Source organism: Pomacea canaliculata, linkage group LG10 (assembly GCF_003073045.1).
Source record: "Pomacea canaliculata isolate SZHN2017 linkage group LG10, ASM307304v1, whole genome shotgun sequence".
NCBI lineage: Eukaryota > Metazoa > Mollusca > Gastropoda > Architaenioglossa > Ampullariidae > Pomacea > Pomacea canaliculata.
In genome coordinates, this window is record NC_037599.1 from 4,630,474 (window position 1) to 4,874,266 (window position 243,793).

The window sequence follows — 243,793 nt, forward strand, 5'->3', positions numbered from 1 at the left end:
CAAAGCGAACACAAGAGAAATTTCAAGTTGAGTTCCTGTCACCACGCAGCAGATGGTCGTCTGGAACTGTCAGCAGGCCCACCCTGCTTGATAGACTCTGTCTACATGGGGGTGGGGCAAATCAGTCTACAGTCTAGCCACTACAAATTAACCCCCTGGTGCCCACAAGGCCTGTTGTTGATGGGTCCCCACTGGGGTAACCGAGCCTCGTTCTGAGACCAGGCTGAACTGCTCAAATTAACTTATTTCTCTATCTCAGACGTTGCTGCCATTTTAAAACTTGCATGAAGAGAAGCTCTTGACATAACTTTTCAATCATTCATACCTTTCAGACATTTTGATTGCCTTTTTCTTTAAATCTTCTAACACTTCAGTTCCCAGTTGCTTTTTTTCTATCCCCTCCCCCGTCTGTGTGTGTGAGAGAGAATACACCCAAGGACCGACACCTACACACAAAATTCACCTGCAGGCAGTGAAAGAAGGATGCACTCAAGCAGACGTCCACGTCTATTTTTAGAGAACAAACAACGAGGAGAAGAAGAGAGATGGAGAGCAGTTCCAAGATGAAGAAGGCATTGGAATAAAAGTGCGCGGAAGAATAAAATCGCACGAACGAGTGATTTCAACGAACATGAGAAGTGTATGTACTTTACACCTTGTTTATGTTTGTCGGGGGAAGGGGTCTGTGGGTGGGTATGTGCACGTGATGTCACATACTTATGCATTATGTATGTTCGATTAGCTTTGTCTGCGTGTGTGTTTGTTTGTTTGCTTTGTGTGTAGTTTTTTCACAAGCCTGGCGAGTGCAGACAGTGCAGTTGGTGGCAATGATTGAACTGGTCTGAAGTGGACTGGCAGACGGTCAACAAACATGACAATCACGTGAGACAGATGCAGCACAACAAGGTCACGGAAGATAAAGAGTCACGTGGAGCATTGGCAGACCTACATTTCTTTGACCAGGAGATTTATCTCTCTTCAACCTGCATCTCTACCTCCATCTCACCAGCATGCATCCATTTATCAGTCTCATCTACCAGACCTTTTTATCATCTTACCAATCTCCTTCTTACCTTTCCATGTCAATGGTTTGTTTTGTTTGTTTTTTTTAGTCTCAAGTCGCGAGGTCCATCCACTGATTGCAGTTCATATTTTTAAAAACGATGTGTACCCGTATAAATTTTATTTATTCTCAAGTACAACATCTTCTTCTTACAGTCCTAATATATTCAGGTTGAGTATTTTTAATTACCTACAATTATTAGCTTCCTTCTGTAAATAAACAAGTGATTCAACTGATGTTCACTGGGGAAGGTCTTCATTTTGCCCCAGGAGCCAGAAGCGCTCGATGTCCAGGGCACAGGCCACGTGTCCCCCAGCAGTGCCGCCACCTGGCGTCAACATCACATCGCCACGTATTAGTCTCCCCTCAACCTGAACACGCAGCTACAGCTTTCTGTGCTTTTTGCCTGTTTGAACATGACATAACACATTAAGATTTTTTTCACGAGGTAATTGTGGGCCTCGAACATAAAGCAGCAAAGCCTGTGTACACCTGGCGGCCGCAGTTGTCGGGCCTGGCGTGTGATGGCCGCCTTTCATCTTTATTTATTTATTGATCAGAAACCCAGTTTGATTCCAAAAAAAAAAATAAAAAATAAAAAATACAGAAGCTGAATGAGTAACATTTTCATCGCTGCCAGATATTACATACTTCGCTTTATATTATTTTTACTTGTTAATCAGGTGATATAAAACTATTAAGTTTAGAGATCATTAAAGCTTTTGTTTGGATTCGATATTTTTTAATTGGATATGAAGTGGCTATTTCTCTTGGAAAATTTTGCACAAAAAAAAAGCACACAAACTACTAATGTTTGATGACTTTTTTTGTTCTTTGTTCTGCGCTGTCTGTAAAGTTGGTTATTTGTTTCCATCAACTCAAAGACGTATGGACAGAGGTCTTTGCCCTCGACTTGTCAACCTACATCACTCAGCCTTTGACCTTCTTTAAATCATAACTTGACCTTTAAAATCTGATTTTATCCAACAGTTTCTGGAATGTATGTTTGTAAAGTGTGTTTATTTACACTTTGTGTGGGTAGCTGAGCGTGTAAACGAGATAGAGGAGAATAAACATTTTTATAAAATTAGGTTCTGATGCTTTTTTTTTCACATGTGAATCGTTTTGAGTCTACCATGGAAAAGTGCTACGTAAATATTTATTATTTATATATATACATCTTAGTGTACCTAGCGGTCAGAACTTGTATTTATCTTATTTTTCTAAATAGATTTTTTTAAACAAAGCTCAGTTGTACAGCACATTAGACCAAGGGTATGAGGGACTACACCCGGGGCTCTCGTTATCCTGTCTCACTCGTCAAGCTACAGGCCTGACACCTAGGAAAGAGTTGCCGACCCTGTGTCCGCGGCCAGGATGTTCGTTGTCCAAGTGTAAATGGAGACCTGAGCGTCTTGCCGCCTGCATCACGTGATCATCATCCTGTGCAGTACACGTGTCGTCTCCTCAACTTCCTGTTTGTGAGGAGTCACAAAGATTCTGTGTAGCACAGTGTTTGCGTCACATCCGTCTGAATGTGAATTACCTCCCTTACCCGTAGATCGGGGTCTGGATACCCGGCCTTACCAACCCAATTAAATGTCATTGGTTGCCTCCTTCAGGCAGGCCAAGACTTAACAAGGTTAAGATACGAATATTGTTAATTTTATTTGCTTGGTTTGTCGGACAGTCCGTATCTGATAAGTTGATCACAAGTTGATCACAAGTTGATCACAAGTTACTATTGACGTGATTGGGTCGGACATCGCCAACCTTGCTACTCTGGTGGGACTCCCCGGATGTTGATGTATGATGTCATGCGTGTTGGTATGAAACACGGAGCCCCCACTTGGAGTCTTTAAATGTGATACTGGTAGTGTCCCTTGGGGAGTTAATTGTGTATTCTTGTGTATGTTGTCTGCTACTCTTTGTTTGAAACACAAATCCTTGATTCTGGAGGCTGGTGAAACGATTGTATCGTGTCTGATGCACCATCTTCAAAGGACACTGCTCTCATCGGTTCATGTTCAAACTGTATTTGAAAGAAAATAACACCAAAATAAAAAATCACAATAATAAAGATAATGGGGAGCTCACTGCCACATTTGTATTTTTCTGTGTCAATAAACACTTGCTGTGACAGTCTGTCTGTCTGCGTGCAGACTGTGTGTCATTGCCATACCTGGTCCCGTACTTATGAAAGAGGTTAAGTCGTTGCTGTGGCAACATGAGAAAATCAAGGGCAAGTACCTTGATTCCGTGGGTATAAAGTGGTTTCTGAGCCCCATGAATGTAGCTTTACCGCTGGCTGGCAGTTATAAAACGGTGGCAAAGATGCTTCTGGAGGTAAAAAGCTTTTTTTTGTAACAAAGAGCATTGTGGACTCCAGACATCATTCAACAACAACGGTTATAAGGCGCTTAACCTTCATTCGCTCATTTTCGCCCCAAGGTGCGTTGTGTCGTCGTCTTGCACTGCTGTTGTTGTAGTTGTAGTAGTACATCACAGGTGAGTCATCTGCCAGAATCTCCAGTAAAAGAGAGGAAGAGGTTCTACATTGCTCCAGCCCACCTCAGACACACTGTCGGATGAGTAAAATCATTTTGTGAGCAGCCTCAAGAGCAGAGACAACAACAGCAGCTACCCACAACTTCACATCAGTCTTTTCGTCGATAAACTTTGTCATTGTTGCCAGCTTGTATCGATTTTCAGGAAGTTTTAATCAGTGGGGTGGCTTATTCTCATTTTTTTAAAAAAGATTCTTTCATCGAAATTTCATTAATATTTTTTTGTTCTTTTCTTTAGAGTCGGGAGAGCAGGCAGCTAAATGTAACTTGTGTGATTGCTTGCACAAGTGTTCGTGACTCCTTAGCACACAAAAAGTTCATGGATTGGTTTACTTGTTACATTTAAAGGCCGACACTAATTCTAAACAAATTCTTGTAAGCATTCGGGGGTCTGCACCAGTACCCGTTCCCTCTGAAGTTCCCTCAGGCTGTGTACTTGGTAACTATTGTGTTTATCATGTACATCAAGCAGTTGTCCATTCTGATTCAAGTTTATTCTGATCTGTTAATAAATCATTTGCAAATGATAATCCGTTATCCACCATCTACTCTCTCTCTCTCTCACTCTCTCTCTCTCACAGACACATAACCATCCAGAGCCTCTAGGATTGCATTTCAAGTATTTATTATGGATGAGCCAAAATAAACGAAGATAAAACAGACGTTCTCCTTCTGTAAGAGAATTGAATTAAATTAAATTTATTTAATGAAAAGTCTTTGAACCAAATTAAGGGTTCAAAACAGTCCACAACACACAATACAATAGAAAACAATACAATGCTAAAGAATATACTTGATAAACTACACAAGCTGTATATAAAAAATCAAATAAATAACTATTCATGAAATTTCACACTTCGAATGTTTCAACGATGTATTTTAATATAATTTTTATTATTAACTATATACTTGTTCGCTTTTGCTACAGAAGAGATAAACGGGAAAGCACATGAGTATGAAAACACTTTTATATATTTTTCAATTCACTGTGATATTAAGAAATAACATGCATTTCCGACTCCATAACACTTAGACAAAAGAGAGATGACAGGACATTAATTAACATTGTCGCCTGAGCTGATAACAAAACAAACAATGTTGCTTGAGGCATGAAACACGGAGTGGAAGTGTATCAGAGCATCATGGATCTCTGTCTGTTGAACATCGGTCAGAATTGTACATCAAGTGAAAGACAATTTAAATATTCCATAAACTGAAAAACTATCTACTATTGAAAGCTTTCCTAGCAATTCCTATGCCAGTCTTGATGACAAATATCAATTAGCCTTTATTCAAACACTCTGAAAAATAGTTTCACATCTTCCACGCCCTGATTTCCACACATAGTAAAACCATATTTATACCATAAAAACAAAACATCAGACATGAAGCTACATGATTTCTAGTCAACATCTTAGGAAAACTCACCTGCATTACAAAGATACAGGTGTTTAATAACAGCAAATCTCACAAGAGTTTGTGTAAAGGACCTGACTTGCCGCCAAGTGACAAAGCTGGCAATGCTTCATTGACATGAAGTCTGGTTAGAACCTTTAGTGAAGACAGAAATGAGAAGTTATGAGCAATCGTTGCTGTGTGTTTTATGAAACAAATTATTTTTTAAATGAGCGGATTCTGTGACACCTTAATGACATCCCTAGTTTTTATGCACTCTTCCAACAATTTAAAATTCATGTTTGACTGCTGAACCTGTAAGAAAACATTTACATCAGGTAAAGACATATCAGCTCTCTTCTCTAAGGGCAGTAGGCAGACGAACAGACTGTCAGTATAAGATAAATGTTTTAAATAATCTTGTTTTCTTGGTAACCAGGTCTTGTAAGAAGACATCTTGTCAACTGCATAAGAAAATTTATTTCTGGCAAGTTCAAATTAGTAAAAAAAATAAGAATACCCTTTAAAAAAAGTCTAAAATAATTTCAAGTTGAACGCGTTTCATGCTTAAACTCCAGCGAAAGAAAACAAAAATTTCGATTGCACCACACAACAGAATCGTCTACACAACCTTGTCACTCTGGAGCCAAGAGGTCTGGCAAGACGTGGCAAGGTCTGGCAAGGTCTGGCAAGGTCTGGCAAGGTCTGGCAAGGGTTGGCAAGGGCTGGAGAGTCTGTGTGGCAAGGTCTGGCACTTTTCACAGGTTGTTTCTTAGGTCCTCGAGGAGCATATGGCCGCAATAATTGTTCACAAGAAGCTCGTCCATCTGTTTGCTTCATCGATTCGCGAAAACTCGTGTCCACTTTGACCTCCACGCGGGTCAGGCACGGGTCGCGCCCTCTCGTCGAATAACCAGCACTGGCAAGAGCCACATCTCTGGGCTCTAATTATTTACAAACTTATGTGCCCAGCGTTTCCTTCATTCTTAGCTGCTGGTCAGGCAACTGGACGGTACCATGTTCATGGACCTCAGACTATTGGGCATCATACCGGGGTGTTCTGAACGGAAACCGGAACTTGTATTAATTAGCGAATACATCACACACAAAAAAAAAACGCACAATTTTCTCTGAACATATTTTTACTACACTTTCAACAGGAAAAATATGAAGGAATTTTTGACTAAGTTTAGGAAACATTTTACAACTTTTCCAACCCTGGTAAAGGTTGAGAAGAGATTTTTCACCAAAGGCAATCACACGTGTACACACAAACATACGTGCGTGCGTCTGAGTGTGTGAACTTTTCTAATGAACATGTTGAAACAAAACATTCATCCAACTAGCCACTCACTTTCTTCATGCACTCACAAACCTCTCATTTCCTTTCTTGGTCTACATGCCACAGCAAACCAAGCGCGTGCGTCCCACGAGGACGCAAAGACACCGCGTGGCTTGTTCACCTTTTTTTCTCCTCTCTGCTTATTCATTATCCTGTCAGTACATTCCGTCCCAGAGCTTAACTTTTTAAGTATTGTAATTGCTAAACTTTTATATCACTTAACCGCTGGGGTTTAATCTTCTTAAATTTCCATCTCTTCTTGAGATGACAGAGAGAAAGTCTGTGAGTCCCCCAACAACTCCCGTCCTCCCTCTCTCTCCCACCGAAGTGTTTCTCAGTAATGACGAGCGTTTTGCGCCCCCATGAGTGGTGATTTTTGTGCTTTAAATGTTCCCTGAATCTGCCAACGGTCATGACAAATTCATGTCTGTGACGTCAGAATAGTGAACAGGACGGCCGCCAGGGGAGCCACTAACAACCCAAGAGGGCGTGGCTAAGTGTGGCCAGATGATGAGCTCTTGTTCAGACTCCGACTTCTAATCGTCAGGTGTCACTCGCTTTTTCTTCTCGACTCCTTGGAGGCAAAAATCAAAAGTTTGTGCATTTTTATTTCCCTCCAAACACACCGGAAGCGCGTTCAGTTCAGTCAGTTTAGATGAAAACAGATGATGTGCATCAAGTGAGCACGTGTTGGATAAGACAACATCACAATATTTGCATACATCAACACCTGGTTGAAAACGTTGTAAATATTATTTGTAAGACAATGTCGACATGTTAACTCGTGTGTTTTTAATGTAAGTTAAGTTTTTGGTAAGTATTTGGTTCATTAAACAATTAAAAAGTCTGGAAAAATAGACATCATCATGAATGTTTAGATATTTTTGGTGGACATCATGAACCACCAACGGAAATCTTCAAGATGACAGAAGAAGTCAAGGTTCATGGACATATGTCTCACAGAGAACTACTTCCACTACTTGTTGAAACAGATGCAGGAAATCATCTCCAGCATCCTTGCTGGCTACAACAGGTCTCTGGTGTGCTTACGATTGACAACAGAGGTTGCCAGATGATGCCTAGTGTACTTACTATTTACAATAGATGTCAGACATGGTCCCCAGGGTCCTTGTAAACCCGACATCGAGGTGCTGTACAGGTCTGCAAACTGTTCCTTTTGTAAGCCGGTCCTTAGGGAACAGGGTAATGGCTTCCTTGACGTCAGTGACCTCTGCCCTACAACACGTGTTTATGCCGAGAGGAGAACCACGATTTGTGTGTGTAAATGACACAAACAGGAGACTAAGTATTTACAAGTTGTGTTTTCATTACCACAAACAACTTGTATTTCCTGTTTGGCAGACGCGTGTCCGTGCAGGACTTACTGTCAAGACCAAACTATTGCAGTCCCTACTGTGATGCTCTGACCAGGAGGTGGCCAGATAATAACGAGTAGATACTGATATGTCAAGGAGATATAAATATGTTTACGTGAATGTACGAGTGGGTATGTCAATGTAGGGATATGAGAATGAGAGAGAAAGTGTGTGTGTGTGTGCTTGTCAACACCTTCTCTAACTACATTGCTCTGGGAAGACAAGAAAGAAACGAATCAACCACCTCAACCAGGCAAATGTCCTCCAGCATCTGTTTCAACAAGTTTGGCAAAGCTGTGTGTGAAAATCACAAGAAGCCAAAGGTTTTGAAAAAAAGTTTGAGATGTGAGAGCTTTGGTCAACATACTGATGTGTGACCAACCTGGTTGGACAAGGCATTGCCAGAACAACGGAACTTCAAGGAATTTCATAGCTTTGACGATTCGACACTTTGTCTTGTTAGATACAACTTTTAGAAAAGACTTTGTCCAACACTTACTAAACCCTCGACGACAATGAAAAGGAAAATGATATTGATGACAATTTTTGACTGATAATTGCTTGTTAACTCATTGACCTTATTTCTACCTTTTTATTCCAGATACACCATCACTTTGGTGATATTTTTTTCTCGTATTTTATTTCCTTTTTTATTTCTCCACTTAGTGTATTGAGGTGTAGTAGATGGTTGGTCTGTCTGTCTGAGAAAGAGAGTTCGCGCGTGCACACACGCAATTGTGTTTGTGGTTGACAAAGACAATACTTCCACTAGTTTGTTTGACGGAGATAAAAATAGAAAATCGAGAGAGAGAGAGAGGAAGAGGGTGGGAAGATAGAATTCCTCCACTGCCCTCACACACACCCCGCGTGTACAAGTCAAGTGAAAAGTACCCGTAAATCTCGCTGTGGCGGGTACAACGCAATTACAAGGAGGCCGCCAGTGGCGTCAGTCCGCGCACAGCAACGTGGGAGCCCGCGCTGAAAACAATGGTGTCGCTATTGAAAATTAATGAGAGGATTATGTCCTTCCTGCTGCTCCACAACGCGATGCATCTTGGGAAGGAATTCAATAATGGCGAAGCTGGCTGCACAGCAAATGATCCCATGAATAATTGACTCGCTCCGCCGAGCACTTGCACGGAGGACTGCGGAGCCGCCAACTGGCAACAGTAACTGCTCTGCCTCGCGGGTACCCTCCTCCCTCATCCTCATCCTCCTCCTTCTCCTCCTCCTCTTCCTTCTCTCTCTCTCCCCCTGCCTCCGGCGGCAGTTCCTGGTCGATTTATTCGATGCGACTGTATGGTCTGTGGAGTGCTTGTCGATGGCGTTGTCTTTTTTTCGCGACGGTCCCTTTACTCTTTCATTACCAGGAAAAATTAAGGACTTTCAAAAACGCTTAAACTTAGTTGCTTTGTGATTAAGGAGTGTTTATTTTAGCAATTACGAAATGGCAGTTAAGGTAAAAGGGTTCGAGATGAAATCGTACAATTTGAGATCTCTTTTATTATTCCTGGGATTTTTTTTTTCGTCACTCCCACCATTGGATGCGGATATTTCTTTTCTTCTCATTCCTTCCTCCTTCTCTTTTTTTCCCACTTCTTGTGCCCCTAGTTTCCACCTCCACCACCTGCATCGTATCCTGAAAAACCCAGACCCATCAGTCACCAGACTGTCTGCAACATACCTCTAAATGTGCCTCCCCTCTGCAGTCGCAGTATTTAAAGAGTAATTGTTCGGGTTCCGTCAAAGCGGGGTCACGACAGCGAGAGACACGCTGGTGCCTTGTTCTGGCTCACAGAAAAACATCTGTCTTAATTACCCACGTGACAGGGGCCCATGGCGGCGCGAGGCCCCCTGCTTCTCTCTTCCCGTCTTCCTGCCTCACCCACGCCAACGCCTCGCCATCAGTCCTCGCCCGGTGCCTCGTGTCGAGTTAGGGTTCGGGTGATGATCGGGTGTGGCGGGGGCTACTTCATTTCAGTCTAAGCCAGTCTCACTTCCCAGCATTAGGGTCGCTAACGGACCTGCCAGATGGTGGATCCTCTTGTCTGCGCATGGGGGTCATTTCGCTTTATTTATCTACCTTCAAATCGATGCGCTGAATGAGGGTTTAAAACTTCATAACTCTTCCTGCTTGCTTCCACCATCGTTTCTTTCTCTCTTTCTTCTCGTCCTCTTTCTCTATTTCTTCTCGTCTCTCTTTTTCTCCTCTCTTTTCTCTCTTTCTCTCGTCCTCTTCTTTAGTTCTCTTTTTTTCTTCTTTCTTATTTTTCGTTTGTTCTCTGTCTCTCTCCTCTCTCTAAAAGAGAAATTGTTAACGTTTTTAACTGTGCTTACCTCAAGTCAGTGTTCATTTAAAACCTAGTAATTAAATGTAGCTTACAATTGTACTAAATGCAGTGACATAACATTCTGAGTCAGGCTTAACAACGACAACTCCAACGCAATGATAACAATTCAAAAAATGTCTGAAATTTGTTAAACGTTAAAAAAAAGGTAATAGGTACTACATGTATGGCAGCAATAAAATAGTTTATATTTATTTATATACCGGATATTACACAAAACACAGAGTGTGGTGGTGCGCGCGCTTGTGTGTGTGTTCCAATATTCCAATGTCTAAGGGAAGCTTACAGACTGCACTCGGTTCCAGCTCTCTCTCTCCTTATTTTCATGTTTATATATTCCGTTATGTCACCGCTGGCTCCAAAGTAAAAAATCTGCTGGCAGAACAATTTGCTTTCAAAAAAATGTGACGTAACTGACATGGACGCCTCTCCAGAGGCTGCCAATGAACGGAGAGAGAGAGAGCGAGAAAGAAAGATGTCTGGAACCAGCAGCAAGTCGGATCACGTGATCACGTGTCCCTGTGACCCTCTTGGACAACGCTGAGTACTTAGATAGATACATAAATAGATGGACAGAATGTACGTGAATTATTTTGTTGTTGTAAAACTCAGTGGTTTGTATGCCAGATATAACTTGTCCCTCAGAAAATCTTTCAAAATGAATTGTTGATCTTGCCAGATTCACAAACTGACAATGCCCCTCGTTAATAGAGATTTTTTCTCGACACTGTGCATGCAGAAATATTATCTGTTTGATAAAATGATCAGAAACCAGACCTGCACGTCTCTGGCACTCACTTCAGAAGAGAATGGCAGAGATATGGCGAAGACTTCTGACTAAAATGTCAGGACGAGCTGCTTGCATGGTCAACAAAGTCACGTGATGGTAACTGGCAGAACCCATTAGTTGCAGTCGTTATACTTCGTTATTATATAAGAATCTTTAAAGGATCTCGGCATTAGAATTGCATTGTGTTCCAAAAATGTGGTCCTCGAGGAAAAGTTTTGAGAGAATTTTGTGTCGGTGCTCGACCACTCGCTCGGTTCTTGAACATCTTGCTAAATCCTGCTCGAGAGGGTATGACGTCATTGTGAATGAGTACAGAGTTACTAATGTATACTACTATAATAAAATATTATTCTATACAGTATTCAGATTACTCTTCTCTAGAGAACGATTGGATAAAGTACAGAATATTTCTAATGAGGGATAATTCTATAAATAACAGCTAGCTATACAGTCTGTTCTTGAATAAAGTGTAATTCTATAAAATATAATTCTATAAAACTGTGGTTCTGTAAAGTATACAATTTTTATGGAATCATCTCTAAAAATTACACCATTACCTGGTAACCAAGTATTTCTAAATGACACGCGCTCAAATGTTTTCACAATAATCGTTAGTATCAAAATTGTCTTTCTCATCACCACACAAAAACTAACATATTCTTTCAAGCGATAAGTGTTGCTAGACATTTTCCCATGAAAACTTTGTAGTTCTCATAATTCTATTTTATTATATAAGCACAGGTAAGAAAAAAAGTCAGTTAACAAATTTCTAGATACCGCTATTTGTGGTGGATGCTAGACAATAGTGTTCAACATCCACCCCACAGGAAATCACTTGAAGTACTCTGACTACGTCATCACAGCCTCTACTTATACGGCGAGAGAGGACGGGGGAATATTTTTGCCCCTCCTCCTTTATTTTGCGCCGCTAATGGCCTACCTTTTTGAGAGTTGTTCCAGATTTAAACCCATCTGAAGTTTTTCTTCAAACCCCAAGGCCTCCCAAAGTGCGGTCTAATTTAAAATATCCGAGAGGCAAATCTTCATTTTTGCTGCTTTTCGCCATGCAGTGGGTCAATACAGCCCTCAGACACTTCTCTCCTTTCGCCTCGACTCGGCGCACAGGAAGTGAGTTGATCTGTTAATGTTGTTAGCGGCAACAAGGACACTAACTCCGGCCTGACGCGCTCTCTGCGCATGTCCGCTCGGCATCAATCAAAGCTTCACATCATGTAGTATGAACATGAAGGGTTTTTATTTTTTTCTCTCACTCAGTTTGGTATGAACTTTATTATGAACTGTTGTCAACAACTTTACTTCCTTGCTGTCTTTCTCCCACCTCTTTCTCTCTCTTTGTCTCTCACACTCTCTCTCTCTCTCCCAAAATGAAAGGAAAAGCTCGTGAATCTGACACACGTGTGTTTGTTTGTGTGTGTGTGTTCGTTTTACCATGGATATGTATAGGTGGACTGCTGTCTGTCTGCCGAGACCAACACTTAGTCTCTTGCGACGTTCTCCGCTGTTAGTCTCGGTGAGCCTTAACGAAGACTGTGACTAAACCGGAAGCTTTGTACACACCTGCCTCGTTTTAGTAGTTAACTGGAAAAAAAATGGTCTGCAAGCAGTCGAGTAATACAAGTTCCTGGTTTTCCTATCTGTGTGATTCTCTTTCTCTTTCATCGTTTGTTTCTCTTTTTGTGCGTGCCTCTGCGAGATAAAGAATTTGTTGTTGTCTTCTTATGAAAATAATTGTCTATAAACTCCATTTATTAATCGTCTTCAAAGTAAAATGATCGTTTTACATCAAATAACCAGTTTCCAACATCTGGATATCTTTACAATAATTTGTGCTTTTTGTTGAAGACATACATCGTAACAGAATTCTTTTGAACAGATCTTTCAACAATTTGTGTTTCTGTCCTCTTTATTCTTCCTGTCTTCCCCGTTCTTACTCTCCTGCCATCGCCTCCCTTTATAGCGATATTTTGAGAAAACTTTCTTTACAAATAAAAAAAGACTGGAGTGTCAGAAGAAACACGACAGTCTCGTATTACTCGGCGATGACAAAGGATTATATTCGATCTCTGTGTAAGAAGGGGGAAGAGGCTTTCAGCTCTGTAAGCTGAGCCAATGGTTCTCCGCCTATACATCAGCCTTAACACCGGAATCACAAGTTCGGCAACACTGATATGGTGTGGAGTGATTCGTCTGATGCTCAGCAAGCGACGCATCACACGACGAAAAAAAAAAAAGAAGAAAAAATATTCCCACTTTCCTCCCTCTCTCTCTCCCTACTCCCTCCTAAGCTACCGGTATCTTCCTCGCGATTCCATTTTGTTGATCACCGTAATGACAGCGGCTCGCAAGCGGTACAGCAAAACAATAACTGAGCAGATTTGTCAGAACAGGAGAAGATTTGCAGCTTCCAAACGACAGTGGAGGAGATAGGATTCCGGCGAGACGATCGCTGTGTGTTTTCTGGCCAAACAACAGCGCCCCCTGTCGGCCAAGTCTTGCGGCGCCAGTCAGGTGAGGAGTGGGAGGTGAGAAAACCGTTTACATCAAGACTACAGATGGAGCTGCTGTTGTCGCAGACTAACTTCATGCCTGCCCATCGGCGTCTTGGTTAAGTAGAAACTGTGGCGGAATCATTAATGATCAAGGATGTGAGGGTTTGGAAATTTTTAATATATTGATAAAAAGGTGAGACAGGTGTAGAGGACGTGGAGGTGTTGTGTGGGTGAGGTGTCGCGGATGAATATAAACTATTGTCATATAACCATGGATGTGTACAGGTGGACTTGCTGTCTGTCTGCCGAAGACCAACGTTTAGCCTCTTGCGAAGCGATCCGCTGTTAGTCTCGGCGAGCCTAAACAATAAACGTGAATAAACCGGAAGTTTTGTCGTCTCATGCCTCATTTTAGTTAGTTAATGGGGGAAAAATCGTCTGCCAGCAGTCCAATAATACAAGTTCGTGAAATAACGTGGGTGTACCTACACCTCAGTGTTTGGGTGTTTGCTGTGAGCACGTGCTGGTACCCCAGGGTAAAACTAACCCCACTTCTCGCTAGACACTTTGTAACCATGACTAGCAGACTGACTGCAAAAGCTGCCATGACATAGGCTTAAAGTAGGACACCATCACACGAGCAAACAGCACTACGAGAGTAGGACAGACGCAGTATGTGAAGAGCTCTGCACGTGCACAGCGGGGGCGGTCAGTGGCGCAGACACCTCATCAAAAACATAAAAAAAAATGAAGAGAGTGAGAGAAAGAGAGAGAATGGAGAAAAAAAGTGCGGCTGCGGGTAGGCTGGGTGGCATATCGACCCCTTGACAAGCACGTGTCGCCGTTCTAATATGACGACACGAGTAACGGTAAGGAGGACATAACTCCGTAATAACGTGAGTTTTCGTGTGTGTGTGTGTGCGCGCGTGCGTGCCTGCGTTGCGTGTATAGTGGGAGGGGAGGGGATTTCCTCCTGCTATCACGGTTTTTGGTTTGTTTGTTTGATTTTTTTTTTTAGTAGTAGTGTGCCTTCTTACGGGCAGGGGGTTAGGAGAGTGAGGGAGCGAGGGAGTGAGGGAGGAATGTGCAAAGTTCGCCGCACAACTCCAATCACCCACGTCACACCAGTCATGTGACCCGAACATGCCGTGTGGGTGGGGTGTCGAGCGTGCCCCTCTCCACCATCTTCCCGCCGACAGCTGGCTGCAGACATCAAAGAGCGAGTGCCGACATCTCCAAGTGCTCGCATCGCTTGCAGCAGGGTCGATGAAGCAGCACAATGGGCGCGCGCCCGTGAAGGTCACCGGGGGTTGTTGCCGATTGTCATGCGTCTCTGCTGTTGTCGCTGCTGCTGCTGCTGCTGTTCAGCCTGCTTGTCGCTGTCTACTGCTGTTTTCAACCTATAAGTCAATTTTTTTTTCCAAAACTGTGGCGGGAAGACATGAATAAAGCGGAGAACTCAAAAGGGTTAAAAAAATAATAACAAAAACACAAACAACTTCGCATGCATGCTACTTCTCATCCATAATGTGTATATATATATATATCTCTGTGTTGTGTGTTATTAAGTATGTTTGTATGCGCGTGCAATGGCCGTTTTGTGAGTGCGTCCCGTGCTTTCTCTTACATCATCCCACTCGCTGCCACTCTCACCACGCGTCATCAAAGCAGACGAACAGTACAAACACACGTATGAACTTTTGCCCCCTTTCCACCCGGCTCGTAGATTTTGAACCTTGACCCTTACCCAGCATGCCTCTAGCGTTTGCATCACACGGTCTCGCAAGTTCCGGCACGAAGCGGAAATGCCTCTAACTGCTGTCCCCGCCCTTTTACTCCACCACGTGACAGCTTGCCAGCGACCTTGTTGCACTGCTGTCGACTCTCACTTACCTACTCTATCGACAGACAGAAAATCATCTTCTTTCACCTCCAACCTTCTCACCTTTTCATCATTTGCATGGCTGATGCTCTGAAACTCTCATTTTCGCTGCCTCCTAAACCGAAACCAAACAAGATGATCAAAGGCGTTTTCTAACTCAGAGGTTGTAAGAAATTTCCTATTTTATTTTCTATTACCCGTGTACCGAGGATATCTGTTTGTCTGTCTGTTTTTCTCGATCTCTCTCACACACACTTTCCTCTCGCAGGATTTATGAAGTCTTTTAAATATTTCATAGCCTGCGGTAGGAGAGACAAGTAAAAGCGAACAATGAATAAGCCCTCGACAAGATCAGTTGTTTTCTGGGCTTCAAAGACCACAGCTACAGGCTGGTCGGCGAGGGCGCAGCATAATTTTCAAACAATCGTGCGTGGAGGCTTCTGTCGTGACTCAGAGGAACATTGATCCGCTAAGTGCTGAAGGTAATTAAATTTCAGAGAGTTCTGGCACATTCTAGCTGAGACTCAATCGTTCTTTTCATAAAACATCTTCATTTCAAGTCATTTTCCTATTATACCCTTAATTCTTTTTCTTCTCCCAAAACGCATCCTAAAAAGAGTGAGATGGAAAGAGAAATGCTGGGCGAGAAAGAATAATTGTCGGATAGAAATGATGCCAATAAAATTCTGTTCCAACGAAACATTTCTGAATTGTTTCAAGACTTTCCAGCTTTACTCAAACCGATGAAAGGAAGCAAAACGGCTTAAAGGATGATATCATTGTTGTTGTCATTACATAATAAGTATAGATAACATTTTTGTTTTAATAGTGACACTCAAGAATTCCGATTTGAGTTTACAGAGTTTTGTAACAAGATGGTGCTCAAAGCTGATCATTATTCTTAGAGAAACAACCTCGGTGGCAACCGCTGGTCATCCCTACCTACAGTCTATGTCAGGACTCGTTAGTTTACTCAGTAATGAGCTGTTTAGTTCCTAAGAGCCTAAGAGCACTGACCAATGAGATGAGTCAAACAATGATTCGAAAATGTCGATGGAGTCAACAGGATATTTTTGACCTGGGGTCAGATGCATGAGTCAGAACAATCGCTAAGCCCGGGATTAAGCAGGATAAGGTCACATGTAAGATAAAGAGCCTGGTGGCTCCATTGTCCAGGTGTTGATGACCGAGAAAAGAGCAAACGCCTATGGGATACTGTAGGGTGAGGATGTATCATCGGTGATGTGTGTGTGGTGGAGGAGGACGACGAGAAGACAGTGGTGTGCGCGCGCATTTCCAGGAGAGGTTGGTCTGGAAAAGGGATTCATCATTGCTCGATACAGACGAGTGGAGCATCCCTGCTTTCCTCTCTCAAAGAGTCCACGAGGTTGAGAAACAAAAGCTCCTGTCGGCAGTGCTGTCGAGAGGAATTTTCTTTATGCAAGTAAAACACTGAATCAGATTTTGTTTAAGATGACAATATTACTCAGTCGGGATGAAAAGCCTTGGTGGGCCGCCTTGCTTTATGACTGTGGTGCTTTTTCTTGGCTCGCAGTTTACACTGCGATCACAGGCTAATCTGGCCAAACCACCGATGGCACGTTTCAAAGCGCCAGGGAATTTCTGGGCTTCAATAAAAAAACATGTTACGCGCTTCAGAAAAATAAAAAAGCGAACTTAAAATCAATTTTTGATTCCATTTTACTCACAGAGGTATTAAAAAGTTGTCCATGTTTGACGACAGTGCTCTGCCCATGCGTGTATGATGTGCAGGTAAATAAAGATGTGTGTTTGAACTGCTGGCTTATGAAAGAATGTTTTTCTGTTGTTGTCAAGCACTTCAAATTTTCGCGCGTTCATTGGCTTAAATTTCGGGTACTCGGGAAGTAAGGTGTTGTTTTCTGTATAACTGATAATATCTTTAAAATTTTCATCGAAATGTTCGGACATTTTTATTCCAGCAACTTAAATTTTAGTAACTCATAATGTGCCTTCGTCCGCAATTTTGTTATGATGTGTGTAGAGGGATTGGTGTGACAGCTCCATCGTCTTCATGGCTTTTTGATGGTCGGACCCTAGGACACTACCTTCGTGTCCTGTGGCCCCTCCAAGTCCCTTCAAGTCCTCCCAGTCCTATCAAATGCTACATCGGTTTTTTGCTGACCGCTGGTCTAAAGTTTCCGTTAATGGCAGGCTGATACATGAGATGATGGTAAACACTTAGAATGTACTTTCCCTTTTATTTTAAGGTGTGTTTATGATAATAAAATCATGTTCCTGTGTGTGTGTGTGTGTCGACGCGTGCATTATTGTCAGACCTCTTGATTACAAGTTCCACACAGTTTTTAACACAAAATACAAAGAACAAATAATGAATATTTGAATCAATAATGCACTGAGCAACAAACCTGGACGGCCAATTGTTTTTCGACGACCTCTTGACCTCGATGCTGCCGAACACTTGAGGCCGCGCCAAACTCTCGGGGCTGACCGAAACTATCGACCACCAGCAAAATTCCTCGGAATCGCTCGTGAATGTTGACCGAACGCGATCCCTAAGAAGCTTTGATTACTATTCAGGGGTTGCATTACATGGCCAAGTCCAACGCGAAAAGACAGAAAACGAATTCTCTCCTTTTTGTTGCCACATTCCGACTGGCATGGCAAGAAAAGATGAGGATGACCTTTCACAAGGGTCAACCGCAGTTTAGTTTCGAGTAGCCAATTGTATTAAACCTTGGCTATTCTGTTGTTGTTTTAAGGTTGTGTTTTGTTGTTTTGTTTTTGTTTTGTTGTTTTGTTTTTTTGTTTGTTTGTTTTTGTTTGATTTTTTTTTTTTTTTTCTTTTTTTGTTTTGTTTGTGTTTGTTTGGTTGAATTTTTTGTTGTTGTTGAGGGTTAGTCTCAGTTTAGCTGAGGGTTGTGCAGAGGATTTTCTAAAAGAAAGGTGTTCATTGTCTAAAATAACTTAGTTTAGCTGTCAGTTAAATTTTATTTCGCTTAATTTAGTTTAATTTAGTTCTTTGACTTACTTGGTCGTATCAGAGGAGGTGAGATACAAAGCAGTTGACAGGGCCCGTGCATTGATATTTGTCCTCTGCTAGATGTAAGTATATTCAAGATAATTAGAATTTAACTTTTTTTAGTCTACAATTTGTGTTGCCTGTCTCTCTGAATTCTTCCATCCTGCCTTGTTGGACAGTTTCTGGCATCTAAAGAAATTTCCCACGTTTACTGGTCGGTCATTATGGCAGTTTGTTTCTGTGTCAAAGTGGAACCTGAGAAAATTATCAACAGCTTAGCACTTTCAGAAGATTAAATACAGCCTGCCTCGGGTTTTGAACACGTCCAGAGTCCATGACCTTAAGACCATCCACAACACTGTCATGTCACTGACTGCTATTGGTGGTCCACATGTCATAACTCGCAACCTTTGTCCGAGAAGATGTTGGGCATCGAAGGACTTTTTGCGTGGAAAACAAAACTGGATTTGAAAGTTAATTGAAAAGAAAAGTTAATTGAAAAAGACATTCAAAGCTGCTTAGGCCATTTTTTTAAATCTCGTTGAACCCTATTATTTTCTTCGGAATTTTAAACTCTTAAAGAAGAGGAAATTTCAAGTGTCAGTAATGTTAATCCCATTAGACCCACGCTCATCTACGCCATGGAGGTCTCTCCAACATATTGATTTGCGCTTGAAAACAGAAAACAGAGAAGGTCTGCTTTTGACAAAGGATGAACAGGCTGGAAGAACCATTAGAGCAGTGTCGGTGAAATGGTGGCAACGAGGGTAAACCGTCCTTGTTTTTCCTTTCACTTCTTCTCTTGTCTTCTCGTCGGCGTGATGGTGATCCTTCAGACATCAGTTCTTTTTTGTATACAAGATACCCGCTTAAGAAAGGCCAGTTGCTGAAAGCTAGCATCAGAGATATCCTTAGTGTCCTTCTTGAAATCCAAGCATCCTAAAATTTTGAAAACATTTTCTAAAAATTTTTTAAAGTACTTTTAAGGTTTGTCCATGGTTACCAGCCAAGTAGGACAGAAGATCCGCTTCTCTCGGGTTTTAGTATGCAGCTCAGCTCGAGAAAGCCAGAATCTTTTCCATTATTGTAAAGACACCTGAGAGTCATGGCGACCATGTTATTCCACGCATGCACGCACACACAAACACACACAAAACAAATTTAATAACTGTAGAAAGCGTCCCAGAAAACATGCAAGATGTGTGAATGTCAACACATTAAAGGCTGTCGTGAAAACCTGTTAATAAGTTAATTGCTCGGCGGACCAGAGAGCTGCCAGACGATCGTGCCTCGTCACGCCGATGTCAAGATTTCTGAAAACAGCCTCTGTAATTACTACAGGCAACAAAAGACAGCGCGTTTCCTTGGCAACACGCACTCAGCCCACTGTCACCTGCTTTAACATCAGTCGACGACAGTCTTTACACGCGCCTCCCTCAGCTCGTCTTATCTTTCTTCATTCTTTCCAAGACACACACAGAGTGGGGAATCCAAAAATCTTTTCACAAAAAACTCTTTTTAATCATACAAATATGGACGAATGTGTGAACAAGTTTTTATTTAAATATACAATGTGTCTATGAATTTTATTTTTGTTTTATTGTTTATTTATTTATTTCTTGTAAAAGCAAGGTAAGATCCAAAGTCAATATTACGATCTCTAAAAAGTAATTACTTTTGTGTTTTTAGAAGGAAAGGTAATATAATTAAAATTAAATTTATTTTAAGAGAATAAAAAGATGATAATGAAAGTGATTATGGGGAGGAGGACGAGGAAAATTGTTGATCGTTCTCACAGATCTTTATTCTCTACTTTATTTCTTTCTCATTCTACTCGAGTATTTTTTCTACCTTCTCAAATATAAGAGTAACCCATCATCGAATGGGTTAACCTGCACTTGTCTGATCCAGATAGAAAAGTGTTTTAAAATATTGGATACGTGCATTCTCATAAATAGGAGGATTTTTAAACATTTTATATAATGTTTTCTTCAGTTCTTTTTTTTTTCATCAGACATGCACACGAAGGCCATATGTAATTCAATGATTTCACTCAAAAGCTGAACAAACGCTTTGAGTCTGTGATCAGGTCATCAATGAAATACCGAGAGCATTACTCCTCCTTAAGGAATATTTTATTGTGACAGAGTTTTTACAAAGACAATAATAATAAGCCACAGTCAGATGTTAGAAACCTTTATCCTCCGCTCGACCCTGACCCCTGACCCCTAACCCCGCCATTCCAGAAAGCAGCGAATGTAAGTAACGATTTCAAACACAAAAGTGCGAGCAGACTTCTGTGAGTTGAGGCTGTCGCTGCTGGCGTGTTGTTGCTGCTGCAGCAGCTGCTGGAATCACTTTACGGCTGCAACGATTTCATTCACTCGCCTGTCGATGGCGAGGCACCGCCCTCCTGCCACGTGGTTGAAACGCCCAGCGGTTACCTGGCAACAGGTATGCCAGGCCTAAGATGCATCGTGAAACGACAGTATGTCTGTGATGTAAGAAGCCGCCTGTAACCTAGCAACGGCAGTATGACACTGTAGTGAGTGTCAACGTGGTGGTGGTGGTGGTGGCTGTGGTGGTGCTGTGGTGGTGGTGAATAAAGGAAGGGAGGAGGATGCTGACAAAGGTGGCGATAGACACCTAATTCTGCTTTTTTTTAGATATAATGTAATTCTGTATTTGAAAAAAATATTTTAAGCAGGCAATCTGCTGTGTGATGGTAGCGACAGCTGCTGTCAATGATTATTGAGACATTAATTCAAGCAGTTCCAAGTTTTTCATTTCCGGTCTTGGAATTGTCATGGGGAGCTAAAAGATTCAGTTTGTATTGACTGCCTTACGTGACATGTAACACCATACTGCCACACCTCCACATGTCTACATCTGGCTTGGCGCTTCTTTTGAGCAAACGTGGTTTGAAAATATTGAAAAAAAATTCAAAGAATCATTTTCTAGCATTTTCTCCCCTTTTTTTACTTAAAAAATGATAAGTTTGTAGTTTTTGTCGTCCACAAACAGAAGGACGCAGACAGACAAACAGACATGTCACTTTTCTTCTTCTTCTTCTTCTCCTCCTCCTCCTCCTCTGCTGCTGATGGTGTTGCTGCTGTCGGGGTGTTGAACTCATGTAACATCCTCGCCTGCTTGCATGTGTAGTCCCACAGTTTGTGCCAGTTCGTATAAATTCATGTTTCGCCAACGACTGTCGCCATGTCGACAAGCCCTGCTGTGTTTCACTTTGAATTTGCTTTTGATTTGCAAGCATGCATCAGGTCCCGCGGTGAAACGGATTCAGCCCTTACGAGAAGCTTCCAGAAAAATGTCTCCCCAGACAGAATCATGCAGCGAGCAGCAACTGCAGTTTTTGACAAAGCAAAAATAAAAGACAGCAGAGCACGACGACTGGGTGTAAAACACTTACCAGTGGAATGGTAAATGGAAAACTGTCGTCCTGCTGTACTCTCGCCTTCTTTGCGCATGTCAGAGTGCTGCATCTTGAGTGACTTCCCCTCGGGTGACAATGGGGCAGCCTTTACTTCCGGTAGGGTAAATGCGAACAATAACTGTCTGACAAACGGAAAGGGGGGAACAGGTGAAAAAAACTTCAGGTGAGAATTGGAACTCTAGTTTTCACGATTAAAAAAGGAATGTCCTTCGTGAATTAAAAATAAGCTTGGAAGATGTGCACTCGAAATAGCCAGGCTCTTTCATCTCTCTTTTTTTCTCAGTTTTTTTTTTCTTTCTTTCTCTTTGTCAGTCAGGTCGCGTGATAATTGCTGACCAAGAGTCGAGGTCTGAAAATGTTTTACTGTAGTCGATTTTCGGGACGGTAGAGGCGCTGGCACCATCGGTGACTGGCTCGACGAACTCAGCTTGAGACGAGTGTTGGATGAGGGAGGCTGCCCAGAAGGCATCGACTTTTGTTTCGTGAATTCAGCCTTCCTCCATGTTGGTTCTCACCTGTGAAATAATTCTGGAGGAGTCATATAGGTCATCGAGGACATATCAATTAAGAATCAGTGAACTCTGCTAAAGCTTCTATGCAAACGAGTTCTCGAAATGTCTATGCATGACACTTAACTCGAAGACATGAGTTTGATTAGTGATAAAACCTACTTATCCAAGAACCAGAATGTCCATATGTGACAAGCAGCGGTTACAATACTTACTCAAGACTGCTTTCACGGTTGTTCTAAAGTTTTACAGTGCTTTTGTCTCCCAATGGCCACATAAAGCTCGGGGCAAGATGATATTTCCCCTCACCCTATACACTCTTCGACACTTACACTCACAAAAATCTCACAGAAAATGTCAACAACACAGACATCAAGATTTGTGTCGATGAGTTTACTTTGTCTAGTATTCAGCCAATGGGCGAGCTGGGACCACATTTTAAATTAGATGTATCTGTTAACAAAGGAGTCGTCACAGTTTCACCTCAGTCTTTTCATGGCGATGTTTGTAGTAAGTGTTTCTTAATTGATTCTACTTTGAACTTCTGTGGTCGGGTGAGTTTGAATTATCTCTCTGTGCAATGCTGGCAGTATTGTATCACAAAAACACAAAGACATTACTCATTAAGATTTTGGAAAATTGAATGTTGTGCTGATCGGAATCCAGTCCCTTGAAAAATTATACTTTGATAGAAGTGTAACAAGTATGATTGAAATCCAAAATGCAAGTCTTGATAGACAGGCAACCTTATCGTAGCCTTGTCCTGCCTCCATTGCACCGTCATGTCACGATATCTTCAAACACTTGCCTTAGAAACTTTCTTCCCGAGGTGCCTAAACGAACTAGCTTTTTAGAATATTCAGCGAATTTGTATTTCATTTATATCTCTTGGGGGATGAAAAAGATAGGGTAATGTCCTGGAAATTTCTGGATGTATCAGTGCTGCTGTAATGTCTTTACGATGCAGTGAACCCAAGGTACGAGTACAAGGTTGCATGGATTTTCGTTCCTCTCGATCATAGTTACCTTTTGAACTCCATGTTTCCAGAATCTCACAGAGTTTATTATCCACTTCAGCTGTCTGTCTAGTTTCCCGCTGTCGCACTTTGAACCATGTCCTCGACCTCTGTCTCGGAGACTGGCAAACCCTTGGAGCCTCTTTTGGGACTCAGAACGAGGCTTCGTGAAGGAGGCTGCGATGTCTGCCCACATCTCGGAGTTGTAAAAGCCTCCATGCCACGGGCTGGTGACGTCACGAGCTGTTCCCAGGCTGCACTTTCCATGGAGAGTTTGTCGTCTGCTGCCGCCTGTCGACTTTTGAGGCGGTTGCAGTGTGGTAGGAGTCGTCTGCATTTGTCTGTCTTCCTGGCGCCTCGTCCTCGCCACTTCAGCCACAGAGCGCAGCTCCTCCAAACCAGACTTTCTCAGCCTTCCCCACGTACTTACCCATTCACTTTGACGGCCCCTCCCATTACCCCTCAACCCACTTATCCTATCTCACCCACCCGCCCCCCACCCGACCATCCTTGTCTGCCCATCGTGGCGCGTGTCGTAGTCTTCTGGTCTCGTAGGTTTCCTTGGTTACCCATGTCCTCTCATTGCTGCTCTGTTATCGAGACATTTTCTCGACAGTCTAGCAATGTTGTTTGTTTGTTTGTTGGTTGTTTGGTTGGTTGGTTGGTTGGTTGGTTTTGTTGGTTTGGTTGGTTTGGTTTGGTTTGGTTTGGTTTGGTTGGTTGGTTGGTTGGTTGGTTGGTTGGTTGGTTGGTTGGGTTGGGTTGGGTTGTTTGGTTGTGTTTTGGGGTTCTTTGTTTGCTTGTTTTGTTTTTGTTTTTGTTTTGTGTTTTGTTTTATTTGTCGATGTAATGCCAGATCACTTACTTTGTTTTGTTGGTTGGTTTGTTGGTTTATTGGTTGGCTGGTTTATTAGTTTGTTTGTGTTGGTTTGGTTTGCTGGTTTGGTTTAGTTTGGTTTGGTTGGTTTGTTGATTTGGTTGGGTTTTTTGTTTGTTTTTGTTTGTTTGGTTGTTTGTTTGTCGATGTAATGCCAGATCACCCACTTTGTTTTGAATATAATGTCTTCATACACATCTCTGTCAATGTAATGTCGGTCACACATTTTCGTTTCAGTGTGATGCCTGGTACGGCAGTTCATTGTCAATTTTACCCTAGGTTACGAATTAAGAAGTAGAATTCTCGTTATTTTTCAAATGTTGCTGTCAAATTTATGAAGACTACCTCCTTTCCTACTTTCAAAATAAAAAACCCTAAAGTGCTTCGAAATTTTTGTTGTTGCGGTCAGTTGGTTTAGCTTGCAGTGGCCTGGATTGCTGTTTGTCCTGCTGTACCTGTATGAAGGCTGTGGACGCAGTGAGCGTGCACACGATATTATTTAAGAGTGTTCAAAGAGAATTTACAATGCACAAACAGCATGGAGTGCATGCAGAGGCCGATCTATAGACCGTAAGGAATTGTACATGAAAAGGAGAACTGGTTTAAGGTCGATGAATGTCATGGTTGAACAAACGCAGATTGTCAGGATAATTGTATGGCAGGCGGTGGGTATTGTAACCGTTATAGCTCTGATAGGATCGGTCTGATTTGAAATTGGCCAGAGCAATGTCTTTATCCACTGATGTCTTTCACTTGTCCTATTTCCGACACATGCCAACCTTTGTCCTTTGATAAAAGACTGAAATGGCTGTCACCTTCCACAATACCATATCAAATTCCAATTTTCGTTAAAATTATTTCTTTCAGCAGCTTTACAGACAGTTACATATGCAAGCAAAAAAACACAAATCCGAAGACAACAAGCGCAGGCACGCACACACATTCACACACGCACACACATGCACACACATCACACACGCACACACACATGCAGTGGATAAAAGCAGACGACACACTCATACTGACTACAGACTCTTTCTAGCAGACGATGCTTTTTTTCATATCAGACAAAACTTTTTCTTTTTTTTTCATCAACAGACGCTTGGCTCCATCAGAGTCCTCGGACAGAGACCTGATGCTACTCTGAGGCTGGTGGTTCCATGACCCCACCCAACCCTTCCATGATTCATACACAGGTACTGGCACTGGGGAACCAGGTCAGCCACACGGTCCGCATCACCATCGAGCTTGGATGCTAGAAGATTCCTGACTGCCATCGAACTGGAGCAAAGCTTGAGCAGCTTTGTGTCCAACACCTCCAGAGTCTCAGAGTAGTGCGAGTCCCGTGTACTACGAGACCTCCTTTCAACAGGGTCAAAGTTCACTGCGGAATTTGCTTCAAAAGTGACCTAACATTGCATGTATGTCTCGCGCATGCTTTTCCTTCTCAATGTGAGGGTCTTGGTGGATGTCATGTTTGTCCTCGGAGATACGAGCTGACTTTCCAAAGGGGACTTACGATTGTACGATCCACAACAACGGACCTTGGACTAGTTTGGAGGAAGCCATCTTTGTCATGCGCACTAAACAGGTCTCAGTGCGCGTGCACTCAATATTTCACAAACGTACTTCTTTTGTTTTACACAAGAAAAGCGAAATACGCCAATAAAACGCGCTGATGCTTTTCTCAACAATTTAAACTTGAAGTTTGCGGAGTGCTAATAATACAGAAAAAAATAAAAAACCAAACTGTTCTCTATCTCTCTCTTTAACACACACCCACACTCTCTCTTCCTTTCTTGTCACTTTTCTTTCTTTCTCTCCCGCTTTTTCTGTCACTTCAGGGTTTTTGTCATCGACACCTCGCCCCTGCAAGTGTGTGTGTGAGCTGGTTGCCGGAGCCACTACTCGGTTGAGTATCTAGCATGTGACAAGAGGGACAACTACGATTTTTACATCCGCTCTAGCTTACTGCTACACTCTTAAAGGGCAACACCAGTGCAACATTTTGTTATGATCGGGTGAAGTTCATTTTAAAATAATAATTCACAAAATATGAGTACACAATTATGCTTAAATTTCAAAAGTCTTCAAAAATCGGCATTCTCACCTGCCACTAGGAAAGCAGAAGAAAATTACTTTCACATGCTTGGGATTCCATAGTATTTGTAACAGTGAGTGTGGCTCAGTTCAGCAAACTTATTTGATAGTTAGTTACTTTTCAACATTAAATGTTTACTTTATAGTTACAACTGGCTTTTGATAATGACTTTTTATTGCTAAAACCATAATAATATATCATTATAAAAATTTGATACAGATTTATCGATGTATAAAGTTATTTCTTCGTCTTTTAGCTTCCTCCTTTACTATTTACTTACTCGCACGAGCTCCTCATAAGTTTTTCCCCTCGACTGTATTTTAGCTGTATGAAGCACACACACATCAATGGTGCTCTCCCTGTCAGCTGTTTTGTAGCATTGGACTGGATGAGTATGCGACTGATTATGTGTTTGTGACTGTGTCCTCATGCAGAGGAGGCTATTTTTAGAAATCCTACCCTTTTGTCACTTCCTGTTTTCTTGACAAATCCTTGTGGGATTCAGACAAAAACATTAATATAATGTTTCTCGTTCTTCTTCATCATAAAATTCCACCGGAGAATGTTTTGTGATACTTTATGCTCTGTTTCCAGTTATTTTCGCTGAGCGCTCGTGTCGTCCTTTAAGTCACCCCGGGGTCACACCGCCCACCCTTCCCAGCGCACATCACTCCACCGTATCGTGCACGCTCCAGCATGCACGTGAGCGCAAACAAACCGTCTGTGCATGCGGCTCGTCCGTTAACTCGAGCGTGGGGTGAAGAAACTGTTTTCAAAAGCTGTGGAGTAATTTGACACCTCGCCGAGCTCCGCCATTTACCTTGTCCTCGTCACTCGCCCAGCCATTCGCCTGAAGACTGAAAGCTACTCAGCCAAGCGGAATGGCGGTCTGCAGCCACGTGCTTTGCTTTTAGCAGCTTCACGGACACTCAGTCCTCATCTCGGGTGAGATGCCACACTCAGTCCTCATCTCCAGTGAGATGCCACACCAGGAGGAGGAGGAACATCCACGACGGCTTCGTCAGGGTTCACGGCCGCCTCACCGCCACTGCTGTTGTGACCTGATGAAAGTTGACCTTATTGCCAACGATGACAAGCCGGACAGACAAACTGCCACGTGTCCTCTGCCTTCTCCTCCTCCTCCTTTCATCACTGATACTAGCCAGTCTCGACTTTTCAAGCTTGTCAAGTCGTTCAGCCAATTCACGATCGGACTATTTTAACAGTTGAAATTATCAATCACATCGCGAAATTAATTATCCAGAAACACTGAATAGCCACGAAAAGATGTTCAGGTAGTGGTCAAGTCGAAATTATTTCCTTTTGTTCGAATTGAGAAAATTTTTTTTTCAACACAAATCTCCCAATGTTGAGTTGATTTTTTGTTTTTTGAAAAATAAAGTTGATTACAGGAGATATTCATGTCTGATAAAGCTAGTCGCATTCCTTGCACACCGAAATCCACTCAAACCATCATCGCCTGCTCTCAGCCGTCGTCAGCTTTGCCGGCTATTATCATCTCGCCAGATATTTCATTCACCTCAAGAGGTCCTCCGCCATGTTGAGGTTACCATCAGCCGACACGACTTTTTCGATGTCGCTCACTACTCGCCTCTTGCATTCTCGCCTTCTCTCGTTCTGACCCCCCGACATTGATGGAGGGGGCGGTTGTGGGTGAGGAGAGAAGTGGTGTAAGGACGAGGTGTTGTGGGAGTGAGAGAAGGGGGGGTTAGTAAAAAGCCCGCTTGCCAATCCGCCAGAGACAGTTGTTAAAAGAGAGACAGTCCAGGCAAGGCTGGAAACTCCCGCATCTATTTGACGGGCGAGCCGCCGCCCTGCCTGCTGCGCATGACACTCCTGGGACCAATCACGTGTCGAGCGAGCGCACACACGCCATTAATGCAAGGGAGGTAATTCGGACAGCACTTCTGCGAATTATGCGCCCTGACCATGATTTCTGAGCGCCATTCCTCGCGCTGTGTGATTATCGAAGGGCCGTTCTTGAAGCGGGAAGGGTCTTGAGGAAAACAAAGTCATCGACAGAGCGGAGTTGTCAGATGTGGCGAGTTTTAATCTCGGGCCGCCGTTGGCGCTTGCGTGTCCCCTGGCCTTTGCGATGGCACGATTGTGTGCCAAGACGAATCCGGCCGAACGGAGCAAAGCACTGGGCAGCCGGAACATTCGGGCCTTCCATAATCGGTGTCTGTAATCCAGGATACGATAAAGTAACATCAAAGAGGCTTGTCCTCCAGCACGCAGTCACTTTGTAGCTGGCTCTGGCAAGCGACGGAGACGCCAGACGACGGATTCATTTACCTACCCCTATCCCCAACCGTTGCTTGCTTTTGAAAGATGTTTTTTTTTTTTTACTTTGCCCCTTCCAAGGACTGACTCTAATTGCATTGACTGTTCTATCCTTCTTGAAAGCGAAATGAGCGGGCTTACTGAAGAAGACTTGAGAAGATGTATTGCAACGCGGAAATAAATATTTACAAGTCACAAATACCGGTTTCTTCTTCAAATGACTTTGTTTAGCTGAATGCATGATAGGGTTTTTCCTCCAAAAAAATGTGAATAAATAAAATTCTTAAGAGAGATCTTAAAATAGTTTCGTGCACAAAGGAGACATCAGGGCTACAGCCAATGAGAAAATTTATTATGAATATCCGTTACCATTCTCATTCTGTAAACAGCAATTTTCGTATTGTCGGAAACATTATTCATTGCGTTTTAAGGCAAGAGTAGCTTGCAATCAGCTGTACTAATTAACGGATTGAAAAAAAAAACAGTTTTGCACTGTTCAGAGCTTTCACAATACCTAGAGAATAAACAGACATGTTTACTGGGGTCCTCCAATGGCATCAATATCAGTCTATGTAAAAGTCACACACGCACACACATGTCGATATACACCCTCCATGATTGTCTACACCAAAACACATCGGGGTATTGTTCTCAAGACGACACGAAGGCTTTGAGAAGACTCATAATCCCCAATGAGATGGTTTTTTTAATCATTTAGTTTTTCCTGTGCCCCTTAAGGTCGTTCGTAACAGAACAAATAATAACAAACGTTTGACCAAGTTTGCCTATAACCTTTTTGAGAAAACTTTGTCAAACTTGGTCAAGTGTTCGCCTGCGTTTCCTCTGGCCACACACCCTCCAAGGTACCTGTAAGGACAGACCACCATGGTATGCCTGGTCACATGGCCAGACCAGACCACCTTGCGCCGCCACGATACTAAGTAAGGGTTTCTGGTGTCCTGCAATGTGATTAAGAAAAATCTTTATGTAAAGACCACACACACACACACGTTAACTACTGTATGTCATTGCATGGTTGTAGACCATAGTGTCGGCTTGTGTGCTCGAGTTGTTGAACTCATCACGTGATGTCCACGAGTACCCGTGTGACACAGCCCTCAGTCCTACCTACGAGTACCCGTGTGACATAGCCCTCAGTCCTACCTACAAGTACCCGTGTGACATAGCCCTCAGTCCTACCTACAAGTACCCGTGTGACATAGCCCTCAGTCCTACCTACGAGTACCCGTGTGACATAGCCCTCAGTCCTACCTACGAGTACCCGTGTGACATAGCCCCCAGTCCTACCTACGAGTACCCGTGTGACATAGCCCTCAGTCCTACCTACGAGTACCCGTGTGACACAGCCCTCAGTCTTACCTACGAGTACCCGTGTGACACAGCCCTCAGTCTACCTACGAGTACCCGTGTGACATAGCCCTCAGTCCTACCTACGAGTACCCGTGTGACATAGCCCTCAGTCCTACCTACGAGTACCCGTGTGACATAGCCCTCAGTCCTACCTACGAGTACCCGTGTGACACAGCCCTCAGTCCTACCTACGCACCCAACTGACCTCTGTGGAACGACCTCATAGCCAAAGGTTCATCCCGCCTTCAGAAATGATGCGACTGATGAAAGAATATCAAGGAGCAATTAGGAATCTCTTCTGTCAGTCCCAGTGTGCAATTTTCTATCAATCAAGTTTTATTATAGATTTATATTCCAAGTAACTTGCCTGCTCCCTTCGTTTGCTATCAAAGGTCTATTGGAATGGGTTCATTTTTCCAAGGAGTGGATAAAGTATCGTTAGAAACTGCACCACTCTACACCTTCAACTTTTGATTTATGATAACTTCTATTACACGCTCTTTTTTTTTTTAATCTCACCATCCCTTCCTCAACTTAATAATAGTGTTAGAGAAGAGGGGAACGGGTGTTGTACTCCGATCCAGCAAGGTTACATCAGGGCAAAGTAGCCGGTCTTGAATAACAGATGCCACATGCAGAGAAAGAATAGCGTGCCCGAGACGAGATCTGAACCCAGGACAGCCAATTCTTACTGCATTGAAGACGCGCTAAGCAAGATTCAAGATTCAAAATTTAATCATAACGAATGGGTGCCTGGTGTGAGGGGAGAGTTTCTCAACAATCATCATTATTCCTACTCCCTCCAAAGGCGACTGGGACTCTCAAGTGCACATGTTCACATACACTCCAGTCCATCCCCATATAAAATATCTCTCACTCGCACCTACACACACGCACCCGCACTGTCGATGTCCTGTTGGCGAGAGGAGGCGAATGTTTGCTTCAGTCCTCCAATATTTTGGCTTCCTGCATCGTCTTGTACAAGAATGCCATTGCAAGACTGGATGAATCTCCTAAGAAGCCACTTGCATTGATATATTTTGGCTTCTCACGCATCGTTGTACTTGTCATCATTTTCAGGCATTTCGTTGGCCGTCTGAGTACTGGGGGCCATGTTTCTAGGAGAGAGAGCCGTGCCTGGCGTCTCACAACTCATATCCACAGACAACTACAATGCTGCAATATTCTTCAGGACCTCTCACAGTCTTCCATCGTCCAGCTCTGTAGTCCCCGACAGCTCACGAGCTCTGTGGCCAGTGTGGGGCATGCCGGGAGCGGGGGGAGCACTAAAGAGACCACAAAAGCACTCAAAGTACTGAACAGTCACATGCTGGCACGGGAAAGACAAATCTAACGCCAGTTGATGACCTTTGGCCTTCCTAGATGTCCACCGATGGGATTTCTGTGCAATGCAAGCTACTCCACCGTGCTGTGTTGCCACGGAAACTCTGTTCCCACAGCGGTTTTATCGCACTTCTCTGGTTTCTCCATTCCGTTAGTATCGGCAGTACATGCCAAAGACAACAGTTCTGTTGCTTATCTTGCCATCACCATTCATTCATGTTCTCCTCCTCCTGAAAGATCGTTGTTGGAGTTTCGATTTCGATTTACTAGAAAGAAACTTTCGTCGGTTGAATGTTTTAAGCTATTTAGAAGAAACCCGGTGAAAACAGGTGAAAAATAAACCCTTAAAAATTAAGTTCCCCTGATATGTGATCCCAGATGGGAGTGATATTTCAGATAATCGAGGAAAAAGAAAAACTGAGAACTTACACGTGTCCTACTTCTCACCTCATCTCGTCAACCTCCTCTATTGTTTTTCTGCTTCATCCGCATTCATTTCGCTCGACGATTGATTTTTTTTATTTTTTGCAATTTCCTCCCTTATTTTCTTTCTCTGTCGCTTCTGGCACCAACACGATGAATTTTAATCATGGTGTTGTACCCAATACCTGACAGACTGTAGCCGCTGTTCGGTTCTTGATTGAATTTTGTTCTTTAGATGATGATGTATGTCGCTGTTTTTCTATTAAAAGCCATCATAATTATTTACTTTTTTTTTAAAAAAAGGTCTATACAAATATGTATAAGAGAGATATGTCATGTAAATAAAGATTTATGAGCATAAATAATATTCACAATTTTCAATTATCTTCAGCTCTTGCAATCGGTTACTTGCAATTTCTTCACACAAACATTTTATTTGCACTATTATCCTGAACACCAAGAGTGATTTGAATGGTTTTTGTTGTTGTTTTGTTTTGGAAGGTGTTATCTGTTTTGTACTTAGTGAGCTTTTTTCTTCTTGTTGTTGTTTTTTCCCTATTATACTTTAATTTTCCAATTTTCCAATTTTCTCCTTTTTATTGCATTATTTTACATTGTTCTTTTCTTCCTTTGTCATTCCTTTATCGTAGTTTTTCCTTTCTATTGTTTTCTTTTCTTCTTGTTCTTTGCTTTATTCTTCCTTCTGTCATATTTCCTCCATTTTTTTTCTGTTTATTTTTTCCTTCCTTCTTAACTCCTCATTCTGCATTTTACTTCAATAGTTTAGAAAATACTTGTAGTTCGGATTGCATACACATGTTAATGTAGCCTGTCTGCAGTGGCTTTGGGGCGACTTGACAAAGGGGAATAATCCTACACGAAGCTTGTTCACGCTGTACGCAGGAGTTGCGTTTTCCTGACGCCAAGTGTCTTCCAACATTTATTCTCTTTCTTGTTTGTTTGTGCGTGCTCGTGCATATGTGTGGTATTTGAAAGATAGTTGTAATACTCACATCCTCAGCCATCTATATAGAGTTATTCTTTTCTAAAGATGTAAGCTGACCTCACAAGAACTGTTTGGCGAGCAAAGTTTTTTTTTCATTTTCCCCCATTTTCCCCCCGTTGACTCTTCTCAGTCCCTTCGTCACTCTCTCTCATGGGGTTGACTCGTTAGGTATGGACGTTATCACTAAATTCCGAGACAGACGTCGGCGTCAACATTTACACGTGATGTTTTCATCTTTATCTATTATCTGTTATCCGGCTGCAGCCAGTGTGCACCGCGGTTCGTATCTCTATTACCTACAATGAAGTATACTCAATAAATTTCAGCGAGTTTTCATCAGAACAGGACAAAGGAACCTTACACTATCCACAGCGCTTGCCACAAACGCCCTTCAACGCCCATAGGCAGATCACGTGACTTGGGGCGTCGTCTGCTCCCGTGGCTTACTAACGTACTATGAACATTAATAATGGAACGAACCTACACTACAGGTCGATGAAGTGACTTCATTCATATAAAGCCAGCAGAAGGAATCAAGGTAAGTGTGTGTGTGAGTGTGTGTTTTACTTTTACTCATCATACAAGTCTCTTGTAAAATATTGACAAAATAATTCATGGAGCCTTTCCGCGCTTCCTGACACGAGTTTTGCGATTCCACTACTCCCAGTGGTTTCTCTGAATGATTGTCACATCAAGAAAAGCCAAAAACACCTGTTACTAATTTCGAATGGAGACTAGTGCCCCACCTTCCATAACAAATGGTCATGATGCTGTTTGTGCCTCACATCGGTGACAACCATCGTGTCAACAGGCCACACAGGCGGCACCTATTGATCTTGATGTTGCGTAAGTCGACAAGAGCTGAGACTCAGATAAACATGTCCCTTCATTCTAAGAATTTTCTTGAGCACACCTCGGTTGTACAGCACAGACCTTCGCCTTGGTGAGATATCAACAAGTAATTAATCCACCGAGAGGAGCTGGCCTGGGGTGTGGCGACTTCCTGGTTCGCTAAACTTTATCTGCTTCTTGCTTGGCTAACGGTAAGTGGGCGGCTTCGTGTCTATCTATAGTCTACAGTTATTACCTGTGATACCTGGCTTTCATCGCCATTACATATTACATGGTACAACGAGGCTGCACAGCCTGACAAATATGACCTGCTTCAGACCTTTTTTTAAAATAATTTTCAGCTTTTCCACTTATTAAAGCTCATAGCAAAAAAAAAAAAATAGAAAAATAATTTTTAAAAAACTGACAATTTAAGACACGTTTTTTTTTCAAAACCATATTGTAAAATTCCCCACAGTTCTGCTCCTACAGGTGACAGATGGAACCCGAACGCATGCCATCTTTTTGACCACGAACTTGTATTACTGGACTGCAGGCAGACGATTTTTTTCCAGTTAACTGCTAAAACGAGGCATTAGACGACAAAATTCCGGTTTAGTCACATTCTTTGTTAAGGCTCGCCGAGACTAACAGCGGAGAACTTCGCAAGAGGCTAAGCGTTGGTCTCGGCAGACAGCAGTCCACCTACACACTTACATGTTTTAACAGAAACAATCAACAATACAGTCACGATTGCTAATGTCAAAGGTGTAAACCACAACTATGCATCATTGCTACATAATATTCTTTGTATTCTATTGAAGTGAAAAATTCAGCAGCTAGCATTCGCAAGCCGTTAATAACTTTTTTTTGATTTCGAGAACAAAGCTCAGAACCCTTGGAGTCAAATTTCTTTCAGTCTGAGTCAGCTTTCAGAAGCGATCCTGCACTTACAAAGAAGACTGTTGGGTAGTTAAATTAAAAACTGCAGACATAAGAGTTATTAAACTACAGTGAGTGAGTATATTATTCCTGTGATCCATGCAAAAGGTAATCCTAGAAGCTTATACAGCCAACCTCACATACAGTCAACACACAAAGCAGATTATCAAGGACGAGCGGGGTCTGGTAGGGGTCTGGTAGGGGTCTGGTACGTCTACAAGAGACTACACGAAGCAGGTGTATCAGAGTGTATCAGCTGGCTGGGAATGCCTATCTAAACGGAGTAGTTTAGCACCCTGCTAGTGTAACCGAGGTGCACGCGTCCAAGTTTCAGCAATAGACAGCTACCATGACATCTGTAAACGGCCGCTAATTTTTCTGTCAGATCTTTAGCTCACAGAAAGTTGAAATGTGCATCTCAGTTAGAGGCAAAACTTAGTTTTCAGCTAGCTAGCTTCCAGCTAAGCTTCTAGCGGTAAGACAGACGCCAACTTAGCGGCTTCCGTGCACCTGGCCCCAGAACATCATCGACATGTCGTTTACCTGTACATGTCACAGTGCACCTGCACGTCATATAACCACCTGATGAAGTTTATGGTTGTTCTTGATCTTTCAGTGACTGGTCTGTCTGTCTGTCTGTGTGTCTCTGTGTCTGTCTGCCTGCCTGCCTGCCTGTCTGTCTGTCTGAGATGAAAGATGATTTCAGGGTGCGATGACAGTGACCTAGATGAAGTTATAATCCTGAATACAGACAGGTCATGTTTATTTAAACAAAAGATATCGCGAGATAACAGCTTGTAGTTCCTGTTACAGACTTGGAAGAGGGTGGGTGGGTTTTTGTAATAATTAGCAGATATGTCTGTACATGCATTGTGAGTTCGTTCCCTTACTACCCGCTTACTACCTCTCTCGCTTGCTCTCTCTTAGGTTTGGGGCAAAGAATTATCAGGTTTGGGTAGTTTTGCTCTCCGATTTGCTGCGGTCCGTCATCTTAGTATTTTTTTTTTTCTTCTTTTTTATTCTCTTTCCGGACTTCAATCTCGCTGCTTCTCATTACCTGATGCTATTGCAGCGTTTAATTACCAGTTTAACTCCTCACAGAAGATTAGTTTCTCGCTATCCTTCGTTCTAAGTAGTTCAACTGGCGGTGCCTGTGATTACGTCCCCTTTACATGGTCCCCTAAACGCGGTTATCTTCCCGCAGTCCTGTAAAAGACGGTTCGTCGGGGCTGTTTAACGATTCTTTCCCATTGACTTTTGTATAAAGTTGGTTTCAAGCTGAAGACTTCTTTTTTTATCTTCTCGGCTTCAGAAGACTCTGTCATTCGCTTTGGTGGGCGTGAATACCATGGCACTGACACTGACACTTGACACTGGAGACTTGATGAACTCAGCACAAGGACATGGCAGTCTTGTGACAGTGTAATCAGACCCGACACAGTCCCTGCTAGTACCTAGACAGCACTGAACAAAAATCTTACAGTCAGAATTTGTAACTGATATGTCGACTTCTGTCACTACTGATCTCATGTTTGTGTGGCCGTACATTAACGGCTGAGTAAATATTTCTGAAAATGTGTATTCAGCTATGAACTTTGACCCAATGTCACGTGATAGCAAGAAACAAATAGTACTAAACAAACCTATTACTTAATTATAAACAATGGAAGCAACAGAAACTCCATAAAAAAGAACATTGCCGACCGCCTATCATCAAATCTCCTACAAATGGCGGAAATGCTGTCTGTGACCGTTATGCTACCCATAATTCACTTTGTACTTTAGCTGGCTTCTTTTAACCTCAGCTCTTTCAGTGGCGTTCTGAAAAAAATATATTTTTAGTCTTAAATATAGGCTGTGCCTTCCCCATTGAACACATTAATTTGCACTCAAAGCAGACCTTACGGGATCTTTTGAGGGTAAGAGTTTGTTTGGGGGACTTTTTTGTTTTTGTTATTTTATGTTTATGTTTTGTTTTTGGTTTTTTTGTTTTTGTTTTTATGGATACAGCTTCTGTTTTGGTTGATTGAATGGTTGGTTGACTGGTTATTTCTACTTCTTTCTGTGTACTCTTTTTTCTGATTAGTTGTTTCTTTCAAGGTGGATAATATTAAAGCTGATGTACGGCAGCCGTGGGTATTGTTGCTTCATTTTCCTCTGAAACTATATTATCACTGGTCGATGTGTAGCAGGCATCTCCACGTCCTTTGTTTCGTGACTGCGCATGGTGCTACGGGTTAGGTTGAGCTTCCATGGGTGAAATCAATGCACCAGACAGTGGTATTCAGTAGATTGTCTCTGGCAGTCCTGCTTGTGTAGGCTCACTGCACTTAATTGTGCTCCGGCACTCGCTAATGGCGTCACGTGGGTGCCGAGACTCACATGGACAGTTCACGTGCCACCCACCGCACGCGCTGCTTGGGCCACAGCCGCCAGGTAGACCACAGGTGTTGTCCTGAGTACGTGAGTGTGGCTACCTGCCTCGTCCACTGGTACCTCATCTTGGCTATGGTAGGTATGCGTGATATGCGTGCGTCTGCGAGTGTGTCAAGAAGACAGACGTCCAGAAGCATGGATTGAAGACAGACTGAGAAACAATTTGACAAACAGGGATAGAGAGTTTACAGAGGAAGTCACGTGGGGGTGCATGAAGTACTCTGCTGTTCGATGTGCAAAATTGACAGTGTCTTGTTCTCAGCGCACACCTGGCTTCCATACACCAGTTATTCTTTGCCTGCTTCTTGCTGCGTGTCTGTTGATAAGGTTTTTACGGCAGTCCGTGTTTTTATGTGAAGGGACATAGAGCCTTGCGTGTCTTTCTGGGGCCAGTTGCACAATATATTTCGAATTTTACACAAGACAATATTTTTAACATAAATTTAGGGTGGAGTTCCGCTCCGTGAGCACATATTAGGGTAAAAAAAAATAATAATTGTGATTCCCGTAAAATAATCAATGGGACCATTATTGTTTGCTCACCAAATTCAATAAAAGCACGAAAAGATAAAGTTGCATGCTTGGTCGATGGGGTGAGCCCACTGAGTACGGTGGAATATAAGCGCAGCAGAATAAACAGATCAGCGAGCAACTCAACCGGCCTACTTGACCACTACCTAGAGATGACTCAACCGCTGCCTATAGGATAGAAATTCTCTTTTAAAAAAAACTCCACAATTGACACAAGTACACAAGGTATTAGAATATAGTTTTTAATTTAATTTGTTGAAATCCAAACTGCTCAAACAATTCGTCTTAGTTTTTTATCATCAGGTGTCTTGTCTGCTTGTCAATACCTCGAGTTCTGTTTTGGAGCTGATCTCATAACTGTTTTTAAAATTTGGAAAGAAAATCTTAAAACTATTCTAACCACCGGTGCAAGGCTTCTACACAGCATAGAAGCGATTTCCTATAAAAAAAATCTTAATTTGCTTCTATAAAACAGTTTTAAAGTTGAGACACGTGTTGTGCAACTGGCCCTACATTTTTTTGCGAAAGGGGAAAAGATAAGGGGAGCTAATAACTGCATAAACCGCCTGGCCGTGTCTCACCGTGTCCTGGTTACTAAATTACTGGGGGCAGCACTTAACCCTCACCTGCTCCCTTGACAGCCTTTTATTGTCATTCGCACCTGGGTGGACGGAAGGTATTTCCCAGGCGCTGATCCATGGAGCCTCAAACTCCATGAATTCTTCGGCTTCTCGCAAGGATAATATTATCATCAAAATCTTTCTCATCGTCATCCTCCTCTCCTTCTCATCATCATTGGTAGCATATCAGGGCGTTTGTTGTTGTTGTTGTTACAATCATCTCTTTACTCATTAGTGTCAGGTAAAACTAACGTCTTTTTTACAGCTAGCCTGTTATTAACACTCCATTTCTCGCCCCACCCTGCACCTGACAGCTTTCCTTTCGTTTGTTCCACACCCTCCTGCTGACGAGAGCCTGTCACAAGGGGCAGTGACGGGAGTCCACGATGTACATCACGTAGTCTACGTGAGTGGAACGTCTAACAACCACACACAACAGTGTTAGGAGCGCGGAGTGATATGACAGGCGCGATCAGGCGCACTTTCTTTTGTCTACCTCATCGCGTAACTCGAAACTGAATGTAGGGATGACACAGACGCTGGCTACGAGTCACGAGGGCTGCTAGTAAAGTGCAATCAATACTCATGTGTACCAGGTGAATCCTGCTCGCCTTGGCAGCAACAAGACACGGTTAGTATCTGCAAAACTAGAAGATTTTCGTTGCCTAGCAACCACTCGTATAGCTCGCTCAATCCGCCCTCAGGTAAAGCCTCGTGGAGATGTAATCACCTCCAAACTGGCAAAGTAAATCACAAGGCAGCTTACCCAAATTGTACACTTTTTGTTAAAGGAAAGAACTTTATATTAAATTTTTTATTTCGACATGAGCAGTGAACCGACATAAAATCCTGTTTGTTTGCTTGTTTGTTTACTTCTTTTTGCTGCGGTCCTGTGCTTCTCGAGGAATAGCAACTAGCTTCATATTCGTGATCAAAGTAAGGGCTTAGCAAAATTAATTTCGTTCCATTTTTTTAAAATTCTGGTAAAGTAGTCTCGCATTTCCACAGACAGCTACAAGAGATGCTACGTGTGTTAGCAGTAGACACAACGAGGGCTCTACTGTGAACTCTAAAGGTTGCGGGGGTGTCAAAGGTAACTCGTCCTCTCTGCAAACTCTGCCAGCTCGATCGCGCACCTGCATGGTTCCGGTTTGTGTGCTTTCCAGGCGTGTCTCAATGGCAAGACAGTATGCCGATGTTGTCGTCGATTGAGGATGATGAAAATAAACATTCGTCGCTAAATGTCAGCGCGCTGCGCTCGTCCAAACTTCTCCTGCTCCCCAGGTGGCGCGGGAAGTTAGCAACTCGTGCGCATGACTGGCGGTCAAGTTCGTCATCAAAATCGTTAAACCACGAACCGTGCCCCATCCTTCGTCACGTGACTCCATGACCGGATCCTCTGCTCGGCGAGTCGGCCATGTCTGAGGGTATAAAGTGGAAGTTCGCCACGCTGAGCCCGCCAGTCTGCATGACCACGGACTTCAAAGATCAGACAGTGAATAAGACCCAAACCCGAGATCGGAGATCGTAGTTTGTGGATCGTCTGCCTAGTGAGATCCTGGATATTCATGTGTGTTGAGAAGACTACTTGGCGTTTGGATCTTTTCGTGAATCTTTGTCGAAAGAATACCTATATCACTATAAGTTTTTCTAAACAATTTGTAATAATTTAATGTTTGTATAGTCAGTCGCGTTCGTTATTCGATTATTCACTTCGAGTATTATTTCCTCTATGTTACCTTTGTTCGACCATAAAAAAAGCCAAACTATATCCCTAGTGCCTTTTCTCTCCATAAACATATCAAATAATATTTTTCAAACTTTGCACTCTCATGAAATAACTATGTATTATTTGTACCACTACAGACTGATGGCAATGGCTGCGCCCAAGAGTTCAAGAGATGAGGACCTCAACATGCAGTCCGACAGTGCCGACACCCTGGGTACAGCAAGACTCGACCTGCCCAGTCTCCGGCGCAGAAGCTACACACCCCGGGACGACGTGGCCGACCTTGCCTCGCTCTCGTCTGTGGAGTTGTCAGAGGCGTTGAGCGAGCTGGAAACCGATGAGCAGATTCGAGAGTTGGGCGAGGTGTTAGCGCCTGCTCTGGTAGGCACGTTCTCCGCCAAGCTCGACGGCGACAGCAGCACGCCCATGCTCTACGACGTCACACTGACGTCATCTGGAAACTACGCCATCGTGACGGACTGCTGGAACCATTGCGTCAAGGCTTTTGACCTGCGGGCGCAGGGTTGCCCGTGCCGGAGCGTGTACCCGATGAAGGAACTGTATCCGCTGTGCATCACTAGCCTCAGCCACCCGGAGAGGGTGGCCCTGACCTTGCATCATGAGGCCAGAATCGTCGTTCTGGCTATCGCGGACGAGGATGAGGAGGTGGAGGCTAGCGACGCAAGATCACACAAGAACATGCTGTCGTTTCACTCGGAGATCGCGACCAAGGGAGAGTACCGCGGCATCGCCCGCCTGTCCCCCTGCCACGGACCTGCAGCAGACGCACCAGGGACAGCAGCTGCAGCTGATCCCTCCTCAGAACGCCTCGCCGTGACGGCGCCCAAGGAAATTCACATCCTGTCTCTGAACGGAAGCATCTTGCAGGTGGTTGTTCCCTCACTGTGCGGTCTCCCGTTGCTAAGCGATGCCATCTACGTTACAGCGACCCCTAGAGGCGACGTGGTGGTTAGCGACGTGGGCACGAAGCGCGTCGTCTGCGTCGACCGGTCGGGCCGCCTGCGCTGGTTTCAACCTTTCATCGAAATATCGCATGACGATGACCTCGACAACGAAGACGAAGACGAGCACAACAGCAGCTGTCCCAACGGCACCCACGCCCACGCGGACTTTAAAGGCATCCAGTGGCCGCTGGGGGTCGCCACTGACGAGGCTGGTCGCATCCTGGTGTGCGACTTGGAACTGCACAGCGTGGTGCTGCTCTCCCCAGGGGGCGCAGCCAGCCGCCTGTTCTTGACTGAAACGGAATCGCTGGAATACCCACGTGGCCTGCACGTGGCCAACGGCCGCCTGTGTCTCACGCAAGATCACTGCATCAAGGTCTTCTCGTACTAACTACACGTTGCATAGCAACAGTTGCTAACGCTGTGAGTATGGATAACAGTTCTGGAACACTGGTCCCACCCGTCATATACCAGGACAACAAGCTTCGGACAAGCTTCCATTATTAGCTCATTAAATTTTTATGTTAATTTTGTTGCACTTAAATGCAGTCCCTCGAGCAAAGAATTTTTTTTAAAAACTTCTTAAAATGAAGGACCATGTGTTAGCTTCCTGTGGTCAGGAGCTCAAAATGCCGCCAGGACACTAACTAAAAAGCCTAGCAGTCAGTTAACTTATAACCATCATGGCTAACTTCCTGTTAGCTATCCAGCTAGCGCCTAAACATTACTATGCATCTAGTCTTTGAATAACATTCTACTGCTTTCACACTGCAATGAAAATAAATCTTGTTGCTTTCCCGAGGACATAACCTACTAAGCAAAAATTCTTTCGACATCTTGCTATAAAAAAATGCGCTGCTTGAATATTTGGATGGAGTTTGATGGTCGTTTTCAACTGTTTACTGGACTGTCTGCCATCTTGGCTAAAGAAGCCAGACCATCAGCAATAATGTTAGCATCTTAACATCTCAATTTCATCTCCTCGTTGAGGACACTGCTGTGAGAACTAAGAGGTCACAGTGACAGTGACCTGTATACACTCGGTAACACTGAGAAAAGTGTTTGTGAACAACGAGGTTGGCAGCAGATAAATAATAATGACAGGCAACAACCACGAGGAGCATTAATTAGACATTCTTGTCGGTAAACGAGGACAGTATTTATCATCCTGGTAGATGTTAAAATGTTTAAAAAAAGATAAAAAGATAAAAAAGAAATGGAGTTTTTCTTTTTAACCACGGTGGTCACAGTGGCAAGTTTGTCGGTTGTTTCAGTAAATGTCCAGTAAACTTTAACTGCAAAATTAGTTTCACAATTTTTGTCCATGTGTCTCTCTTACTCGCTTAGCAATGTCTTTTACAGTGATGCCATGACATAGGTTTGAAAAGAAACAAAAATTAATGGTACGAGATGCTGTGTAAGTAAGCTGCTTCATTTAATAATCTTTATTTATTTCTTCTACCACTTTCATTTTCTCTCGCTGTGATCCTGTCATTACATGTTACCAACTCTTTTTTGTTGTTGTTTCATGATTTCCCATCCCAGGTTGACTAGAACTATTCCTCTTTACAAAACACTTTCTTGTTGTCAAGAGGAATTGTTCAGAAGATCGGAGTGTGGAGGTTTTCCTGTGTTTTCATGCCGCAATTGTCGTGGTTGTCGCTAGGCATTAACACCCGATTACTACCCTCGTCACTTCCTCAGCCCTCATTCAGGTATGGCCTTTCTGTGAGTCTGCCGCCGAGCATTGTGCTGTTGGTATTCAAATATCCTAGACAGTAGGGGTTCTGGGCAGCTGCTGTTCTGGAGGCACTCCCCGGCAAAGCACACCTGCAACACGATTGTGAATCTTCTTCTATCAAACTCTGTATTCCCTAGCGGGCTTTTACATGCACTAGCTTATGGCTTTAGGTCTTCCACAAACAATGATTAAAGCTCTACTGTACACCCTGCAAAGACCTATGTTTGTTCTTTAGTCTCATTGTTTTGATATATTCAGAATCATATGATTTATTAAATGACCGAGCGCTGAAGACTTCACTGCCAAAAGACCCGAACTGATGTGGTACAGACACAGGGATCACCAGGAGCTACAAAGATAACAGAGGACAATAGAGAGAGAGAAGAAGGGGAGATGAAACTAAAGATGAGAAGACAACTTCCAAAAGTGGACAATCATTCACCTGATCTCTAAGAATGGCAAAGAAACTGGGAAAGGTACGGAAACAATGTAAAATCGGAGAGACAGATCATGTTGAGGAGGATCATCATGTGATGTAACTATTATTAAACCTGTTCGGTGATCGAGTCTCTTCACTTGCTACTGTTTCTTGTTTGCATGCTCTTAACAACTTACAAGTTACATAATGTTCTGTAGAATAAGAAAATAAAGTGTAAATAACCCTTGACTTGTAAAGTGATGAATACTACTTTGCCTTGAACATAGAGTACAATCATGACATCAGACCCCATCCTGTCAGATGACTGTACACGATTTATGCACGTGGTCCGCAGGGTGCACTAAAAGCCAGGCTAGTATGTGTGTGTGTGGCGGTCTTGCTATGTGAAATATTTATGTCTGTCTTAATTCATGGGTCTGTTTCACACCTCATCACACAGTCGGGCGCAAGACACAGAATCAGTTCAGTTACCTTTCCTGTCCCACAGACAGAGCCATCGGCAGCTGGAATTTTGCTGATGGACACAGACACAATGTTCTCACAGCAGAGGTTCTGGCACTGAGATTCTAGAGGCCTCTTCTGGGAGAAAACAGAATGGTAAACTCGATGAGAAACTCACTAATGTTTGCGTCCATGTAATGTCGCAAAATGTGTTGTGTGGTGGGTGGGTTCATTCTGTAAGCAATCATGGATTTGCTCTTTTTTTTCATTCATCGCTTTCTTCTTTCTATCCTGTTTTATGTTTTTATTTTACTATTCGTCAGCTAATAGTAATGCACACTCGAGAGCCAGCAACGAGGACTTACTGAACACGGAATGCCCGAGTTGTAGTGTCGGCACTGGTCTTCAAGGGACAGTTGTGCTCCCGGCAGTCGACTTGGAAACTGATAGCCACTGCCAACGCCATCGAAGACAGTCGGAATACCACACCCTGAGTGTCAGACACCGGATCACTTACTTCTTTGACCTTTCTCGTCAGCATGTGACAATAATCTACTTTACCTACTTAGTCTATCTGCGTGTATAGCAGATCGCACACATACGCGAACACGCACGCATGCCCACACACAAACAAACAGAACATCTATCCCGTTCCTCTGATAAAAAAAAAAACCTGATAAATGGTCGTGTCCTAAATACAAGATCTTATCACAACTACAATCTTGACGAACACCAATCAGTGACAACTGTCTCAGCGATGTATACACCAATCAACGCCGACTGTCTTACAAATGTATAACCCAGTCAATACAAACTGATTCAGGAAGTTGGAAATGCTGAGCTTAGAACAGGAGGAGAACCGGTTGAATCTGTAGGCGTCGGTCCAGGAATAACTCATGATGTAGCTGGACATCTTGCTGCAGGAGGTTGCGTCCCCCTCCCCGTCGTGAGACGCGCCCAGCCTGCCAGTAAGACACATCGTTAAGGCTCGTCACGATGCCAGCACTCATTAGTCAAGTCAGGCCATTGCAGTGGGAGGAGAAGTACGGTTACGAAAAGGTTTCCGGATAGATTATGAGACAGAAATAGACTCGTGCAAACAGAAAATAAAAAAAAAAATGAAAACAAAAAAAAAACTTACAAAGTTCGTGTGTGTGTGTGTGAGAGTGCGCGCGCGCTCCTCGGTGTGTTTTTATAGCTATTGTTTTCGTTCGCAATGGACTCTTTTTCGTCTGACTTGTCTGAGATACGCTCGACTGATATTTTTATCGTCAAATTCAATTTCCTACTTCAAAAATAACTCAGATTTCTTCGCCATTTGATCTTACAGTATGACAAAATGTCAGATAACACAGAGGTGGGGTTTGATTAGAAGCAGATAACTCACAAATGTCAACATGGCTCGTCACGGAACTTTTCTACCCAAGAATCGCAGGGGCAAAAGTGCAAGAGCAGATTACTCACAGATGCCCCAGCTCGTGAGCTGCGGTCAGCACAGCACTGTAGATGCGGTTGACCTCGATGACCCCTACGTCATACGAGTGACCCGTGAAGCGGCGCGCTGTGATGCAGGCTCCACCCTTGTACCCGATACCTGCCGAGTCGAAACGTTTCATTGGTTACAGTGTTTCTCTAAGAGTTACGACACAGTCAGCTAAAACTTGCTCTGGAAAAAAATTCTTTTTAACTAAAGTGCACAGGTCAAAGGATCATGCTGCCTGTTGTTACCTTTAGCACTGTCTACACAGCTTCCGTTGTCGGTTTTCTTACAAAGGGTTTCTCTGAAAAAGAAATCAGATGTGTATAAAGCCATGTGTGCACACATCATCACCATTATCATAGGCGCCAACCTTCTCACAATCGTTATTATCTTCATCATCATCTCAGTCGTCACTTCCACCTTTTATCTAAACTCTTATTGCTTTTTTTCAGTAAAGACTTTGATATCTTAATGCTCAGTGTTTAATTTTACAGTTCTATAGTATCTACACACCCAGTCATGAGCACGGCCACATCATGTGGTGGGTTCATCGTGTTACTTTCGTAGGTCTGGATCCAGGCTCGAAACCCCTCGAGCACATCATCTAGCGACACGCGCTCACGTGACCCTGGGATCCTGCTGCTCTCGATAAAGGTCTGGAACCCTGAAAACTAGACGACACGGGTCCAAAACAAACAATGAGCACGACGTGATTGTTGTAAATAACTAATTGGCCAGGTAATTATATCCTTGTTTTCTCCATATTTTATTATTTGCGAGTGAACAGACCATCACGACGCTCTCGTCTTTTCAAAGTTTAAACTTTAAAGGAAGTGTATAAAGGGTGACGGTAACAAAAAAGTTGGGTGGATTCAATGCAACCACAAAATGAAAAAATTAACCCATTCTAGATTCACACAAGTTTAAGAGATGAAACAAATGATGGAAGATCTTACGAGAAATTTTCCGTAGGATCGAATCTTCAGCTGAATTCTGGGCTCAACAATTGCCTGGAGACGCAAGTTTACCTGCACACATCATACACAAATAACTGCAGTTCATGTCATGTAATTGATGTTGTACAGAAGCTGCTATTAGCGAGGCTTAAAATTGCATTGAGGGCGTGCAAGCTTTCATGCTACTGTCTCACACTCTCTTTCCTTCTGTGTGTGTGAGAGAGAGGAGAGAGAAACAAAAGAGAGTAACTGATTACCAGATGTTTATGGACAAACATGGAACCTTGTTCACTGGACACATAATGTCAAATATTTGTCTAGTTAAGACAAACCACTTTAAAAAGATGATTATTGTGACTACCGCTTGCCAGAAGTGAAGAATGTAGTCCTCTAGTTGTCTGGAATCGTAGTTGAACGCTTCACACATCTTTACGTCGACCATCACCATGACCTCCACAACGTAAGTACCGTTGGATGCACCCCGGGCGACTGACGTAATCCCACTGCCGGAAGTCCCGCCAGGAATGAGGGACTGTGGTGGCGCTGTCTGCGTGTCCCCTACTTCCTGTCGTTTACGTCTCCCACGCCGAGTCCCGCGGAGCCTGAGCTCTGCTCTAGCGTCGTCTCTGGTGCCAATGTTGCTGTCGTGGTTGTTGTTGTTGCTGGCAACCTTCGTCGTCCTGGGGCCGTGAGGTGGCGCTGCTTTGCGCCATAGTGTCTTGTTCTTGAACATGGGTGGGACTGAGACAAATTAGTCACAGGGAGCAGAAAATTAAATGTCTACAGTTTCGGGAAGAGGCGTTGAGCTGATTTGGCCAATCGAGAGGAGGTGTTAAATATGGCGAGAAAGGGGCAAGAGAAGTCAAAGGTGAGGTATTTTTAACTCAGAGAAAATGCCAGAAGAAAAAGTTTCAAAGTCATGACTGTCTGCCCAGAGATTTGCTAGAGATGAAAGGAGAAGAAAGGACTACCGTTGTTGTGTTAATTTATGTTTCCATTTCAGATATAAGCATTAATACAGCTTATAAAATCCGTGATTTACCTCTGAGATTTATCTCGGTCTTTATTCAATATAGAGTACGAAATCTCTAACAAATAAGTTTTTCTTATGTCAGCATTGTGGTTATCTATGACTACCGAAGTCTGTTGTTTTGTTGCTATTGAAAACACTATTTTTCTACTCATTTCGGCGGTTATCATATGGAGTGCGCTTATGAATCTCTGGATTACAGTTGTAGTGTCGCTTGAAATATTTTTTTTTTTACATTTTCTTCTGCATGGCAGTTAATTAAATATCTCCACATAAATACTTGCGAACATGAATAAGAAAAAAAGAATTGTAAGGAGAATAAGGAATCGTTTACAACTTTCATTAATATTATGTTTTAAAAGAAGAAGAAAATATAAAATATTATAACAAACCTTCAATATAATCATTTGTATACTCAAGCCGCTCGTCATCTTCGATATCATCAGTACTGTCTTCTAAATGTCTGCTTCGAATACCAGGATGTGACAGAGTTGCATCCCTTTCCCACACCGTGTGCGCATGTCTGTTGTCACTTTCCTGTCTTCCGGTGTCTCTCTTCCTGTTGTCTGCTGAGTGTGCGGTTGGTACTTCTGGCGAACTTATTCTTGTTTCGTAATCTAGAAAACCATTCTGCAGATAGTAAACACGGAATAACTGTTAGGAATGTTATTCTTGCTTCAGGTCGTGATGGAGGTATAGGGTTGAGGTCATGGTGCAAAGGTTGATGATCTCAAAAATCGTAGCTTACTTCGCTGCGCTTCATCTACTGTGCTTGGGTAAACCATAGTTTATGTTGGTGTTCCCGTCTGTCCCAGTGTTTAGAATAATATTTATATGGGGAAAGTTTTGAACGACTGGAACAAGTCTTAAGACGGAAAATTACTGTCCGAATATATAAAAAGTAAATAACATAGGGTTAAGAGGGACCAAGGAGTTTGTCGTGTAAAAATATTTGGCCAGTGAAGACATATTACTGTTCATACTACAGACATTGTGACCAGCCACCCATCTATACCTTACCACGTGCAACGAGTTGTCTTGGACATTTCTGACAATGCTGACCACGACTCCAGAGTTCTCGTCGTAGAAAAATTGTCGGGATTTTTCTTGAGTGTCAGCCTTGATTAAATAAATAAAGATCATTACAGCCAAAACAATCCGTGTCTTAACTAGATGATCCTTCACAGTCCGAACCTAGGATGAGCGATCAGTGGATCCCAATTTCACTAGAATAACAAGGATTCTAAAGCAAGGTTCAGAAAACATATCGAGAACTAGGCTTCCAGTTAATTTTAATAAGCCCATGGTCTCAGCTATTTCAATGGCTGAAGTCTTTACTTATAATATTATGCATAAATAACCCTGACTTCTGTGTCGTGGCCATCTTTGTGTAATTGGTAATGAATTATATGTATATATCTTATATGATAAGAGAAAGGAGCCGAAGTGGAAAGAGGGTATTGATAAAGGGGTAGTAGTATTTTGCACTGTGTTTTACCCAATCATTAGTTTTGAACTCAAACCTTTAAGTGCTCTAGAGCATCGCGTGCTTGCACGCGCACCTGTGTGTGTGATTAGTTTGTGTTTACCTGAGCTGCCTCAAAGCGTACTGGGATGTCGACAGCGACTACAGTGAATGAAGTGAAATCATCATGCAGAACTGAGGTTTTCACTCGGCGAAGGTGAAAGTTGCGGGTAAACTGGGAGGTGGCTACTGTTAGGGTCAGCTCCTTGTCGAGGTCAGGGTCACCAATGATGTGGACTTCCGCGTGATGCTGCTGCACATCTGTGAACATAGCAACAAGCATTCACGGTCTTGTATCAATCACATGCGTGACATAATAATAATATAATAATGCGACATAGCGTAAATATTACGAGTAGAAATCGGCGCAGTTGCAATGTTTGTACCCTGCTTATCCTCTTTAAATATTTAATATTATAATCTCCCCTCAGGGAAAATCAAAGCCATATAAGCCCACGTTTTGCTTGAACTTACCTGTAGAAGATTTTAGTTTGTCGAGATTCACAGAAGTGACTGGAAAGAAAGAAAGGAAATTTAAATCATTGCATCTGCTTGAGTGTACGTGCATAGAAACTAATCTTAATTCGCGTATAATTGAAAAACAAAAATAAGGCAGATTATCTGTTTATGTGCCAATAGTAACACCGCATTTTTATCCATATTTTATTTTTCCAGAGAAATATAAGCTTCTCTGGGATTTTTTTTTTCTTTTTCTAATACAGGTCGAAACTTTTCATGGTAAGACGCAAGTCGGGAAAGTCCAGCGAAATCCTTTGGTTCTGGCCAGCCAAGGTAACCGCAGATTATAGTTACACTATAAGCTTTTTTCATAGTGCTATAAATGTATACTTAGTGAATAACAACAGCAATAATAATAAAGTAAATTCTGAGGGACAAGCAAGGAAGATCAATTCCCGGATAGACAGGACACACACAGTACATGACGGGACAGACAGATGCTTCTCATCGGCTGCCCGTGACCTCTACATGTATAGACGATTTTGAGAATTATGCTTGCATGTAACCTTTAACCCCAAGCTGAAGGTAGACCACTTCCCCCGGTCTGTAACACTGTAAATAATATTGTACTCTGTAAAGTCCTGAGCCACTCGACAACGAAATGAACAAGATGTGGACAGCCCCAGGCAGTCGTTTTGTTGTGTTGAAAGAACGCGAGCACAGCCACAAACAGAAAAGAGTGCATTGGGAAAGAAATGGTCTTGTTAATAAATATTCTGTCCACTCTATGAACTTTCTAATAAACATATTTTACAGGCTCCAAACAGTTGTTTCCATTTGCTTTTCAATAGGAGCAGAGCACATTTTTCGCACACCTGATGACGAGGAGGCGGACTGTACAAGGAGGCTGGAGTTGTACAAGTGTTATCACACTGGCGAAACCACAGCTTGACCAAATAGAGCAAGCTATTTTTAAGTAGATAATTTTGTGTCCCACGAACGATGTTATCAATATCAAATGACCCTTGGAGGAAAAAAGGTTCGTCACCGTTCCGGTAAGAGATGCACATTCTAAAAATGTTAATTTTTTTTTTAAAAAAAAAGAATGCATGTATACACATGCAATTCCACAGTCTGCAACTACGACAAACTTCCTCCACGAAAACTAAAAAACTTATTTTATTACAACTTGATTTGTCTTTATTTCTAAGTTATTTGTATTTCTTAATGATTTTTATATTACACAGAACAACAGCAGTGTGACAGACACTGAGCGAAAATACGTTTAACCCGCAATGCCTATCAGTTCATATATTTTACTTACATCTGCAATTCCCTGGAGAAATTAAACACCGGCCATTAGAGTGAAAACAGCGTGCTTACCTTTGTCGCCAGGACAGCGAAGATGAAACAGATTTCGAAATGGGTTGTCATGGTTTGTTTTTTCACTTGTTGCTGCCTTTACGAGTTGATTTATACTTCTTTTTAGTATTATTATTATTTGTCGTTATGCCTTTTCCACGCGTTTCAAACTCTCTTCCTACTTTCATGCCCCTTTCAACTACCCACACATGCGCACTTGAAGATGAGGTGAGGAGGAGAGGAGAGGAGCTAGAGGTCATCTGGTGCAACTGCTGCAGGGGGTTATCAGTATTGGAGCTTCTACCCTGGCCGCCATTTCAGAGAACAAAAATTTATTAACTTAACGATATTTGTAATCACTTCCTTCAAATTCTGAACTTCCCAATTGTTAAAATGGAAAAAGATAGTTTTAAAAAATGTATGTTTACGTGTGATCGATCCCACAGTGCACCTTTTGTATTGTGCGCCCCACCCTGTCAGCAGGCAACATCAGGAACGGAAATCTGTAATAGCCTGAAGGGGGTGGGGAGTGGGTGTCAGAAGAGAAACGAGCAAATGATGAATCGGTTGTCGAAGGACCGGCTCAGACTCCATACCCAGCGCTGCGCCCTTAGATTGCCCCCCACAACCCATCCCTGCAGGCCCACGTGACCTACACTCATCTCCTCCCTCATTTCGATGTCAGTGTACAGTAGCCATAAGATGTCCTTCCTTGTAAACTTGTTTCGCACGTACATGCGACTCACGATTTGCATGCGTTCAAGATGCTCTTATGTGGAATAAAGCGTTTTTGGTTTCATCACTATCAAATGGTATCATCATCGGCATAATAGTAAACACGCAATTTGAAAAAAGTAATATGTTAGAGCTTTATTGTTAAAGCGCATTAAACACCTTTCTCCAGCATCAGCAGGGCATATAGCACTTGACAAACTAACACAAAGGTGCTTGCAGTATTATTGGTAATATCATCAGGTGCCACTATGGCAAATCAGGGCTAAGGGATTGATGCAATGATGATAATTGATGATGGATGATGATGATGAAAGTAACATGCACAACTAAACAACAGAATAGTACAATCTGCAGTTATAAAAAACTTCCAAGAATTTTTTTTTTACTACAATTACAACTCAGTTTGCAATTGTCTTTTTATTTTCTAATAATTTTATTTACATATTACACAGACTTTGTAGGGCTGATATGGTCTATGCCTCTGTTCTCTTTCGTTTGGACCTCTGTGGGGCTGGTGGATTATCTTGATTTCTTGAAGGGTCTGCGACAGAAAAAATAAAGTATGAGCTCCAAAATTTAGACCTTGCTTTTACCAAAATAAAAACGCGGCACAAAGCTATATGAAAACGAAAAGATTCAGCCTACACGCAATACACTCTACATTTGACAGCCAAACAAAATCACCTCGAGCATGCAAAAGTTCATGGGGCCAAGGTGCTCGACAGTCTTCATCTGGACAATGAGGATTGTTATTCTGTTGGAAGAATCTAGATGCACAGTGAGCATGAATTTTTAAACCACACTCCTCACAGCTTTGACCCTGAAACAACATTAGGAATTCATTCAATGTAACAATTTAAAATTGTGTATCTTATATATATGTGTGTGTGTGTGCACACGCATGTATGCATTCTTTAATTGCATCTAAATAAATGTCCTACATGGAGAGGCATGAATATTTAATTCATGAGGTCTTTTTTAAATTCTTAAAAAAGAATGTGACAAGCTTTGAGCAAGATCTCTTATTGATTGTATAGAATAAATTCAACAGCCACCAGTTTTAAAAATATATTTATAAGGATGTAACTTTATCAAAAAATGTAGCTGTAATGTTCTTTTTTTAATCTCTCTCCCATATAGGAACTAAAACATGCATCAGATCATATGCATCTACACACTCATTCATTGCTATCTGCATCCACAAAGGAACACATACTCTCAGGCAAAGCTGCTTGCAGATGTTGCAGAGTTTACAGGAATCTTGATATACCTCCCTGATGTACTGTTCCAGTTCCAAAATGCAGCGGACAGAGAGAGAGACAGAACCCTCCTTCTGCAACATCAAAAGCAAATGCTGCTGCTTTTATTTCTTTATCTAGCTCAATAATTTCTCAATCCACTCACCCTTATACCTGCCTACCCTCTCTCACATGCACACACACATACACATGTGCAGAATACCTTAATAAACACAAGCTTTGATGAATTAAACCTATCACAAATACTCCTCCACAGATTACTGAAAAAAATATCTAAAAGTTTGAAATGTATGATTTTTAAAATAAAGCTTTTGATGAGTGAAATTTTTACAGTGAATACCAAATACAACAGTCTCACCTGCACAATCCACCTGTCTTGCTCTAGTCTTTCAAGCAGATCCTGGGCATCAGCTTTGCTTAGCTTTCTGTCTAGGTTTTCCGAGGTAGTGATATTTAGAGCAGCCACTGACCCAACCATTCCGTCTGATTCAACTATCTTTTCCACCTAAAAACATTTATATACAACTCTAAAGAGAATAAAAAGCATTCTATTTCAAAAAAATATTTGATTTTTTAGAAATATATTTTCTGCATGCTAAGCTACATGTATTACAATTTAAAAACATTTTAATTTTGGATTTTGAATCTTTAAGGGAATATTTATTACACAGTTAAATCTTACCAGTTTTTTGAAGAACTCAAGTTCAGTGGCTGTATAGTCTGATGCCAGCCTGGTAATGTTGTTCTCTACATTATTAATCTGGCAAGACAAATATTTATTTAAAAAAATAAGAATCCATGGACAATAATTTATTTGCAGAATATTTTACTTATTATAGTGGTAATAGCATGACATTGTATAACTCTATACCATAACAGCATGCATGAAGGGCAACAATAAGAAAATCCAAAGAAAAATTAAAAGAAACTTAGAAATAGATTCACACAATTTATTCAAATTAACACAATTGATATTGCTCTTTAAAATGTTGCTCACATAAACATAACAATAATCACAAATCATAATTTATTTTCATTTGCCCTATATTATCATCAAACAGGAGACTGAAATTTACTTGCCAGGCAATAAAAGTTAGTCCCATCTTCTTCACTAACACCCTTCTTAATTTCCAAATGAAATGCCTGAATTTTGGCATTAATTAGATGAATTAATTCCACAAGCCGACTGCGGCGATCTTCTTCGGTGTCACCATAGCTTACTGTTTATATAATGAATAAATCATTAATAAAAGAGTGTTCCTTTATATAATAAACTTCTGTTACAGACGTCTAAATAGGTCTTTTCAAACCCAAGGCTTATTAAGTAAGCATGATGGAATAATGATGATGAAAAAGCATGACACCAGGCTGACATTCTGTTAAATTATTAATATTAATTAAAGCGAGTAATTCCTAACAAAGATGACATAGTTCTTCTAAAAAATCAGAAAGCACATGAGATCCTATACATTTGCTTTGGTCTGGAATAGTAGAATGGCATAATAACATGTCATAGAAAACATAAACAAAGCTCATAGATCTTTATGCTGAATCTGTAAGTACCAGCGAGGAAAATGTAAGAGATAAAAAGAGTAGGAGAGAGAAAGGAGATAAGAAATGAATAGTGAAAGTTCTATTACATTCATTACTAATGTTATAACCACCTCACCCTCAAACCGCTCACAGCATGATCTATGAAGTTCCTTCACTTCCTTGCCATTAAGCATTCCTTTTGCCATAAAAGCCTGAAGAAACATGGTATGGGCTGGGGTCATTACCGACATTGTGTTCCACTGAAACAAGTTTTTTCTTTGACTAAGTAATTTTATAAAGGGAAATAAAAATAGGCCCTTAAAAATTACTGCAATGACATTGCCTGAATTTTCTATTTATGAATTTCTTTAAAATTATTTTATGCCATTCTTAAGAGATAGAAAAACAAAACATGCTTTATAATAAGAGAACATTAAAACATTAGAATGTATACAACCTCTTCCAAAAATCCATAAAAAGAGGAACTGGCTCACAGGCTATTTTAGAATCATTCACACACATGCACTGCAATTTTAATGTAGATTCAGTAGGGAGGAAGTTAATGACTGACATGCCTAGAAGAGCATTCTTTAATCTAATGATAGCTTTGGTTTAAAGAAAGCAAAAGTCTTCATCTATTACACTTCCACATAAACTTGGCGGCAACCTGGGAAAGTGAAATTTGCGAGTAACTTCCCTTTCAATGTCTCGAACAATTGTTTATAAAATATTTAACAAAAAAGCTCAGAATAATATAATCTGAAAATAATATGTAAAATTAACTAAGATTTACATAATTAATGCATAAATAGCAATTCAGAGTAACTAAAGGCTGACTTAACTAAATAAGTGTACGGTCTACGATGTTTGATATTTTCACTCACAGAGTTGTCTCTGTTTTCACTCCTTCCTGTTAGAGAGCTCCTTTGTTGTATACAATATGGCGTTCGTCCACGTGAAACCTAAATCACAGTGGAAGACTGTGGATATATCAGCATCTCTTATATCTGGAACCAACTTCAACGATTTGATTGAACTACAGGAATTATCGGATTATGAGCTCGAGGAGATCGATGTAACATATTTATTTACAGATTTATAAGGAGTTAATTGATGAATAATACAGATCAGGCAAGAATGGTGATAGATTCGTAATGTTATTTAATAACGATAACTTACTATTTGCTTGCCTAGCTTCTTTACTGTCAAGAATGATAAGTAAACCTACGCGTATCTTTGAAAAAAATGATAAGAATGTGTTTCTGGTTTATTAAGAAAGGTAAAATTAAGCCGACAGAAGGAGAGAACTGTGCTCTATCCGCTTGCCTAGCTCAAAACATGATAACAGTTTTGTAGGTATTGCTTGTTTTTTTCCAACCAAATATTGTGGTAAATTTGTGGTTTTTAGAAAGGAGCATATGCAGAGGAGAGCACAAGAAAGAAAAAGTCCAAAAAGAAGAGACAGGATCAAGATTTACTTGAGGAAGATTGCGATACAAAATCTGAAGATCATCAATTAAATGGTACCTGCTCATGTTAAGATATGCGTGATTGATATTGTGTGTGTTTGTGTGCAGTACACACAGATTTGAGTGAATGAGTAATGGTATTACATAATGCAGTGTTTAGATATGTGTGTGGTCACAACAAAAGTAGTTTTTCACTACTGACTAAATAAAGGTTGGGAGGGGGGCAGGTCTGGATGCTGAATGAGAGAGAGAGCTCAATATTTACAAATATGTGCCTATATATATATATTACACAGAAAAACAGAGTGAAAAAAAATTTACCGAAAGGGAGGAAGGGTTAATAGTATCTCTCATTTTCAGCCTCTGAAGATGAAGAAGAAGAATTCCAGCCTGAGTTAAAGCTTAATGTGAAAGGAGCTGAAAATAAAAAACGTCAGGAGAAAGACAGACAGAAAAAGAAGAAAAGAAAAAAGAAGCAGAAGAAAGGGAATGTGTTGAGTGTAGATTCAGACATAACTGCAGATAACGAACTGTCTGTCATGAAAACAAACCATGAAGAAAGTTCTGGTATCAACAAAATGAAAGGCAAGATTTTTTAACTATGAATTGCAATGACATATTTTGTGCATTCAAATCTTCACTTACAGTTCACACCTGTGAATGCAAACATCTTAATAGCTATAGCTCAAATGCGTCAATGCACCCATATTGAATGAGTTATTCCTTTGAATTTCTTTACATTGTAATTAATGTTTCATAACATTTATACAATTTTATTGTCATACACACACTATATAATGATAATAAATGCAAAATTTGTAAAGCACATACTAAGGAGCATGCTTTTAGCACCTGAAAACAAGAACGAGACATGGACAACATATGAGGGGGGGGATTGGCGTTTTACGCCGTGCCAGCAACTAAGGCTATATTACGGCAAGGCAGCCAGTCCTGTAAACAGATGCCACTTGCAGAGAAAGAACAGCGTGCCCGAGACGAGAAATGAACTCTGGGCAGCCAACCTTCACTGTATTGGTGACAGGCACTAACCGTTGCGCCACTGGACCGCTGACAACATATGAGGGACAGGAAACCAAAAGAATAACACATGAACTAAGAAGGAATAAACTACAGTACTAATGATGAATAAAAACAAGTACAGAAAATGGGGAGAGGAACCAAATAGCAAGAATGTATATATAGTCACCATTTCTTACAATCATACAGATATGGAGGCATGGGACGGTTTAGGTGTCCCAGACCTGGTTCTGGCAGCACTACAGGACCAAGGCTTTACTGCACCAACTCCAATCCAGACTCTTACAATCCCTCATGCTATTCGTGACCGGCTTGACATTATTGGTGCAGCAGAAACTGTGAGTTTTTCATTGCTTACATTTAAATTAGAAAATTTTGTTTTTTGGCATCCCAAGCTCGTAGCTTTAATATTTATCTCGTAGATTTAGCCATGCTATTGTAATGGCCTTAAGATCAGATTAGAAAGTCTTCTGTCTTCCTTAACGTTAAAGAACACTCAGTACTCCGCAAAATAGTTTTGTCAGTTGGCTAAATATGTAGAATCTAAATATTGTGAGATGTTTGAGCATTAGGGTTAAGGTTGAAAATTAAGCATGTTGAGATGAACATGTTATGAGCATATTCAAAGTTTAGGAATTTTGGTGTTTTCACTGTTTCTCTTTTAAAATACAACAGTGGGATATCTAGGCTTAATAAATATTTTTAGTTTTACTATCTGTCTAGTGGCATACGTAAAACCAAACTAAGAATTTTGAGTATATGTGTATTTGTTTGCTTTTTCACACGTATTTTCATAACAGCACTTCCACATGGATTGCAATGAAAGTAATGAATGATTATTTTTATTCATCCTAGGGAAGTGGCAAGACCTTGGCCTTTGGTATTCCTGTATTAAATCACATTATTAAGAAACTAAATGTGAGTATATGTGTGTATATGTATATAATATAGATTATCTTGTAACAAGTGATTTTCTATGTATGTACATTTGTCATTATGTCAATGTTTATATGTGTTCTTGTGACATTGTCCACCACTCACTATATGTGTCCTTAAAGCAATACTTCATCTTTATGTATCCTACTCTGTGTCAGTAACAATGCATTCATTCTCCTCAGTCATGTGACCTACATGTATATTTATTACCTGTAGTGGTCAGTATTTCTCCTTTCTTTGTACCAGAGATGTTCCAAATCATGGAGGTACAGTTCTTTATTTTAAATATTTGAAATAATAATAAGTGAACTGTATGTGCAAGATTCTTTGTTGTTAACATTAGCATATGATCATTTATGCTAATCGTAAATTATTGACAGATGAGTAAAAAAAATAAGCTAGTGATGTTTTTTTTCAATTTTGCAGCTGACAGGAGAAAAAGTTACCAGAGATTTGCAGGGCCCTCTGGCATTAATTTTAGAACCAACTAGAGAGCTAGCTATTCAAGTGATGAAGCACCTTAATGCTGCAGCTAAACATTTACAGATAAAGGTAATCCATTTTTTTATTTTAGGTTTTTGGCTGGATGGTCTAAATTTTCAGCAGTGAAGAATGCTTAACGTTTGACATTAGAATAACACTTCGGAGTATCAATTATCAGTAGTTAGAGACATCTTTTGGTCAGGGAAGACTGCATCGAGCAAGAGAGATTATTTTAGCATGTCTGTCTTAAATGCTTTCAGTTAAGCATTTGAGGTCTACTTCAGACTAGTGGGGAGATAATGCTCTGTCATAGAGCCACATGTACAGGCAGAACTTCCATTACTATTTTGATAACAGGCGGATGCCTTCCATAGTTTTTATGTCATTTACAGTCGATTTTTCCTGGTAAGCACTAAACATTTTAAAGTATATTTCAAAATTTCACAATTTAATCACATGTATCTGTTTGCATACCAAGATGCATATATGAGTATACACATTCATTCTCAACATTTGTTATGATGAAGGGTTACAAGTATTTTTTATTCATACATCACACCTATAGTCATTTATTTAAACACAGGCTGTGACAGTAATTGGGGGCATGTCAGTCCAGAAACAAGCACGACTTTTGGCTCATCGGCCAGAAATCATCATCGCTACACCAGGCAGATTGTGGGAACTGATTGAGGAGGTGAGAGTGTCATTATAAAGAAGTATATTTTGTTCTTTAAACATAGCATCTTCATTTCGCCTTTATAATCAGTCATCTGAATTAACCTGTTTTCCTATCCTGCATGGTGATTGTGAATTCTTATGTACTGTTATTGATGTTCTGACACTCGTATATGCTAAGCTTTTGTTTGGGTACAGATTTTCACTTTTTAAGATTACAATTTCTTTTATATTCTCAGTTTCTCACAATTGATAAACAGTTCTTTGGCTGGTTGGTGTGTGTATATCTGCATGAGTCTATGTTTCTAGGGACAAGAGCATTTGCAGAAACTGAATGCTGTGGAGCAACTTGTTGTAGATGAGGCTGACCGCATGGTCGAGAAAGGCCACTTTGAAGAGCTCAGCAAAATTCTTGCCCTAGTGAACTCGTTAGTAGTGCTTGCATTGAAATTTCTTTATCTGTGAAAGAAATGTGTTCTGGTCATTTTTAATGAGTTCATAATATTTTGCAGTATCTAAGAATAAACCTTTAGCAGTAACATATGAAAGTATCTCTGTTCAAAGATTCGATGTTTGAACAATATAAGTTTTATGTGGGCTTAGATATTTCAATGCTTTGTTGTAAAATCTTTGAAGAAATACAAAATAGTGCATTGCTTACAAATGTATCTTTCACAGGAGCAAAGCACGTTTGCATGTTAGCTACTTTTCAGGCTGCATGTAACAAGATTAAGCCTGTGTTTACAGAGATGAAGTGAAGAGAAAGACGAGGCAGACATATATCTTTTCAGCCACTCTGACTATGGAGCAGGTTCAGCCAAACAGACAAATCAAGAAGAGAAAGGTTGAAAAAAATGCTCTAAAACATAAGCTAGGTTAGATTTTTTTCTTCTTTTATTTATTTTATTTATTTAATTTTTTTTTTTCCATTCTCAACTTCATTTTGTTGTAACGTGTTGCAGTGTGGTATAGTGTTAAACTTAATTAACAATTTCCCGTGTTCTTCTCTGCTACTTCATCTGAAGTTAACAATGGCTACAATATACAGTTACTGAAATGGTCAAATGAAAATGTCTAAAATAGAAGACATTGATATATTGGCAGATCAACTGGTGGAACAGATGGGGATTAAAGGCAAGCCAAAAGTGGTTGATTTAACCCGCAAGGAGGCCGTTGTCCACACTCTCACAGAAGCTAAAATTAACTGCCAGGCTGATGAGAAGGTTTGTCTTCAAGCAGTTTAGTTAAGGTAAAAAATTAATGCATGCCACATAGGGACCAACAATTGTTCAAAGTGACAAGTAGATAAATAGATCATTCCTAATTATGTTCCTGCTTATGAATGGGTAGGAGAAAGTATGATGGATCATTATGGTTCCAGAACCTTAGATGCAGCATGGATTTACCTTCCAGCAACTCTTTACTTACTCAGGATATGCCAAAGGGCACAAATCTATTTTATTCCTGAAGTAGATTAATATATGTTTGATTGCAGGATCTGTATTTATACTACCTCCTTCATCAGTATGGTGGTCGTACTCTGGTTTTCTGCAACAGCAAGGATTGCATACGCCGTCTAGTGTCAATTTTTACCTTGCTGAACTGCAATCCCCTTCCACTGCATGCTGACATGCATCAGAGCCAGCGCCTAAAGAATCTCGACCGATTCACAGGTACTTATATGGCATATAACACTGCCAGCTCATCAGGACTATATTTTAAGATCCTTTGATCCATGGGATGTTACAAGAATAAAGATGATCGTTATATGTGTAAATGATTTCTCAGAACTGATTTTTTTCCCCCCAAGATGGCCGCTCCTCGTTTTGCGACATATATAGCTCTTAATTCTATCTGCATTCTTCTTCATATCCTTTGATATTTTACTGTACCTGTATTGTGTACTCAACATGTGTTAGAGTGTTGCAAGTATGTGCAGTAATGATGATAATTATGTGTACATTCTTTGCTAGACCCATTTTTCCACTTCAGTTGCTTGTGTTTCTTAGCACTGAACAACAAGATGGTGAATGACTTCTCCATTAGTGCTGGCCCCTGGCTTTACTTCTTTCATGAGCTTTTGCTTCTTCGCTCCTCTTCCTCTGTTATCTAGAGCTTTTTGTGATCTACATGCCAACATTTTTTTGTACTTTCCATATAGCATTTGCAAACCTAAAAATAGAAGGCATGGAGGCAACATGAAGCAGACACTGTAGAATTTATGCCTTGATAACAGCCTACCTTCCATCTGTCCTATTATGAAGTGCCCATAGTAAGAGTGATGAGCTGAAGCATTGATTCGCCACTTCTGATTACATAGGGATACATGCTTGCTGGCAGTGTACTGATTACATAGGGATGGATATATGCTTGCTGGCATTGTACTGAAACTTGGTTGAATGAAAGGGACTCTGATTTCGACAGCACTGGCTTCTGCAGCTTGTTTAGACCAGATAGATCTGCCACAATTACTGGTAATGCATGTGGTGGAAGTGGCTGTTTTTTATGTCAACAAAATGTACAGTAATAAGGTGATTCTTTGAGAATGAATGTGGACTCAACCTTGAACTTTTCATGACTTCTCTGCACCATTTTACATACCCACAGAATTCCCCAGTGCATTGCAGATGTAACACATAATCTTGACTCAATTTGTCCTGATCTCTACCCTTGCTCAGTCTCTGTGCATCATATCTGAGTATATCTTTTGTACTAGTTTATAAACCCATTTTAAAATGGGTGTGCTGAACAGTATATTCCACCAAGTGCTGGACTGTGGATAGTGTTGCAAGCTTACAAGGCTGTTTTGTTGATGATTTCTAATTTTCTTCATGCACAAAGATAGTAGCAAGCATATAAAGTACGACAAGCCTAAACACTGACTAGGGAACTAAAACTGCCATCATGAGCACTTAAAGTCTAAGAACAGGGATCATTTTTTGGGGGAGGCTGCCCTTGTCTGTGGAAAAATTTTCATTATGAAAGGAAAGCTAACCTGTATTTAGCAGACACCACCACTGACAAAAGAGAATCATGTAAGTGCTGACCAAAAAATACCATGTTTTCCATGATCTTGTATTACCACTAAAGGGAAAATATTAATTTTTTTTTTTTGTCGTTCTCCATCATTTTTTTATTTTAATTTGTTATGGGCTATTTTGCAACCTTATTTCCTCCATATTTTGTTTCAGAAAAGACCAAAAGCTTACTGCTTGCTTCAGATGTTGCTGCTAGGGGATTAGATATTCCCAATGTTGACCATGTCATTCATTACCAAGTACCACGCACTGTGGAGGTAAATAACTGCAAAAATGATTTTTCTGCTATTTTTAGTTTGTGTTCCTTTCTATTTGATAGATTGTCTCTCTCCCCCTTCCTCCCAGGTTTTTGAAATCATTGAAAAAGCTGTTTGCCATTTATAAATCTGTTAGATCTCAAAAAGACAAACTGTCTAATTACTGCCAACATTGATTCCTTCATAAAGTTGCTTATTGTTCTAGAATGGTTAATTGTTAAGATAAAACATCACCAAAGTTATGCTGTTCATTTAGGCTATATTGCTATATGTCAGTAGTGAAAAGAAGAAATAATGTTTTTCAGCTATGCAGGAAGTAATATGAATCAATTCCCACTCATTTATATTTTGATGTAAAGTTATGAAAACCACATAGAAATTTACCACAAGTGCGGAAGGACGTATTTTTTGGTAGGACATCTGGGGTAGGGAGAAAATCAAACATTCACATCAAGTTAAAATACAATTAGCTTTCAGAAAACGGTAATAATAATTAGTCTCATCTAACCTTTTCTTTTTAGAATTATGTGCACCGCAGTGGCCGTACAGCCAGAGCATCTAAAGAAGGTCTCAGTGTTATTTTGGTGTCTCCTGAGGACATCTCAAACTTTCGAAAAATCGTCAATCACATCAAACAAGGTAGGTTGTGATGTGTGGGCAAGGACTATCCAGTTTGCTGCCTGTAATATTTTTAAGTTTGAATTCTTCGTATTAATCTTGCTTATGTTGCTTCTTAATTTACATTTTTACTGCATAGTTTTCTTTTTTGGTCATGATGATTTAAAGTTTAAGGCATTTTCTCATTTCAAATAAAGAGCAGCTACTCTGTGGTAGGCCGTGAAAGGTAATTTCTCCGCTATGGTTTATTGGTGGGTTGACATAGTTCAGACTGGGCATGTACTAATGTGGCAGAACTGAATCATGCTATTGATAATATCTTTAATCATTTTTACCTGATGTCATTTATTAAAATCCTATATTGTTGCATTCAAGTCTTTTGTGCTGCATGAGATAAAAGTCCAATGCATTAATTTCAATTAATCAGGGTCTGACCTGCCTGATTTCCCCATGGAGATAGATACTCTTCATCATCTGAAATCACACGTAGCTCTGGCTTGCGAGATTGACAAACAAGAGCACCGGTTTGTTATCTTTTCTTTTCTTGCTACAACCAAATGACTGCATATTCAAACACCATTGATCTTTGCCAGAGTCTTAGGCCATAAACAGATGTTGTCATGCTTATAAACTGCAAATAGAAGCACATTTAATGAAATATAATTACTAGGTTTCCAAGATTTTTTATCACTGCATACACTCTTGGAAGTGGGATTTTGCATATCATTGTTTCTTGCAGGTTAATGAAGCAGAAGCGCAATAAGAACTGGATGCAGAAGGCTGCAGAAGAGATGGACATTGAGCTTGACAGAGATCTGTATCCACAATAACATTAAAAATATTTCTGGCTTATGGTCATGCATAAACTTGTCTCAGAGCATGTGCACCTTTCAGAGCAATTCACATTAACCTAATCATTGCATTACCTAAATGGTCTCTGTCAATGTGGATTTTTTTCACGAAGAGTTAACACAGTATACTACTTATCTCATAACCTTTTGATAACATAGTAATGCAGTTTTAGTGTTTAGTTTCCATGTTAGAAATGCTTATTTTTATGCTTTATTTCAATCTTAATTTTTTTACGTAGTCGTTTAAGTGTCATCTTTTTCTTGGGGATAGAAGGGGTCAGGTTTGTCCTGTTTTGTGGGAGAGAAAATATGAATGAGTTCACACCATCTCAAGAGGTGATAGGCAAGTTGATGATCCTTAACCCCAATATAGACTGGGTGATGATGAAGATGAAGATAGGAAAGAGAATCAGCTAAAACAGCAACTGAAAAGACTTAAAGCCCAGCTGCAAGTCATTCTCAAGCAGCCAGTGCTTCCCTCGAAGTTCTCCAGCCGTTATCTCACAAAAACAGGCCATCTTGTGTTGCCAGTCCAAAGTATGTTGGCAGGCTTTGTGTGCATGTTATCTCTTCTTTGTCAAACAGCATAAACATTTTGTATTCTCTTTATAATTCATAAATACATGTAATGTTAGGTGCGTCTGCACATGTACTTGTTGTGAGGACATCCTTTTTTGGCAGTGCACAGCTTGTTTTTCATATAAGCAATTGATTAAAATCTTTTTGTAAGAGTAGATGTGTGCAAAAGTCTTTCATATTTACAGAACATAGCTATTTCAGTCTGTGGTGTTTTACGAAAATCATTATGCGCATCATGTGAAGACTTCATTTCTGAGTATTATTATGGATTTTATGTTGCAGACACATCATCCAGTGCCGTTGCAGACTTGAAAACTACTGTGAAAAAGAGGAAACACCAAGAAATATGAAGAGGGTGCTGAGGGCCATGCTTGTATTTTAAAATGTGTGGCATCTTTTTGTACAAAAAAGCCATTTAAATGATTGAAGTTGTTAGTCTTGAGGGGTTTTGTTGCCTGTTTGTGCAGGTTTCTCAGTTGTGCATGATCATTAGTACTCTGAAGCCTTTAATTTGTACTTGAACTCTTATTCATGAATATTATTTACAACACGTTCTGTTTGCAAAATCAAAGACCAGTCAGAAGACCACACAAAATGCCACTAGATTTGGACAATTTATTAGTCATAGCAGGGGGTCCATTTGGGGTAATATTATCTTGGTACCATGGTCTGTACAACACAAAGACATCTGCTTTTTAGAGCATGTATTCTTCACAGCATGCAAAACGCCGCATCACGTTCAAGGCCAACAATGCTTACAGCTCAAAGAACCAGTGCCTCACAGCTAATTTTCCTCTAAATGCTTCTCAAGTTTCACATCTTAAAACCTTCAAACCCTTTCCCCCAACCTTCCTGGCCTCATTTTTCAGTTTCAGAGGTGCAATCTTGGGAAAACAGCAAAATATTTATGCCATAGGGGTGAAGCTGGGAACTTCATGCTGTAGTTTTTGTAAACATTTTTATCAGCTGCTGCACATCTAAATAGCAGTTTCACACTGAAGACTTAAGCTGAAACCTTCAAGCTGACCAAGATTTTTTGAAGTCTGCATTTGTTAGCATTAGTGTGCAGACAGTATGCTAGCAAACTCCTGTGTAACATCTTCCCTCCAAATGAAAGATGTGCATATCCAAAGCTTCATTTAAAAGTTGTCTGCGTTGGTTGTGAGCCCCAGTCTAGGACATCTGCAGTGATGCATAAGCATGGATTTATGGGTGTTGCGAAAATATGGCACATGAAGGGCTAACCAGCCACCAAAACCAATTTTCCTCAACTTTTAATACTGGGCACCCGCATATACACAATCTCTCTCTCTCACACACGCACAGTCATGGGGTGATTATATTCTACCACCAAGGCTGCAGACAAAAGAGCGTTTTCCCCACTGCAGCTTGTGTGGGAGTTTCTTAGCCTCATTCACTTATCGATAATTAACTTTCTGCAAACTTTTAACCATCAGCAAAAGCAGGCACATGGTACAATATTCAAAGATAATTTGAATTTATGCTAAAATAAATAGGAAACGCTGATTTTGCTAGCCACATCAATGTGGTGGTGACAAAATTCTTTTCAGCCACATTTCAATTTTTAAAGAACAGGGAAACCATGCATAAGGCAAAATCAGGTCTCTGGAATGTCTTATGAATTGTCTTCAGTGGTGAAACACCAGCCATCACACACAATGACAACAATGCTGCATAAAATCCCATCATCAAAATGTGACAAAACATGCTGAGCAGTTGTGACAAAATAAGAACAAATGATTTTTTTTTAAAATTAATTTGAAAATAGGCAAGGGTGGATAAGACCTGTAACCCAGCAACTGAAGCTTTGCTGCTGTGTCTCATCAAAATCCCAAATGGCAGAGAATTTGTGGTTGGAAAGGGGATTAAGCAGCTGCAAAAGGAATCCACTCTTTAAAAGAAAAAGTTGAACTGCAAAATCTGATGACACAAGAATATAGAGAAAGACCTGGTTGCCAATATGAATCACTACAATACTGGATGCATGGCTGTGTGTGAAAGAGGGAGAAACCATACAGTGACATCTTTTTGTGGATGTAAAAACCAAAAAGTGACAATTCATGTTAATGGAAATGCCTTCCTAAACGACTGGTAACTGGCTGTTCTGAGGACTTGTTTAGCTATTACAGTGCTTCTTAAAATATTTCAGACCACGGACCACTTTATTAAAGAAGAAAATACAGCAGACCACCAAGGCCTAAAATGTACCGAGAATTTCAATTTTAAATTGCCACATTTGGTTCATTGCAATTCAAAACTAAATGTATTTTTGTGATAGTGTAGTAGTAAGCTTATATAAAATTACATACTTTGCAAAGAACACATAACAATTAAAAATAAGGAAGTGCATTGCGTTACTAAATGTATCGGATGACAGTTAAATGGCGCAATGCTCTCGCTGTGATATAAAGACTTGGTAAGTAAGTGCTTTTTGCGAATGAGCAGTTGGGCACTGATAAAATTAAAAACTCGTGTGAAATCAATACTGGATTAATTATGATTTAAACATCACTTTGCTGACATATGATGACTGTCAGCCGCGGACCACCTGACTTATGCATGCAGCCCACAAGTGGTCCACGGACCACACACTGAGAACCACTGAGCTATTATATAGTGCTTTGGTGACTAGAACGGGGCCTTCTTTCATGCTGAATTTTCACAGTACATGCCATAGCCCCTCGTAGTCAATGCTGTGGTGGCCAGAAAAAGAATTGGCTTATGAATATCAAAGACTAGACTGGTCGTCCTGTACAGGACCTGCTATCGCCCATAATAGGCAAGAGTGGTGGGCCCTGTCAGCTGCTGCGTCTATCCATGTGATCCCCCCAATGACAGGGACGACTGACAGTTCTGAGGACACCACAGTGAAGCAAACTGTTTCCATCTTCTGATATTAAGTCATTCTGCTGCAGTTTATGAAGACTCATAAAAGGTTCACTCCTATACAAGGAACAGCTTTGTTCTTCTGCTTAGCTGTAAACAAGAAATGAGAGTTTGAAGAGAGAAGCATAAGAGAAATGTGTTTCTTTGCCGTAACTTACAATAGTGTTTAGCACTCGCATCTGCAAAGAGGACAAATACCAAAATAATTACTTTAACAAGAGATAGTATTCTTTACAGATTTAAAAAGGGCTATACTGCCTACACAATGCGTTTATGATAAACATTAATTAAGAAAATCCTTATCACAGTTTGGGAATCCACACAATGACAAATGCATTTTGTAAAAACAAAACACTCATACACACTCACACAAAGATGAATTCTTTTTGCCACAGAAAAATTCACACAAAAATAATTTCTAAATTTCAGCATAAACACACCCCCTATGTCACCTTCCACATGAAGTAGCAGTCTACACAAAAGGAATTTCATCCCACTTATCAGCCATGACTGTCTGGAATGTTGTGTGAAATAAAAGCACAGCAACATGGAAACAGACACAGAAAAAAATATCTCATTAATCCAGAACAGCTTTTGCTTCGTCCTTCATGTGATATAACATTTACACACCACACTTGATGCAAAACTGTTAGTCCTTACTGCAGCTCAGAAGATCCTTTTCACTAAGTCCTGCTTGCAATATACACAGAAAGGCATGTCCGAGTGGACAAGATACCTCAGTGTACTATCCAAGGTAGATGGTGATGATGAGCCCAGCAGTATTGCAGTTCTCTTTGTTCTTCATCAGCAGCTACTCTCAATCCTTTTTAGTGAAGCGTTTAATATTGATATTCTCTCCACACATTACAATATTCTTCACCAAACATGATGTTTTTAGTCCGTCAGTGTTAAAATTTGACAACAATACCTAGTTAAAAGATATGATAACATATACTTTAAGAAATCCATCTATTTAACAGACATAATTCTGCCTTCTCCTTGGCAACATTGAGGAAAGACAAAGATAGTGCTGAACACTAATTATAAAGCTTTATAAATTATTTATGTAAAAGCAAAGCATGAAGAACGAGAGAAAATCGTTTTTACAGCTGGGTTATTTCCAAGTATATAGTCTGCATAATACAAAATATTTAGTTGTAGATTGAAGCACTTTTTGTTTGCATATACAAGCCACACCTACTCCTTCATTTGCCAGATTCGCTACAAACCCAGCACACTCAGAGCGGATTGAGCTGCTAATTCACACAAATATATTTGATGGCAATTGGCATACAATGAAATGACCTCTAGATTCAAGAAAAACCCTTCCAAAATAATGCTCGACAAATTAAATTGAGAAAGAAAAGTTTTCCAACAATATATGGAGCAAGACAACAAAGTTGATCTATACTTCCTGATATTAAGGTCAAGAAGTCTTTTCTGGAATTTTGTAAAATACTCAGCAAACATAAAACTACTTGTCCTTCTAATAAAAACCTCTAATGATCTTGGCAATTAGAGTCACAGGTTTTAGGAGACATATAACTACACTTACTTTTGAGGACTGATTATCTCTTATGCAAGATTCCACCATTGAGTTAAATATTAACAATAGCACATGGTACACTAAAAGAATTTAAAGGAAAAAATGTAGTCTCCAAGCAAAACATTTTATAACTAAAACGTACTTGAATCCCTTAAAAAACATCTGTATGTCTTGATTAAAAAATGGCCAGCCGCTTAGACATCAGATATCATTACAAAGATGTAAGTTAAGTCACAAAAAAGGAGAACTTTTTTTTATACATAATACACTCTTTAGTGTTTACACTTCTGTAATGTTACAGCTTTCACCTCTGATACTCGAATGATAACTCGAATGCCATATGCAATGGAGATAATGGAAAGATCTTCCACACAGCTGTCAACAAAAAAAATAAACAAACATGTAACCCTTCAAACAAACTGGACATAGATTTTAAAACTAAGTCTCAGGGGTTCGGCGGAGCCTCCGCCACGGAAGTCAAGACACACCCGCAATTCGTGATGACACTAAAGAAGGGTTCGGTCAATTCGTGATGACACTAAAGAAGGGTTCGGTGACTGCGCATATGAAACTTGTGGGTTCGGTACCTCAAAAAAGGTTAAGAACCACTGATCTACACAAACTACCAAAGCTAAGAAAATGACCTTTTCAATTATACTTATTCTTGTGATGTTCTGCCTAAAAAAGGAAAGAGAAAAAAAATTTCCCTGTTGAGCAAATGCCTGGCACATGTTCATTGTCTACAAAACTCTTTTACTCTCTGATAACATCTTTTCTATACGTTTTCAAATGAACGATGAAAATAAAAGCATACTTGCTGAAAAAATTATCAAAGGTGAAAAGCCCTGAGGCTCAAATTTGAAAAACTGTGGTGGAGATAAAGTATACTGATCTATGAAGTAGAATTATTGATTAACAAGCTGTCATTCATGTCACATTATCTCTCAGCAGCTGATAAACCAAATCACACACTACAGGCTCAAGATAGAATCTACTTTCTACATTCCACCTTATTTCCAGATATATACTCCTTAGCGTCAATTTCTGGAACATGATCCAGGCAGCTAAGAAATATGGGTGCTAAAGGACAACATAGAAAAAGAAACATGTCAAGAAACAAGTAGCTTAATGAAATCTCTATTTATTTCTTAAACAGATAGTGAAAGAAGAAAACATGGAAATATCTTTGCATGGTCGTCTTCCACCTATCTCATGATAAAACTCTTAATTCGTGATTTCATGCCAAGCATGTCTTCTCTCTTAAAATCCAGGAAATGAAATGCTCAGTGGCAGTCAAAGGATATGCAGTTTTCAAAGTACATCACTGTTTTAGCACATAGGAAGGCAAGCCCTTCTCAACGTCTCCTGTAATGATGGTTGAACTCAAAGGTCAGATGAGAAAGAAGCACTTCTTTACACCATTTACAAGAAATTCCATCATTCCTTTCACTGTGATGTACTGATGCTGATGTAAGCAAAATTGTAAGTCTGAAGTGTATTTTATCAAAGATTTTATGGAGATGTCCTGCTTGTCATCGATTGACCCAGCGCTGTGTTGACTCCTCCCAGTCTGTGTTGCCCCCATCTTCCTCGTCAGTTCGGATAAAGGATTCCTCGTCTGTCTGGAGATAACTTTCTTCATCTGTTGTGTATCTACTGTTTGTCATTTCCTGAAAAACATCAAGGACACTATTTATTAACTAGGGCATTTTAATGTATGCTGAGTTTTAAAGTACATATAAAGCAGCAAATGTACAAACCAACCATTGCCAAATCGGATTAAAAATTGTATTGATGCAAACTAAAACCTCTGCAAGTTGTGCTGTGCACTGTGTTTGACAGTATGTTAAATTTATCATCCCCTCTTTACCAAAGAAGAAAATGTTCTGCTGTTTGGACTTACAAAATACCTTTGACAGTCACATAAAAATATTCTCCACATTGTCATAACAGCCATACCTTGGGATTTCCATCATAAAGTTCTGCTTCCTCATCTGTCTTAAAACTAACACTCTGTTCTTCATCTGTTCTTACGTATGATTCTGCATCATCAGTTGCCAGAACGCTTTCGTCGTCTGTGCGGACATAAGATTCTGCATCATCCATGGCTGTGCATCTGCATAAAAGACCAATTATTCATCATACACTGTGGTATCATGATTCAAGGTAGCTGCATTAAAGTCAAAGGTCAAAGTCCCATGACCAAATACCATGGAGGCAGTGTCATGGTGGTGGCAGGGGACTCACCGGCAAGCTTTGTGAAAATATTACACGTCATGACAATAGCCTTACAACAAATGAATTCTGTAATGGCAGTCAACAGGAACAGGTTCACACAATTCCTATGGCATGGTATTTTTATTGTTTGTGTTTACTGCAACCTGACACCAAATGAAAGCCAATGCCGCAACTCACCCATCCTGCTCATTGTCACTAGTAGTTTGGCTGGATGTGCCACTGCGCTGTCGCCGAGCACGTAGCTGTGCCAAAAAGTCAGACTCCTGCTTCAGTCGCCATTGCAGGTCATCCCGCCAAGACTCAACTTCATCAGTGCCACAAGATCTCAAAAGAGTATCATCTTCAAATTTCAGATCTTGCAACAAGAAAAAGACAGATGTCTCATAGGTATGTTTTACGGCATCCCCTCTCTCTACCCTCACCTTCCTCCTTCAAACATTTTCGATTTCTTAGGTTCAAAAATATTTGTCAATGCAAGAACTGAAATGTCTTCCATTAAAGCTTACAAAATATGACCATGTACAAAATATTCTCTCTAAAAATTTGTTAGAGCAAAAAAGGTTTTCTCCTAAAGAGCTAAGCAGCAAAACTAAACCCAAAAGTGCAGCAGCAGTCCTCATGATTGCTTCTAATGGGTTTCCTGTTTTGCAACACCATGACATTTTTAGTGGAAAATATTGCTCTGAAAGCAAAGTTCAATTCCAGTAAATTTAAGACTTCACATAAATAAACAGCGGGAGACATCATTTTTCTGTCAAATGCACTTCCTGATGACAGCAAATGGATGTAATCTTCCTTCAAGCCAGGCCCAGCCCACATCTAGAGACTGTCTGAATTTTTTTTATTTAATCATAACACTTGTTTAGTTTTCTTAGAATTTTGAATATTAAAACATTAAAATATGATAAAAAAGCTCTATAATAAGACTTATTAGATATTATGTGGGTATGCAAGCATGTATTTGCTATTGTAACTGCTATGTATATATAAGTCTATATAAATGTATGGCAGGAGCACATTTTTGATGAACAGATATGCACACCTTCATGTACAAGGTCTTCCTTTTGCCTGGTCAAAGGATGCAATAATAAAACACTTATCACCAATACACTGAAGTTCTGGATCCTGGTATCATTTTTGGGCAAACTGATTTCACTCTGGATGCAACATCTGGTCACATGGCTCGCCATTGAGAGAGTAGTCTAAGATTCTCCCCTTCAAAACCAAAACCCTTACCCTTTTCAACCACCTACCTCCCAACAACAAAAAAATCATTTAGGTGGAAGCAACCTTCTGGCAAAGCAAGCAACTGATGAAGATACACACCTGCCATTTGTCCATTTAAGTGATCGTCTTCATTGTCACTTCCACTGTTCTCTGAAACAAAAAGAAAGGAAAGAGTGCAAGATCATGCTAGACTTTACCCAAGAATACATGCTATCAATGAGCAATCTTAAATGCATTTGTGTGTGTGTGTGTGCATGTTGACAAGATTAGATACTCAGGTCAGATCCTCTGGAATTTTCAAATATTTTGTCAATAATATTCCCATTCTACTCTCCTATTCACATTTTCCTGCAACTTAGTTGCTAACTTCAAAAAACTGTAATGTAGCATCCTTCCGAACTATTTATTCAAACATTAACTCTTATCCTTCTTCTCCAATCTCTCCACCTTCAGCTTGACAAATGGTTTCTGGGATAACACAAATGGGGCGGAGTGTACCCAGCACATGAGCTTTCTCTACACATGATAGCAATGTCTACTGACAAATGACAGTAATGTCTCTGAAGTGTAGAGAAGTTGCCAATGATGCATAATAAACATGGCATGCAAGTCAGCAACATCTAATAAACAACAGTATGCATGTCAGTAATTCTAATAAACAGAATTCTTGTCAGTAATGTCTGACTTCTAAGCTGCTAAAGTCTGCTGATCAATGGCGGTGCTGCTGAACTGTGAATGACAATACTCTATGTATGACAATGCTCTGGGAGGTGAGGGCGGGTCAACCCTCATCTTGGCAGTTTGCCTGATCAACAGGATGGCCGTATAAACCATGACAAAAAGCTTCAGCGGCTCACAGTGCTGCTGCTATTATAATATGGAGCATAGCTATATGCTGACAAACGCTATTTATTTAAAAAAATTTTGACAGGTTCTCCCCAACCTTAATTCATATTTATCCTGCAATCTCTATTCTTCTTTATGATAGTAAAGGTAAAACATCTCACTCTTGTTATATCTCTTTTCTTTAATGCATGCTTAAGCACCTATGTGCTCAGTCGTTTCTCTCATATACAACACTTTACTCAGACAATTCTCATACACAGATGTTCAGAAGCATATATATACATATACTATACATATACTATATAAACCTCAACACACAAAATTTTGTGCCCTCCTGACTTTTAGTACTTCTTTATTCTTGAGATTTCCTCACAGACTTGGATTTCCACATTCCCTCTAAACTAGGAGAAGGAGATATGTGTATGTGTAAGAGAGAGAAAGTAGAAAGTGTGAGAGAGAAAGGTCTATCACCATATTACTGCTAATGAGCAGATTTCCGGCTGTAAAACCTAGTAAAGAATGAACTGCCATGAAAAGTATATAAGTGGGAGTCTTTCTAGCTTGACGTCAGTTATCTCTCCGGAGTTAGTAAAGATTAACATTTGCAGTGGGGAATATGCCAATTCGGTCATGAAAATCTTTCAAAATCCATTCTGGCGAGATGTGATGAAGCATTATAAAAAATTTTATTAGCAAGTGCATTTCAATGTGTAGTGAAGAATTTCTTTGGGAGCACATTCACTTTAATGGTAATAATATTAGAGACAGAAAAGTTGTATATATTAAGAAATGGTTGGATGCAAAAGTTATAAAAATAGGGGACCTCACTAATATTAATGAAATGTTTCTCTTGATGAATTCTACATTAGGTATCCTGCCCTAACCAGCACAGACTGTCTACATAGGTCTGGTACAGTCCATAAAACAATATCAAAACAAATGTAATTGCCTGCTAGTCTCTCAGAATGAAATTCTTAATAGGAGATGGGAAAAATCCTTCAAGTGGGTCCATCGGCACTGAGAAAATGGGAAGCTGAGTTTAAAGAATTTAACTGGGCTTGATATATTTCACAAGCCCTTCTTTACTACTATAGACACCCAAATGATATGGTTTAAGAAAGAATTTTACACTGGATCCTACCCACAAGTTTATTCTTTTTTAAATGTAAACTCAATACAATTTCTTTTTGTTGTTTCTGTAAACAAGACAATGAAACCATTAAACACATATTCTGGTGCTGTCCATTCAGTAAAGACTTTTGGGTCCAACTATGGAATCTGTTACATAATCAGAACCATATATGCACCTCCTTCCCCCAACAACTGGCAGCAGGTCATCTACTGCAATCTGTCAGAAATGCAACACCTAGTGGTCAGAATGCATTAAAATAACTTTCCCTAACTCTAAAGGGCATTTCATGCAAATCAAGGTTTACACTCCTATAAAAGCTGATTTCATGACAGCTGAAAGCCACAAGGTAATGTGCCTTTCTGTGTAAATGCCTGCTTCCATCACCAGTGATGTCTGAGCCCTGTTCCAGCCACAGGCAGCTGGTTAATAATAGCCCTTTACAATGTTCCCACACAAAGGAACTATTCCAGGCTTTCTATGTTGGTTTAATCAATACACCGTGTGACATGTCTCCTAAACAGGGTAAGCTTCACCTCCTTATACAAGCCTACATTGAGTGACTTTTATATTTGTATTTACTTTCTTTGTTCGCCCACTGTCCCTTCCTTCTCCCGCAAACACGAAACTGCTACAGTCAGCGTTTACATGCAATAACAAAATTATCTGATAACAAAGAAAACTAATTTTATCTGTCTTATACAATATGCTAGAAAGATGAATGCGACTACAACATAATTAACTCTTAACAGCTCAGAGTTTCTTGATTTTTATGCTGAGTATGCATGAATTTTCAACTATCAGTGTTTTACTGAACTGTAAAATATTAACTAAGATCATCAACAACAATATCCCAAATAATGTAAACTCAGTATGAAGAAATACCTATAACAGTATGAGAGAGAGAATGTGTTAATACTAATAAAATGTATTTTCATCATTAGACTAATTTAATATAAAACAAATTTGTTGGATGTGAAGTATAGAGTATAAAGTTTCTATTTTTGTTTTTGTCTGTGTACACTTACCAGAATTTAGCTCTTTCACCAGTGAAGACATTGCATTGGTAACAGAATCAGCAGCCACTAACAAATCATTTCGCAGACTCCGCGTGTGAGCTGCTGAGAGTGATGGGCCTTGGAATGCCTGCCGAACATCTCCCCCAACCCCTGTCAGCGAGGTTTCCAGCGGGGTTCCTGGTGTGCTCGATGACGCCCCAGCTGCTCCAACCCCGACCACTGGGCTCGGTCCTAGACTGGGAATAACTGCACCAGAACTGCGAAGACTGGGCTGAGCTCCCATAGCAGCCGAGGCAAAGGTTGGCGAGAGTCCTGACCTTGACCTGGGTGAACTATTGGGTGTAGATCGTGGAGAAGTTGGGTGATTCTGAAAAAGTGGTGGAGTGGGGTAGGGATGGTGAAAAAAACAAAATATCAACGAAATGCCAAAGATGACAGATATGTAGAGTTCTCCCGGTAAATCTTTTAATCATGCAATAGGCTTAGCAGCATCTGTAAAATCCCTTTCTGTTCTCATGTCATGTATGTGTGTGCGACAGACAGACAAAGATGCTTGCATAAAACATACATATGACTGCATACAAATAAGCGTGTGCATCCAGAAGGGAAAAAGAAACTAGCATTATGAGGTCAGGCATATAGTCTGCCATAGGGGAGAAAACCCTGCAACAAAGCCAGATTTATGATAGCCACTAGGTTCTCTTATCAGCTAACTGCATAAAAGTGCTAGTGCAACTTGTTGCCATGGTTTTTCCTGGTAGAGTCAACAGCATGTTGATACAATTAACCATGCATGACAGGCAAACAATTATATGATTAGTGAATGCAATCAGGCTGCATTTCTCTTTTTCCTTTAAACGAAAGAAGTATACTCTCTCTTTCTCTTATAAGGGGATAATATTGAAAGAGAGTGAGTGTGTGTGAGAGAGAATGAGCGAGAGTGGGAGAGAGCTGATTGCGATATGGTTATCCTAATTCAAAGCCTCCAATCTCCTGGCTTCCATTTTGTAGCCCATGGCAACGGATCCTCTCACAAGCCCAGACCAAATGGGGAGACAATTTGCTCCTAATGAAAGGCAGTGCTTATCTCCACATTCCACCATGGCATAAGAAACATATACATCATAGGCATTCTCCAACAGAACCTCTGCAGAATACACAAAACTGCTGCGAATTTGCAAAAATGCCTCAGCTAGACATCTTCTACCACAAAGTTTGAAAACAATGCCCCTGAATTTATAAAAGACACAATCACGACTATTTATTTTCTTTACAGACCCCGTAGATAGGTCGTAATCATGGAACTCCATCTGATGATTTTATGACATTAAAAATAACTTCTCATCCAAACACTTTTCTACTCAGCGTCCATTCATCTGCCACATGTCTTATACACACTCCTGCCTATCATCAGACTATGGAATTAGTGACATTAGCCAGAATAAAAATAAAAGACCTAGAAAAACAGATATTCTGCTAGCTATTGTTTAAACAAGAATCCTCATGTCCTTATCTCCATAGTACACTCTCCATTTCACTGACCTCCCTCCTCTGGAATTATGACTCTTTTATGACGAGCTGTTTGGTCATGGGTGAAGATAACCCATCCAATCATAAATCTCTGTAGCTTGGGAATTTTTCTATATATTTTTTTTTCAATCTTGCCAAAAGGGCACGTGGCATTCTGTACATTTCAACCAATGATTTCAAACAGCAGCATGCATGAGACAACTATGGAAGTGTCATGACACACAATAATCACATGACCTTTACTTTAAAATGCGTTGTTACCATAATGTAAAACAACTGTGATAAAATTAATACATGTTCCATACCAAATACATAACTATTGTTTGGGTATTTCTCTGTGATTTTTTTTTTTCTGATGTTGTTTTCGATGGTTAAGATCTTTTACATAATTAACTGCAAACATTTTTGAAGCTTCATTGGTAACTACAGCTTCAGACAATGGACTGGCTTTAGTGTTCACCTATCACTGTCAAGTATTAGTATTTCCACAAATAGGCAACAGTTGTTAGCACTGCCACACTGGTGATCTGCAAACTATGTTCCACTCCAGCAAATTCCTCCTTTTTCTAGTGCCTTATTATCTTGGTTTCCTCTATGTTTGATGTCTGAGAGTTTCCATGTCTGGAGCTTACACAATGGTCAAGTCCCTGATGAGCTGCATATCCAATGTTTCCGGTAGGCTGCCAGCTGTAAACTAATTTTCTATCACGTAAAAGTATTTAATGGGAGGCAATCTGGTGCAAACTATTACATGATCAAACTTTTTTCAGAAGAGATTTACTGCAACTTGCCATTTTCTGATACAGTCACTCAACCTTTCTTTTGATACTGGAAATCTGCCATCCAAATAGAAGCATAAAAGCTGAGGCAGAAGTTAGTATACTCCATGAATGTTTGAGGGATCACAGATAGAGACTGGATGTGAACTAGCCTAAATGGAAACTGTGTACTGGAAGCAAAATGACTCTTCAAAGTGTTGTACTTTGTTCCAAGATAATGCAACCACAGGGGCTGTCAGATACCTTCAGCTCATGCTTGCAGCCTTAGACTGTCAGTATGTTGCTATCACTCTCTGTGACCGAGTACATCTCCAGTACAAATAAATATCACACAACTTTTGGATTGGAGTTACAAAGGCAGTCTCTGTGACCAGATAATGGCAGAGCAATGTGCATTTTTGATGAACAGTTCTGTCATCTTTTTTCTGGGTTATTTACTCTGGAATACTCATGGGAAGCATGCACATTCCTCCTCTGGATTAACCCCTGCAACTCTGGTACTCTGTCTTTCACACACCAGTCTCATACTGACTACATGCCAATCGCACATTTACTGCCATTCAAGTCTCAACAACATGCCAGTTTTCACACTGACCAGGTGCCAGTCATCTACCACATGCCTGCTGTAAGTTTCAGCTTAAGACATGCTGTAACACTGGCAGGAAAATTGATTCCTTGACCAATTTTTACTTTTTATTTTAATTGGAAATCTTATTTAAATGGGAATCAGGTCACAAAGTATGCAACCTCTGAGAAACACCTTATCCATGTAAAACACACACACACAACTGATAAACATCTACTAGACAGAACCTGTGAGCACACTATAATAGAAGATGATAAAGCCACCACTCCTATTGTCATATAAACCAGCATGGAATATGAACAGTGACTAGCTCTACAGTTCTAAAATCAAAGAACACACACACACAGATTTGCGATCCTCATATAGCTTAAGGATATCCATAAATCAGATTAAGCCCCGTCCTATCACCTGCCTAGTTGACTGGTCCTGCATACAACTCCTATCCCCTTACCTACAAACTGGAAACTGCTTGTATTGTTTACAGACCTTGCCTGCTATCCTTTTTCTTTAAAAGGCGGAGGGTGGAATGTGATTGCAAAATGCTGGTAAGTTTTTTTTTTTAAAAGAGCTCCCGTTAATATTGTGAGAGTGGACTGATGACATCAGTCGTGGAACTGGTGAGGATATTCACCTGCACGCACCTTGCCACTTCCCCTGAAAGCACGATATCAGGAGCATGTGGCCAGGCACCCCTTCCCCAGCCTCTGTTAACAGCAACTCCGCCATTCTATCTCCCCCAATCCCACTCAGAGAATAGGTCTGGCAGTGCACGCCATACCTTCTCCTTGTGGGGTTTTGTTTGTGCAGTAATTCTGTCCTCAACACTATGTCCCTCCCACTTCCACCCCTACCCGCCGTGCGTTATTTTTGCGGGTAACTGATGGGACACGGAAATGGTTTCCCCCTCCCTCCCGCCATCCCTGATTAAGCACGTGCTAAAGACTGCCCAAAGGGACGCTGGCCTGGGCACTCTCCCTTACCCCGATTCCCCCATCACAAGCGACAACTGGCGACGATAGGGATGGGGTTGTTGGGGAACTATGACAGGATCTTATTGGCGCCCAGAACGAAAGCGAAGGCCCCATGGTTAACTCCTAGCTCAACCGAGAAGGTAGCTGACTGCTACATTCGTTAGCCATGCAGCCATCGCCTAGCGACGTGCTGTCCTCTGTGGACAGGCCAGACCTTGGCGGCGGTTACCAAGGCGCCGTGGAGACACGCTCTCGTCCGCTACCTCCTGCAAACGGCCCCACCCCACACCCCACACCTCCGTGCTGTTCACAAAAGGGTTTCTCTCAGCACTGCCCAGTCTTCCCTACAAATAACACCAAGAACTGCCCCTACAATGTGGTTTACAATGCGTTGGGGGATGGATGGAAAGGGGTGGAGGGCGTTTCCTGTCTTACAATTCATATCTAGCGCAGATTTCCATCTCCCCACAACATCCTTTCATCACAGTTCTGGCGCCACAGCTTCCACCCTCGATGACTTGTAACTATAAGGACGACTTTCAGGTCTAACCGTCAGGAGGAGGGAAGGCTGGATGTTATGTTGACCTCGACTTTTTTTTCCCCCTGCTGTTCGTTTTTCTCCGATCTCTCTCGCAGAGCGGACGCGCTATTATTCCCAGCTTCCTTTTGTTTTTCAAACAATTTTAAAGCACTACTTTCGTGTGGCGGGTTCTTGCCGCCATTGCGTTACGATTTCTACCCCAAGACCATGCTGAGGGTTCAGCTGCCGCTCTGTCTAGACTCTACACTCTAGAGCAGGGTTTTTCCAAGGGATGCCGGACTAATATAGGTTTTATCCAATACTGTAGGGTCTTCTTAACCAGACACGTTATGCGACGATTTTTTTTAAAAGGTCAACATAACCCCCCGAAAAAAAATTTATAAAAGTTATTGCCCTTGAATGATCGAAGGCGCTGCATTTCTGACCTCTGCACTCGCCACGCGCCCTTACCGAGTACAAAGTTTACCGTTGCGCCCTCACCGTTGGCTGTCCCGAACTACAATTGTAATTATCAGCTTTGTTGTATGTCAACCTATTAGTAGTCTTAAGTACGCCCAGAATACAGCTCGCCTAGACACAGGCAAATGGGCTATAATTTCTATTAATATGATGATGATGATGATGATGATGATGATATTTCTAACGGGACCTTGCACGGTTTCTCACTTCCACTCGCCAACTTATCAGCAAACTGTGGCTAACCTTGAGCAGCTTCATAAGGCCCTCCAGCTGCACCATGAGGTCCTTGCGACTCTCCTGCAATGCCGACATCCTCGACTCCAGCTCGTCCTTCCGCTGTCGCAGCAGACGCAGCTCGGCCAGCAAAGTCGGGTTGTAGGTCGTGGTGGTGGTGGTGGCGCTGCTCTCATTGGCGTAGGCTTCCTGCTCCAGGCGCAGACGCTGAATTTCTCGCATGATCTCCCTGTCAACAAACCATCGGCCCGGCGCTATGTTCAGATACATACATTCAGCTTTGTGGACTCAGACACAGGGCCTCAACCACAAGTTTCCACCACCCATCCCACTTCGTTAGACCTTAGAGCTTAAATACTGTATAAATACATTTTCCGATACTGGCAAATCAACGCATTTTTTATTTAACTTTCTTAGTTTCTCATAAACTCTTTATAATTATTCATAATATATAATTCTGAACTAAAGTAAACACCAACGCTTGAGTTATGTCTATACTATATACATATAGACTTATTAAAAAAGTGAAAGCAATGGTTGTAAGCAAAGCATTCATCATTACGTAAGCACGGTTGTTACATACAATATGACAAATACTGCTAAAATTCGAAATCATCTACTGCTACACGCGAATAATCGGTTAGTTTAGCACAAATAAATAAACTGGACATGCTCTGACTATGTATTTAACACCTTTCTAAAAATTCCGCCTCGTGTTGCACCGAAGCTGGAGGCAGTAAAGGCAGCTTGTAGAACTATTTTTCACACTACACTCTGCACACTTGTACTCTCAAAACAACCTTTTAAAAGGGCATAAAATCACCTGCGACTGAACGCAAGCATCTGAATTTTCACTAGTCAATACCCTCAAGGTAACTTGATAGGCTGATGGGTCGTTGTATGGACTTTTCCTTTGTTCCCCGATTATTGACACTTTCCTAGCAATAATTAGATTCAATTATATCCATTAATTGAAAGTTGATGATTTTAAACATTTACGCAGACAGTAAGTTCAAACCAGTCGGAGGCCTCATTCTACATTCTAATATAATAATCTAAATATAACAACATGCGAAAGAGTTTTAATGAATAAAAGAGTTCGCACGAAAAAAAAATCTTTTTTGAACGTAGTCAGTCGATTTTAAGAAGAAGTCTTTAAAAAGATGAGCACAGGACACACAAAAACTACTAAGGCCCCACGTCATGGCCATGCCAAGGTCACGTGTTCTCGCGCCGGGGGTCACGTGCTCTCTCGCCAGGGTTCACGTGCAAGTTCACGAGCCCACGCTGACAAGGGTGTCGACAGCGAACATGAAGTCGCCTTCATTAAAATAAGATTGCTTAGCAGGAAGAGCAAATCGTCAATGAACGGCCATTTGTTGCAGAACCGTCAAGTTCCCCGAGATGTGCAACCCTTTTCTTCCCTTCCAGCTCTCGACTGCTGACCCCTGCGCAGCATGGGAGGGGAGGAGGAGAGGAGAAGGCGGAAGCTCAGCAACAAAACTAGCCAAAGAAAACTGAGGAGGAAAATTCAAAAAACAAGCACGAAGGGGGCTGACCTTTCTTCTGCAAGTGCACGCGCGTGCGTACAAAAACCGCCAACATGCAGCACAATCAAATTCCTATGACCATCCATAGAGAAATCGCTCCTGCAAACTGGCAGATTCAATTTCCAATCAACGACACGACGGAAGCAGACACCTCTCCCCCCCAACCCCTCCACAACCCCGCTCTCAACGACCAACCCTCCCCAGATGCAGGATTTCCAGTCGGCGAGGCATGTCTTTTCAAAGCCAGAGCAGCAGTCATTCAAGCGAAAAAGCATTGGAACTAAGTGGACCAGAGAACTAATCTCCTGCGAGAAATCTCTACCTTCTAAATACCCTTTCCCTCGTAAAACGAATAATTGCACTCTCTTTTTTTGTCATTTATATTTTTTTAAGAACAAGACGACAAGGTAATTTGTTTTCTTTCTCCCTCCCTCCTTCTCATACCCATCTGCGTCGTGGATATTACAAATCTCTAGTAAAAAGTGTGTGTGTGTGCGCACGCGTTTAGGCTTTCATGTAAATGTGTAAACGTCTCTACCTGCTCAACATATCATAAGTGCATGTTCGGACAAACTCTCTCTCTCACACACACACAGTGAGAGGAGAGAGACAGCACTGATTACCCTCAGTTTAAGAGCAAGTCCAGCATAAAAATAAAGAGCCAGCAAGCCATTTACCTGCAGTGTTGAAATCAAAGCTGCCGAAACGCTTTGATTTGGAGTGTACTTGCCGAGGAACAAAGACCCATTAAAAGCAGCCTTGAAACGCATTGTAATCGTGAAATCTACACCAAGAAAAACAGTCGGCTGAACACTGATGTCAGTGAACATCGTTCACACTATACCCACCCTGACTTTGGGATCGATGACGCAGAGATCCCTATTGGATAAACCGGAGGTAACTGGCTACCCCTGAAGGTCTCTTTATCTTTGATACATGGTTACTGCTCCAGACAAGAAACAACAAATGTGGGTTGGTTTTTACACCGTGCCAGCAGCTAAGACTATATATCAAGGAGAAAGAAGGTTAAACTACGTTGAAAGGGTGAAAAACAAGACTCTCCGGTGCCACCACCACAAAAAAGGGAATAAACCCCTAAATGTGTAGCTGCTACCCTGATGTGTGCAGAAACGACTGGCCCACAGCAAGGGCTCTCATGACAGCAGATTCAACCCCCAAAAGCCATGAGTAGATTTCTGTCTCTGGACTCAGATAACTCATCTGCATTTTAATACAGAAGCTTGGACATGGATGTGGGGGCACACTAGCATGTCCAGCGCACTTTGTCCATCCGTCGTTTAGTGTGGATATAAAGGCAATCACTTATACATACATATAGACATATCTGAACGAGTTTCCTGCAGGAATTTTTTTTTTCCTCGAGCTATGACTTGGGAATTACCATGATGTGCATTACTTATACAATAAACGACGGATTTTCTCTCCCTTCCATTCTGTCTCTCAGCCTCCCTTCAGCTTTCAAACGCCAAACAGGTCACATCACACTCGACCCGCCGGGAACAAGAACCCCAAACAATCCCACCAAAAAAAGCATCGTGAGACTTTTTATGGTCAGCACAGGCTGCAGCTTTCACAAGAGCGAGGAAGACGGAGCAACTGTTGACGTGAGCAGCGATCACTGTCGTCAAACAGTCCGCACTATGTCAAGAGGCGAGCAGCAGGCTCTGCATGCCGGCCACCAAGATGACGACACTGCCCTTCCCTCCTGCGTCGACAGACCATGTGTCTGGCCGGACACGGTCACGTGCTCCCGTAGCATACATGCGCGCGCATATCAGATGTGACAATCACAAGTATGAAAGGTTTCGCAAAACAATCCTCGCTAGGTTTGTTTTTTTTTCATTAAAAATGGGAGGCAGAATCTCACAGGCAGGTACAAACTGTCGCCAGAAGTCCTTCACGGAAGCAGGTGCGTGCTTACTTATGAATATGCATATAAGCAAACTGGAATTACACACAAATGCACGCAGGTTCCAACACTCAAGCAACACTCCTTTATCCGTATAAATATGTATATGCATGCTAATATACACGTGTACATGCATACACACATACACGAATCTACACACACGCATTTAAATAGGCGCGCGTGCACTTACACAAGGAAACGCACACGCGTGCATACCTGTTGGTTTCTGGCCAAGTATTGGTCTAAAGAACATTAATATCGGGGCGCGCAGCAAGCCTCACGATGCGCATCGAAACAACAGTTTCCATAAATAAATAATCTGCATCTGTGAAAAAATATACCATGGACATGCTAAAATCATTACCAACATTTTACTTGATCGCTGTTTGATGTCATTAATCTACTAATGCACTTTAAAAAAAATAGCGCAGCAGCCACGATCTGAAAAGAAATTCACGCTACGTGGTGATTGTGGTGGTAGTGGTGGTGGTAGTGGTGGTGTGTAGAGGGAGGACTGAGCGTGGTCGCCCGGGCGTGAGGGGTGAGTTTGCCTCACTCACGCCACTTGTACACACGATACTGCTATAAAAACGACTTCGCCAACCTATGACAGTTTCTTTGATGTCATACAAACCCACAAATTCATAATTTTATATCACGTTATCCGATAAGATACATACCCACACAATAATTATAGTTCACTTTCCTTGGTGTAATACTTGCCCACACAAATTAAAACACGCCCGTCCATTACATTGGAAACAGCAAGCGCAATGTGATGACCGAAAAACAACAACAAAAAACAGCTAAACGGAAAGGAATGTTTTAAAAATATTAAAAAAAGACAATGGAAAATCTCGGTGGAGGATTGGGAAGGGCTAGAGAAAAATCGATGGACCAGGTTTAAGACTTCGGTGAAAGAATGACAAGCGGACAAAGAATTGGTAGGGTGGAGGGCGCCAAAGGTCAAAGAAATAACAGTGGCCAGATTCTGGAGATCGCAAAGAGGCTGACATGCGACACAGCGGCGTCTCAAGGATGGGTTTAGAGGAAGAAGACAAACAAACAAAAAAAAAAAACAGGGAAGAAGACGCGGCAGAAGAAAGCGACGAAGACGGAGAAGGAGAAGAGTGAAAGGATCGGAGAAGGGTTGCATGTTAGGTCTTAAGTCGGACTTGATTTTAAGCCCAAATTTTTCGACTTCTGACCACCTTCTCTGGCTTGAGTGCATGTAAGGTCTTGAAAATGAGACTTAAGCCGCCAGTCTTAGAGGGAAAGTCGACAAGCTCAGAACACTTAAAACCGGTGACTTAAGACTTACTTTCTAGACCTCACCTCAACCCTTGAGGTCAGGGTGACACTATGGTGATGGGAAATGTACAACTTACCTGTTCTTAGCCTCCAGTTGCGCCACCAGGTCTCTTTGCGCTCTGCTGGAATCCAGATTGAAATGAAGCTCCGTCGGGCTGCGGGACTGCACATAAAAAACCATCAAACCATTCCTTATTATCTTCTGATGATCTGTGCAATTCTGGTTTCGAAAATCTTTTAAAAGTACTTTGATTTGTGCTGATAGCAACAGTTGCTTGTTTATTCTTAATCGCACGACAAAAGCTAATCGTCGCTAATAGAAGTTGTAAAAAAAAAAAGAGATATCAAAGCTGCAACGAGTTTCTCGATCATTTAGCGAACAATTCAGTGCTGCAGATCACACTCCAGCATTACGAGGGATGAGTTTGCTCTGGGTACAAATAACCGCAAAAGGTGAACTGCATCCACCCACGAGCTTGTCTGCGTGCATGCATGTGAATCAGTGTTTCTGCGAGTTTGTATGCAAAGCCTGCATGTCTTTGCGCTGTTTTCATGTGTATTTTTTTTTTTTTTTTGTCCACAATACATTCCTCCTTCTTTCTCTTCTAAATGTGCTGTAAAAAATTAAACTGCTTTGAAAATGTTTTCAATCTAGATTTAGAATCAACGCCATTGCAAAGTCGCCTCACCCACTTTGTCCAGTAACTGGAAAACGGATCCGGGCGTCTGGTACGTGATGCCTGCTAATAAAGGCGATAATATATCTAATTTTGGTGACAACAAGAGCCTGAATTAGATAGCTACTTAATTAAGTATTTAAAGCGGAATCAAATTCAATGCTGTGCAGCCTGGAAAATGTCCTTCTAGAGTGATGTCCCTTCTCTCTAGAGTGATGTCCCTTCTCTCTAGAGTGATGTCCCTTCGCCTTACGGGCTTGAAGGCGACTACAGTGTTCCCTCGCTACTTCGCGGTTCACATATCGCGGATTCACTACTTCGCGGTTTTTTTTGAGTGAAGTATCGATCGATACTTCCGCGCTGGGAATTATCGTTCTACAACATACCATAGATACTTCAACAGGAAAAAGACGAAAAATGAAGCTGTATTAGTATTTCTATTAAAATACCATAATTATTTTGTAGATAGAAAGAAATAAATAATTGTGTAACAGAAATCCATTGCTATGCGTAAGCGACGAGCCATGATTGTTATCTCCCATCTCGCAGCCAGTTCGCATCAGTTTTTTGGGGTTTCTCTGAGTACAGTTATAATTTTTTTTACACTAATTTGTTATTGTACTGTATTAATACCATGATTACTATATTACTTTACACTCACATGATATTGTTTTACATGTATATATTATTATTGCATGTATGTCCCTACTTCGCGGAAATTCGTTTATCGCGGCTGATCATAGCACCTATCCCCCGCGATAAACGAGGGAACACTGTACCTCTCTAAATTTGGTGGGGTTTTTCCCTGCGTTGATCTGTTGTGAGTTTAGAAACGAACCGGTATGCCTTCCGCCAATACTTCTCCGCCTTCCCGTGTTGGTATTGCTCGTCCCTTTCCTTCTTAATTTTTTTTTTTTTTTGAAAGCGCGGTAAGCTTATCTTAAGCTGGGATCTCGCGCTATAAAAGATTATTATTATTATTTCGAACGAGAGAAGCACCTGGGTTGTCTTGTATCACTCCTAGCTAAGAGACTTAGTCCGATCATGCTGCCTCCGGGCTGCCTCCCTGCGGAGACAGTGGCCAGCCTCCTGACAACTCTCGTTAGTCGAGTAGTGTCCAAATTGACGTGCAATTACCCCACAGCCTTACCCACTGAGCCATTAGACGCTCCCTGGTCTGTGAGGAGGCAGAGGCAGATAACCCTTCACACTTCTTGTCACGCAGGTCACCAGTGGACAGAAAATCACCGACTGGTGTTTCTTTAAGTCCATGCAGTTGTTAAAAATTGTCAACTTAAAAAAATGCAAAACAAAAGACACTAACATCAGGTAACTTCCAGGTAAGTTTTGTCACCAACCGGTGCTTTTTGGTTCAAAGAACTCATGGTAGCTACTCACTAGTCTTACTGTCCCTACGTCTTGTGTCGTAAGGTAACATGCCATTCACCCTGCTCCATTACAATCATTTGTTAGGTAATACTACGTCCAGTCATCATCATGGCCGTCGGTGTCACGTCAGCCAGCTCGACGTTCACGTAGCACAGGCTATCTCGACCTCAAGCCCCGTTCTTTAGCCGACCTGATATTCCCGATCGCTCACGGGGACAATTATTTCAAGCAGGCGGCCACTGAGGTTGACAGTAATTTCTCTGAGCTCATCGGCGGCATACGAGAAGGCAAGACACGTCCCTATCTCCACCACCCCCTAACAAACACACACTCACACACTCGTTACGCCCACATCCACTTTATCTAAGATGACACTCACTCCCACGCGCTCAGAGACTTCAGGAAGCGGTGGATGGGAGCGCGGGCGGGGGCGTGCCGAAGAGAGTGCGGAATCGAACCTTCATAGCAAGCGGGATGAATCAATGGCGTGCGCGAAAGACACTGGGTGCACGAGGTTCGATGTAGCGACAATTCCCCCTTTTTCTGAGCTCAATATCTCCAGCAACGATTCACGTGACAGGAAGGGTGAGGAGAGCGGGTACCGCCTTGTCTTCTTCTTGCAGCTCATCTTTATTCTTCCGCTCCGACTCACCAGCCACCATCATCCACCCTACCCCAACCCCTCCCGCAAGTGATTTCAACTCCTGGTCTGTGAAGATTTTTTATTTATTTTACCCGAAGAGCGTAACGATTTCCAGTTTCACACGAATTTCTCCGACCGTTTCCTTCTTCAAAAACACAGCAAGCACGCAGGTATCTCACTTATCCATCCGTTTCCCCCTCCCTAATAAAAAATGAACAAGGACATCACGATAGGTCCTGTCTATAAATAAACAGAAAAACGCACGCACGTTGATAATCAGTATTACACAATGACTTTACATCACCTTTAATAAGACATGTATGCAAGACAGGTGTGTGTGTGGGTGGGGGGAATATGAGGATCCATTCAGACAATATAAATATTCATTAGTCGATTGTTGCTAGAGAGTGCTACGATACAACATATGATAACAAAGAAAACAATTGCAGGAAATTGGATTTCAATCAAAACTGAACAAAGCACATCGGAAAAAAGTGCCTCCCTCCCCTTTCTAGTTAGTCCTCTAACAGCAGACTAAGAAGACGATGCCTAGGAACATTTCTTCGCCGCTATTTACTTTGGAAAATGATTGTATTCCTTGAAGACACCAGCCGTTTAACGGTTCCACGGCTATGAAGGTGGAGAGAGGAGGAACAAAGAATTTCGCAAAAAGAGAAGCGACGAGTTTAATCCATCAGGAGCCTCTCCCCTGAAAATATCTAGCTAAAGGGCCTTTGCCTCCCGTCGTACTTTGCATGGTAGACCTTTTCACCCTCCGCCTGGCTCCCGACTCTTTATGCGTTCAAACGAAAGAAACTTCAAACTTAAAAAAAACAAAACAAACAAGCTTGGTCCTCTAATCAAGGTCCCAGAGGTGAGCATAATCCTCCATTTTACTGGTTTATTTAACACGAAATATTACTTGGCTGCGATCGAAATCCAACGATTCATCTTTTGGGAGAAATCCAATAACTGCTCGTCCGCCTCTCAATATCGCCATCAATCATTATTTTCTCCGCTCACACCCTCGGTCACTTGTGTCCGCGCGTGTGTTGACGTGTGCGCTAGCATGTCTGTGTGTGCGTGCACGTGTGTCGGGGTCAGCGGCCATCACGGAAGGCTGTAGTCCGTTGGAGCATGTGACCTCACTGACGACAAGACATCCTAACTGTGAAGTCGCATCAGGAGAGCAACGACCGCTGTTGCTGCTGCAGTCGCTGACCGTCGCGTGAGGAGGGCGATCACGAAGCAGTGGGAAAAGACAGAGGTGGGTGCCGGGTAGGGGGAGGCGGAAAGGGCAACTAACTCGGACTACATCAAAGGGCGATAAGCAAGCTAGGAGAGGTGCAGAATGCAAGCAGAAAGACATTATGCTTCCTTCTCGGACTTCACAGAGAAACCTGGCGGCCTTGAGAATACGCAACATCACTAAATGCCGGGCAGCCATAATGGATGAAATAAAAATGGCCGTAAAAAAAAGATCAGTAAGGTTTCATCGCTCTCTATCTGCTTGCTTCGAACTGGGATTTGTAATCCGAACAGGAAACTAAATTTCTTAGGAATGTTACAACAACAAAAAAAAACCTCCGGAAAATCTTTGATAAAAGAAACCCATTATTGTCGACAAGATCAGAGGTCTGAGTTATTTACATGTGTCAACCCTGTGAAAAAATACTTATCATGATCTGAAGGTACGTGGCATTGACATTAACATAAAAAAAAATAAGGAATGCCGTGAGAGGAAAAGTTTACTTTTATCTAACGAAGTCTACCTATTGAATTCTTGGTATGTCGGATGATGAAAGTTCACATAAAAATTGTAACCACTCAGCCCAACCCACTGAATATGATTCAATCTCAACCCGCACACTGCATACGATGGCACTCAACCCTAGCAATGTGTAAAATGACATTCCTGTTAAATAAAATCACCCAGAAGATGAAACATTCTGAGAGTGAAACTGTTCGGACGATAAAATTCAACAACTAATTATAATTAAACACTATTTACACAAAAGCGCAGGACATTCATGTTATTAAATTGCTCCTACAAGGCAAAAGAATAAACACAAACAAGCCTCTTGGGTTGACTATCCAAGCGGAATAATACAAGGCTGGGAATCGACTAAAAACAAAAATCTCGAAGAACAAAGAAAAAGCTGGCTGAAGGTCCAGACATGGAGCCATTTCTAAGCGCATATGTCCAACACACTCCCACACGCTCCTGTCTCTCGGCACCACCCGACCTTTGGCCTGCAGCCACGTGATCAAGCGATCTGGCGGGAAGACGTGTACGTGAGGTGATCTCCATTTGCATATTCATAAAGCGAGCTGTCCCTCCCGCCTCTCCGCGGGCCGAGGAGCGAAAGGAAGCTTGGAGACAGCCTAGTAGCAGGGTGTTGCTGGTCCGTCTGCTCTCCTGTGAGCAGTTGGCTGACTTGACAATTATCCGCCCCACCCTCTCACCCCACCTCCTCACCCCACCCACCCCGTCATCCACCCCACCGACACGCACACGCCACCACCACCTCCCCAGGCTAACTACTTATTGCAGCCCACTGCGTGTACCCGAATCAAGGACGCCTCATATGATTATCTGTTGAACTAAAACACCCCGGGTACCGAATGTGTATTGCATTTTAAGAAGCATTAAAAATACAACGATAAACATGTGCGTGCACTGAGCACTGAGCATCGGACAGCCGTCACACGCCAGCACTTACAGTCCGCACGCGCTTCCCACAGCCGCGTTTCCACTCTTGACGTCAGCTGAGCACATGAAAACCCTCGTCAGCAGCAAGCGAAACCGCGAGATAAGTAGTTGTAAATAACTGTTTGTTCTCGCTACTCTTCTGATGCGGTGAACGTCAGCAAACATGGAGCTCACGTCAGGTATGCAGCTCACGTCAGGTATGCAACTCACGTCAGGTATGCAACTCATGTCAACAAACAAAACAAAGCTACGTCATCTGAACAGATGGGTTACCTGTGGCTTTTTCTTTGGATGGTGAGATAGAATAGAAAAAAAAAACCCGTTGTAATTCTTCCAGCTTTGTGCCATAGAAGTCAACAGTTTTTGTTGTTTGGGTTTGTTTTTTTTATATCCTCTCCCGCATTACCATCCGGAAAACGAATTGGCTAGTTTCTCCATCTCTTTCTCCGCTACTATCGACTGTAGCACCTCCTCGCGAACCCCTCTGTCTTTAACCACTCCCAAGCTCCGGTCTCAGCCGTTTTCTCCCCTCTTCCTGTCTGTCGACTGTATTATTGACATGGCAAACAACAGCCAATGCAGACAATGTCACCGGTTTGAAGTCTGTTTCCAGTGTGACTGTCTGTCTGCCTTTCACTAATTCGACACATTCAGTCTTTTAAAGATTTTTTTCGGCAAGTTGTCTCTCGCGAACCCATTATACGCTAGGAGTAGAATGTTGTTGGAAAGAAACCGTTTCCGTTCTATTCTTACTGTTCAATTCTGGCAGACGACACCATCATAAATTTAAAAACAGTTGCTTAAGGTCGCAGGCATGAAGCTTGGTGTAACTTTACACTCCCTGTGCACACAACCTGTTAGAACCAATGTAAAAAATACATAGGTATAAAAACTCTTCAACACTTTCACACTTCATTTGTGTCGAACTGAGAGTCTAACGCTGAGACAAACAAAAAAATTACCAAAATCACAAATAATATAAATTATTACAAGGACAGTAAAAGACAGTCATTGTCATTGATAACAGTGCGTGTGGAATATAGCAGCATCACCAGATCCTACTATACGGCAACCGATTCAGCTAAGATCAGCAATTTTATGAAGACATTGGAGACAGTCCTGATGTCAAGCTAATAGTTCTACAACACATCGTTGCCAGAGAGTTCCAGCTGAGAAGCAAGCCCATTCAGCTATTGTCGAGTGCCCTAAGTTACGGAAAAGTTTTATTAGACGCAGTCAAGAGGATAAATCACACCATCAGCCCATCAAAAGCTGCCCCCTGAAGACAACGGAAGGACGGAGTGCGAAAACTGACATTCGTAAAAACTCGTTTGCCGCCCGAGAGCTTTCATCTGGCCTGTTAGTCGCCATCACGACAGCTTCGGAAGCAGAACACGACAACATCAAGACTAATCGAGCGCTAGATGTTTACTCACGTTAAGAAACGATTCAGGAAAAAACAACCGTCGCAGTTTGTTCGTGGATTTGTCTCCCTTTTGCCTTCTCGGCGCTTGATGCCAGAACAGCGACGCCACCGATTCTTATCTCCCCTGACAGAGATGTTGACATCCCATTCCTCTCTGGAAGACTATAACAAGAGGCAGGAAGCGCTTCCAGGACTTTTAAATACAGGAGCAGCATCCGATGCCTTTAGATGACGACATCTGGTCGCTGGAAGGCTGCTGGCCAAAGGAGATGCTATTTGATCATGCATGGAATACCATTACCTCTCCGAGTGGTGGAGCAGATTTCAATTCGACCTCGCCTGATCCGGTCGCCGCGAGAAGCTCGTAGCGCGGACTCGAAACACGAGACACCTCGCTCGTCCTCGCGCGGCCGCCCAGCTGATGGCAACGGCATCGAGATAAAGACACAACGACCAGACGATCCAGACAAAGGGTAGAGTGCGTGTGTGGTAGGGGTGGGCTGGGGTGGGGGGAGTCTCACCTCCACAAAAAGTCCCGGTATCTCCAAACATTCTTTGCCTCTGCGTGGGTACAGCATTTCTAAGTCGGACATAAGCGGTCTTTCAACGACCTTTTTGTCATGTCCTGTCCTACTTGGGCTTCGGAAATTGCGAAGTTACATGGCAACATACAGCGAGAGAATGGATTTCCGTACATTTTAAAACTGTGGTTCTATGTAGTTTTAAGATATATATACAAATAAAAACGAGTCCCTGACAGCAGGGCCACAATCTACACCAAACTTGGAAAAGATTAAGAAAATGGTCAAACGAGTTAAATTTCCAGATGTGAGTGACAGTGATTGGCTGTGGTGTATCAAGTTAAGGCTAATATGTTTAGGTTTTAAAGTCCGTTTTACTCTTTTGCCATTATTTTCTAATCCTTCTGACCTTTTCTTATAGGTACTTTAGTGCTTCTCTATGAATTCTCCTTTTTGTTCCATTAACAAAACCATATGAAAATGCTTGAATCCGGTGCCATATAAAACCCCTTTTAATTATTATAAAATATAATTTATGATTATGTCTTCAATGAGAATACACAGACCGATTTTTAAAATTCGGTTTCTTTTCATCCATGAACTTTAACGAATGTTTGGTGAATAATGTTTATACACACTCTGTAGACAAAACCTTATTTACACGTATGCTTGCTGTATTTCCGTATTATTTTTAGTACATATTTAACTTGCCGCTATCAACCGCATCAGTCATTTGCTCTGCAAAGTTTATATTATACTACACATTGTGCAAGATGGAGTGAAGAAGGGGTAGTGGTAATATCAACATTTAAAGCCAACGTTTTTCCAGTAAAGGACAAAAAGTTTCATTCGGAAAGTAAAAAGAACACAACTATATTTTATGTCGGTTGCAAAGCCATCAAAATAATCTCAAGCACCCATTAATATCAAAAAACAGAGAAAACTCCTTAAAGTTAAAGAAGGGATCGGATTATAAAAACTGACAGCCATACTGGCTGTTTCCCGTTCTACTGTCACGTGACACGCTAGCGCGGTCATAACAAACAATACAGTCATGGCGAATATATCTTTCTCACAAATCCCCTTACTCCTCCCTGTGCTGAGGGACACTTCTACAGCCAGAAGACCTAAGAACTAGTCTGAGATTTTATCTCTAAGAAACTTTTCTAATGTATCATCTGAAGTTTTACATTAAAAAACCAACTTTTCTATTTTATAATTGAGATGTTAAAACAACAAGCGTGAGTTTAACAGCTGACCCCTCACCCAGTGTGCATCATTGTCACACACACACATATCACACGTGTGCAAGTGTCCAACAGCTTTGCACAGTCGTGTCTGCCACATGCTAAAAAAATGGTCCACTGCTGCAAACTCGAAGTGCACCTTCGATTAGCGAACTGCGATTTCTTATCGATGACTGGTGTGATGCGGGAGCGGAAGCCTGGGTAATTGCGGGCGACAAAATGGCAGCGCAAGTTGAGAGGGTCCCCCGCCTGGCCGTGGGGAGCTGTGGAGGCTGTAATGTCTGTCTTCCGGCAGGCTGTGCGGCACTTTCTCCCAGACACCAACCGCCTACAGTCGTGGTGCTGTGAACCACATCTATGGTGAGCAGCAAGCAGCAAGTCACCTGCCAGGACCGCTACAGGTTATTGCTAGGGATGAGAAACTGCTGACTAATGCTTTCACCACAGCAGCATCAGCGCCTCTCCTCTCCTCCACCTCCACCTCCCGTTCCTTTAGGTTAAGGAAAATCTACTACTTAATCTACAGGTCGATTAACTGACACTTCATGGGGACTAGAATTTAAAAAATAATATATATGTCACATTACAACGTTCATAATTCGTTCATGCCTTTAAGATTAAGGTTAGAGTGCATTTTTGTTTTAAATGAACTGTTTTGAGCTTGTTTTCCCAATATTCTAGAAAATTTGAGGGACCGCATCCCTTTGAAATACAGAAAACAAACATTACTATATTCAGAACGAGGTCAAACTATTCAAGTCACAAATGTCACGGATAGGCCTAATTACAAGAAAGTCCAGTCTCCCAAGGTTCTCAAGAAATGAATCAGCGAGAAGCGAATACAGATGTCACCAAAAGATTTGTTTTTAAATCACAGAAGCATCGTAGAAAAAGCGAAGAGACGGAACCACGTGTCAGGTATTACAGAGGACGGTTAGAGGAACATGGCGAGGAAAACAACGGAAGACAAACACACAGCTTTGCTTGGTTCATCCAAAAACTCTCCGACACCCAACAGCCTCTCCAACTCGCCATCCGGCCTCTGTTGGCAAACTTTTCGCGGCGCTCAAAAAATTGCCCAGGGAAAGAAGTCTTGCAGACATCTCCCGCAGGCGTCCATCGCGAGTCGATGAGCCAGTCGATGACAAAGTCGATGAGGGGGTTTGACTGCTTCTCCTCTGCTGCACCTCGCTGTCGAAGCGCTTGAGTCAGCGAAGAGGAAGTTAGCGAGGGAGATAATTGGGAAGCGGAACGTGAGTGAAGAGGGCGTTAGTGAATGAAATGGCTGATGGGACCGGGGTGGGTTGGTGGTGGATGGTGAGAAAGAATAAGGCACTCGGGTCAAAAAAGGTTTTAAACAAAGTGGAATAAGCTCTGATTGGTCCATCGTATCACCGTTTGACGACGATACACCCACCCACACGTTAACCTTACACACCACCCCTTCTCTAAGGTCTTACGGGTGGAACAAAAGTCTTCAACCCTTCAGCTTAGTGTATTTTGCTAGATAGAAGTCCTTATACTGGTTTTCAGTCCCTGAAACAACGGTGCGCGTATGAAAGTATGTTAGGTCTGTATGGCTGACACTTAAAATAAAAACCAGACGATGCCGACAAAACAAGAGTTGTTCGAATAAACACATCACCCAGGGTACAGAAGCCGATGCCTTCTTGCTTTCTCTCCCTCGCACGCTTGGTGTCGCCACCATGTTCAATCTCCCCTCCCTCATCCCTTCCCACCCCACTGCTGGTGTCAGGCGCCGCGTCAAGGTCCCGCCTGATGAGGCGGTTGGCGGTGATGTTCGTGGGACATGACCTCGCCACCCAGCCTTCACACACAGCTGGCGCTGACACAGTCAGCTCGTCTGGTGATCAATGGCGAATTATTCCCCCCACTCTTCATCCCCCCTCACGCAATGAACCCTTCCCTCCTCCAAGCTAGTCTGCTTTCTGTCAACAAGAGATTTCTTTTGATCTCACCTTCCACCCCGCCATTGCCAACCCCCAACAATCTTTACCACCAGGGTAGCCACATCTGAGTTGTCTCGCTAACCCAGCACGAGAACCACGATTCCATAATTTGGTATTTTACTCTCCTCCCCCAATCCCCTCCTCCAACCCATTCCAGCTGTCAAGTTTATAAACTGTCTCAACGGTTTCTTGTGCAAGACTTTCAAAGTTCCAGGGTGAATCAAATTTCGTTCCCTCTCTCTCTCTCTGTACGTAGGCCGCGAGCAGAAAGCTGATTACCTGATAATGGTAGATGCCCGCAGCTAGCCGCCAGCCAAACAATGGGGAAATTAACAAGAAATAATTGAGAGTGGCGAGCCAGGAACTAACTTTGCCAAATGCATTGGAAAGCAGCGCCGACTCTTTCTCGTGACAAAATTGCAGGGAGGAGTCGCTTCCCCTTGTTGTCCGCTCTAATGCCTGCAGCTGTACACTGGTGACGTCGCCGGCTCCACGTATTGACGTCGTACCTGACCGAGCCGCGCATGTCACGACTCGCACTTCCTGTCACGTGCTCCCTCTAGCGGCAAGCAGGATTCGGCGGTGAGGAGGAACGCGCGCGAATGTCGATAGCAAATTAGCGAAGCGACAAAATTTAGAGGTAGAAAACGAGATGGAAAAGAAGAAACGGATTTAAAAAATGGCTAAAAAGTGAAAGTGGTGCAACGTGCTAAACACGTCTGACTACGTCGCAGGTGTTTGCAGCGAAAGGTATCACACAGCAGGAACTGGCCGCCGACTACAGGATGATGGACCACCTGAGATAGCCTCACACCTTGCTACATGTCTATGAATGGACTATAGAAGTGATCGATGATAACAGACTCAACGTTAGTATCGACGACTGATGTGCAGACTGTCACGGTCTCTGATTTGCTGTATTTTAAATACTGGTTACAAGAAACCAATCAAACTGGTCTCGACCAATCAAGTTATTTGAAATAACAAATGCGCTCACTCAAGCCGAGCTACACCAAGTCACACAAAGCCACCCAAAGTTCCCCAGTTCCTCTTAATACCCGCTTCTTGCCCGCTGTCGTCTGTGCACCCGTATGACAAGCAAACACGCAATCCACCAGCGGTGTGAACATGCCAGCCAACAGTTTGCTATCGTGCCCCTCCACACATTATTGTTCTTTGTAACATTTTCAACCAACACCTCGCCCACCCTTGCTGAAAGTCCTCAATCACCGCATGGCACTCGCCACATCAGCTCCATAACCCGTTCTACACCCGCAACTGGCGCCGGCAGGAAGGCGGAAGTCCCTCCGCACACACTAGCGGACTAATTGCAATGCGCAGGGAATTGTCTTTTGGCACGAAGCTGTGTCCGCGGAAATCGGGTGTCCCTTTCAGCGGGGTACCCAGGGGGGAGAGAATCGTCTTTTCAAACGACATTAACGGCTTGTAGGCACTTCAGTAGGCCACAGTCTGCATGCGGACATCACGAGACCTCACTCAGAACACCTCCACGTTGTCAGTTAGTTGTCTACTTCGTCGTCAGTCCCATTCCCGTTTTTTTTATATCGTCGTCGTCGACGAAGTCGTAATAGTAGTCACAGGCAACAATAACAATAACAATAACAACAGTATTAACTGGCTAATCTGTCAGTGAAACAGTATCTACTTTAATGCTATTTGTCTTAAAGCAGTTAGGGGTCTAGAGCGATCAAAAATTTTATTTTATTTCCCCAAACACATATAAAACATTTATTTTAAATAAGTGAGTGAAAGTGCAGGATATTATTTCTTTACACACCTCTTCCGTCCGTGAGATACACACCTACAAACATCAACACGCACAGTAGGAGGAAAGAATGTTGGCGAAATTCAAGATAGGATTATTAACATTCCAGCTCTCTCCTCGGCTGAACCCTTGATATTGTGTACTTATCCACGCATTATCCTGATGTTTGTTGACCTCTTTCTGTGCATGATGTTTGTAAAACAGAAGTGGGGTAACATTTCGGGAGATCGTACCTTGCAATTAGCTTTACTCACTAATTAGAAAAAAAGAGCATCCCCACTAGATTTCTAAGAACACGTAGCAACCCCCGTGTTGTTTTTTTTTATATATACTTATAGATATATTTTTAATCAAAGATCATTCAAGCAATATTGGTCGCCAAGAGACAGATGAATCAGATCGTGTGAATAAAGTGAATGAATAAGAAACTAACGGCGCACTGAAGTTACAAATTTTAAGACTAATTTACTGTCCTTCCACGTCCATTCCAAAATCTTTCACCAAAAATAAAGTTTCCGATAAATGCCCATATTGACGAAAACTCACAAGACAGGTAAAGTACCTAACCAGACAGACATGCATGTGAGTGTGGAACTGAAATGGCGAAACAGTTTTTTTTACAAATGTCGGTTCACACTAGTCCTCTTAGTCTACATGCTGAAAGCATTACAGAAATATTCTACCTGCGAACCAATAACTTCTGAGATACTTTACACACTTGGACATGCTCGTCGTGAAAGCGGACTGACATATGTACATACCATCAACATCATCTTCAGGATGTCAGGCGAGCGTGCGATCATCTCGTTCCACATCATTTTGAAGTCAATGACCCCCGCACGTGTCCAGCCCTCGCCGTCCACCTCAAAAACAGATGACAACACCGCGCGCGCTCCACGGAATGTTCACAGAAGTATTGGCTCCCCGGACACGGCACACAAGTGTTCACCAGTCACAGAAGTATTGGTTCCCCGGACACAAGTGTTCACCAGTCACAGAAGTATTGGTTCCCCGGACACAAGTGTTCACCAGTACCACGTAGCACGAGCTCTGACCAGGATCCCAATCAAACCACCGTTACAGGCTCCTGCACTTTTTCTGAAACGAAATGCCAGTAGCAGGGTGTCTCCGACATGAAGACATCGACGACAGGACTCCAAGTCAAGCCTCTCCTTTCGTATTTCCACTCTGGCGTCCTGTCATCCATAAACACTTGTCGCCGAGCAGAAGGTCAGAGGTCGCACGACAGCTCAGTGTCAGGGCGTCGCCTGTAACGTCCCAACGTTTGTGTCAAAACTCGATTTCTTGTCTTACTCATCGTCCCATCCCAGACTTACTGTTGCACCTTTCACGTGATCGAACGAGCGCTTCTTGCGTATCCTTTGATCTCGTTCCGCCTTTTTTTTTAATTCCTCCTTTTCGAGTGCAAGAATCTTTGACAGGAGCCCCGCTGCATCACCGGCCTCACAACACAGTTACAAAGCGAGGTGCGCCGAGGTTCCTCAAGACGACATTGTAGTTTGCTCCAAGAACGGAATCTCGGCGAAGTCTCGCGTCCAACGAGATCGCACACTAACAGGGCTTTTACCTGCGATCATCCGCGCGCCGCCCCACGTCAACGAGTGTCTCCAGGTTTGAAGACTACACGACTGTCGAGCGCCTCTTCGATTTTGCGAGGGAAATGGCAGGCAAGCAAGCGGGAGAGCCGTGTACGCTAGCAAGCCTGACTTGATCGCATGGTGCGGGAAACAAAACTAATTGCACGGGTCATACACTCCCCCACCCCACACCACCCCACCCCGCCACTAAGAGACAAGCAGCTGCTTGCTTTTTTTTTCTTCTTTTTTTCGCTCTTCGATCGCGAGAGCGTTTAGCATGGAAACGGTTAGCATCGATCATTGGTCACCTTCACAGCCTTCATCTTGCAGAAACAAAAGGCTGTCCCCGCGTCTTCGGCTACACGTATCCCAAATGTATCCTCCACGCCGGGTAGCACTCCACTCCCAGCCTTTATTTATTTACTTATTTTCAAGGGAGCTCTCCTCGGGTAAAGTCATGTTCACACCCAGTGACCAGACGATCAAGCAGGCTCGGAGGTGACAGAACTCCCAGCCTGTCAGGTCATGTAGTTTTAGTGCCGCTCGTGCTTTTTTTTTTCTTCTGTTGACGCCCGTCGGTACTAGAACAAAGCCTGGGACACAAAAGAACCATTTGTTTGTCCTCCGGCTTGGACCAAGCTTCTCGTTGAAAGCTCAACACATAAATATGAAGCACTACATATATCCGTGAGTGAATTCGCTCTTTAGGTCCCAGACGGTCTAATGCTTAAAAAAAAGGAGAAAAAAAGGCAGCACTGCTGTTAATCCCAGCAGATCGTTTATATGTCGATCCCGTGTCGGCGACGTTGGGGAAATGGTGGCGATGTGTAAAGATCATTACGCGTGCGGGGATGGAGGAAGCACACACGCGCGCGCATGCCTGTGCTAGCTTTCTGCTCCAGGACACATGACGTCGCCATCTGGCGGGAGGCAGGGGGTCGGGGGTCGGGGGACGGGGAGGAGACCGCTGGTCCACGATCGCAGACGACGGGCGGCAGTGGAGAACGGCAACAACAGCAGCAACCGAAGCCGCTTGACACCTTGTTTGAAACAACAACTTGCTAGGCCTTCCAGATCCTTGCAGATGACTTAGCAAGGGACCTGACTATTCTTCAGACGTGGAGAAGCGCGCGCATGAAATCCGGAAGCAAACTGGTCTGGTCGATGATCTCTGATTAGCTGATCAGTCCCTCCATCGTCCTCTCGCGCGTGTGCTTGCACGTGCATGAAAATGTCAAACAAACGACTTTTTGGGTCTGCCCCATAGGCCTCCCTGCGATTCACATCTCTCTCTCTTCCTCCCAAATGGCTGTTTATTCGTCCATGTGCTTATGTGAGTTCAGGGAGAAGGGGGTTAAGCTGTATGTTAGCACTGAGTTACATTTTTATTCGTTCTTACTAATAATGAGTATTCACATCTAAAGAGTGGCTTTTAAAGTTGAAGACTTTCAGCAGTCAGTGGAAGTAAATAAATGTGTATGTGTGTGTGTGTCAGAGAGCTCGTTCTCGGAAAACATCCACAATCAGGACACCAAAAAGAACTATCCTCTCGAGAAAAGATTTAGAAATTTTGAATACGGTCGTCACTTGCTTTCACTCCCCCACCTCGACGAGGGCGTCTTAACGAAGTATTCATGAAAGTTAAAAATAATTCGATTTCTTCCGATTAAAAAATCATTTCAATAAGTTACTAAGTAACTTTTTATACTCAATGAAAAGTCATTTTCTAATATTTTAGGAGCTCATTAAGATAATCTGAGAAAAATCTATGGACAAGCTTGCACCTTCGTCATTTTGAAGTCAAGTTCAAGGTGTCCCACAACTGTACCTGCATGTCGGCTCTTTTGAAGAGGTTTACACTTCAATATATTTAACCTATATGGGATTGCTATGTCACGTGAGCTTACGTGAGGAAAATGTCAACACACAAATTGACAAAACAACAAATCGACCGTGCCTGAAGAAGGTAAGTGAGGATGTGTGTAGGGTGGGGGGATGGGGAGTGATGGAGACAGGTTTAATGCAAGCTGTAACTGTAGCTCACGCGTGATGTCATTTAAAACTGTAAATGGCCAGGAAAATTTTAAACCTCTCAGTTTTCAAATGAATCTCATTTCTTTGACAAGGGTCATTCCTTTGATGTCAGCCACACAGCGAACCTCACCGGAAGTCAGGCGATGCGCGATTTCAACACAAACTCAAACTACATTGAAGTAAATATCTTTGTCTGCTTCTTGTAACTCTAACATTGTAGAAATGGCCAGCCACTCTAAACAGCTGGATTTTTAATAAGGTAATGCATCCAAGTCGACTTTCTTGTAAGAAACAAATGGGAAGTGAACTCTAGTTATACGAGGAGATTTCAACCGAGTTGCTGTCCCTGAAGTTTGCAAAGTAAGCTGCATACTTAGTCATCGGGATGTAGACAAGTCATCACAACAATGTGAACAGTGTGTCGTACATGTTGGGAGATAAGGATAATCAAATAAAATTTTAAAACATAAACTGTAGAATTTTTCGCGTTAAAGCACAAATTCGTTTCCGGTTTAACAATCAAGATCAGGAGGAAAAGCAGACGACGAGAACTCTCGTGTTGATGGAGGTACAAAATCTCAAGATTTATAATCTGTTGTCATGGACGCATGTAGGTGGACTGATGTCTGCCGAAACTCTTAGCCTCTTGCGAAGTTCGTGGTTGTGTTCATTTGCTCTGTCGTGAGAAGTGGAGGTCGACAATTTTTGTCAAAAAAGAAAAAACTAACACATTAATCTCTAGTGTATTGTTGACTTTCAAACTTATATCGCGGTTCCGGATATTACAGTGCTAAATGGTTTGTCGACACCTGGCAGCCTGCAACTTCGCGAGAGACTAAGACTTGGTCTCGGCAAACAGACAGCAGTCCAGATACAATTATATCCGTGGTTTACACCTGTCAAACCATCCACTGTCAGGTGTATGTGTGCTTGGCTACAGACTCCAGACAATGGCTTGCTGCAGCCACCATTCAATGTTACAGTGTTCCTGCGATTAAATACTTGACCTGCTTCCTTGCTGTCCTCGTCAATATTCGGTTATCTGTAAGTGAACGGGGTATGCAGTCCCCTGGGGTGCCCTTCGCGGGAGTCTGAAGTGAGCATGCAAGGCAAAACCTGAGCTGATTCGAAGCCAGGGGCGGACGAGACTTTTTACATTATCAGAAATGCCCGGTATTGAGTTCACGATGAGAATGCTAGTCCAAAATCTTGTATTCTTTTCCAAATGTCAACAATAACAACATCATATGAATAAACAGATTGCTTTAAACAAATCCTACAAAAACAAAAATAGTTCTTTCTGACTCTTCCTCTTTCAACCTCTCTCTCTCCTAACTGATCCCTTTGTGTATGCGCAATGAAATGCAGTGTGCTGCAATTTTCAAACATGTTCTTTAACTCATATATAAAACATATAGGGGACGAAATGTTTTGTAAGACCTGTCACGACCCAGAGTTGTTTGCCCATAAACTCCAACGGTGGATGTGGACAAGACCTTTCTAGATTATTACTTAGTAAAGTGCACAGTTATGAAATCACAAATACAGATTTTGTCATAAAAATCCTCAGTGTAACTGCTTTATGAAAGGATTCTGTGAAGGAGACACCGACTTGTCAAGTCAACCTTCAGAATGTTTCCACATCACAGCAAAAAAAGCAACCCTCCTGCTGCCTATAACAAGGGGCCACTTAAATGCCTCCTGTGCCCATCCCAACATTTCATATTTATTCTTTTTTTTTTTTTGCTCTCTCTGGACCGGCGCCCAAAAACCGTTTCCTTGCCAGGATTGCATGCGGAGGAGACATCTACTACGGCTTCCGCGAAAACAAAGTGAGAAACACACCGGCAGCAAGCGATGGTGTTTACTGTCGGGTGGCCAGCACTTGTCTTCAAAGCTACATTACAGCTGCAGCCCATTGCAAGTGCAAGTTATTGCCATCTGTGCTGTAAACACTGTTTACAGGCCCTTTTCGCCCATTATCCTGTCGTTTATCTCCTCTCCCAGCCCCTGCTGAGGGACTCCACTCATCGACACGACGCTGATTAGCGACGACAACGACCGAGGAGGGGCGGGGTGTGTGTGTGGACTCAGGGTGGAGGATGGGAGCTTTTCAAGTGGAATGAAAGGTTTGTGATGTCTTGCACAAGCAAGCTTCGTATGGCTAAAACAAACCTTCAACAGTGTCGTTATAGCTTTTCAAAATAATCAGCTGGCATCTCTGGCTTGAAGGAAACGGCTCTCGCCTTAAAATCTCTTTTTCTTGGGAAAAGTGTGATGCTATGTGTCAGTGACACTTCCATAACAACGGTAGTTCGTGTTATCATTAAGCTGTGAAAATGTGTACGACTGCTACTCCCTGTTGTCACTGCCACACCAACTATACCCACCTCAACAATATTATCATCGATACAGCCAGGCCATTAGCTCCGACAACATTCACAGGTCATCATCACAGCTACCAAGACTGCTGGAAGCATTCCAAAAGAAATTATCGATCTTTAACCAAAAAAAAAAAAAAAATAAAAAAAAAGACAAACAATCCAATCTCTCCCAGATGGTCGCACCACCGCATCTACAGAAAGTTCCTCCATTATTATTTTTATTTCTGTGCCGTTTTGTAAAGCGTTTTGAGCAAGCCTTTGATGGCACTATTTAGATAATTATTATTTCTGTGAACACCACTCTTGCAATATATTTGATCATGATTACAAGGCACGTGTGCATTCGCTGTTTAGGAACGGGGGTGGTGAACAGAGAGAATTATGGAGTAAAGACATAGAGGCATGAAGTCGTCGAGACAAGTTCGACTGTAAAACGATTCGAGTTACAGAACAGGTTGAGAGCTATATCGAGGACAACATTTCATCATCTGGATTGAAAGATGGTTTTTCGCCATCATTAGTTAACAAATTAATTTCAACATGTCAGCTCCATGTTTTAAGAAACCCAGTGGCTTACTGAAGATAAATTTCTTACCTGAGCAGTGTCGCGGATATAATCCTTCTGCTGCTTCCACCTGCTACTGTGTTGTTTTTTTTCCCACAAGCCCTCCTTTGAAAATTTTTATGAGCTTCGTCTATGCTTTCTTTCACACACACACCCTCTCTTCTCTGTGGGCGAGCTGGGTGAAGGCTATAATCCCACGGCACCCGGCTGCCGATGTCCGGGTGCAGATATTTCTGCTATTTTCAACTTGCTGTTTAAGAAATTTTAAATGAATACATTGGATGCGATGTTGCAGCTTTCCAATGACAAATCATTACAGTTTATCCTCCTCACCCCCCTTCATCCCTTCCCGTCTGCGGGGCTGGTGTCTAGGTTTCCTTTCATCAAACACAGCTGCCAAGCGGCGACAATCCTGTTTGTTTACAAAAAAACAAAAGTACCGATGTTTCAATTTGTCAACGTCAAAGTCATTTGCTGCCGACACCTGCAGCGACTGCGGGGCTGTCACGAGCTTTCATCGAGCGCCAAAGAAACAAAAGACTCAGACCGACTGAAGACCAGGGTGGACGCTCATGGCGATGGCGCCATCAGGAAATGAACTCCGTCTTACTGCGCAAATGCGGAACGTTAATATTTAATTCTGCTTAAACGCAGCAGCAGCAGCATCAGAGAGGAAAATGAAAACAAAATTAGTTGGAAACGCTTTTTTTCCATCACTGGGTCATCGATCACTGTTCTAATGGGCTGTCAGCAATCTGCTAATGAAGATTCTGAACTCAAGTTTTCTTGGTCGCCTGGAGAAGGGCTTTCAATTCACATCAAGATTTGACATGGCACTGAGAAAGCAGGCTCTAATGGACTAAGTGCTTAATTTACACCCACCCCACCCCTTACACCCTCTCTTCCTTTTGTCTTCAAACAATCCAGCTACCTGCGAAACACACCATCGCACTACTTTCATAACCGCGCGGAGTAATCGAGGGCTGGGGAGACTTTGGTCAATAAAAGTGATAACACGTTTGGTTTCGATGTGTTCAAGATGTTAGTCGAAACATTTATGAATACTTTTTAATTGTTTACATTCGCCATTGTGTTTAAACTTCGTGGTCACCCTGTTAGAGTGAAAGTGTGCGTGTGAGAGAGGGAGACAGAAAACGAGAAAAAAGTGTAGATGAGTGAGAGAGAGAGAATGAGATGTTGTTTCTCACCCATTATATATCCCACGGAGAGAGAGAAGCAATTGAGCCAGACAGATAAAAAGAAATATCGTTCACAAATAAATGTACAGAGACAGAGAATCTGTCATTTGTATGAGTAAATTCGGATGATGGATGACACCAGACAAGCCTCAAGAACCATGCACCAGACGTGTGTGGGAAGAGATGAAGATTTTTGCCTGTCACCTTTAGAGACTACATCTTAGAAACACTGGCAACCCACACACATACTGCTGAAACAGTAGTGGAAGCGGCGGCTGAAGCGGATGTAAAAAGAAAACCCCAAAAACTTGACGAATCCAGCAGCTCGACAGCTGGAAACGGAGCTGGTGGAAAGAGAAAGACAAGAAAACTTGAGGAAGAAGACATGGAGGTACCACGGAGGTAACCCCACTCTGAACTCTGGTCGAGCGCTGAAAGGAAGCAGGACTACAACATCGACGACATGGCGCAGCACCACACCTTGGACAAACAATCGTGTTTGGCAAACTCCTATCAGGTGGCCACCCAAACATGCCAGTCACAACTGTCAGCACCGAGCACGATACTGTTAGAATTTTCAGACTGTTTAATCACAATCGTCTCTCGCTGGTCATCGAACGCTGCAGCCGCCTGGGTGAGTGCGGCGCTGGTGTGGTGGTTACAGCAGACGACTTTAAAATGGCGCCCAGTCCCTCCCACCTGGCTTCCACTGCCGCCTTGGTCTGAACCAGCGACTGACACTCAATTTATGGAACCTGCGTATTTATAATTTGCATAAAATGTCATCTACAATTCATTACATTATTAAACAGATGCAAGACAATGGCGGTTTCTTTCTTGTGTGCTTTTTTTTAGGCCATTGGCAGTATTAGTCTTTCTGGCCATAAAAAATGTCACAATTAAAACCACAGCGATACTTAAAGTGGAAGAGTGCACAAAACAGTAATTATAATTATGAATGATGGTGGTTTTTTTCAGTGTGTTTCTGCAAGACCACTTCACACCCAGGAAAAACAAACTCTAGTGCCTGGCCCGCCACACTTCCCGGACGCATGACTTCCCGAGGTTTTCATGGCTGATCCTACCCTTTGACAGAAAATAACAGCTAAAAGAATCCCGTGGAAACAGCGCATACATATTGTAGACTTACTGTCTTGTCGCACAATATAGAATCTTCACGAGCATGGACAGAAGAAGAATGGCAATGGGAGGGAACTGCTGCTTGTTTTCGGGGTTTGTCTCCCCGTCTCCTGTATCTTCGCGTCCTGTTCATGACCTTTCGATCTTCAGGACACAGGGGAGCCGGACTGAATACGTGTTGTTCTGCCAGACTATACTGCCTCTTCCACCCCTCTCCTGCCAACCTGTACACCGACTTCCAGTCACAATAAATGTTTTATTACCAGTCGAGAAAGTAACAGCAGTCAATAGACTAGTATCCAAGCACTTTGGAGGCGGTGCTGAATTATACTCCAGCAATGACCACCATTGTCTGCATGGACTAGCTTACCCGCAAACAGCCATAGAGAATTTTCTGCAAAACCTTTGATTATGGAACAGCAACAATTGTTAACTGTTGTTTTTGAAGACCGAAAACTGTGCTGAATGTTGTCGGTAACATACAGCCTATGACCAAGTCATAATCGAAGGGAATATTCCGGTCAAAGTCGGAGAATATCAGACAAGAGGTTTGCATTTTTATTGTCTTTTCTTGTCTGTTTTGATTATGTGGTGGTGATAGGACACTGTTGTATTACCGTAAGCAGGTAAATCTGTCAACTGCAGCGCGTTGAAATACACAAACTGATTCACATAAATAAACAGACTGGTTCACATAATACAAATACTGCTTCACACAAATATCCTGATTCACATAAATATATTTTTGCCTAAAATACTTTATAATCATCGTCGTTTGTCCTCTTTTAAGGATCAATAAATTGAATCAATAAACAATCAACAAATATACTGGTTCACACCAATACACAGTAGTTCATACAAATAAATATTTCACAAAGTGAAGTCGCCGCATCAAGAATGATGTGGACAAAAGGAAGACGACTCTAAACTGTGTTATATCGCGATAAAACATCTTTGGTGGCTTCCATCGTTTCAGCGGCTGACATACAGCTGTCCACTTACCAAGTCGATACGCCACTTAAGCAGCTCAGACAACTCGGGAAAATCAAGCACGGGAAGGGAGCAAACTCAGCGCGACTAATTGAAAGCGGATATAGACCCGCTCATTAGCCGCTCGCCGATTGCCAATTTCCGGAACACGGATACCAGGATAATGGCAATGTTTTATCCATGGCTTTGGACAGCAGCCGTGTATTAATTAATTATGAGCCTTGAAAGCTCCAGCATGACTTCCCAATCCTGCGTGTCTCGGCTTCGCAATCGCCACTCGCCCAGACAGTGTTCAGTCAGGTGATAGCATTCTCCCCCTTCTATCACAATCCCTCGCTAAGCCTCCTTCCCAAACCTCCTGCTGCCATGGATGTCATCAAGCTGCTGGAGATACAAAAGGGAGAGGGGGTGTTTGTTTAGGGGGAGGTAGCCTTGTCTTCCTGTGATGTCAGGGTTCTGGTGGCTTGTCTCCTTGTAAAGGCTCACAGATCCGTGCTGGGAGACAGATCGGCAACAGAAAGACTTGATGACCGTTTCTGCGGGGATCATCCTCACAAGGTTGAATCTTTGATGATAATGGAGGCATCAAGCTTGGCGATAAACTACTACTGTTCGTCTGTCGTATTGTAAGGAGCTCGCCCATCCAGACCCGATTCTTACCGACTTCCCTGCTGTTTTCAACACACATTTTTGTATACAAGGCTCACGAAAGTAGCAATTGACCATATTACTTCTTATGTAGTATTTTATTCAACTCATTTAAACCACACCACTGGCATTGTATTCTGAGAGTCCCTCACTATTGTCTTTTCACCTCACATCCTTACAGGTGTCAGGTGGCACAACATAAAAGTGACTGTCACCCAGACACTGCAATCTAGGGTCGGTCGTCATCTCTGCTTCACATAACTTAATTCTCTCTGGACTTTCTGCCTTAATTTCAAGCTGTTAATAGGATTGCAAGAGACCACATTAAAAAAAAATTTAGTTGCTGACAGCGCAAGACATCAAACACTAACCAGCCATCTTTCTTTTTGCTGCAAATACGTGCAGACTGACCTTTAAGCTAAGTTCACCTTTCTGAATTACCTGCCATTGTGATTGATGATAACTGTGAGCAAACTTGGCCCAGGCATAGTCTCCCTTCTGAATGCTTCTATCTTTAACTTTGTATTACATCCTCTTTCAAACTGACATTTGTGAAATGTGCTTATGTCCATGTCTCATCTCAACACAATAATGAAAAATTAATGTACATTAAACAAATTATAATCAGAAAAATTGCTGTAACAGACTTCTGCAAGTGCTTGAACGCTTGTGTGTCTGGACATAACAATTATTTGATGTGTGCATGGGAATGGAGATTAGGAGAAAATTATTACTGCAGTCAGCAATGACAGAGGAAGGCTGTAAAGACAGACAAACAGATAAACTACACCGCACTGAAGGGAAAAATAAGCTTGACTCACAGCATTGTGGCTATCTGCAGCCAGTCGAGCAGCATATCTGGCTATTAAACGATGTTCATCATCTATCCGACAAGAGTCAACACTCGCACTGAACTTTCCAGGGCTGAAACATTTACAGAGAGAAAGAAAACATATTCAGAGTCAGATCAAAGTAAAACATAAATAAAGTTTTCACAGTTGGTAATGTTGAATCTCTCCCCAAACATGCAATAGCATAAACTGAGAAGCTTGTGTCAGACTCGTAGTTTAGTTTCTCATAATATTTTACATTAAATAAGAGAAGCAAAGATCAGAATCGCAGAGTCACCTGCACACAAAAGCATCCTCAGTGTAAGAATGCAAGCTCACTTTGATTTAAGGATGTACATAATATGTACACAATCATATAAAGATATACATGTGTTGTCTCATAAAAATCGATAAATTGTTTTTACTTTCATCAGTAACCTTGTAACCTTTCAAAAATATGAGCATGATAACAGGTAACAGGCTGACAAGACTGCTTTTAAAATAAAGGTCTGGGACTACTAACCTTCGTGTGTTGGAACTACTGTCTATTGAGGTGAGGTCTGCTGACTGGGAAATGGATCGGTCACCAAACCCATTGTGAAGTGGCACAGGTGTTGGAGGTCTGAAAAATAAGAAAGACACTAAAAAGATTATTGATGCCGAAATATTATTGTGGATTTTTAAAGAGAACTTGTCAGCAAGAATAAGACAATGACAATAGCTCTGCTATCCTGTGAACTACCTCTGCCAGTGACTCTTCCTTGCAAAACTTTCAGGGCACTTACTGATTTGCCTGTTATCAAAAACAATGTTCCAGTCTAGGCACACCAAGTGATGACTAAAAGGCATGAGAATAAGGCACTCACACGATATGAGACAAGTCAATTGTCTTTTCTGGAGCTTCTGGAAAGTGGGGTAGCTTATGGTTGGTCTGGTGAGGTGCACACTGAAATGACTTCTTTATAGAATGACCCAACTGTTTTGTGTTAGACCGCTGAAATATACAAAATTAAGAAAAACAATTGTGGCTTGCTAGCACTACTGAACTTTTATCAGAACCTTTAAACTAAATCCTCAAATCCTGAAGTGTCAATTTTCCTTTAACATTGAGTCCCTTTATTTTGGTTCCTTCATCTCCTTCTTGCTATCACATCAAAGTGTCAACCATGTTAGCACTAGGCTGTCCTGAAATGGTTGTGTGCCTCAATGAACCTTAACTCTTGCGAAAGTCACAAGCAAAACGTTCCCTCCCTTTCACTAACCTGATTAAGGAACAAGGACGCCCATCAATAACCACTACTATTAAAATGATTTTTAAAGGACTTAAAATGCGATAGGTCATTACTCACCAAATGCTAAAGGAAAATGTTTACTCTTCTTTAAGAAGCACTGGAAGGTGGAAGAATTCAGTTTGCACAGCATGAATGAAAAAGTTTGGAAACAAGTGGAATAAGAACTGCGGAGAGGTGAGCAGCTTACATAGCTTGTGTATTCCTTCATCTGGTGATCAGGATTGTGAATGCCAGATGTGCGTCCCCTCCAGAAGCAGTCCTGACACAGGTTATATTTGAAGCACTGTTGGCATTTGTAGCGGAATCCAGTGAAGGAAGCTCGGTGACATCCCTCACACTGAACAGGATGGATGACTGAAATTAACAATTTTACAACAGGTCAAGGCCAGTATTAACAGCCTCAAAAACCAGGGGACATGTGATCCTACACAGTTTTGCATGTTAGGCAACAGTATCTGTACTGATTCTACCTAACCCATGCTAATAATAGCTTACCTGATTCTACCTAACCCATGCTAATAATAGCTTACCTGATTCTACCTGAGCCATGCGAGTCAGCGTAGGTAGCCACATTAAGTACTGTGGCCCAGGCACTGCCATCATTACATTGAGAAAATCATTCACATTCACCCTTGAGTTCTGTCCACATAAGAAAAATGACATGAGAAACCTCAATATTTGATATTTCAGAAAAAAAAATTTAGTCAACTTATTTTTAAATGCATTTGAGACTTGCAATGCAACAGAAATTTTTCCAAACAGTAAACACACTTTTACAATTTTCAACTAAATATAAATTAAAACTTAATACAATTATTTTTCACTAAGTCTAAATTATGTCAGCAGCATGCGTACATTTGCAAATGTAAATCACACTGTCTCTATACAAGTTTTATTATAACAATAGCACTCGGAATATGACACCTACCACATCAAAGCAACTGCGGGAGGCAGACTCTGTGTATCCAAATGAAGGGCCTTCAAAGATGGCAGTGGGCAGGGCCAGCAACTCCCGCAAGTACTCATCAAATTTGTTCCAGATCATGTGACCACTAGAGTCTGAGATCTGAGTGAAGATGTCTGTAAGAGTATTCATACTGAATTCTAACACCATATTTTAAAACAAAGTTTATTATTAAGCACTTAAGTGTATTCACTTATACAAATTTTACTTTTGAAAAATGTGTGCAAATTATATAAAGGTGTACAGCACTTAGTGTAAGTAATAAACTGCTCTCACTTTGAGTCTCATTTCATTTGCATTTCTTTTTTATTTCATGAACTGGACAGAGAATGGCACAGAGAGAAGTGGATGCATGTGTTTCTGTGTGCATGTGTCTACATGCATGCACTTTAGTGCATTTGTGTGCACTTGCAGACACGTCTCTATGACAATTTATAACAATTACTTTAAGTATTACTATTATTTGCTCCGCAAGATGCACTGGTCAACAACAATCTTACATACCTTTACGTTAATTACCTAGGTACCTACACAAATATTGGGATTTTGACTGCAAGCACACACATTCATCCATCATCTATCTATTAACTGTTGTGATTTTTGTCTATAGTGTTTACAACTAAACTGAGATTTCTTTCTTTCATACTTAAAAAAAATGTGTGTGCAAGTCACACTTACATCTCAACTTGTCTATCAGTTTTCCTGCACACATGTGAGACAGGGAAACTTTAATTGCAAATGTGCGAACCTGTCCCATGGATTCCCTGAAAAATATTCACAGAGAGAAGGCATGTCTGTTAGTATGCCTTCCATGAAAAAAAAAATGGCTGACACAATTCATGAAAACTCTGTGTATCTAAAATGTGACTGCCTATGGGAGATTATCTTATCGCTTCTCAGATTAAAAAAAAGATAACATCCAGTAACTGTCCCCTCTCAGCACAGGTAATTACCTATCATAGGTGTTAAGCAGCCAGCTGAGGGTTAACCCCACACTCTCCTCCACATTGATCTGCTGTGCCACAGGTAACCGCTTGTTCAGCTGGGTGAAGACGGTTGTCAAGACTGCCTCCAACCGCCCTACTCCTAGGTCATTGTGGGCATCAGTGGAGTTGAGTCCATTCTCCCGAAAAGCCTCAATCATATTCCAGATGTCTACTTGATGTACTGCAACAAGAGTCTCCCATAAAATCCAAATGCACAACTCATAAAGAACTTGAATAGACAGCAAGGTATTTACCAAAGAAAATTATATTCTATGCTGAAAAGGTTGTGTAAATTAATTACATAACTGATTTTTAAAATTTGGTAGAATTCCATAACCTTATCAGATATTTTTAAAATCTTATAAATAGCGCATAGTGTGGCTAGGTGCATGTTATATATATACAACCCAGAGCAAAGTATGCCACCAATATTATTGCAGGGGGTTTCCTATAGCAGGGAAAGGAGAGAGATAATAAATGAGCAAGACAGATGTGCGTCGGCGGACAACTCATCCCTTACGCTATAAACGCTAAGCGGAGTTCTGTCCCTTGCTTTTTAATCTCGTTCACTACTATTGCTGCATCTCACTATGCCCACCCAACGGCTGGTCATAGTTGTGGATGGTAGGGGGAAAAGATTTAATTTTGTTCGCTGTAGGCGCTACCTGTCGACAACCTGACAAGAAAAGGGACACCGTCTGGTCACCGCCGGGTACCCCTTCTAGTAAATAAACAAAGTGGCTATCTTGTAATTTGTTTCCAGTTCATGTCTGCTGTATCTTGTGTACATCTGATTATCAGAACTACTCCCGCCGCTAAAATCAGATGAAGTTAGTGCAGTTAGATATTTTATATGGGGGTGGGGGACTAAATCCAGAGAATCCTTCCAACTCCGATAATTAAAATCAAAGCCACACAGACCGCCTGACCACCATATGTCACTGGCGAGTGTACAAAAGCCATTATTAGCTGTGTTAGTGCTGGGTGGCCGCTCCAGGCTATTTTTGGCTGCAAGTCTTCAATCATTGATCGGAGAGTGGGGGCGGTGCTGGCTTTGATCTTCCAGGCTGCAAGACGGCCACGAGGTGCGCGCGCTGTCCGGCCTCCTCCACCATCACACGCAGGTACTTAGACCTTAACTGTAGAAAGAAGGAATAAGGGAGAAACAGAAAGCAAAAGAGAGACTTCACTTACAGTTAGTCCGTTTTTGAATGAAGCGGAGTTTACAGGCCGTTCGATAGGTTGCGAACCGAATAACATCAAAGTTTTGTGCTCCTGGAAACAAACAAACAAACAAAAATCAAGACCGTTTCGAGCTAAGATGACAAGATCAGTCTAGAGACCTGGGCTCAGCCGGACAATACATTTCCATGTTTTAATCACATTTAGGTCTTAAGTTAAAAACTTTTTTATTTTAATATACAATGTTTGTAAATGGCTTCAAAGTAATTTCATAAAAACTTCTAATTTGCTTCAAAAAACACTTTTAAGGTTTCGACTTGTGTCGAGCAAGGGAGACAAGGATAAAATGACAATTGTTTTAGTTTTCGGCGACAAAAATCAGACTGAGTCGATGATTCGTTTGAGACCAACACAAAAAAATAACGATCACACAGCTTGAAAGAATGAATTGTGTGGAAGACTTGTGATAAGACCGGACTAGGGCACTGCTTGCTAGCATCCTATCACCTATCGTCTCCAGTTGTTTATTTCTAGTCGTCTTGCTTCTAACTAAATAAGCAGAACAACTTAAAGTTTCCAAGAGCTTAGTACGTATTTTCTCTTTTTTTAATCTTAATTTTGTATACCTTATTCACTCTTTTTTGGTTATTTCCTGCATACTTTCGCCTTTTCCTCCATTCTTTCTTCATTTTCTTTACTCTTCCTGCCTACCATTAGCTTCTTTTATTTCTTCATTCCATCACTTCCTTTCCGTTCCCCCACTTTTCCAGACATAAACACAAATATCACCTCCCTTGTGTTTGTACACATACCCCAGCACACACCACCTCCCCTGTGTTTGTACACATACCCCAGCACACACCACCTCCCCTGTGTTTGTATACACACCCCAGCACACACCACCTCCCCTGTGTTTGTACACATACCCCAGCACACACCACCTCCCCTGTGTTTGTACACACACCCCAGCACACAACAACACAGAGGTGTGCGACTTGCCGACAAAGCCCTCGGCAGCAACACTTTCACTACACGCACAGCTCCTCCCTTCCTCGCTCTCCCCATCAAACAGGTCCTGCTGGAACCTGCACGGCACACCCAATATTAATTACAAATAAATAATCGCCGCTTTGTTGTTGCCTGTTGACGAAAAGCACGCAATGCGAACGATGGTCTGGAAACTGGCGAGTAATTACTCCAGCTCTCGCCCCTCTCGTCTGAATGGAACCATCTTCAGGCGGCTGCCTTGATGATCAGCTTAAATATCAATTTCGGAGAAGCGGTGGGGAAAGGGTGGGAGGGTGAGTATGAGGTGGGGTGGGGTGATAAACGGCCGAGAGCAGTGTCAGTTCGGCTGCAGCGAACCTTGAACACAAGAGTCCGAAATTGTCTTGCCAAGTGGACTTGGGAGGCTTGGTGGGACAGAAAAAAAAGCTCGTGGCGCCCAGATTCCATCTAAAGATTCTACAAATTGTTCTCCCTCAAAGTACATGGAAGAACTATTTGCCGAGTTTAACTGACTAGAATCAAACCACAAGGAATGAGTGGCCATCAAACGTCTCATTCATCACATAGAACGACGTTGATACAGAGATGGTGTGTGTGGTTGTGGTGTGTGGTGGTGGTGGTGGGTTCCAAGACATCTGCAGCCGTGTAAGAAACGAGACAACAAAGTGATTTCAAGCATTGGATATCTAGATGGCACAAACAGGTAGGTAAGCTGGACAGAAGAGAGTCATTGCAAAGGGGGGGGGATGAAACTGAAAGAGAGACAAAGAGAAGAAGGAAGGGAGGGAAAGGAATTACAGCATAAAAACGATGGAGAGAAGAAAGAAATGACTGAGAGAAAGGCAGACTGATGGCAAATGAGATAACTCACTCATGTCTTTCAGAAGCTGTTTTTGCTGCAAAGCGGCTTTAGAGGCGGCGCCTGGCATGTCGGCTGCTGTCACCATGTCCTCTCCGGCAGCTCCCACCAGGTAGCCTGTGTGAACCAATCAACATGTCTTTACACTTCAAATGTGGCTGTGACAAACATTTTACAACTTGATTTAATGACATGGCTTAACAATTTCTTCCGACGGCGAAAAATTCTCCATTTGATACCACTTTGGATGGCAAACAATTTTAATCATCATTTAGAATAGAATAACTATATATAGCTTGGCAGTTTTATACCGTCTGATAATCGTTACGGTTATGTGCTAATGACATTTTTACTGTAATTTTTGAAGAGTAGAACAAGGGCCACACCTTTTTAACAAACGCATTTTGTTCTTGCGATTTCCAGCCAGACAACTCCCGCTGCTGGCAAGATGAGATGAACTTGACAGAGAAACCAACCGAGAAACTAACTGCTCCAAACTAATGACTTCATAAAAGCAACGCATGCAGAAAGACTGGCAAGAACCTTCAAACTCGTGTTGAAAGGTCGAGTGAATGCAATTTGTTTCTAATGAATCGGTAAATCTCAGCGCCATATACTAATCCCCTAAATCTTCATAAATACCACATCCGCTTCCTTCCGTTCTCGAGATAAACGGCTGAAAACAGATAAACAGATAGAGGACAAAAAAAGATAAAAGGTCCGGATTTTGCAAGGACACGTTTACCTTGTCAAGATACAAGTCAATGAGAGAACTGCGATCATATGTTAATTAGAGTATGTGTACAAACGTGACGTCACGAATTTGACCTCCTTCTGGGAATGGGCATGTGTGTAGCCATGAATCTCGAGAACAGCATCCAAAAGTCCTCAAAGATGCAATATGTGGGTATGTATGCATGTGTGCGTGCATGATTGCCTGTGTGAATGAACAAAGCTCACATACGTACTCATGGCAATGATACTTATTTGCTTCTTTCAATTTCAATGGGTTAACAAGAAGGGAGAGTGATGATTGCTGTCATATCTACATTTCAGCTAATGCTGTCAACACATGGTGATGCCATGTCCAAGCCGGAAAAGGTAAGGTAGAATGTTCTAGCACGCTTCATCCCCCCACCCACTTCCAGACCCCCTTATCGCTTCCTTCTCCCCTTGCCAGCAAAATGGTCGATTCTCACACTGGAGGTACATCGCCTGGCAAACAATCTGGTAACAAATGTGCAGCGGCAAGCGAGCCCTCGAGGGAGGGAATTCCTGACCCTCATCCTCACCCCGCCCTGCGATTGATGCAGCAGACAACAGTGATACCGTCCTTGAAAAAGGTAAAAACAAAATCGATGCAGCATTCCCATACAATAATGGTTCTCTAGGAGAAGCAAAAAGTTCCCAGATTACACTGCAACGGTGCTGCTATGCTGACTCAAAAATGAGTTCCAAAAATCGGCAGTTGCGAGAAACGAACCAAAGGTTGGAAGTGACCGGTCAGCAAAGACCGTTGGTACAGACGGCCTTCACTGCCTCTAATGTCTTCTGCCATTGTCACACGATTCTGCACTCGACACTCGCGGAAACAACAAGTGTTATCGAGAGGAATACGATCCTGACAACTTGCAAAGTTGGGAGATAGGGTGAGTGATGGAGGAGGACCCATCCAGAGCAACAGAACAGAAAGAGCTGATGTGTTATGAGATTTGTAAACATAAGCCTGTGCATAAACATTTTGGACGAGGTATCAGTTCAGAATTCTGTGTGATTCTTTCAATTTTTCAGTGCTTTATACGACCAATCCGCGCTCCACGGGTCGTAGTAAGGAAGCGAGAGTAATTACCGAGGGTAAAATCGTGAACTGGAGGGAAAAGTGTCATGTCTTTGTATATAACCATGCGATGTCCACACTCCGGATTTTACTTTTTGTTTCTGTAAGCTAAATGGCATCTCTGCCACCTCCTTATAAGTACAGCTCCAGGGGTAAAACAACATCTGCTGGGTTTGGACACCGCTTAATAACTTCTGCAAGTCCTACCAAACAAACAGATACACCAAGGCACCAGAGAATGCGCCCTCTCACGGCGCCGCAACATCTGACACAACAGATGCTGCCGTAAACAACAGGGGGCAGCACTCGTGACGGCTCCATTCCACGCCGGCTAAGCTGATGTACAGACTACTCAAAACTACCACCCACCTATTCCTCTCTCTCTCACAGAGTTTCGAATGACGAAAATGTTGCAGGGGGAGTTAAACAGCAGAAGAAACAAGATGTTTACGAAGAGTTATCAACCCTAAACGTGTTTTCGTCTTACTACGAACTTGTGTTATTGGACTGCTGGCAAACGATTTTCCAGTTAACTACTTAAAACGAGGCAGGTGTGTGCAAAGCTTCCGGTTTAGTCACTGCATTAAGGCTCGCCGAGACTAACAGCAGAGAACTTGGCAAGAGGCTAAGGTTGGTCTCGGCAGACAGACTGCAGTCCACCTACACACGTCCACGGTCTTACACAGAACAGGAGAAGCAGACTGGCAAACAGATGCTCGATCCATTACTTTTGGGTGATGAGATTTCTTCAGACCCGGAGGCAGACGTTTCCTCTCTGCTGGGCAGTGAACTGCTGACTTCGATTAGTCAGCATGGCACGCGTCACGCGCTGCGGCAGGAAGCTGGGGGCTGCACGTGGCGGGGAACAGGTGGGCTGCAAGTCGTGGACCGCCAGCGAGCTATGCACGCGGGAATGCGTCGTACACCACTGCGCATCTCACATCAACCATGCATCACTTAACTCAACTTCAGACACACAATCCCACCATTCCGACTTATTGCATTTCTTCTTCTCAGCTGTCCGTCCATTCACATTTTAAAATCATTGCAGCAGGACTTTTTAAAAATTCTTTTGCATTCTCCCTTCTCACCTTTGCCATCACTCCGCTGGAGCTGTTATTCTGCTCTCATACCTTACACTCAGTTTTAACACTCGGAAATCCTCCGCCTCGTCGTATCCAGGGTCTGAGTTCTAGCACTAGTGTCTGCTATCGTCTTCATCAACTGTGAGAAGAATAAAGACTTACCCTCCCTGTCCTCTTCATTCTGACACGCTCAGCCTCGATGGCCGGCGACCTCATAATTTGCATTTATGAGGTGCGACTTCTACAGGCTCCACACTCAACTTTAGATGCGTAGTTCTTTTGCCTTGCCTTCTTCTCTCAATCGCTCCGTAGCTGTGTGCTCCATAACTAAGCCCCCTGACACTGAGAGGTGCACACAGTTTCCTCCCCCGAGAGAGAAGAAAAGGAACAAACTAGTTCTTTTGTATGTTTCACGCATGCCTAACTAGCGAACACTGTTTCTTTCTTTTTTTTTTTTTTGAATGGTGCAAATATTTTATAAGCGATTCGCCTAGCGGCTCAGTTTAACAATATTGTTGCAGCGTTGGCAAGCAAAGCTCGATAACCATCAAGCCACTCGTCCAAAATATTTTTAAAAAATCATTCTCACCTGTTACACGTGACACAAAGCTACAAGAGTGTGTTGGGTGGGTAAAAGTAAACAGACGCAAATAAACACGTCTTTACACGTGTAAATTTGACAATATACCTCAGACGTTTCTAGAAAAAATTGAAAAAAAAAAAAAATAAAACCTGATCAGCTAAGACACCTTTGTCAGTGTCATGCCGATCGCGAGTCAACTCTCTAGTGTCTGGAGGGTGGGTACAGGAGGTACATGTACGGTCTATCCGCTGGCTACTTCGTTCTTTCCAATCAGCACCCGACACCCTCTGCTTGAGTGCAATTTGCCCTGCCTACACCATCCGTGTTACAGCCAAAAATGAAATTCCTCCTCGGCCAGCAGCCTCGGATTCGTATAAGCAAGAACTATTGTTCGTTTAAACAAACCTACAAGCGCACGACTCGAACAAAAATAAGTAGGTGGGCGGACACAAACACAAACAAGCACACACAAAGTCGCACGTGTCTCATTCCATTCAGCCGGAGTACAGAATCCAATTTACGACAATGACAGCATCTACACGTGGTAAGAAGACTGATTATCGCATCCCGATGGACACATCAGCTGGAGGGTTCGAGGTTCATCACGTCCCCCTCACACGAGCATGGCGTCGCCATCTCCCGCACGCATGCGCATGCCATGCAATACCGGCCTCCCGGAGACAGCTCATTAGTCCCACGCACCCCCTTCTCCCCCTCCACTAACCCCTGGACAGCTCATGACGTCAGACCCCAGCACGCCAGCGTAGACAGACGGTGCTGATGATGTCAAGCTTTGTCGGCGCCCAACCGAAATAGCGGCATCACGTGACGTCACTGGGGGTCTCTGAGCGGGTTTATCCATGCAGCTAAAGATAGCTCACTCCAACAGCCTCTTGGAAATAAGTCTGTACGCTAAATTAACCGGCCAGACGTGGAGAGGAGGGAAAGGCGCTTCACCTTTTGACAAGAAGTGTACATGTTTGTGCATGAGTGGCCTACAAATAGACAGGTGCGTGGGCAGAAAGCATTTCCATTAATGTTCAACACACACAAGGCAGTTCCTTGCGGAAAGAGGCCGTGATAGAGCGGAGAGACGGGCTGCGGGAGGAAAAACACGCTAATGGATTCTGTCCATCCAGTCAACGTCGGCATGGTCGTTACGTGACGTCATTTCCACCGTTGTGGCTGGTGGATGACGGTGACGTCACGTACACTTTCAACTAGGACATTACCTGACAAATGCACGTCTGCAAATATATCCATCTTGACTAACCAGACTCTGAAATAATTTGTAGAAGCAAAATTAAAACCTGTCAAACAAATGACATTGTTGTTATCCACAGTTTCCTCTGCTCTGGGATATTCCAACGTCTGTTTCCCTACTTTCTAAATGTTATAATTTATCTAAGTCCAGTAAAGGTCACGAACCCTAAAAGTCATCACCATCAGTAACTAAGAATGTCCATCTTAGCATGTCATTCTTTCTGGTCCATGTCTCTCACAAAAACAGTCAAGACCTGCCGACTGCTGAACTAAGCTCACGACAATCTGAGCGATGCAACCCTCAAGTCTGGCTCGTCGTGAAAGCATTTCACATCGAAAAGACGAAGTCAAAGGAAAGATCGTTCGACTACAAACCACGTGACTTCGCCGCCAACAAAACGTCTGCAAGCCTCGCGTCATCAGAGTCCTCTCAAGAAAATGGCGGCGAGTCAGCCATGTACACAAAAAAGGCAATTTCTCCCCCAACTGTTAACCAAATCGAACAGGAAGAATTTTTTTAAAAAGCGGAAAGCCTGAAAAATGGCTGCTGATAATGAGGGCTCCAGAAAACAAATTTTCCTCTATAGAAACTGACAGGATGAATCCTGACCGCCACAAGAGGACTCAATCTGAAGACAGAGTAATGGAGAGCGGGGGAGGATGTGAAAAGGGAAAAAAAATTTTTTTTTTTCAGAAAAAGAATCTCGTAACACTAAACTCTATATATATATATATTAAAATTTTACCAGTGGTTCGAACACCTGCAGACACTGAATACAATTTCAAGTGGAAAAGCAAGTTCGTGTCAAAAGCCAACTGGTTCAAAAAAATACCATGGGATGGTGGTGAGGGGAGGAGGGAGGGTAAAGGGTGAAAGAGAGTGAAAAACTATCCCCCAAATCAATGTTCTGTAAGGACACAACCGCTGGCAAGCGTGAGCCTGTCATCTGTGGTAGTCGAAATTTGTCATGATGGAAGTGGCATCATACCAGTAAGGCACTCAGCTCGATCGCCGCCATCAATTTTCGTCGAAGATCGCGAAATCCTGAGTTCGACTTTTGCTGGTGACCGACATGTCCAACGATTACTGGCATGTGAACAAACCGACCTCCTGCATCTGCCCGTGTGCATGAACTGTTGTCGGCAAGCACATGCATTCGACAAATGAGTGTAAGGCAAAAATAATTAATATACATATAAAAAATACAATATACATGTTCTATATACAGTTTTTAAATGTTTCCGCTTTATGTAAACGGGTGAGCCTTCACTCAAGTTACCATCAGCAGAATGAAGGAAAAATTCCGTTAAATTTACCGCCCTCAGGAAATAAAATGAATGGGACTGGAAGCACCTGAAGTACACACACTGTCAGATGGCTCTTCTCTCTTTCAAGATGCAAACAGCCACGAGTTTTATATCAAAGAAAATTGCTTTCAATGGTGCATCGAGACCAATGCGGGTGTGAGGAGAATGAACAACGAAGAATAAACGGGAATAATTCTTATCTTTCACAAAACTTCTTAGATATGTACTCTTGCCTGTTGCAGTTCAATACTCTCTCTCTCTCCCTTTCCGTCCCACTTCCTTCCATCCTGCAAATATCGACAGACAAGAATAGAAAAACAAATATAAAGATCAGTTCACGCTCAAGTAAATTATGAGTGCTTAAGAAAGAGATTTTAGTGCGAATGCAAAAATAACTCACAATGGATCCAATGACAATAAAATTTTAACTGCAAACTGAGAAGTGCACTTCACGGTGTCGCCGTCTCAGAATTAGACAAGAAAGTGTTTTCTGTGACAGAGAAGCGACTATCACAGCCTCCGGGTGGCCATTGAGACACTTTTGGTAGTCCTTCTGCCCGGCTTTTACCCAGCTATTAGATTAGGCCGTGCGCACGCATACATCTCTAATGGAACAGCAGTGTTTTGCACGGCAATGCTCAGATGATCTGCTGCCCTTTCTTTCATGGAAGACGCATTCTGCGATGTTTGTTTCGAGGACACGGCGAGGGCCGGAGCGCAAAAAAAAACAAAAAACAGGCAGAATAAACAGAAAATTTATGGGTTGGAGAGGCTCACAGCATGTGAAGCATTTGATGCGCTCCTTTTTAAAAAAAAAAAAATCCGCTACATTAGCTAACGCCTTTTAAATGAATGCTATGGGGTGTGAAGGAAAGGGGTAGGGTGGCTACAAAAAATTATTACCTAAAAGGGTTAACCCGTCTGTTCTGCTCCAAGGGTAAATGAATGAATGGGCACATGAATAACCAAGCAGGCGTGAAAATGGACGGACCGAACAAGAGAATGAACGGACAAACAAATGCACGAATGTGATGGATGATAAAATGGCGGATGTCCGGTTTGGCATTACATCGTGTAACCCCTTCTAACATGTGGCTGGTAAAAGCAGCTAAATGGATTATGCTATGACACAGCTAAATTCTATTATACTGGCGATATGCTCGTCCCTTTTACAGCTACTCATGCAAGGAGACACAACATTACAGACCACGCAACCTGTCCTATTAAAGGCGTACCCACTTTTCTTCTTTTGATTGAGCAAAACTGATTATATTCAGGACTGACACCGAACTTCAGTCTAATGTCAGGAGACGGCGGACAGAAGCAGACGGCGGTGTAGTCGTTGTGGTATGGTTCACTGTTGGACAGACCACTTCAATCCGAGAACACTGCTCACTACTCTGACGTGCCTCGCGCTGATTGGTCGAGAGCGCGGAGAGCCATGTCCTCCCAGCTGCTGATGACGCTCGCCGAGACGACATAGAGAGCAGCTGCTGGCAGACAATCGAAATACATATGCGGCCAGACATTCAGGCATGCTTCAAGACAAGGGTCGTCCTCGTGAACGACTTGAAGATGTTTCTGTACAGGTCTGGCGACTACTACCCGACACACCACTCCTCCGACCGGTGACTCGAGGTCTTTGGTTATCCAGCTCCTTTCGTGGAAATAATTTTTTTCAGCTGCGACCACTCCTCCTCGTCCAACACCCTCTCACCACCACCACCACATCCCGCCATTCCCTCACTCCCTCACACCATCTCGAATGTCAGAATGAGATGGCGCAGCGCTCGCCAGTGGCCTGCTGCCCTAATGTTTCCCTCAATATGTTTGTGCAAATTTGCTCTCCGGCGTTTGCACTGCTGGTGACTGGCGAAGTTCTCCATTCGCTTCGTACATACGGGGACCTCCGCTTTTGCTAGCCCGGATGTTGTCCTTCACACGCCCCTCGTGAGGAAGGGAGAAAACCGCGAACAGCGGCGCGAGTGCTACTCCAGACTTGTCAGCAAACTGCAGTCTGACAATTCTCCGGCGAGTCTGCTGGCCAAACTGACATCCTCGTGCTCTTGTGCCCGGAGCCCGCTTAGCAAGAGCGAATATATTTCTATCAATTGCATAGAAAAGCTCGCTGACAGGGGGCAGCATGTTGAATGAGTGTGATAAGAGTGATCTACCTTGAGACAGGGAGAAATGGGTGTAAGGAGACACGGAGGTATGAGGCTGACCTACTGGAGCAGGAAGTGACTTAGGAGGGGTTGACACCATGACTGGTTTCATTTTCCACATGCTTAACGGAAAATCAGACTGAACAGAGAGAATAACAAATTTGAAGTGCGTAAAAAAACAATATAAAACCAAACTCCACCCACTTTATTTATTTTAATTTTTCTAAGCTGATATAAATGTTTCTGAACAGGCAAGCATAGTCATAGGAACTTGATCAAAACAATCTTGTTTTTTTTAAAAAAAGAAACCAAAGACTTTTTTTATAAAAACAAAAACCTTCTAGTAGCACATCTGCCTCTACTCAGAAGAACAGATTACTGTTGTTGTAGCAAAAAAGGCTTTAGTAATAATTTGTAATGTTTTGCTCCTCCTAAAAAATTCAATAAAAATACTATAATATTCTGTCTCATAACATTACATCCATTTTGCATCAGTTATTCTTCACAATCGTTCAAACAAATGACAAAGTAATTCCTCACATTTGTTTCTGTGTGCATATCCAGCACAAAAAAAAAAAATCAATGCTTTGACCAACACGACAAAAAAAAAAACAGTCTAATATGTGTAACAAATAGTATAATATATATCAAATGATATAACCTCCTACATACAATCCAACCTCCTCTTCAAGCGCACACACGAACACGAACACGCTCACACACACACACACACTCTAATAAAAGAAAAGAACGGGAAAGACAAAAACAATCCTCTGCCATAATCCTACAGCAAACATTTTTTGAAACCCACATTCAGGAACATTTCAAGACCAACTTTCTAGACACTGGCCCGACTCGCTGCTCAATAAGATTCTTAATCCAGACCATACATAAACAAGCCTTACGTCTACCGTTATCGGATCGCCGGCCCACCCACCACCACCACCACCACCACCCGACTCTTACTCTCACTCCACGCAACAAAGTTTTTCTCGATAAAATCCTAAGGTCTGTCAACACAAGACAAAAACGATCTAGAAAAAGAATTGACAATGCAATTAAACCATTTTTTTAAGATGAACCTACAGTAAAGGTCGTGCTGTCATACTCTCCATCACTTGTATAAATGCAAGGCACGATGTGGATGGTCCTCAGTTTTAGTCATGGCGCTAGTCATCTATGTCCCTCCAGTGCAAAGAATGGTTTTAAAAGCTGTTTGTTAGAAAGTTCATCCTTTTCCTTCGCATGTAAACAGGAATTACTGTACAGGGAGACACTGTAAAAATGTATTACACGAGGATGCGCGCGGCTACACGGAAATGCTTTAAGCACAAAGAACTGGAGCTCGTCTTGTAGACAATATCCCTTGCATCCTTCAATGGCAGGCAATAAAGAACAAAAGACACTCTAAAAGGTGCATCAGGACACCAAATCCGGCCTCAAAGCTTCTGCCAGCATCATTATCATCATTACCACTTCAGGACTGTGGTATCCTATATACCTGTTCAAACGAGAAGAACAAAACAAGTTTCCGAGCGAGTATTTTCGTTTGTATAAATAGATACATGAGGATGAGTCAATATTTATCCGAAACTGTAGTTGCATTCATGTTTCTGTTGGCAGCAGTGCAGAAACATGATCAGGAGAGAGGCTCAACAATAAACAGAGCTCGTTACAGTGAGATGTTTATTGACAAGCTGAAGCCGGAAATACCAAGCGAACAACGAGGGCAACTATCGAAGGGTCTTGTTTTCTAGCATGGCAATGGCCGTCCTCGTACTGTTGCTCGCTATTAAACCTCCAGACACTCAAGTTTGAGATGTTTGCTCACCCTCTGCATAGTCCCGATGTCGCCCCTCTGGACTATCTACAACCTGTTCGGTCCACTCAAGGAGACATTAAGGGGTTGTCGATTCACCTCGGGTCAACAACCGAGGGAAGCAGGGCATGCTGGTCAAACAAAACACTTCTTCTGTTGGAAGAAGTGGCTTGAAAACAAGGGGACGATGTTGACAAATGATGTTATTATAATGTCTGCATTTTTACTGAAGTAAAATTTATAACTGTACAGATAATAATTATTCACACACATGAGATATATATATATTCTTTGTTATATCAATGCAAAATGGTCAAACTTTTACAGTGATTGGCATGTCATTAAAATGTTGATTAAAGTATTAAATAATGTTTATAAGAAAATACAGCAAGTAATTAATGTATAAAATTAAAACTCCACGCTTGTGGGGAGTAAGCATAAGACCTCGTGCATCACAAGATTAACTACTGACATAGGCGATACACATATCAAGGCAATGGTGCATAAAAGTTCAGGATTAATTACGCCCTCGGCGCTAAATAACCAAAATTACTGCTGATGTTCGTGACAACTATTATTAAGCCGAACATTCTGGCTGTCAGACATCTACATGGAACCACAGGAAATAAAAGTCATAAAACAACCACCACCCTAGGCAGAAATGTCATACCTGCTGATTCCGATGTCATCACAACATGCGAACGAGCCTGTCCTCGTGCCGGGGTCACTAGTTACAGCAGCACGCGCCACAGACAAGACACCGCCAGGCATCTGCCTGACCCCGCGACCTTGCAAATGGCGGCGCTTCTCTCATACACAAAACATTCTTCTGTTAATAAGGTGCTGTTTGAGACCCTCATTCATGAAGAGAAACGAGAGAGAGGGAGGGCTGAGCCAGGTATCGTTGTAATGTGTGTCACAGACAAAACGGCAAGGTCAGCAACAGACGGCCACAGATGTACATCACACCTTAATCCCGCCCACTAACCTTAGGGGAATGCCGTGCTTGGCTTGCCGGCCCCACAGCACCAGCTCGGTGTCTGGGCTGGAAGACAATTTCTGCCCTCGCAGCCAACGCCCTGCTCGCCTCAGAATGTCGTTGTTATGAACTGGGAGCTGAGATCAGGGGTTGAGGGGAGGGGGGAGATGATGAGGGTACACAGAGGGCGTTACGACTGTGCATGTTGAATAACACCTGAAACTTGACCTACTTGAACAAGATGGCGATACGTGTCTGGGTGCAGGATGGTTAATGTCTTCAAAGCTGGGGTTTTTGTTGTTTTTTTTTTGTGGAGTGGAGGTTGGGGAGTGAACAGTTTACATTATCTGCTAGAGCAATGCGCCATTTCGAGGCTGGATGACCTCAAAGCTCATGTGCCAACGACAGCGACTGTATATCAGTGGTGCCATGTCTAGGGCAGGGGTGGAGAATACTAGGTAAGTATGCGGCTAGAACATGTGATACCCAAGCTCTGTAACTGATCTCTCCTCTCTTCAACAAACGTTGATATACGAGCTTGACACCGTGACCCTGCCATCCTGAAGATGGCTAGCGCGTGAATAAAGATGCAATAAAATTAGACAGAAAGTTACCACCCGCGGCGATTAACACACAAGTACATTCAGATGAATCACTAGTGGAGGCGACAACAATTTTCCAGTCCAATGCTCTCAAACCACTTAGGCCTCAGCTGACTAACTACAGTCAGTTTCTCAGTGTCTGTATAATTATTCTTCCCAACACCTATTAATGGACACCGTTATTGCTGATAACAAACAAGCGGTCGTCCTGATGAAACCAAAAATGAGTTGCGTACTCTGCTCTTCCTCAAGAGGTCAAACTTTAGTTACATCCATACAAGCTTGCCAAAAATTGTGTAAAATCGGAATCGTTTTTTTAATCGGATAAAGAGGCAACATTGACCAAGAAGACAGGTGACAAAAACAACCAAATAACACTTGTAAACCAACCTGCATGAATACAAAGAATGTTTCATAACCGCTCGCTGCAAATAAGCAAAAAAAAGGACATTGGTCAAGGATTAGTAATATGGTAATATCGAACACAGCCACCTAGAAAACTTACAGCAAGGTGGCAGCACTAACAGCAAGAAAGTGGACCCCAAGAATCCTGCGAGAATCTCCTGGAGAATGACAACACCTGTCGTCATGGTTCTTCCTGCCACATCTTCCCACCTTACTCACCTTTCTGGTTAAGCTCTCGGTTGATGTTCTCGATCACCGAGGCGAACCTCTGCTGGTTCACTGCCAGGCACTCCATGGTGATGTAGGTGACCGTGGGCGGACTCAGTTCACACAGACTGGACGTCCACACGATCTTCACACTCCTTCATCATCTGTCTGTTCTCAATAGATGGAATGTTCTGACCTTTGACATTCGTCGCACAATGTTAATTTTGTTTTTCTCAAAACATTCCGCTTCAGCTGTCACAGCAGTCGTTTCGTCTGTGAAGTCTGGGAAGCGATTTATTTGTGCTGTCGGACTTTCAACCAGGACAAGTCCACCATCTGAAGCATCATGAAAAGAAAATGTGATCGCAAAAAAATGCGCTGCAGCACAAACTGCAGCTTGAAATGAACCGAACAAGTGAAAAAAAGGGAATTAAAAAAAAATACAAGAAACGAAATGAAAATCAAAACCTCAAAGACCACACGGATCAGCGGCTGGTTCCAGCAGCCTGCAGATAAGAGAATTCGAACTCGCAAGATAAAAAGCGATTACCGCGGGTTTCAAGGCTCAGTCTGACCGTCTCATCGGCTCTGAAATAATCTTTGAGGATTTTGCGCTTCGCATGGCGCTGTCACAGGTATCTCCTTTAAAAACTTCTCTACATCCGGGCAGCGGCAGAGACATCCAGGTTCAAAATTAACGCACGACTTCCTCCCTCAAAAAGCAACCGTCGGCTGACCGAGGTGCACAGGTATGCATCAACGAACAGCAGTGCAAAAGCCGTTAACGGACTAATGAAAACCAGTTTTTAATGGACGCAAAAAATATTACAATCATCTACTCTGGGATGAAGTGGCCAAGTTAAAATTTTAACGGTAGTTAGATTTTTTAATCAAATTTTTTTAATCACATTTTTTTATGAAGCTTGTAGAAGTTCAATCCTCTGAGGCTGAAGAGTGATTACTAGGAATTCACGTGTCCCGAGGGTTAGCCGATAACAGTCATCATGTGGCTGGTGCAAGTATAGAAGAGACACCAATGACATCAGACACATGCACGCATACGAGTAAGAAACAATGTTGGGAAGGATGGCTGAAAGGTGAAGTGAGGAAGAGAAAAATATGCATCTGTGGAGGTAGATAGTTGTTTGGTAAGTAGGGGAAGCAAAGAGAGGCAAAGAGAGAGAGAAAGAAATCGAAGCGAAAGACTTTATAATATTTCCCCTTCTAATAATTCATGGTGGCAGAGTAGAAAGAGTTTATGGTTATACTTGTAGTAACACATTTTTTGTGTACCTTTAAGCACAACCGCACTAAAGAGAATTAGCACAGCATAAAACACTAACAAACAACATTAAGGAGTTTTATGATGGCTTGTATTTCCGGTTTGGTTGTTGTGTATTAACGCCGTTTTCATATGACTGGTTTAACTTCATTGCAAGATAATAATTTTCCCAGTCTGAGCCTGTTTGTTCACTTGACAGGATACAGGGCTCTGAACATCGCAATTCTCACCTGCGCTTTGGACAGAACTTAGCTGCTGTCTTCAATTGTATCTAATTAATTTATTCATGTGTGGTTTTTTTTTTTACCTCTAAACAATTTAAATATCAAGCACGTTTTAGAAGCAAAGTAATGAATGCACCACGTTCTATTAACCTGTCTGAAAACTCGCCATCACTGGCTACTCGGGTTGGCCTTTAATGTAAATAAAAAGTAATATACCACACTGCCCAGCAAGGTCTGTGAGACTCATCAGGCGACAGTATCCCAGGTTGCACTGGGCTAATTTAGGACCGAGAAAAGGAGACGCGGCGCTGAGAGCAAAGTCGGTCAAATCCCAAGGAATGGCTGAGAAAAGGCCACCACAGCCACCCCGGATCCCAACCCTATTAACACAAGGTCCGCCATAGCTCACGAAACTCTGCCTGGACCCGGGTAGCACCGGTGCCGAGCACCTCGCGGAAATCCCGGCAAACAATTACGTGAAACCAACACCCAGCCACCTACCCTGTCTTCTCTGACTTTTCCCTCACCTTCCTCCTCAAGACCTCTTCTATATTTTAACACGAAAACCTGTTTCCTCTCTATCGAAGTGAACGGAGCAGTACTAAATCAATTGGCATGCGCAGTTGTAATGATCTGTCGCGCGGCATACCATTAACCTGGCGCCACCTACAGTCCCCGAGCTGACCCGAGAGACAAAACAAGGTTTTGTTTGAACACCCGCGCCTATAAAGTTAGCAGGGAGGGTGGGAGAAATTGGTGTTTACACCGAGCCAGCAACTAATGTAGACAGATGCCACATGCAGAGAAAGAAGAGCGTGCCCGAGATGGGAGCTGAACCCAGGACAGCCAACCTTCACTGTACTGGTGACAGGTGCTAACCTTTGCCCCAAAGTTAGCAGGAATGTTACTGTCAGATACGAAACACCTACACACTCCTTTGGCACTGACTTGTGTCTATGTGCTAAATTTACAGTTTCTGTGGTAAGAGAAGTCATAAATAAAACAATTACATGGCAACGGACCATCTGCAAGCTCCATAGCAACGAATCTTTCCTGGTAGCGGGATTGTCGGAAGAACTTAATGTTGGGTTAGAGTGATGTCACTGTTTAACCCACGAGTGAGGCTAGCTCTCAGAATTCCTCGTTGAAAGTTTCTTCTGCATTCATCTGTTTTTGACCTTTAGTGCCCTTTGCTTACCTGTACTTCTTGCTGGTCTTTCCATCCCTATGTTGGACTGCTTCATTGCCTCTGGCCTTTTTCATCTACGACTTTCACCTTTCTACCTGACTCTCGATCTTCTCCATCTACCGTTAAAAAGGCCAAGCTTATTTGAGTTTACTGTGATAGAGCAACAAACATTTCACTAGGAAACTTTGGAGATATTTTAATGTCGCTGATCACATCGTGAGTTGTGTTCACTATGTTCACACGCGCAGATGCCAAGAGGATTTAATTTTTCTTGCATCAATAATACTCAGCTCCTGGCTACTATTATTATAATCAAGTCTTTTATGTTTTTAACAGGCTACATGTGCGATACATAACTGCACCTATAATTATTGCTATTATGACGATGAGGTTAGGAAAGGTAGTACTTCGTGGATAATCCTGGTCATTTCCAATAGTACAGTCATTTAATTATTATAGTGAGAATTTACAAACCTCGTGGTACGTAAACAAAAGATAAGATTTGACTGCCTCTGACAACACTACCGGAATTAACAGCACATGACATTTTTAACAGAATGTGATAACTGCTAACTGCACATCACAATCCCATAAAAGCTGTTGACATTTTTTTTTCAAACTTGGTAATAACACAGACTATGCTGACTTTATTGCCAGTTTTCCCTGACAGGAGGTGACAACTTGGTATGATTTATAAGTCTTCATTGCAACCAAAATGTCTAGCTCCACGAGAACATTCTTTAACCAGACTCTGATAACAGCTTTTAGTACACAGAGACCTTGGTACCGAGTAAACACTTTAATTACAGTATCTTCTCTAGCAAAGTGCAGGATATTGTGACAGGACAATCCCACAAAGGACTGGGCTTGGGGGCAACATGTAACAGCTTCTGACAGCACATCGCCATGGCGAGCAGCTTCTGCGAGGGCGACGTCTGCCGTGACGCTGTTTACACCAGCGCCAACCCTACACCCATGTTGTTTTCCTTTCTCGTGGGAGCTTGTCATCATCAATCGCAGTACCTGTCCACGAAGCAAGGCCGAATAAACCGAAATAAACCCAGACAGGCCCTAGCATGCACAACGGCTCGTGCAAGCTAACAGTGACGAGCGTTAAAGAACTACACTGGTGAAAATTTGCTGCTTAAGATTAAAAAAAAAAAAAAAACTATTTCCCCAAGTATGTGTGAACTCCCCTTTCAGTTCTCGACATCCACGCCTACAAGCATCTCCATGCATAGAAAGAGTCAACAACGCCGCAGTCGTCAGGATTGTACACGTGTTTACGTTGTGAAGACGTTAATTAGACGTATCTGTGTACAAAGGTGACGTCACGATTTTTTAAAACCCTTTTCTGTCCTACTATTTCTTTAAGAGTACCTAACCCTTGATCTCCGAATAAGACGGATGATACTGGCAACTGCGACATAAACACAGATTGAAAACAATCCATGTATGGTAAACGAAATCCAACGACACGTGACATCTTGAAGACTATAACTGCCAAACCTATTTTCTTACCTAAAGTCTGTACATACTTAGAGTGCGAATGAAAACATAGCCGCTACATCATTGTGCGTAGTAAATGTGTCCGCACCAATAAACCCCCGTTTTAATCATTTTCCACCCAAGAATTGGCTGTTATCTACCTGAGGTCCCCACCTTAAACTCATTAACCTAATCTTGTCTTCCAGCATCAGCGATGCGACTCCAACTTTCAACGAAATTATTCTTCTCGTCTGACGATGTTTGAAGCCTAATCTCATATAATCTTCAAAGTGTGCAGCCAGGCTCCAAGATGGCTCTAAAGTTTGCAAAGTCACGTTCCGGCGATTCGTGGTTCTCGAGATCAACAAATCAACAAATTAATTTCTCGAGATATGACTAGATCGGTCTATAACGGTGCACTAGTCGATCGTTATTGCGGCAGTGTGGGGGTTGGTGTGGTGTGGGGGGTGTGTATAGGGAGGGGGTGGAACCTAAGTGCGTGTACGCTATCAAAATGCGTCTACCCTGTCTAGCTCCTCGCACGCGCGCGCGCGACAGAGTGAGTCATCGTCAGGCGACTTGGCGGGCGGGAGGAGGGGGACAGGGGAGAGGGGAATGATGTCGGGGGAGGGGGAGAGGGGAAGTAACGGGAAAGGAAGGGGAAGCGCACGAAGGTGTAGAGTCCATATCTCAATCTTCGCCAGGGTTCCTGACCCGTCCGCTGTCGAACTCTATCGATCTGCTTGGTTTCACTCACTAGGGCAGCGCGCGGTCACAGTCGCTGGCGAGAGGTTCCGGCGCTGGGCGGCACTGAACACCGCGAAATTAATTTCGGCATCGTTACTCCATAACCGTAATGAACGCGGATTAAAAAAAAAAAGTCATACGAACCGTCCGTGGCCCGTGCTTCAGCCATTAATACCCCATTCGCTCCGCCACCCGTAACAAACGCGATTGCACCGGTCGAAATGTATGTGTGCATGCGCAGCAGCTGTGGCAAATGGTGTGTGACTGCTAGCGGCACAGGAGATGATACTTCACTGCGATCAGAAGGTCTCCACGGGCAAAGGCATCATTCGCTCGCCTGCAAGTTAAATTGTTTCGGGCAGTGAATTATTCTCACCAACAATGGCATCGCTGTTCTGTCCCGACAGCGACACTGCCAATTATTTGCCACCACACACACAAATGCCAACGGCTTCTTTTACTTCACCATCACAGCCAGCAGAAACCATGCTTCTGTGATGGACTAAGCAGAACAGTTATGTTTCATCTCCCCAACTTGTACAGATACCAATGCACCACCCAAAAGGTTGTCCTCTCCCAACTTCCTGTTTCATACAACTACAAGATATAAATGTTGTTAGGTTTGCGTTTCCCAAACCTTATCCATAGTCATATGAAGAGATCTTTGACCCTCCAAGATCTTCACCCAACCTCTTCACTAAAAGCTGTAGCTTGGCCTCTGTATGTATTCACTTGCTGGGAGACGGTGTTTCCGGTTCATACAAATGCTTGAAAAATGTATTTAACTTACAAAAAAAAGCAAACTTTTCTCATAATCTCTGTTGTCCATTCCCTAGCATGCTAGCCTGAACCTGTTTAGGTTTGTGGAAATGGCTGTTCACAATGCTTGTTTTCATTTAGCGTCTAATGTAGAATTTCAATGCTTCTTTTTTGGTGCTAGAATTGGATGGGCTATTTTATCTCATGGAACATTTTAACAATGCAGTTACAAAAGGATTTCTCGGAGCTACCAAACATGTATACTGACTGGGACAAAGATTGTGGACGCAGAAGGCAAAATATGACAACATGTAGCCCTGGCACTCGAGGCTGGCTTCTAGACTGGGTCCCTGGAGACAGACTGTATCTAGCCCAGACTAAGTGCAATAAGTGTCAGTTCCATATTAGAAAAATCTCATTGTCACCAAATTAGTTTAGTGATAACCACTGCAAAAAAGTTCTGATCAGATTATTGTCATTCATAGTATTTATAGTCATTACTATGAGGTAATATTAAAAGGCCATCAAGGTTTAATGTAGCAAAGAATTTGTCCTAACTTGTGAATAGAGTTCAGCAAAATGTGTGCTAAGGGTGTCAGATTTCATTGTTCTGATAATGTTCAGATATCTTGATGGAAAGAAGTTAATGTGATTGTCAGTGATAGCCTCCAGTGGTCCAGCAAGGTAACAGAGGATAAATGAAACATGGATACCAGGCAGCATCCATCATGGGATCAGACGAAGGAAGGTTTTCTGTAGTCTGCTCTAGCTCGACTGTATCAGATTACTGCTGGCACAATACATCATGGATCTGTTGGCTATGCAGTCAACAGAAGCCAGCTGTTCATCCCTAATCCCACAATACCTTGTAAGTATATAGCAATCTTCCCTGCGCTATTTTTTGGTCATCCGTTCAGCCCTGATATTAGTCTTTTTTTAAAGAATGGAATCCTCACTGACTTCTTCAAATGTAAGTCACATTAAACCTTGAACTTTTGTTCATTTTTTTTTTCTAATATCTGAATCAAGATGTCACTACCTTTATAACATCTTGAATGAATGAGTTCATTTTTCAATCTTCACAAGTATCACTGCCCTTAGTAACAATACACCTTGAAGAATGAGCTCATTAAAGTTCTGCTTTATCCCATAGCCAGTGTATCGTCTTTCAGAATGTAACATAACCAACAACTAAGTGGTTTTGCCAAAAAAGCTGATTGACTTAAAAATATTAAACTTGATATAGACTACAACAAGCTGCATGCTTCTCTCATTTGATTTCCTAAAGAAAGTCTAGAACTGCAAACTGTTGATAAAAGAAAAACTGCGGTCATGCTGCTCCACATTCAACCAAGCTTTCTGATACATTTTTAAATCTCTGAGAGTGTGTTATCGGAAGAATCAATTCTGAGAATTCACCGATATTAGAGGTTGTTTAGCATGAGAAGCCGTATTCCTCGAGAGCGAATTACACCCCGTGTGAACATGCCTCTCAATAACGAGTACAAGACGACAGACTGAGCCCTGAAGACGACTCTCCAGTAAACATAAATACACCATCTTTCGAGCATGGCATCGCATCACGCGCCTCCCGCAGACCGAATCATCCACGAACCAACTAGAAACGTCTACAACAACAACAACAACTACGACGAATAATATACTCACGAAGTCCCAGCCTCCCCTCCCTCACTCTCTCAGGCAGAATGCACGAGCAGCATGTGCGCACGACCGCATGAACAACACACCCGCACGCATCACTTGTTTCTTCACGCCGCGCCGATGCCGACCTCCCCGACGGTGACAGCAAGGGCACGAGAGTGCAGTCCGCTCCAGTCTTGCAGTGCCATGCTCCTACATGCAGGCGGTTTGCTGGCAGGCCGGCGGCGGCGGCGGCGGCCGGCCATTTTACCTAATCTGTGGCAGGCAGTAAGAAGCGACGGGACGAGGGCAGATCGAAAGGCTGGTCAGTGCCCGTGGCAAGGCGTCCGGCGACGGTTCTAGACTGCAGGCGAGTGCCTAGCATCGCTGTGCATCCTCCGCCTCTTCGCCTTCTCCCCGCGCGGCGACGAATGAATTCGCCTAATCGATACTCTACAGGGGAGATAATGGCACGAGGCATGTCCAGGGGCGCACATTCCAGTCTACCCACAGTTCTGTTCCTGCTCTCCCTTCCTCTGTGTGTGTGTGGATGGTTTAGTGGGTGGTAAGGGGTGAGGGATGAGAAATCTACAGAAAATTCCAAAACCATAGCTAAGGTTTTTTTTTAACACTTGCAGCTGCTGTGTGAAGGACATTTTTAGCCTGGGTGCTGGGAAATAATAAATTGGTATACAACAATAAGAAATCAATCTTTCTCAAGCTCAGCTGATCTTGCGACTGAAAGTCCTTATTACTCAGTCAAGAACATCTGCATCTTGTTATTTCTTGTTAATGTAATAAATAGGAAAATTCCGTTGTTTACCATCAACCTCTGTCAAGAACTTGAAGGCCACACTGTCAACTATAGAATGTACAGTTCTTACCAGCAGTGTGTACATTAAAAATTAAAAAGAACAGCTTTTTTAAAAAAAAAACATGTGTTCCACTTCCTTCTCTCAGCACATTTATGACAATACTCAGGAATCCTTGACAACCACACAAGGAAAGTCCACTCAGAATTACAATATAAGTGCTTAGTAGATATATAGCAACAGTGCAGATGATAATATTAATAAATGTCTTACTTGCAGATATCAGTTTTGATAGAAGGGTTAAAAGGACATTGGCTGCAAGTTTCAAATCTTCACCTACACTAAGGAGTCATATATGATGATGAAGGCATGAATGATACAATCATACTTAAAGATGTTAAATATCAATGCACTTAAATGGCCATCATGTAGCTTAAAGGAATACATGTATATCTTGTTGGGGAGAAGGGAAAAAATTCAGTTCTTTATATTTTTGTATAACTGCCGACAAATTATAAAGGTCAACTTTAAAAAAAGCATGCAGTTTTGACCCAGAGACTGTTCAGTCAACAAACAGCAAAAATTGCTAACTGGTTAAAATTATCACATCTCCACCTGCTCTACACATGATCTAAAACACATTTGTATAAATTTAAAAGTTATCAAGTGCACAGCGTTTGTTTTTCTTTCTTCACAATAAATATAAGACTCAAAAGAAGCTTTCAAAATGGAAACTATCTAATTATAATGAAGTCATACAGTGTTGACGTGTAGTAAGCCTTAAAGCATTTAAAAAATAACCCTTAAGTCAGCCAGTCACACACTAATATAGCATAAGACTATCTTAATTTGTATCCAGAATGGGTTTTATGTCTTTTCACTTTTTGATTCCACTTACAAAGCAATCTTTTAGTCCACTATACATTCACCTGACTGCAGCAAAATATTTTCTTCATAAAGCTATCTGTTAAAATTTATTTAATATTTGATGTTCCTCTGGTTAGAGAGAACATTCTGATGCAACCAGCATACTCCACTTGAAATTTGCATATTATTCAACAGAAACAGATAAATAATTTATCATGCCTCTTTATAAGGTGTTACAGTTTCTGAAATTAAGGATTTCTTCCTTTCCTCACACAAGTTTTGTCCACAATGTCTTTAGTTTTTATTTTTACACAAAAGCTGCTATAGTTATGCAGCAATAACAACATATACTACCACTGCTATGCTGTTGCTGCTGGTAATTTCTGTAGCAAATTCCAAGTACTTGCAGACATTCTGCAAACTTGGAATCTCTGAGACAGACACCATTTCTAGACATGACAGCTAACCTCCGACCTACTTTGGTGCACATTGTCACACTCCCTCTATTTCAACTCTTGTCTCTCAGTTCTTGAACCTTCAAAGTAACATGCAACTTTTTAATCTCTTGAGATATCTAAGATGATGGGCTCTAACTAATTCAGGTGTAAAAGAACATGAAAAATAGACTGGTGCTCTATAGTGCAGTAAAATAATTGAGAGAAGAAACAGATATCATGATCTGCATCCCTGTACATCTGTTATAAATTACAGGGCTGTCACTCTAACGTGTTCCTTTGCATAAATGAAAATGCATTGAATGAGAAGATATTTTTCAGTGGCACAGAAACATGATCTGTACAGGAATAATGTTTAGTGTAAAGTCTAGTAAAACTTTCTCTGCTGGTCTTCATCACATATCAGGCATGTCGCTGATAATGCCTGTAACAACACACTGCTCCTTGAGTGATGTGTGTCTGTTGTCAACATCTGTTGCAGTCTAGCAATTGAATAGAGGCATGCGTGTTCTCGTGTTACCCCAACTGTGTGTCGACACCAGTTGTCTTGAAGAAACGCTCGCACCTTATCAAATGTCGGTTCACGTGACCCCCAGTCTCCTGGGTGGGGGCGTTAGAAAGAATCTGGACTGCAGGGTGGGTCATTATTAGTCATTAGAACATACAATGAATGAATGATGTGCTGCTGTTACATTCTAACTGTGCATGACGAAGGATGACTCACACCATTATTTTCACACGATCGAAGTCGAAAGATGCAATGTCACACGGTTATTTAGGACTCGAACGCTGTCGTCTGCCTCTCCACGACAATACCCTGCATTCTGCAATGCCACCCAATTGTCTTCGTAATAATAAAATAAAACCTGAAGTTACGTATGTTTCGCACCACTTCATCATCTTCTCCTAATATAGAATTTCTCACGAGAACGACCCCAAGCACCAAAGCCATGATACTTTTAGCTGAAAACACTGGCGGAAAAGTTTATTTACAGTTCGGGGTAGCCATGTCTGAACCCAAACACTCCGCCGCAGTCGCACATCTGTGCACTGTTCGGACTGCAGTTCTTGAAAAACAGCCAAGATGTGCAAAACATTCTTACCTGCAGAGTAGGACGGCTTTGGTGCCCTCGACAACATCAGTGCTGTCCTTCCTAATGAAAAGCTAATCCCACTTCGGTGCATGAACAAGGTTATCACACGTTCGCAATGCTTAGTACACGCGCGCGGCCACGAGCACAAAACGTTACGGGTCAAAGCTTATTTCGCATTCATAGGTCATGGGGCACGCGCAGCCGCAGCCGTATTGCTCGAGCGTGAAATCGGAGAACGGCGTGACCCGGGGTGGAGCTCAGCGCCGTCTCTGGCTGAGCTCTTGACCGCATATAGTTTCTCGCGCGTTATCTCAGGAAATTAGGGATTTCACATGGATAATTAAACACATTGACAGAAACGATAGCTCTGGAATATGCCAAGAACTAACTCTGTAGTACTAGCTCGTGAAAAATATCATCAGAGTGAAAACATGGGCAAGCCGTACACTGGATCGGGTTCTTGGCATCGAGGGCAAAAATGTGCGCCACCGGTTACCATCGGTTGAAGTACCTCTCATTTACAGAAGATAATGCAAAGGGGACTTTACAAGGACTGAGACAGTTATCTTGAAATGAAATATGTTAAAATTAAAACTATGGGGTTGTGAAAACACGAAATCAAAAATCCAATCAGGCGATACGGTCCGACAGCGCCGGACATGTTCTGATAAACGCATCGTTAAGAGATTTTTTGTCTTGGTGCGTACTTATGCAACTAGAAGTGCTAATTGTCGTTGTCAAGAGCTCGGTACTGTATATAGATAATTTTATTTGGTATGCTTTCGTATGCTACTCCGGATCTCGCAAGGGCAAGGTTGCCACACTCATGGAACACCAGAAACAACTCGCAACAATCAAGAATGTAAGCTTGTCTGGTTACCATGTTTAGTTTAGTCATGGACGTGTAGAGGTGGATTGCTGTCTGTCTGCCGAGACCAACGCTTAGCCTCTTGTAAAGTTCTTTGCTGTTACTCTCGGCGAGACTAAACAATATGTGACTAAACCGGAAGCTTTGTAAACACCTGCCGCGTTTTAGTAGTCCAGTAATACAAGTTCGTGGTTTATTTTAGTTTATTCCTTGTTACTCCTCGAGGAGCATAGGACCGCAACAAATCCTCGCCAACTGGCCAGGTTTGGGGCAGCCCCACTCCCCCCTCAGTTGGGCCCGTGTGGTTCAGACGTCCTTTGCCTTGCTTTCTACAGTTCTTATCCAAGGTACTGTTGCGTTTTGTAACAGTTTTTTTAAACATGAGTAGGTTGTTAGCCCAAAGCAAAACCACCATCCTTGGGCCATGGTGCAGCATTTTAGTCAGGCCTCTTCCCTGACAGACCTTGGTTAGACCTGCCAGAGGCACAAGGCTCCTGCCGACATAGCTCTGTGGATCGACAAGGCACTTACAAGGTAAGTTGCACCAACTGGTGGAGGGGTTACCATGTAATCAGGGCGATACTCTCAAATTCTGTTCTTCGGGAACCTTGGAAGATGGTCGATGCCGTGGTGGCCAGAAGAAAAACGGCTAAAAACGTAAAGGAGTGGACTAGTCGTCCCGTGCAGGACCTGGTCACCATCGCCCAAGAGATGACCGACAGGCCTTGTCTGCATCCGGGTTCCTTCCCCTATCCCTTTTCGCAACGACTGGTTCCATCCAAGGGACAAACGAATGAATCATCATTAGGCAATACGAACTGCTCAGTTCTGTTATAAACTTGTGGCCACCGTCATCAGGTGATAGGAATCATAAATTGTTTAGTTCTATCATAATCTCACGGGAACCACCGTCACAAGGCGACAAAATTTGTTCCGCTCAATCAAAAACCTAAGTTACTATAATCACTTGGCGATAAAAAAAATAGCTAATAATGAGCTTATTTGTACTAAGGCAGTGGGGGAAAAAAATGCTAAGTCTTTTCGGGACGCCGCATACCCTTGGAGATACAACTGGGTTCACTTTTTTAAGATTAGTTTTTTTTTCTAGTACTCCACTTTTAGCAGGTTCCCTCTCCGCCAACAGAGACGTTTTATGAAATGACTTCATATGTATTCATTTCCCTGTATTTCTAGCAGCTGTTTCTAAGGTCGAGAAGGGGATCCAGTCGAAGTCCAGTCCTCGGCATGCGCGAAGCCGCAGGTGACGAAGGCAAAGATTCGATGAACGCTTGGTCCTTGGGCGTCCGGTGACAAAGCAGGTGACTTATCATCAGCCCGAATCCCCAAAGGTCGCTCTCACCAGCCCCCACACGGAGGACAGTGATGCGGCCGATGTGACCACCATGTCTTGTAGAGCTCAAGATGTCACCCACGCTAGCTCCTTGGGCTCTCTCTCTGGTGCACTCGCCAGCACCATTGAGTCGTCCTGCTCGCAAATTTTCCCTAAGTAAAATTAATTTTAGCATGGTTAGAAATGTATACTAACACTTATGCCATCCCATCCTTCCCGCAGGAGCAGGGGTTGAGAGGCACAAGATATTTCTGACCGAAGAATACAGCTCACACCGGAAGGGAGCTATTATCAAGATGTCAGGTGACCGACAAAAGGTGCCACCTGGAGTTACAGAATCAAGTTATTTTTTCTGGGGCAGACAGCTTCATTGGCAACTAACATGTATTGACCGGATGAAGTAGGATAGACGCTTTGCACACACTTCTAATCTTCCTAAAGTAAATTCTACTTCAATTTCTTTTACAAATGTCGTTTTCCCTTGCTCAAGTATAATGTTTATTCCATCTGATGTTACAGTGCAGTTAAAATACACGAGGACAAATACAAAAGCACCTTACTGTTGGGCACACATGAATACAAGGTGATCAATAAAATCCATTTAAAATAGCATTGAACAATGTTCCTTATTGTTAACTGTAAAAATTGCTATCCAGTTTGTAAATGACCTAGCAGTTATTCTTATGGTTGATGGTGTGGCGTTTGGTACAACAGTGGATACACAGTCACCACCAGGGTGAGAATAGAGTGTACCAGGTTCACATCTAGACTGTGACACGCCTTTTTCTGCATGCTGCTGACTGTCTGATTTTCTCCACCCCCCTCTGTGTTTGAGCATGTATGATCAAGGTGTGAAGGAAAGTAAAGCCCTTTATCAATGTACTGTACTACTATTGTTACACTACCATTAGATACTATTTTCAGACATTTAACTCATAAAAAAGTTTGCCCACTGTTTACACAACTGCAATTGACTTGTTTCCATTACAATAATTTTGACACTAACATCTACTTCCCAAGACTTGATCAACAAACCTAATTTTCAGTACTACCACACTAAGCCCTCCACCAACATTGCAGGACAAGGTTCATTATACTACCTTACTGTTAGAGACACCAAGAGCACAAGAAATCTTCTCCAAAACTGAAGCAGGTGGAGTCCAGATTCAGTGATTAGATTCACAAGTTATACAATCCTATATCTTTGTGTGACAAGGACACATATTGTGATATTCATGTTCTGCACTTTCTCCACATTCAAGCACATCAATTGCATCGTTCACGTAATGTATAAGCCTACACATATACACAATGATACAGCAACTTACTGCACACCATATTACTGCAGACTTCAGGAACCCAACGACATTTAACTTGTGTACCAATTTATTTATGACAAATGTACCACAATCAAACTTCATTCACCAATAAAGAAAAAATAATTCAGTCAGCTGCAGAATTTCACAGCACCTGTTCCGCTCACTCAATTTTAACATTTAAGTCACTTTATCTGTATATTTCTCTCATTCTAAAATTACAGTTACAACAAATTCTCGTACGAAATAACAAGTCTCCTGTAGTTCCTATTCAAAAGCAGGCCAAAACGTTTTTAATGTGCTTTCAAATTGTTTCTCCAGGGCTGTTTGGCAAAAATGCCCTGGGAGGAGGAAGCCAAGTGACAAAATGATTGCAAACCTAAAGAAAAACACATTAGGAAAAACTGAAAACGGATCTCTATATATTTATATATATAAGATCTTTCGTGGATCTATAAACATTTCAGATCCGCTTTAACATTTCTATGCAAACAGCGCCTGGAGAAAACAGGGCTGATACAGCCCAAGCACCCATCAGGGTTTTTATTTTACGCTTGTGAAATTCTGCCATAGCTGTCACAAATATGACCGCATAAGCCAATCACATATCACAGTACTTAAGTCAATCAAGGTCTACACGAAAAGCCCTGGACACTGTGCGCTGGCTAATGGAGACATGAAGGGATGGTTGGGCGAAAGAACTTAAATCTTTTAAACGTTAGGCAAGCTTTAATCTGGACACTGAACAAGTTCTATCAAAAATGAACAGTCATCTAAAAGTCTTTATGATTTTTGTGGCAGATCGCAGAATAATCCCTTTCACACTGTCTCACATACATTTACTCACAACTGCTGCTACATGTGCTTCTAAACTGGCACTAACAATGCGTAGCAAAGAAGGCATTTGCTAGTCCATCTTCTTCAGGACAGATGTGGCACAACTAGTACAATGTCTAGGCTACTAACCTGCTAGCTTTTCCTTTTTTGTGACAGAAAGTTCAGTTACAGACAAGGCTTAAATCAAATTTACCAATGGAAAATTCTAGATGGAAAAAGATACTGCTGGTTGAATGAACCATCTTAGATAATAATCCTGTAGATGGAATGTTAACACACCATGGTCAAAAATGCTGGTGGTTTGCATCTGTAGTTAAGCAAGCAATCAAATGTGACGGGTGTAAAATATCAACATCCAACCCCCTTTCAAAAAAAAAAAAAAAAAAAAAATAATGAGGGCTTATAGCCATGATACTAGCGAAGTACCCTTATATACAAGCCTACAACTATAGGTTTCTTTACAACCCCTTCAAAACCAAATCTTTAGCAACGTGCAGCAACAGCATACTGAATATCACACTTTCCAACATTTTCACACAACCTCAGCTGAGGCACAACTTCATCCCTGACAAGTCTAGAGGTAAAAAATATGGGTATAAGTATTACAGGAGCAAAAGCCATGTTCGTAATTGAGGAATGCGATTATGTAGGAAAAGCAAAGCTGTTGCCTACCTCAGGGGAAAAAGTCGTCATCATTTCTATCAGGACAAACTGTAAACGTATACAAATTACAAAACATTCAGTTTTATAATGACTCAAACAGTATCAACTTACTTTGCCTCTCCCAGATGTGTATGTACATACCTTCAAACAATTTAGTAGCTTTCAGCGAATAAGGGAAATAAAAAAAAAAGGGTGGGTGGGAATCAAAAAGCCTAATGTTAAAACCACAAATGTATTTCTTTTTAAAAAAATACCTCTCCTGTGCCCACAATTAAAAAAATAGAGCATTACGTACTGCATTTTGACATCTGTGCTTTTAACAATTAGTGCTGTAACAGTATGTTTGAAGCAGGAGGGGGTGAGGGGGGGAAATAAACATTTCTACAATTTCTACTGATCATTAAGAGATCATGGTGCTTGCCCTTTCAATTAGTTCTTTTTCAACCATGAGCAAATGTCATGCACACAAATACACATGCAATGAAACTGAAAGCAACAAAATAAGCTTTGAAGGGGAACTAAAAAAAATCTGAGCACTTTCAACATATTTTAAAATTACAGTTTCATTTCGGTCTTAAGAGAAGTGAAGGGACACAACGCACAATGTACTTATTTAAATAATACCATTGTCTTTTCACGTATAGTCTTTAACAACCACCCTTTCAAAGTACACATCACTACATGAAAAAGTTTATATACATGTCAACTCTTGATTTACATAGCGGATGTTAAAAGATGTTAATCAAAATTATGGTTGTTTCTATCCCAAGAAATATTTTTTCACTTGGCTTTTAGCAGAACTGGGTAAGGACTGTCCCATTAATCAAGGCTTCAGTCTATCCAGAGAAAGGAAATGTACAACTTCAAAGGTTAAAATGCCAATGCACATGACCAATGTCCTTCCTTTAAAATATAATAGCAAATTACGTATCCCTAAATGTTACAATGTGAGGAAATGGTTGTCAAAAGACTAGCAGTTTTTATGTTAATTCTGACCTGTAGCAGCAAGCGTTTAAACAGTGGTATTTACAGGTGTGCCATCACTTTGTTTTCTTAAGTGCAAAGAGCTTCTCTCAGTTCGCTGGGAGTAGACATCAAACTAGAAAAGGTAGGTTTACAGACCACAAATTATTGCAGGGTTTAGCATTTCATATGCTTGCAGTCTGAGTCTACAGTATGCTAGGTGGACATGACCACGCATAACTGATGCACAATACTGCTTTGCCCCACAATGACCTCATTGCAGATGTGAAGTTTTTAACAAAAAGTAAAGCAATCTGATGGAGCCATATTTTTACTTTTTGTCTTAAAAAAAAAAGCATGAGCATATTATTTGTGTTGTTGGCAGTCTCACTCTGAACAGGCTTGCTTCACTGTTAACTATGCACACTTGTGCCTTAGCATGAATCATCCAAGACTGTCCTGCTCCTAAGCATTATCTTCGAATCATTTTGACTGTATAAAACAGGTAGAAAGAATGGACATGAAATAGGCTGGATGGAACCTAAAATTTCTTTCTCAATATTAAAAAACGTTGGCTGTTATACCTTTTTTTCATGATGCTGCAGACTTGCCACATTTAACAAATGGCCAGTTGTGTCCACTGACCCCTCAGTATGAAATTTGAATTTGTGTGACTACACCAAGATTCTTTTGAAATAAGCCAGTTTAATTTATAATAATATTAATGCCAAAGGATCTGTTCAAACTGTCAGACAGAAGCCTTTGAAGAGTGCAGTTTTCACTTTGGTTTTTTTAAAAAAAAAGACCTTTGCTGTGACATCATTAAAGAAGAATTTCTAATTAGGCAGCATCCAGTGAATCATTAACAAACACCAGATGCTGTTTCATTTGCTATAGCTTTCAGTGATAGTAATTAAAAGATCACTTAGGTACTTAAAAAAATTCATAATGCGGTTCATAAGTTCAAACTTGACTTAACCCATCTTATACTAGAGCAGAACACTCCCATGATTTTCTAGCCACTATGCACTAAGAATGCCAGCTATTAAAATAATTAAATAAAGCAATTTGTAGCTTTTCGAAGTGAAACTTCACAGAGGACATGATAAATAATAACACTGTATTCAGCTGACACATATAGCAAATGACCAACTTATTAACCTGTAACTTCAGCAATTTTTAGAGAATGTTTCTTTTCTGCAGATTTCATAGATTTATAGTGGGAAGAGATAAGTGGGGAAAATGAGTGACATAGCAGAGTACAACAATTTGAGCCTTTCTCCATTATACCTTACTTGTAAGTCAAAACAAAATGCAAAAACCTGGTTAATTCAAGGTTCAACAAAATTTATATCCAGGGATGTTCTACTTTTCAGAGCACATGTTTTGGCCAGCAACTGCGTAGATACTAAAGTAATTTTCGATGCTGAAGGCTCATCTATTCTTTGATGCTGAATCCACTTGTGAAAGTTTTTGACATAAAACTGGAACAAATCATCTCCGCCTACTTTCGTGTTCGCCGATGTGCTCTTTTAATCGTCCTTTGTGGACCTCCAGCCCTGCAGAGGAAAAAGATGTCAATTTATCAGTGATAATGCTGACAAAACTCAAATAGGAAGAATGATCATACATGTTAACATGCATTCATGGTTGAGCACATGCGAAAAACCACATAGATACATCAATACAGATATTTTAAGAAGTGTTCTCCTTGATAAATATGAGTTTTTAATTCCCCATGTAATAATGCAGTGAATAAAAAGATGCTGTTTACAAATGTCCTGAAGAATACAAAAGTTTTATGCAGTAGCCTAAGCTATGATATCAAGTGAATTAAAACAATGTCTACTCTGCATATTCTAGGTATCAGCACACAAAATAATTTTTAATGTGTAATTTTTTTATGTTGACATAAAAGTATAAGAAAATATAAGATAAGGTTGAATCTCTTTATCAATTAGTTTTGGAGGTATTACTGTTAAAAGTTTGTGATTTGCATCACAGCTATAACTACTTTATTTTGGACCAAGTTTGAAGCTCTCATAAACTGCATCATGAAATATTTCAGTCCCCACCATATTCAAGCACTCCATTTCGAGGACTGTTCCCAAATGAAGCAAAATCATATTCACTTTAAAGTAACTTTTATATGCTACACTATTTCTACAAACATGCAAGACCTCTTTTGTAAGATATGAAATGAAATATTACAAGATCATCACTCTTTTTAGGTGGAAAAATCAGAAGTCGAAGGGTAATGAACTTAAGACAACTGTAATTTATGATTTTCTGGACAGATTTGGTTCAAATTTTAAACATTAATTAAAAAAGCCTACACGTATCTTTAAAATCTGTATTTAAAACATCAATAATCTTACATAAAAAAGTAAACTTTAAATAGCATCTTTTGGGTGTGGGTTTAAGTTATGTCGCTTCAAAATTGTTGGATATTCTGTATCTTTTATTATGCTTTAAAACAGGGATGCCCAACCTACGGCCCACGGGCCATATCCGGCCCTCGAAACTTCTGCCCACAGTGCAGGAAATCGGCATGTTAGTAATAAAAAAAAGACCCTACGTAGGGGCGTCAGTCAATCTTTTTTTTCGATGGACGAACATTTCGATTCAGTGCTCCGACTTAGTGTCTCTACGATGCAGCGGACATTCAGAAGCTGGTTTTGAGTAAACAATTTCAAATATCCCACTAATTACTACATAATTAATGGTAAGTACAACTTGTTTCTAATAAAAATGGTACTGGTCTATTTTTTCCTCTTTTTTTTTTTTTGTATTTTTGCGGTGAAGCGGCCGGTGACACGCATGTCGGAAATGTGTATGGCCTGCAGGCAGAAAAAGGTCGGGCATCTCTGCTTTAAAACTATAAAATTTTAATTAGAAAACAACAATCTTTGCTGATTTCATTATATATACATTGATAATGATAAAAATGCTTTTGAATGATAGCACAAGTAGCAATCAAATTATCAAACATGTTACATGGTACACAGAAAATAGCCCCTTGCTGCAGCTAATTTTCATGACGGGTACCATTTATTCTGACAAAATACATAATCCTTTGGTCACACACAACAAAGCTTGGGAACATGTGTGCCAGTTCCTACACTGAACAATAAAGCTAAAGAGCATAAAAGGCTTGCTTATTAATACCAGAACACATGCTGTAAAGCAGAATTCTGATTATTTAATAGTTTAATTAATAATTTAATAATAATAGTTTAATTTTATGAGACTTACCCAAATGATGGCTGGCCATTTCCAGGTTGACTGTTTTGCCCAAACACAAACACTGCAGGGGAAGACAGAGTGGACGCTGTCCCTGACTCAGCAGCCTGTTAATTAAATAGTTATACCTTAGGAAGGCACAGGTTAAGGGTATCCAAATCATGCACATAAGTATTATATTTGTAACACTTATGTATGGTATGCATGCTATAAAAAACAACTGTACTTAACCTATATGTTAACAGTATCATCCAGGACAAGTGGCTCAACAATGATTTTTTTTTACAAAACATAAGTCACAATAATTCTTTCCATCCACTGCCTTCCCCACTATCACACCCTCACGCACACACATATATCCATGCCAAGTAAGAACCATGGTAGCATACCCCAAACTGAAAAACAGCAGCAGATGGAGTGCTGCTATTGGCTCCAAAGTTAAACAATGATGGGGCACCCACAGGGTTAAAAGAAAAGCCTGTTTTAAAGAATCTCTTTGTAAAGCCAAATATCAATGAAAACCAAATCAATCTTAGTAATAAAATAAAACCAATCTTAGAATCTGATGTATGTTATTATCTCTTGAACTGTTAGCATATAACCAATGCAAACAATGTAGTCAACAATCAGTATCTTTTATAACAATGATATCTCTCCAACAAAACGTTCTAAGAAGCACAGGCCTCTTACAGCAAACAATTCTCATAGCTAAATTTAGATCTCTAGAAAGTTATAGATTGGTAATTAATTTCATGCTTGATTCAGGTTAGTTTTTAAAGCACTTTACTCCCGATGCATATTAAGGTGTAAGGATTTTAACTGTTTAGGCACAACCGTGACACTGTCTGCAATTACTTACTTTTGGTTTTATCTCCACTAATTGATGAAGCAGCACCTGCACTATTTTGCAAGGTGGCATTAGCAGCATTAAAAGCGAACTGTCCTGTGGCAACATTTCCAGAGCCTACACTACCAGCTGCCAGGCCAGCACCAAAGACAGGACCTGTGCTACCTGAAGCATTTCCATGACTGGTGTTGAATGAGAAGCTACCATCCCGAGCAGCAGTGTTGAACTGAAAACCTGCGCCAAACAATGAAGGCTTATCTGGGAAAAAAAAAAGAAAATTGATCATATGTGCATGGAATGGTTGGTTGTCAATCTCTAAAAAAGGTTAAAATTTCTGCCCATTCATCTTCTTTGTAGACTGATACTAACAACTAATGGACTTTAACCAAAAAGTAAGGAAGGGAAAGACAAAACATAAAATTAAACAACTAGAAAGTGTTTAGCACACCACAAAATGTATTTTTATTTATCGAGATTATGTTATAAGCTTATTATCTTAAAATTCAAATTTGGTAATTTACCTTCTGAGGACTGTCCAAAATTGAAGACGTTTGAAGTGCTGCTCGCTGTTGTTGGGTTTGCATTGTTTTGCTTAAAAGGTTCCACAGCACCGCTAGGCCCAGTCGCAAAATCTAGCACTTTCTTTTTGTTGATAGGGCCCTCATCTGAACAATAAAATAACCAAGTCTTAAAAGCAACTAAACATGGTAAAATCTCCCTACTGAGACTTGCTAAAATCCATCAAAATCAGGTGGTAACAGAGAGGTTTAAGAAGGGAAATCAGTCTGCTTTTCTTTCATGAACCATGACTTAAAACATACATGTATATTAATTCAAGTTTTAATTAAATGGTGAAAATAATGCTCTTAAAAAACTGTATATCCTACTTTTCTTTGTGTTTAGTCATTATGCTTTCTTATTCTGCCACTGCTGTTCTTGATTGAAAATTTATAGAGAAATTATCTATGTAAGAGAATAGCTGTAACTTGTGTTGGTCATAAAATTCACCTAGGATGCAGACTGAGGATCTAACAACTTCTCAGTGAACTATCTACAAACTACTCTGTAGTACCTAGACAGTAATTTGCCAGTGTGGGAACATTATGAAAGTTCTAAAGTCAGTATGGACAAGTACACACATGCTAGCAATGCTGATACATCTAATTGCCCAGTGGACACTAATTACTAAACATCACCAAGGCAATGAGCTGTTGAAATAATTGTATATACAGTGGTACCTCAACATACGAGTGCCCTAACATACGAGTGTTTTGAGATACGAGCCGCCGAGCGAGCGATATTTTGCTTCGAGATGAGAGCAAGATTTGAGATACGAGGAATCGAACACTACACCGCTGCACACGACCCCAACAAGCGGGGCGGATGTTGGGGTCGTGTGCAGCGTCCAACAGTTTCTCCCACCTCAGACTAGACCTTGGTCTGTGTTGTGTGCTTGTTTCCCTCGTTTTTAAAGCATTTTTGATAAGTTGGGTTCGCGTTTTTTGTTTTTTACATTTACAAAACATTATCACATGTATTTTTATAACCATGGGTCCAAAGAAGAAATCTATTGAATTAAAGCGTGAAATCATAGAAAAACATGAGCAAGGTGTACGTGCGAGTAATTGACTTGGCGAGGATGTACGGGCGTAGCACACTAATGATATGTACTGTGCTTAAACAGAAGGAGTTGATAAAGGGTATAACGCAAAGCTAAGGGCGTTACAATAATTTCTAAGCTCCGGACCTCTCTCCATGAAAAGATGGACATTTTTTTTAAACGATCTGCAAGTGAAAATGAGCAAAGCGTGACGAAAAAAGCGAAGACCAGTGACGAAAATTAAGCGCTCCCGTAAGCACTTCACTTTTTCTTTTATTGTGTTTTTATAGAATATGTATTTGTTACAGTCAAATGCCAATGTAAAAAAAAATTTACTACTTTACTATACTGTAAATGGAACATTGGAGGCTGCAAATGACAGAGGAAAGGTGTGAGGTCGACTAGCGTATGTGGTTTTTCTTGAGAGCTTTGGACCAAAAAGGACTCCTGTCTCTGACCGCTATATATACTATACACAAGTTAAAGAAAACCATCCCAATTTCTCATGCGGCCCTTGGGAAAATTAATTGCCCACCCCTGCTTGGACTGACGGGTAACTTGAACAAATAAAGTCTTACTATGGGTAATACATTTTTCTTATTCAAAAACACTTAACAAAAACAACTGAGGTGGTGTTTTGGGAGCTGGAACGGAGTAATGGCATTTCAATTAATTTCAATGGGGAAAATTGCTTTGAGATACGAGCAATTTGACATACGAGCAAGGTTACGGAACGAATTAAACTCGTATGTCGAGGTACCACTGTATATGTAAATCAGTAAGACAAAATATTCACTTTAAAAGCCATTATTCTCAAGAAATCATTAGCAGTTCAACAGCATGATAGCACTGATATAACACAAAACTAACACTGCTCTTAACTCTAGAGTTTTCGCACTTAGTGCAGCAATGCAAAGAGCTACTGCAGAGACCAACACTCCAGCATTATGAAATGACAACATAATCAATTACCAAAAGATATCCAAGTTGAAATAGTCACTTACCTTTATCCAAACCTCTTTTAGAAGATTCTGTTTTTGACACAGCATTTGCGTCAAAGCCAAATCCCAATACAGGTTTAGATTGCACGACAGGATTCTCTCCTTTAGGCTGTGGTATTCCAAAAGTAAATCCTGATGCTGAACTGTGAGATGGCTGCCCAAATTTAAACCCTTCTGAGGTACCCCAGGCCTCGCCATTAACTGCAGGCTTGTTACCAGAAAAATCTACTTTGGGCATTTGTTGAGATGACACACCACTAGCAAGGCCTGAGGAATTGGTGACCTGTAAAGGTAATCCAAATGAGAATGAAGGAGTGGTGTTTGTGGAAGTAGAGCTGGGACCTAACACAAACCCTGAGGGAATCGATGAGAATGTCAGCCCTGAAGGTTCCTTACTATCACTGGCTGGGGCGGATGGTGCAGTAAACTGATCCAATTCAGAGGCAGCGCCATTGTTTGAGTCTGCAGGCTGCTGAACCCCAAAGCCAGAGGTTGTTGCACTTTTGTTTTGATCAAAAAATCTATTATTTGCTGGTAAAGGATGTTCAGAAGCTTGTGTTCCTGTTTTGGCACCAAACCCAGATGAACCAGCCCCCTCTGTTTTCGTAGGCACACCAAAATGAAAACCAACATGAGATGTCACTGACTCTGCAGCAGCTGAAGATTGACCAGCACCTACAGCAAAACTGTTGGCAGGCTGCCCAAACAATGGTTTAAAGGAAGTGGTAGGTGAAGCCAGCACACTGTCCTCCTTCTTAGCACTATTAGAAAAATTAACTTTATCACCTTCAATTGAACCCTGGGCAGCAGTGGCACTGCTCAGTGATGTGGTCTGAGAATCAAGTGCAGACCCTCCTGCGCTTCCACTGAAGGCTGGGGATAAAAGAGAACAGGCAGCAGATGATCCTGAAGGAGCTGTAGAAGACTCAGTGCTTGAGACACAGAAGGTAAAGTTAACATTTGGTGGTGGCTGGGTGCCATTTGAAGCCTGTGCACGCACAGCAGGAGAAAACCCTCCAGCAAAGGATGTTGATGAGCCTGCATTGTTAGATGAATCGGTAAAGCTGACCTTTATGCCAGCTGTAGAGTCTTTGTCTGCAGATGGGGGTACACTGGTGTTGCTGCTCAACTTTAACCCTGTACCAAAAGGAACAGCTGTGCTTGCTGTGGCTGAAGTTACACCAAACTTAAATCCAGTTTTTGCTGTGGAAGAAGAGGTACCTGCAGCACCAAAACTGATGCCACTTTCTTGATTGGAGTTGCCTAAAGCTGTGAAGACAGAGCTGGTGCTAGCTGAGTCTTTATTGGTGGATCCCCCTGTCAAGAATGGTGACGAAGTGCTAGCTGCTGAAGTTCCAAAATCGAAGGTGATGCCTCCAGAAACTCCAATTGTTACACCTACACTACTCGATGTTGGTTGAGTGTTGCCAAATTTGATTCCTGCATGGGAAAGAAATGGTAGCAAAATACTGTAAGTCCTCCTTATTCATGTTTTTTTAACATACATTTTCTGGAATGAAATATGTTATGTAGTGAAAAATCATTCTTTAATCAATGAAATTTAAGAAAAATACAGCAAGGATAAACATTTTACCATATAACTAAATATTGACCATGGCAATGTTACATCAAAGGGATTTTCTTGAGGAAACTGCTATGATAAACTGTTCCAGAAAATATGCTTTCTGAAAATCTTGATTAGATTAACATTTGGCGGTGGCTGGGTGCCTACAAGTATATTTCATTTATAAAATAAGATACGAAAGAAGTTCCTAAAAACTGCCACATAAACTTCCTTAGAACTGCAAAAGCAGTGTGTTTGCCATTTTTGTTTTCAAGGTAAGCAACCTTAAAAACAGTTTATATACAAAATACATCAAAAGGTTCCCTACATAAATGTGCATGCTGTTCACAGTAGAATTGTGACAAGATTTTTGTAAGAGTGAGCTGGCTTTGAATTCATGAGGATGTCTGTAATGGGGGGGGGGGGGGGGAATATTCTAGCTAATAGAATGTCCAGCTGTTTTATTGTACTTGCATTCCAGTCTCAACACTTTAAAAAATAAACTTATATGGCCATAAATCTCGTATGTCAACAAAACTTAACTATACAAGACACAATTGCTGTCTGCAGCACACCTTTTGCTGCTATTCTTGTAGTCAGTAGTCTTTTGTGAATTGTTAAGCGCACATTAGAACCACCAGGAAAAATTTATCAGGGGACTATTCCTCAGAATTGAAGCAATTTTTTATTGCATAAAATTCATTTACTGCACAAAGAAACCCTCCAACCTATTACTGAAGCTGCTAATAGAGAAAAACAGATACCTACCAGGTGAAGATGTGCCAAGTCGAGAAGACTCACATGCTATGCATTGATTACTGCTTCCTTTGTTTTGTACCGAGCAAATATCACACTCCCAACTGTCTGCAGGTTTGCGGAACTTGGCAAACAGATCTGTTTGGGAAGATGGGGCTGTGATGCACAGACAAGAAAGATAACTTACCAGAGGCTATGCAAATTATTACCCAAGGAAACCTAACAGCCATGGTTATGGCTATATTTGTACACAGCTAAAGTCAAAAGATAATGTTTCTTTTAAGGTGTGTGCTAATTATCAATTAAGGAGTAAAATTCACCATGTGAAATTCACCAGCTGTTCAAACTAGGATCAAAGAGGATACCAAGAGTGACCACTTAGGTGGGAAAGTGAAGCCGCACTGACCCAGATGTATCCACGGCCATGCACTCCTTCTAAGAGTATCAGCAAAGTTGATTCTCTTTGATATCAGCATTCGAAAAGTATGAAAGTGTGCATCTGACTGTGTGTGTCTGTTACCAGTCCACGATCATCAGAACAAAGGCGCGGCATGCCTGAATCTAGCAACATTTACTCGTTTGAAGGGGGCATGGCCTGACTTCAAGCTCTCATATAAAAGCAGTCCTTCTTGGTATCCTCTTTGCTATGATAGAAGATTTGGTATTGAAATTTTTGCACACATTTGTGACATGTTTGACAATGTTCATATTAAAAATGCATTTTCTGAACTGTTAAATAAGCATATTGGTAAAGGTATGCTTTGCATCCCCTCCTTTTCTTTTAGAGGAGGAAGTTGGATTCTCATGCACAGAGTTAAGCGTATTGTGAAACCCAAATGTTTAATTGATGTCACGGTTTCTAAGACATTGCCTACCACAACAAATCTACCAAGAGAGGAGTAAGCAACAAGCTTAACTTTCAGTTTCTGGAGTTCCTTGAGCAACATAGAGGAAAAGAAAACCTTATCATCACTGGTGAATAAAGCTCTATTACGACAGTGGAGACTGAGACCAGAACAAACAGGGTTTAGTCAAGATAGGTCATGTACTGACCACATCGCTGATCTCCCAATCATCACTGAGCACTCCATCCAATAGCAATACCCCTTTATATAACCTTTGTGGACTGGGACATCATCTAGAGCAGCGGTTCTCAACCTTTTACTTGTGACGCCCCCCTGACGAACAAAGGTACGTCTGTGCGCCCCCCTTAGCCACACAATGTAAGCTAATTTCACTAATACCGGTATAAGCAACTTTTTAAAAATGACCACCTTCGCGCCCCCCTTGTAAGCATGTCGCGCCCCCCTGGGGGGGCGCGCCCCACAGGTTGAGAACTGCTGATCTAGAGGCTGATGAACTACTATGGTATCCCCCCAAGCTCATAAACATTATCCACAAGTTGCATAAAGACATCCTGCCAAATTATCCACAAACACACCAGACATTTTGTAGTGAAGACTGATGTAAGACAGGGTTGCATATTATCATCAACAATCTTCCTGATGGCCACAGACTGGATTATGCACAGGACAACCCAAAACACACCACCAGTAATCCAGTGGACCTTCAGCAAACAGCTAGAGCAGGGGTGGGCAATTAATTTTCCCAAGGGGCCGCATGAGAAATTGGGATGGTTTTAGAGGGCCGGACTAATATAGTTAACTCAGTTTTACCCAATACTGTATATATAGTATATATACTGGCGGGCGGGCCGGTCAGAGACAGGAGGCGGGCCGCATCCGGCGGGCCGGCCTTTGCCCAGGTCTGAGCTAGAGGAACTGAATGACATTAGTCTCCTATCTCATCAGCAAAAAGCACAAACTGAACTGAGTAGGCTATCAGAGGAAGCGGAGAAGACTGGCCAACAAGTCAACAGAAAGAAGACTAAAGTGATGAGAATCAACAAAAAGACAGACACCTTCACATATCTGGAAGGCATCATCAATAAGGCCAAGGATGCTTTCAACAAGCTATGCCTGATCTGGAACTCCCTAGGAATATCCCTCCACAGCAAATTTGTACATTCAACACCAATGCAAAGGCAGTCCTGCTGTATGGTTCTGAAACCTGGAGAGTAACACTATCGACAAGAAGATCCAGGCCTTTACCAACCAACGGCTAAGCCACACTGTGCAAACCAGCCGACTCAGTGGCCAGACTGGAACCCTCAGGGAAAGAAGAGAGTTGGGAAGCCAAGGCAGACTTGAAGAAGATCAGTGGAGAGCAACGCAAAGGATGCCGAAACCACATGGGCCCAGCTGAGGACGGGAGGGAGTGACGCTGCTCAAAACCGGGTTTGTTTGAGGTGAACCGGTCCATGCTCCTCTAGGAGAAGCAAGGAATAAACTATACTATGATAATGGATGGAAGACTCCAAAGAACTTTAGAAAGAATTTATTCTCTTTGCTTCATGCACCCTCATCCACAGATCCCCAAAACCTTACCAGCAGATGGAGTTCCAGGTTTAGGGGTCTCACAGGCAACGCATTTAGTAGCCTCAGCCTTGTTTGACAGCATGCAGGCATCACATTCCCATGTACCAGGACTTGGTGCAAATTTGGCAAAAAGGCTGTCAGCATTTCCTGTTGGACCAGAGGATGATGCACTTGACTTTGATCCTGGTACAAGAAAGTTATACAGCATATACTAATCCAAGGCCTTTAGATATCAATGACTTAATGAATAATGTTAAAATGAATGAAAAAAGAAATAAGTACCATCGGTTATCTGTTTGACAGCATGACAAGGAATGCATTATATGCCACTCTCTAAGGAATATCATGTATACATAGGGGGTTTTACTTGGTCCACAAGGAATACAAAGTTGATACTTGACCATAGCTAAAACACACGGGTTGGAAATAAAACTCGTTTTATAATTCTATTCCTTTTTGTATCAGGACATTGGAAGCATATTGCTGTATAAGGCAACAACAGCCTCAGTATCCTGAATTTGATATATGCACAGTAAGTAAACCGGACTTAAACAGCAGTCTAGTCAGGTTGTTGCGTGTGCAACTTATTTTTGTTTTCAAGAAACAGGGACAACTTCTACCTGGTGCTAAATTGCTAATGCCAGCTTTAGCAGTGTCACATGCAGCACACTTGATGGCCTTGGAGTCATTCTGTATACAGCAGGTTTCACACTCCCATGATCCTGGTGGTGGTCTGAACTTTGCCATCAGGTCTTCACCATCCCCTGGTTGAGATCCCAAGTCTGCAAACCCGCACACATATAGATATTTGTAAATACATTTATAAAATGAAAAATATACCTGCTTCATTATAGCAGATCATTCATTCATCTATTTTTTGACTGGCACCAGCTGACCAACAGTTATGCTGGTCCACTGGTACAGGTCATCAGGGAAAACTTGATACATTCAGTAGGAGCAAGGTTCTCTACTTAGTCCTCTCAAGTGGTAGTGAGCAAGTCCTGTATGGAACGACCTTTATATCTACAAGCCAGTTATTCTACCTCAGCATTGCCCTTCCGCTTCCTCCATGGTACCTCAGTTCACATGGACAAACCTGACCAGCCTAACCGTTGCGAGAATAAGCCACTTTACAGAAGCTGCACTCCATACAAAGTAACTGATTTTTTGTTTCACATGAGAGAGAGGACCTTCCCTGGAATTTGATCTCGAATGCCTGGATTCTTTTCTCTGTATCATCAAGCAGAGTCAACGCCTGACATTTGTACAGAAGGACTAAAACCATGATAGACTTGCACAGTCTGTACTCGGTAGTCAACCAGATAGCCTACTGCACTGGACCCTGCCACGAGTGTCTGCCACAGAACTGCCATGTTTGGAAGAGGTAACTCGCAAGCTGCTCACAACCTTGAACTGTACTTCATTCATGTAGATCTTAGCTTTGTCTTTGCTGCTGACCATGATAGTCCTTACGTTTCTCAGTCATGATTAGTGGTTATATGGTTTAAAATACACAAAGTCCATTATCTCTATTTTCCTCGTGATCAATTTTATCAGCAACAAAAAGTCTTCCTCTCTCTAGAAACTTTAAACTTTTCCCTGAGTTTAAACACAGACAGTGACAACCAGCAGTGATGGAAAAGGGTAAGGAAGCTACAGGATCCTTTCTCATTTTTCTTTTCATTTCCCTCAAATATTAAAAAACATTTTAGTTAATATAAATTCTTAATAATTTTAATTTTTAATAATTTGAAGCAATCAAATAACTTTTAATGTAAAGGTTTCAAATAAAATGAGTGGTATCTTCTAGTGGATGAGGTTAAAGTTTTCTTTTTAAAATCAAGGGAACAATATAGCAAGAGTTAAATTTGTGCCCACTTCGTTTCTGTGGGTGCAGGGTCAGACGATCAAAATTTTTGCAGGCCACATATTAAACAATAATCTCTTTGTATATGCTATTTTAAGGCTAAGATGGCCTTTCACCATCTGATTACATGCTAAAATCATCAGATTTTCACCTTTCTTCTGTTCTGCTATCACAGTTTCTTGTTTCGATTTAGGAACAGCCTTGACACCAGAAGAAGCAGGTGATGCAGCAGCTGATGCTTCACTCTTACCACCCCGAAGAACATCCATGACACTGCCAGAAGACAGCTGTGAGGCTGGCTTGATGGGGCCACCAAAACCTGAAGCTGAAGCCATGGAACTGTTGCTGGTCCCACTGGCTCCTAGGATATCCATAACACTGCCTTGCTTTAGCTGAGAAGCTGCTTTAAAACTTCCAAACCCAGAGGAAGCGGCAGTTTCAAACATACCAGTAGCTGAGGCCATTTTAGGAACAGCATCTGGAAGCAAATATTCCAACACTGTGAAATAGCAATTTGTTGTGCTAAAATATAAAAAAAATTAAAAAATTTGTTTTATACATATGGATTTGTTTACATAGTAAAGGATTCAGCCAATGGGAGAAGTGGGCTCATATGGTAATAAGCAATATCAGGACATGATTTCAACTTCTTTCTGTGCATGGTGATGTTTATCACCCATTTCAAGGATGCAAGTGGTAATATTTGCCCAGCTTTGGAAAAAGAGAATCTTGCATTGTTTTACCCAATCACTGAAAAAAAAAAAACAATTCTGCACCTAACTGGTCCTTAAAAGTCCACTGGATTTCCCTAAGACACACCTTGCTGTGCTACCATATCAAATGTGGCATACATATTCACTCAGGCAACACATTAAGACAGACAACACTAAACTCACCAACAGAAAAACACTTTGTCTTTGGAGCAGTGTTGACGTTGCCAAAAGTAGGCATTGAGCCTGCAGATGAGGATGGAAAGTTCAGCTGCTTACCAACAGGTGACTTGTCCAGTGATGGTGGTAAACTCTGTGCCACCTTCAAAGGGTGCTGAACTGGAATCGCTGAAAGAGACCAAGCGTGCATTAGCACATTATTGCTTGTTTTATAAACCTGTCCTGAATACTGTTGCAGAAGCATTACATGTTCTGCCAGATATCTCAATGCTATCTCTTTATTTACAAACAAACGCTCATTTGTTCTCTCTAGGAAGACAATTCTTTAGGTTTCTTAAAGCTTCTACTCACCTCTGGGGTTGCTCCTGCTGGGCTTCCACCTGGTTCTGACTTCTGAATAGGGGATGAAAAGGTAAATTGTAGAGGTGGGCTCATAGCATTTGTCTTCTTTGCTGTGATGGACGTCGATGTTGAAGAAGACAGAATATTGGACGAAGCAGATGTGGAGTAAGGTGACCCAAAATTGAAAGATGGCATTGCTCCAACAGGTAAAGTGAAATCTGTCCGCAAAGCTGGAACTTCTGCTGGCTGTCAGAGATACAGTAAAATCTGGATACAGTCTGTAATTTCGAGCTCAATACCACAGAAGTTACTGAATCTGCATTTTTATAAACTAAAGAAAAGGATGATGTAAGAACTTCTAGATATCTCAAAAGGTCTAGGAAGATAAGCAACATGGTGTCTCCTCCTTTCCCCCACTCAGTAAACAGTCTTTTCCCCCCAAATACTAGTTTCAGCCAAAATAATTACATAAGGACATCCTTTTATCATCCTACGGTTTATCCATTTCTAAATAAAACTGCAAAATTGCTGCACAAGCCTATCTTGAGATTTTTGTTTTTTCATTCGAGAACTGACCATCTAAACAAGTGACCGGAGAAAATTAAGTTTCAAGTTTTAAGATGCAAAATGCCTGTTACTGTTTATAAGCTACAATAGGCATCTTACAATGTAGTTTGAATAAAACTGAATACAAATCTGGTATGCCAGGATCATAGGTTTTACACCATGAACATTTTTGTATCCCCTCTTATTTTTCTCTGCTTCTTGGTTTCAAGCATGGCCTCATTATTGTGTTAAGCACAGTTCCACTTAGATTCCATGCAAACTTTCTTATTTATTTTAAATTCTTGTTCATCAAAATATTAATGAGAAGTAGCAAGTAGCGAGTTAAGGGAGAGAATGCAGATTTAATGATGTGCGTCAGGCTTTGTGTGCTCATGCGTAACCAAGGCTAAAGTAAAAGCCTTTTCCATATCAGTGAGGCTATGAAAGAAAACTAGAGAGGGTTAGTGAGACAAAAAATTTAGGTTTTTTAGCATAAAAACAAGAGACAGGCACTTCATAAATCCATTTCTGTAATAATACCTTAGTTCAAATCAATACATTTTAAACTGATCAGTTTTTGAACTACTGGTTCACTGCTTGGTTGGTGAGGGGTGGCTTGAGAAAATAGGTTATGGATAACATAGTCAAATTTGAGCAAACATCAAATTTAGAAACTTTGATACACACACACATATATATCTAAGATTGAAGTGCTTTTGTTACAAATTATACATTTAATGTGCTTTATAAAAAGTAAAGGAAATTAACCACTAACCACATCATCATCTTTCTGGATTTTCTGGTGCATTTCATATGTTTTGGTACGTCTCATTTTTCTGCTGCCAGAGTCTGATGACAAGCCACCAAATATATCTTCACTGGTTTCAGTTTGCCTTGCCCTTTCTGATGCTTCCTACAAAATGCCAAAAACAGACACCTATATCTATTATAATAAGTAAAACAAAAATCCATTTACCACTGAAACTCAGCAGCAAACGGGACAATGCGAGCGCTAAACTGCTTTTAAGCTGTAAAAAAAACCAACCTGAATTTGAGTTTGAACTTCAACCTTTAAAAGCTAGGAAATCATTTTTATTTTGTTAAATAAAACCTATCATGTATTTTTGCAACTAATATGCAATATTTGAAGATCCATTGCTTTAAGTTCTGCAAATGTAGCAAACACATGTGAAATTTAGTTACAGCATTAAGTAAAACATTAACCGTACCTCTACACCATCTCCTTCACTTGTAGATACTGAACGCTCTGCCCTCCTGGTTAGCATAGAGCTGACAGTTGTTGCTTGGCGATTTTTAGCAATGCATGCCGATGTCAGTAATGACATTTTAGAAGTAGGGGGACCACGCAAAGGCAACTATAAAGTGGTGAAACAAAAAGAACATACTCTCATACCTCAAGAAAATTTAAAAATTACTTTAGTTAATAACTGTTTAAGGTCAGGAGGTTAATCCGGGACAATAGGTTTCACACTTACTGCCTTTTTTTGCTTAGGAACTGCTATCCTTTATGCCTTGCATTTTTCTAGTTTCTTGGTGTCAGGCATGGCCTCTGCCTCCCTACATTGGTTAAGGATGTTGACAACTTTATTGTTTCTAACTGCATAACTGAATTTTATAAAACTTCAAATCTATAACCGGCATTGATGCAATTGTCAGGTTCCATTTCTATGTCATCAGAAACAATTGGTTTTAGAACATTGGTGGACAAAGTCTTTGGGCCAGCATGTCTGCCAAAATGTAAAGTTTGTTTTCATAATTCTTATTTACCTAGGTTAACTTGAATCAAATTTATAAAATGCAACCTTAGAAATGTGAAATATGTCATAAATCTACTGTGTGCATTTGAGGGGATTGAAGGACTGGGGAAAAGCTCCCTAAATAGAATTTATATCAGATTGCTGAATTTCATTCTTGTAATTTGTATTGTTTTAAGAATTGTGAATCTTCAAATATAATAGATTGTTATTGGAATCTTATTTTACAATGTCAGGAACAGTCATCAGAACATCATCATGATGTCACCCAAATACTTTCCAACACTCATTTTATTTCACTATGCAGTCACTGCATTTTGATTTCTCTACTTCTGAAAATATTCATCCTATCAACATTTATTCTTTTGATTAATAAATTTGATGATGCTCATCAAACTAATCAATCACAACTTTGTCAGAATGAATCAATAAAATTTAACCCATTTTGCTGATGACAGAAGTGTTGACTGCTAGGGGTACAAACCAATCAGACCGTGCTATTCAAAATTCTTGACCAATAAGCAATGGACAATTCACAAAAAGTTGATCCAGGAAAAGGAAAAATGGATTTAAAACTGTTTACACCATAGGCATTTTACTAATATAGTGAGTTGGGGACAGGAGTGGGTGATGTGGAATGGGGGAAAAGAGAATGCCAATTACAATATACATCAGCAGCATGATCACTGTTTGCATAACCAAGGCTCAAACAAGACCCATTTATGGTACCAGCACAAGCCTTTGAAAGAAAATTGATGAGGATAGGTGAGAAATATAAATATGCCATCAAAACAATACATTTTACCAAAAACATGCATGAACCTTATGTGTAACATATTGAAGTCTTAAAATTTCATCTCATCACCCCAAAACCCCTTTCAATCTGCTCCTCACCTTAAACTAAGGTTGCCTCAGCAAAAACATTAAGCTAATACATTTACCTCAAGTGAGCGAGAAGGCAAATTTGTTGACAGTAACCTGGGGGTCTTCCTGTATGCCGAGGGCTAGGGAAGACAAGAGTCATGATTGAACACAATCACCATCACGTGGTTTAGCTCTTGATAACTTATAAAATTAACTGGCATAAAATTATTCTTCCATCAAGGAATCTGATTAATCAGAAAAAATATTTCCACGGAGATTAATACTCTTTATTTCAACTCCTGTTTGTGTCAAAGTGGCTGACAAACGAGGAAGAGCTGTTTACCTTAAAATAGGTAAACAGAAAAGAAAGACAGTTCTATAAATACATTTTCTCTTTAAGTAAAATATTTTGAGACTGCTAGCTCTTTTATTAGATGAGCTTTGTTCATCAACAACAGAGTTTTTGCACATCAAGCTGTACAGCAATGTGAGTTGTAGTAATGTTTCTGTGTTTGTGACCTTAAACTGAAACTCTCCTTTCCTGGTTTGTTTTAAGGACAATTCTTATACAAAGACAGTGATAGATAAATATTTAATGGCATCTTTTTGTATTGTCTTTTCTTGCAGTGCGACACCTTGGCTGAGCTTGTGCAAAGTTGCAGCAGGAAGTGATGGAGCACACTTTTTCTAACGAGTATACACTAACAATATTCTTCTATTTTGAAACTCCCGTCATTAAGTGACTACACAAAGAAGATAACAGTAGATTTGCTTCATATTTTATTTTCACATTAAATGCTCAAAATCATCAAAACTTGCCAAGAAAAGTATGTTACAAACTAAACTCATTTTGCTACTATGCCTCTTATCTTTTTAATAGTGGGGATAAACAACTCTGATGATGGCATCCAAAGTAAAGACCCCATTAGTCGCCAAATCTAGAAACTATGGCTTGGGTGCTTAATGTCTTTATAAGAAAAAGTTTGGTACTGTTTCATACAAACAGTGATAATGCTTACCGTAAACGACAACAAAGAATCTGATTCTACTACGTTGCTTCCAGTTTTCTTAGCACTCTGAAAAGAAGAAAAGTTTATGTAACAATTCATTTTAAAATATGTATACAGTAAGTCAAACCCTTGCCCTGGTTGCCAACAAGAGAAAGAAAAAAAAAAGACTGTCTCATTCATTCGGCCACACACCTCTGGCCAACGAACAAAGGTTGGTGGGGGTTGGGTTGTCTTACTCAAACCAAATGTAATGAACAGAATTTGTGCAGACTGGCAAGTACATACAATATTCCTAACAAACAAAATGAAGAATGCTATCTAGTCAATTGTCTAGAAAGCACATCATTGTCATCCCCCTAAAGTTCCAGAAAGATGGTGCTTCCCAGAAATCTTTGAAAGAAAATAAGAAACTACCGAGGCACAAAAATCATACATCTTTAATCTATGTGACTGCAGAGGTAATTTATAAAATAATACTACGATACAGAAGAATAGAATATGAGCAGCTGCTCAAAATTATGGTGTGCTCAACGAGGTTTATTTCAATTCAATGAATAGGTTATGCTCTCCAAAACCATCTGTTCCCGAGGGTTCAGTTCCGTGTGAAGTTTGTGTCGTTAATAAAGCTTTTGAACTAATTTTCTTAATGAAAGAATGATATGCTGATGTTCATCCCATCACCCTGCAACTTTGGCTAAAAAATATGAGAACAGAATGTTTCCTACTGAAGCTGCTTCTTCAGTAGATGCTCACAAAAATTGAGGCAATATGTGAGGAAGCCGTCACTGTTAGACACGAAAAGACCAGAGATGGTAAACCTATAAAGCTAGCTGACACTGAACCTTTATATAACTAACTGAACCTAGAAATAAGTAGCTCAATATTTGCAAATACAGTTGTTTTTTTTAATTACTGTGAAGTCTTTGCAGCCTAGTCAACATTTGGACACACAACAGCATCCATGCTGACTTTTCTAAAAGTGAAATAAATAATTTTATTAGTAATGTTAGAGTTATATGTAAGAAAACATTAAAAGACATTTATATTTTCCACCAAACACATAAATTACACGAAAGGCTTAGATAAAACAAGAGATACTCTTCCACCTTTTCTTTTCTTGCTTTCTCAGATATATCTCTATATTGACATGTGATACAGACCTGAAAATTGGATGAGCTTTTCTTTATACATATCTAAACATTTCTATTAGAGCTTTTAAAAAAAAATTAGTAGTTACTAAGCTTACACTTTTTCTTTTTTTGCCTGTTTTCAGTTTCTTGTTTTGGTCATAGCTTACTTTAAAACCTTGTAACTTTTTACCGACATGTAATACAGACCTGAAATCTGAAACGTAAATTTTTGTCAGGGGATGTCAGGCCTTAACAGCGATACAAGTGCATACCTAACCCCACAATTCAAGAATATGTATCTTACCGATAGTCGCTCCAATGTTTTTAAAATCTGCGTTGCAGAAGAGCTTAAAACTGCATTTCCAGAAGTGTTTAAAGGCTTGGGCTTTACACTCTTTCTGATTGGAAGTGATGTCTGAAAATACATAGTTTAGTATTAAGATATATGACTTTATCCAATAAAATATTCCCCATCCCATCAAACTACATGCTTCAAGTAGTTTTAATTTTACCACACTCAAACCTCTAGTTTCCCACATTAAGGATCTAAAGGCCAAGACAAAAACCTTTGAAGACAATATGAATAAAGCAAAATATACGAGACATTTCTTCAAACCAACCAATCAACATTAAAAAAAAAAATTTCCAGTCCTTACAAATAGCAATTTACTTCACCATACATTGTTAACTTTAATATTCTTTTGGTAACAATTTTCGATTTTTCCTCAAGAGTAGCATGTTAAAACTGGAGCATTATCCCAAAACTAAATGTTGAAATGTTAAAATCAGTTCACGACACCATAGCTTAGCGAGGATTTAAAGTGCTTAATCAAACAGCTATTTCATTTTTGTATACTGCAAATGTAGAAGTCTTCTCACCCATGTAGAGATACTGCATCATTTGTCATAGCAAGATAGAAAGCAATCTCTTATTAAATGACACAGTGGCAGATGACATCAATACTCATGCAACTACCACTCATTTCACTGGCATAAACCACCAAAGTTCACCTGATAAACAGAAGTGTTTAGGTTCCTCCTGCTGTATGCAGAGGCTCCACCAAACGTAGTTCTCCCAGCGTAGAAAGGCGACTCATGAACAGAATCATTCTAGGAAAAAAAGTGTGACTTTCTTTTACAGCTTCTGACCACTTTTATGTGGTTATTTCAAAATGTTATGTTTACAGGACAGTCACTCAGGATCTTCCAATAGCATAAACTTTTATTTCGAAACCATATGAATAAAAAAACTGTAAATATTCCAACTAACCAAACTTGGGCTGCAAAATACAGAAACTTTGAAAGAAGGAGTTTCATTCAAAGCTGGCTGCAAAGAGCTGCCTCTTCGGGAACTTTCTGGGCACCAAAGTCGCTGTCGTTTTGCTGTAGATAACACATTTAATGACAATTAGCAATCAAATAATAACTGTACAAAAAACAAAAAGTGCCAACTTTAACCCGAAAAAAATATCTTTACATTAAACCTACTAATTTAGGATGCAGCTTTTGTTCTTACCTGCCCTCTCACCACCAAGGGCAGATGGACTTGACGGTGTGGATATACTGACTCCAGTAGAAACAGTCAATGACTCGTTACACCTCAAAAAACTTCCTTCACAAACCACAGGATCTGACCTTGACTGTGTCAAAGGCAGGGTGGCAAGATGGGGTTGAGTTGTTTTGGACTCCATTGTCGGCAACTTTTTGTGGACTGGCGTTGTTGCGCCTGCCATAGGAGCTGCAGTAAGTTTGTTTACATTCCTTGTTTCAGAAACAGGTCTTCCTATATGCCAAATTGATGCTACAAGAAAATAGAAGAGTATTTGATTATGACATAACAGGTTTAGTTTAATACTAACAATATTTAAAAAAAACTGAAACAAAGACATGAAAAAAATTACTACTCACAATTTTTCTCTTGGTGCGAGGAAGGGAACATTCCTGATAGTGAATCCCTTTGGAAATGTGGCGCCATTGAAGTCTGTGTGTTTTCTTGAACAGGTTCATGGCATGGCATCTGCCACAGCCCAGCAGTAGAGACTGTGTTTGTTACAGAAGCAATGCACTCCTTGGCAACTGGTGTACTTTGTTTTTCTTCTAGAGAGTCCCCCATCACTTGCACAGTTTTGCTAAATTGTGGCTGTCCTGGTAACTGTGAAGGTGACTGGACAGGGCTCTGGAAATGCAGACATACACTTGCATTTGAGAAGGCAATAAATATCTACAACACTTGGTGACACAAAAATCTGCTAATTCTGAAATGACCTTCTCGTGACAAAAGCTTTCTTCTTTTAAAACTGGGGACATGGAAAGGATCAAATGGTGATGAGCTTTTGAAAAATAGTTGCCTCCATAATTAAAGTATGTTAAAATATGTTTAAAAAATAAAATGTGATATTTCTCTAGGAATAATGCAGACTTATTAACTGTAAAATGTAGATAAAGCAGTTTAACCGTTGAAGGTTTTCAGACTGAAAACTGCTGGGACCTTTTAGAGACCCATATAAAAGGCATATCTCAAATGTATATGCATTAATATCTTTGTGATTTCCATATCCGCCACCTACCCACTATTGAATCCTTTAAACGTGCACTGAAAATGCACTTCTTCCGTAAACATTATTCCTAACCTTCCTTGTCCTTTTTCACACCCTTTTGCAATATTGTGTTACTCTCATCTCTTGTTCTTGCTATTTGGTTCCTCTGTATTTGATTTTATTCTTCATTTAGTATGGTTGTTTATTCTTTTATAGTTCACATGTTATTTGTCTGTTTTCCTGTCCCTCGTATGCCGTCCGTGGTTTGTTCTTATTCTTAAGCATTAAGAGCATCCTTAGGTGTGAGTATGCGCTTTGTAAATTTTGCATTTATTATTACTATACCTGATGTCAATGTTTCTACATGATGGGAAATGTTCTCTATTTTAATAATCCACTTTAAGAGTTTATTACAAATTTTAGCCTACAGTAATTTCACACTTCTAGATTTGAATGCGTTAAAATAAGTACCTTAGAAATGTTTTTAAATTATCACAGGTGAAAAAAAACAGCGTTGCTTAAGTTTTCCAAGTCTAACTTACAACAAATACATCTTCGTGCTCATCAGAAGAGGCAGCAACATCATGTTCAATGGCGCGACTTGCATCATTTTTTTCTGTTCTCAGTTGAAGCCAGGATGGATTGAAGACATCTTTAAAGGAGTCAGTCAGGCGTCGGAACAAGGACTATGGAAAACATGTATGTACATGACATATGGAAGACTATTTTCAACTGGTTACTCTGGTAAAAATTTATCACAACAGTACTAAAATGATCAGAACGGGCTGAAGCCACACACTTATTTAAAGCACATAAGAAAAAGATATTGCTCTCTGAATACTACTAGAAATAAATATCACTAAATTATTTGATTACTTTAGCGTTTAAAGGTCTTAAAACAATATATATGTGAATGTATAAATGCGATACGCAAGTAACAAAATAGACACCGATGACAGAGCCCGATCTTTAAAAATCACTCTTACAAGTTGTATTGGATGGACGACCACATTGACTCACGTGTACAATCACAGTGTCAGTACTTTCGTCTTACCTTCTTCCGCTCGTAAGGTTTGGACGTCGAATGTCCTCGCTTATTCCTTATTGCACCTCCTCCTGCAGATGCCATCGCACAACCTTAACGGTAAGCAAAAGGCTGAAGCAGCAATCCAACGCTTATTATTTTTTAAAAAACCATCAATTTCTTTCTCAGTCTTTTTCGCAAATTTCTAAGATAAAGATGGCGGCAAGTGTACTGTCCTTCTATTGGATAATTTCCTAAGTCATGTGACTTTTCGTCTTGTCAAAGGTCACTACCGATAAGGTACTTCACTCTTGCCAAAACCTAGGTAACGATTTAAAACGGCGAGTATACAGCAAGATATCGCCTAACCTGTTTTATTTATTATTCGTTTAATTTCTCTAAAGCAAATTTTAACATGAATTGTCTATTCGAAATAAACAGTTAAAGTTTGTGAATATGTTCTATAGTACTTAGTCAAATTTGAATACGATTTTTTATTCCGCGCTATTTTGCCCCCTGATCCACTTTCGATTTCCTACCCTTTCAACAACAACAAAAGTGATGAGGTTTTACAATCGAAGTTGGGATTTCCTTTGTCATTATCGGTCAGAGCGGCTTCAGTGACACAACGTGTTCTAGTTGTGTAAGAAATTCAGACTTCTTTGTGAATTCTGCACGACAGAAACAGCACATCACCAATGTCTATATGCTTAGACTACATATATATACTTCAAGGCACACTGTAGCTGCGGTCTTGAATGTGGTCTTGAATCCAGTCTCTGTTTCACGAAGTTCAACATTTTGCCTCATCCTTTCTTATCTGGTCTCTCGCTATCCTTCATGCTGTAACGATTACAGATGTCTGGACATTCCGTGCTGTCTGTGCAAGCGCGTGTCTGACTGTGTATGAATGATATTCATTACAATCGATCTCCGTGTATTAATGGCTGTCAGTATCCTATATATGCTGCCAGACAATCATTCACACTGTACGTACTTTTGAACAAAGACTCAGTTCCATGGGTTAGATTATAGGCTCGACACTCTTTCACTCCCTGCTGTCTGTACTTACTATTTTCAGAATTATTATTAGAACAAATTATTTTCACATCAAAGGTTTGTTTGGTTATTCTCCAGTGTAAGATCAGACATATATTTGTTCGCGCGAATACCCCATGAATGCACATAACTTATACCCAATCTGTCAGGAATGCATATCGAGATATCTGCGATCGTTACAACGCCACGTACCCACCTCGTGCTCTCTGTTCTTCCACTGACAGTTGTCTTCTTTGTCTAGGTCGCTTCGAGCAGAACGTGCATGGATTCCGTTCCATTCCTATTATGAACCTCGGTTCTGAAATTATTTATACCCCACAAAGTTCAACATTCCTTCTCCCTCTCGATCTCTGGGTCTGCAAAATCAGCTTGATATTTTGTGTCAAGTCGCAAAAAGTGTGGTTGATATAGATAAATCTAACGTACGTGTTGTTTTTAGAAATGGCCGGTGGTATTATTGCTAAAAGAGAAAAAATGGTTTTATATGATGGTAAACAATTTGAAATGGTTAATATGTACAGATACCTTGGTATAAGTATGTCCACTCGTTGTGTCTATACACATGCTCTTGAAGACCTCTAAAGCTCGGCTTGGTGTTTAAAATATTCTTCGGGTATTGTGGACTTTTAATGATCGCAGCTCGATCGTCTCCATTTTTAATGTTTGATTCGCAAGTGTAACCCATATTACTTTATGACTCTGAAATTTGGGGACTGATGGCAGATAATAGTATAGTCGAAAAAGTTCATTTGCTTGCCATGAAAAACAATTCTTAACGTAACGAATAAAACGCCTATATAGTATGTTGGTCTATAGTAAATGTTGACGCTATGCTTTATACATTAGTTCATAAGTTAGATGTATACTGACTCAAGATATACACTTCAGATACCACCTGAGCGCTTTCAAAAAACAAAAAAAGCCTATGAAATGCCTCTTAGTTTACACTATGATAACAAGGTTATTTATAATTGATACATTGTACAAGTACGGTTACGGTTTTGCTTCGGAAAATCAAGGTGTTGTCAAATACTTTTTGAGAGATTGATGGATTGTTTTTATCACGAATGGCACAACAAAGTGAATTCTAGTCCAAGGTTCTATAATTTATACAAATCTCCACAATGCAGAGTAGTTTTCTTCGAGATATTAAACATATTGGTATCTCGCTCTCAATCTTTCAAAAAGGCTTGAAAACTTAGTTCCATGTCTCATGGCAAACCGTAGTTTGCATCTCCCTCTTTGCTACAAACGATCGACTACCTATACGTCTCTCACCTTCCGCATCCTTTTAATTTGCTCCGCGAGAATATGGTCTCTTCGCTACTGTCAGGAGAAAGGACAGGCGGGGGATGGATAGGTACCCCAGCAATTAAGCTGATGGCTTACTCGTCGTTTCGTTCGTATTGTGTGTGCGTGTGTGGATAGAACACAGCCGTACCGCTTCCCCTTCCACCCGCTATTCCTAAGCAAACACAATGCTTAAAGTGTTACCTACATAATTTCCTCAGTGGGTGCTGATAACATTGTCGTGGTAATGAGTGATTCATTATGGATTCATGAGCGCTATCACAGGAGCCTTTTTGTTTTGCTATCTGGCTGGCAAGTTTCCTTAATTTGTATTTATTATTATTGTTTTACCCTACTTTAGGTATGGCGCTGAATATGACACAAACTAGCTAGGACAAAGTCATTTGAATGACCAAGGTGGGTCCTTACGTGTCAATAAAGTTGTCATGCATCTGTTGTCTCTTTTTTGTTATAAGGTTACCACTCAGTCTATAGCTAACTGAAGGGTAGTGTAAACATCAAGTGCAATCCAGTATGTATAGGCATTTTGGGGGTTGTCATCACCTGCAATGAAACTGCTAGTGCGCATGTACTTACCTAAACAGCGAGGCTTCATTACCCTTGTGCTGTCCGTAACCGGGTGCGTACTCCTATGAACAGGATGAACGGGCAATCTTTTCCAGGAGTGGTGAGAGCGACGTCTCCTGTGGATGTATACGAGACCAAGAAATACTGGTGGCTGTCTGTGTTGTTATTATTTTAAATACTGTCATAGTGCATGCAGTCCTGGTTCCTAAATATACTCCTGCTCACAATTTGAATTTAACGTCAGCGTGTTAGAGTTGACGTGTGTGGATGACGTGTATGTTGTCGATTTGTCTTCACAAATGCGTAAATCTAGTTGGTTTTTTTTTAAATTTGTTTGCAGTTCAGTGTAATCATTACACGCATACTAATGAAGTATCACATGCATGTAATGAAATGTAATGTTGATATGGCTAGATGGCTTTCAACAAATTATGACAATAGTGTGTGTGTCCGTGTGCGTAGACACACATCCATGCATCTTATTGTTATTATATTTATATGGTATATTTTTATTGTCATCATATTTATATGGGTATATTGACAAACACCGTTCAGATGAATACGTGTGATTGTATATACTGAGAATCTTTCTCTTCATCCCAACCACCTTTTCTCTCTTAAGTTGCTTATAGTTTAAAATTAATTACCTCTCAAGTTCGATCAATATCCTAAAACCAAGAATTGACCCAATCTTGACGAGCCTAAAACATTCTGGCAGTTTTCTTTGGAACATTAACCTTCCCCCAAATCTCGAAGAACGCTATCCAATCAGTACAAGTTCAAATGGGACTTCTACAACACCTTTTCCAAACCCTTTGCATGATTACCTACAGATCGAGGCGTCCTATATATATATACCAACTAAGCAAACATGTACCCCATGTTGCGAGTGTTCCAGCCAATAATAAAACAAGAACTGTCGATTCCAATATTAGCAACCATGTTTGTACCATCCTGCTCCTTTTTTAATTGCCTTGTTCTGAATTAATCTAATGTTAATTTTTATTTCTATTGTAGTCCGAGGGCTAGCATAACCTTCGCTTATTCTGTTACCCTCGTAAATAAAGATTTGCTCATTGTTAATTTTGTGTGTGTGCTGAAGTCTACTAGCTAATAATGTCAATGCTGGAGTATCTGGAGTGACCGTCTTAATTACTAAAAAAAATTAGAAGTGCGCGCTATATATCAGGATGTTAATTGTAATCAACAATATGGTTTATTTATACGGTAAGAATTTATATAAATAGAAGGAAAACGTCAGAGTTAGTTACTTTTATAACTTCAAATACGTTTGAACGAAACAAACAGATGGAATACTCTTACTACATTTATAACATAAATTATAACAAAAAGCAAACGATCAGAAAGCGGCACAAACAAGGGAAGGTTACTCTCTGTGCTGCCTTTCAAGCAGACGACAGGAAACGGAGTTTTTTTTTTTTAGCCCGTGCTCGACCAGTATAAACATTTAAAACAGTTTAGATGTCAGTGCGGATTCACGGAGATGGAACGTCTCCGGTACAGTAAAGATACGTAAAAGAAAAAGAAAACAAACGAAGTACAATCAGATTTTTCTTTGTAATCCGCATCTGATATTTCTTCGACTGTTTCAGACTGTTCTGCGATCGACTGAATCAGTGAATGTGAATGGCTTCTAAGCGGCCTATGGGTTCTAGACTACTAGTTAGACGTCAGTCACTCAGTTGACAGCATCGATCAGAATAAATATGCTGATTCCTACTAAAAGAAGCCCATCTGCCTCGACGTTGTTAAAATCAGGTGGCGACGAAAGGGGAACCTCATGCTCGTGTTCAAACGGCGTACCTGTGGTTATATTTAATTGCATTTCGCCTGGCTCTTCTGTCAAGGTAACCATGCCTCTAGTTCTACAGCGGGAATCAGCGGAACCAAGACCTGTGATACAGCTTAATTCATGTTTGAAGCAGCATTTTCAAATGAAGGACGACAAATCTAACTGCAACACAAATCATCTACCTGGTAAGCGTTGTTATGCGCTCAAGTTACTCATATTTTCTGTGCATAAAATATGATCAAGAGCTTAAATAAGAGACGGATGCTGGAAGAATTAAGGTAAGTTAATGAGATTTCTTATCTAGCAGTACACAAAGAGATGTCTGCCTCATTTACAAGTTAAAAATCACATTTACTGATTGTTATGACAATATAATAACCAAAGAGTTTATTATTTCATTGCAAAAGTACAGTTAGGTCATTTTATGATCCTATATTTTGTTCACTAATAATTCAATGAACACAAATTTGTCATAATTTTTAAATACTTTATGCATTGTATTTAGAAACGCTATTTCGTAGTAACAATGATGGAAAGTAATACAAAACCTTAGATTGTTTTTTATAAATGGAAATTAAATCTGAAAAGCATCTCTTCCATCAGTCTACCTTCAATACAGATGAATAAGTTTAGCAAGCTTATATTTTAAGCCCTGTGATATTTGTGCAGATGACCACCAAATCCAGTGCAGCAACAAACCATTTCTTCAACCTCTAAGAAAAAAGGAACTTTTGTGAGTGCACCATAGCTTACTTTTAAGTCATAAAGTTAAACTTAGCAGTTTTTGTTTTCACTCTCTAAAAGTAATATTGTGATATTTCAAGTGTGAGTTATTCTTTTAAAAATTTAAAAATTATAAAGTTAGAAGGGAGACCATTCTTTTAATCACTCTCCTGATAATATCACACATAATATCATTTTTAATTGTTTCAGTCTTCTAAACATATGCTTAACTGAGATAATGAATTTACTATAGGCATTTTTACTAATTTCATCTCTCTTAATTTATGTTTCAAACTTTTGTATTATGTTAAACATGGGGCTTGCTAAAAAAATTATTCATATTTTATATTCAGTTTAAGCTTCTTGAGTTTTACTTTATTTATTTGATTACAATTTTTAACATCAGTTTATTCTTACAGGCAAGCAATGTATGCATATGTCTACATCATTATTAATTGTTTATTCAGTCTTCTAAACATATGCTTAACTGAGGTAATGAATGAAGAAAATTTATTGTTTTAGGCCATGTGGCCTCAACTGTGCAGGAGTTGAGCACACCTCTCACAAGTTTGAAAATGAAGTGCTGACATTAAAACCATACATTAGTGTCAATAAAAGTTTCCATAAGTAGCTTCATCAATAGAAAATAAACAGTATGAAAACCTTTGCCTTCATTTAGTTACTGACATAATAAGTTTTATGATGTTTGAAACAATAGTAAAATAGTAAAATTGCGGCCATACAAGTAAGGTGTAGTGTATTATTAAGCAAGGCTGAGAAGGAAAGTCAGATTATTAAGTTAAATAGTAAAATGGCAGTAATCTATGCCTTAAGTCTTCAAGTTGAGGGCATTCAAAAAAGGGTATATTTCACCATTGTGTGAAGTATGACAAAGAGGGTATTTCAAATTTGGTGCTAGGACTCTTGTGTACCTGTATATGTGGGTTTTAAGATCAGAGATTCCCATTTATTATTTAATTAGAGAATCTCTTAGCCTTGTTATTTACATGGCATTAATAACGTTCCACATAAAATTTACATAAACATTAAACCTAAGGCTGTTTGTAACATGACAATACCAGTCCTATTTGTGATGGTCAACAAGACATTGCTTAAATTCACCTACATTTGCACATCATGATTTTTCCAGGTGTATCTAAAATTGGACATGCACAGAAGTACAAGATCTGGTGTGTAGTCCCCAAAACGTAAAAATCTAAACAATCCCTACTTTTGTTTTTGTTGTCAGGATGTCTCTAAAGGCCAATGGCAATAGTAGTCAAAAACAAATTAAGGTATTTATAAGAGTTGACTACTTTTACTTTTACTTGTATGCCAATTATTCTCTGACTGCTTTGTACTGTATCCACTGTTTCTAAACAAAATTATATTAGACTTTTCAAGGTTAACTGTAAGGTTTAGTGCTCTTGCACTTTCGGAAAGTACATTTAAGCCAATGGCAGTATCAGACAAAGCATTTCTTCTTCTTGTTCCTATTCGCCCCCAGTGGAGCAAAGGGCCACAAGACAAAACATTACTTTCAGAAAATAGAAAGATACACCTGTCTAAGAGATTTGAATGAAGCTGAATGCCATGTTTGCCATTTTCAACTATGCCTCATGCTAATTCAATACTCGTTAAGCAAGGAGAATGGTTGGAATGCACTCTAGCTCTTGATTTTACAAAGTCTTTTCAAGGCATGGTACATTTTCTCGTGAATTCCTCTTTTCCACAGAACTTGCCCTAGTTACATATGAGAGACAGAGTCTGTAAATATTAAGTATATATAATATACTCCATTTTTGTTGGGGTTTTTTTGCTGTTTTTACTTTTTGGGGAAAGAGGTGCTGTTATATCATGATCAGATGTATAGAATAAAGATATGGTCAATTGCTGAGCAATCTTTATAAAACCTTGCCTGTAGTTCACCAACTGCATAGGTTTCTTCAACCCAAATATACAAACGTTTATTTAGTGTGAACATGTAGAGTTTACTGCACACATTAAGGAGTGAGATACCACTGTATTTATTAGGGTTATTATTGTTTCCTTTATTATGCAGTGGGTGAAGAATGGTTTCAGACCATGTTTCTGGAAACAAACCTGATGTGAACGTACAGCTAAGCAGCTCAACCAAAAAAGGGAGAAAATTGTTGTTGCTATGTTTCACAAGTTTGGATATTAGTAATTAGTCCACTGGGGCCAGCTGCTTTGTTACTGTTAAGATATTAAATTGCATACATAAATTTCTCAGGTATATTATTTCTATCAAAAGAATATTCACTGATGCCATCTGTTCTATTGTAGTCTGTATGTCCTAGCTGGGGATCTGTATGATGTTCCATGTAACTGAGAGAAAAAGAGAGAGAGAGGACTCAAAACACAAAACCAGTGAGGCCACGAGTCATTGCTCATAAGGTTAATTGGTGACAAGTTAGCAAGTTTAAGTATGGAAATTGGTAAAATCAAAAAGTACCTCACTCTAATGTTATATCAATGTCGCATATATCTATGAGCTCAGTGCAAACATCTTTTTCATAGTTTCTTGCTTTACTTTAATAGCATAACAAACATTAACACTGATTTCTTTTTCAGCTTTACTGCTTTCTTTGTGTCATATTTTTATGCATGTAAATCTATGTCACTAACATTTGATAACTAGCAATCAGCTATTATGTCTATCTTATTACGAAATGTCCTCTGTGATGAGACCGCCAGTTAAACTCTTTAATGTTTTTCAGAGCCATAAATCATTTGTTTTCATACCTCCTTGGCAAATTTTCTGTACCTGTTACGAAGGTATCACAAGTTTGCCACAAGAAGTACAACAGTCAATGTGTCTATCAATAATGAGGAAATATAAAATACAAAATTACAAGAATACCACCTGAAAGTGCACAAACAGCTTTTTTGTTCAAAAGGTTTTATTAGTTTTAAGGCGAAATCAGGAAAAAATAAAGGTCACACGCGAGTCATGCAAAGGTTGCATGCACATAATGCCTAAGCATCTTCTAGCACCTATCAAAGCACCTATCACTGTTCATTTTTCTTTATTTCTATAAATGTTTACACACCATTTGATTATTTATGTCTGACATGTTTCAGTATCAGCAATGACAATGCCTTGATAATCCAGCAACACATTGTTCTCAACCCTCTGCCCCTGGTTAAACAAAAAGATCACATTTTGTTATCGTGTTTTGCACAATACTGGTTTGCTTCGTGTGAAGGCACAAGTCATTGGTTTACATTAATTTATATAGATATGTTGTACAAATTCATTGACTCTTTAGGTAAGTTATTTATTGATAATTTTATTCGTATGCAGTGATCGGTATTTTCAGCATTTTTTCAGGGTTGGTCAGGTCACATCATGTCATCACGCATGCTGTTGTGTTTTATCTTGCCGTGGTCATCTCTTACATTCAGTTAACAACAGTGACAAATAATTTGAGGACGTTTATAGGTTTGTTCCGCGGTCAATCTAAAGGCACTTGACATTGAAGGGACTTTTGAGTGGGGGTGAACCTCTTCCTGCAAGTGGCGATTTACAGAGTGCTGATGTTGATATAAGAGCTCTCAGTGAGTAGCGACCATAAATCATATTTATGACACCCGTTTATTCTGCTTCTTCTCAATAGTCCGCCGGTTAGTAACGCCAACAAAAGATTTTGTCAACTTTGCAAGTCATGCAGCCAATGCCCACGTGCACATGGTACAGAGTGTGGGTTTGTGTGCCTGACAACTTAAGCTGGTTAACTAAGCCTTTCTCTACTAACCGCGAATGTATCGGTTCAAACATCCTCGGGGTGTTTTCTTCCACAGAAAGCTGTCCATTTCAGGAGCATTAGGAAGCTTAGCGGCAGACAGACAAGGAGTTCTACTCGCCTCATTTGTGCTAGTCCCTGAAGATCAATATACCTTTGTGAGCTGGGCAGTGTCGTCACTGGGTGTGCTCAGTGCAGTTGCTCAAACTTTCAGTTATGACAACAGACGGGGGAAGGGGGAGCCTAGCTTTGTCCCTGTCGTCGAGCTCGTGCCACAGAGATTTGCTTAATAGTGTGTATGGTGGCTCTGCCGGGCAGAGACAGACCTGAGGGTGGAAATAGCCGTGTTTGTCGCTGCTAGATCCTTTTTGAGGTGAAGGGAGCTTGTGGGCGGGTCTGCGTATACCCGTGTCTAACCGTCTCGATCCACGCGAGATATGCTGTGCTGAGGGTGTGCTAGCTTACATAGCTCGTCTAAGTCTTGTAGGTCAAGGCAGCATGCGAGTCTACACGCTAGCTGCGAGCTTGAGGCAAAGTATTTTATCACTTATACCATCTTTCCACGACACGACTTGAATAGACGCTAGCAGCGAGTTTGAGGTAAAGTATTTTATCACTTATACCACCTTTCCACGACCCGACTTGAATAGACCTCGTTTAGTCAGTTGTCCACGAGACCACAACCCTAAGATTTGGCGTTTGTTCTTAGCAATGCAACTACGATAATGTCAGGAGCAGCAGATAACGACAGTCCATAGCTTTACGTTTGGTTTTCGAAATCGTTTGATTGTTTAGTCACATAATAATGTCAGAACACATACGGCGTTCTGATTATTTTGAATAGCGGAGCTATTTAGTTCAGCCAACAGAGGAAAGGAGAGTATGCAATGCGCATGCTTCAGCAACGAAATTTGTTGACGATTCCAGGGTGTCAGTGCACAATAAATATTTTTGTCTTTTCGTGGCTGATAATTGAAGTGTAGAAGTTGCTAAGACACGTTTTGGAAGCGATTCGATGTGATAAGTATTGTCTGTGTCACTTTGATGATCCATTTTGTTACGCGTGGGAAAATCTGTGCAGATAGCTATGCCAAATAATCTGATTAGTGACGCAGGTCTTAAAGTTTTAAGCTAAGGTATGTACGGATGTAAATATGAGGGGCGTAGGATGATTTGAATTTCCAATCGCGCTCACTGTTACCAGTTCCCCATTAACTTTCTGAATTATGAGCAATGAAACTTTATGGCGAAATATGAGAACATGTCGAGACAGATATGTGCAGGCGAAATAAACACAGGGCACAGTGCATCCAAGGTTTGTTTAAAATGTTTGTTTTGTTTTTGTTGGTTTATCTCAATCTACAATTTTTGGCGTAATTCAGTTAATCTTGATTTTGTACCCGTGTTAGGCCCAAAGCATAGTGGTTCTGTCCTTAAGTAGAAATAATCGTAATAAATGGACAGACCAACAGACAGACAAGTATGAAAGGACATAGGTGCACAAACATAGCAGATGGATAAGTATTTAATTGATTTTTGCTACACAGCCATGTTTCCTTCAGTGGGGGATTGTAAGGCTACAAAAGCAGACTCGGATGGATCTTTAACCTTGCCGGCTAGTTGTGAAATTCTGTCTAAGCTTTATGCCAACCATGGGGTTCGCATCCGCATGGTGCGCAGACGGCCCCAACGTGAGAAGATCCCTTCTGTGCGACAACTGATCGAGCAGCTGGCCAAGAAGCATGACCAGCTGCTTGCTCAAGAGATGGCAGAGAGGTTAAAAAGGTGAGCATTTATTTTCACATGAGTACTTGATATCTCTTCTTTTTTTTTTTTTCTCGAAGAGTAGCGTCAAATTAGTGCAGTTTTTTTTAATGCCGAGTTTTATACTAAGATACAGATCTTTAAATAATTATCTTGACTCGTGTCAAAGAGTACAATCTGAATTTTCTGTACGGGATTTTGTAGTCGAACGCGCGTTAAGGACAATGTACACTACCGAGAAACAACTTTGGGGAAAATGGCATGAGGAAAAAAAATCATATTTATAACAACTCTTGTTTTCACTGAGTGAAACTCCAGATTTTGATTAATTTTTTTTTTAACTTGAACGAGAATGTGAAAAAGTATTTAACCTGTCCGAAGAAAAGGGGCCAGGCTGAGTCACTGAAGTAAGCAAAATGCCAGCGCTGAGCAGCTGGCTACATTCTTACTATTTTTCATATGCATTTATATTGTAGCTGACGACTAGGCGTTAGCAGCCGGCTAATGTGACTATGAAACCCGCCACTGATTCATTGCAGATGCACGTCTTTGTTTAAAAGAAGCCAATAGCTACGAGAGTTGATTAAGCACATAATACAACATGGCCTTATCTTCTTGTTGGTGTGGCTTACTTTTTGTTTGGTTTCATGAGGTAGCCTAAAGTGCGATGCATTCGATTTCGTTTCTTCTTGTTTTTCAACTGATGGGTGTGCTTTATCCGAAGTCCAGATGCTGCTATAAACTAGGCAGTTTTTATTAGCTTTTATGCCTTCCGAAAGTTTGGTGGACACATGTCCGGACATACTGGAAGTCGCAGATGATTGAAAGGAAGACATGTCAGTAGGATGTATAATCGCAGGAACGTATATAGAAGTGATACAAGTACGTGGTTCTAGCGTATGATATCTCTTCCCACAGTCGCGCCCAGCAAGCTCTGCTGCGCCTATACGTAGTCGTGTACTTAGACATCAACATCCGGTTCGGAAACAAAAATGGCAGTCGGCTGCGCTGGACTTCATGTGGTTTGTAGCCAGAGCTCTTGTTGAGGAAACATTGTCGTCATCTGTGTGTTTTGAGGGTCTTGGACTTTTGGCGGGAGAATAGCTGCTTCATTTTACTTCTTCGCTAACTTATTTGCTTTCTTGTTGTCCCTAATTCCTCTGTGGAGCTATACAAAAGTTTGTCGTTCCTTACTTTTCTCAGGATGCCTGTTTATTTGTGCATATTCCGTGGAAAAGTTGAGAAATCCTTAATATACTGAAAAAAATTCTGTCAAGGTATACATTATTACTTAAGCCTTTTCGTGCTTTTGTCCACGCATCGAGACCAATAATAAGAGGGTGCACAAGAAATTCGAAGAAATCGTCGTCGTGGTCGTGACGCTTTGTGGCTTGAGAGTGGAGGACCTGTGCAGAATGTTTGAGCGTGTTATCTTAATTACTTTAATAAAACCTACTTGCATCACATGGGATTGCAATGATATTTTAATTGATGTTCGGTTTTGTATATAGCTTACTTTCAGTATTACATCCATTTTCATGTCATAGTTTCCAAGGGAAGATATCGCTTAGAGAGTACTTTTCTATTAGGATAATCAGTTGCCTCCCTTGAAAAACATTCGCTTTTCATCATATTTTATTTATATTTATAATTTATTGTAATTTGTTATAGCTGACGAGCGGACAATCATTCCGAAAGTGTCTGTAACACAGCGGGGAAAACGAAAGCACATCGTGTGGAAGCATACATTGAAAAATATCCATGGAATGTCACATGGCACAGTTAGCCTCATAGCGTGGTAGTCGGTGCGCGCCAGGAAAAAGTCAAAGTATCAAGGGTTGCCCGGCTATAAGACGAGAAAACTCCTCCTGTACGGGAAAATGGGCACCACATTTACCGGCAAGAGCAAAATGTGGCGGATTATGTGCCTTAGGTTCCACAGTCTTACGTTAAGTACAGTAAACCACTTACAGATCACCGTACCTGCGTCTTAGACTATGCAACCTTAAACTCATTTGTCTGTATTGGCATGCCACTTTTTGACGTCCCTTCAAGACATTAGGATTGTAATGTTCCAGCATACAGCTAGAATTACTACTCATTACGTATTCATTTTGGTCCTAATTAAGGACGACAAAATAAATCATGGGTGAAGGGAATATCCTGTTTCAGATTTTAAAAATCATCATCATTAATTTGATAGTTGTGGTGTAAAATTGAACTTTTTCTGATAATTATCTGTACAAAGTATAATCAAGTATCTGGGAGCATGCGTCCATTGCCACTGGTTTGTCAATGTACTTTACTGCAGGAGGCTTTATGTCGGTTGATGTAAACAGTCTGCATTGGTTGGTCTTTGTTAGTCCCTACCCTACACTGTTTCATTACCGTTTGAAAATGTCGCCGTCTGTGCTGTGTAGATCGGAGACTTAACATCAATAAAGTTCTCGGTATTTTTTATGTAGTGTGCAGTTTAATTCTGCTTGCCTGGGCTAGTCAGTCGCGTAGCTAGGCTGCGAGTTGTAATGCTATCTGGCTGACGTTTGCATAGGTGGGACAGAAAATAAATTAAAGGTCCATTTACAGCTGAGCTTTTGAATGGGTGTTGGGTTGCAGACTGCCGTTTCAATATATAGACAAGGATTTAATAAAAAGAATAAGGACAAGTCCATTTTGAAGAGCAGGCTGGTTAGGAAGCTAGGGCTGTAACAACCTGGATGTAGTGACCTAAATGTCTCACTTATTTCTGAATAAAAGACGCCGTACTATTCCACGTTGGATATACTAAATGTCAAGAGGGATCACAAAAGGATTTTTTTCTGCAGACAGGTTGGAGTGGTAAAAAATGTAAGGCTAACACAGCTAGTTTTACCTCCTGATAAGAAGTCGTACTTCTACATAATAAAAATTAGAACTGCTCCATGCTGTTAGGGCTTGCCTATGTCAAGAGGAAAAGATAATCTGTATAGTATCAAGGAAGACCATTGTTTCGGTTGTGAGAAACTTGCAAGTACTTGTCCCGGGCCCACACCGCTCAACAACTTTGTTTATTAGATGAGAGTCTGGAACGTTCTCAACTTGCAGATGAACGAGGCGAGGGTTTTGCAGCGTTACTATACTGACTACCCGTTGCCACTACGGTATTCACATCAGAATACGTATGAAGCGACAGAAAAGGTAGAGTCAAGACCGACCATCAGGCTCTTCAGCAGCCGAATGATGCGATTGAAACTGATGCAAAACCACAGGCGACAGACTGTGCCTTGTGTGGGCGTAGCGAGGTAGGTTCGTTCTGCGACCTTCTCTATTTAGCCACAGCCATCACTTTTTCTCTAAGTCCTGTTTGCTAGTTTACTAAGGGTTCTCACGCTAACAGATTCTCGTTGAGCGCCAGTTCGTCACCGAATTTCTGCATCTACCAAACAAGTTAGGGCTGTTGGCAAACTGCCTTGATATTATCGCTTATGGCCTTGTTTGGTAAACTGTAAGATGTAATGGCTCTACTTATTTTGGAATTAAACGCGAAGATGTCTGGTTTGAAGCCTTCAGTGCTGTATATAAGTGCTAAGATTATTATCAATAGCTAAAACTTTCATACAGCAAACATAATATGAGGAAAACATACGGTCATTTATAATGTAACACCAGTTTTTGGTTTTACCTTAGTAGAATCGTGGACAAACTAGTGTTGTAATAGCCTTAGTTTGACTAAAATATTTGAAATTTCTCCATTGCTTTCTGTTTTCCATTCTTATTAACTTGATGAGATCTACAGATATAGACGGTCATTTATTTTTCACACGAGAGGGAGAGAGAGCTGTCTTCGCGAGCTTTGCTTGCCAGCAACATAAAAAAAAAATTTTAGAAAAAAAAATTGAACCCAGAGTTGTATAATCGATCACACGTGCATGCTAAACGACATTTGCAGAGCAATAGATCGATCGAAATAGCGTGGCAACGCTTCGTTAGGGACATTTTGTGTTAGCACTTGTTCGGGTACACACCTACTGCGAGACGAGACTTTGTCCTTCCATTTCTCCTGGATATAACTGCTCTGATACCACGGTGGAGCCGCGTTGTCCGTTCATTGTGCGTCGATAGCAAGCAGACATTTTGTCAATGCACAGCAATGCCCAATAAGATTGTACTGAAAGATAAATGAGCATTTTTATGTGGGTAATTATTTTAATTCATGTCATTTTAATCTGTTTTATTCATAATGTCAACCAGAGTAACGTTTTCTTTTGACACTTGTTCTAATGTACATCGTTTTCATCCATCCTGTTTAAAGCATGATTCAGCCTTCCCCTCCCCTATATCTCCAACAGCTTTAAATTTTGCTTGAGGTATTCACTTGTACGGCTCATCTTAAACGCGAGCAATTTGAGTGTGATCATGTCATGCGTGTGCAGAAACATTAAGTTGTATTCTGCAAGTGAACCAAACTATTGGCGCTGTCCAATCAATAGAGCTAAGGTTCCCAAGTAGTGAGTGTAGCTTATTTCACCTGTAATTCCTCTTTTGAACAGAAGGGCCTAGACACTTAAGTCGAAAGTGCGGATTTATTTCTCCACGTGAATGTATCTGATTTTCTTTTGGTCCTTTATATCCGTAGTTCTTCCTTTCTACTCTACTCTAATGACATTTTCCTTTTGAGAACTGAATATACATAGTAGCTACTAATTAACACAATTTAAAGCAACCATAAAGCCTTTGCGATATCACAAAGAAACCGAACACGTTTAACAGGGACAATGATATACACTATGGTTATTAGAGGCAATGAAAGTTACTGAAGAATAGGTTACTTGCTTCTTAAAGTGAAAAGGTCTTACCTTTTCAGGGCAATGTAGTGCTAGTTCCGGCCTATATATGTGTTGTGGAATGTACATGTTTGGCTGGTCAGAGATGTGGCTCAACTGGTATTGCTAGGCACGTCAGCTGTGTCACATATTAAAAGTTTGTGATGAAATAGCATCGATACAGAATATTTCCGTAGCGCTACGAAGTTTTGTGATGATTTACTTATACAGTTTACAGGCTACTGTCCGAGACAAGCTATTTCATTTTAACAAACGCAAGGAACAGCCGACTATCCCACGTAGTAAAAAATTAAAATAAACAAGACAAACACAGATCCAGTACAGTTCTAAGCCACTGTGTAAAGCACGTTAAAAGAAAACGGAATCTGCTTTTTTCCTGGTATTGATAAAGTGAAGTGCAGAAAACGATTTGCACTCCATTTCTGAATCGCTTATCAATGCTGCAAACAGGCCATCAACATTCTAATGAATTTTATTACTGACGTCATGGCACTGCATTAAAGATCGCGATAACTGGTATTTGGGTATTTCATCGCAGGTGAATTTGTTTTTCTTGGCCTCAAGACGAAAATATGCTAACGGTTTGAGCCAACCAGCTAGCAGACAAACAAACGCATGACTTGTTTATTCACTCCAGGTTTCCCACTGCAGTTCTCATGACAAGCGCTTTCATGATTGGTAAGCTTTCCCTCAAATCACAGCATACATCCAGTTGCCAAACAGCCCTATGATACCTCATCTTTCACTGTTTCCGGGTCCATGACAACAAACAGCAGTTACTGTGTCGTCTCATCGATTGCGAAGGTTGTGCAAATTTGACAAAACATGCGCTGTCAGGACAACCTCATTAAGTATGGACATGGAGATCTTACTAGTTTTCTCTTTTTGCGTGGTATCACGTGGGAACATTCCAGTCAATATCTGGACTAAACGTTAAATAAAGGCAATCAGACAGGGCCGGACCGCTGGGGCTGTATCGTGTGCGAGACTTGTATCTATTCAGTGTTGCCAGCTCGCAGGAGCACGCAGTGAGAGCATAATGCAACAGCACAAAGCTGTCAGCTTTCATGGATGGCTAAGCACTTGACTGTTTGATGGCTATGGGATTTATAGTCGCGAGTTCTCGTTCTATTGACATCACCATAGTTAGTCCTCACCATTTGGCATTGGAAGTCGTCTACCAGCTGTGTTTCCACTGTGCAGAATCAAGAAAGGTCACCAGCCATGAAAAAAGAGAGATAAGAAGGTGGTCATTGAAACAGTCTCAGCTTCAGGTTTGCGGCTAGCCAGATCACAATTCTTTTGTGCTCTTCCTTTTGCATCTGTTTGCTTTGGCTAAATGAACCTTGAACTTCAACATTATGGGCAACAAAAGACCTTCATAAAGTATTTACGATTTTTCAACTTATATATTAGACGCTCTAGAGGTGGTTGGTGAAGTTTTACAGGTAGAGTCGTCGCCCACAGAACCATCACAAGCCACCAAGTATGCTGGCATCACGGACAGCATGTCGTTTCCAGACTATGTGACCAAATTTCGTAGAAAAATGGTGGAAATTCGGACGCGCTTTCGGGAGTCAGCACGGTTTGGATTTTACAGTGAATATTGGTTTCCGCCGTTCCAGATTGTGTAAGTACTCATTAGCAAATGGAACTCTTAATTATAAACTAGCTATCACTTGTGCTAGGTTATTGCGTTCACTGTACTGGTATACAGAAATGTTCTTCTTTTGTCAGGTCTGTATAAATCTTCTAAAAATGATACGAGAACAATCTTACAGGGAAGGAATTAATAACATAATGTATTTTTTTTTAATTTTAACGTTGTGTATTTCGTGCTACGAGCAACCATCCAACTGATGTATTAAAATATCAACAAAAAACTATTTACATACACTTTTTAGAAGTTTCTGACATTATGAAGACGCTGTTAATTAAATAGTTTAAATCACCTGTAATCGAGATCCACGGGGTCCACGATTTTTAATAATGTGATTTAAAAAAAAATCGCTTGATGTGCATTTATTCATTTGACTCTCCATGTATCGGCGGAGAAACGGTTTCGTGGGCTTAAATAATTACCAAAAGGTCCGTTACAGAGATTAAATCCGTCTTAATGTACTATATAGTGTAGAATGTTTGAGCACAGTGTAACGCATTATTGAACTGTGGATGATACGATTTAGCTTGTATTTAGGGGGTGGGAGGTATGAAATATGAGAATTCACCGGTAAGTTTTATGCTTTAGTCTTTCTTTTTTCTGCATTTACGCGCTTTCTTCATTTGACACATCTTTATTCTCATCATTATTGGAATTTTCAAATCAGATCGTGAGAAGTCTTGTTGTCACAGCCGGGCCCAAAAGGACCCTTCGATTGCACCAGCATTGATCATCTCAGAACACATTCAATTTTTCTCTTGTTATTACGAATGTACCTTTAATCAAACTCGTGTCTGTTTACATATGTCTCCGTTGGTCGTTAAGGGCTTGTGCTCATGAACGACCTTTGTGTGTCCTATAGCAGACCTAGAGTAGTTGACAGCAGGGCCTTCCATCCATTGCGAAACCGTTGTTATGGTTTACTTTAGAAAGTACGTCTGTAAGAGGTGCATTGTGTAGAAATGCCTGTCTGAATGCTCGCACTCTTTGCACACTCCACACACCGACTAAATAAAGATCATGAGCGATCATTTTCAAAAGACCTTATTATGTCATAAATGAATAGGCCTCAACCCTTCACAGAGATTGGGTCACACACGGGGGTCATACGATTTTCATGTATTGGCGTCACCCTGTGTACCGCAGTAAAGGTTTTAACTGTTTAACACGTAGAGTACTTTCTGAAAGCTCAAAACTGCAAAAGCTCAGCTAGAACTGGTTCGCAGAGTCCATATGACTGAAGCATTTGTTACCTCAGTGTCTAGCCGTTACCTCCACAGGTTGGCAGCATTTTTCACCAGCCCGTGCTGACGGAGAGAGTTTCAGTAGGACATTGGTTCTCCTGCGCTGTTTTCGTGGTCAGATACTGAAGCGCGGATCGGACTTGAATTAATGTTTCTCTACTTTTATGGATGATGTATCTGTATTGCAGCTGGCTTGCCTTCGTACCACAGACACTGTCGTTCTGATCTAGTGCTTGCTCATGGTCGCTCATGGCAACGGTCGGGTCGGCTTTTTTTTTTTTTTTCACGCTGGCTGAGCTGGAGATGGATACACAGGAATCTGGAATCATTGTTACTTCAACCAGGCTCACTTGTCAAGTTGACAGTTCTCAATAATCGCATATTGATTGAACAAGGTCTTAGCAGCCAAAGTCCTACTGCCGCTCAAAGACGCGCTTATGCTTCCTCCACCAGGATAGTTACAGCATCAACAGCTTTTCGTCTTTATTGCATATGATTTATGAGAAAATAATTAGGCTTTCTTCTGGCTTTACAGAACGCCTGGAAATATGGTGCCTCCAGTAAACTCTTCATTGACAATGTGTCAGTGTGGGTGTTGCAAAAATTCTGGCTTCACACAAGACCGTTTCCATAGCATGCTGTGTTCCGATCATTTCGGGAAGTAATTTCGCGTGTTACGGATGATGGACCACTTCGAGCTAAGCAAATCCCACTGGAGGGCCACGGAAACATGTTGTGGGGAAGCAAAGACAGTCCTGCAGGACATACAACGCTCTTGCAGTGCGCCATGTTGATTAAGATTGCAGTTCCTGGACGCCTACTTCCATGTGCGACTGGATCAGAAGCCTCTCCTGATGAAGCTACGAACGTTAATTACACAAAACCGCTGCGATCAATAACATCTAATCCAGCGGCATCACGTGTTTGTAGGGAAGGAAATGAACTGATCATGAAATGTTTATACACAGCGCAAGCAACCGCCCGCGTTGTGGTGTCTTTGCGTGGCCCGTGCAGTCCTTTTTTTTTGGATCGGTGGTTAGCATCTAGTACTGAGTTAAACGAGTGTTTGGTTGTCAGCCATTGGTGACGCAGACACTCGTCAGCAAGTGGGAGCAAATGTTTCTCCTAGCTATCAGCGAGGACAGGATCAAGTGTTCCGAGGATACTTATCGGTAGCTGCTCTCGCGGCTTACATTGTGAAGGCCGCAGGCATCCGTGGGTGAGGACAGTGGGCTGCGTCTGTCTGTCGCCTTGGCTGCAGTGCATGTGCATTTGCATTTCCAGTCCGGGCGGTTCCGACCAGGACAGCTTCAGAACCGCGACCGAGACTACGCTGTTTTGCTGGAGAAACAATTTCACTCGGTTAAGCAAAATCGATGGAATTTTATGTAGACTTGATGTAAAGGGGCATTTCGAGCGTAAACTTGTTTTCCTGTGGCTGTGAATTGTACAAAGAATCCGTGTGGAGTAGAACTAAAACTGTTTCAGTGACAACTAACATGAAGTTGGAAGTTTGTGGTCTTCAAGACAACTGACAGTCAGCCAGCTTGTCCACTGTTTGATCCTACTGAAGATTCACCGTTCGATGTGTCTGAGCGCTAGATCGGCATGAGTGTTCGCACGATGTGAACAAGAACTCAACAGTTTCGTTCTGGGGAGTTGACTGATCAGTCTCCCGCGAGTTCACTGAAACAGCAACCTGTGATGGTAATGCAGGAAATGTCCAACCGCTTCCCTGTCCTTCAGAAAGGCAGCAGCTACAAGCTGACCATGGTACCGTATGACAGTCTCAAACTGCGCTTCAGGGCCACGCCCACTCCGTACGAACAGGACGCGTTCTCTTGGTCTCCACTCTTACGGTAGGTGAGCTCAGCGGCTGACCGTTTGGTAATTTACAAACTGGTCGCAATGTGCTTCTCTTCGTCCTTCTAATGTATTGCAGCCCTCGTACTCAGATTAACGTATCCGAAAGAGCCGTGGACGAAAACTGCAAATTGATAGCCGGGTAATGGAGTTGGAACGGGTAGAGATAATAATAAGTTTGAAACAGACTGCCGAAACTTACGTTATATAGGTTTTGTGTTTTGTTTTCTGTGCTTTGTAAACCCGTTTACGACTTTTTCCGTTACATTGCTTGCATCTGAGGAAAGGTCAGAAATCATTAACCGTGCAGTCGTTGCAACAAGGAAAATACATCATGGTGGCTAGCGACGCCAATCCCCATATCGCGTTTAGCGAGGTTTTTTTTGTGTTTTTTGTTTTGTTTTGTTTTGTTTTGTTTTGCTAAGTATTGCGAACTTAAAAGGTCATTGTAACCATCTTTATTATTTTTTGGTTACAACCACAGGACACATAGGTATGTTTTCTTCTTTTGGGGTACTATTTTAGAGTTTTAATAAGTCGTAAAAAGTGTTTGTTCTGTTCACATTTCAAATAGACATGCCTTCTACTTTATAGAAGAATTGCAAGGAAAAACTTCAACTTTCCCACAAGTGTGTTGATGCTTCAAAGAAGACACCTATCCTGTACACGTCAGATTGTCAGACACAATTATTACAAACACATTTTCATACTGCTTTCTGGGAGTGTGATGTAGATACAACATGTTAGCATTTGTGCATGGCAATTGTAGGAATAAGGAGTGGTCAGCAAATTGTTTATTTATTTCGTTTATAGGACGCTTGCTTAAGGTCGAGGCTTAAATCCTTGTCTGTAACAAAATAAAAAAAGGAAAATCCTTCGGCAGCAAATAACAAAAGCCGTTCGTGTATCATTGTCTTCACATAAACAGTCTGACGGCTTAGTTGTCTTGTATTAACGAAGCATTTCTAAGGGGTTTCTACAGGGTGGATCGCCGAGCGTGTTATAGCCCACCCTATATTTCTGTCAAGGGAAAGTAATCATGTTGACTTCCCGTGTAGTACGACCAATGGATTATCTCGAACTACGACTTGGTGAAGTGTTGACAGCCAAAAACAATCGGTACTATTTTCTAATAACTTTTCCTATTTGTTAAATATATGCTAGAGAAATATTTATGTATTTTAAGTATATATTGTTATGGAAAACCACTGAATTTTTCCTCGAGCCCAAATATTTAAGGGTGGAATTTGAGAACTATAGTTTCGAGCACAGACATGAATGGTATATTTTTGGATCACTTCAGAATATGAGTGAAAGCAGGCATCCGTTCTGTGTACCATTTACTTAGGTGTTATTCTGTTTTAATATCTTTCTAACTGCGCGTGTGTGGGTGTGGTCTACTAAACATCACATACACGACACACAATAATGCGAGTCTCACCCCCACACACACTCTCTCTCTCACTTCTTTACACTATCGCTTCCTCCCGGACACATACATGATCACGCACAAACATAACTCTCTCTCTCGCGCGCTCGCACACACACACTAATGCCTCGTTAAGAATTCATGAATTAATGTGGACCTTACCTACACATTAGGGGCTAAAGAAAATAGAACCTTCCCTACATAAAATAACCTTGTACAATAGTCTTTCATCGCTGCGCCTCGACATATCACAAACTGGCCTACTCCCTTGATAGCCGAGTCTCAGACGATGTGAAGCGTAAACAAGTCGCTCCGGTTGTTTACAACACTCCCTTTCTTTAGGCTTGTAATGTAAACCGGTATTGAGGTTCGGGATGGTTTCCTTTTCACGTATAAGTTCAAAGTCATGCGGCCATGTTAATTTTAAACAGACACTGCACCGTTGCTATGACGTGTTTAATGTAGGAGTAGGTTGCAATTAATAAACATTAGCTGCTTTCAATTTGACATACGCCGTGTCCCTTTGGGAATGATTTCGGGGAGTAAATAGTGTTGAATTTTTTGGTTGGCTGTATTTTAAGGCGTTGTGCATGTTGTTTCGAACCTACAGGTAAATGTTCACACACTTGCTTAGTCAACTTGGAGACCGCCTAGTGCGCTCAATACTAGTTGGTAATCTCAAGCCAGTCCTCGGGTCTTGCAAGAGTGTTCAGACTGTCAAAACATTTGCAGCAGAAGGTTTCCGTGTCGAGACCAGGCCGAGATCAATACCGTATCAAACTGATCATCAGCTCTTGCCGAGACTTTAAGAGCGGCGCTGGAGGTCAGCACTGACTACGACATGTCGCGCGATGACGGTCTCTAGTTCTTGGAGCTGGGACCCGTGGTGTGAGGTGTAGCCAGAAAAACATGGCAACACCCTCGGGCCTATCGATCCAGAGTTTGTGGAAAGGGCTTTGTAGGAAGACCCAGCCACCATCTATGGAGTCAGTGTGTATGTGTGGATTACCCAATGAGAAGTTTTGCATGTTGAACCTTCATTCTTGTGTCTCATCGGCTGGTCACAACGGCAGGAGACGTTACAAATGGGTTCCCATGAGCATCTGTAGTGCCTAGTAAGTAATGGTATCCTTTATATACCTGTACTTTAATTTTTTTATATTTCAAATCGAGATTCGATGCAAAACAGTAACTTTGCTTGGGTAACGAAAATGTGTCAGGCTGTCTAAGCATTTAGTTCAACGTCCTTCCAAACAGACGTGTATTGACAGAAGTCAACATCATCATATGATTTTGATTTTATATATGTATATTGAGAATCGACAGATGAAATTCTCTAGTCAACGCGAACGTCTTCAAAGACCGGTAGGCATATGACAACACGAGATGTAAACTGTGTTATCTCTGAGTTCCTGACCGAGCAGTTAGTGCGTCGTGCTTAGTGTTCGTCGACGCAAGGGGAAAAAATACTTCAGACAAAAATGTGCTTAAGCACACTGATAAAGCCGTATGTGGGAGTAGGTGCGTGTGTGTGTGTGTGCATTTGCATGAGTACGTGCTTTTCACGCAGTAGTATTTGTTGTGTAAAACATTCCGAGTCGCAAGGTTAATGTCGGTAATGGAAGATGAGGCAAAAAAACTGCAAATTCTTCTTTGCACGTGAGCTGCATAGTGCATGAGAAACGCTGAATATTTTGTATCCGAAAGTTGAAGGAAGTCTGTAATACATTACCAAGTAGAGAAATATAAAACGAGTCAAACCGAATCAATAAGCTTAATAGGCTTGAATGTCAACGCCCTGCCAGGACACTAATTATTGACACACTGCGATCGTACAAAAAGCAGAGTGGGAATAAATTTATACATTTTCATGAAAAAATAATGCTTTAAATTAGTTCACTTATTTATACCCTTGAAATTGCATTTTACTGTAAGACAAATGGGGATTGATTACTTCTAGCACCTTAGTCTGCACTGACAGGTTTTCGGCAGAACATCGTAAATGGCCTTCAGTCAATAAAATATTCGAGTTCAAATATTCGAATGTCGTTCTCAAAGTTATTAATAAAAGAAATAGCTAAAGTCAAAGGCTTTTTCGAAATCCATCGTGAAAAAAGAGGCTGGGCAATTAGTGATTTTCTGTACATACATGTGTCACAAAGCAGACGTGCATTGTCTGTACTACTCTTACCTTTTGTAAAAAAAAATTATTCTATGATATTGAATATAAATTGGCCAACCTATCTTTTCGGTGTCTTCTGAATCATTTAACAACCTACTTTTTCAGCCGTTCACTTTGATTTTATTTATGGCACTGTAGCTTTAAAGCAGAGGTGGGTAACCTTTTTTGTCAACGGCCATTTGGATATTTATAACATCATGCACGGGCCCTAAAAAATCATCAATTAATAATTAGCATGCTATATTTGGTCAAACATTTGAATAACTTGTCCTTAGTTTGGTGTCTTGTACTGTTTCCCAAGCACCACGTTAGCTTATAATATTATTAAAAATGGACTTTATGTGATTTATTTCATGTAACTTTATGTTTCTGGGTGGGAGGGGGAACTCTTAGATTTATTTAATTTCGAGTCCCGCCTGCAGTTGCTTTGGCAGGACCAGGTCAAAGGATTGCGGGCCTTACGGCTGAATACTGCTGTAAAGGTATTGTGGGGTACAAATGTTTGTATATTGACTGGGTAAAGTTCAGTACAAGATGCTATTTTCTCTAAATCTGGTTGAATACTCCTCCACTACCTCCACACACACACTCATACATCCATTATTGAGATACATGCAGCACCATGAACATAAAAATATCAAAATAGTGATGTCACGTTTGTACATGCATACGCCTAATCAATGTATGGACCATCTCTGCCATTAGCTGAGGCCTTCACAACGCAAATGTTTCTGTGTACAGTTCTGACGCCCGTGTTATTGACCTAGCTCTTTGTGTGCATGCTCCGTATGCCTGTGGGCCAAGAAAGGGGGCATCCATCCAGATTTAGGAAAATAGTATCTTGCACTGAGCTTTTCCCAGTCGTTAGGCAAAACAATGTTTGCACACAACTGATCCTTTTTATGTCACAAAGTTAAGTATCCTCCGAGCTGAAGAGGCTAAAAGAAGTAACACCAACAATGAAATCCACTTTATTCCATTATAAAGTACAGTTCTGGACCAATGAAAATATATGTGTGGGTGTGGGCATCAATTGAAGCTCATCTTGTGAAAGTCATTTGCCCTCACTGCCTGCTGGTGATATAAACTACTCTCATTGTCCTCGAATTGTCTTGGAAAATGTTCTTTTGACGATATAGTCTTCCTGTGATTTGCAATGTAACAAGAACAAAAACCGACTATGACCGCGTTTCGGGGTATCTTTGTGTGAATGAACAAGCGGACCTGATAACACTAAAAATCCTGAAACCCTGGTCATATGAAGCGCTAACGGAAAGCGACCAATAACACCAGTACATGAAGCCATTAGTCGTTGCGTTTTGTTTAGCGGTCACCAAGGAAAGGTAAAAGGTCAGTGTAGTTTGGGTCCCGACAAGCCAAACGTGAAGCGAGAGATCATAAATTGAAAGCTCACACCTGTCACTCACTAGAGTGAAGTCGTCGAGCAAATGAGAAAATCAATGCGCTTACCTAAAGCAGTGCTGATAAAAAAACACAAACAAAGCTACAGCGTGCTTCTAACTGGCCACTTGGTCAGATGGCAGGCAAAAGTCAAGTGTGCAAGTTAAAGACAGACGTTTCTCCATGGTAGGCGCAAACAACGCCGACAACAGTTTCTACCAAAGACATTACCTCGATACCAGACACCTCCCGATAACAGGTCACATGTACAGAAGAGGTATCAGTCGTAAACCGCAAAAAGCGGTTGCTAGTTTGACACATGGTCCTTCACTGTGTAGGCTGGCATAAATGTCGGTCCACTCTACTGTGCGGAAGATTGATTTCATCTACCCCGATTCGTCATGGATTAGTTCCAGCCATGCTCCACCCTGTGTCCGACGACGCAGACACGTCGAGTAAGTCGATAATGACCTAGATATTAATGTGCTTTAGGTGGTATAAACAGAATAAGAAACCATAAGACTCCAGAGGAAGAGGCAATATCAAATTTACAAAGCATTAAAAGTGAGGTATGTTTCTAAACTAAATATACCGGCATCGAAAAGAACATCCAGTTATGCGTAATGTTAGATGGAAGTGTTATGCTTGTCACACCGATCACGCTACCTGCCGCCCCCAACACACACATACACAGAAACAGCTGGAAACAGTTTGGCAAAATATTCGTGGAACCAGCAATAGGACATGTAAAACGTAATTTTGGTTAAAGGAGCTTTCAGATGATCTGCATAGTGTCGTTTCATCGAGGCCCATTCGTAATTAACTTTCAGACTTTTAGAGAGCGAACCTCAAAAGCTAAGAATGCAAGTCTGGTCACATCTCTTTTGTGGCCGGGTGCCAGAGGCTTGCTTCGAACAATATGGGGGCTGAAGCGCAGTCAACAATGTGCGTTGCTGTCACAAAGAGACCAGGCACTTTAGCAACTCGGGTCGCACTGTTACTAAAGGTAGGCTGGCACAAGGACACTCAGTCGCAATCTCTCCTTTTGCCTTTGGTGGTGCGAGGAGTCGCTGTCAATACAGGTTACACCACGAAGTAGCCTACAAATACTTTGAGACTGGAGAAAATTTCTTGGAGTAGGTGGGCTGCCTGAGGTACAGGCGCTCAGTGCGAAGTTTCCGGCAGGGTTTGCACTGAGATATTCAGCTGTATCTTATGTGGCCGTGTTATCACCACCGCTTGTACAGGTAGGCAGACTGCAGAAAATCGCCAGTTTATAATTTAACAATTACTTCTGAAGCTTAAGCAGATTCCAGTGTGCATTTATCTCATTTTCCCACTGTGGTAAGAAACTTGATGGTATATTTCATATACATGGGACATGTCAATACATCACAGGAAACTAATGTGCAGTGCAGCTCTTACTGCTTTATGTATACATGGACACTAGACCTTGTTATTTTATCTATATTGGTGCATTTAAATAGCATTTCTAAGTAGGCCACTATTATAAGTGGTTTACCGATGCATAAGGTTCAAGATATATACTGCTTGACATGCATAATATATACATGTAGTTACAGATGAGCATGCATTTACATTGATGTGTTCTTAGGATCATTTTGCAAGTACTAATGTGGTACTGGGGGTATGATGTTACATCACTCAGTACCATATTAGCTTAGCAGCAGATTTTTAAGATTTAAAAGTAGAATGAGTACAGAACCTTTTTTTTTTTTTTTTTTTATTTTTGACAACAGTGTTTAGTAGTTGTTGGAATGATTCTGGTAGTGGAAAGGTAAAGCATTTGTCACCGAGATGGGGAGGGTTGCAGGCTCCAACTTCATATCTTAGTGTACATATCTTTCTCTGGATATGGTGCTGATAACATCGGGACCTAACGAGAGGAAGGGGAAGGGAAGGCTGCACAATCACTGCTACAGGTAGTCCTTGACTTATGAACTATGTGATTTATGACCACTTTGTATCATTATTCAAGCAGTGTAAAATAGTGAAAAAATAACACATGCCATGCATACATTGACACAAAAAACATCTCCCTCATTCACTCTGTGAATTCCACCTCTAACCCCATCTTCAAAGAGGAAGATTGATTTTTCTGCTGACAGACCAGCAAGGAAAAAAAAGGAAAGCTATTGATCTGGAGACAAAGATGAAGGTGATAACATGGTTTGAAGAAGGTTAAAAAGTGACACAGAACAGGACCTACAGTTCACACACTCTGCGTTTCCACTATGCTGAAGGACAAGGAACACATCTGTGAATGATTTGGTACCAATGAAGTCAACAGCGCTCATGAACAGTGACAAGGACCCATCTAAAACATTGAAAAGTTACTGATGCTGTGAACTTAGGACCAAATTCAAAAATATTGCTACGTCTTATAACAATTCAGATGAAGGCTAGGAGTCTGTTTAGGACTTTGCAAGATGAAGCAGTTAAAGACTATGCTTGCAGTTTTCAAGGTAGCACCGGAGGGTTTACAAGATTCAAGAAAAGATTTAGTCTGCACAATATTTATGTCATAGGAAAAGCAGCAAGCACTGACACCAAAGCAGCCAACAAGCTCATGGACATGCTGGATGAATTAATCAGTGAGGATGGCTATCTGCCAGAACAAATATTTAATGTGGATCAAAGAATTCCTGACCACACCTACATCTACAAAGAGTCAAAATCAATGCCTAATTTTAAAAGGTATAAAGACAGACTGACATTATTACTTGGCAGGAAAGTTGCTGGTTTTAAACTTAGATCCTTTATGGTGTATCATTCTGAAAACCCAAATGCATTCAAGAACATCAACAGCACACACTGCCTGTCTACTACTGTACCAATCCTAAAGAGTGGATAACTCAAAAAATGTTTGAATACTGGTTCCTAAACTGTTTCATTCCCCAGATGCATGAATAAATTATTGCTTTGAGAAGGGTATTCCCGTTCAAGATTTTGCTACTGTTAGACGGTACACCTAAACATCCTCTAGATAACCTTCATCCTGATGTCAAGGCTGTTTACATGCCACCTACTACTACGGCGCTTATTAAACCGACGGATTAAGGTGAAATTGCATTATTCAAAGCCTATTACCTACAGTGCACATTTTGCTCAAGCTGTCACTGCAACAGACATTAATGAGAGGATATTGCTGTTTCACTTTTGAAAAAAACTACAATATTCTTGAGGGCACCAAAAGTATTGCAGTAGCATGAGAAAAAGTGACTGCATGAGTGGAACATTGAAGAACTGTCTAAACAAGTAGGTGAACTCATTTGAAGGTTTTGAGAAAGAACTTGATAGAATTGTGAAGCTTGCAGAAAAGATCTAGGCTTGGAATGTGAAGAGGAAGAGATTGTGAGACAAAAGAATTTTCCATTGAAGAACTGGTTTAGTTAGAAGCAATAGAAGTGTGAGGGAAAAACAAAGGGAAGAAGAAGAGAAGTAATAAACTCCCGAGAAAAACCTCACTAAAAAGGGCATTGCAAAAGCTTTTCACTTATTAGTGAATCTCACTACAAAGGGCATGGTTGAAGCTTTCTCGCTTATCAGTGAATCTCACTACAAAGGGAAGCTTTCTTAATGATTAATAAAATTCTCATTGCCTTTAAAAGCAAAGAGGAAAATGTAGCAAAATTTGCCAAAGCTGATCAACAATTGAGAGAATTTGTGTGTTGTTATTTTGAAATTTACGATGAAAAGAAACAAACTTTGCAGAATAAACTAAGCAGATTTTTTTTTAAAACAAACACCACATATAATGACAAGCCTAATAACCCCCAGGCCACTCCAAGTCATGAGTGAGCAAGTGACAAGTTGTGTATGTTACACTAATACTAAGTAATGTTTGTTATGTAATGCTGATTACTGGTGCCTGAGATATAGTGATATAAGGACCATTAGGGCCTGATAATTGGCCTTTTTAATTACCATAATTAATATATGTGTAATGAAGTATGAAAATCCTAACATTTTTACCCATATATGTACCATATATGTGTACCAAAGACTGACATACGTCTAAATCGATTTATGACTAGTCAGCAATCGGAACTTAACCTAGCTGTAAGCTGAGAACTACATGTACTTTCTTATTTAATCAACCAACTAACTTGTTATGCCAAGACTATTATGTCCATACTTACTGAGCTTCATACATGCTTCCGGCATCAAGGTAGTTTTAGTCTTTTTTCTAACAAATGCAACTACCAATAACTTGATATTTTAGCGTGCGTGTGTTAGTGCGTACAAACATGCACCTTATTTTTTCAAGTTGGTGTCGTTGTAATGCATTTTGCACCACAACAGTGATTTGTGTTTGTGCCTGCATTTCTGTGTCATATCTGTGGTAGTTACAACAGAGAGAGAGAGAGAAGGACAATAATATGGCACTTTTTATTCTTATTCTTGTCTGATGGTATGTTTCAGCTCCTCTAGTACCTCAACTGTTCCTTTATCAAGTTCAGAACTTTTTTATGGAAATGAGCTGTCACACCATGAATTTACAGAGGATATCACCACTGGAGACACAGTCACATTCGACCGAGAGCGGGACAAGCAAAAGTTGAAAGAGCTGGATGTGGGGAACAGACATATGATTAATCGTGGTGGAATCAACAGAAAGGCAGCAAACTTTGATAAAGGTATGTTTGACAGCCGGTTGTTGAAACCTTCACTGTTTGAAAGAGAAAGTTGTTAAACCTATTACCATTTAAGAATGGAGTAGGAATCGAAATGGTCTTTTATGTTCAATTAACATACTTTAAGCAGAAAGCTTATAGTTTTACTATAAGTATTTTCTCTGTAAAGCTCATACAGAGAAATTTACAATCCTTATGCCATTTCACTATAACTCAACTGAATGCAAGTTTAGTTTTCTGTCTGTGGCAGGCAGACTTTGTTGCAGTTTTTAATTCTCTGTAAGACACAAGTTGTGGACCTGAGTTGACTGGTAAAAGCAGCATAAGAAAGTTACACCAAATGCTGAAACTGATAGATAAAAACACTTCTGTTATTTTGAAACTGTTAATTAAAAGTTGTCGTTAGGAAAGCCTTTATAGAGCTGGCTATAGTAAAACTGACACTATGAAGTTAATGCTAATTTGAATTTTTAGAGCTCATTTTCCCATGTGGAGGCTGACGTGTGCTGTGGGAAAAAAAAAAGAAAACGAAAAAAAAGCAACAGTATAAGTCATATAAAAACATGGATAATCTGTGACTAATTAGAAAAAAAGAAGATAGACATTTATGACACCAGAAAATGTTAATTTCATAAGTGGCTTATGAACAAATTCTAAAAGTTTTGAAGAAACATGAAAGATAACCTTTAGATAATTGTATTTGTTTTTCTTTCAGGGTTCTCCTAAAAAGAAATATATCGATGTTGGAGAAACTGGTACAACTGTTTTTTGAGCAGGTTACAATTTAACAGAATCATGTTAGCTGTATGGAAAGTAAACATAACTGATCGAGGGTGTGACATGTGGTAGGTGGAGCCCAGATGACTTTTTACCTTCTCTGATAATGAGCTTTGAATAAGAAACCTTTTATTTCATAGTCAGAGATTTAGGAATTATAACAATTACACATGCACAGTTTGTGGGTACTCTACTTACTTATGTTTACTTCCTCTGCAGTCACATATGATTATGAACGAGAAGAGCAGCATCCTGTTGGAAACTCTGTATCATCATTGAAACAATTTCCTCTGCGTACCAATGGATTAAAGAATAACTCACTCAGGGGAGAGCAGTACTTTAACCACAGAAACAGTGCAGGTATAACTACCACTGATGAATAGATATTTTGCTAAAATGTGTGACAACATTTGAAAAATATTTTATCCGTACATTTTGCAATATTTGCAGATTCAGTTCTTTGTTATTTGTTGATTTTACATTTTTAAGAATGTTTTCAGTAACTTTCCCATTAAGAATATCATTTATCAATAGCTGTGTCGATGGATGAAAGTAAATTAGTGTTATCTGCAAGCAACTGAATTTTAGGCTTGTACATGTGTCTATGTAGTTTATAAAATATATACAGTTTAAAGAGAAAGACTTGGTATTTACAGTCATTGGTCTTTGACATTTGCATGCTATGCTCAATTTGATATGAATGTAAAGACATGCATTTTTAATGCAATGCTTTCCATTATTGCTTGACAGGTCGTGAAGATGATTTGGTAGCAATGGGAACATTATGGAGTCCTGGTCAAGCTCAGACTCGCAGCTCATACATAAGCACCAGCTCTTGCAAATCCAGTAATGGTACATGTACATCATCCGCAGCCACTACTACTGGCACTCTGCCCATCCGTCGTTCTCTCAACCTTTCCACCAGTTGTTCTACCAGACAGTTACTTACTTCTAGCACCTCACAGCCGAATGCCACTGCCTTTGCTCTATCCAGCATGGGAAATGTCAAGAGTTCCAGAGAAGGTAAGAATAAACCTACCAGTTAAAAAAAGCAGTATTTTTTAAACTGTGAGGTCTTTAGGGACTTCATGGTTAGCCTAAGTAAAAACTTGGAAATAGTAATAATTCCTAGGGTCGTAAATCTTTATTAAATCTAAAAATGGACTCCATACCATTGTGGATGTTGGATCAGGAAACTGTCACTTGCAACAGACATTGCACATAAAAGGCAGTTCCTTTCTCCTTCCACCGCTTTGTGTGTGTGTGAATTGAGGGTGCTTTCCTGCTCCAGGCCCAAGCCAGCCTAAAACAGGAAAATTTTTACTATGTCAACCACATCAACCAGCGATCTAACTTGTGTACAATTGGTTTATGTCTTAACTTCATTAGCAGTATTTTGATGAAATGCAACATTATTTTAGCTTCATGTTTTTTGTTTAAATATCAAGCAGAGAAATAGGTCTGACTAATCATAAACACTATTTTTTAAAATTTAATCAAATTGAATTGTCCTTTGTTGTGAAATGTTTAAAAATTGACAGTTTTAGTTTCATTCCAGATATCCAAATTTCGTGTACATGCATTACCTCTGCATTTATTTGTTGCAGTTGAACCCAGGTATGCTGACCCACTTGCAGGGGCGCCTTCGTTATTTCAGCAGCGGCTTATGGAGCTTGCTGCCTTAGAAGCTGAGACAGTCAGATGGGAGAAGGCGAAAAAAGTGAAAAAGAAATCAAAACAAGATTCCTGAAAAGAAAATAATATATAAGCATTGATTTAACATGTACAATTTCTTCACAAGGGTTGCTTTAACATGTACAGTTTCTTCACAAGGGTGCTTCAGCATTTCTTCATATATTCTTCAGAAGAATCAGGATATTTTCCAACATTGTGGAGGAAGCTTATGAGCTTGTCCTTTTAATCCCATGTTGATGCCAAAGATATTATGTTCGAAGATAAAGAAAAAAGTTCTTAACTGCAGTCTACTTGACTTTATTTTCTAGAATTAACTTTGATAGATTAAATTCTTTTTATGACATTCTTTTATTCCTCAAAAGCTTTCTTAAAAAAGGAGTTAGTGCATATATAAAATTACAGTCTGCTTCATAGCATAGCTTAAGAACTGGTCCTATAATTCTTGTGCTGCACCAGCAAAATCAACCTGACTGCCTCCTATAGTGCTTTGCCTTTAATTTCATTATTATTCAGAAGAATTATTTCATGTGTAACTGTTTTCATTCTGAGGAAGGACATATATATCTCTACGACAGCAGAGTTAAGAGTTCACAGTGTATCTGGCATGTATTGGCAAGAAGGTAATCATCACTGAAACTATTCATAATAAATTTATACTGATATTTCCAGATGGAGTTTTGTGCATGTATGCCTTCTACATGGTTTTTTTTTTTTTTTTTAGCAAAGCTGTATGCCTGATGTTAAACATAGTGCTTATACGTGATTTTTTCAACAATTTTAACATCTATCTCATTGACAGTAATTTTATTTATGGAGATTTGTTCAAGTTTTTGAATCTTACAGTCTCAATTACTTCCCTTGGTTTTGACATAAAGTTTGAGTTACAAGGGGCAAAAATATTAAATAAATATAAATAATAAAACTAGCACAAGTTCCTCGCATAGGATTTTCTTCCTCTTCTGATAAGCTAGACTTGTCATTGTCTATTGTTTCCTTTGTTGCTATTGTTTATTGTTTCATTTTTTTTGTATTGGACTGCATGATTTTAATGACAAACTGTTTCAAAGCAGCACAGACTGAGATGTAAGACCCAAGTTTTTTTTTCAGTCTTTCAGCATCTTTCCATTGCACTGTTTGTTTTAGCAGACACATCTGAAACTTATTTATTTTCCCTATGTAAAGCAGAAGATCAACTTCCTTCTCTAATAGGTTATTGGTAAGAAAACAATAAACTGAAGATCTGCATCTGGATAAACCAGATTTCCATCTTAATGTCTTGAGTATCTCATTTACCCTGTGAAAGGCTGTTGGCTAGTTCCTACACAACTTTACACTTTTGTATCTGTTTACGGGATTCTTGTGGCAGATTTAATTTCTTTTTAAACTCATTGTCTGGCATATGATCTGTGTTGGAGTAATCTCATTGTAAAGCAGTTATATGTGTTTACTATATTGACTGGCACAAGTATACATGATTGTGCTTTTTTGTTTTAGCTAAGCATTTCCCTTTAGAACTGCTTGCTATTTAATACTTTTTAGTTACTGCTCACTTTTAACAGAATTAGCATCTTAACATGCCTGAGTGGAAACAAGATGAGTGAAACAAAAAGTACTAGAAAAGAATCTGTGATAAAAGCGGTGGACTTGAATGTACACCTTAATGCTGAGTGAGCAACAAAGTACATGCATCTGTGCATGAGTGAGAGAGAGAGAGAGAAAAGAAGTTTAATTTTTTCCAGTTTATTTATTTTTTATAATGCTTCTTTTTTGTTTACTCATGAATAGTCTTTTATATGATATTTCTTTAAACACTTTTGTTTTCATTGGAGTAATCAAATTAAAATGTGTAAACATTCCTCCCACTTCCACCCCTAGGATTTGTGAAGGAACTGTGCAAAAGAGAAGCAGAGATTTAAAAGGTTTTATCCTTCTTTCATGTAAAGAAAATGTATGAATGTATGAATAATATAATTCAGCAAAAGAAAAGGGTAGTGAAGGTTATGTGAGAGAGAGTGTGTATGTGTGTGTGTGCATGCTTGAATGACTAAAGTATTATAAATATTATCGAGCATAAAAAGAGGGAGACCTAACTCATTTAATTGACGATGTAATCTACCTTTTTTCTTGCATTCCAGGAGAATGTGAGAATGATAAAGTGAGAGAATAAAATTCCAGGCAGTGTGGTGTTTAAATAAAATAAATTTACTGAATTTTGATTTGTGTTTATTTGTTCACGATTACTAGGTCTGTTTGTGCATGATTCGGGTGTTGAGTGTGTATGTGTGAATGCACCATTGTGCCTGAGTGTGTGCACCAAATTCTGTATAAATGTTAACTAGTTTATTGAATGACAAGCATTATCACTCTTTTATGAAAGGATGAGCTTGAGAGAACTACACATTTCATGGTTCTTAAGAGTAAAGTAGTTTGTGATTATAAGAAATAAGAATTACACTTTTGTGATTTATGTTTGCTGACGTTTAAGACATTGTAATCCTTTTAGGTGAATACAGTTGTCACCTTACCCTGTACTAATTTTAAAATACAGAACAAACTTTGCACAACTTATAAATGTGTGCTCTCATGCATGCTCCAACACAGACACTGAACAGGCACAGCCATGTTTGGTGTTCTCCGCCAGTTTCCCAACAAATAAACAGACACCAACATTTATGCTTTAGATTTATTTATCATTGATTAAGAAGACAGTGTTCTGTGAAAGTATAAAAATATAAAGTATAAGTTAAAACATAGAATAAATATAAATAGAACATAGACATAAATAGCTAAATCAATTAAGAGAATTATAAGTGTCTTTTTTATCAGAAGGGCCGTGGTCGTTGCATGGTCGTCGTCACATCATGACTGAATGGAACATGGAGAGGGGTAGCTTGGGAAAGCAGGTGTGGAATGTTTGGGGATTGGGGCTTGGGAAACAGTGAAGGTGAAGACAGCATTTTAGGAGGTAACACGTCGGGAAGACTTGGGTCTGATCCTTGAAACAGTTGGTTGGAAAGCCTGTCGAAATATAAATCAAATAAATAAAAATTGTATAAAAGAATGTGTGGTATTGTTTGGAAAACTTTAGACAGCTTTAGCACACAACAGCGAAAAGACCATTTCTGATTTAGCATGACATAACCTAAAGAAATGAATGAGTTTCTGTATCTCACATTCTTTTCAAATGGGTGTTTCTGAGATTTTTAGACTTTTGTGTCATCACAGTAGCAAAGGAAAAGATATCAAACAGTTTAACAACATTTTCAAATATTTATTAAAACATGATTATTTCTATGATTGATATTTACCTCAAGCTGCTGCCGAAGATCATCAATGCCCGATGCACTGCTTGTGAACCATAAAGTTGATGGTGTGTACTGAAACATTTGCCAGAGTTTATTTATAGGCGGCTTTTATAATTCACAAAAACACACACTAGTCATATCACATCTCAATTGACTGTTGAAAAACAACCTTCCCCAACATTTCACTTTCCAAAAAAAAAAACACAAGAAAAAATTTACAAAAAAGACTCACTTTGTTGATGTAGCTTAGAACTGTGGATTTGTCAGGAATATAGGCCTGGACACTCTCTTGAACCTCTTGCAGGTATGGCTGGACGTCTGGCAGTTCTGACAGAGACTTGAGCTGGACAGGCAGCTTGAGTTCTACTTGGATCTCGCCATTTTCAGGGTCGTAGACCGTCACGTGACTGTTTTTGAGCAGCCTTCAGGAGCTGGCTTGAGCTCCTCCAGTTCCTCTTCTGCCAGTTGATATAACAGTTTGGCGATATTCCTCACACTCTGCTTGATGTTCTCTTCAACCTGCCAGTATCCGTAGGCCCACACACCCTGTGGACATATGTCAGATGAGCGATCAGAGTTTGGAACAAGTACTGCTGGCCACCGACATCCAACGAACAAATTCACTCGAAGGGTGTCGGCGATAATAATACCAAAGTAAATAGATTTATCTCTAACAACAAATATCAATCCTCCAGTCACACTGCTCTCTACTCACCTGTTGATACACCTCGTTGGCAACGGTTTTCGCTGTCTGAAATTCCGGTCTTTGGAACAGACCCTGCATGCTTCCGTTGACTTTGTCGCGAACGTCGTAGATGACAGCGGTGTACTCTTCAGGAATGTTTATCGATGGAAGTCGGTTACCAAGGTTACCAAGCACCTGCATGTAGTCATCGCCGAGCTGGCGTACGCGGCTGTTGACCATCTGGACGCGCGGGTGGACCTTGACGCTGTCCCACGTGCTTTGAGCGCCATCTTTCAGCTGCTGCAGGTAGTCGTCGATCAGACCGACGCCTTCGCTGAATGTTTTGAAGTTTACATCAAGCTGACCCTGGATCAATAAAGAAAATTAAATACTTTTATTTTCTTAGTTACACATAAGTTTATTTTGAAAGGGTTTCCATCAACAACACACAGGACTTACAGCAGCAGTCGCAAGAAAGCACGGAGTTGTTGTTTACTAAAGGTTGAGACCATTTATTATTTGGTAAGTGTGTTGATTTGAAATCATATTTAACAAAGTTGAGAAAAACTTCTCAATAAAATAAAAGGTTAGTGATGTTTCTCGGTAACCACGGTACAGTTGCCTGACTCAAAGGTAACCAACCTCAATGGAAGTGACGAGGCTCTGCAGAGCTTCCTGGTATTTCTGGCGAATGGGGAAGCTGCGGACAGCCTGCAGCTGGTCTCTCAGAGACTTCACCAGGGAGATGTAACCTGTTTCATACTGGGCACTCAGGTCGCCTAGGAAATCCCTGTTTGTGTAACAAAATGTAACATTAAATGTTTTTTTAATCGTTACTTTACGCGTTTTTCAAAATGAAGACGAAGGTTTTTTTTTCAGTTTCTCATTTTTACCATTGACAAAATTTTAGCAATGCTGGAAAGTCCATGTCTTGGAATGTTGAACAATTAGTCTTTTTTTTTTTTTACTGAACTCACAAAAATGGGGTATATGAGAAAGGTCGAGAGTTAGCTCTATGCTTTAGTCTAAAACTTGTATCCACTTAGGTAAAATATCTTGGAAGGGTTTTCTTCTCGTCTTTTAAGGACAGTCGAGATTATGTTACATTATACATTTTTAGCCTTTTGGGTCTTTTTGTTTGACCCTACCTTGTCCAGGAGTATGTCTTCTTGACCTGGTCGCCCATATTCTTGAGGTAAAAGTCGTTACGATCGTACTTCCGCTTCATGTCAACACGAAGTTTTTCCAGCTGCTGAGCCAGGCGTACAAGTTCGCCCTCCAGTAAGTCCAGCAAAGGCTGGAACTCAGAGGTCATCTCGTTGGTGATGGCTGAATACTTGGCACCAATCTCCTCTCCTACTCCATCATAGGCTTCACGCAAAGCCGTCTTGATTGCCGAGGTGTATCTACCAGCCTTGGTGCGAGAATAATCCTGAGTGCAAGTGCCAAAAAAAATATTTGTAAGTTTGGCAAAGCAAAGCTCGAAGAAATTTCTGTTTTTATTATTTTTGCAACAGGTCACATGTCTTTTAAAATATTTTCGAATACAGGTAAGTCAAAGAAAGTACCTGGAAATCTGCAAGTGTTTGTGGTCTCCAGGCAAAGCGAGTGTGGAGCAGTGTGGAGGTGTTGAGGCGCATGGCGAAAAGGCTGTCGGAGATTTTTTGATAGGACTGCTTGTCGGTACAACTCAGCACTGATTGCAGAGTCGTTCACGTAGCCAGCCTTCAGCACCAGCTTGTTGTCTGGATTGTCTGAGAGAAGAAAGATGGCAATTTCCATTCATGTTGCTTTCAACGAAACAATCTCACAAATTTTACTTCATTAGGAGACATAGCCTCTTCTAAGGACTTGCATACATATTTGCCACAACTACTACAATGATGATGGACAGAATGAGTGAATCAGACAAGAAAATCAGGGGAGGAGATCCGACAAATGATTATGAAATAGTTCTTTGCTAGAGATGAATCTCGCGGTTTAAGGTGTATAAAAATCTTTGGAGTAGCTGACTCTCTTTCTCCCTCTTTCTCTCTCCCTTTCTCTCTGAGTGTGAAGCACAACCAATCTCACCAATATCGTAGCTGGTCTGGAATACTATGGAACGTTTGCCAGCGTCAACAGTGATGTCAGACTGAATGACATCGTTGTCATCATAACGGTTAGCAAGCCTGATGATGTAGGGGTCCACGGATGTAACCTCTCCTTGAACGAAGACTTTCTTCAGTGGACTAACGAGCTGTGTAAAAAAACAAGTGTTCAGTCCACAAGACTGCATGATTTAGGTTTAAAAATTAAAACCATCCAGTTCACTATAAAGCCGAATTCAAAATTATTGTTCTAGAAGCAAACTGTTTACTTTCTGATGACCTTCCTTGCCGTTTCAAATACACCTGTGTTAGTCCTCATGTGAATATTCTAGTATCTACCCAAAGGTGTTACAACTCACCTGCAGGTTGATCAGGCGTCGCAGACGATCGATTTCTCCACGGAGCGCCATGTTTTTCCGCTCCCGACGTGACGTCAGATACCAGGTGTCCACAGAAGCCGAATAACGGTCATCGGTTGAACCCAAATGTGAGGTCAAGCTCAGGTCCACGTCAGTGTACGGGTGCATGATGGCCAAAGCCAGGCTGTAGTTCGAGCCACTGCTGGGTACAGTAAAAAGAGCAATACAGTAATAATACAGGAATAGGGGAAAAAATCAGACAATGCAGTCAGCTTACATGGGGTACGATCCCCTCCTCACACTACTTTCCACAAAAATTCTTCTTTTAATGAGAGGTCTCAGAGAGTTCGCTTTTAACAATCTTCCAAAGAAAGCTTTCTGTATCCATGAAGTAAAGCTACCTTTATACAAGTACTTCTACCATCAGTCCGACACACACACATGATAACACAGCCAGAAATTAATCATGGTTGGAGTGAGGAATAACTCCATACCTGTAGCTGTCCGAGACGTCTTTGAGAGAGGAAGAAAGGGTCAGAGTTTTACGAGAATCTGTGGAGTAGGATACAGCGGTCTTTCCATCCCAGACAGTACGGCCTTGGTTCACAGCCACCTCACTGTCAATGCGCACTTCCTGTTCAAACCCAAACATATGCATAAGAACAGCTTCTTGGATGGCATTTTGGTTTTAGTTTCCTTAAATGTAATTTATACAGTTTAGCTTGTATAGTTTCAAAAGACAGTTATTTTAATAAATTTTATAGTTAAAAGATTTATTCTACAGGACTAAATTAAACTTTTTAAAACAAAACTAATTGTTGGCGACAGTACAGCTCCCCATGGTCTTACCTTGCCAATAGCTGGAAGACGGAAGAGGAGGTCAGCCTTCGTTTTGCTGCCGGAAGTGACCTTTGCCGTGAAGCCGATTTGCTTTGTGGTATCGCGGTCCGCATCCCAGGCGAAGGTGGTGTCCAAAGTGCTGGTGCCGTGGTTGTCAGTGTACTGACCTGTTGCCTCGAGGGTCCTGGTTGGCACGCCTACCTTCATGTTAGCATCGTAGACCTGTTTGAGGGAGGACAAGGTTTGAGTCTTTAAACATTCTTTGTGGCATTTTACTACTTTTTAATAGGTGTATCACATATTCGAATATATATATATATCTGTAGATACAGATTTACATAAAGGTTCAAGTTCTGTACTGTGCACACCACAAACTTACCCTACGGAAGTTCTGGCTATCGTCTGAAACCTGGAGTCGTAGAAGACTTTCTGGTTGGCAGCCTCGTCCCATGACAGATACCCCTGGCTGCTTACTTTTCTATCCTCTGCCACTGCTGACATGCTAGCACCCAGGGTGCGTAGTGGGTGAATAACCTGTGGGAATAAAAGCGACATGGAAATTATTGGATATTACTGTATCTGCCAAGTCCACCTTTCATTTTGTCATATTAAAAATAACATCAAGTACTTCATCATTCGATTATCCAAAGGATTATTCGATGAACGAAACAGTACAGGAAGTTTACGAAGATAATAACAGTGCACAAACCTTGAAAGTGTATTCCACATCTCGTCCATATCCTGTCTTAACGTTCTTGGCCGAGGTTTTGAAACGAATGTTCTGGTTGACATCGTTGCGATTCCAGTTGACGAACACATCGCCAATACGCTTCTCATTGTCGCTGGTCATCGCCGCGGTCACCTGCATGGGCTGTGGCTTTCTGACGGTGATGGCGGAGGAAGGATTGTCGGCCAACAGTAACTCAGCATCGGCATCGAGCAGGGTGTTGCCGTTCAGGCTGACCTCGACCTTGGGCACGTACTTCTTGTCGGTCTGGCTGTGTTCTACTCGGACTTTGCCTGAGCGAAGTTTCTCGAATGGTGTCACGATGGCGACTTCGGCGCTGACCTCTTTGTTGTACCAGTAGTCCTTGGAAGAGAACATGCCGTCTACCACGACCTGCTGCTCTGGCGCCCAGCGTACCATCACGTGACCCGTCTTCTGTCCACTTTCTGTGTTCTTCACCTCGACCCTCATATCTTCCATGCCACTAATCTTGCTGGTGAGAGAGGCAGCGGCGTTGACATCGAAAGGAGAAGTGTACTTCAGGGCAACCTCTCCGCGGATGGCATCAGTCACAGGAGAGTTGAAGACGGCGCTGGTGGTGAAGTCGTCCAGCTCGCCCTGATGGGTTAGTGTCATCTCCACGTTCTTTGCTGGTTTGAAGGGGGTAGCTAGTTTGCCTGTCAGGGTCATCGGTGATGAGGTCATGTCCACGCTGCCGAGCAATGAGTAGCGACCTCGACCAAAATCAAGAGAGCTGCTCAGCTTGTGCACTTTCTCCAGCGATTCTAGAGATCCTTCAGCGACCATGCTCTCATAGCGTTGAATGGAGATTTAAGAGTAAGTGCAACGGCATACTTGGGGCTCGTTTCGGCTCTAAGGTCTGCGGAAATCTTGGAGCTGCCATACTCGAGAGAAGAAGAACAGGTGTACCTATCGTTTGAGCCTGAATGACGGTATTCGGCTTTGACTGTCTCGAATCCTTGGTAGGGAGTATTCAGCTGTGCTGTTGCTTCGATACGGCGCCAGTTGTAACGGTAGAAAGTGACTTTGGAGGAAACGGTTTGAGAATCCATGTAAGTGACAGACCCTTCGGTACTGAAGCGGCTTGTGTCTCCAGAATGCTTGAAAGAAGCCCCTACGCTTGTGAACTCATCTAAAGGTGTGGTGATCTTGACGCTTCCAGAGAGTTCGCTAGGGTTGTTCTTGAAAACCACGGCTGCAGAGGCCTGGTCGGCGCCATAGTTTCCGATCAAATCGACGGAGAGGTCGTTGAGATCGCCTTTAGTCTTCAGCGTTAGGTCGGTGACCTTCTGGTAGTTTGGTGTGTCGATGATGACCTTGCCACCCAGCTCAGTGCTGTCGTCAATTGTCGAAGAGACACCTTCGGCCGTGAAGGAGGCAGAGTTCCAGGAGAATGTGGACTTTCCGAGCAGCTTCTCTACCGATTTGCTGTACTCAGCAGACGCGCCCAGGTCAAGACGGGGTCCTTTTAGGGTCATCGCGTGCCTGTATCCACCAGTAAGTAGGATTCGCGCTACAGCTGCTTCGAACTTCTGGCCGTTGATCTGTACCATCGTATTTCCGTTAAGCTGGCCGTCATCTTGGGTCATTGTGTAAGTGACAGTCTCGGTGCCCCATGCGTGTGTTAGCTGAGCAGAACCGGAGAGGCGAAGGGGTTGCTCTCTGTAGCTGTTCTGCAACTTGGTGATTATTCGCTCCATGTTAGGGATAGGAGATGTAAAGGAAGCATCCAGATCGACGTTGAAGTCTTGGGCTTTGAAAGTTATCGAGTGCTCAATCTTCATGCCTGTCTTGTATTGCAAGGAGCCCTTGGTGACGAAATTTGTCATCACTCCTGAGTAACTCAAGGAAGCTCCAACGTCTTCAAAGGTCGTGAAAGGTGTAGAGGCTCTGACTCTGGCAGTGACACCTGATCGTGTGTCTAGCTGTCCAGTAAGGTCAACCGCCTGGTCATTGTAACTGGCGCGGGCATTCAGGTTGGCATTGGTGACATCACCGCGCAAGCTTAGAGACGCCCCAAGATCCTTGGCGAGGCCGTCAACCATCAGTTTGACGGAGGTGGAAGCACTAAGGTCGGCCGTTTGGTAGCTGTAGGTGTTCTCGCTCAGGACGCTGTACTGAGTGCCGTAGTTTCCACGCAGGGTGTTTCTCAAAGAGGTGGGCAGCTGGCAGTTGTGGTCCATCTGCAAGGAGATGTCTTCGGTGAAAGGCGATGTCAAAGAAGCAGAAAGACTGACGTCCTGCCATTCTCCTTTCTTGCTCACAGATGTCGTGATGACCTTTTCGCTCGACCCTAGTTTGTACTTGAGGGTGCTGGAGGCGGTTACATCTCTCTGGGCCAGATCCAGACTGGAGTCGCTGGCGATGCTGTAGCTGGGACCGTAACTGGCGCTGAATGAGGTCGTGAATGGGTTCCTGGCTTTGTATTCTACAGACACATCGACATTTTCGGTGAAAGGTGACGTGAAGGAGCCAGTCGTCTTCAGAGAGCGAGAATTCAATTTATGATTGAGCTTGCCTTCCAACTTTTTGCTGCCGTAGGATAGAGAAGCCGAGCTCTTGAAGTCGTCTATATAACCTTTCTTGTTGACTTTAACTTCGATGAGGTCAAGCCCAGCAGGAACGTTGAGGACCAGCTTGCCATCTGTGCTGTAGGTGCTGTACTTGAAACTGAGCGTCGGCGGATGCCCGTTGGCTAGCGACGTCTACCTCGGCATGGCTGTTAAAGGCAGTCCAGTCCCCATCATGTCGCACGGAAATGTGGTTGTCCCTGTACTGGTCAAAGGGTGTCTTCAGCTGCAAGGATCCTTGGAAGCCAGTGGACCAGTCCATGGTGAAACTACCTTCCAAGTTCTGCTCGGGAGGGTAATGCACCTCAGCCTGCGTCTGGATTCCGGAGTCTTCCTGTGTGTGTTTCATGGAGACAGCGAATTTACGGTAGCTTTCCAACGGGGTCTCCACGTTAGCTGAAAAGATGATGGGTTTGGCAAACGAGTAAACAGTGTTCAGGGAATAGATTTGTCTGGGAGCGATCTCAGCTTCGATGTTGTTGACACGCCCGATGTTGTTCTTCCTGCTCGTGACAGTCAGTTGTGCGTATGGCAGCTGTCTGTGTGGTGTGGCGATTCGCATCTTGCCCATGTAGTCTGCCACTACATTCAGAAGGAGGGAGGCGCTGTACTTGCCCAGGAGGGGCTGCACGGTAAAGTCGGCGCTGGAGTCGAAGTTTTTGCTACTTCCTGAAAAGCTGTAGCCGGCATCGACCATGGATACCTTGTCCCATGGCAGTTTCAGCGTGGCGCGAGCCAGGGTCAGGGTCTGAGGGCGAACTCGTAGTTCAAAGTTGACAGTCTGCCGCACGCCGTAATCGATATTTATCTTCGATGTGGCATCGTCGCCGCTCTGTTTGTGTGAAGCCTTCATCATGACGCTCCTGACAACCTGGAAAGGAGAGGTGAAGCGAGCATACCCCTCGATATCGGTTAAATCGTTGCTGGAAATAGAAGCATCGACTGTGACCATGCTTCGTGGGCTCCACTGTACCTGAGCTGACCGCTGTATATGGGTATTGGGCGTGCTTGCTGCTGACTTTAACGGTGATGTCCTCTGTCCAGGGCCAGGTCAGAGCAAAGTCAGAATTGAGGGCCTTGGCATCGGATCTGAATGTGTAGGTGACGGACGCCTTTTTCTGGCCATTAAGAACTACGGCAGAGTTGTGAGTACATCTACTGGATATCGAATCGTGCGACAAGGTAACGCTGAGGTCACGCACTGCACTCCATGGAGAGAGCACATTTAAAGATCCAGTAACTGTAGTGCCAATATTCTCGTAGCTGCCACTCAGATCCACCTACAAAAACAATGAGTTCAATACTCTATCAGGAATTTTATAAATAACCTTACAAAACTTTGCCGAATCATGTTCGTGCTGGATAATTTTTTCAGAACCTATTTGACTACTAAAGAAAATTTTCCATTCAATGAAATAAGAAAAAAAGTTATTAAAATATGTTACTTTTATAAGTATCTTACGTAAGTAGTATTGTTTCTTGATGCTTCAAAAACAAACCAACCAACCTTCAGTTCGCGACCACTACCCCAAGAAGATGTCAGCGAGCACGTGATGTCGTTGAGGCCATTGGAGTGCTCCCAGGTCGTGGTGATGGCGTTGTCAGGCGTGCTGAGGACTAGTTTCCCCTTGTTACGCAGTTGCCAGCCTTGAAGGTTGTGGTTCATGTCGAGCTGAGCCTGGTACCTACAGACCACACTTGCTCTATCAAATATCTATTAATTCATACTGCTTAACTAGCCTAAGCATTACCAGCTTGTTTATCTTTTACTGAAAGTTTTGTTCATGTAAACATATCCATTGCAATATTGTGCAAAGCGATATTAAAGAATCAACTCATGCACATTACTGTAACTTCAAAACTCGATTACTGAAAATTTTACCTACATATCTACTAAACAAAATTACATTAAGTCAAAGTTGTATATCTTCAACCTTGTTGTGTTGATTTTCTGGTTATGCCTGATTCATTATTTATCTTAAATTATTTTAAAGTAAAAAATTTAGGCAACGAAAGAAGTGACATAACTGTGGCCGTACCTGTCTCCTTTACGAGTGAAAGCACCGGTGCATTTGTAGATGGCGCCATCGTCTTCATGGGAAAGTGAGAGGCTGATATCCTCAACGATTCCGAGAGACGATTTGAACGTGACATCACTCTTGAGGCTTCTGCTGGCGAAGGTCACATCGCCGTTCAAGGCCTTGACGGACAACTCCATGCTCTTCTGTCCCTTGGAGACCTTGACGAGGGTGTTAACGGCAGCAGCATCGATGGAGTGAGCAACGGAGGCGTCCATACGGTTCAGACCCTTCAAAAAAAAACAAAAAAAACTCCTAGCTATAAGCCACTGTGAAATTTGACAAATATTTTGTTGACTAAACAAGGGAGGTAAGCCAGCCGCTTTATCAGTTGTTCAGTTTGAATAATTCATCTGAAAAACGTTTTTTGGAAAGTGCAGTTCGCCTAACGGCCGAAACTGTTTACGACAAAAGACTGAGCCCTAGGGTTTAACTGTGCTTGTGAGGAGAAAAGAAATGTATTCACCTGGAAGGGAGTCTCCGCTTCCCAAGTCATCTGCAGGTTGCGCAAGGACAAGGGCTTGGAAAGGCTGAGGCTGGAGGAGATTTGCTGCGATTTGTCACCGAGCGTCATTTTGCCGTTGAGGCCGTAGTGCTGGGCATCGTCATCGTAGGCCATGCTGATGGTAAGAGAGTTCACAGGCTTGAAGGGAGTGGTCAAAGTGAGCTTGCCACTTGTACTTGTGACGTCACGAGAGCTCTTGAAGGTGCCGCTGGCTTGGAGGGAAACCTGTAGGAAGGGAAGATAGAAAATTGTGCTGATGAAAAACATCCTTGGAAATAGGATTAGAAAACAAACACACTTTTTCTGGCGGTTTATACACTCTAAGGTAATCAAACGACACTGATCGAGGGAAGATGAAGGAGTACAAAGTAGTTGTCGTCATAACTGAAAAGATCACTGACCTTAGCTGACTCATCTTTGTCTTTGTCCCAGGCAACCTCGAAGTCTGTTTCGAATGTGTTGCGTTTACGACCACCTTCTGCGTTGAGTACAATGTGACGAGTCGGGTAGATGAGGTCTACATTCCATTTACCCCGGGGTCCTTGAGAGATCTTGGAAAGACCTGACAGGCCGTAGGTGTCTTTGCCAAACAGCAGTTTCGAGCTCAACTGAAGGTTCTCTCTGTCTGTGTTGGCGGATCCGGTGAGCTGTTTGATGCAAAATGTAAATCACACAGAAAGTATTATTTTTATGTCTCCAAGTAATGGCACAGAAATAATGAAATAGAAATATTTTACTCGTTTCAGGGTTAGTCTCTTCAACTTACAGTTATTATTTCATCCAGTGCCTATAAAGCCATAATTATTCATAAAATGATGTGTAAAATGGTATGTTTAAAACCATGATATGTAGAAATTCTGATATGTAGAAATATACATTTAAAGCCATGATCTGATATTATGTACAAGTGCAAGCATTTAAACCAACCTGGACGCGCTTGTAACCTTCTGCTTCGATTTCTGATGTGATCTCGTACTCGCCGCTACCCGAGGCTTTGTAGCTCGAAGTTGTTGAAAGGATCTGCTGGCCTTTCCTTTTCATTGCCATCGTGTAGACAAACTGCCGACCGCTTTTCTCTTTAATGGAGGTTTCCAGGCCGTATTCCTGTCCAGGGTATTTGAGACTAGCCTCACCCACCCATTTCAGCTGTTCATCGACTTGTTGCGAAGAGAAACGGCAGCTTCGATTCTCTTGTCCTTGGCGTAGATGATGTTAATGTTGCTGACCAGAGACTCGTAGGAGTGGGCATGAGCTCCAGACACCACTGCGTCCAGCTGCTGTTGAATAAACAAAGAATGGACTTGAAGACTTCCACGATCTAGGTGGGACTTTTATTTTTATTTTTATTTTTTTTTATTTGTAAACCTGTAGCTATGGAAAAACTAAATGACAGGGTAATAGAAGTTTCACAATAAAGGTCTGGAAATATTTTATTAAATGTTTGCGTCCCAAACTGAATCTTGACGAGTTCAAAAACAAGCATACCAATGTGGGCACGGTGGCCGTGACCTTGTACTCGATGTCCATCTTCTCCAGCGATGTGAACTTGCGGTCAAGTGAAGCAGAAAAGGTCATCTCTTTGGTCTTGTCTTTGACATCTTTTCCGTACACGATCTTCAGCTCACCTCCGCTGTGCTTCTTCTTGTGGTTGACATCTACGTTCACGTCCACATTCCAGTCAGGATTTTGCTTGAAGTCCAAGTTTCTGTCAAAGCAAGAGACGCTCAGATAAAAACCACAACTACTACAATCTTCAAAACAATGTGGACGATCGAAAACTCACGTTGGATACAAGAATGTGGTGTAGGGTTCCTATTATTATAATTTAATTCTTGCTATGATGCGTGGAACTTAGTGGACTATACTCGAATGCCATCATGACCTTTTTTCCCTTCCTAAGTTTTTTTTATTACTTTTAATAAATTTGTAGCAATATGTTGAAAAAAAGTAATGATATGAGAGATAATGTAGAACAAGACTCACGTGGACAAGGTGTACTTTCTGTAAGCACTAGTGCTCTTATCACTGAATTTGCTGTTGATGCTCAGCTTGTCGGCTCCCACGCGTTGGATGCTGTAGTCGACCGTGACCTTTGATGTCACAAGGCCGTCACGAGCGACTATCTGGCCTTCCAGCTTCCCGGTGAAAGGTCGTGACTTGAAGCGAATTTCAGCATCGTAGCGGGGACCACTCTTCCGTCCTTTCTTCTCAATGTTACCTGTTGACAGTCGGACGGAAGGTACTGGCCATGTGAGATTTAGAATGTACTTCCAGAAACTATTGGAACAGCTTTCATCCATGTCCATTACAGCATCAGTTCCACACAATCTAAAACTATTTTGCACGACTAAGAGATTTCTTTTGACTATCTTCTGAATTAAAAGTTTGATATATATATATACGGCTCTAGAAAAAGAAAATGGCTTACATTTGAAGCTGGCTTTGTCCATGAGACTGGGGATGTCCAGAGAGAATTCCGCGAGCAGACTTCTGTCCTCTCTATACGCAGCGTTGCCGACGAAAGACACCAGCTGTGCGCCGGGGATAGTGATGGTGATGACAGGGCTAACCTCAAAGCTTACTGGTCCTTTCCTGGGAGTCTTGATGTCCATGGTGGTGCCGATGTTTAGGGAATACTGCTTCTTGCCGTTGATGAAGGTACCCCGAACGCTTTTCTCTGCATCCGTGTTAGTGTAGGTGCCTACAAAAGCGGAAAAGGTTATGTTCTGAGACTTGGGTTTATTTTTTTTTTACCACCGAAACAAAGTAAGGCAAATAAGAACTTGCAGAAAAATAACAAAATTATCGATACTGATCTCCGTTTGGTTACCTTGAAGCTGGAGGGGTGTAGCGGTGACGCCTGTTAAGGTGAGGTCAGAGTTCAGAGAGCGACCCTTGACATCCAGCTGCACGGTACCTCGGAGGGCTATTGTGTCGGCTTCAGGACGAACGATTTCAAGCACGGGAGTGTATTCGATCAAGCTGTCTTTGTTTTCCACTTTAACCTCGGAGGTGATGGAGTAGATGCTGCTGTCGTCCACAGTGATGGTGCCCGTCAGGCTCTTGAGCCCAGCGTCGTTCACCACGCCACCTGAGACGAATGGGACTGGTTGAGAAAAAGATCATGGCTGCTGGGAAACCTGACTTTATTTCTTGAGTAGTACTTACTTTAAAAAAGTAACCCATATACCAAGTTAAAACCTAATAAATTACAGAATTAAAGATGGTGATGCTTGGCGTAGCATTGACAATTGTAAATAATCATGAAATGGTCAATGACAGCAAGCAGGTGGATGTTTGGTCGAGAGAAAGTTCACTACAATCGCTCACCATTCAAAGAGACTTTTTTCCAAGGAGAAGCCATGGAGATTTCCACTTCCTTCTGGTCGTAGTTAATCATAAAGTCGAAGGAAACTGCGCGCACAACGGTGGAGCCAGGGGTGTCGAACGACAGTTGAGCGACGCTGGAACGTTGATTCTGAGGAATAACAGAATATGTTGTAAGAAAACTCCTGTCCTGCTGCTTCAATAACTTCCGGTGTCAATGAGGTAAAACTAGCAGGTTAAAACATATTTTCAAACCTAAGTGATAAAATAATTTTTAATAAATATTTTAAAGGGAGAGCACCACTAACATCGCAGTAGGTCTGTGATGCTCTCCCTTTGTTATGACGGGGACTGACCTCAACACGCTTGGCCAGCAGCTTGTAGCCGGTGTGGGTGTCTTTCTTGTACAGGACGATGCTGAAGGCTGAAGGGCCGGTGAAGGGGAAGAAAGGTCCTGTAGTCTTGAGGGAGGCATTGGGGAACTGCAGCTCACCACACAGCTCCAGGCCGCTGAAACGGGCCAGGGTGTCACCTGAGCACACCTTGAACTCTTTACGGTTCTCCGTCACCATCTTCTGTTCTCGCTCCTCGCCATTGCGAATGATGAAGAACTGAGATCTGTAATCAGAAAATATTTTATGTGTTTAAAAAATGTACAAAATCTGTATAAGGAAGGTAAATGAGTCTTACATCTACAGATATAGCAAGCTAGGTATTTTTTCAAGAAATTTTAAGTGAAAAAAATTTATCAGAAAACTGGCCTTTAAAAATGCAAAAATAACCCACACCCTGAACAATTTAAAAAAAAAAAACAAAAAAACATTAGACACCGCAGCTACCTGATGTCGATGATGTCGAGCTTGTCGTCAGGCATGTCGATCTGGACGTTGAGGACCTTGCCTCTCTCCAGCTCCACCCGACCCTTGAGAGCCAGACTGGAGTGAAGGGTGCCGCTGACCTTGAGGGCTGTGCGAGTGACTTTGGCATCAAGGGACATCACTCCATCGACACTCACGGCGCCACTGATTGTTTACACAACAAAGTTCATACAATTAAATGAACATTATAGCGTGATCATGGCAATGAACAACTGGAGAGTTCTATTTAAAGTTATCGAGAAAGATTCTACGATGATGAAAGTAATACAAATTCTGAAATTAAAAAAGTCAGGTATAAAAATTATCAAATAAGCTAGTATAAAATAATGTCATTTGAAATATAAAAACATTTATTTCCTGTTTATTTTGTTCACAAATCTTTGTCTTCTTTATTCTATGTCTCTCCTCATCTGAAGTCCTCGTAAAGGTCTAAGAAAGTTTTTTTTACTAGGTTAAAGGTTAATCACGTGTTACTTTAAAGGTTGAAGGTTGCTGTTACCTGGGGCGCAGTTCTCCATCAATCTGCAGGCTTCTGGGGCTGCTGGACACCTTGCGCAGGTCCATCTTGCCGACAGCGCGGACATCGACGGTGGCGGTAGCGTTGATGGACAGAGTCAGGGGCAGACCACTGGCGGTGGGCACTGTCATGCTGCTGTCCAAGAGTTGCAGGCTCTGGGTGAAGCTGAAATCATGGTCCTTGGACAGTTTGATCAGGAAGTCTAGCACGTTGAATGTTTTGCCGGAGACGAGCGAGTTGATGCCTTGGAAGCGACTGGACAACAGCTCATTGCCGAACACACTTGCGTAGATTGACCCTTTGAGTTCGTCAAGTCTGGCCTGCTTCTGTATCCAGAAATTAAAAACAGTGGCTATAAGAAAAGTGAGGATAAAAATCACTATTCTATGACACAAGACTGTGCTTGTTAAATGTTATAAAAAAATTGTCCCAAAACGGGTTAATAACGATTATTTAGTAGTTTGGTTTTAAATTTCACACGAATGATGTTGAAAGCTCAAATGTATCAAATGGCAGCTGACTGCGAGTGTTTTTAAATAAATACCGAGATGGCTCACCTCTGAGGAGCTTGCCTTTTTCTCGCCGAGGAAAGTGTAGGGACTCAGGAGGGTTTCCATGAGGTACTCTAGACCCTCAATGCGGCCACCGACCTCCAGGAGGTTGACTGAATGTCCGAACAGTTCCACACTTAAGTTGGCGCTCAATGAACGGGGGAGGGATGATTGCGAAGACCAGATCAGGTTGGATTCGGCCTGGGCACCTGAAAATGTCCAACAATTCCAATTTTGTTGACGATGTTTCAAAATACAAAAAATATGAACCTTTTGATAAATTTTCACTTTTCTTAATAATAATTCTTTAATATTTAGGACCAAGATTGCTTATTGCTGCTTCGAGAAAATTTACCTATTAATGTCTTATCAATGTACCTTTCCTTTAAATTAATTTTGCATGATTAGACCTAATTTACTAGATGAGGTCTGCTAAACCCATTTTGGCGATTCCCTCCTGTACCTGTGTTTATCAGCTTGAGGAAGGCAGACTTCTCATAGTTGCGAGAAAACTTGACGGGGTTCAGGTCAAATTCCTTGTTGATTCGAACGTTCTTGACCATCTCTTTGATGCTTTGTTTCAATGGGCTTGATGTTTCCTGCAGGTTGTGAAGGTGTGTGAGGACAAAGGACCCGAGCTTTTAAGGAAAAATGTAGAGAATTAGTTTCAAATGTTTGCTCTAGGATAAAACTGTCTTACAACTCATTAATTATACCAATAACTTAACAATCTGTGCAGGAAGCGATATTTTCTTTTAAGGGATTCTTCGGCGAATGGACTTTTAATTTTGTATTACCTGAGACTTATCAGGCTCCCCTTCGATGACAGTTTGGATCTGATTCAGAATGTCAGGAGTTGCACACGTCATCAGTTGCAGGTAAGCCGCAGTGCGGAGTTCAGCATCCTCACTTCCATCCTTCAAGATGTCCATCAGCTTGCTTCTCTGCATCACAGTAAACAGACAAGAATTAAGAGACCTTGTTTCCTCGCTTCTAAAAATATTCGGAGAGAGAAATAGAGAAAAAAAATATTTCTTTTCCATAAACTTGTTTTCTGTTTAAAGAATATTAAAGCACGCGCTGCAGGTTTCGTCTTTACTTACATCACTGTCACATGGCATGCGGCGGAAGGACCTGGCGGCTGCCACTCGCACCTCCATGGGGACTCGATCAGACAGACAGCGGGTGACGATGGAGGTGGCACGGCTGTGACCAGTATTGCCCAGAGCACTCAGGGCCACCAGGACCTGACATCAGTCCAACTGATTAGTCTAGGCATCTGTGAAGCTCACTCTGAACCTCTAACTTTCAAAACCCGATCAAAATTACTTAAAATAAGCTACATATTCCCACTACAGAAGCAACTGAGATGGTATATATCTTTAAAAGGATATATCTTGAAATGGATATATCTTAAAATAGAATATAAATCTCTTCCCCTGCCATGTTGGAATTATGCCCATGTTGGAATTATGGCGGTGTACGGCTTTCAATGAAGTTTTTGTTGTTTACCAGAGCAAGAAACATGATATTTAGCCGCAGCAATACTCACGGTCTTGATGGTGTTATCGTTGACGTAGCAGCTGCTGCCGATGTCCTTCTCGAGGGCTGCGATGATGGCGGTGACGCCGAAGTTGGTGTCGCAGTCGTCGTTTGATTTGCAGTAGTTGTTGACAAGAGCTGACACTGGCAGCATGGCTCGCTGTTTCAGGGCGTCAGCACTCAGGAGCTCCTGAACAAAATAAATTTTTAATTAATACGAATGCTGACCCGCAAGCTGCCCTACACCAACCCCTCCTCCATTACAAAAGACTAAAATTTAAGGGGGAGCGATTCTGTTTCTGGCGATGTGTTTGATGTCTGGAGGATTCCTCTTCATGTTTACCACGTATTCCGTGATTTGCTTTTGTTTCATTAAATTTTTTCTTTAATATTCTCTTTCTTTAAAGAAATCGAAACAAATAATTTTGATGGACTGGTCTAAGCCAGTTCAAGTAGACTAAGCGATTGTGACTAATTAATGGCTGGTTTATCTAAATCCAACTCACCTTGACGGAAGTGAGCATGTCGGATGTTGGTTCCTTGATGAAGGCCAGCAACATGAGCCACAGACTGACTTCATTGCCAGTAACATCGCCACGAATCATTAATTCTTTCATCATGGCTACCGACTGGCTGGTGCCGGCCATGGGCAAGGTGTCAGTGAAGAACTTCCTGCAAGCACGTGACATGATAGATATAGCTTGAGTGCTCTCGCTCCCTCTTTCTCAAAACACACACACTGTCTTTGCTCGTCAGAAATCAAATTGTATAAATAGCTGATTTATGAGTTTGTTTTGTTTGTTTGTTTGTTTGTTGTTGTTGTTTTTTTTTGTTGTTGTTGTTGTTGTTGTTGTTTGGTTTTTTTTTTTTTTTTTTTTTTTTGATTTGTCGATCCCCACACTTTAGAACTCGACAAAATCAAGAGAAAAAAAAAAGTCCTTTCAACAATTCATTCCTGTAGCTTACAGAGTTCGCTGGTTGTTGCTGCTGCAGATGACTTTGCTCTTCAGCTGGTTGTAAATGTCTCGGATGTCACTGATGTCCATCTTCTTCACGATTCCGACGAGCTGCGAGAACATTCGAGGCACTTCGGCGTGCACACCATCCTCGGTGACGGAGCACAGCTGGTCCAGCGCGCGCTGTGCACGAGCTCGCACATCACTTTCGCTTCCGAGGTTGTAGCCGTGGTCAAAGGGCATTTGCACTCGAGTCTGGATGCCATCTGGAAACAAAATTGCACAAGTGAAATATAAATATTGTCATTATCCACTAGAAAAATAGTTTGCTTCAAGATAAAAAGTTAATTATCTCGATTTTTGAAAATCTTGAATCTGCTTGCTGTTTTAAATGGAGTTTCACGTTAAAGATATTCCAGTAAATTAAAAGACAGACCACGAGGCTACAAGGCCGAGGGAATGGAAACACGAGAAGTAGAAGTCTCACCACTGCGTGTAGTGACCCCGCGTTTCTCCGTCTTAAAGGTCAGTCTCTGAGTAACGGTCGTGCGGGCGCCGCCGCTCTGGAGGAGAAAGGCCGGAAGGTGTGAGTCTCATCGCACGTGCTGGACCTCAGGATTCGGCTTGACACCTCCTGCGTGCACTGGTGCTCGCTCTTCATCAGCGGCAGGGACTGCAGGTCCTGCAGAGGGAAACGGAGTGTGACTAAAACGCAGATGACTTCAGAATCTTCGGTATTCTCAATCAGCTTCATTTACAGACCAGCCGCCTCATTTTCCCAATATACCACTTTGAAAAACTTCCCTTTCCCCACTTTTTAAAAAAGTATTCTACACTACAATTGTCTTTGTAGAAGTGGGTTTAGGTTTGAGCAGTCGTTTGGTTAAACCGATTAGAAACTTATTTCTTACCGAAGCCATCTGATAAGGAGTGGTCTGGATGCTGCCGATGTAGTCGTGGCGGTCTGTACAGCCCAGGAGGTCCTTCGAACGCTTGATGGACATGGTGTACCAGCCGTTGCTTGTCACCTCGTACTTGGCTTGACAACGACCTGTGACGTCAGCCTAAGACAACAGAGAAGGTGGTCTGTCATTGTGGGAGTTCACAAACTCATGCCCAAGTCATTTCCGCTCATTTCATTCTCATGGCACGAAGCTAAGACAGGTCCAGAACCATAAAGTGGAAAGAGTTTACAAGGGAGGTAAAACATGGCAGTAAAAAGGTGTGAGTTATCGTAATCAGCCAAGATGTTGCCTACCTCCTGCACAGTCTCGCTGCCCTCGAGTCTCTCCATGGAGTTCTGCAGGGCGGACAAGACACCTCGCTTCACATTCAGCGCCCAGCCATCCTCTCTGTTGTCAGGGCACAACTCGGCAACAACGCCATCTTGGTAAGAGAAGCGAAGTGGAGTTGCCTCCAGCACCCGTCGCAGCTCCTGTGAGCGGGGGGCGGGAACCAGCTGGTCATCCTGCAGTGGGCTTGATTCGTAGATGGTCATGTCCCTGAGCTGGTTTGGGGTAGAAATACACCTTTAAAACTTTTGTTTAATTCTTCATGGCAAACCACTTTAAGTTAATTTACGGATATATTCACCTACTTGAACTACTCGTAGACTGAAATATCTATAAGCATGTGCATAGAAGGAAAGGGAAAAAGGAGAACAACAAACCCTCTTACCCCAAAAAGAAACAATGAAGATTATTGAGTAGCATATAGAAAAAGAAAACACAAAATTGTTGATTCCACCAGCAATGAACCATGCTAAAAAGAAAAAAAATCTTCTGCCGACAGAAGAACAATCTCCACTCTACGTGAGCTGCACTCACCACTAGGACGAGGTCACACTGGCTTATGACCTCGATGTCGGCTCGTCCTCTGATGGCCAGCAGGGCCTTGTTCTCGGACGCTCCGTCCATGGCTGTCTCTGTCCGCACATCGTAGTCATAGGTGTAGGTCTTGCCAGTCTCGTAGTTGAACTTCTGGGAAGCTGCAGAGCACAAGACATCGGTCAGAACACAGACCACAATCAAAACACAAAACCCTGACCACAACCCAGACCCTGATCATGAACAAGGGTGAGAACTTGTGATCAGAAAGGGAAAGAACCAGCGGCAGTTCGTGATGGGACTTGTCAGGAAGATAGACTAGGATGTTGTGTTTGACTGGTTGTGTGTCAGAGAAATAACAAAGACGACCATGAAGGGACTATATCAGCTGGTTAATTCACAAACGATTGTTAAAACATCCGCTTAGAATGAAAAAAAAAACAACTTACGTTTGCATGTCGTTGCACAGTTACTGCTCCAGTCTCCAAGTGGGACTGCACCGAGAAAACACAAAGAAAATTTAGTAAAATGCAAAGAGAACTTATTATTCGGCTTATTGTTACCATCATCCTAAAAGGAATACAGTTTAGGACCTGGCATAAAATCTGTCATTATTATTATGGTCTTATACCAGTTAGTTAAAGTCATCTGAATGAAAGTTATTGAGTAGAATATAAAAACATAAAAGATGAAAAATATTTCAGAATGATAAAGGTTGCGGCTTATTGAAAAGAGAAAAGTCTGCGCGTGTGTACATGCATGAAGTAAAGAATTGGTTGTTGGTACATAGTCTAAGTCTAATAATGAAATCTGTCAAACAGAAGAGAGAAAAAAAAAAGAAAACTAAAACATAAAGAACCAAAGAGTATTGTTTGAAATAAAAAAATAACACACACACACAACGCGTTCCAGTTTAATAATTACCAGTCCTTGCTAAGTGCATGTATACCATTCATAAATAGCCACAAACATCCTACATCCGACTATCATCCCATTGAAACAAAACAAGCTTAAGATTTATTCCCTTTAAAAAAAACAAGCCATAAAAAGTCATATTCAACAAAGAATCAACAAACATTAAGAACTTGAAGCTGACTTCACCTGCTGTTGCGGACCCCAAGAGAAACGAGAGGACCAGAAGTTTGGCCTCCATGACGATTGTATCCTGCGTGTGTCCCACCTCTTCTCTTCGCCTGGAAGGCAGCAGTCCAAGCCGGGAACAAACAGTAGCTGTCTTGCTGGGGATGCTCGTGGCCAGCCTCTTATATACCACTGTCGCTGCGCCCAGGGAGACAAAGGTCGGCCCCACTGATAACTGGGACAAAAGGTCATTGGGCAACAGACCTTAACCCGCAGCACTTCATCTGTGCCCAGGCCGTATCAAGCTATTCTTCAGCTGGCAAAAAGTTCAGATGACCTAACTAGAACTGTCCTAAATCAGATTAGCTGATAAATAATAAATACTGCAGAACCAGGATGGTGAAGTGAGAAAAAAGATGCGCAAAACATTGGGACGACACCATTGTTTGAAAATCTTTATTGATGTCAGACAACGATTATGCATTTTCAGTTGTGTTACCAGGAAGTGATTTTTGTGCTTGGCAAAAATTTTATTTATTAAACTTTATAAGTTTTACAGTTCTAGCTTTCAATTCAAACAAGACTGCCTGCAAATGTTTCAGTTTTCCCGTAATGTTTTTTTTTTTATCACATTGACCCTCATGTTCATGTAAACTTTGAAAAAAAATAAATGAATTATAATTTTATTTTCTTAACGTCACTCGTTTTGAAATCTTCACAGGTAGGGAGAATGTTTGTGACAAGGTAGAAATGACTAGTTGGGATAGGCTGGCTATGCCTCCATTTTCAGTAAGGTTGTAGGTGTAAGAGTACATTAATTAGAACACTGTGTCCTGCTGATTGCTTCGTCAGGTAGATAACAAGTGGTTGACCATGCTAGGTCCTCGTGCCTAGCTGATAAAACGCAAGGTGAAAAGTTATCGGGATGCTAAAGGTTAGCAGGTTAAACCTGGACGTGGTCATGTGAAAAAGTTGAATAGTTTTCTGTCATTTCATACTCCCTCTAATTCTGACTCTTGACCTTTGTTACTTTTTTACTCTTTGTACAACTGCCAGGTGCGCACATGTTCTGTATACATACAATGAACTCGCTGTGTTTAATGAAGGGGTCACAAAGGTCGCTTTCATGATGATACAGGAATTGTTAATGTTGCTTTAATGTTGAGATAGGCAGCTTTGTCAGCTGGTGGTCATCGGTGGTACAGTGATTTTTTCTGTATTTTTCGACTGGTTCAAACTATCCTGGGAAAAACATCTGTTTTCATGTAAGTGAATTTAGGACAAGTTTTATTTACAAAATGCTAACTCGCTGTTTGGTAACAGGTTTAGGAAAAAGATTTAGAGACAAAGTACTGACCGCTGTATTTTATAATAATTGTCAGAAACTTTGAGCTCAATATTTTTGTCGAGTCAGTCATTTGATATGGTTTCTTTGAAGAGTCGTGTTCTGCAGCTATCTAAAACACGTAAATGTACTTTCAGGGAAACTTCCTTGTTCATTATTAAAAAATTTTCTTAAATATTTCTTTTCTGTTAGAATGCTTTGAAGAAAATATGGCCGAGGAGATGTCACAATATGAAATCATCTCCGAAAAAAGTGTTTCTGCTTTCCAGCGTACGAACATACAAACGGTCCTTTTGCCATTCATTTCATGGGGCAAAGTCTGAACTTATCCCAGTAACCCCGCCCAGTGTAAGTATTTCTTCAACAGTCAGTATGTCAACAGCTGTTGACACTCCAGGCTCTGGCTGTCAGTACATGTTTAGCTTGGTAGGTCACTCGAAGGACCATTCCCCAAAATGTAAACCAAAATATCATACAACTATTCCTTTGAGACAGGATTGTAGCCATTGCCATGCCTCCTGACCTAAACAAAGAACAGTTTGTAGATTGTAACCCGGAAATTCTTGCTTACACAAACTTTATGGAAGATAGCAGCCATGGAATGCTTGTTGACTTGCACACGAGCTTCAAGATAGAGAGTAACCAGTGAAATGTTTGCTCGTGAGTACACCTACTGACACACCTGTCCTGTTGTTTCATACGGTGAGGTGCGGGCTTATCTTTACATAAATGATGTATTTATGTTTGTACGGAGCTGCGAGATGAAAAGAAAGTTTCAAAAAAAAAAAAAAAAAAAAAAGCAGAGAGCATTCAGGTCCCTGCACGTGCAAGCGCATGTACAAACAGGAAGGTCAGGAGGGTGTCCTTGCAATATATAGGTTTGAGGAAAAGCGAAGATGATGTGAAAGTAGATCAGGACATTTAAAGTCATCACGACCTTGGTGACAAATAATTTCTTGTTCAATCTGTGTGTTATCAATCAATTGGCTGCTGCGCCATGACATGGTGCATTCAAAGTTCAGCACGTGCTGAGGTCATGCAAGCCACGAAAACTGGGAACACGTAGGACATTCGTAATGGCTTTTCTTGTCACTTTGCTAACCCTGTACAAAGGAAACTCTCATGGTAGTGCCAGCTACCCCCACACACACACATACACAAACACACACACAAACACAAACACACGCACGCACACATACACGCACACCATTATTGAGTACCCTCATCCCGAATCGTAGTTCGACTTATTTTGAAGCCAACAATTAAGCAGTTAATGATTCACATAAACTATCATTATGAAGTTTTTTCCAACAGACACCTGGCCAGACGAGATTTACTCAGGTAAAAAAGAGATTTATTCGGGTAACCAAGGAGGTTGAATGGTTCTACACTCAAGAGTCGGCAACAGCGCCTAGAATCGGGAAGACTGGATCCCTGGACTTTTCCAAATGTACCCTGTATGTCCAAGTGGCCAACATTTGACTGTCGCTTGTGCAATGAATGTTGGTGCCATAAAAGTGTTCACCCACACTGCCTTGCGAGGGAGAATCGTGAAGGTTAGAGGATTGCATTAGATGAGAACATTTTTTTGGAAGGTGACCAACATTTATTAAGATAACAAGATTGCGATATCAAAGTTATTAAGCACGGAGAAAGCCTCCTAATTACGATTAGCTCCCCTGATCAGATTACTTATAAAGATTAGATAACTCATATCTTTAATCTGTCAACAGCTGACGTCAAACTCTTTGGGAAAATTTCACGGCAGTTAGAAACTTGGAGACCTTCTACTGCGCATTGCACACTGGCGACACAAACATTGCACGAGGACACACACACACACAAACACACACACACAAACACACACACACAAACACACACACACACAATGCGATCTCACGCTTGATATAAGAAAGCAGTGCGGATGGAGCACAAGGTTCAGCGCCTGTCAGAAGCCCTGTAAGCGAGCTGTGCGGGCAAAGATCACATGGTGGGGACTTGTGTGATATCCGCTACCAAAGGTCGTGTATTTGTTTCCACGTGCCGGTGCTTGAGACCGCGCGGCGCTGCTCTCTCCGCTCCACAATAGATGCCGTGAAAAGCGCGTGGCGAACTTCGGTCCCTGGTTCAACGCCCAGAAAAGCCTCGTCAACAACTGTAGGTCAGCGGAGAGCTGGGCGTTCTCGTAAACAACTAAACAAACAATAAAATCGGTGAGGGGCAAGGTCTACACCAGTATTGGGACAGTCAGCTGTACGTCTGTGGTGCAAAAAGTGTTTAAGGGTTGAGTGCTAGCTCATCTTTCTGGTTTTTCTAGCTCATGTGTTCAGTTTATTTATTATTTAGTATAGTCTGGCGGGTAGAAATCGCTGACTAGATATTTGTTACGGAACTTTCACAAGAGCACGGGGTCAACATTGCAACTGTTATTTTTGTTCTAAGGCATCTACAGCAGTCCGTTAGCTCAACGGTTAGCGCCTGTCACCAATACACTGAGGATTAGCTGATTCAGATCTCGTCTCGGACACGCTGTTCTTTCTCTGCATGTGGCATCTGTTGACAGGGCTGGCTGCTTTGATTTGCTAGCTCGGCGTAAAACACATATCCTCTTGGAGAATTAGGTGTTTAATACAGAGATAAGATGTTTTGTTGTAACTATGCCGATTACTTTTTTCCCCTCGCGCTCAGTGGCCGACGAAGGTGATGATAGTTTAAGTGGCATCACCAACCCTCGTCAAATATGTGAAGCGGTTTTGCAGTGTAGGATCCTGAGCATGCGTTTTCAGCTTCGATCAGGTTGTAAGTGAACATAAATTAAACATTTCCTCTCGCTTCTGCCACATATCTTGATCTATGACATCGAGCTATGACATCGCCGATGATCTGCGATCAGTTATCGTTAACTCGCAATAACGACAGTTTTTTTTAAAATCATAGATAAACGAAACTTCGTCAGAGCCTGTTATCTGTTAGATAGTGGAAGTTGGGTACATACAGAAGAACCAGCGGACTGCTAAGCACTGCCGTGACGCAGGTAACAGATAAGGGCAGCCGTGGTGTCGAAAGTGGTGATGGTGGTCGTGGTTGAAGAGGCGCTGGAGAGGGTGTCAAAGTGATACTTGCAATGGAGATAATTGTAAACTAGAACAATCATAAGTTTTTGGTTGACTTACATGGTCACAGAGAGAGAAAGAGAGGTGAAGGTAGATTTGATGGTATTTGACAGGTGTGTGTGTGTGTTTGTTCGTGCTTAGCGACGATGTGGATTGATGGCTCGAGTTGGCGAGGGCATGGATGGCTCAGCGGCAAAGGAGAGGAAAAAAATCTTTCAATGGAAGACACTGCCTCTTATCACTGAGAACACATCTTTAATTTTATTTTTAGTAATTGCATCGAACTACGACATCATACAAATATAGCAGTAAAATTGTGCAGAATAAACGACACGTACAAAGTTAAAATGATGACGATTGCATTAATGATAGCTGCGCCGATGTTTCATCAGTTGATATCAAGCTGGCTTCTTGCCAGTCTACCAATGATTTACTGTCCAGTTTTTTTCTCCGAGCCTGAGTCTCGCCAATCACTGAGGAGGACCACTCGTAATCTCTGGCCGCTAACTGCTCCTCCAAGTTGTTATCGTCATCTCCGGCAGTCTCGCACCCAGAGGTAGCGACCATGTTCCCCTCGTTCTCCTCATGTTAGTCTACTTGGGACTCGTCAGCTCTGAGACATTTCATCTGGGCACCATCTGGCTTCGACCCGCGGCGTTCGCTCTGTAAGCTGCTGGCCGCTTGTCCCGAGTTTTTGACTAGGCCGAGGGCTGGAGGATGCTGATGCTCGAGGTCAATGCCTGGGGTCAGGAAATCGTTTCAATAGGTTGGTAGGCACAGTCCGGCCTGGATGCAACTGGTGTTGATGTAGACACGTGCTGTATCGCCGCCAAGTTCCTGAAATATACAAGCAGTAACCCGGCGCTGAGAACTTTGGTCAAGTACTCAAAAGGGCGTGTTGTCACTCCTCGTTATGGCAATAAAAGTTGGATGTGACATGCATTTAATTTACAAACTTGGAAAACTTCAAATTTTACGTCTTTATTCAGGTCCATTTGTGGATATTTTTAGTTAAAGTGAATAAAGCAGTGATAATGTCAAGCAGCAGTGAAGGAAGATAAGTGGTGCAAATTCTTTGCCTTCTTCCCACCTCACAGTCAGTATTGCATCTCGTACGATAAAATATGGGCGAGAAAAAATTGAGGATAGCAAAGAGAGGTAAAGTCCAGTCAGACCTACCTTCTTTCCAACTTTTCTCCTATCCAACAGCCCGAAATCAAGCAGCATAAACATATATAAACCCCAATGATCGTGGAAAGAATGGAGATGAAGGGGTTAAAATAAGGTTCTTCCTCAACCTCGCTGCTGAGGACTGACAGACATCAGGGTGTTTATATCAGTACACAGCATGCTTAACACAGTATTGCAAACATCGAGTAAGTATTCATGTCACTACACAGCATTCACAACACAGCATTGCAGACACAGAGCAAGAGTTCATTGATACAGATCATGGACAACAAGTTGTTGTAGATACTGAGCAAGTACTTGGCAAGTACATTCAGTCAACAACACAAGCTCCATGTTTAGAGGCTGAGCTCCTTCCTCCCACCCCAGCCCACCCACCAAAGAAATGGTATTCCTTGGAGACTGTTGTGTCTTTGCAAACTTTGTTAGCTTTTAAAGCTTTTACAAATTTCTGAAGACAGAAATTAGGTTTTTTGAAGTAGGCGGGACCCATGACAGCAAGATGAAGCAAGTGGTAAGGCATGGGAGACAACTATTTAAACACGGATGTAAGAGGATGATGCGTAATACCAACGCCAATGGCGTGTTACACATTGATAGTAAAGAAAATGTATTTTTTGTCTGAGACAGTGGCATTGCTAAATAAGGTGTCCAGTCACTTAATCCCCAGACACTTCATCCCCGACACTTCATCCCCGACACTTCATCCCCTAGACTTTTAATCCCCAGACACTTCATCCCCAGACACTTCATCCCCGACACTCAACAACAATTTTCATATCATATTGTTGAAGAACATTAAATTTACTAGCTTATATAAACTTTAACTAATGTTGTAGATGTTCAAATGACGTTGAAGTTAATAGCATGATTTGAATTTGAATTTCAATTAAATTTTTCGCTGACTTCATAATTTTTATAGTTAAGGATTTAGTTTAGGGATTAAGTGTCTGGGGATGAAGTGTCTGGGGATTAAAAGTCTAGGGGATGAAGTGTCGGGGATGAAGTGTCGGGGATTAAGTGACTGGGAACCGCTAAATAAACATATAAGTATAACGACTTAGCTTCGTTTATTAATAACTTTTTTAGCATAATTTGAAAGTGCTCATCGGCATCTGATATATTTTTCGCAGTTAACTTGTCTATTATCTTACCTGAACATTTCTTTCTCATACACGCACGCATGAACCACGAAGATCAGGTCTTAATCCGTGAGAAGTCTCTTGGTGACGATACTAGAAAACAAGTTTTTACGATTTGGGGTTCCCTACTAAGAGAAAAGAGAAAAAAAGCGAGAAAAAATATACAAGAGAAAAAAGCAAATATTTCATTAAGGAGATGCAGTTATTTTCAGGTCAAACCAAAAGATTATGTGAAAGAAAGATGAATAGACAGCTGGTGAATGATTAAGTACACACATATTTGAGACTTTGCTTTTTCAAGCGGATGTAAAATAAAGTGGGAAATGAAAATGCACTGGCACGGGAGATAAACGCATTATACGAGATGAACACATTGACGGAGTTATATACCTTGAACCACACACTATGCAGACTTCCCTTCCCACTTTACCATTCCCACCTAGCCCCCTCAAAGCTAATGAGCTTCATAAAATGTTGCTCGTATATAGCACTAATTGCTTGTTAAAGCAATCCACACACACACACTGACACAATTTAAACAAATAGAAAAAATTAATAAAGAGAAAACAATCTTAAGTAAGTTAGGAAAGGATTATTTTATGAAACAAAATTTGTTAAATTTGTAGCAATTAGAACCTGAATGCTTTCTGTAAACGAAGCAGCTGTAAGTACTTAAAGCAATTAATATAAAAAAAAAACTTGCTGTGCTCCTCACTTTTTCAAGTTTTTTGCCCACACTAACCACAACCACCATCATTCCACTAACGGTGACTAACCCATCCCAGCTTGCGGAAGTCATACGTTGAATTTAACTCGACATAAGGGCGTAAACATAAAATAACACACAATCGAAAGTTTGGAGCTTTTTCTTTAAAGATTTTTATTTATTTACCTTTATATATAAACGTATTTACTGAAACCAACCCAGGTAAACGTTTTAAATACTTTAGTGGATAAAGTGCACAAAATATCAATGTTTGTGTGTGTAACCACACAGTAGCGAACACATTCCAGCCGTGTAACAATAACACAAGATATACACTAGTATAGAGTAAAAATGAACAGTCTGCTAAAATTATGGAGCTGACAGTGCATAGTAATAAATCAGACAACATCTTGTGTCACGAACTGCACCAAGTACTGGCTTACACCCAGGGGGTGGTGACAGGTGGTGTGGTGGTTGTATACAAGACAGCAAGTACCGAGCCAAAAGGTGAATTCCGACAAAATTTGTCTATTTTGACTATTTAATAGTCTGTGGGAGCAGAGGCAGACGCCAGACGGGTTCTTTGTGTCTCAACCTTTTTCTTCTCGTGGGAGGAACAGTTTTTAAACACTCCTGACAATGCAGATGTTGTTGTTTGTTGGTTGTTTTTGTTGTTGTTTGTTTGTTGTTTGTTGCTTTTAACTGTTATTTTTGTTGGTTGTTTGTTGTTGTTTGTTGGTTGTTTTTGTTGTTAGTTGGTTGTTTGTTGTTGCTTGTTGGTTGTTTGTTGTTGCTTTTAACTGTTATTTTTGTTTTGTGAAAAAGGAGGTTCAACTGTATGACAAAATTATGTAATTACAATAAGGTTTAAGTGTATGGCAAAGTCACGTGACGTTGATAAGCAAATTTGACAATAACTAGTCAAAGTGAGTATGTGATCTTGCAGCCGACAGGTTTACTAATGGAGTCCGGATCAGCAGTTCGTCCAGCTTGGGAGGTTCAGCCGTACACAGTGACGTCACTAGGGGCAGGGGGGCCGCGGGCCGGTGTTATCAGAGGGGTCCGTTCAGAGACGTTGACATAATCATGAGAAGCTGGTGCGGCGTCTGGTATCTCATTGTAAGAAAGGATGGACTGGATGCTGGTCGCCTGGTCTGCAACACATCAACACACGAACATCGACAGAGTTCATATGCAAAGACTGCCTAGAAAGCCTTGGTGCAATCATTGTCCACTAGTGGTCAGTACACTGAATGTTTTATAGACAAGTCTCTTTTCAGATAAAAAGAAAAACAACATGAGATTAAACAATTCAGGAAATAACAAAAAAAACAAACCTCTCTCTCTCACCCCATCTCTCTAAGCGTGTGCATATGTGTGTGTGTATGTGTGTGTGAGGAGAACGATACTGCCTCCCTTTAGTAGGATTTCATGTTGTCCCATTATTTAATTTTGAGTAAACAATCTTATAATAGCCACAATGAGAACACAGAAGTTACACAAGCATTAACACAATAGTATAATAAAATTAATTCAAACATTAGCTCTGAGTAAGAGGATTTCAACGTTACCCTAAATCAGAACAATATAACACTTCAAAGTCTCAATACAACGACCTACAAAAAAGTTTCATCCAGAATAAAATGGAAAAAAGGAAAAATAAGCAACAACAACAACAACAACAAAAAAAAAGAATCCCCACCCGAGATTTTATGTATAAGTGCGCAACACTTGAGTACGAACCTTCACCGTATATATCCTTTGGCCGGGGTGGGATGAGAAAACAAGGAGCCAGCATGAGAGCGAAGTGCCAGAAGCTGTGGGAGTACTGGTACTGTGACATGTCAGTGACACTGAAGTTGACCACGATCCCGGTCAAGGCCAGCAGCGAGCCTGGCAGCAGACAGAACAGGTATCGCCGCCATGATGGGAAGAGACTGCGGCGACGCCTCATCTCCAGACCCTGTTGATGGCACAAACAAACATCATCCTTGGTCCGCCTTCACCTCCTCTTCCTCCTCCTGGCTCAATATCTCATTGTTTATTGCAATTTTTATTATTTAACATTCTGGATTTACCTATTTTAATTACAGACTTCTATGATTTAATTATTAAATCTCAAGGTACATCACAAGAATACACTTTGATCACGACATGTGCCTATATATATAGCTCACGTCTGTACAAACGTCGCCGGTTGTAGACACAAGAGGCAAGACGACGACCGACCACTAATTTTTATTACTGGACTGCTGACAAACGATTTTTTTCCAGACTACTAAAACGAGGCAGGTGTGTACAAAGCTTCCGGTTTAGTCACATTTATTGTTTAGGCTCGCCGAGACTAACAGCGGAGAGCTTCGCAAGAGGCTAAGCGTTGGTCTCGGTAGACAGACAGCAGTCCACCTATACACGTCCGCGGACCGACAGAGGGCGCTGTGGTCCGCGCGCCACTCACCCAGCTGATGACGAGCACCAGGCCGGCCACCGCCACCAGGATGACGTGGGCCACGGTGTTGTGTCGCTCGTTCTCATCGCTCTGCACGGCAGCGACGACCAGCGCCCCGCACATCAGCAGCAGCGTGCGCCACGACTCCCTCACTCGCGCCATGGTCACCAGCAGCGCCCAGAAGCTCAGCACGGAGCCCAGAAAGTCGCAGAAGCTGAGGGTGTCGTAGTCTGTGATGCACAGTCCGTACACCTCATTAGTGTCGCAGGCGTGGTAAAACTTGGACCGAAAAAATAGATGAATAAAAATAATTACAATTATTTTTTAGATATAAAAATAAAAAGGCACATGACTGTCATAGGAGTAAACGAATTTGTTTTTTGGAAAAAGGACTACATTTGTAACAATAAATATAAATAAAAATTAATAAATTTAAAAATGAAATCTTTGAGACCATCGGTGTGGTCAGCTTACGGTGGAAAAGAAGAAGGTGAAAGTAAAGATGGCGGCTAATGTGAAGAATCGTCGGTGCAAGGCCAAGAGGATGGATGGTAGGAAGAACAAGTTGCTTAATGTCAGAAGGTACACGGCTTGTAGTTGCTCCCCCTTGCTGAGGCCGTACGTGGCGTCGCTGCACGTCATCCCTCGGTAACCTGTCACACGTGGAACTTCCTTCCTAGCCACTCGTGCGATTTATTTGAGACACTCGTTTTAACAACATATTATTATTGTTATTACTTAATCGCTTTGCGACGACGACGGTGATAATGGTGCTGGTGGTAGTTAAGGAGATGAAAGTGAATTCGACGGTTCAGTTAACGATTATAAAATTACAGCCTGTGGTTCAACGTGTTATTTATAAAGAGTCATTTAGTCAACTACTTTTAAAATAATTTAAAAAAAGAAAATTATCATTGAAATATCAAAACAAATTAAATTCAAATTATTCAGTCAGCACTCAGTGGAACCTACCGGCCTGACAGACACACGCGGAGAAGACTGTAGTGGCTTCTGAGAAGAGTTGGCACTGACCAAACTGACCACACTGTCCAAAGCTGCACTGGGTTAACCTCAACGACACGTTGACCATAGGGGCTGTGCTGCATGGCTCAGGTCCTCTGCCAGGTAAGATGACACATGAAATCAATCATCACGGGTCTTAACGAAGGGTCACCAACGACTGCCTCGCTGACCTCGTATACTTGTACACGGAAATCGAAGGAAGGAGAAAAGTGAAGAGGGAGAAATAATAGACGGAAAAAAGAATTAAAGAAAGAAAAGGAAAGAAGGAATGCATTTAAAAGAAAATACAGGACTTACCCTTTGCCAAAACACTGACTCCGCAGCGCCAGGTACCACACACCTGTGCTCGGAAAAGGCAGGTAGGAGGAAGCAGAGGTATAGGAGTCGTTCACAGCCAGGTGCAGGCCGTCGGGGCAGTTGTCCAGGCTGCTGTTGTAGGGCAGTCGCCGGGGCATGGCGCACAGCCACACCCTCCCTCGCCACTGAGGACAGAGAAGTACAGTCGTGCATCAGCAGCTGGCGAGGGCTTTTCTTCGACCTCCACGTGTAATGCTATGGTATTCTTTCCCCAGAGATTGATTTAAAAGAAAAAAAATATACACTGACCCTTTCACAGCTGGGTACACCAGATCCCTCCCCCGCCACCCTTCGTCAGGTCTGCCCTAGCATCCGGGGCATGAGGACCCTGCCAACCCAGCAGCAGTTATGCTTACCCGCCTGACGTCATCACGTGGAGTTAAGCAGTAAAATACAACAGTCGGGTGGGTGCTGGGTGGTTTGATGTGTGGGGGGAAACAACGTCAAGCGGTGTTCTGATTCTGCGTCCACGCCCTCACCTCCTCTGTCATCAGCTGCAGCTGCACGTACAGCATGCCCCCAGTGTCCACAGTTTCCTGCAGGGTCAGGGTTCGAACATGGGTCGCGTCGTCCGGCACCACAACTTCAATCGGCCGAACAGCGCCATCTATGGACCACAAGGCAAAGTCCACATCGAAGGCGAAGTCTTCGCTCTGAAAGGAAAGGGTAGCGTGACACGATGGACAACTTACTGTTAAGTCACCTGCTACAGTAAGCTCCCTTGAAAAAATGAGTTATCTTCTACATATCTTTACAAAAAGAACCTAAAAACATTGCTAACAATGTTTTCAAGACAAAAAATTGAAGACTAAGAAGACACGATGAACATCCATCAAAGCACGTACTGTTGGTGTATTAATGCGCCCCAGCCTTCCAACGTTCACACACGCCAAGAGGTCATCGTCTGACCCGAGACCCATAGAGACACCGGTAGAGTTGTCTCGCTCTGTTCTCGTCTGCCATTCGTTGGCTGCACTCTCCATGTCATTGCCATACATCAGCATCATGCTATGGACCGCATCGGTTGTGTCTTCAGCCTGGCAGTCTTTGCAAGTTCAGCAGGACACGTGAACAAAGATTAGAAAAAAATGCTACTTTCAGTAACAGTCAACATTTTTCACAGACTTCATCTTTTTGTGAGGCCATTATCAGGAAAAATTTAACCGATGCCTCATACTAAGAGAAAGTTAGCCATTGTTAGTGAAAAAGAGTTACTGAGTATAAAATTTCAGTGATTTTTTATTTGAAACGCTGAAAAGAGATAAAAGGAAGCTCCTCCCTGAGGACTGTTATACACCATCTGTCCATCAGTCAGTTGATCACTCACCTTGAAATCTATAATTGATGGAAAAAGTAGCATTTTCCACTCCATCCGTGTTGTCTAATAACAAGGTAACGTAGCTGTCACCATCTGTAGTAGGGGAGACCACTCTCAAACGACATGGCTGAGCATGCGCACTGCAGTTTACGGAAGTTGACACACTTCCGTCACCAGACAGCGTGTCGGAGGCTGACATAATGACAGGACAGATGTCCACTGTGTCAGCCGTGCAGTTGCTGACAGCAAGTTCATACTCAGTAGCAAAGGCTGGCACTGGCAGGCTAAATATAGAACATTGTGATGAGCCACTGCTCAGCATTCACATAGGAGGAGGAGGAGGACGAGGAACAGAAAGATTACGTGGTGACTGATAAGTAACAAGACTGGTGTCAATTTCTTTCGATTCCAAATCACAAACTCGATGGTTTCTTCCTCAAAGTAATCTCCCTTGAGTCTAACATATTTTCACCCTTCTCTGCCATGCTGCTGTGCATTGCCATGTCCTCTTTATGACCCTCCATACTCCATAGCCTCTACGCCTTCAAAACGGGTTCCCTTGATAATCCCTTCGAGCTTGGGAAAAAGAGAAAAGTCACATGGAACAGAATCGCCCTGAGCATCTGGCAGTTCCTGGCCGAGAAGAACATCGCCATACTGGAACAACCTCCATATTCACCTGGTCTTGCTCCATGTGAATTCCTTTAAAGAGGAAACCATCGAGTTTGTGGTTTGGAATTGAGAGAAATTGTTTGTGACACCAGTATGTTACTTTTTAGACACATCTTGTAAAAGGAAAAAAAAGGGAGGGAAATCTTGTCATAAACGGTTATATGAAATGACACGTCACATCAAAACTATGACACATGGCATTTTTAATTTGAAGCTAAGTTATTTACTCATAAACAAAGAACACCTGAATTAAATGACAGAGCGAGATAGAGAGAGAAAAAAATAAGAATAAGCAAACCATGATAACTCAGGTGTAGTCTTTCAAATGGAATATTAACACGTGCGTCTCCTTTCGCAAACTTTTAAAAAAACTAAACAGGTTCCTAGTACAGTAAACAGTCATCAGCCAGACAAACAGATAAGCAATCGACAGACAGACAGGTAATACCTGTAGGTGACTGCTTCCCCTTTCCTAAGAACGAGACCGTTAATCCCACGTGTGTCGAGTGACGTCATGCCGGTCAGTACTGTGTACACAGCGCGAACGTCCATGACGTAGTCGCCAGCTAACGGCTTCCCCCAGCGGAGCTGCAAGCGAGAATAACACAACTTTCAGCTCTTTGCCAACAAAATACTTTAAAGGATTTATTGGTTGAAATTTAGGTTCTTTGCTTAGTTAAGAACAGCCTGAGGAATCACGAGCACAGCTTGGGTAGTGGGACTGAGGGCCAGCTGATGAGCCACTGACCGCTTCGACGACGTCCTCCACTGGGTTCATCACAGAGGCCAGCAGGTAGACAGAACCGGGTGCTGGGGACTTCAAGGTTAGCACCCAGGTCTTCTCGCTCGTGGTGACGTTGTGGGTCTGCTGGTCGCTAGGCAACGTGAACTGTCCTGGAACAGCTTCATCGTACAGGTGAACCACTGGGATACCAGCACGCCGCAGCGCTCTGGACAGAGATGGTACAGTCTGAGGGTGTATACATAGAAATAGAATAGTTTGAGGGTACATACATAGAGATGATACAGTCTGAGGGTAAATAGAGTCTGGCAGGACGATATTCATTGAAAAATGTACGAAATCAGTTTTGTGTTTGTACGTGTGTGTGTATGCCTGCTTCCACTCACATCACGACTGGCTTCACTGGCTGGTTGATGCCCTCGGCGGCAGGAAAGCTGACCTGGAAGTCAACTCTCAGGACCTGCGAAGGAACCTGGAAGCGCAGAAGGCTGAAGGAGTCCTGCTGTGCATACTGCAGCACGTGCTGTCCGAACACCCACTCATACTGCTGCTGCATCACCGGCCTCCCTGCCACACACCCTCCACAGTTTAAAGAGGGCCTCCTGTTAGGTCTTTACACATTCTAAGGGTAATCACTTATTTGTTCTTTATTTATGAGTATGTATCTGTACTAAGTAGTGAGTGGTATAAACAGATTCCATTGCCTTTGAAGTTAACTTGAAACTGAGAAATTTTAAGATTAAGAATAATTTTTCTCATTGCAATTTAATCTCAGATGGGCTTCTTAGAGCTAGTTTCAGTTAGAAGGAATGAAAAGGAAAATATGTTAAAACCAGAAATCGGAAATTGGTTTTCGTGACTTATTTTTGTTAGACTTGACTGTTTATTCCAAACAGGAGATTATTTCTCTCACCGCTTAATATTTACATCAATATATTCCGTCTACACAAACAAGTGGATGTCTGCGCGAGGTTATGGTCGGGGTTACAACAGTTTGCATTGGATGTGGTTGTTTGCTTCCTTGAGAGGAGCTCGTAAAAACACGGGACCTTTTAAATCCCACCACAGTGAGACCATAACCTTCCTCTGAAAAACGCTTTCGATATCGTTTGAAGCGAATCATCATGTCGGGACCAAGACCTTTTGCGCCCCACATTGTTATTAAACAATTCACTTCTCATCATCAGTTTCGCCGTGATGTAGCCTTAGTTGCTGGCACAGAACCAACCCAAATTTGATGGCTTGGTTGTCCATTTTTAACTTGTAAAATCTCTAAAACTCAACCAAATCGCTTAATTTTTGTTTTAGAATGAAGCTAGAACTGTCAGCTGACACATGACATACAATAACGATGCGAACAACTCTAGAATCCCCAAAATGAACTAGCTCCATATATTATAAAAATTTGTCATGACTTTTCTAACAACCCAATATTTTTCAGTCTTTGACCTGTCAAAATGTGTTTGTGTGTGTGTGTGCTAAGAACTTATTTTAGACTCTTAATATTAATAGTGCCTCCCTCCACTCTGTACTTCTCCTCTCCTCCTGCTGAACTGTAGCAATAGACTTTGGTTCATGTATCAGGCGGGAAGTCCATGGTTTTCCCTTTCGGTTTCAACGTGTCTGGTATTTCTCTGCGGTTAGAAGTGACCCGTTAATCAGTTTAAGACTTTCATCTCTTACCGGAAACGAATTCGCTGTCAAGATGTCTACACGTTCGTAACCCTTAACCCTGCACAAGAGGTCAGGCGTAAGAAGTCCGAAACATATTTCGTTGAATTAAAAAAATTAAATAGGTGATTGTGCAATAAAGTTATTTTGCTACCCAGAAAGGGGTGGAATTTTATTGGGTGCACGTTCACGTGAAGATTACTAATGTTGCTAGACTTGGTTTAGACGGAGAGGTCGACATTTTTTCACAGAAGAGGCGAGCAGTGAGGAGCGATAAGCTCTCATCACACAATGATGATCAAGCCTTCTGCTGGCTTCTGGACAGAAGATATATACACATATACACGAGTGTACTATTTCTCTCTCTCTCTCACACACACACACGCACGCATGAACGCACGCGCGTGACCACATAAATCTTCCAGCACTGTCACGCCCAATCCCTAGTTCTTAATATTTTATGTGCTTTACTACAAGGAAGCGAATGCATCACGAACATTATAGGTTAATTAAGGTTTGTGACCGATGATGGCGTTCACACAAGAGAGCGAAATGTGTAAATTGTCAGGTACTCTGAGCTCCGATCGTCGAGCGACGACAGTTACTCCGAGCCTTCTCTCCTAGTCCAGACACAGACTGTGTATAACCTTTTAGAACATTATTTTGAGGATGTAAGCTTGTTAATGTATGTAATGTATATAATCATATTAATGGTACATGTAAGTATTTTATTTTGTGTAAATAGTGTGGCCACCATACCAGGATAGAACAATTATTGTTGGATTATCAATGAGGAGATTAAGCACTGGAGAGAGCGTGCAACCCTCGAAGACAGAACCTGGCCAGACACCCGGTCTGTGAGTCCATCGTGACAGGGATTGCAACTATATGAAGTCTGCCCTTCCACTACATTTGTTATGGCTTCAGACATCGTTTGCCTTCCCGTGAGAAAGTATTTTTGAAATACTTCCTTCGTCGCGACCCCCTGTTCCTGTCTTTTTCTGTGCTGCTCCCCCGAGTATAGCTCCTTGTGGGGGGCACTTCCGCGAATAGTGAAATGCATCAGACAGGCAGACGACACACAGGTGACGAGGTCACAGGAAAAAATGTGCGGCTTACCTGCCAAGTCCTTGCCAAGTGTCGCCCCGGCAAGGAACAGGCTCCCAGCAAGAAGTGGGAGGATCCTCCATCTTTCCTGCTCCATTATGGCGATGTGCAGGTTGAGCTTCAGCGAGAGATGACTGACTTTCGATGTGTTGCCTGCAGCAACTCTGTGTTTACTGTGTCGCTTGTTGTCAGTACGGTGACATATGTATCGAGCTGGCGGGGATTTCCTGAACTGCGTGCTCGCGGGTCGACTTAGCGACCACAACGAGGCTGAGGGTCACGCGCTCGACTAGCAGACGACAAGTCGGGAATTGTTCTCAACGAGCTGCTGCATGAGTTGTTATATTATCCTTTTGTTTTTGTAAATGAGCGTTTTCCTTGCTTTTTGGAACAATAGTCATGTAACTGGTCTGAAGCGGCTGGTATTGTCTCAGTTCGTCCTAAATGGATTTAACTAATATAGGTGTATATATATAAATGCTGTTTTGCACAATTATTATATTAAAATAATTATTAACTTTCTATTTAATATTACCTTATCGTTCTTTTGCATTTAATGCAGATATATTATTCATTTAGGAACTTATGTGTGTTTATCGAGACTGTGTCTGATTGTGGACATACATATTAAAAAACAATATTACCGCTTTTAACCGCTTGCATACATGACAATAAATTATTATGACGATTGGCGCCATTTGAACCAAAAAAGACATTGAGACAGGAGACATAAAAAGAAAGGATAAAGTGGGGTTTCGATCTTTAGCAAAACTCAAACCAAGCCAAAGGAGACAAAAAAAAAAACAACCAAAAAAAAAAACAAACAACCAAAACAAAAACAAACAAACAAACCTCGATAAGAAAATGCAATTAGGATCATGGAACTACAATACTAGGAGACAAACTCGACTACAATGCATTCATTGCTCGTCAGAAGAGGAGTCATCGGTCAACAACTGAGACAGAATTTCATGTCTCTTAAAAAAAGTTTATTCTTTCTTCGTCTCTCTCGCTCCCTTCCTGCGTGCGTGCGTATAAAATGGCAAAACGTGTCGAAGAGTTTGTAGTAGAAGTAAGTCTGATGATGGTGGTCTTGTGAAATGTGACTGCGAGTTGACAAGTGACTGTCGGGTGTGACGAGCATATAAAGTCTCAAATTGTTTTCTTCCACGACTTCCATCCATTGTGAGAAGACGAGACTGACGAGAGGGCCAAATTCGGGTAAATTCAACTTTGTCACGTGATTTGATCTAGGTTATTAGTTCGTGGATAGACTTCGCTGATAACCGCGGGAGACAACTCATTTTGGCGACCGTGAGTGAACTGAATACAGTTGTGTCCCCGGATCGGCGGGTAATGTATTCACTGGCTTAAAATAGCAAACGGACATTTCCGATAGCTATATATAGCTACATCTAGTGGTGACTGACACAAACATTGAGAATGCTAGAAGCAGAATGAGGAGAAGTCCAGCGGAAGCAGCTTAGGATACAAGGGAAGATGAGTGAATTATGGGCTACTGGAATTCACTTCGTCACATATATTTCTTTTGGAAACTGAGAAACCGTTTTGTTCTATTTTTTCCACTTTTTAGATCCCAGCAAACCACTGATAAGGGTGCACGACAGAATGTATGTCAAGAAGAAATGCTCTGCTGTGAACTGGATTTAAAAAGAATGGAATGCCTGTGCCGATTGCAAATCACTAAGCAGCTTATCACATTCAGGATTAAACTCGATCATTTCTTGGGACTTTTTCTGTTATCATCTCTGATTGACTTATGTGTTTGTCTTTTCTAACCTCTAAACATTTTGGGAGAGTGTATCATATAGTTTCACAGAGTATATTCAACTGATTTTAAAGACGACGAACAGTATCTGAAAACAATGACACATCATCTGCATCAAACAAATGAACATAGAACATCAAATCTGGCTGTAGATGAAGAGCGAGAGAGAGAGGTGGGAGGAAAAAAAGAGCGATGAGCTTAGCAAGGATATAAAAGCCAGACAGAGGAGATGGTCTCACTAACATTGAATGTTGCTGAAGGCATCAGACATGTTGTTCCTGATAGAAGGTCTCCAGCATCATGTCTGCTTTGATATCTGACACAATGTTAGTGCTGTTACTACTTCAAGTCCTACTCATCTACTCATCTATTAACAGACAGAACACCACTCAATCAAGAGGAATGACTATCATGGAACGAATACCAGCCTCTACCTCTAATGAATGCGTTGTATATCTAATTATTCACCTCAGCATAATGTAGAATAGATTAGTAAACAAAGCAACATTCTAAAACCCTTTAAAAAATACACAAACTATAAAGCATGTAGATAATCATGCAAATATCAGGTTTATAAACACAAACAATATTGTACGAAAACTATAACAAACTTAACTGCTTTAACAGTGGGAGCTAATATAGTGATTATGATATAGCTAATATAGTGATTATGGTTTTTAAAGGCTTCCTCAGAATGACATAAAAATCCAACCATTGCCGAGTGTTTGTTTGCTAACCACTCTTGTCCTGATAGTACTAAGGGCTACTGGCAGCTGACAGCCAGACAAGCTGTAAGTATACTATTTGTAACACACGAAATGATTTTATTGACAATTTCAAAGATCGGTTCACTTAAAAGGACAAGAGGAGGGGAAGGGGAATGTGAGCCAGCAACTAAGGCTCCATCCTGACAAAGTAGTCATCCCTGTAAACAGATGCCACATCTGAAAGAAGCTAGTTCTTTCTATAAATAGAACGGGTAAACAAAAACTGAAACCAGCCAACATGTAGAAGTTTTATCAAAGAAAAATAAACTGTCACGTTGTCAAAGCCCTCGCAAGCTGCCACCACGACAAGATAGATACGATGGAACTACAATTCTAGGAGAGACACTCGACAACAATGCATTCCTTGCTCGTCAGAAGGGGATCAACAGTTTTATCTCTTAAATAAAGAATTAAATGTCATTTATAACTACTTTCACTTTCTAATGAAATGTGGACATGTATAACCACACTGAACGAGTTCTTATTTAAGTAAGTTCAAATCTCTTGTGATAGGTGAGTGATAATGTTTGTCGCTTGTTGAACCGGGAAGTCTGGCAGTCGCTGATACTGAAGTCCTCGATAAGAGTCCACAACAGACATTACTTTCCACCAGCACCACCAAGCGGGAAGACAACTTCTCAGTCTCGTTCTGCAACAAACAACAAACACGTTTCCAGGTACTGGTAATTTTTTTCTTCACCATATCAATTCTTGCAGTAGTTAACATAGCTGCTGTTTCCGACTCAAATAGTTTACTGAAGTGAAGATGCTTTGGACCATGGAGAACATCACTGCTGTTGGCTCGTGAAGACAACAGCTAGGCACACTGCATGGCTAAGTAGATATTATGTCTCCTTTTTAATATCCCCTACAATTTTATTTCCAATGGCAAAATGTCAGGAAGCTGAAATGTGGATTTCATGCAGTTCTGCGTTACATATTCACCTGATGAATTTCTTTTGTCGCAAAAATTGGAATTCTGCGAAAATTTCGTTTGTTCTCTTAAGATCAGGATATATTTATTCCCTCGTATTTATTAACATACAACGACTTAGAAGA

The 243,793-nt window shown here is 41.4% G+C and overlaps 10 protein-coding genes across 30 annotated transcripts; 3 read left to right on the forward strand and 7 right to left on the reverse strand.

The window, feature by feature from the left end:
- Window positions 1-32,843: 32,843 nt before the first annotated feature.
- On the forward strand, window positions 32,844-43,154 carry LOC112573338. Of its 6 annotated transcripts, none has more exons than XM_025253609.1 (2): window positions 32,844-33,235; window positions 39,924-43,154. In XM_025253609.1, exon 2 carries the CDS (start codon window positions 39,928-39,930, stop codon window positions 41,140-41,142), a length of 1,215 nt encoding a protein of 404 aa, XP_025109394.1. In that variant the 5' UTR covers window positions 32,844-33,235; window positions 39,924-39,927; the 3' UTR covers window positions 41,143-43,154. The 6 variants fall into 6 exon arrangements, with proteins under 6 accessions (XP_025109394.1, XP_025109398.1, XP_025109395.1 ...); XM_025253613.1 differs by lacking the exon at window positions 32,844-33,235 and adding an exon at window positions 33,543-33,740; XM_025253610.1 differs by lacking the exon at window positions 32,844-33,235 and adding an exon at window positions 34,649-36,981.
- LOC112573337 lies at window positions 41,280-49,075 on the reverse strand. Its single transcript, XM_025253608.1, has 13 exons — window positions 48,838-49,075; window positions 48,428-48,624; window positions 47,859-47,957; window positions 47,231-47,468; window positions 46,170-46,549; window positions 45,809-45,880; window positions 45,366-45,523; window positions 45,101-45,153; window positions 44,837-44,966; window positions 44,188-44,334; window positions 43,738-43,862; window positions 43,403-43,510; window positions 41,280-42,581 (listed from the first exon to the last, which is right to left on the reverse strand). The coding sequence occupies exons 1-11, from the start codon at window positions 48,929-48,931 to the stop codon at window positions 43,778-43,780; spliced, it is 1,653 nt and encodes a 550-aa protein (XP_025109393.1). The 5' UTR covers window positions 48,932-49,075; the 3' UTR covers window positions 41,280-42,581; window positions 43,403-43,510; window positions 43,738-43,777.
- On the forward strand, window positions 47,396-64,097 carry LOC112573336 (ATP-dependent RNA helicase DDX24-like). Of its 3 annotated transcripts, XM_025253605.1 has the most exons (21): window positions 47,396-47,418; window positions 47,520-47,614; window positions 49,086-49,155; window positions 49,674-49,877; window positions 54,629-54,786; window positions 55,120-55,234; window positions 55,541-55,765; window positions 56,408-56,556; window positions 57,074-57,136; window positions 57,581-57,706; window positions 58,221-58,331; window positions 58,622-58,740; window positions 59,060-59,187; window positions 59,417-59,535; window positions 59,808-59,985; window positions 61,504-61,607; window positions 62,129-62,246; window positions 62,653-62,749; window positions 62,965-63,042; window positions 63,450-63,613; window positions 63,938-64,097. In XM_025253605.1, exons 4-21 carry the CDS (start codon window positions 49,841-49,843, stop codon window positions 64,003-64,005), a joined length of 2,157 nt encoding a protein of 718 aa, XP_025109390.1. In that variant the 5' UTR covers window positions 47,396-47,418; window positions 47,520-47,614; window positions 49,086-49,155; window positions 49,674-49,840; the 3' UTR covers window positions 64,006-64,097. The 3 variants fall into 3 exon arrangements, with proteins under 3 accessions (XP_025109390.1, XP_025109389.1, XP_025109392.1); XM_025253604.1 differs by having other exon boundaries at window positions 47,399-47,614; XM_025253607.1 differs by lacking the exon at window positions 47,520-47,614 and having other exon boundaries at window positions 47,400-47,418.
- On the reverse strand, window positions 49,922-54,615 carry LOC112573339 (non-structural maintenance of chromosomes element 1 homolog). Of its 4 annotated transcripts, none has more exons than XM_025253618.1 (8): window positions 54,596-54,615; window positions 53,848-53,971; window positions 53,259-53,398; window positions 52,861-52,938; window positions 52,537-52,683; window positions 52,136-52,252; window positions 51,604-51,739; window positions 49,922-51,460 (listed from the first exon to the last, which is right to left on the reverse strand). In XM_025253618.1, the coding sequence occupies exons 2-8, from the start codon at window positions 53,960-53,962 to the stop codon at window positions 51,393-51,395; spliced, it is 801 nt and encodes a 266-aa protein (XP_025109403.1). In that variant the 5' UTR covers window positions 53,963-53,971; window positions 54,596-54,615; the 3' UTR covers window positions 49,922-51,392. The 4 variants fall into 4 exon arrangements, with proteins under 4 accessions (XP_025109403.1, XP_025109401.1, XP_025109402.1 ...); XM_025253616.1 differs by lacking the exon at window positions 54,596-54,615 and adding an exon at window positions 54,354-54,531; XM_025253617.1 differs by lacking the exon at window positions 54,596-54,615 and adding an exon at window positions 54,283-54,531.
- A 159-nt stretch (window positions 64,098-64,256) lies between the features above and the next one.
- Window positions 64,257-137,466, reverse strand: LOC112573334 (dystrobrevin beta-like). Of its 6 annotated transcripts, none has more exons than XM_025253600.1 (19): window positions 137,330-137,466; window positions 126,775-127,098; window positions 114,522-114,626; window positions 112,655-112,735; window positions 111,428-111,641; window positions 111,153-111,238; window positions 110,439-110,590; window positions 110,041-110,149; window positions 109,698-109,864; window positions 109,085-109,212; window positions 108,742-108,840; window positions 108,210-108,312; window positions 84,536-84,621; window positions 79,677-79,896; window positions 74,577-74,934; window positions 71,673-71,723; window positions 70,524-70,701; window positions 70,068-70,224; window positions 64,257-69,778 (listed from the first exon to the last, which is right to left on the reverse strand). In XM_025253600.1, the coding sequence occupies exons 2-19, from the start codon at window positions 126,848-126,850 to the stop codon at window positions 69,641-69,643; spliced, it is 2,508 nt and encodes an 835-aa protein (XP_025109385.1). In that variant the 5' UTR covers window positions 126,851-127,098; window positions 137,330-137,466; the 3' UTR covers window positions 64,257-69,640. The 6 variants fall into 6 exon arrangements, with proteins under 6 accessions (XP_025109385.1, XP_025109384.1, XP_025109383.1 ...); XM_025253599.1 differs by lacking the exon at window positions 137,330-137,466 and adding an exon at window positions 134,120-134,568; XM_025253598.1 differs by lacking the exon at window positions 126,775-127,098.
- Window positions 137,467-140,907: 3,441 nt separating this feature from the next.
- Window positions 140,908-169,922, reverse strand: LOC112573644 (nuclear pore complex protein Nup153-like). Its single transcript, XM_025254205.1, has 25 exons — window positions 169,699-169,922; window positions 168,008-168,109; window positions 166,783-166,865; window positions 166,271-166,414; window positions 165,100-165,367; window positions 164,708-164,992; window positions 164,462-164,574; window positions 164,203-164,301; window positions 163,496-163,606; window positions 162,071-162,127; window positions 161,129-161,191; window positions 159,642-159,788; window positions 159,188-159,325; window positions 157,876-158,112; window positions 157,531-157,753; window positions 156,786-157,112; window positions 155,388-155,549; window positions 154,777-154,950; window positions 152,342-152,485; window positions 150,013-151,449; window positions 147,930-148,073; window positions 147,421-147,666; window positions 146,951-147,039; window positions 146,574-146,668; window positions 140,908-144,877 (listed from the first exon to the last, which is right to left on the reverse strand). The coding sequence occupies exons 1-25, from the start codon at window positions 169,715-169,717 to the stop codon at window positions 144,823-144,825; spliced, it is 4,962 nt and encodes a 1,653-aa protein (XP_025109990.1). The 5' UTR covers window positions 169,718-169,922; the 3' UTR covers window positions 140,908-144,822.
- Window positions 169,923-171,119: 1,197 nt separating this feature from the next.
- Window positions 171,120-201,698, forward strand: LOC112574238. 6 transcript variants are annotated; one of them, XM_025255158.1, is made up of 6 exons: window positions 171,120-171,687; window positions 172,172-172,235; window positions 196,805-197,019; window positions 198,013-198,153; window positions 198,544-198,816; window positions 199,401-201,698. In XM_025255158.1, the coding sequence occupies exons 1-6, from the start codon at window positions 171,417-171,419 to the stop codon at window positions 199,541-199,543; spliced, it is 1,107 nt and encodes a 368-aa protein (XP_025110943.1). In that variant the 5' UTR covers window positions 171,120-171,416; the 3' UTR covers window positions 199,544-201,698. The 6 variants fall into 6 exon arrangements, with proteins under 6 accessions (XP_025110943.1, XP_025110945.1, XP_025110944.1 ...); XM_025255160.1 differs by lacking the exons at window positions 171,120-171,687; window positions 172,172-172,235 and adding exons at window positions 176,239-176,592; window positions 177,540-177,777; XM_025255159.1 differs by lacking the exons at window positions 171,120-171,687; window positions 172,172-172,235 and adding exons at window positions 176,684-177,307; window positions 177,540-177,777.
- A 459-nt stretch (window positions 201,699-202,157) lies between these two features.
- On the reverse strand, window positions 202,158-221,068 carry LOC112573645. The gene is given in 40 exon segments (XM_025254206.1): window positions 202,158-202,506; window positions 202,797-202,865; window positions 203,026-203,219; window positions 203,222-203,339; window positions 203,509-203,844; window positions 204,121-204,268; window positions 204,627-204,910; window positions 205,047-205,154; window positions 205,156-205,232; window positions 205,552-205,717; window positions 205,928-206,126; window positions 206,422-206,561; window positions 206,777-206,989; window positions 207,066-207,087; window positions 207,147-207,301; window positions 207,477-208,315; window positions 208,318-210,175; window positions 210,177-211,067; window positions 211,069-211,365; window positions 211,593-211,770; window positions 212,125-212,393; window positions 212,630-212,893; window positions 213,070-213,315; window positions 213,596-213,814; window positions 214,154-214,373; window positions 214,652-214,886; window positions 215,097-215,369; window positions 215,499-215,774; window positions 215,999-216,146; window positions 216,352-216,613; window positions 216,835-217,017; window positions 217,373-217,716; window positions 217,948-218,150; window positions 218,405-218,579; window positions 218,739-218,885; window positions 219,045-219,188; window positions 219,494-219,673; window positions 219,990-220,155; window positions 220,450-220,705; window positions 220,927-221,068. Coding segments are annotated over 39 exon segments (10,539 nt in total). The 5' UTR covers window positions 220,683-220,705; window positions 220,927-221,068; the 3' UTR covers window positions 202,158-202,446.
- Window positions 220,966-228,370, reverse strand: LOC112573646 (vitellogenin-like). The gene is made up of 6 exons (XM_025254207.1): window positions 228,238-228,370; window positions 222,715-222,759; window positions 222,266-222,426; window positions 221,698-221,946; window positions 221,351-221,503; window positions 220,966-221,121 (listed from the first exon to the last, which is right to left on the reverse strand). Exons 1-6 carry the CDS (start codon window positions 228,368-228,370, stop codon window positions 220,966-220,968), a joined length of 897 nt encoding a protein of 298 aa, XP_025109992.1.
- A 3,192-nt stretch (window positions 228,371-231,562) lies between these two features.
- Window positions 231,563-240,421, reverse strand: LOC112574406 (post-GPI attachment to proteins factor 6-like). Its single transcript, XM_025255463.1, has 13 exons — window positions 240,191-240,421; window positions 237,787-237,967; window positions 237,407-237,608; window positions 237,107-237,246; window positions 235,996-236,270; window positions 235,514-235,713; window positions 235,148-235,321; window positions 234,609-234,793; window positions 234,261-234,406; window positions 233,763-233,941; window positions 233,298-233,567; window positions 232,583-232,802; window positions 231,563-231,993 (listed from the first exon to the last, which is right to left on the reverse strand). The coding sequence occupies exons 1-13, from the start codon at window positions 240,273-240,275 to the stop codon at window positions 231,839-231,841; spliced, it is 2,412 nt and encodes an 803-aa protein (XP_025111248.1). The 5' UTR covers window positions 240,276-240,421; the 3' UTR covers window positions 231,563-231,838.
- Window positions 240,422-243,793: the final 3,372 nt, after the last annotated feature.

Excerpts from the sequence above, each read along its gene's own strand:
- LOC112574406 (XM_025255463.1), bottom strand. The coding sequence starts at position 240,275 with ATGGAGCAGGAAAGATGGAGGATCCTCCCACTTCTTGCTGGGAGCCTG. Across the intron at positions 235,714-235,995 it reads CATCAATTATAGATTTCAAG|ACTGCCAGGCTGAAGACACA; the intron begins GTGAGTGATCAA and ends GAACTTGCAAAG. Across the intron at positions 234,407-234,608 it reads AGTCAGTGTTTTGGCAAAGG|AGGACCTGAGCCATGCAGCA; the intron begins GTAAGTCCTGTA and ends CTTACCTGGCAG.
- LOC112573646 (XM_025254207.1), bottom strand. The coding sequence starts at position 228,370 with ATGGTCGCTACCTCTGGGTGCGAGACTGCCGGAGATGACGATAACAAC. Across the intron at positions 221,947-222,265 it reads AGTGTGACCTCGTCCTAGTG|CTCAGGGACATGACCATCTA; the intron begins GTGAGTGCAGCT and ends ACCCCAAACCAG. Across the intron at positions 221,122-221,350 it reads CTCCTTATCAGATGGCTTCG|GACCTGCAGTCCCTGCCGCT; the intron begins GTAAGAAATAAG and ends TTCCCTCTGCAG.
- LOC112573334 (XM_025253598.1), bottom strand. The coding sequence starts at position 137,411 with ATGCACCGAAGTGGGATTAGCTTTTCATTAGGAAGGACAGCACTGATG. Across the intron at positions 109,865-110,040 it reads CATGGCTCAGGTAGAATCAG|TCATCCATCCTGTTCAGTGT; the intron begins GTAAGCTATTAT and ends TGTTAATTTCAG. Across the intron at positions 108,313-108,741 it reads AGTAGTTCCAACACACGAAG|CCCTGGAAAGTTCAGTGCGA; the intron begins GTTAGTAGTCCC and ends TAAATGTTTCAG.
- LOC112573338 (XM_025253609.1), top strand. The coding sequence starts at position 39,928 with ATGGCAATGGCTGCGCCCAAGAGTTCAAGAGATGAGGACCTCAACATG.
- LOC112574238 (XM_025255158.1), top strand. The coding sequence starts at position 171,417 with ATGCTGATTCCTACTAAAAGAAGCCCATCTGCCTCGACGTTGTTAAAA. Across the intron at positions 197,020-198,012 it reads GGCAGCAAACTTTGATAAAG|TCACATATGATTATGAACGA; the intron begins GTATGTTTGACA and ends CTTCCTCTGCAG. Across the intron at positions 198,817-199,400 it reads TGTCAAGAGTTCCAGAGAAG|TTGAACCCAGGTATGCTGAC; the intron begins GTAAGAATAAAC and ends TATTTGTTGCAG.
- LOC112573336 (XM_025253605.1), top strand. The coding sequence starts at position 49,841 with ATGACCCTTGGAGGAAAAAAGGTTCGTCACCGTTCCG. Across the intron at positions 54,787-55,119 it reads ATGAGCTCGAGGAGATCGAT|AAAGGAGCATATGCAGAGGA; the intron begins GTAACATATTTA and ends TGTGGTTTTTAG. Across the intron at positions 58,332-58,621 it reads TGTGGGAACTGATTGAGGAG|GGACAAGAGCATTTGCAGAA; the intron begins GTGAGAGTGTCA and ends CTATGTTTCTAG.
- LOC112573339 (XM_025253618.1), bottom strand. The coding sequence starts at position 53,962 with ATGTCGGTAATGACCCCAGCCCATACCATGTTTCTTCAGGCTTTTATG. Across the intron at positions 51,740-52,135 it reads GCAAGCAGCTTTGCCTGAGA|GGTCAAAGCTGTGAGGAGTG; the intron begins GTATGTGTTCCT and ends ATGTTGTTTCAG. Across the intron at positions 51,461-51,603 it reads TGAACTTTTGCATGCTCGAG|ACCCTTCAAGAAATCAAGAT; the intron begins GTGATTTTGTTT and ends TTTCTGTCGCAG.
- LOC112573644 (XM_025254205.1), bottom strand. Across the intron at positions 164,575-164,707 it reads CCTTGGTGGTGAGAGGGCAG|CAAAACGACAGCGACTTTGG; the intron begins GTAAGAACAAAA and ends TGTTATCTACAG. Across the intron at positions 164,302-164,461 it reads TATTTTGCAGCCCAAGTTTG|AATGATTCTGTTCATGAGTC; the intron begins GTTAGTTGGAAT and ends TTTTTTTCCTAG.
- LOC112573337 (XM_025253608.1), bottom strand. The coding sequence starts at position 48,931 with ATGCACGTACACTCAAGCAGATGCAATGATTTAAATTTCCTTTCTTTC. Across the intron at positions 46,550-47,230 it reads TACAAATGATTATATTGAAG|TCCCACCCATGTTCAAGAAC; the intron begins GTTTGTTATAAT and ends AATTTGTCTCAG. Across the intron at positions 45,524-45,808 it reads GATCCTACGGAAAATTTCTC|TTTTCAGGGTTCCAGACCTT; the intron begins GTAAGATCTTCC and ends CGTGTCGTCTAG.